We start from the raw sequence: 215,822 nt of genomic DNA, 5'->3' as shown, positions 1-215,822 counted from the left end.
AAAATTGCATTTCTATAAATGCAAATTAAAATGTTTGAAATAAATAATACACTGGATGAGATTAATGACAAATGCAACATTGTATATATAAAATTAGTAAACATGAAAATTAGGAATAAAAACTATGAAGTTGAAACAGATGAAGGACAATTTTTAAAAAAAATGAACAGAGAATCTATGAGATACGGAACAACAAAATCTGAAACTTGAAAAGTAGTGAATATACTTATAGTCAAAGTGGCTGAAGGAGGGGGACAGGGACAGAAAAAAATGTTTGATGAAAGAAAGGCTGAAAGATTTTTAAATTTAATGAAATCTATGAATCCACAGATCCAAGAATCTCAACAAATCCCAAGCCCAAAAAATAAGAAGTCAACTGAAAGTCACATTCTTGATCCAATTGTTAAAAGCTAGTAGGAAAGAGAAAATTCTTAAAATCATTTATATGATGAACTTCTATCCAGAATATATTAAAAAACCTCCCCTAACTCATTAAAACAACTCATTTTTTTAAAAATGAGAATATGAAGAGACCAAGAAAAGACATACTACTGTGGCAAATAAACAAATGAAACAATACACTACACTACCCATCATTAAAGAAATGCAAATTAAAACTATAATGAAATACCACCACACTTCTGCTAGAATGGGTAAAATTAAAAGGTGTGAGCATCCCAAGTGTTGACAGGGATGTGAAGGAACTGCATCTCTCATTTGTTGCCAATGAGAATTTATAAAACAAAAGAATATAATACTTTGAAAAAAAGTTTGGCAGTTTCTTACAAAGTTGCACATACCTCTGTGATCCAGCCATTCTACAACTAGATAGTAACTCACGAGAACTATGTCCATAAAAATATCTATACAAGACTGTTCAAAGAAGCTTTAAAGTTCATTGCCAAAATCTCCGAACAAATCGAATGCCCATAAACAGGTGGATGGATCAGCAAACAGTTATGTTTCATACATGTATATAGTATAATTAGTCTATGCAAAATTTATATAATGGAATACTGTTTACCAATAAAAATGAACTCTTGATACATTCTACAGTATGAATTAATCTCCTAATAATTTTGCTGAATGAATGAAGCACATAAAAATAGAGTATTCAGTATAATTCTATCAAATTCTAGGATATGTAAACCAATCCCTCGCGACAGACTAATCTGTATTCTGTAGTCACAAACGAATTCAGGTGCAGAGTAGTGTGTGGGCGGAATCAGGAGAGGCCAGAGAGAGGATTTCTATAAAGGTACAAGGAAACCTTTGTGAGTGATGGAAATGTTCATTACCTTGATTGTCTTAATTTTGCGTGGGTGTATACATATGTCAAAACTCATCAATTTATACATGTTAAATATGTGGTGTTTGTTGTGTGTTAATTTTACATCAACAAAGCAGTCTAAAAAATAAGTACGTTTAGGAAAGCATACCCTTCCCTGGCCCTCGCCACCCCCTGTTAACACTCTAACTCGGAGTGCACCACAGTGTCACAGTAGTAACATTTTAAATTTTTAAAAATTTTATTTTCAAAATTTAAAAAATATGTGTATGTTCCTTTGACATTACTATGATCTTATTCTAGGATACAAATTATTGACTAAGTGTCTTTGCATATAAATATTTTCATCATCTTGGAATCCCTCTTTAATGGGATCTTTCTTTTGGGGCTGTTTTGCCCCTAACTAGATATATTATCCCTCCTTACCTCAGCCCTGGAAACCAATGCAAGAAAAGCCCACTTTGTGATGACTCCCCAATTAAGCGTTTCATTGTGCAATCAACTCTTCAGCACAGAAATCATTTAATCCATGCCCTTACCAAAGAAATTATTCTTAAATTTGGGAAGTTTAAAACATTTTGTGGAGGAGTGCCTGGCTGCACCACCCAGTTAAGTGCCTGACTCTTGGTTTCCACTCAGGTTGAGACGTCAAGGTGGTGAGATGGAGCCCCTCCTCCAGCTCTGCCTCAGCTTCTCCACCTCTCCTTCTGCCCCTCCCCCACTCATGTGTGCTCCCTCCCCTAAATTAAATAAATAAAATCTTTATATTAAAAAAGAAGCCTTTTGTGGAAAAATATTTTTCTCATTAAAGAAACAATCCAGGGCAGGGTGGGGGGTGTGACTGAGTGATGGGCACTGAGGTGGGCACTTGACGGGATGAGCACTGGGTGTTACTCTATATGTTGGCAAATTGAACACCAATAAAAAATAAATTTATATATAAAAAAGAAACAATCCATATTTCTTACAGAAAAATCTAGGGTCATCTGGGTGGCTCAGTCGGTTGTCTGCCTTCAGCTTAAGTCATGATCCCAGGTCCTGGGATCGAGTCCCATGTCTCAGCAGGGAGTCTGCTTCTCCCTCTCCCTCTGCCCCCTGCTCATGAGCTCTCTCACTCTCTCTCAAATAAATACAATCTTTAAAAAAAAAAAAAGAAAAATTTAGAAAATAGCAAAAAATGAACATTTATGTGTGCTATGTAGTTACAACTACTATTAATATTTGGCATAATTTACCTGCATTGTTCAATGAAAAATCCTGTTTACATGTTATAATACTATATAAAATCATGTATCTTGTTTTTTTCCCCACTTGATTTTAAAAAGGGCATTTTTGTCCTAAACATTGATTTCAATGGCTATCATAAATTCAATCATTTAGACATACCACAGTTTATCACCCATCTGTTGTTAGACACTTACATAGTTTTAAATGGCTTGCTGTTATACATAATATGACCGCATTCCCCTTTCATGTAAAACTGCTTTCTTGGGGAGGTGTCTCTGGACTGGAATTACACTTGAGCCTTGAACCACACAGGGGTGAGGGGTGCCAACCCTTCACAGTCAAAAACCCACATATACCTTTTGACTCCCCTGAAACTTGTGTGTGTTGTGTGTGTTCTCCCCCAGGACTTCCTTAGAAGTCAGTTCAGCTTGAACCAGACATTCATGTGCTAAGTAATAACCACCTCCTAGGCATCCTCTTAGGCTTGAGTAGAAATGTCTAAAGGTCTACCTCTCTGACTCCAATGATGGTTTCTGAGATGAAATCAAATTGAAAATTTGAGTTTGTTACTGTTAGCACGCCAAGAAAGCCTCCTTCCCCAATCTGCCTCCCCCACCTCAGTCACTCTCTCTATGAGAATGTCATAAAATAAAAATGGTGTCAGTATTTTTTATCTTGAGAATGTGTTCGGAATTTTCTTCCACAAAGTTCAGCTTTTATTTAAAAAAAATATAATGGGAAAAGGTGCTGGTGGAAATATTTGAGAAGTCATTAGCGTTGATGGGTAGGGAAGTAGGAACCACTTAGCAGAAGATCAAAGTGAGAGCAAAAGAGTAGCCAGAGGCAAATTAAAACCCTGGCTGAACAAACACATTATGGGTAATAAAGTTATATTGATATCAATGAAAAGACAAATAAAACTTAAATTGAGCACGCTTTGGTTCACTACTGTGAAATGTCTTAAAATGTTTTAAAAGATGGATCATTCACTTTGAATGGCTAACATTGTGGACAGGATGGAGCTAAGGAATAAAATCCTGGAACTTACTTCCTACTGGAGTAAAGATGAAATAATCTGGGTGGGAGAGACATGAGACCACCTAGTATTTAGTGCTCAGAATGCAGCCGGAAGCCACTTGCTGAGGGGCCCTTAACACTATTAGTCTTTTTTTTTTTTTTTTTTTTTAATTTGAGTAGATTGACACACAAGGATATTTTAGTTTCAGGGATACAGCACAGTAATTGAACAGGTCTACATGTTACCTATGCTCTCCTCCAAGTGTAGCTCCCATCTGTCCCCGTGCAACGCTGTATCAGTACAGTTGACTGCATTCCCCATGCTGTACCTTTCACCCTTGTGACTTTTTCATTTTATAATTGGAAGCCTGTATCTCCCACCCCCCCTTCACCCATTTTATGCATCCTCTACCCCTCTTCCCTCTGGCAACCAATAGTTTGTTCTCTGTATTTATGCATCTGATTTTGCTTTTTGTTGGTTGATTCGTTTTGTTTTTCAGATTTCACATATAAGGGAAATCGTGTGGCATTTGTGTTTTCTCTGACTCATTTAACTTAGCATAATATCCTCTAGGTCTCTCTATGCTGTCTCAAGTGGCAAAGATCTCATTCTTTTTTTTTTTTTTTATGGCTGAGTCATACCCTATTGTGTGTATATACATCACATCTTTTTTATCCACTCACCTGTCAGTGGACACTTGGGTTGCCTCCATATCTTGGCTCTTGTAAATACACATGGGGGTGCATATATCTTTTCAAATTAGTGTTTTCATTTTCTTTGGGTAAATACCCAATAGTGGAATTAATGGAGTGTATGATATTTCTAGTTTTAATCTTTTAAGGAAACTCTCCACTGTTTTCCACAGTGGCTGTACCAGTCTGCATTCCCACCAACAGTGCTGGAGGGTCCCTCCTCCACATCCTCACTGACACTTGTTATTTCTCGTCTTTTTTGATTCTAGCTGCTCTGACCAGTGTGAGATGATATCTCATTGTAGTTTTTTAAAAGAGCTGGGAAAAGCACAGAAAAGAGCACCAAATGTAAGACACGTGCTGCCACTTCCTGTCCTGAGTGCCCTGACAGACATTTTCAATCAATTGTGGCTTTCTTTGCCATTAGGCCTCAACACGAGTCCTTCTTACTATAACAGATGGACTTTAAAGCTCTTAAACATGACTTCCAAATCTGAGATCTACAGATGCTTCGGTTTTTGCATTACCTGCTTATTTGATAGAACTGTTGTGAACAGTACATAAAATAGTTCCTGTTAAAGTACACTGTCCATAAAATGGTGGGAATTATTAAATGCAAAAGTGACGACTAAGTTGATTATTAGCCTATATTTCTAAAAATGTGGCTAATGCAATAACAGGTGAGATTGCTTTGCCTACGGCCTATGAGTCCTTACTGTATGCAGATTTTTTTTGTTAGAGTCACAATAGACTCTATGTACGTCTCCCTTGAGACTGTGTGCTTCCTGAGGAGAGGACGTGTGTCTTTCATCCTTGTATTTCTGGCATGTGTTGCACTGTCAGGAGCACAGAATATATCCAATACTTGAACTGAAATTAGAATAAAAATCTGGATAGCTCACTATTTCTTCAACTTTTTTTCACAATTTCTTTTTTCTTAATTTTATTTATTTTTTAATTTTTTTTTTTATTGGAGTTCACTCTGCCAACATATAGCATAACACCCAGTGCTCATCCCATCAAGTGCCCCCCTCAGGGCCTGTCACCCGTCACCCCAACCCCCTTCCCACCTCCCTTTCCACCACCCCTTGTTCGTTTTCCAGAGTTAGGAGTCTCTCATGTTCTGTCTCCTTTTCTGTTTATCACAATTTCAATTAAGTCTAGTGGTTCAGAATTTTACCTTCCGTCTACGTTAGGCATTTCCCAGGCACTGTGAACTTGGATTTCATACAATTTCGTCTGGATGGTTTTTGTCCAATTCTGTAGTGATGTTTATAAACCAACACACAAGATATTCTTCTAAATTATGTAATAATGTGCCTGCATTTCACTGGAGATGGTTCCCAAAAGGAAACTATTAATCCAACCACAAATATGTTTACGTTTTGGATTCAAAACCTAAAACAGTGATAGAAGCTTTGATTTTATCTCCGTGCTCAGCCTTGCTACTAACTGCCAACTGATTTTGAGATTCCAAAGGAAAAATTTTTCATATGTGCCTTCTTGAGCATCGTGCATTTTATTTCCTAAGAATTTAGGATTCAACTTGCTCTGCTCTGAGGGTGGGGTGTTTTAGTTTATAGAAATATTGAGACAGCAATGCATCAGCAAATTTGTATTGGGAGGAGAGATGAATATTTCAAAGCTCATATGCCTACTGCCTTGGGAGGAATTTGTAATCTGGATCCCACAGCTGTTGCTAAGTGAACCAGTGGGGTCATTTTCCTCTGGCTAAGCCAGTAGGGTGTTCCCAATGCCTGTCTCTACTGCAAGATGCTCTCTGCATTTTTATTACTTTCTGTAACCTTAACAACTGTGTTTGGAAATGCATGATTTTTTAAAAATCCCCTTATAAATTATGTATGTCTCTATTGACTTGAAATCATGCTCATTCACAGGTTCTGCATTTGGGAGAAAACAAAGAACATTTGCATAGGGTTAAATTCTTAAAATATTTTTTAAGGGAGGTTGCTAAATGGAAAAGCTAATTTATCTGAATATTCTAGGAGAGGGTTTTTGGAGTGATTTCATACAATCTGGTGTGTGTGTGTGTATGTGCTCACACATGTGCAAGTGCACAACATGCTCCTTAGTGTGAAGACAGACTCCATCTTTTTTCCTACCTCTCTCTCTTGGTAGCATTGTGTTGCTCCAACAATTGACTCTAAATCTCAAAGCTGTAAGGGATAATGTAAGGCTGTCAGCCAGGAGAAAGAAGAGGCATCAAATTTTAAGGAGGAGAGTTTTCTAAAAGTAGAAGGACAGGGAGGGGGCAGATAGTCGGTTCCAAATTTTTTATATCACTGTGTACCTCAGAGCAAAACAGTGCTTTGCACATAGTAGGTTGTCAGCAAATTTTGTCAGTCTGATATTATTATATTCTCTATTTTTACATTGAGGACTACTTTGGGACTGTTTTAATAATTATATTTTTGGAGAAAGGAACACATAAAGATATATTAACCATATATGGTTTATGTAATATAAATATGCCAGCCTCTGAAAACACCTGCTGCTTGTTTTCATAGAACTTCCTTTAATGAAAAAAAAAAAGAAATTGTTTCCAAGATTTGCCCCTGATATTAATGTTCTCGTTTTAAGAATTTCTCACTTCAATCTGAGGAGAGACACTGAGTCCTTTGGGCCACACTGTTCTCATCCTTGAACTACTTGAGCCCTAAACTTGAGTTCTTGTTTTTAAAATGCATTATTACATCATCTGTCTGTGTGAATAATGGCACGAGAATGAACTCATGGTTACAAATGACTTGTGATTTGGAAAGGTTGGCTTTTATAGCTTTTGAGTCCACAATACAGAGTTGATGTACATAATGAGTCATTTTTTTCCCATTCAACAGCAATATGTTTCCTTCACTGAGTTTTGAATGGGTCTTATGAAGAGGATTTTCAAGTGGCTCCTGGGAGAGCAAGGCAGTGATTACTGACTTTACAAAAGCTACTGTGGATATATGTTGCCATATCACCAACATTTCTGGTGATTTAAATTCAGCACTAAATTGGCTCTGATAATGTTAACCAACAAATTGGATGCAATTCCAGTGGCACATATTCTGACATCTTATCTAGGGGATCTCAGCTGTTCTCCTGCAGAAATAAGTTTGGAGCAGGGCTGCAATGCAACCTTAATTACAGGGCAGATGGACCAGCTACAAATGGATGTTCTGCTGCGAGATGTTCTGTTCCAGGGAAGGATGCAATCAGTTCAAGCTGTTTTTGACTGATGCTTCAGATTGTGGTCTTGTAAACAGGTCTGAAAATAGCCACTTTTTAAAGACTGTAAATTCCTGTAATTAGGGTATGCCTTAGAAATTAACCCTAAAAAGAACACAGGTTGGAGGATGGAGTAGCTTTTAGTTTTGAATTACTAGCTGGATGGCTGTAGCACTCATCTTAAAAGAAGAAGCGGGTCATTAGAGGAGACGCATCTAAATGCTGTGTGTCAGAACTGAGAGGAAAATGGAGTTTCCTTGGTGCTGGAGAACTGTGTAATTAGCTGGGATAACAAGCATTGATATTTATTGTTGTGGAATGCAAAGAAGAAACTGAAAAACAAAACTCCTGGTGTCTCTACTCCACATCTGCCGAACTAATTTGGGGGTAATTTTATCATTTTAATCTACGTGATGCTCTTCCCCAGTTGCTAAAGTACCCTGGTGTTTACCAGATGTCAGACATTTAATGAGGCCTCAGAGGCTCGGGATGGGTTTGATTGCAGGTGTTTAGTGCCTATCAGGCCTTCAGACAAACCCACAAACTGGTGTTTCCTGGTTTGCCTTGATTCACACTACTTAATCCCTTCAGAAAATGTTGGTGCCCACTCTAGCCACTAGGAGGAGCTGGAGGCTACTCCATCCGTTCTGCTCAACTTCACCCAAGACTGGTTCAGATGTAAGAGCAAAACACTCCAAGTTCTAGGGTACCTAGGAGTTAGTATTGCTAAAGGCGGAATTAGAGCTCTCACTCTATAGACGTACTTGAGATTGTATAAAGTGACTAAGAATACATGATTCCTAGCAACTAGGATTGAAGAGATGGCAAGACACTGATTTACTCTGTTTCCTCAACTTCACTGTAAGCATAATATCCCTTAGATTTGTTGTAGGCCAAACACAAGATAATCCAGATAAAGCATTTAGCTTGTGTCTGGTATAGTGTGAACGCTGCTCCATAAATGGTATTTCTTTTTGCTACTATTATGCGATCCCTTGAGTGTTCTCTTAATCTCAGGAATCCTCTTCTGTGGAGCTTGGCCTCCGGCTTAGGTAGATAGTAACTTAGATCACCTATGCTATAGTCATCAGTTCTCCTTGGAGTAGTTTAGGTCAGTTGCTTGAAACACTGGGTCAAGGGCCATACAGACCTGGGTTATGACACCTACTGACTCTGTGACCTTGGGAAGTTTACTTAACCTTGTTAAACCTCCCTTTTAATGATCTTTTTTTTTTCAGTGGTTTTGAGATATAATTGACATATGACATTGTAAAATGATCACAATAAGGTTAGTCAACCTTTCAATCACTTTTTAGTGATGAGAACATTTAAGATCTACTCTCAGCAACTTTCAAATATGTAATAGTGTTGTTGGCTAAAGTCACCATGCTGTACCTATATCTACATCCCCAAAACTAATTCATCTTATACCTAAAAGTTTGTACCCTTCGACCATCTCCCCCATTTCCTCATCCCCCATCCCATCTCCTGAGAAACACCATTCTACTCTGTTTCTATGAGTTAGGCTTTTTCAGATTCCACATATAAGTGATTGTGCAGTATTTATGTTTCTCTGTCTGACTTCTCTCACTTAGCATAATACTCTCAAGGTCCATTCATGTTCACACAAATGGCAGGATTTTTTCTTTCTCATGGCTGAATAATATTCCAATATTTCATGGAATATTATTCATACATATGTGTAATGGAATATTAAATATAATATGATGAGATATTATATATAATAAATATAAAGGAATATTATATATAATATATAATGGCATCTTTTGCTATCCATTCATTCAGAGATGGACACTTATGTGGTTTCCATACCTTGGCTATTGTGAACAGTGGTGCAATAACCACAATTCTGATTTTTATCTCTGTTAAACTTACTTTGTTTTTGTTTCCCAAATTTCATTGACTTGTCTCTCTGTATTTTTTACAGCTCATTAAACTTCCTTAAAACAACTATTTTGAACTCTTTATCAGGTAAATTGCAAATCCCCATGTCTTTGGGGTTGGTTACTGGAAGATTATTGTGATCTATAGTAGTGTTATGCTTCTTTGATTTTTCACATTCCTTGAAGTCTTGCACTGCTGTCTTTGCATTTGAAGTAGCAGTCACCTCCTACAGTCTTCGCTGATTAACTTCAGGAGAAAAATATCTTCTAAAAGTCCTGCTAGGGATTCTGAAGCTTTCTCAAACTTTTTATGGATACACCTGCTCCACACTTCTTGCTCCCTCTTGAATGATTTCTCTGGATCCTGCAAAGCACCTGGCTGAATGCTGACAGCCTCTCTCTTGCTTTCCCAAGGGTGGTGCTAAATGCTCAGGTTTGTGTTGTTTCCCAGGCCTGCAGAATCAGAGTGGCTTTCTGAGGATGCTTATTAGCTATCTGCAGCAGCTTACTCTTGCCCTGGTTGGGAACGTGCACAGGGAGCCTGCCATGGGGTGGGTGTGGATGTGTGTGGGTGAGGCATTTGGGGTTCTAGAGGTGCCTGGTAGGCCAGCCGGGGGGATCTGAAGGCGATTCAGTGGCCTGTTGGTCGAACTCTCGATGGAGTAGGTAATGTGGTTAGTAGGATCTGTGTCCCTTTGATTCTTTCATTTCAAGCCCTGGCTGCATTCTCGCAGCCCCTCCCTGCTCCATACCCGCATCACGCAGCTTATGACTTAGTACTCGTAATGAGGCAAGAGACAAATGGGCCTCCTTGACAGCATCCTGCAAAGCTGAGGAAGCAGGTGTTTCCTCACAAGCTCCCACTTTGCCTCAAAGGAGAAATCAGAGGTCCAAGAAACATTCTCTTGGCCTTAAACTGTATGACCTTGGGGGAGGGGTGATTTGGGAAAGTCCAACAATTCCTTTGGACTCCAGTGTGTCCAGCCTCAGGTTATGTTGCCCCAAGGGTGTGCTGGATTTCTGCAATGGCTCTTTTGTCTATGGGTCACTGTCTAAGACAGTGTTTTCCAGGGGCTCCCAGACTATGGCCAAAAAGACCTGGAGGTGGTTCTCAGTCCATTTCAAGGTCCACAGCTTGGACTGAGGTTTGTATGGCTATTACCAGAAGGAGGGGTGGGAAAGATGCTACCGGGTCCCTTGGTACATGGTGCTGGATCCCACAGATCCACAAAGGGACTTTTGTCCATGGATGAATGCCAGATTAGTGTTATTGAGGAAGGATATCATGAAGGACATCGTAGTGGCCATCTTGTTGATATCATTCTCATGATCGTTAAATGAGTAAAACAATAATAATTTAATCACGTAGTCATTAGTAGGCTTACAGGTAGATAATTCATATAATGGTACTTAGCATAGTCTCTGGTGCATGGTAAGGACTAAATACATATTTGCTAGTATTATTTTTTAGTCACAATGCTTATTTTTTTGTAAAATTTCTATGCTTTTATACTGTTTTATTTTCAGTGTTATTCACTAAACAAATTGCAGGCATCACTGGTCATAGGAGACTTTTTCTTTTTCTCTCTTTTTTTTTTGAAGGAGAGACAGAGAGAAGGGAGGGGCAGAGCAAGAAAGAGGGAGAAAATCTAGAGCAGGCTCCACACTCAGCTCAGGCCCCAATGCACGGCTCAGTCTCACAGCTTGAGATCATGACCTGAACTAAAATCAAGAGTCAGATGCTCAACTGACTTAGCCACCCAGGCACCCCAGAGATTTCTTTTTTTTTTTTGGACAAGAAGATCTTCCTATTTCCCCTGAACTCATACTCCACCTACTTACAACTTTGATTCTGATGATAAATATACCTCAGTCATTTTAAGATTATGGACTTCTGGTTCAAAATGTATGGTCATCATTCTCTTAATCTTAGATGTCTCATTCTTTTCGCTAAGTATACATGGATTTGAACCAGCTAGACGTGATATTTTGAGAAAGAGCTTCTTTTAGCATGAATTTTCTTATCCTTAAAATGGGAATAAAAATATCTAACTCATGGTATTGTATTTTAAAAATAAGCTTACAGATAAAGCACAGTGCTTGGCACATGGTCAGGCCTCAATAAATGAGCCGGACTGCTGGAGGAAGGAAGGTAGGAGGGTTGGGGAGGATAGAGGGGGTCAGCTAATCCAATGTAGCTTGGCTCCAGGATCTAGAGCTTAACTCATCAAAGGATTCATTGTAAACTTTCACATAAATCTAATTCCCTTTCTCCTTTCCTTTCGCAGAGACCCCTTGCACATTCTTATTTCTCCTTTTCCATGCCATTAGACCCAACTCCAAATCAAAATATGCGAATGAAAGTTGGTGCCCTTGCATCTATAACCAATGCTTTGGTATTTTCACTACTGATGGAGATGAGACAATAATGACTAAACGCATTGCTTAGATTCTGGACAAAGACAGGAGGATATTGCCAGGCTAGACAGGTCATCTGTGGATCCTTTATGGCTGGAAGGGCAAAGGGTGATGGGCAGGACCAAATGAAAAGATGCCTGGGGCCTCAACATGTAAGTGACTCTAAAACAACTAGAGTGCAACTGTGTATTTACCCCAAAGATACAGATGTAGTGAAGCGATGGAACACCTATATTCCAATGTTCACAGAAAGAATGTCCACAACAGCCAAGCTGTGGAAGGAGCCACAATGTCTTTTGACCGATGACTAGATAAAGAAGGTATATATATACACATGTATATATATATATATATGTATATGAATACACATGTATATGAATATATTGCATGTATACACATATACATACACATGTATGTATGGTTTTTTTTTAGATTTTTAAAAATTTATTTATTCATGAGAGACACACAGAGAGAGAGAGAGAGAGAGGCAGAGAAGAAGCAGGCTCCATGCAGGGAGCCCGACGTGGGACTCGATCCCGGGTCTCCAGGATCATACCCTGGACTGAAGGCGGCACCAAACTGCTGAGCCACCCAGGCTGGCCCACATGTATGTATGTATACATATATACATATACGTATATGTACGTATATACAAAATATGTATAAGTATACGTATATATGTATACATATATAGATACACATGTATGTATATGTATGTATACATACATACATGTATATGTGTATATATATACACACATGGAATACTTCTCAGCCAACAGAGAGGATGAATACCTACCATTTACATCAACATGGATGGAATTAAGGGTATTGAGCTGAATGAAATAAGTCAGTTGGAGAAAGACAATCATCGTACGGTTTCACTCATATGTGGAATATAAGAAATAGTGAAAGGGACCAAAAGGGAAAGGAGGGAAACTGAGTGGGGAAAAATTAGAGAGGAAGACAACCATGAGAGACTTCTGACTCTGGGAAACAAAGGGTTGCAGTAGGGGAGGTGAGTGGGAAGATGGGGTAACTGGGTGACGGGCACTTAGGGGGCCACTTGATGAGATGAGCACTGAGTGTTATACTATATGCTGGCAAATTGAATTTAAATAAAATATTTTTTAAAACCATACAGCTAGAGTGCATCAAAGACGAGGCATCATTTAATTCAGATTTCTGCACACGACTCTGTTTGTAGTTGCTTCTTTCATAGTTCAGCGTCTGCCATATTAAACTGCATCTTGGAGCAAAATTGCAACAAACCAAAGCCCCTCCTTGCACAACTGATGGATTTCTGTTGAGAATTTTTTCAATAGGTGACAACCACTCTGAGAACAGCCAATTGACAGCTGCCTAACGTCAGCACTTAGAGATGAAATTGAAAAATGCATGAGATACCGTGCTTAGTGAGAACTAGTCATTTTCCCCTAAACTTTAAACCGTTTAGTGTTTTCTGACTTAGAAAATTCCAAAAGAAACTACAAACTGAGAAAGAACTAATGAGGTGAAAATATTTTTTGCTGACGTAAAGGACAAAAAAAGAGAGAGAACTTTCAGTGATATTCTGAACAGAACTTGTTAATATATCCTTATTAGTTACTTCTCTATTTGTGCCTGTAAGTAGTGAATGGGGAAAATCTACAGAGGATTCCAATGAAGTTAGAATATTACATTGCACTCAGTGTGTGTGACTGAATTATCTTAAATATAATGACAGAGGCATAAAAGGCACTTTTTCTCTTTCAGCAAATAATTATTGGATAGACATTTTTGAAATATTGGTTTAAATGTGCATGAAATTACTAGCTAGTTAGTTCAGCTTACCCATATGTCTAGGTGTAGCCCTGCCAGGGAGTTCATGATTTCCTGTTATGTAGTTAGAGAAATTATCTCTGCTATTATTCTTAAGTTTGATAAATAAACTATTTTAGGTATTTAATAACAGAGATGCTGATAATCCATCCTGAATAAAAAGGAAGGGGGAAATGAAGTGAAAATGTTAGCAACATGGCACTCCACAAAGTTTATTTTCCATATGTCACTTTCCATAAATGTGGATTCATCATCTCTAACATAGTTTCTACATGTGGTGAAAATCCTGTGTCCTTTTTTTTTTGAAGGATGTAATCACAGACAGAGATTTTATTTTTTTGGTTTAATTAATCAATTACACAAATGTGTTCTGAGTACCTACACCGTGTACTTCTATGGATTCACAGAGTGAGTGGTGTGACGAACGAAATTCAGTCAGGTGAAAAGAACTGTCCCTGTAAGGAGGTGATATTTGAGCTATGATGTGAAAGATAAGAAAGACCAAACATGTGAAGATCTAGCGGAATAAGTAGCTGATGCAAAGTCTTGAAGGTGGGAGTAAACTTGCCTTCTGGGTGCATTGAAAGAGAAAAAGATGTTTTCACTGGGAATTCTTACCCACAAGCCTGGATTCAGAGTATGGAATGCTCTTGTGTGCCTCCCCAAATACTACACCAGAGAATCATTTTAACGTGGTCATGGTTGGCAGGCCCCAGGCACTTAGCAGAAGCAAACATAAATTTTCCCTGTGCAGTGAGGCCTCAAAGCACTGTCACAGTAAAGTTTCCCTAAACACAAAAGGAAACAAGCCACCATCACTGGGAGACAGCAGAAACTACAGAATCAAAAGCCCAAGACAGCAAGTGCTAGGCTGAGCAGAATCAGAATTTAAAATGAGCATATTTAATATGTTTAGAAAAATGAGAGAGAGCACTTAATGTTTCTCTTTACCAACAGGCAGGTATTGAACACCTTTTATGTGTCAGGTAGGGTCCTAAGCGCACATCTTCAATTTCCTAACATCTTAGGAGGTCTCTATTCATGTTCATTCATTGTCCCAACTGTGTAGCTGTAGCTCTGAAACACCTGTGCTTCTGTATCCCTCCCTTTCCGAGATATTTCTGCTGGGTTGCATTTAAGGTTATTTTTCGAAATGTATGTACTCTCCTTTGGTCCCATGCTGCGGAGTGTGTTGCACCCCATCTTTCATGGTCACAACTGTTTTCTACTCTGCTTGTGATCTACAATGAAAGAATGCACTGGCCCTGGGCCTGACACATGGACAGATTTGAGAAATAATGATCAGTGTGATGGCACAGCGCATTAAATAAATGCAGAATTTGTGAGTGAGAATTACAAAGTGTTTGAATTATTTGGAGAGTTTAATGAAAGGTGAAGGGCTCTACTACACATACATGTGTGCACACACACACAAAGGGAAAAGAAAAAAAGAGCAAGAAAAAAAAGGAAAAGGGAGAAAGGGAAAAGAGGGACATTCCTACATTACCACTTGGATTTAAACTCTTTGATGGTTACTCTGATAATACTCAATCTATCCTAGAAATGACTAAAAATGTAGGCATCGATTACAATAAAATAAAAGTGTTTTAAATATGGATGAAAAATGTTAATTAGATATAAGAAGCCTTAAAGCTATATTGGAATATAAAGGCCTCATTTTTGGAGATCTTTAAGAAAGAAATTATGGGCTTCCTATATTCTTTAGAGTATAAAACTCCCTTTGCAGGCTGAGTGAAGCTCTTCTTAATAGGAGAGAGGAGCATAGGAAGGATCAATTAAATGTGGTTTCAGAATTCTAGTTTTATAGTATTATGTCACTTAAGAGGTCCCTTCCTGGGTACTTTGGCTATGATCTGGATTAAAATAAATCATATGCTTGTATATATAAGCGTGTTTGTATTTACAGATATTCACATACATTTTTTAGAGAGAGTACCATTGAAAGCAATAGGCACCCTTCCCTTCCTGATAGGACCAGCTAATTATAATAGAAACAATAACGATAGCAATAGAAACCCAACACTCCAGTTTAAAAAAAAAAAAAAAACGAGGTGATGGAGGAACATGAAACTTTAATAGTATCAATGACCCAAATATTTAATAACAATTTTAGTAGTGCTTTATCTTTTAACCAGCCTTATTTCCCTTCGAGTCTTACAACTGTGTTCACCAGGTACTTTTTATCCTGCCCTCCTCACAGATTGTTTGGGAGCAAGAGACCTGACTTACTCAAGTAGATTAAGTAAAGGGAGATTTATTACAAGGAGACAGGAACTCTAACAAAACCGAAAAGCAGGATGTATGCCTAGGTTTTATAACGTGCTGAAATGAAAGAGGAAAGCCCTTTCTTCTGCCCAAGCCTCTCTCCACTGCTTTGTGTGGCTTTTCTATCTCCCCCTACTACCCCCTCCAACACTACGCTCTCTCTCTCTCTCTTGAATTCTACTTCTGGCAGTTCTAGCAAATTACTAGAAGCTCTTGTACCCCAATTTAGCAGAGAAACTGAAATGCCCTGTATGGATGAAATGGAACAAGAGGTGGGGCCATGAGTTAAATAGTTCTCTAAGGGTAACTCCTGGAGGAGGGAGGTGGTTTAGGGGGCAGGACACCCAACCCCCTAGCATATCAAAATACACTTCCTTTACAGATGAGGACACGAGGCTCTGTTTTCTTCACTACCCAGCATCTGACTGAAATTTAAAGCCTTCAGTGTGGTAAATTGAAATAACAGCAATAGTCATCATTAAAAGACACGTGGCAAAGTTCATCAATGTGCTGAGGACTCCTCTGATATTTTCTAAAATATTAAATTTTTTCAAGAGGTGTTTTTCTCATTTCTGTACATCTGTTTTCTTAATCTCTAAACACATAAACTAGGACATGGACAAGTTCTTTACCACTCAGAAGAAAATACCACGCCAGACTGAAAGTTGGAAAATGCAAGGACTGACCTTTACGTCCTTTCCAGTTTCCTGAACGTAAACTTGGTCTTCGAAGGGCTTTTGTGAATTAGGAGAGATTCTTTTCTGGTGATTTGTGATAAAGTGAGGCTTTCTGCTTTCTTAGATGTAATACCCAGAAAAGCATATTTGAACAGAAAAGATAGCATGCTTCGTAATCCATGCTAAAGGCATTCAAACGCAGATTTGGTTTTTGCACTGTTTGAAAGTTGAAGGGTAATTTTTGTTGCTTAGATAATAGAAAACAGGTTTCTGTAAATAACCTGCAGTTGGACAGCTTGGATGACACATAGGTGAGTCTTGTCCTTGTGTGATGACCCCAAGCCTTCCGACAACAACTCATCCAGCTGATTTATCAGTTTTCAAAAGTGGAACTCTTGAGGCTAAGTGGACAGGGAGCAGATGATGCTGGCTCTTTCTTATTTCCCAATCTGGGCATGAAGCAGACAATCCTGGGCCACGCCTAAGAGTGAGAAGGGACTGGGACTCTCGGCCTCTATTATGTCTCACTGCCAGTCCAAGAGTAGGTGCTTAATTAGTATTTATTAAATTAATGAATTGATGTTTTCACCTTAGGATTTCATCTAAAATCAGACATTAAATTAGAAATCCCCATCACTGGAAGGTTTTCAGATCAGGGACAGTGAGTAGTCCAGACTGAAAATAAATGGTGAGCTAAACTGTAAACTAACCCAGAGTGAAACCAATCCTGAGTGACCCCGAAATCATTTGCTACTTACCACAGCCATTCCTCTGAGATATTCTGGAAACGGATAAAGTCTTCTATATTCCTTCAAAGCTGAAATAATTCTAAGCCAACACTACTTACATTGGCCAGAATATAGGGTTTAGAGTATAGGGTAAAATAGTTTCCACTCTGTCTCTGGACCATGGGAAACTGAAGCGATTAAGACATGGTTTCTACCTTCAAGAGACTTTCAGTCTGAAAAAGACAGACTTAATAAACAGTAATGAAACATTACAGATGTGCTAAGAGCATATAGTGGGTATTATGGTTATAAAAAGGGAGCCATTGTCATCTGGAGATTTGGAGATTGGAATCAGGATATTTTTGTAGCATTTAAGTACGAATGGCAATTCTTTGTATTCTTCTTAAAGTTTATATTGTTTCACTCTGGAAGATGAGGAAAAGACCATCAGGGATTAATTAACCTGTAGTTAGGAACTCCCCACAAAACATTTTTAAGGCTATCTCCTTTTGTTTTTTTTTTTTTGTTTTTTTTTTTTTTTAGGCTATCTCCTTTTGAAAGAATAGTACATGTCATACTAAGCCGTTCTGCTGCAGTAGTTTATCAAGCGGACTATGAGGCATCAGGGCATTCTCAGGCCCAGAGAAGGCAATCAGTGCGGTGTGCTCGGTGACTAGTGGACCACTCTGGAGCCCGGGGGCGGGGGGCGGGCGGGGTGGGGGGGGGCGGAGATGATGCTAGAGATAGAGCTCTCATCTGCTGATATGTAAATTTATGGTTTTCTTCTGTCAAATATCCTTACTGCATATCTGGTTCTGAATTTGAATTTGGAAAGTTTTTGAAGGCATTTAATGGTCATTTTCTAAGGTATGTTTGTATAAAAGATGAGTGAGGGTAGACAAGGCAAAGAGGAAAGAGTAGGATCACAAAATAATAAAGAAAAAAAAATCGGGTGCATATTTACTAGATCTAGGTGCTATTTTCTCAATCCTAAAATTTCTCATGGGGTTTCAGACCATATGGATTTAATTATTTTCTTTTTCTAGCAGATGTTCAAAGACAATTTTCACTTGCCAAAGACTGTAGGAAATGTCCAACCAAAAGGAGACTGGAGTGATAAATCTGACAGGTTTTTGGTAATGAATGTATTAAAATAACAAATACAATTTACATACTTAGATGCTTATTTTTATTGCGAAAGCCTTTGGAGAAAATATTTAAACCACTATTTAAGGTCTCTAACATCATAAATGCCTACTAATTGGCCTATATCTACCCCTGCCTGTCATTTCAACTCAGCCTGTTGTATAAACACTACATTTTCTAAATCCATTTCATGAAGTCTAAAAACTGAATAATGTTCAGATGAAAAGATGGAAATGGAAGACAGAAAGCCTTGTCAAATGGGTTTCCCAAGTGCATTTTTTTTACATTCTAGTGTTTTTCTCACCTTTAGAGATCCAATAACTCAATGACATAACCACAGTTCATTGGTGATAATAAATATTAACTCATAGTAACCAAATTTAAGTAAACTAGATGACTATTTCACTAATTGAGTCTGAGGGATTTTCATTTCCAGCAACCAGGATATCCTTCCATCCAACTCAATCCCTCCCCGGTGATGGAGTCTGGGGTTGTTGAATTGGCAATTGGCATGTTTCTCAGTAGACACAGAAGCAGAGAAATAAAAGTAAAATATTTTGTGGATGGTTCTACTGAACCATGGTGAGGCCCTACAAACCTTCTCTTCTTCACAACATGTTCTACTTCTCCAGTGAGTAAGAAATGTATGTATCATATTTCTTGTCTGTTTTTTTAAAAGTGCTAGAGAAATATTACCAAAATCATATTCTGCTGTCCATTTTCTTATGACCCATGATATTTCCACCTCTCTTAATACATTTTTTTTCAGAAGATTTTTATCACCCAGACTTAGAAGTCACATAGCATCACTTCCACAGTACTGGATAGATTGACACAATCACAAAGGTCTGTCCTTGTTCCCTGGGAAGAGGCATAGATCTCATTACTCAATGGGAGGAGCATCAGGATGATACTGTAAGAAGACCACGTGAGATAAGAGATACCCAAGATAGCCATCTTTGCAAAATCCAGTCTGCCACAGTCTACTATCTGGCCATAACAATTCATATAATTTTTACATGCAAATTACATCCATCATTGCCTCAAGATTTCCAGTTTTATCCCATTACAGCATCTGCTCACCGTCCAGTAATTCACCATTTAAATTAGCTTTAGACTCATGTGCAGCAACTTGGTACAGTTCAATCTAAAGACTCATGAATTAAAAGGGACGAATTATGTCCTTCAGCTCCCTCTCCCCAAAACATACAATTCTGGTACAGGGATAAGATAATTGTTCAAAAGTGGGGAGATGAAAAGCACACGGTATTCGCTGGCTCACAGCACTTCTGAAATCCAGCAGGAAACATTTAGTCAGTTCTTTGATTGGGGCTCAATCTCACTCTATAAGAGTTCTCAATCTCTTGGTCCTATTTCCTGAGTTCTTCCTTTTTCTCAAGAGAAAGCCTGTGGTTTCATTTGAGAAATCTTCTTAGCTTGTTCTTGCCTATAAAATGGTGCTGGCACAAAGGTTTCTCTTCGTTTTGTATTGTCTCTGTCTCCTTCAATCGATGATGGCAATGCTTATGCCAAAACAATTCTTTTTAAAAACCCTGGTGACTTTTCTATAACTCTTGTTGAGGTTACTTCCATTCCAGTACACGAAAGCCACAAGTACAAGTATCCTTAAGACTGGCTCTCTTCTACCTTGAGGTCCCTGAAAAGAAGCCAAATGATGAAAGACTTAATTTCTATTCTTATAAGCCCTATTTTTTGGTGGAATCTCAAGATAATCTCTTAAGGTCTTTAAAGTGCCTTTTGTTTGTCTGAACTTTATTTTTTATAAGACACTATATTAGAACTTTCTGAAGTCAACAAAAGAGCTTTTACTTCGATCCAGGATTTGATCTTTCCTGTGATACTTAATTTGAGAATCATTTGCCATCCGGGGAGACTGGGAAAGAGAAATAGTTTTATTTTCGAGCCCGGCAAGTCCTGAATCTTAGATATTTAACAGTTTTTTTTTTTTCCTTTAGCTCAACTTGTTCTTTTTATATTTTACCGAAGGCAAGGAGAAGCAGCCAGGTGGTAATTTTAATGTTTTGCCTGGAAATCCCCTTAGCTAGAGCATGATGTTCATGAGGTACATTTTCTATTTTTTCAATTACAGTGGGCAATAGAGTTGCCAAGCTTTCTGCCTCTACATAACAAGGAACCCATTTCTGTAGCTTCCAGCAATATTTCACTCCTATTCATTCATAGCATTCTTATTTTCCTTTAAACCCTCATAAACAGTGTTTGGGCTTTGAGAACCTTTATGTTCCTGCTAAGACTCCACTAATCCCTTTAAGATCTAACTATATCTTCTCAGGATTCTTCTAGCTTTTATGCCCTGCCACAGCCGTAAGCCAATATGACATACTTTTAAGGTTTTGTTATGGCCGCATCCATTTCCAGATATCAAATTAAGTATTGACTACTACTCACCGTTACATAACAAATTACTCCAAATATAGTAGCTTAAAGACACAACAATCATTTATTTTATTCACAATTCTGCTATTTGGGTGGGACTCTGGGAATAATTTATCTTTGCTCCAGGCAGCATGGCATGGGCCAACTTGATTGCGGCCTGAAGGATCCATTTCCAGGATGGTTCAATCAATCAAGACTGTTGACTCAGAGTTGTCAGTCAGGGGACTTAATTTCTCTTCCTGTGGGTCTCTCCATGGGTTTCTGGGACTTCCTTACAGCATGGTGGCTGGCTTCCAGGGCTGAGCATTTCAAGAAGGCATGGTGGAAGTGCATGACATTTTTATGACATAGCTTCAGAAGTCACTAACATCACTTCAGTGGAAATCTATTGTTTGAGGAACGTCGAGTCCATATTGTTGGAAGAACATGTCAAATGGGAGATATTGTTACAGCTATTCTTGGGGGAGAAAAAAAAAAAACACCTGCTACAAGTAGTGTTGAAAAAGTCTTCCTACTTAGGGACCACCTGCAAGTTAGTTATTGCCTTTAAAAAAAACTTCATATTTGACTTTTTCTTCACTTGTTGATGTGCTTTGTATATTGGGAATATTAACCTATTATCTATCATATCCATTGCCATTGTTTTGTTTTCACTAGAACATTCCTTTTTGGGTGGATTTTCAGTGGGCCACACTAGGGTAGCCATCCCCAGCACATGTGCTGGCAGTGTGCTGTGGCTAAGGTGCATGGGCAGACTCAAGTCCTCTGGGCTCTCATTTGTTAGACATTTGAAAATAAGCAATAAAAAGGAGTAAAGAATTTATCAAGCAAAAAAAAAAAAAGGGCATTATATTTGCCCCCAGGATGTCAGGAACAACCTTATTCTGGTGAGGCCTTTAAAGGGAAGAACTTCCGAGAGTAAGTAATTAAAATATATTTCTTATATGTAAACATTGGGCAATGACTGGCACATAGTAAATGCTTATTTAGATGCTTACTGAACTAGTTTTCATCAGTGACAGTTTAAGTTTGGGTTCTCCCAGAAGCATTCCCTGAGAGGATGTGGGCATAAGTAGTTTATTTGGGGAGGGATTCCAACAAGCAGGGTGAGGTAATTTGAAAGTGAGACAGGAAAGAGAAGATGGAGCTACAGTTACGTTATCAGTGTGGACAAGCAAAACTCAATTTATCTGTGTTTCTTTAAAAGGCTATAAAGAACGCATCTCTGAGCAATCGCACCAAGAGACAAGGAGGCTAGGGTATCCGGCCATCAACTCAAACCCTTCAGGGTGGAGTGTTGTTGCTGAGACCATTAACACTGACACTTCCGGCCTTCCTTGATTGTGGGCGCTTGGAAGTATAGGAAGTGCATACCTGTTTGGTGGGTGCAGGTATAGGGCCCTGGCAGCATCTACTATAGTAACATATTGGATAAAGGGAAAAAAGAAAAGAAAAACTAGAACAATGAAAGAACATAAATGAAGCAAGGGAAAAAAAAAAAAGGAAATCCATTTATGGAGGGAAAATTAATTCTCTTACAACTCCTAAGAATGATGTAAAACCAACTACATTTACCATAACTTTTGGGATCAAATATTATAATTTAGAACTTCAAATCATTTCATATTTAATCATCGAAGTCGAATATGTGAAGTGGTACATTTCTGAGATAGAAGTAACAGACTTTGGCTAAGGGTTCTCTGCTTCAAAGCTGCGTTTTGAATGAGAGAGACAAGGTACTAGAAAAGAGAATCCTGTTCTACTTCAGAAAGAGAGATAGGAGAGCTTTGGCCAAATGAAAAAAATGGAAACTCACTGTCCCTCTTCCACTCCCTTCCTCTCTCTTTCCTTCCTTTCTTAAAACGTACAACTCAAAGACAATGCTGTTGTAAAGTATACATAGATTTCTTCTATAATACCTTTGTCTTTACCTTTTACGTCACCCTGGAACTTCTTAAGATAATGACGTGCTTGTGATTAATTGTTGCCTGTCATTTAATATCTGCTTGGCCCTTACAAACTGTATAGTCTTTACATTAGCCATGAGCTGTCACAGTCTGATTACCATTCGGTACTGATCTCCCAGTGAATGATAACAGAATTAACTTAACAAACATACAGAGTAAAATGAAATGTCAACTTTTATTACATACTTTTCTTCCATCTGCCAGAGTGATTTTAAATGCCAGTTTTAAAAAGCAGAGAGACAACCAGCCGGCCTTTCAGTGGAGTTTGCATATGGCTGCCCATGGCGTATGGCGTTTGGGTGTTCTCCTGCACGCCGGCTGAGCACTGCTGAGCCCTGACCTGGTGGTGGCATCGGCCTGCACATGGCAGTAATCCCTTGTCCATCTGTGTCCTTTCTCTGCCTAGGATAAGCTGTTACGGTTGAACAGCTCTGTTTTGTCCCTTTTCTGAAAATTTCTTGAATTTTGAATCTTGGCTGTTGCATTGGCAAAAGTTCTGCTTTCCTCTTTCAAGAGAGACGCTGCATCTTCTCTTCCTTTCCAGACTGCTATCCTCATTGATTGTGATCCAAGAACATGCGTCACTCTGTTTGGGGTTTTGGTGGTAATTGTCTGATAAAATATGGCAGCTTGTGAGATAGATGGCGAACAATATGAAAAGTTTAATTTTTAAGATCCCTGGCTAAATCAAATTAGCATTGCTGGGATATTAGCAACTTACCCAGAATAAATTAGGTACTTCCATCAGATTCTATGATAGCATCGTGCACATGTCCTTCATATTGCTCAGCAATACTTTTCATTCCCACCCTTATTAATTTTCCACAGTCCCATTAGAATGCAAGCTCTAAGAAGGCAGGAGCTCTGTAATACATCTGTGCAAGTATATTTCTGGCATACATGGTACATAGTAGATGCTCAATAAATATTTTGAATACTTGATTGATTGCCATCTTGCTATCTACTGAGGCCATCCATTTTAAAGTGTATTGAGTTAAGAATCCATTAAATGGGTGAGAACTGAACTTACCTTCCTAAGAGGATGTTAGCTGGAAGGGCAGTTGCCAATTTGCTGCTGAGCAGTTCTTCCCTTGTCACTGTAGCATATAGTGAGTTGAACAAATCAGAGCACTGAACTCTCTCATTTCCTGCTTCCAGCAGGTAGCACCCAAGGTAATCCGAGTTTTAGGCTGGGAGGTACAAGGTCACATTGCTTTCAGGTCTCATGTTCATGACTGGAAATTCCAAGGTAATGGATAAGGGACACTGGAAAGTAGTGGTGCAGGTATGAACAGAAAAGCAGAAAAGAAAAGATGCTGATTAGAGAGGCCAGGGTCAGAGGCTGGGAGCACTAACAAAGGGATGATTAGAAGGATATTCTGGGCACTGAGGTAGCTTCCAAGCTCATCAAGGGAAGTGGTAAGGCGAGAAGTAAATTTCTGAGTGGCAGCAGGTTCCAGAGAGGTGGTTAGTACATATATTCTTGCTGCTATTAGAAAGTAATAACACAGGCCTTCCCAGGCAGTCTTGCTAGGGATCATTCCTCTTCTTAAAGCCTATTGCTTCTTCCAGAGTGATGTGGCTCTCTGTTGGAGTGCTGGCCCAGTCATCCGTGAAATGCTTCAATCCCTTACGCAATGTTTCCACTGTGTCCAAACAGCAGCAGGGCTTATTTCTTAACAGAGTCAAATTCATCTTTGTAGAGTTCTGATGGTCACACAATGGTTTGTCTTTTAAAAAGTATTTGTTTCCATATGTTTTATCTTCAGTTTTAATTCTATTCCTTGGGGATTTGTTACTTTTTCACATGACTAGCTTCTCAAAGTACTTGAAGACACTCATTATTCCCTGTATTCGTCGGTGTAATTAACTCTAGTGACCACATCAGAGAAACCCTGAAATCTCAGTGGCTTATCACAATGAAGGCTTACTTCTTCCTCATGTGGGTCAGGATGCTTTTCTGAATCTTGTAAACTATGCTGTCTGGAACATGTGGCCCTCAGGATCACTTTGACAGAGGAAAAAAGAGATGGAAAGGGTAAATCAACTGTTAATTGTCCTGTCCTTGAAGTGACACACACGGCTGGATCCACTTGCCAGAATTAGTCATGTGACTGTAACCTAACTGCAAAGGGACTCTGGGAAACTGAAGAGAGCACGTGGATACTTGGTCAATGCTAAATGTGTTGTCTGCTACGTGCTACTTCCATAGTTTCTTATTTTTTCAACTGGTTGAATTTCCCAGAGCCCTTGATTCTTTGCTTTGTTTTTCTGTTCTTTCAATTATCTCTTTAAGGAAAGAATTCAAGGTGCCCTCATCGCCCAAAACCTTTAATTCCAGCCATATAGTTCATTAACTGCGCTACACTTCCTGTACAGTAATTTCCTCTGGTTACAGTTCACCATTGCATGAAGGCAACTTCCCCTACAGAGCTTAGAGACTAGTGGACAGGTAAATCAGAAATTAAAATAGAACATTAGAAACATACTAATTGGGTGCCTGGGTGGCTCGGTCAATTAAGTGTCTGCCTATGGCTCCTGTCATGATCCCAGGGTCTGGGGGACTGAGCCCTCCATCCTACTCCCTGCTCAGCGGGAAGTCTGCTTCTCCCTCTACCTCTGCCCCTGTTCATGCTCCCTCTTGCTCTCTCTCAAATAAATGAATAAAATTTAAAAAAAAAAAAGGAATGTATTGCTCATGCCAGTCGAGACCTTATAGCCACACAGGGAAGGGATAGCCAACCCAAATCCTTTCTGCATGAGAAGGCATCAAATCTAAGGTCTGAGAAATTAATCAGAGTCAACCAGGTTGGAGAAGAGCTGAGGGTGGATGTGTCAGGGCATGTAAGAAGCCAAAGGCCCCAGTACAACAGTGAGCATGATGTATTCAAAGAGCTCTCAGGGGATGGCTGGGTGGTTCAGTGGTTGAGCATCTGCCTTCAGCTCAGAGTTTGATCCCAGGATCCCCAAGGGGATCCTGCTTCTCCCTCTGCCTATGTCTCTGCCTCTTTCTCTGTGTCTCTCATGAATAAATAAATAAAATCTTAAAAAAAAAAAGGAGTTCTCAAGAATCCATTTCTACCAGAGGCTGCAATGTGAGGGGGCAGTGGGTGGGGATGTGCTGAGATACAGGCATTGCCCACATCATTCAGAGGCTATAAAATAAGCTCATGGTCTTGACTTTATTATAAGAGCAATGGGATTCATCAGTTTTTAAGCAGGGAGTTTTAAGAATCAGGCACATTTTAGAAATGGCTTCAGTGTCAAAGATCGGATTCAGATGGAATGGGATGAATTCAGAGGCAGGAATCAGTCAGGTGACTCTCATGCTGAACTCAGTAGGAATGTATAGTACTCTGTCAGAAGGTGGTATCAGAAGTATTAGAAAACGTAAATGACGGATTTTCAAGACTTTTCTGCCCTACTCCATCTAGAACTTATCTTCACTGGAGTTCCTGACTCAACAAAGGAACCACATCTAACCAGGTGTTTCCAACCCACCAGTGTTACAAATTGCCAAACTTCCAGTTTGGGTTTAAAGAAGACACCTGGAGAGATGTGTATTTATCTCTCTTTCAGCTAAGATTTGAACTTATTTGGGGAATCACATTTTGGTACTCCATTTTATTTCAGTCTGGAGTTCTAGGTACACAATAAATATTTCAGTTAAAAAAAAACTAGATACAGTAAAATAAAATAAAACAAATATTGAAATAATTATTATAACAAGCACATCTATTATCTCTCAGATTATCTTTTTAGTAATTCCCTGATCCCACAAAGCTGCTTTGGATATATTTACAGTTGTATGTCTTTACTTACCAGGGGGAAGAAAAATAACAAAAATATGGATTACATGGATTAAGGGGCCCCCGACAGTGATTTTGATTGGAGGAGGATTTCCATGTGATTTTCTCTTTAAACTATTATTCTGGCAGGAAAAATATTCAAAATAATTAGCTTCATCCTTTGAAGATGGATTTGAAAGTTAGTGAAGCATATTTATCACAGGAAACACTGCAGATAGTACAGTGTCTTTTTGACATGAATGCAGAAAGAGAACAAAGCTTTATCCTGATCCTTAGACCTCATGGTGTAAGGTGCCAACGTCTAAAGGGAAGATATTGTTGACCTCACCTTTATAATAATTAGGGAGCTTTCTTTCTCAGAGTTGGAGTATCAGTGTTGATATATATGTAGTAGGGTATTTGTTAAAATTGCAAATAGATGTGGCATGTTAGCAAAGTAGCCTCTTTACACACATACCTGCAATTGAGGTATATTTACCATCTGCTCAAAATGGAGCCACATTGTGCTGGCATAGTTAGAGCGGATCACTCTGGCAAAGAAACGAACATCTCAGTGGGAGCTGAGCACCACCACAGAGTTGAAATTCTTGTTAAATTAAGATTATCCAACCCCACTGAGGAAGATAATCCATTTACATATTTACACCCCAAGCTCTTAATTTTCTAGACAGGCCTTAAGAAGAAGGACTATACTCTGCACAAGAAAACAAGGAAATTAAATATTTATTCCCATTCTTTTCTTTCTTCCTCTTAAATCATATGATAAATAACAGAATGATGTGATTCCTAACAGGCTTCAATTTCCAAAGTGTTTCACTTTGAATATTTAAGCTTATGAGGGCAAGGACCTACATAGATTTGGTCTTTGTTATATTCTTACCACACACGGAAAAGATGTTCAGTACATATTCATGGAATGAATACATGAATGAATGATTTACATTGATTCCATTTGGGTTTTGGTCTCCTAGACAGCTCTATAGCTAATTTTATGAGGTTTTTATTCTAATTAGGACCAGCTTTTAAAGTAAGCATCATATCTCATTGCCAAAAGAGTAAAATAAATTATTTTACTTATGAAATCACAATAAAGTCACTTGAAAAACATACATTTTTGCATAGATTTTTTTTCTTTTGTAATTCTTTGAGTATAGCTGACACACAATGTTACATTAATTTCAGGAGAATATAGTGATTCTTCCTCTCTATACTTTATGCTGTGCTCCTCGTTTTTATTTAGTTTTTAAAGTTTTTACTTAAATTCCAGTAAGTTAACATAAAATGTTATACTGGTTTCAAGTGTAGAATGCAGTGATTCAGCACTTCCGTTACAACACTGGTGCTCATCGCAACAAGTGCATAGATACATTTTTAATAATGTTAAATCATTCAAAGTGACTCTTCACACTTTGAGAAAATATGTTCCAGGAAAATGTTATTAGTTTTTGTCATTGTTGTTGTTACTGATTCATACTTTGGCTGGTGACAAAATAATAATCCTAATAATCATCACCATAATTCTAAACATATCCAAAGACTTTTAAAGATAATAAAGACACTTCAGGGAATGGATCTCCTTTGATCTTCAGAGTCTGAGCTTGCATTGAAATATATACTTTTAGGAACCTGCTAGGACAGGAATGTGGCATTTATAGTTACAGGTACTGATTAAAGAATAGTCCCAATTCAGCACAGCCAGCTCAGCATTTTAAATTCTGTCTGCCTAAGTCTTCATCATGCCAGCAGCACTGCATCAGTGATTTCATAGCTAATTGGTATTAACTTTGTACCTTTCCTTGTTTTAAGTGTAAGAAAAGGAAACACAAACTTCTTAGTTAGCAACATAACTACTATCCTTTGAAAAGCTATACTCACATGAAAATAAGCATGGAGATTATTCAAAAGCACGAAGAAGTGTACAGGATTTGATGTTAAATGGAATATATGTTATGTGGAAAATATGGGTGCAAATAGATAAAGATTAGATACTAACAGGCAAAATTTAGAATAGCTAGTTAGGGTTCAGGGTTATAAGTGACTATTTTTCCTTTTACAAAATGACATTCTAAACTGCTGTTGCGTTATTGTTTCCCTCTTTTAAATGGTGAGATAATACAGTTTGGGGCCATTATAAGACAAAAAGATTATCCTGGAAATGTGAACACACAGTTTAGGATTACTTTATAAGAGTGGAGATGATGACTTTGGAATTGCTACAGTAGTCTGCATTCCTTGTATAGGCATTCAGTTCATACTACCCTTATCTTTAAAAAAAAAAAATCCTCATTCAGTCATGTTCTGACAAACTGTTAAATCCAAGCAAGTCTAATTTTTAATAATTATAAACAAAAATGACCTATAGGTTGTAGATATTCAGATATACTATAAGACTGGAATGGACTAAAAGAGAAATAATTATTAACAAAAAGGAGAAAGAAGTAGTCATAATCAGATCTATTAATCCAAATAAATACTGTATGATATTTTGATATTATTTTTTAAAATCTTCCTTACACCATATTTTTATTTTAAAATCCAACATTTTAAAGTGTTATCACTCATTCTATATTTATTAATTTGTGACATGGATATAAATAATAATATTCTATGATTATAAACGTTGAACTCATGCTGTGTGGTTCAATGCATACCTATTAGTTATTTGCAACAGAGAAAAAAAACTAATAATGGATACATGATTTATTTCATGAGTAGAATAAAACTATTTTTCCTGAAATTATATCTTTTCTAAAATAATGTGAAAGAGCTGTAAATGGGAAAGAAATGAAGGCTTTACATGTATAAGTCACCTTGTCATTTCCTCTGCGGCCCTGTCATCATCTGGAACATGCAATTGCCCTGAACTTTCATTCTCAAGAAAATTTGCAAATAATCTTTATACCAAAAAATGAGAAATCATTCCTTCCATCCACACCACCAAAAAAACATCATACATGAAAATTTCTATGTCAGTGATCAAGTGAGGGGTATTATAATTTAGTGCTTACACAAGGAATAGAGAGAAAGGAAACTGAGTTTGACGTATGACTGCCTAACCCGGAGAAACTAGGTCCTGCAAAGAAGGAGCCCTTTTGTAAGAAACACACACACAACCAGTTAGAAGGAAATGTTATTATTAAATACACAAGGGTGCCAAATCTGCTCATGTATACTAAGCATCAAAATAACATTCTGAGCATAAAAGATTTAGAAAGAAAAAGAACCATGGCTCTGGAATGAGCAGTCAATAATATGACAACTATAAAAGGCTTACTTTGGAATTCAGAGATCAAAAAGGAGCTGTAGTCTTTGCAGCTCCATTAGGAATTAGACCCAAACTACTTCTTTTTTTTTTTTTTTATGACAGTATTCAACTGTGCACTTTAGATCTTCCCAACAGAAAGTCTAATGAGCCCTGTGGAGGCCATTCTACCTGCCAAGAAAATAATCCATCCTCCAAAAGCCCCAGCAACAATATTCCTCAATGTTCAGAAAAAGTGCTGAAATGTTGTCATTCAAAAGACTCTCTACAATCCTCTCTGGCAAACCTAGAGAATTTAATGAGTGAAAAGCCAAAGTATACAAAAGAATCATCATCTCCAGATTTAGAAAGATAAAAAAAAAAAGCCAGTGCTATACGTCAGAAAATTAACTACTGACTGTAAAAATGACCTTCCTGGAGTGTCAAACAATGCCTGTCATGACTTCTCAAATTACCCCAGCAGGAAGGCCCAGTCACTGAGGAGAGGCCACAGTGCACTGATTCACTGCCCCACTAATGTGCAACCTGTTCTTAACATTCTTATTTCTATTTCATTTTGGAAATATATTTTAAGACTAAATAATCCTTAGGCTAGTGAGTGAGCAAATCTGGTAACAAGAGTGTTGCCAAGAAGAAAGCTGTCTTTAAAAAAACCGAAATTCTACTCTTTTCTCCCATCTTTTTATATTACTCATTGGCTATTGTCCTCTTCTTTTCTCTTCAAACATCAGTATAATTTCTATTTTCACATTAAGTAAATAGATAAGATACCCTCTGAAGCCTATAGAAATCAACATTTCTGACCGACCCTGAAGTAAGGTCTTTCTAGAAGATTGGTAGGAAAAAAAAAAAAAAAAAAAAGACATGTAACAGTAAGTAAGGCACCATATCTGCCCTCAAAGAGCTATATTATAGTTGCTATTCAGACAAGTATGTTGAGGTTACGGTATAGGATATTAACCACTGTAATAAGGCAGCAACAGAGACTTAAAATAGCATCTGAAGTGTATACCAAATTTAGTCTTGGAGAATTGGAGAATGTTTCTGGAGGAAACGATGATTCAGCTGAGACCTGAAAAAGGTGAGAGATTGCCCTCTGAATGTTCTACCCTTTGATTACACAAGAAAGAATTTGGAAGATCAAAGCTGAGATTTTAGCTGGAAAGTCACTTAGGATGTTGGCATCTTTTTTAAAATTTTTTAATTTATGATAGTCACAGAGAGAGAGAGGGAGAGAGGCAGAGACACAGGCAGAGGGAGAAGCAGGCTCCATGCACGGGGGCCGGACGTGGGACTCGATCCCGGGTCCCCAGGATCACACCCTGGGCCAAAGGCAGGCGCTAAACCGCTGCGCCACCCAGGGATCCCGAGGATATTGGCATCTTGATTGTCTCTTTTCTGAGGCTAGTTTTGCCAATCTAGTGAGGATAAGAACGTGTCAAATCAACTGATTAAAATGGGTACAAAATGATAAAATGTTGCTATACTTTTTATTAATTATAGAAGCTTACATGGTGTGGTAGGCAATCTTTAAGATGGCTTCTGAAGATTCCTGCCTTCTGGTATTTACTCTCTTGTGTAATCCTCTTCTCCTTAAGTATGGCCTGGATTTATTGACTCCATTGTAAAGATAGACTATGATGGACATTATGATATATCATTTCCAAAGTTAAGTGATAAAACAACTGGATCTTCTTTATTGGGGCCAGTTCTCACCCCCACTCTTCCTTGGATTCATGACACTGGAGGAAGTGAGCTGCCATGTAAAGAGGTAGCTCTGGGAAAAGGACCCACAGCTCCGGGCCAAGGTCAACAATAACCATAGAAGTGAGTTTGGAAATGGATGACATTCCTGCACCTCCTCAGTTGGAACTTCAGATGAGACCACAGCTCTGACCAACTAGCCACCTAATTAAAGACTATGAGCCTAATGTAACCTGCTAAGCTTTGCCTGGACTCTTGACAGGCTTATTAAATACCTTGAGGTTTCCACTAAACTACAGGGAGGTCACAGATTAGAAAAAAAGAACATGACCAGAACTAAGGGATACATTATAAGATTAAGGGCAAAACTAAAATAGTTCCTTCCTAATAATGTGTAAAGTGAACCTCCATAAGCTGATTACTTTTCATTTACTTTTTTCTATGCCTCTGTGTTCTCAAACTTTTCTAAAATAATCTATGTTTATTATCAGCCCCAAAAAATCATTAAATATTTAAAAAGACAAATTATTTAAAAAATTGTTTTTCTTGTGGGAAAGCTTGATTGGAATATCATGAATACTGATGCTTATGAGTATGAAACAGTTAAGACTTGAAAAAAGAATAAATAAATAGGATCAAAAATGCAAGTGGGCATGAATACATTTAGAAGGTACATATATAATAAATTGGAATTTTGAGTTAGTCAAGGTGGAGATTACAATCTATAGCTATTAAAAACTATCATTAAAATATCCTCTTAGGTCAGATGAGAGAGTGTTGCAAAGTAAAAATCTGGATAAAAATGCAGTGTTATTTTTTAACTGAGAATCATGAATCATGGTAGTTTATAAAAGAATATAAATCCTCATTCTAGATGACAAGTATATTAGCCAGACACTATCTGGCACTTTTACTCAGAGAATGAGGTCATGGCAAGGGATGTGTTCTGTTGACAACAACCAGTATTCAAAAATGTTGACCTTTACTAATCAAAATTGAATTCTACCTAGAATTCGTGGACTTGGAAATCAATGAGAGCAAATATTTCTCAGCTTCTAACTGGATCTCCTTCTTCACTGTACTTGTATGAGATTATGATCTGCCAAAACAAATATTTGGTGTAATTTATGTATAAGAGCAGTATATTTTTACATAAATTAAGAAGAAAAGCACACCATTGCAACATTATACTGAAATAACCATAAACATTTTTAGTAATACAGAGTATTTTAATAATATTATGCATACCAACTTGAAGGTTTGTAACTGAGGACTTTGTTCCCCCTTTTAGCCATGCTTTTTCTTTTTTTTTGTTTGTGTGTGTGTGTGTGTGTGTGTGTGTGTGTGTGTGTTGTTTTTGGTTTTGTTTTGTCCAATGTGGTATGCCTATAAGGAGAGTGGAATGATGAAATCACTAATAATTTAATAATGTAGCATATGACTTTTATAAGAAAACAAATGACAGATTCTTTTTCTTTTAAAAAATACATGCAGATTATTTGGGGAGTAAGAGTCATGGATGCCTTGCTTCTCCCTGCTTTATCCATCCTCAGATTGCTCATACTCTCTGAGTCAGCATGGACTTTACAGATGTGTGTTAGAAAATTCTAAATGAAGTCCTTATCGACTGAACTGAGAGATGTCAGAATAGAATAATATAATACTCAACTGATATACTATAGAATCTAGAAGTATCTTCTAGATCTTCAGTCTTCTTATTTTTTCCAATGAGGAAACAGAGAACCAGAGAAGTTAATGATTTGGCCAATGTCTTATACCCAAAAAAACGGGAATAGAACCTTGATCTCACTTGACACCCAGCTTGAATTCATTAAATAATAATAATAATAACAGTAAATCAAATAACTTGCCTTTTGGAGATGCCTTATAGTTTACACAATATTTTACATTTCATCTTATGTAATCCTTTGGGGTAGGAGAATGGTGTTGTTTTTATTTTATAGACAAAGTGAGGCTCAGATTCTTTATAAACAAAGGTACTGGGAGATCCACTGCATAGACTCAGATCAATATTTAATTTGTCTATTGAGCAATTAACATGGACAAGGCATTACATTAGATACGTAGTTTCACTCCCTGCTACATATCAGAATCATGTGAGTAGTTTTTAAAGCACATCCATACCTTAACCAACCCCCTAGGGAGTGATATTTAGTTTGAAAAGCAGTATTTTTAGAAAAATTCCCAGAGGATTCTATGTGAAACCATATTGAGAACCACTGTACTAAAAGAAAAAAAGTGTGCCTGTGCATTCAACAACTATTTATTGTATGGTTATTATGTGTCAAGAATTGTTCTAAGTGCTGAACATGCCACAGTAAATACCACAAAAATATCTGTCCTCTTTGAATTTACATGCTGGTGGGAGACACAAATAATAAAACCAATATAATATTGAATTTGGAGATAAGTAAAACTGGAAAAATGAAACCAAAACCAAGGAAGGGGAATAGAAAAGGAGATAAATATTGCCATTTTGAATAGGGTAGCATTTGAACAAAGACCTGAAGGAGATGGGAGAGAGAAAAACATCATGCTGATATTTTTGAATAAAGTCTTCTGGACAGAATGAAAACCAAGTGCAAAAGCTTTGAAGCTGGATCATGCCCAGTGTACTGTAGGAACAGCAAGGAGGCATTGGTAGGAGCCAATTTAGTGAGGGGAAAAGTAATAGGAAATGAAGTAGGAATGGGGAATAGATAATGTAGGACTTTGTGTATCATTGTAAGAAATTTGGATTTTATATAACAAAGATGGAAAGCCAATGGAATATTTTGGGCTGGGGAGTAATAAGATCTGATTTTCACTTTAAAAAGATCACGATGTATAGAACAAAAAATGTAAGGTGACCAGGACAGATCTGTACATATGCACAGAAACTGAAGGCCCATTAGGAGGCTCTGCAATGATCCAAGTGAGGGATATCATGATTGAAACCACAGAGATGACAGTGAAGGGGGTGAGAAACAACTGGATTCTGAATATATTTTGAAGTTAGAACAACAGAATTGACAACTTGGGGATGTATAAAGAATTTCAATCTAAAATGAAACCAGGGGATGTAGAATGGAAAACCTCACACAAGTGCTCTCAGAAAAACAGGACTTAATGACTGAGAAACTGATATCCTGTAAATGCCCAATTTACAAAAAATTTATCATACTTAGAATTTTCTAAAAATGATAGGGAACTGATCAGGGGTTGCCTCATATTAGCCTTGGAAGGTTTTGGTTATGGTTTACAGAGGCAAGAGCAAGAGATGACCCAGGTTGAGTTGGTTTCACAAAACCAACTGAACTGAACTTTTGTTTGTATGACTGGACTGGTGTTGTCTGCTTGGGAAATGTTTAAAGCTGGTCTCCATTTGTTTTGATTTTAACACACTTTACTGATGTCCTCCCCTCTTTACGTTCCCTGCCCATAAATACAGTCTAGCCCTAAACTTTAGCAGGCTCACCTGTACCTTGCTACAGTTTGTCCCCAAATGCAATCCCTCTTCTATTCCCAAACAAGCTAACCTTTTTGAGGTAGCCTCAGTTTACCGCTTTAGGTTGGCAGATGTGTGGCTTAAAGTAGTGATACTAGCCCAGGATGATGCCCAATTTGGGGCCTGAGGGACTGGGATTTCAGAGCACTCAATAGTAAAACCTCAGAATACATGAAACAAAGCTGATTAAACCAAAAGTAGACAAATCCACAATTACAGATAGGAGAGTTAACATTCTTCTAACAATAATTGATAGAGCAAGTAGACCAAAAAATCAATAAGGACATAGAAGGTTTTAGCAACTTGACCCAATTAATATTTGTAGAACATTACAGCAAGCTGCAGAAAACCAACTTGTCTAATGCACGTGGAATAGATCATCTGCTGGAGTATTGGTCTAGATAAAGTTCAAATGATTTAAATCTTAATAGATGTTTGCTGACTTCAGTAGAATTAAATTAAAATCAATAATGGTAAGACATCTAGAGAACCCCTAAATATTTAGATATTTAAACACTAATTTCTAAATAATTTATGAGCTAATTATTTTAACATTACCCATAGAAATACATACAAAACTTCTTAATTAGCAAATTAAATTCATCAACACTTACAAGAGGTGATATGTCATGAAAAAGTGAAGTTTATTCCAGGAATATAAGATTAGATTATGTTCAAAAGCCAATCAGTGTAATTCTTCATGTTGACATAATAAATGAGAAAAATCTTATGATCATTTCAATAGATGCAGGAAAACAATTTTGAAAAATTTATTACCTAGTCATGATTTTTTAAAAAGTCTCAGCTAGCCAGGAATGAAAGGGAATTTTCTCAATCTGATAAAGATCATCTATGAAAACTCTATAATTAACATCATATTTAATGAAGAACTAAAAAATGCTTTCACCCCAAAGTTAGGAACACTGAACTTTCACTCAACATTGTACTGGAGGTTCCTAGCCAATGCAGTATGGCACCAAAAAGAAACACAACTATAAAGATTGGCAACAAACAAGTAATGCTACCTTTATTCACAGGCAATATGATTGGTTATCTTAAACTGCATTTCACACATATGCACACACACACAAACCAGTAAGTGTGGTCGATTTACAAAAATACATTTTATTCCTGTATGCTAGCAGTAATCAATGAGAAAATGAACTGTAAGAACACCTTTTCCAATACTGTCTAACAATGTAGAATACATAGGGATAACTTTAACAAAAGAAATGCAAGTCTTATATGCTGAAAACTGCAAGACAGACTTGGAAAGATTGTGTTCATGGAATAGAAGACTCAGTATCATTTAGATATCAATTCTCCCAACTGATTCACAGAGTCACTGTAATGCCAAACAAAATCTCAGAATTATTTTTCATAGAATATGAGATCATAAATTTTATATGAAAATGAGTAAGGCTTAGCATAACCGAAAGAATCTTGTAAAAGAACAAATTTGGAAGACTTGCTATATGACTTCAGAGATAAGTGTTTTTTGACATTCTTTCCATTATTGTTCTCCCCTCTCAGAAGGAAATTAAATTACAATTCTCCGGAAAGAGAGAAATTACATCTTAAGTAATAAGATTTTGCCAGGTAAGTTTGAAATTTGGTGTTATTCACCAATGTAAATCCAAGATTTTTTCACTCCATAACCAAGAACCAATTTTCACCAGGGGTAATACCTTCGTTGAGAACACATTTTAATGAGCTATAGTGATGTGGACAGTATGAGCCTCCTTTAGATGTTCTAGAACAGACAAAATCAATCTGTATGATAATAGATAAAACAGTGGTTACCTATGGTGTGTAGGGTTTGACCCAAAAGGGGGCACAAGCAACTTTCCAGAATGGTTGAAATATTCCATATCTTTATTGGCCTGTCATTATGGGGATGTCCCACTTGTCATATCTCATCAAATTTTGTATATCAAATCACTATATATAAATTTTACACTGCTAAAATAAAAAATGCTATGAAGATCATAGTTTAATTTAAAAGAATATGTCCTTATATTTGTCATCCAAAATACACAAACAAATTAGGCAATAAGTACATCTTGGAAAGTTACACCCTCTATTCTATATATTACTTTATTGATATCTGGTGACAAAAATATTTTCATTTGCATTTCTAAAAGTTATATGAACATTGAATTAAAAAATGAAGCACGGGATGACGAAAATAAATTTTAATAACTGCCACCCCATTGTTTTTCTACCTTGGTAAGTTGCCTTAAATCTTCTCAGGAAAAGATGTCTTCTAGTTACAAATGCCACATGGCAAAGTACCTCAAAACTTTCCACATTAAAATAACCCTTTTCTTTTTGTTCACACTTTTGTTGCAGGTCAGGAATTTAAGAAGTCCTCACACAGGCAACTTATGCTCAAGGAGTCTCACGTGGTTGCAGTCAGATGTTGCTGGGACTGCGGTCAGATGAAGGACCAACGGGGCATAACGTCCAATATGGCTCACTCAAGTGAATGTGAGTTGCTAGCTGTTCATTGAGCCCTCACTGGCCTGTTGACTAATGTGACCACACGTGGTCTCTCCAGCATAATGGTCTGAGGGTAATAGGACTTCTTAGGCAGCAGTTCAAAGCCCCAAGTACAAGTGTACCAGCGAACAAGACAGAAGCTATGTCATCTTTTCTGATCCAGCCTTGGATGTCATGCAGAGTCACTTCTGCATTCTCTTAGCTACAAGTAAGTCACAAGTGTACCCAGATTCAAGGAGAGAGGACACAGAGTAGACTTCTCCATGGGAGCACTATCAAAGAATTTCCATTCTTTTTTTTTTTAATTGCCACTGAGGAAAAGAAAATAAATGAATTAAACATGTTTTTTTTTTTTTTTTGCTTTGACTTGAAGAGCAGAGATCCATTGAGATCCAGCATATTCTAGCCTGAGTGGAAATTTTTTTTTAATATTTCATTTATTTATTCATGAAAGACACAGAAGGCAGAGACACAGACAGAGGGAGAAGCAGGCTCCATGCAGGGAGCCCGATGTGGGACTCGATCCTGGAACCCTGGGATAATGCCCCAGCCAAAGGCAGATGCTCAACCGTGAGCCACCCAGGCGTCCCTGGAAAATACTTTTGAGAGATTAAGATTTCATCTATAAGTTGAGATCAATGTTATTATATTCATACGATCTCTCTTAGTACTTTCACCTAATCAGTATTGCTATCAATGGAGTAGTTGGGGTGGGGTGGTAAAGATTTGGAACAATTAAGTATAAATATATATTTTTATGATTCAGCAGCTTCTCAGGGATGGAGCTTTAAGTTACTTGTTCATTTACATAGGAGCAGGATTAGGTAAGAACATAGAGCTGTTGAAGATTCTAAATTCAGGGGACTTAAGATTCTCTTTTTTAAAAAAACTTTTTGAGTAGAGTTGACACACATTACGTTAGTTTCAGGTGTACAATATAATGATTCAGCTTCTCTCCCTGTAATGCTGTCCTCACCACAAACGTGGCTCCCGTCTCTCAGCATACAACGCTATTACAATGTCATCGACTATATTCCCTTTATCCCCGTGACTTATTCATCCCACAACGGAAGGCTGTACCACCTCAAAATATGAAATGCTTCATGAATCTGTGTGTCACCCTTGTGGGGGCCATGCAAATCTTTGTGTTGTTCCAATTTTAACATACATGCTGCTGAAGTGAGCACAGGATGATTGTTTTCTACCCATTTATATATACACTCATGAAGAATTCATGCATTTATTGGGAAATTTTCACTTCTTTTTCTAGAAAGCAAGAGGAAGTTGCCTAACTGGGATGGCCAGTCTTTAATTCTATGATTTCAACTCCCTGTTGTGAGAGATTCCTGGAAAGGGGTATCAAGACCCTTTTGCAGGAAGGAAGCCAGCTCTGATGCCTGAGTGGTGGTCATGAAGGATGCCTGTGATGGGACAAAGAACCCAATAATTTAATGCCAAATAGTCACGCTTGAGAGGAAAAGCTCAGCTCCGTGACATGTTTGCAGGTTTTCTTTCAACTGTGCCAAACCCTCTCATCCCGTAACGGGATGTGGACTGACTGCCCATGGAGGCAATGAGTACTACAGATATGTAGTTTTCATACAATTATTTATGTCAGCCTCTGGAAACATGTTGAATTGAGGTAGGTGGTAGGGTATCTAGAAGTTTGGTCTTTATCTCAACTTCACTATTGATTTTGGAATAAATCCTGGGAAAATGCTTACTTATGACCACCTGGATTTCTTCTTTCAAGAGGAATTTTATGGTAGACTAGCAATTTATTTGTTAGTTTTCTTGGCTCTGACGTGATAATGTCTTTGGTAAATATGAAGCCATATTACTCTACTGCACAAGAAAAAAATGATAGAATCTGAAATGGTTCTTCTCAGACTCATTTTTCAAACAGATCTCCTGGTTTAGTTGGAAACGAATGACTTACACACCGGCAATGTGTTGGAAAACTGTTACTTTATGATTGTGTGCGAAAGTAAATGAGGTGTCAGGTAAGCCAATCAATCAGCTCTGTAAAGCATCATCTGTTCTCAGTAATGAATAGTTTCTCTCAACATTTGGTTAATTTTTCTTGCTGTGATCTAAAAAGTCTTTCTTGAATCTAAACTACAGAGTGATATAGGGAACTAGGGGTCATTTACAATGATGTCACCTTGCAGCTCTACCTGCCTTTGAAGTTGGGTTTGGGGTTACTATATGCTTTTAAAAGTTCCTGCTTCAGTGATTACTTTGCCACTAGCTGGTGTTTCATCTCTACATTTCTGGATCAAAAATGTGGAGTCTCTGGGGAACCTCAGACTGCTGGACCAATCCTTGCTTGCAAGGGATGCCTCCTTCCTCTTTATGTCATTGAACTGGGAGCCCCAGCACTAGAATGATAAAGAGGCTCAGAATACTGGAGCAAAAGAAAGATTTGAGTCATTGAACATTAAAATCCTCTGATTTGCCTCTCAGGTAATAGAGGCCAAGAGTTCATAAGTGATTTTTCCAAAGTCACACCTTCCATCTCCAGACTCAGCAACCAATCCCCCTCCCATTGAGCTCATCTGTTATAAAAAAAAAAAATTAAAGCAATTTGGAAAGCCAGCACTAAAAAGTGTGATGACCATGAAAGTATAATACTACTCTTTCTATTCCTGTTAGTTTCTAGTCCCTAGAAACCAGATATTTTGAATATTTGGAGCTCTTGGGATAAATTACTGGTTAAATTACTGGTTAAAGCTCTCCTGACTGTGATAATCTCTTTCATTTGTTTTGTTTTGCCTTTTACGACTGGACAGAGGATTCATTCTTAAACCTTAAATTTTCTTCCTTGCAATTTATAAACTGTCCTGTAGATCTTCCCTATTGGTAAGAAGTCTTCTTTTTTCCTGCCATGGAAATGGTAACCTTTCACTAAGTGTCTGAGCCCATTTAGGTAGGCCCCTGGTTTATTGCCCAAACCTGTACCTTCCTTAATACATAAACCTTTAGCTGTAAGAGACAAACAGCATTAGATAAATTAGACTTGTCTCATTTGACCTAGCAAATAGAGCAGCTAGCCATTTGATGCAACTTCTAAAACATTATCTCCTATGAGCAACTGCATCACTGTCATTATTTTTGATATGCCAATTTTCATGTATTAGTAGTTACCTTTTTGTACTAAATTATAGTGCTCATATTTTTCTTTGATGAACTTTAATGGAATATTTAAATAGCTTTAGAACTTGAATCAATACTGAATATTTTAAGGAGACCCTACCATTAAATGTGAAAATATTCTATAAAGCAAAAGCAGCACATAGAACTTTCATGTGTTCCTTCAATATCATTTGACCCACAGCCCTAGCATTTGTGGATAAAATCACAGACATCTTTTTTTTAAATCATTATTAATAGAAAATAACATTTGAAAGGATACAGTGAGGAAACCCTTCAGCCACAGCAAGTTTATGCCACACTGTGATTTCATCACTAATTAGGGATATTTAAAAAGAAACAACTACATTGTTAAATTACACAACTTCAAGAATTTACTAGTGAAATCAGAGTAATCTCTGCCCTTCTGTTATGAGGACATAATTTTAATAAGAAATTAACACAGTGAATTATTTTCAAATTGAATTCAAGCCTGTTTAAGTCCTCTAGGAAAGCATTTTCTGTTGACTGCCTTTAATATGGAACAGTTGGCTCACAGATAAATTAATGCTAGTCGGTGCACATTTCCCTTTGGATAGATTTTTTCCCCCCAGCCTGAGACCAGCCATCAACCATTTGGTTGGGTTTATTAGTTCTTCGAAAATGCTTTCACAACCTGGAAGGTTTCTTACATACACTGTACGATGTGTATTGCATTTCAATGTATGGCGTTCTCAGCAATGGAATTTGGAAACTCTCGTTGTGTAGCAGCAAATTGTACAGAAGTGCTGCTGACCTAGCTAGTTTGGGGAAAGATCTTCTGAAAAGCGAAGTGCTGCTACTGTATGCTACCTTTGTTTTACTGATCCTTTACTAAGCAAAACCACAAAAATAGGAAAATGCCATCATACCTCCTAAGATCAGACCCAATGCACTCCAGGGATTTATATGTGTTACTGAAGAATGGTTGCACCAAGTAATTATATTCTATCTTGTTCGTAGCCTCAGTCTACCAAGGATGAGTGGAAATAAAACTATGTCAAAATTCTTCAACCATAAACTTAAATTCTTGCTTTAAATTATAACTCTGGAATCCTGTAACATTAATCAGGTTCCTGAAATAGGGCTTAATAGTATTTCCCTTCACTCCTATTTCTTTCCTGCCTCTACCACCAAGTAGGAGTTTCTACCCTTTATTATATGGCAGATAATAGGTTTAAAAGTGCTCAGAACTCCAGAGTTCTTTTTGGAGCCTTGAGAATGGCTGGTTTCACATCCAACTATACCCCATAATTCCTCCTCATCCTGGGCTCACTCCATTTTGTCACTGTATATAGATGTATCTCTGTGACAGATAAAGCAAAGCTACATCTTCCACTTTCAGAGTATGAGTTGGGAGTTCTTCTGGGCCAGAAACTATTTTCTAGACTTTTTGCATCCAGGTCAAATGATTTCATCAATGAGACATGAACTGAAGTGGAATGGTGCCTTTTGGATCTGGGTTTTTGAAAAGTAGTTATGCTTCTCCAGTCTCCCTCACACTCTCTTCCTTTTCCTTTCTGCTGGCGGGAGGCAGATGACACTGAGGTCCTGAGGGAATCCAGAGCCCCAGGCAGAAGGAGTCTAGTTGCCTGAAAGACACATTTGTCAAACAGGAACAGGCACCTTGGACTTTTGCATGAGTAGGAAAGAACCTTGTATGGGGGCAAGCCATGGAAATTTGGTGGTTTCTTTGTTACAGCAGCTGGCATTTTCTAAATGTAAGAGTTTCATATGCTTTTTTGATTTTACTAAGGAATCGGGGATGCCCAGGTGGCTCAGTGGTTTAGCGTCGCCTTCAGCCCAGTGTGTGATCCTGGAGTCCTGGGATTGAGTCCCACGTCGGGCTCCCTGCATGGAGCCTGCTTCTCCCTCTGCCTTTCTCTCTCTCTCTCTCTCTCTCTCTCTCTCTCTCGTTCTTTGTGTCTCTCATGAATGAGTAAATAAAAAAATATTAATTAAAAAAATCAAACTGACTTGTTCACTTTTGAAACTTCTTATATGCCCAACTCCTACTCAGTGTCCTAGCAGTGTTTTCATATTCAATGTGTAACAATAAAACTATCTCTTACGGAGTTCTTGTTATGTGTTCATCACTATGCTAAGAGATTTTCATATATCTATACGATCATCTTTATATCCTATTACAAAATCGTTACAAGAGAGCATGAAGAATTGTAACCTCTCCAAGAACACAGATTGTATAGCTTGCTCAGGGTCATACAGTTAGTACAAGTTTAAAACCATAATATCTAAGTTTAACACATTTCTTTTACACTAAATTAAGCTATTATCTTTGCAAATTTCATCTACTGGAGACTTTCTCTGGGCCATCTATGTACGTTGCAGAAATCATCTCTTTTAATCTTCAAGCATATGCGGAAGCTACTTAAGAGACAAGACTTTTATAGGTTGTGTCCACTTAAGCATTTTTTTGAGCACTTGCACTGTCAACAGTTTTATGATATGTGAAATACAAAGCTCATAGGATTATTGACTATTTTACAGAGTAGTTAGGTGGTCAAATGCTGACATAAACACAACTGAAGAACACACACAAGTCAGAGTGGAACATTAAAATCAAGATAACCTGTAACTTGGATATTCAAAACTTAACTAGAAAGAGACTGTATTAGTTTGTTAGGGTTTAGACAACTGGGTGGCTTAAGCAACAGGAATCTATTGTCGCACAGTTCTGGAGGCTATAAATCTGTGATTAAGATGTCATCAGGGTCACTTTCCTCTGAGGGCTCAGAGAGAAAATCTGTTCTGTGCCTCTTGCCCAGTCTCTGGTGGTTGGCTGGCAATTTTTGCTCTTCCTCGGCTTGTAGAAACCTCACCTTGATCTCCACCTTCATCAACACCTTGTGTGTGTATCGTTCTCTTAATTTACCTTTTTAAATCAGGATTCCTGTCATATTGGATTAGAGCCTACCCTAATGACTTCATTGTAACTTGATTACCTTTCTAAAAAGCCTGTCATCAAATAAGGTCACATTCTGGGGTACTTGGGGTTAGGACTTCAACACATGGATTTGGGTGTGAGGGACATAATTCAGATTATAACAGATTATCCATGTGTTCACTTAAAATATATTACTGCTATGCATCTACTGAGTGCCAGGCACTGTTTGAGATGGGGTGGGGGTAACAGATAAGGTCCTGCTCGAATGGCGTGCTTTCTCACCTGTACTTGCCCACTCCAAAGTGCTGTGTGCTGCACCCCACTGGACTCCATATGAATTTTCTCAGTATTTTTTTTAACATTTTAATCCCATTTTTTTAAATGGCTAAAAGAGTATGCATATTTTGTGTTCCAAAGCCTGTACAATAAATAAATTCTTCAGCTATATTTAACAAATTAATTTATACCACCTAGAGGTAAATTTGGGATGTTAGAAAAGCTATTGATTTTTTTTCTTTTCTTAGGTCCCCAGCATGACCTTTGGTGAATTAATTTGGGCTGTTTGTTAAATGATATAGCATACAACACGGTAAGCCAATTAACTGTTATTTAACAAGAAAGAGCTAACAAGAATTGATGCACAGTCTGAAAAGATGAGTGTCTTTTAGGAGTTCTCCTAGAAGGAATCAGGAAACGGCCATTTAAACTATGCAGTGCACATACTAACATTTTGATATCAGAAAGTTCTACTAATTTCTAAAGAAAAGAAAAAACCATCTCTCTACTCAGGTGGCCTCCTGGATAGACCAGCAGGACTCAGCACCATCTTGCTGGCGACTGGGTACTAGTAGCAGCTGTTGAATAGTAAGTGTGTTACCCAATGTTGGGGGAGGAGGCAGTTCTGCTGTATTGGGATATTCTTGGAAACCTATTCTCAACCCCACTTTTATTTATTCTTTCTGGGTATCTTCCTTCACCCCTATCTCCCATTTGCTGGGCTAGTTTTCTCATCTTGACAAATTTAAGTTCTCTTTTTTGAGAAATCCTCCCTGATATCCCCAATCCCATATTAGTATCCCTTGCTCTCTACTCCTCTGACACAGTACTTACCCTCATTTAGCCCCCACCAGCCCAAAGAAAAATACCAGCTGGTCTCTTCTACTACACAATGAACTTCTTGAGGATAGGGATTTCATCTTTTTCACTGTGGTAGATCTAGTACCTGTAACATATATTTGTCAAAAGAGAAAAAAATGATAAACCTTTTATCCAGTTATTTTGCTAAGAACAGATTTTTTTAAATTTACACTAGAAAAGCTTAGTATAAAATGAAGAGGCCTAGATATAGAGTGTTTATAATTAAATGGGGGGATTTTTTGCTGTTACTCTGTCATTTGTAGTCAGATGACATTCGAGAAGTCAACCTCGCTGACACTTAGGCTCTTTATGAATAAAATAAAATAAAAACAATAAAATGTCTCAATCACTTCCTAGGAGTGCGGTGATGATCACGTGAGATATGTATGTAAAAACATCTTGTGAAAGGCTATAAAAGTACTCCAAGAAAAAAAAAATTTTTGAAAAGATCAGTTCCATTTAGTCAGATTGCATAAAATTCACTTATGGAAAGAACAAGTACCCAAAGATCCCCAAATTTACTTTGTTGCCAAAAATGCTCTTCATAAATTTTGCTCTATATCATGGCCAACAAATACTTATGGAATTCCATGCTGGAAACAGAATTTCTCTCATTTGCATTTTGGATGAAAGTGCTAAAGGTCTGGCATTGTCAAATGCCTTTCAAATGCCTTTCCTAATTAAATGATTAAAGTCATTTGAGTCTCTTTATTTTGCAGGAGTGCATTTGTTCAGAATAGAAGCTTGATGTGTTACCCACTAGGCTCAGGGAGGCTTTAGTAACATAAAGTCTTGAAGTCAACCACTGTTTTGACTTCTTGTTTTTCTTTCCTTGTGCCATAATATCAGTTTACTATTTCAGATTCCTATTGCTGCTGGAACAAATTGCCACAAAGTTGTTACAACACAAATGTATCCTCCTACAAAACAGGTCAGAATAAAAGCCAGGTGTCACCAGAATAGCTTTGCTTCTGAAGGTTTCCCTGGGGAATCAGTCTCCTTGTTTTTTTTTCTTGCAGCTTCTAGAGTCTGTCTTCATTCCTTGGGTCTTTCCTTGGCAGCACTCCAATCTCAGCACCGTGGTCACATCATCTCCCACATCTCCTTTGACTCTCCTCCCCCTCACAAGCACTCTTGTGAGTCATCAGATGTTAGGCATTGATTCCTGACTGTAGACTAATTATCTAGTAAGTTAACCCTTAAGAACTGCTGAAAAAACAAATTAACAAGAAGGAATGAATGTAGGCAGAATTTTGAGAAAGATGAGCATTTGGCCATTGATTGTTTTTCTTCTTTAATACAGTTTTCTGTCGGATATTTTCCCAGCTTGGAGGGTTCACCTTTCAGAACTCCCTCGGGTGCTTTCAGGATCCACCACACCCCACTTAGTGTGTCACAGGGTATTGACAAATTGCATGCTTCAGTTTTATATTTAGTGTTTTCTGACAGTATAGTTTTCCTACCTTCTGCTTCTAACAGTAGCCAAATGTGCTTTAAACTCTCCCACCATCTCTCCGCTTATCCTCCCCCTGCAAAAGACGAGAGAGAGAGAGAGAGAGAGAGAGAGAGAGAGAGAGAGAGAACCTCTGTCTCATCACATGGGAACTAATTTTGTCAAAAGGTGTGAGATCTTCAAAGTTGTGAGTGGTTTGAGGGTTGGTTGAGACTGCCAGAGATGCAGCAGTAACACTTCCTTATGGCACCAAAGGAAGTGTCAAGATGGAGCAGACACTTCAGCAGCCAGAAAAGCAGATTTAGTGACAGCCATTTTCTCCTGGGCTATTTCTAGAAACCAGGATTGTTCCGTCATTAAAAAGAAGTTTAAAACTAGATTCTCCACTGAGGACAATCTTTTTTTTTTGGGGGGGGGGTGGTGGTGGTGGATATATTTTAGGATATCTGTCTTCCCTCCTGCGCTTGTAGTACCTCAGGCGCTAGGGTGAGGCGGGGATCCTTCTTGCTCCTATTGTACCTTCTAGACTGTTCTCTTTCCTTTCTAAGCCAACAGATTGTGCCCATATGCAGCCCATGTACCAACCTGTCTGCCAACCAGCATCCCCTTATTCCTTGAAGATGTTAGCTCCTGGCTTGCTGTCATGCTGTCCAACACTACCCTTGTCATAACAGTGAGTAATTTCAATACTCACATGGGTTATTTTCCCATACTCCTAAAATTTCAGTTTTTTAAAAAAAGATTTATTTACTTATTTGTTTGAGAGAGAGAGAGAGAAAGAAAGAGGCAGAGACACAGGCAGAGGGAGAAGCAGGCCCCATGCAGGGAACCCGACGTGGGACCCGATCCCGGGTCTCCGGGATCCCGCCCTGGGCTGCAGGTGGCGCTAAACTGCTGAGCCACCGGTGCTGCCCAAATTTCAGTTTCTTTAATTGCTGTCATTCAATGACTTTTTCCCTCTGAACCACTGCAGACCCTCATTCCCATTAACAGCACCAATCAAGAAATCCCTCACAATCTTAAATCCAAGCACTGTGGTCCCTGAACAGCACCTCTTAGCCGTTCTGCTCACTCCTGCTATTGTTCCCATACTCTTTCAATCCCTTCATAGTTAAAATACATTGATTCCACCAGTTTTTTACTTATTCTTGTGTTCTCCCTCCCCTTTTTAGATTCCCTTTTCAGTCATTATAATCATTTCCTTGAATACACCTTTGCGTATCTTGTATTTCGTTGGCTAAGTCTCAATTCTCCTTAAATCTAAATCTCTGTCTACCTTATCCCTGTACCGGCTCAGGTGAAAATGTCTGGAGAAAAACAAGCATCATGATGATTGATTTCACTTAAGTTCATAGTCAATTACTTTAATTGTCTGTTAGTGCTGCTCAACAATAATACCACATTTCCTGTTCCATTCATTTTCCCATTCTCCCAAATAACTAATTTGTATCTCCTCTTCTCTTCTCACACTTCTGATCGCCAACACTTTCCTCATCTTCCTGACAAAGCAATCAAAAGTGAATTTCCCAGTTCTTGCCATTTCTGTATACTCTGTATTACTCTATGTCCACATTTTATTTTGGGTCCATTTCCTCTTGAATTCATTAGTCAGTCGTTTTTACCCGCACCATTCCCCCTCAGCTAGTCTTTTCCAGGTCACCAGCTGACTTGCATGTTCTGAATCAAAGATCAATTCACAGTTCTCATTTTACTTGACCTGCAAGTAGAAGTTAACAAATTTGATCATTCTCTCCTTCTTGAAACACTCTCACCTGGCTTCCAAAACATCATACTCTTGGTTTTCCTGCCACCTTGTCAGCCACCCCTTGGTTTCCTTTGATGATTCTTTCTCATCTGTCTGGACACTTAATGCTAGGGTGCTTCAGGGATAAGTCTGAACTCTCCTAGTGATCTTAGTATGTAAGCATACAGTATTTCAGATATATATTATTTTATATGTTTCTAAATTGTATATTCTACTTTCAACCTTTCCCTTGAATAACAGACTCATGTGTCCAACTGTCTACTGGACATCTCTAAAATTGAAAATAAGCATCTAAATCTAATATCTGTGATCAAAACTTAGCTCATGCTATTCCCTCTCAAAACTCATTTCTCTTTCAATCTTCCTCCTTTCAGTTAATGGCACCTCCATCTTTTTGCATACTCAGGTTAAAATCTCACATTAATCTTTGACTTCTTTCTTTCCCTTCATCTTTATTTACTTAATACTAAATAAATACTAATAATACTAAAATACTAACACATTAATACTAAATAAATATAAATACATACATACTTTGTATTCATTTATCCACAAATTATGTTGTTTATATCTTCAAATATATTCAGAACCTGACCAATTCTCACATTCTGTTACCACCCACATGATGCCGTCATCTATCACATGGATACATGTGATAACCACCTAAGTGCTCTCCTTGTTTCTGGTCTTTTTCTCTCTCCCTTGTCTAATCTTACACAGAAGTCATATAAATTCAAAATATTTTATAATTCCCAATACAAATAATTCTTTGATCTATAGGTTATTTGTAGGTGTGTTCTTCAGTTTTCATTTATCAGGAGATTTTCTACTTTTCCAAATTTATTTCTAGTTTAAATCCCATTGTTTTCAAGGACCATACTATGTGTGATCTCAATCTTTTAAATTTATGATCTCTTTTGATGAATGGGGCCATGTACACTTGAAAGTAGTATATTTTCTGCAGCTGTTGGGCATAGTGTGCTGTAAATGTCACTTAGGTCAAGCTAGTTAGTGGTGTTCTTCCAGTCTTCTATATCCTTCCTGAATGTCTTGTCTGCTTCATGTATTAATCACTGGGAGAAACATGTGAAAATCTCCAAGTAGGATTGTGGACTTTTTTTTTCCCTCATTTTTTCAGGTACTTCAAAACTGTTATTCAGTAAAATATATTTAAGTTCATTATGTCTTCCTAATGCACTGACACTTATCATTAGGACTTCTCCCTGCGTTAATGCTCATTGACTTGGAATCATACGGCATGCTTTCTTTGTTGAATCATATCTGTGTCCTTATGCTCAAAATAGATTCCTTACAAACAGTGTCTTGTTGAGTCTTTCTTGTTTCCAATCTGGCAAGTCTTTTAAATAGAGTGGCTGAATCTACTCAGATTTATTGTAGTTACTGACATGGTTGGGTTCAAGCTTACTATTTTACTCTTTGCTTTGTATATGTATCCCATCTGTTATGTGTTCTTTTGAAAACAAGTTTTAAAATAACCTTTTATATTTGCCCTTGTATTTAACATTTTCTGTGATCTTCATTATATCCTATAGGTCCAGATTTTCATCTAGAAACATTTCTCTTTAACCTGAGAACTTCCTTTGTATTTGTGTGGCATGGGTTCACTGATGTTGAACACATTAAGAACTTGTTTATCTGAAATGTCTTTACTTTGCTTCTGTTTTTGGATACTTATTTTTGCTGGATATAATTCTAGGTCCTTAGATATGTCAGCAAAGATGTCATTACATTCTCTTTTGGTTTCCATTCCTTCCTGATGAGAAGACAGCATCATTTTTGTTGTTTTACTCATGAATATAATGTGTTTTTGCCCCTTACTGGTTTTAAGATTTTTCTCTTTATCTTTGGTATGCTGTAGTTTCACTTTGTTTTGTTTGCTTCTTTGTTTTGTTTTATTGGGGGGAGAGCACAGGGTGGAAGGGGTGGGGGAGGAGAGAGAGAGAGAGAGAGAGAGAGAGAGAAAATCCTGGGCAGGCTCAACATCCAGCATGGATGCCAACATGGGGCTGATCCTCACCACCCTGAGATCATGACCTGAGCAGAAATCAAGAGTTGGATGCTTAACCTACTGAGCCACCTAGGTACCTCATCTTCAGTTTCACTTTGATGTGCCCCAGCATGGTCTTTATATTTATTCATTTTCCTGGAATTTGCTGTCCTTCTTGCATCTGTGGATCAATATTTTTTATCAGAGTTAGAAAATTTTTGGCCACTATCTTTTCACATGTTTTCTGTTCTGCTCTATTTTCTGTGTCTACTCCATCTGGACTCTAGTTACATTTGACATTAGCGCACATGTATGGAAACTTTGGCCTGCATTTTTCATTATTTTCTATTTCTTCACTGTAGGTTAAATTAGATGATTTCTATAGATTGAGATCACTGACTTTGGGATTACTAAAACTTCTGCTTTCTCAACTCCATTAAATATTCCAATAAAGTCTTTGTTTTGGAGATACTTTCTTTTCAGTTCTAAAATTTCCACTCAGTCCTCTTTTGGAGTTTCAACTTTTTGCTAAAATTCTTTCTGTTCATACCTTTTGCCTGTATTTTATACTAAATTCTTTAAAACATTTCTAATAGTTTGTCTAAATCCTTCACCTAATGAATGACTCAACATTTGAGTCATTTATGAAATCTTTTATTGGCCAACTTTCTGTGGACAGGGGTGTCATGGGTCATCTTAGTTTTTTGCATATCTGGTAATTTAATTGTACACTGAACATTATAAATGATGTCTCATAGAGCTTCTGGATGATGTCATTTTTCTATAAAGAGGGGTTGTGTCCTGACACACAGTTAAATTAGTGTCAGGTTACTTTGCTCTTGTTTGCTGTTGGTCCTAGCACATTTACAAGGGTAAGGATCTTAGGCTGAGGTCCTAAATCCTAAGGCATAGGCTTCCTAAGTTCTCAATCGAATGCTCAAGTTGTTCATCAGCATCTCTCCATCTGGCTGGATGGGCATGCCAATGTTTCCCCCGCACTCCGAGGCTCTGAAATCTCTGTTCACCTCTCAGTCCCCCAGCAGCTGTTCTTTGCTTATCCTCACAGACTCATGCCCTGCACAGGCACAAATTAAAATCTGGCCAACAACTTGAGGGGAATCTCTATGCTAATTTCTCAGGCTTCCTCTCAGTGGTGTCCTCTCTCCAGGGCCCTGCCCTAACAATTACAGATGCCTTAGAATCCCCGGAAGCTTAATATCCATTTCTTTTACCCACTTAACTTTTTCCTCCATCCAGTCATATAGCTCTTCTTTAGTTCTTCAATTTTCTGAGAAATGGCTTGGAAATCTCTCCCAGACAGAAAGCCAGCATGAATGGGAAACTGGCCTCATGAGCTTTCCTTCTTTCAAGGATCACAGCCTTGTACTGTCCATGTTTCAATGTCGGAAATCAGTTTTTAAAAATCATTTTTCTCCAGTTTCAGTTTTCATAGTACATGGAGATGAATCTAATACTAGCTCTTCAATCATGAACTGAATCATGATATTGTTATTTTTAACATTTTTTAATAGAGTTTTAATTTTTTCCCTAAGGAAGAAATTTTTTGTTGTTGGTTTTTTTGTTTGTTTGTTTAAGATTTTATCTATTTATTTGACAGAGAGGGAGAAAAAGCACAAGCAGGGAGAGCAGCAGAGGGAGAGAGAGAAGCAGGCTCCCTGCTCAGTGGGGAGCCTGATGTGGGGCTCAATTCCAGGACCCTGGGATCATGACCTGAGCCAAAGGCAGACGCTTAACTCACTGAGCCACCCAGGTGCCCAGGAAAAAAGGTTTGTTTTTTGTTTGTTCATTTGTTTTTAAAGATTTTATTTATTTATTCATGAGAGACACAGAGAGAGGGGCAAAGACATAGGTAGACGGAGCAGCAGGCTTCCTGCAGGGAGCCTGATGGGGGATTCAATCCCAGAACCCCAGGATCACAATCTGAGCCGAAGGCAGATGCTCAACCACTGAGCCACCCAGGTGCCCCAGGGGAAAAAAAATTGAATGGCATACTTTTCTCAGTCTTAGAAAAATATGCTGCAGAAATTATGAATAATTAATAGTGAAACCACATTTAAAGTATTGATGGTTCTGATAGTGCCGGGTGTGTATGTGTGTATAGAGGGTAAATTCTAAAGTTAGCATGTGAGACATTAACCGCCTATCTTCCAAATTATCATTGAAGCCTCCTTAGAATGGAGATTTACATACCACCTTTCAGAAAACTCAACAGATAGTCAACGTCTTTGAGCACCAGATGAGGAAGTTGGTTGTTTTAAGAAAACTTACTTCTTTAAGCACTGGATCACACTTCGTGCTCACACTGGGAGGGGAGATGAATGCTGACTGAAGAAACGTCAGATTCTTATCTGATGTCTTACACTCTCCTTGAAGATATACTCTTTGAATGAAATGGTAGACTTGTGTTTTTTCCATCTTTTGTTTTTTTCTACAGTGTAGTTGAATTTTATTTTCTCTCTTCCTTTTCCTTTCTCTCTTTCTCACTGGAGTGTGTGGCTAAGGGCATGTTTCACAGGCTTGCTAATGTGGATTTTTCCAGCAGACTATATAGCCAGAGGGCTAAGTAGCAAAATTGGTAATAACACAGAGCTACCCTTAGTTCCTCTACATGCTAATTTCCTTTCCGTGTTTGCCTGACCACATTCTGACCCTCATAATGTATTATATTCAATTTATTTTGCATGGAATCCGTAGATGTTTGATGGAAGTCTGAAAGGTACGAGTGGTTTAGTAAAGTCAGAGAGGGTTGAAAATAAGTAATCTTTGCAGAATTGAGACTAGATATTCGACTGTTTGGGAGACTACCAAGAGATAGATAATTAGATATGAATATTTATCTGATTATGATAAAACCACTGTCTTAGAGTATTTGCACAGCAGTGTGAATGATGTGAATGGTTGGCAAAATGAGCACAGAACTTGAAGTTGGGAAGTAATCGGAAGCCTACTGTAATGGAAAAAGAAGACTTAAACTAACAGGAGCTGATTTAGTGAAAAGGAAGAGCTGGATTAATGAGATGATTTTAATATATAATCCATAGTTCAGTTATTGAATATATAGCATGCTGTTCAAGTACACTGAATGAGCCAAATTAAATAATATACACTGGATTACTAGTCAAGGGAGAACCCTGAAGGACAAAAAATACACTCCATACATTAAGTTATTGAGAATCATTATTTGAGGAAACAACTGAGTTATATTGGTGGCTCAAATGCCAATACGCTAAAAAGAAAGCAGGTTTGTAATAAAGAATAAACACACACACACACACACACACACACACACAACATTAAAAAAGGGAATGTATAACCCAGAAAAAGGTAAGGTTATTCTAATATTATTCAGTACTGTCGACACCAGGACTGCCTTAGGCATGTACATGAGATTGGAGAAAGGACGCTAATCATTATTAATCGAGGGTGCCATATGACATGTTGCTTCCCCCCCAGTCTGATAGAATAATGTGTCCTAACACAGAGAGTCAAAGGTCTTGGAGAGCCAAAGGCTGCATGTGTCTGAGAAAAACAACTAGAGAATCATTATCTTAGTGTCACAGACCAACTACTAGCATTGGAGACACGGACATACATATATAGCCTAAAGTGGTTTATAAACCAAAAATTAGAAGTTTTCTCAAAAAAACCCAGATTTCTGGCTTCTCTTGAAATATTAGAAGATCCAGTGGCTTAAGGTCAGTGGCAATAACTGACAGGAACTGCACATTGCAGCCACCAACACTTTATCTAGGCATGCAGCCCTTATTTATACAATGTAAACATGTTGACATAAAGACCAAAGGATCATTCATTTTTATTATCTTCCTGGCCTTGTAGGCATTTGAGTTTGCAGTACTTGATTTAAGTTGCAAGTAAAGTCACAAGTGCCAGAGTATTTCATATCTGGATCTAATAAAGGAAAAGCAATAGGACCCCTAAGGGAAGTCTAAAGGAGTTGGGATTATTTATTTTGAAAAGTGCAGTGAAATGGTCCTAGAAATGTCTTCAGCATGAAGGCTTTCATGTAGAAAAGAGGCTCTCAATTGCATTAGATTAAGTAGATTTTCTGATGAGGACCTATTTAAGGCTAAATTATCAAGTGACCAAATTTTATTTTGGGCCAAAAAGCCATCTTTTCCCTTGTCCTTTTCTTTCTCTTCAATACTGGACTATATCACCAGTCATTTGATATTTATGTCTTCTGTAAAATTTGCATATGTATGTATTTACATGTTTATATTTATAAAATATCTTCTGGGTAACTAAGAAGAACAGGATTTTATCATTATGATTGGCTTTTTAAAAAAAGATTTTATTTATTTATTCATGAAGGACACAGAGAAAGAGGCAGAGACATAGGCAGAGGGAGAAGCAGGTTTCCTGCAGGGAGCCTGATGTGGGACTCCATGCCAGGAGTCTGGGATCATGACCTGAGCCAAAGCAGACAATCAACCACTGAGCCACCCAGGTGCCCCTATTACTGGCTTTAATTATGGAGTACCATCTAAGGCCTGGGGTTTAGATAAATTAATCTGGAGATAAAGCAGGTTTGAGGTTCATTCTTTCTCAGAGCTTAGATTCTAGTGGAGAAGACAACAGATAAATTATAAAAATAAACAAAATAGATGATATTACACATTGGCAAGAACTATGATGCATCACAGGGTGATGGGGAAGGAAGTGAGTTATGGCTGAAAAGTTGCTGTAGAAAGGCAGGTCAGGGAAGGCCTCCTGGGCGGGTGACATTTGACTAAAATGGAATGTTGAGGAGTCAGTCAGCCTGGGGTTCGTCACTCTCTGCACAATGAAAACAGCAAATATAAAGGCAAGAAGGACCTTGATATGTTCTAAAAGCAGAATGAAAGCAGAGGAGAGCAGCAGGTGATGATGACTGAGGTGTACTTCTCACATCTATCTATAAGTTACTTCTGATCTCAGATTTCCTATTATAAAATGAGGGACACAACAGCTCTCTCACTGGGTTGTATTAGGATTAAATGCAATCAAGGACTAAATGTTCACCTCTAGGGGCCATTTCTTCATGACTGTGGAATATCCTGGGAGAGAATTCATTCTGGGAGAAGGAATAAGTACACGTGCTTCACCCAGTAACAAATGCCTCCTGTGTATGAGAAGAGAAAAATTTCTGAGCACAGAGTGGGAGTAAGCCAAATTTGGTCCCATATCTAATTCATATCTGATTACTGTGAGTCTGTGGAATTATGTTGGTGGTGGGCAATAGAACAGGGTGAACTGGGAGCAAAAAGTTTAAAATGTTATGTACTTTCAACTTACAACTCTTTAAGATATTGGAACACATGCAACAGGTTTTGGGGTCCCTGTGAGAAAATAAAGATCTAACAGGTCTGGAGAGTCCTTCCGTGTAGTTATGCAGAGAACACAGCCGGCATCAATGCTTTGACTTAGGCAGCAACACTTGGCAGGAGATGGCACTCCCCAGAGAATTAGCAAAGTCAGGTGGATGAGATAGTTCCTGGTAGATGTGGCATGCGTCAGCTGACACCTGTTGATGCCAGAGCCAACTTAAGGACCAGTGTGGTACCCGGGAGATGCTAAGGCACCTGACAGGAGTGGAGTATTGGTATTACTGCCTTGATGTTGTGGCCAGACTATTCTGGCAAAAGAGAAAAGCATTGAAAGAGAGAGAGGGAAAGGGGGAGGGAGAAAAGGAGAAAGAGACAGAAAGAAAGAGAGAAAACAGTGTGACAGAGTCACTATTAGCACATATGAAATGCATGCTAAAGAGTTCCAGAGAAACTTGGGAGTTGGATAGTAAAGAGCTGAGGATCTGAATAGGGGCAGAAGGGACAGGAAAATGTGTGTATAATGCCCAATGCTAGGCAAGATACACAAGAGATATCCCTATAGAGTTGCCACATAAAATACAAGATGCACAGTTAACTTTAAATTTCAGATAAACAATAAATAATTTTTTTTCTCCAAATATGTCCCAACTATGACATAGGGCATAAAATGTATTCATTGTCTGTCTGACATTCAAAGCTAGCTGGACGCTGTATTTTAGTTTGCCAAATCTGGCAACCTCACGCCCATGAAGCTCTGTTTGTTTTCATGAGGCACTATAGCTTGAATAATTGCCCCTCACTATTTGGAAGCCATTATCTGTGTAGCAAACTTCCCAGCAGGCTTATTGCAGTTGGGTTGAAAATTATTTACTTAAAACACAGTGCCACCTAGCTGGGATTTGCTATTTAACTATTTCATACCCATTTTACATATAAGATGTAGATGCATCCAAGCAGTCACAATCTGCCCTGCATTGCTGTACAAAGCTTTACAAGATGCAGTATAATTCAGTACCTATTGGGAAGAACCTCTTGTATCTAATGGGCATTTTTTTTCTTGACACTTCCCTCTCCCCTCCAATCAGCCAGCCAGCCAGCATTTCTTAAATACTTAAAATGTGCACAGGCTAAGAGCTTAGTTTTAAAGGAATGAGACAATGAATTACTAAGTTTTGAGGTGGAGGCAGTCGTTGGAAGAAAAAAAATTACTGAGGAGGAACTGGGGAGGGACACTAGGCAGGCTGGACTGTAAAGAAACTGAAAGGGGGACATGGGAAAAGAAACCTGAAGTTTAGTTTCCTTGGGAATTTTGTCTGAGTTCAGTCCTGCCTATGGCTCAGGATATACTGGCTTTGATATGTCCATCTCTAGAATTAAATTTTCCCCTCCCATAGCAGATGTAATGTCATCGGAGTAAATCCCACTTCTCGCAGATCCTTGCTTCTGGTGGTGAGGAGAACAGATCCATCGGATTCCTAGCCCTGAGTAGTTGGTGTCCTCCCTCTCCACTCTGGTTTGCCAAGTTAAGCTCGGTTCTGAAGCTGCATCTAGGCTCAGCGAAAAAATGGATTTGGTGATGGATTAGCAATATCTGCCATGAAAAATTGGTTGTGGGGGGAGGGGGAATGGACAGTTGGAGATAAAATTTGGTAAAATGGACCACGGAGTGATTTATCATAGTGTTACCTTTAAAGGTATCTTGACCTATATGTTTAGGGCAAGAATAGCAAAAGTCAGGTGAGTTTTCAGGCCAATGTCCCAGGACACTAGAAGTAAACTTATCTCATGCAGCAAAGCAAATGGGACTTAGTTGACAGCCCTGGGCAGAGGGCCTGGGGCTCACCCAATAGCTATGAGAGGAACTCCCAGTCTTTGCATGGAAGAACAAGAGTTTAGGACTGCCAGAGGGTTGGTTAACTCATCCTTTGTTTCCAGTGTAGGTGGAAGAGAATCACACAAATAAGTCCTAGCTAGCTGGTGCTAGAAATAGAAGCCCCAAAGGGACGAAGAGTCCCACAATTTTCCCCTCAGTGTCCTGGCTGACGTTGCTCATTAATCACAGGATTGCATCCCGCTGAGCCTGGATACTGCTTCACACTCTTCACCCAACCAGGAAGGCAGCAACTACTAATATATTGGGCTGGAAGTGATTGGAAATGAACTTGACATATCTGGTCTGAGGTCAGATTCTGAGATAGCACAATTTTCACACCAGGTTCAAAAGAGTGAGGCTGATGCCCCAGCTCTGGGACTGCAACAGGGATCGGAAAAGAGCTGAAGTTCAAGAACGACGTTACAAGAAGTCGGAGCACAGGCCATCTCCTGAGCTTCATGGTGCTGGTCTTATTAGCGCACCTCGAAGCTCTTAAAGATGGAATGCTCTGAATAATGTTCTGAAAAACGAGGACACTTTTGGTTCTGGGCTAAAGGGGACTTCATACTATCTGATATTTCAAGCTCCTCTTACTATTTTACTGCTAAATGTTTCCCCCTTTCAGGTGAACGTATTACTTGAGGATGAAAAAAAATTTTTTGACCAAAGAGTAATTTGTGTACAAGTGTGAATTGTGTTTGAACGGTTTTCAAAATCCTTGCCATATAAATTGACTTTTTAAATAAGACTATTTTACTTGCTTTTGCATATATTTGACTGACATCACAGAATTTATTTAATATCCTCTATCTTTCAGTCATCAGAAGGATTTTAAAGCAGATACTGATACATGTGATGTAAATGCCAAGGTCTTTAATCATTTCCTCTCCACCCCCGACACCTCCCTTCTGAGTACCATGTCCCTGTATACCCTTCTGACTCATTTTCACAAAGGCTGCCTATATTGACTTTGTAGAATGTGTTTCTTACATTTACAAGTGGACCTGATTGCTTAAAACAGGTACCAAATTGCTTCAAAACTGGGCCCACCGTTTGATCTATTTTGTCTGGATCTGTGTGCTCCTAGCCTAGATTTTACGCAGTGGCTAAGAGCAGAGAACCTAATTAGAGTTTCAGTTTCAGCATTGTGCGTTAGTATCTGTTTCCCTAGAGTAAGTTATTAAATATGTGTTACTTTCCTTATATATAAAATGGGTGATAACAATATTAATAATAAAAGTGATTATAGGGATCATACATGTGTGATGCTGGCACATAGCGAGTGATGAATAAATGTTAGCCATTTTGTTGTTATTGTCTTCATCCCTCCTCAAAGATACCATAACCTTCTTAATCCCCCCCACCAGCTCCATTCTCTGCTCCCTTTCATTTCCTAAAACCAGTCCTGATCCAGACAACAGAGATTTCAGTATATTCAACCCAGACTTTTAGGAGAACTAATCTATTCCCTCCTCCCTCCCTGTTGCACTTCTCTCCCTTCACCTCCCTTTCCTTCTTTCCTCCTTCTTCTCCCTTCCCTCTCTCTTACCTCCTTTTCTTCCCCCCTTCCCTTCCTTTTGTTCCTCTCCCTCCCTCCTTCTCTCTTTTCTTCTTTACAAAAAACATGTACTAAGGGCCTATTATTAACCATGTTCTGTCATAGGCTTTGAGAATAAAGTGGTAATGAAAAGTCATCTTCTCTTATAAGGATATAATTAATCAATACTTTCAAAGTACTTTAGAATGATCTGACACATAAGGGCTCTATAATTGTTTGTTAAATAAACCTAGGTTTCTGCTTCATTTTCAGTATCTGATCCTAATCTTATGTTTCCACTGGTAATCAAAGTCTTATCTTGATACTCATGTTTTCATGCCTGTTGTGATAACAAGCCTACTAAACACATTTCAGGACTAAGGTTTGCCTTACATTTTCCTTTGGAGGCAGGGAGGGGGAAGGAGAAGGATTCAGAGGCATAGCCCCAGTATCCCAACCTAGTTCAGTGGTTTTTGAACCACTGCCCTGATGGTAGGATCATTACATGACAACTGCCCATTCGTATTTGTAGTAGCAACTACTCTTGGATCCTGTTCAATGCCTCTTCAAACCATGTTGCTCCACGTTAGGCTCTTCTGAGACAGACTAACCTATTAGATTACCTCTGGTTTTCTATTGCTCTGCTTTGGCGGGGAGATTATTGTATTATTACCTACAAGAAAGGCCTTTTATCTTAGACAAGCACTAGCTGTCATGGCTGCTCCCCTAACCCCCATACCTCACTCTGATCTACCTCACTGCAGTCCACCCAGTATAAGCCCTGTTCCTTCAAAGAAGAATGAGGTTTATTTCCCTTCAATACTCCTCTTTTATTTTTTTTTGATCAAATATCGCTAGTTCTTTTTTTTTAAGATTTATTTATTTATTTGACAGAGAGAGAGAGGGAGAGCAGGGGAAGGGGTAGAGGGAGAGAGGGAGCGAGAATCTCAGCAGACTCCCTGCTGAACATGGACCCGAACATGGGGCTTGAACCCACCAGCCATGAGATCATGACCTGAGCCAAAACCAAAAGTTGGACACTGAAATGAATGAGCTACCTAGTTGCCCCCAAATATCTCTAGTTCTTAATTGATACGTAGACTATTATACATAGAGAGTCTGCCAAGTAAACATTAGTCATACTATGAATAACTAGTAATAGGCAACAGATGAAGTTAAAGTCCAAATAGTAACAAATGTGAACTTCATCTTCTGTCTATGACTTTTAGGTAGTTCAGCAAAGAAGATGGCACTGACTAATCCTTGAGAAGAGCTTTTTTAAAAAAACATTATTTTTAAGTTTAAACTGTATTTCAGAATATTTAGGCTTACAGAAAAGCTGTGAAGACGGTACAAAAACTCTTTCCATATACCCACACTCAATTTCCCCTATTATTAACATCTTTCATTAGTATGGCATATTTTCACGGTTAATGAATCAATAGTAAGGCATTGTTAAAAGCCCATTCTTCATTCTGATTTTTTTTAGAACTTACCTAATGTTCTTGTTCTGTTCCAGATCCCATCCAGAATACCATATTGCCTTTATTTGTTGTGCCTCCTTAGACTCTCTTGGCTGTGACTGTTTTCCAGACCTATTTTGTTTTTGACACTCTTGACAGCTTTGAGGAGTGCTGATTAGTATTTTGTGGAATATCTCTCAATGAAGATCTGTTGATATTGTTCTCATGGTTAGATTGAGTTAATGGGTTTTGGGAAGACCACAAAGATAAAGTGCCATTTTCATCATATCAAATCAAAGGTACATACCATAGACATGATTTGTGACTGTTGATCAAAATTTTGATCATCTGATTGAGATTTCCTTCACTGGTAAGTCACTCTTTTTCATCACTTTCCATACTGTCCTCTTTGGATCAAAGTCACTCAAGTTGGTCCCCACTTACTGAGGGGTCTGAGTGGGAAGTCATTCTCTATCTCCCTGAGGTGAAGTATCTAATTATGCTGCATAGAATTATCTATTTTCCACTTATTTATTCAATCATTTATTTATATCAGCATGAGATCTTTGGTATTCATCTTGTGCTTTGATTATAATCCAATACTACTTTATTCATTTTGTTACTTGAGTTGTATTGGCTTTGGCCATTGGGAGCTTTTTTTTAATTGGCCCTCATGTTCCTTCAACATATTCCCATCATCGTGTGTGTGTGTGTGTGTGTGTGTGTGTGTGTGTCTTATCACTTCATTTCTTTCTGGAACTACAAGATGCCCCAGGTTGCATATCTTGCATATTTTCTTGTCCCAGTCAGAGAATCAGCTATTTCTCTGAGAGGCCCTGGTTCCTCTTATTAGAGAATGATATTAAAAAACCGAGATATAGGCATTTAGTGTGCTTTTACTAGTGGAGTGTCATTGCTTCTAGGCATTCTCTTTAGCTAGTGGGAATCCATAAGGGAGGTTGAAGTTCATCTAAGCGGTTGCAAAGAAGAAATGTATGGGCTATATATCATTTGGTATTGGAGTGAAATGGAGGTGAGAAATCGGTAGTACCAAGTAATAAATGGTAGAGTGGAAGTGGTAACCTAAACAGGAGCCTGGGTGGTCCCCCAAAGGATCCTGGGCATATCTGTAGCTAAAGGTAAGAACCCAGCGACAGTGGAGAAATTCAAGACATGAGATGGGGGCAGACAATTGATTAATGCAACTAGATTTTATTTGGAAAATATCAGTAAAGTGGCATATTTTGTAATGGTTTTCATTAATATTTTTTGGGAAAAGATGACAAATTAAAAATATCAGAAGCAGTTACTCATAAGCTATTGGATAGTTATTTCTATCTTCATTTTTATGGTTATCAGCTTAAAGAGATTTTTTAAATATATACAATGACAGTACTTATATGGTATGCCTTAACTTCTTAAAGTTATTGCATTATCTCCATTTTACCCTCAGAATCATCCCATGAAGTAGGAAAAATATTATTTACCTTCATTTTGCTAATAATTAAGTTGAGGGATAGAATGTAAGTAGCTACCTCAAAGTCACCATTTTAGCAATGAAAGCAAAATTTAAAAGATGATTTTATTTATTGTCAAGCTTGTATTCTTCCCACAACCTATTTTAGGATTTCTCAACCTGGATACTAATAGCATTTTAGGCCAGATCAGTCTTTGTTGTGGGAGCTGTCCTGTAGCTATCCCTGTATGTTGTAAGATTTTTAACTACATGAGGCCTCTACTCACTGGATGCCAGCAACACCATTCCTTGCCCCAAGTTGTGACTATGTTTCTAATTATTGACAAATGTTCCCTGGGGGACAAAATTGAGCCCTGTTAGAGAACTACTGGATTTAGCCCATAATCTGCTTTTAAGCAATAAAGGCACAGATACCAGCCCCCTCACGTTTCAGCAGTTAAGACATCAAATGTCTTAAAATTGAAAATCCACGTTTAATGCAACATTTTAGAAATAAGTTCTGGCTGATTAGGACATTTACTAAATTTCAGGATTTATTTGTTTAAGATATAGGACATCATTTAAAATATCAATTTAATATTGAAATCACAAAAGTGGTAATTTGAGGATTATAAATTTAAGACAGGATAAGGTTTGGTTAGGTTAGAGCACATAGATGGTAAGATTTCAGTCAAGATCAAATCCACCGAGTGGGGAATCATTGTTCTCCGTGGCTCTCTTAATATAATTTTGAATCCATTTTATAAACAATACTGTGGAGTACTTGTTAAACATTTGATAAAGGTAACAAAATGAATAAAATATATTTTTAATTACGATAAATTTGTACATTCCAGATTTCACTTTTCCATGTTCTTTTAATTTTATGCATTTACATATATGATTTTTACATCACATAATTATAGGGTATAATTTGCATCCTTTTTAAAATTAAAATTATGTCATAAACATTTTTCCTGTTGCTACGTAATGTGCATAATTATCATTTTAATTACTACATAATATTCTATATAGTTGGAAAGCCATAATCCATTTAACCATTTCCCTATTGCTGCATATTCATGTTGTTTTTGATATCACAAATAACACTACAATAATCATCTTTGTGATTATTAAATTATATTACTTTTGGAGACAGATTCAGAGGAATGAAATTACTGACTCAGGGTTATGAGCATTTTAGTGGATCATGAAATGTATTGCCAAATTGCTTTCCAAAGGGATTTATACTGCCAGCAGAGATGTATGCTTGTCTCAGTTGCATTACATTCTTGCCAGAATTGGGCATTTTAATATTTTTTCTATGTTTTATAATTTCATAGTCACAAAATTTGCTTTGAGTCTTCTGTTGTTGATGCCAGTGACCTAGGGTGTTGTGGGAAAGAAAAAAAACATTTCTTGGGTGCCTGCAACTTGCTATGGACCATGCTAGGGAATTTGTACACATTGTCTAAAACATCGACCTCACCTTCCCACTCCAGTGTCTCTCAATAACCTTGCCTTGCTTCATTTTTCTTCATACCACTTAGAAATATCAGAAATTGTATTACACATTACATTCTTCTTTATTTTACTATAAAACTCCTCTAATAAAATAAAAACATGGGGTGCCTGGGTGGCTCAGGGTTTGAGCGTCTGCCTTTGGTTCAGGTGGTGATCCTGGGGTCTTAGGATGGAGTCCTGCATCAGGCTCCCCATAGGGAGCCTATTTTTCCCTCTGCCTATGTCTCTGCCTCTCTCTCTCTGTCTCTCTTGAATAAATAAAATCTTTAAAAACTATAAAGGAAAATAAAATGAAAACTTGTTGAGGGCCAGGATTTTGTCTTGTGTTTGCTCTCTGGGATAGTACCCAGCATACAGTAGGGCCTGGATAAATATTGTTGAATGACAATATGAAGGATTTAATGAGCTTCGATTTATGATCATATCAATTCTGACAGATGGCCATTAGGACTGTTTATAGATATTTGGTGCTGTTTCTCTTTTCTGAGTAGTTACCTCTTTGTTCTCCTGCATTCAAGCAATGGTCGATTTGCTTGGGCCAATGAAAAGTGAATAGAAGTGATGTGTGTCTTTTGGGGGTGGACTATTTAAAAGCCAGGCACACTCACTAGTGGTCTCTTTTCCCTCCCCCAGAGTTAATACTTATGTTCTAAATAGCATCTCTTCTACCAGCCTGGGTCTCATTTTAGGATGAGTATTAAATAGATCAGAATGTCCAACTGATCCTTGGTGCACGTGTGTGCACCAGAAATAAACAATAATTACTTTGAGCTGAGATTTGGGGGTTGACTCTTTCTGTAGCAAAATTTAGTGTAACCTGACTGACACAGAGATTGGTGGGTTTAGATAACATGGTCTAAATCACAGAACTACAATGGAAAAGGGGAAATTCAAGCTGTTCAGTCTGTACCTTGCCTGCTATTGTTGACTTCCATGGGCAAGAGTAGGTGTAGTAGCTTGTTAGGGCTGTGTGCTACAAATGGGTTGGTATAAATAAAAGAAACTTATTATCTCACAATTCTAGGGGCCAGAAATTCGAATCAAGTTTGTCAACAGACTTGATTCTTTCTAAAGGCTGCGAGGAAGTTTCGTCCTTGCCTCCCCCTAGCTTCTGCCAGTTTGGTGGCACCTCTGGAGTTCCCTGGCACATAGAAGCATCACCCAGTGTCCGCCTTCATCTTCTCATGGTGTTCTTCTTGTGTGTGTTTGTGTCCGGATTTCCCCTTTCTAGAAGGACACCAATTATATCGGATTGGAGGCCCATTCTACTCCAGGATGATCTTATTTTAAAGAATTGTACCTGCAACTACTCTTTTCCCAAAGAAGGTTACATTCTGAGATACTTGGGGTTAGGACTTCAGCATATTGAGTTTAGAGGGACACAATTCAATCCATAACAATAGGAATAGAAGTGCTTGCTTGGAATATTACCCAAATGAAATATATATATATATATATATATATACACGTATATATAGGTGTATATATATATATACTTATATATATAATCCTTCTGTATTTATTTGTAAACATTAATATTTATTATAATATTTAATATTTATTTAATATTATTAAGGCTAATGTTTTATATACTTATATAATTTGTATGTAATATAAATGTATAATATATGATATATAGTATTTAATATTATGGAAGTTATTATTTTATATATTTATATAATTTATATATATAACTATATATATAAGATATACATATGAATTATTTATTTAGGAATGCATAAATTTTATTATTTTTTCTTTCTCCAAATTTTTATTTACACTCCAGTTGGTTAACATACAGTATAATATTAGTTTCAGGTGTAGAATTGAGTGATTCATTACTTACATACAACACCTAGTGCTCATCACAATAGGTACACTCCTTATCCCCCTCCCCCATTTATATATCAGGGTATAAACAATACATAACATTTCTGTAGCTACATCTAGATTAACCTGGATAGAAGAGAATTTAGCTTACTATTGCTTCTGCTATCCTTTCAATGTTCCTAGAAATCTGTTGAATTAGAAAGAGGCAGCAATAAAGGAGGGGAATATGGAGTTGAAAAATAGCAATGCTGTCTTTTTAAAATATATATTGTTAAAGTGAACAATGTTAGAGTCTCAATTGATGGTGGCCCAGCTGGTACATCCATATGTCTTTAGTATTTTGAGATAAAGACCAAGTATTCAGAATAAATATAAAAGCATCTAAAATGGTATGGATATGATCCCAGATGCTGTCACCATATGTCTTATGAATTTCTCACTTAAAAAATACCAGGTCTATATTATCTGGCTTATCTAGTCTAATATACAAGTTGATCTTCCTTAGCACAAAGCACCAAAGAACAATGAAAGCAATCTAGTTAAAACAGCTGAAATCTTCATGGCGCTGAAGTTTCATTACATTCAATCATTGCAATTTAGGATCTCAAAAGTTTAAACTTCATTTATAACAAATTGTATTAACGTTACATATGGTTATATGCTAAAAGCATTTTCTAAGAGAGCAAACATAATCTGACATCTATTTGAGTTCTTGCAGATCATGCCTTAAGATAACATCTGGAAATCTCATGTTACACATTCTTATTTTCAGTAGTGGGAAAAAAAAATAGCCTGCCTTAAATATACTTACCCACAACAAATATATAATCATTGCCCCACTTTTAATGATCAGATGGCTTGAATTTGAACCACTGAAAGACATCTGAAATCAGTAGCACAGCAAATAAGTCAGAGTAGCAGCAGTGAAAACATTTATCACAAAGCCCACATATTTTATTTGAGAGAGTAGAGTCCACTTTATCTTAATTGACTTAGTTTTACATATAATAACACCCTTGTTATCTGTGTTCCACTGGCACCCTTCCATTTCTTGGTGCGACATTATAACTATAGAGGATGAAATTTTAAGAGAGTGAGTAAATAGCTGTTGTAGACTGAATTGCATCCCCCGCCCCAATTCATATGTTGAAGCCCTGACCCCCAGTGTGACTGTATTGGAGATGGAGCCTTTGTGGAGATTTAACTAAGGTTAAATGAGGTCATAAGAATGGGCCCTATTCTAACTAAGGTTAAATGAGGTGACAAGAATGGGCCCTATTCTGATAGAACTGGTGTCTTTGTGAGAAGAGGAAGAGACACCAGGGCTGTTTTTCTCTGCATGTGTATGAAGGAAAGGCCATGTGAGGACACAGAGGGAAGGCAGCTGTCTCCAACCCAAGGAGAGAATCCTCACCACACACGGCCTTGATCTTGGGCTTTCAGGCCTCAAAATTGTGAGAAAATAAATTTCTATGGTGTAAACCACTGAGCCTGTGGTACTCTGTTGTGGCAAGCCTGAGTTGACTAATACAGTAACATACTAGAAGCAGGTCAGAAGATTGCTGAGAGAGATTTCAAGATGAGAAATAATGAAAATTAACAGCAGAGGGCAGAGAAAGCTCTAAGAAGGTAAATAGGAAGAAAAATCAAATAAATAATCCTTAGAGCAAGGAAACACCGCCCCCCCCCCGCCGCCATATAACATCATAACTCAGCATACCTCCCAAGAGCTTTACTTTATTAGAACACAAAAAAATGATTCCTGCTCAAAAGGTGGTGTGGGTTAAATTATGTGTATTTATGTACTAAGCCAGAATATGTGCAATATAATTTAGAAAGATTACCTACGTATTAAGCTTGAGTTATTTGGAAAAAAAAATCACTTTTCCTGATCTCCCTTCCACTCTTCTTAGTGAATAGTCTAGAGTTGAGATGACACTCTAATACAAATACGCTTCTATCCATTCATAAGATCAATATTTCTTAATTTGGCCATAGAAACTATGTGACCAAATAATTGCAATACAAAGAGATCTATATAATAATGAACAAATATGGGACTACAATTATGTTGTGTATTAACAAAAATCATAAAATATTTATTTTAAAAAGAAAGCTTTTATATATATTAGGGATATATATATGTCTCTACATGCTTCTATATATAATATCCAGCATATATACATATACACATATGCTTATATACATGTAGACAAGCAGTCTTTACTTTGTACAGTAGGGTGGGACCATGAACAATAACCTTGCAACCTGAATCTGTGCAGAGATCATAATAAGCAAAGGGAAAAGTTACAATTTATCTTTTATCTTTACATTTTTTTGTCAAAATATTAGAAACTTTCTTACTGCCAGTTTTAAATGTATAAGAAATAAAAAATAGCAAAACTAATATGGATTCAATACACCATAGTTTAAAGCATTAGGAACACTGAAAAGAAATGCTTTATTTCTTTATAAAAATTTTATTCAGAGCAGTTTGAACAGTTCTTGCCTTCTTCCTATCATATTAACTTATGACACAGAGTATTATTTTCTATGTCTTGGTTAATTGTCATATTCCTTTCTTCATTTGGATCAGCTATCAATATTTTATCGTTTTTGCCTTTTAATGTTGTAGAATATCTCTAAGAGTACCTTTAGTGTAAAGTTGGGGTTTTTTTGGGGGGGGGGTCTAAATCACTTTCTCTGAGACATCTTCATCTTTTTCATCACAAATTCTTTTCATTTTCATTAATAAAGTCACTTTCCCTTAACTCTTCTAGCTGTTCAGGCGAACAGTGTTCAGTCTCAGTTGCTGGTGGCCCAGCAGGTGTGTCTGTGTGTCTTTAGTATTTCAAGATCAAAATCAGGGATTCAGAATAAATATCAAGGCTTCTGAAATGGTATGGATATGATCTCCAACAATGGTGGAGGTGTCAACATTTTCATAGTCAGCTAAGTCTTCTACAACCATTTGTATGTTTGATTTGGATTTCATGTTCAGCATTATCACCTTTTCTTCTTTGCTGCACTTCTATCTTTGTTGGCTAGTTCCTCCTTTTAATTATGCATTTAAAAAAATGTCACATGGGGACGCCTGGGTGGCTCAGTGGTTGAGCTTCTGCCTTAGGCTCAGGGCGCAATCCCAGAATCTGGGATCAAGTCCCATATCGGGATCCCTCCAAGGAACCTGCTTCTCTCTCTGCCTATGTCTCTGCCTCTCTCTCTTTGTATCTCTCATGAATAAATAAATCTTTAAAAGATAAAATTAAAAAATGTCACATTAAATTATCACAGGGAGACAAGGAGTTAACACAATTGCATGCTTTGTTGTCTGTGCATGAACAGAAAACAAATGTGCAGCGATCACTGGCAGACTCTAAAACTGTGACATAATAGGTCACTGATCATAACCCACATGTGTTATTTACATAGAGACTTGAGAACAGAAGAATTAGCAGCAACATTTTCACTTTATGCAATAACTCATAGTTATCATACCATGGTAACTAAAATGTGAATCCTGTTGCTGGGAGAGTGGTGTTATTTAACTAAACCATGTCTTAGTTTGGGCTGCTATAACAGAAGAAAACAGACTGAGTGGCTTGAAAAATAATCATTTATTGTTCTAGAAGCTGTGAAGTCAAGGTTAAGGTCCTGGAGATTTAGTACTTGAGGAAAGCCATCTTCCTGGTTTGTAGACACCTGTCTTCTGATATATCACATGTCAGAGAGCAGAAAGAGAAGAAGACAGTCTTCTTATGTCTCTTATTATAAGGGCACTGACATCAAGAAGGGCCACCCTCATAACTATGACCTCATGACCCAAATTCCCCCATCTCAAAATACCATCACATTGGGGATCTAAGCTTCAACATATGAATTTTGAGGGACACAAATATTCAGTTCAAAAACCATGGTAACTGAAATTTGTGAAAATAAAAATTGCACAAAGTAGGTACATACAGGACATACATAAATACATGCACATAATCAATCAGTGAATCATAACCTGGCTTTCTATTTCAATTATTCTTCTTCCTTCTTCAGGTCTTATTCTTTGGCTTCAACTTTTTTCTTATTCTTTCTGCTCAGATGCTTTTCTCATTCTGTCTCTTCATTTTCTTATAAAATTATGACTACTTCCTTTATTACTATAGGAGAAGACCTAGGGAAGTTTTCTGGGAAAACCTAGAAGAGCGTCAGCAAGTTCCCTGTCACATCCAATTAAGAGCTCGATGGGCATTGCCAAATTTCCAGTGTGAACCAGTCAGTAAATATGTGCTGAATGGAAGAAGGTGGAAGGGCCTTCTTGAGTAGGAGCAATAATACCTCTAGAGAAGCCTGATTAATACCCAAAGTGTCTCACTAGTTTGGAAAGATCTTTCTTTTTCTAGTATCAATTTAAAAATCTCTCTCTTTTTCCTCCTGTGAAGAGAACAATTTTTCCTCTTTTGTACAATGATAGTGTTTCAGTGCAAAGCAAAAAATGGACACACATTTATAAATGCAATAATATAAGGTAAACAAGAAACAGGACGGTGTTTGTGAGGATGACTCTTGGTAAGGATGGCATCTTTGAAATGGGAACTTCACGTTTTCATCTGAATGCTAAAGGAGGCTGCCTGTCCACTCCTGTGTATTTTCTTATCTGGAGGGCCCTTATGAGCAAGGCCACAGATTTGAAAATGTCAGTCTGAGTTTGGAAATTAGATCCTGTAATCCATCCACGGTTCACAAAGCTTGGAGTGGGGGGAAAAGACATCTTTTTCTTATTAACCTTGATCATGTCCCAAGGTTTACCAGACTAAGAACCAGCTATAATCAAAAAGTAAAGGGAACAGTGAAGATGAATATAAATACTCTTATTATTTTCTTCTTAGAAAAAAAATCTCTCACTTAAAATCTGGAAGAAATGTCCTTAATTGATGTTTTAAAAGAACCCAAAGTCACAACCTGCATTTCAAAGCCCATGTCTGGCAAATTGTTAAGAGATTAATGTTTCTAAGGCAAAAACAGAACCATTTGGTCTATGTCCAGGGAAACTTTTTAAAACATGCAATCAAAATTTATAAATGGTGTCTGAGAGGCAAGAACAAGATCATTTACATTCATTCTTTAACACCTTGCTTCTACATAGGAAGCAAATTACGTAGTAGTTCATATTCCTGCTTGGTGTCTCAGATACTTTCAGGGGCTTCTTTGCAAACAAGAAGGTGGCAAAGATCCCAAGGTGGCCCACGGCATATAGCTGCCCAGAGAACTGATCTGATGTCAACCACTGTGATCCCTCTGCAAACATTCCCCAGTCATTCTGACAATCTGACTTCTATCACACAAGTATTCTTTGTCTACCCCAAGAAAGGATTTAGAATGAATGAATAAATGAATAAAACTTATTTTAATTTTTAAAATTTTATTTGAAAAATACAATACACAGCAGAGAATTATGTCCTCCCCTACTGCTTTTTCACAAAGGAAACTGTATGGTAAATGTAACTGTGATATTTGGCTAGGATAGATCCTGAGAAAAGAGAGGCCCAGTTAGAAGTGGAAAAGACAAAGTCTGTCAAAGAAGGTTCACCTCTCTTTTAACATAAAAGAGCCTTTTAAATAATCTTAGGAATCAGATAGAACATGTGCAGAATTTCTGCCATGCAAACAGAGACTACTAAAATTTTCAGGCTGACCAATTTATACTGCTGGGCCCCAAGTGAGTAGAATAAAAAGATGTCTTTATCAGAAAAGTATGTGTTTGCCTGCTTTTACTAGACTATATATGTACATATTTACAAATTAATATTTTCTTAAAGGTGTTTTTCATTATCTGCAGTTATTGTATCATAGTTCAGGGCTCTGTGCTGGCTTTTTGCCTTTATGCATGTGTATCTTTTTATTCTTCTAAATTTTCCTCATGGCAGGATCATTCAATGCACAATCTTAAGCCCATAACATTTAATATGTGAGATGATCTTATTCAGATCCTGGATAAAATCTGGGTTTCTGAGGAATTTATAACTCCTGTATTTGGACCTGGTTTAGCAAGGTGCAAAGACACAACATTTACACATGAATATATAGCTAAGGCTTCCCACAGGAAAAACAATCCAAACTGGCTCCTTGAAAACTGATTCTGGAACCTATAGAACTAATTTGACTCCAGAAGTCTTACTGGTAATCCTGCCTCTGAAGACATTACAATCATCCTTTTTCACTTCCATTCCCTGTAAGTGAATTCCCCATTACTGTTATTGCCTTTAAAAAGTCATTAAAGTGGATCAAGGCATTCTAACTTTTTTTTATATTTTAAATTTCCAACCATGCTGAATTGCTATATAGAAGTCTGAATTTGGTAGAAATATGGATTTTCTGATTTTGACCCTATAAAAAGTGTTTTAAGTCCCATATTGGTGGAAAAGAGCAAGTAAAATCTATTTGGGGAAATAATAGACAAGTCTTTGGTTATATTTATTTGCTGATTTCTGTTGAAATTACAGAGAAAATGTAGTTTTTTTTTTAATACTGTCAAGGTGAGGAAGAATCATTTCAATCAATTAACTACTGCTCATATAAGACAAAGCTATTCAGGGTGGCTTTAAAGATTGAGAGGTTATGGTAGAGGAGTACATTTAATGGTGTAATCGTAGCCTGGTTCATCTTCCTTATGTTCACATGATTTCATCCTTAATTTCATTTGCTCAGTGAGGTACGTCTTTTGGGGCCTCTACTGAGAGGTGGGGTGTAGAGCACAGGGGTGAGGGTTGCAGGACAGATACCTGATTTGGGTTTCAACTTTACAAAAGATCTCACATCTAGACTCTTGACATTATTTTTAAAGAAAATTAAAAATAAGTTACCATATAATTGCATATTTGTATAGCGTTCATTCTTAAAAACATAAATATTTAGAATACAGCATAGGTCTTATAACATTATTTTGATATTTCTTCATTTTTAAAAAACATAGGCAGTTGTCCAGGACTCTACTGACCTCTGAAAGGTTTTGATGTTTCCAAAATGATACAACAGCTGTGGTGTATTCGAAAAGAATACAAGTTCGGGGTCAGAAAACCTGAATTTAAATTTTAAGTGTCTCCCGCTAGTTGTTTGGAATTAGGCATATTATCCACCTTGCCTTGGCTTTATTTTTAGCATTTATAAACTAAAGTCATTTTCAATTATTACACAGGGTTACTATATGGATTAAGTAAAATTATAAATAAAAATGTCCTTTGTAAACCATAAAGTACTATACAAATGCGAAGTAAAATGTGTTAACCACATTTCTGGCATTTACAGATTTTAATTTATGTGTCAGAGTGTGGTTCTTTCCTGTTTAAATTATGTGGAATTCTGACTAGCAAAAACCCTAAGAATGGAGACTTTCACCCTTCTTAAGACACTTATTCAGTGGAAAATTGCTCAATACATAGGAACCACTGCTAGATTTTGTCACTTAAAATATCCTACACACAGCCTACATTCAAAAGCTACAAGTCAACAATTAAACCACAGTTGTCAGGAACAAAAGTCCAAATAAATAATTTTTAATTATGATACATTACTTATTACAGTAAAAATTGGCATTTTCCCCTTCAAAAGCAGAAGCACCAGTCTTAGAATGTATAGTATGAATGGTATTTTAAGTGAAATATAGCATATTATTATGTGCAAACATTATTTTAGTATAGACCATACTTTCTAAAAGTAAAGTAATTTCACACACTGAAATCTGTTAGAATGGAAATAATGTCATGCTGAAAAATAACATAAAACCCCCATGACTTTCAAAGTCCACTTCAAATGAAATGTGGTATACTGCTAAATAGATATATGAGCAACTAAAAAGCTTAACTAGACTGAAATGGAGGGAATTTCTTATACAAGATGACTTGTGTTAAGGTTTCTTTTCACACAGTATCAGTGATTCTGCGAGAAACTAATGTGTTTTATTTAAGAACTAATTTTTTCATTGGGTCATCACATTTTATTTAACACCTACTTTGTGCAAGTTTTGTTGTAGGTGCTGGGGATACAGAGAAGAAAGACACAGTCCTGCCCTTGAGGAGCTCACAGTCTAGTGGGGGAAACAGATAAGTGGACACTGGTTTTAAAATTATAAAAATTATTAGACAACTTTATAAATTTCTTTTGTAATCAAACAAACTTTGGGTGTTATGAGTGGATGGTGAAAAGGGATGATGTCCAATGTAGTGACAGACCATCTTCTTCAATATCATGTGACTTCTGCAAAGGCGGTGATATGGTTCTGGAAAAGAGAAAGGAATTACAATGTCAGAGTCCTGGGAAAATTGGCTTTGAAAGATATTTAGTGCTTTACAAATGACCATTAGCTTCATATAATCCGTAGCCCATCTACGTTTAAGTTGCAGAAACATGCATTTAAGTTCTATGTATTATTACATACATTTAATGGCTAATTCTAGATTTTATTCAATATTCTTAATTCACCCAATAGATTAAGGAATCGTGGTCACAATTAACACTGAAATGTGGAGATGAGAAAATGGTAATTCCAGACACTAATATTCTGCTTACTGGTAATGGAATTTTAATGCTGAGGGTTGGAGGTTCACATTAATTGCTCCCAGTGAGGCAGTTGGCATACAATGAGTTGGTGAAATGCTCAGACTGAAAGGCATTTGCTGGTTGACAAAGATCTGCTTAAACACTTCATTTGTTTTCCAGTTTTATTTAGAAATAATGGACATAAATCACTGTGTAAGTTTAAGGCATACAGCGTGATGGTTTGATTTACATGATGTGAAATGATTGCCCCAATAGGTTTAGTTAACATCTATCTTCTCATATAGATACAACTAAAAGAAAGAAAAAAAAAAAAAGGAAAAAAATTCCCTTATGCTAAGAACTCTTGGGGTTTACTCTCTCATGAACTTTCCTAGATGTCATACAGTGGTATTAGGTATAGTCATCATGTTGTACATTACATCCCTAGTACTGGAAGTTTTTATTTTTTTACCATCTTCCTCCAATTCCCACTTCCCATACTCTTCACCTCAGACAGACAAATCTCTTCTTTTTTCTTCTTTTTTTCTGTGTATGAATTTAAGTTTTTTGTTTTTGTTTTTTTAGGATCTACATATAAGTGAGATCATACAGTATTTGTCTTTCTCTATCTGACTGATTTCATTTAGCATATGCCTTCAAGGTCCATCCCTGTTGTCACAAATGGTAGGATTTCTTCATTTTTATGGCTAAATAATATTCCTCTGTGTATGTGTGTGTGTGTGTGTGTGTGTGTGTGTGTGTAACACACCACAGCTTCTCTATACATCTCTCCATCAATGGGCACTTAGGTTGTTTCCAGGTCTTGGCTATTGTAAATAGTGTTGTTATCAACATGAAGTACAGACGTCTTTTTGAGTTAATGTTTTTCTTTTGGCTATATTCCCAAAAGTTGAATTGGTGGGTCATGTGCCATGGCTGCAACAATTTACAATTCTACTGGTGGTGCACAAGGGGTCCCTTTTCTCCACATGCAAGCCAGCATCTGCTATCTCTTGTCTTCTTGATGATGGTCATTCCAAAAGACATGAGGTGATATCTCATTGTGGTTTTGATTTGCATCTCCCTAATGGCTAGGGATGTTGAGCATCTTTTCATATGCTTGTTGGCTTTTCATATATCTTCTTTGGAGAAATGTCTATTCATGTCCTTTGCATATAATATATATATATATATATATATTATATATATTAACCTCTTCTCATATATATGGTTTGAAAATATTTTTCCCATTCCATAGGCTTTTTAACTTTGTTAATGGTTTCTTTTGCTGTGCAGAAACTTTTTAGTTTGATGTAGTCCCACTTATTTATTTTTGATTTTGCTGCTTATACTTTAGGTGTCCTATCCGAAAGATAATTGCCAAGACTCCTCAAGGAACTTTATTCCTATGTCTTCTAGGATTTTCATGGCTTCAGGCCTTACATTCAAGTATTTAATCCCTCTTGAGTTAATTTTTCTAAGTGGTATAAATATAAGTCCAGTTTTTTAAAAATGTTTTTTATTTTCTCTTAGATGTGTATTTATTTATTTTTTTAAAAGATTTTATTTATTTATTCATGAGAGACACAGAGAGAGAGAGAGAGAGAGGCAGAGACAGAAGCAGGCTCCATGCAGGGAGCCCAATGCAGGACCCGATCCTGGGACTCCAGGATCATGCCCTGGGTCAAAGGCAGGTGCTAAACCGCTGAGCCACCCAGGGATCCCTAGGTCCAGTTTCATTCTTCTACGTGCAAATATTCGATTATAACAGCATCATTTACTAAAAAAAAAAAAAAAAAAAAAAAAAAAACAACCTACCTTTTCTCCACTGAGTGTTCTTGGTTCCCTTATCAAATATTAGTTGACTATATATATGGTTGTGTTTATTTCTTAGCTCTCGATTCTATACCATTGGCCTATTTGTCTCTTTTATGCCAGTACTATACTGTTTTGATTATATTAATAACTATTGTGTTATAGTATAGTATCAAGAACTGTGATGCCTTTTTTCTTCTTTCTCAGAACTTCTTTAGCTATTTGGGGTCTTTGTGATTCCATATAACTTTAGGAGTGTTTTTTTTTTTCTAAATCTGTATAAAGTGCCATTGGAATCTTGATAGGGGTTGCATTGAAACCACCGATGGCTTTTGGTAAGGTAGTATTCACATTTCAACAATATTAATTCTTCCAATCCATGAACATGAGATACCCACTTATTTGTGTCTTCTTTGATTTCTTTCATCAGTGTCTCAGAGTTTTCAGAGTACAGATCTTTCACCTCCTTAAATTTATTCCTAAGTATTTTATTGTTTTTGATGCTATTGTAAATGGGATTGATTTATTTTTTAAAAAATTGTCAGTGAATAGAAATGCTACTGATTTTTTTTTTTTTTTAAATTATTTTTTTTTAATTTTTTTAAATTTATTTATGATAGGCACACAGTGAGAGAGAGAGAGGCAGAGACACAGGCAGAGGGAGAAGCAGGCTCCATGCACCAGGAGCCCGATGTGGGATTCGATCCCGGGTCTCCAGGATCGCGCCCTGGGCCAAAGGCAGGCGCCAAACCGCTGCGCCACCCAGGGATCCCTGCTACTGATTTTTGTATGTTAATTTTGTATTCTGCAACTTTACTAAACTCATTATTTAGATCTGCTTTTGGTTGAGTCTTTAGGGTTCTTCTCTTATAAAATCATGTCATCTGTAAATAGAGTAAATTTTAATTTTACTACTTCTTCCTTTCTAATTCTGATACTTTTTTTTTTTTTTTGGCCTAACTCCTCTAGCTAGGACTTCCAGGACTATGTAATGGGAGTGGTGAGAGTGGGCATCCTTGTCTTGCTCCTAATCTTAGAGAAAAAGTGTTCAACTTTTCATCACTGAGTATGATGTTAGCTGTAGGCTAGGTATATGTGGCCTTTATTATGTTGAGAAACATTCCTTTTATGCCTCATGTGTTAAGAGTTTTATTGTGAATGGATGTTGAATTTTGTCAAATGTTTTTCTCTATTAAAATGATCATGTGATTCTTTTCTTTCATTCTATTAACATGTGGTATCATACTGATTGATTCACATATGTTGAACCATTCTTGCATCCCAGGGATAAATGGCACTTGTTTATAATGAATGATTCTTTTAATGCACTGCTGAATTCAGTTTGTTAGTACAAGTATACCTTGAAGATATTGAAGGTTTGGTTTTAGACAACCACAACAAAATAAGTATCACAATAAAGTGAGTCAAATGATGTTTTTGGTTTCCCAATATATATAAAAGTTGTATTTATTCTATACCGTAGTGTATTCAGTGTGCAATAGCATTATGTCTAAAAAAACAATGAACATACCTTAATTAAGAAATACTTTATTGCCAAAAAATGCTAGCCATTAGCTGAGTTTTCAGTAAGTCATAATCACTGACCGCAGATCACCGTAACAAATATAATCATAATGAAAACGTTTGGAATATTGTGAGGATTATCAAAATGTGAGACAGCGACATTAAGTGAGCAAATTTCATTGGAAAAACAACACTGATGGACTTGCCCGAAACAAAGTTGCCATAAACCTTTAATTTGTAAAAAAAATCACAGTATCTGTGCACTGCAATAAAGAGAAGCACAATAAAATGAGGTAGGCCTGTGTCGTATTGGGAATTTTAACATGTATAGACATCAGGGATATTGGCCTTTGGTTTTCGTTTCTAGTAAATCTTTTTCTGATTTTAGTATTAGGATATGTTCACCTATTAAGATGAGTTTTAGAATGTTTCCTTTGATGTTTTGGAAGAATTTGAGGATTGCTATTAATTCTTTAAATGTTTGGTAAAATTCACCAGTGAAACCATCTGGTCCTGGGCTTTTCACCATTGGGAGATTTTTGATTACGGATTCAATCTCCTTACTAATATTAGTTTTTTCGGATTTTCTATTTCTCCCTGATTCTGTCTTAGTAAGTTGGTGTATAGTTGTTCACAGTAGTTCTTATGATCCTTTAAGTTTCCATAGTATCTACTGTATCTTCTTCTTCATTTATAATTTTGATTTGAGTCCTTTGTCTTTTTTTCTTGGTTAGTTTAGATAAGGGTTGTCAATTTTGTTTACCTTTTCAAAGAACCAATCCTTAATTTGGCTAATATTTTCTATTGTTTTTTTTTTTCTGTTCTTTGTTTAATTTATTTCTATTCTAATCTTTATTGTCTCCTAGCTTCTATAGCTTTGGGCTCAATTCATTCTTCTTTTTCTCATTCGTTAAAGTGAGTTAGATTACTTGGGATTTTTCTTTCTCTTAATATAGGCATTTATTGCTGTAAACTTCCCTCTTAGAACTACTTTTGCTGCATTCCACAAGATCTGGTATGTTGCATTTCCACTTTCTTTCATCCCAAGAAACTTTACTTCTCCTTTAACTTTTTCTTTGATCTATTGGTTGTTCTGGAAAGTGCTGTTTAATTTCCACGTATTCATTAATTCCAGTTTTTTTTCCTGTTATTGAGTTCTGGTTACATCCCATTGTGGACAGAGAAGGTCCTTGGCATGACTTCAATCTTGAATTTGCTAAGACTTGTTTTATAGCCAAACATATGGTCTGTCTTAGAAAAATGTCCCATGTGTGCTTGATAAGAATGTATATTCTACTATTGTTGGATATCTGTATATATCTGTTAGATCCACTTGGTCTATAGTATTCAAATCTGCTATTTCCTTACTGAGTCTCTGTCTGGAAGACCATTGTTGAGAGTGAGGTATTAAAGTCCCCAACTATTACTGTATTACTGTTTATTTCTACTTTTAGCTCTATTAGTTTTTGCTTTATATATTTGGGTGCTCCAATGTTGGGTGTATAATGCTTACAACTGGTATATTTTATTGATATATTGACCCCTTTATTATTATATAATGACTTTTTTATTTACCATTTTTAGCTTAAAGTCTATTTTGTCTGATATAAGCAGAGCCATCTCTGCTCTTTTTTAATTGCCATTTATTTGAAATGTCTTTTCCCATCCTGTCATTCTCAATCTCTGAGTGTCTTCAAGGCTACAGTGAATCTCTTACAGGCAGCATATAGTTCGATCTTTTTTTAAAAAAATCCACTCAGCCATTCTATGTCTTTAAATTGTAAAACATAGCTCATTTATATTTAAAGTAATTGTTGATAGGTAAAAATGTACTATTGCCATTTTAAAAAAATAAATCCATTGTTCCTTGTTTTTATCGTGCTGTCATTTTTGTGTTTTGATGTTTTTTTGGTACCAGAATGCTTTAACTTCTTTATTGTGTTCCTTTGTGTTAATTTCCACAGAATTTTCCCTTGTGGGTACCTTGAGGCACATACAAAATATCTTAAACTTATAACTTATTTTAAACTGATAATAAGTTAACTTGTGGAGAATTTATAAACTTTATACTTTTATTTTTCCTCTCCTTCACGTTTTAGGTTAGTGCTATTACAAGTTATATGTTTTATGTTGTGAAATAACAGATTATTGTAGTTAAGGTTATTTTTACTATGTTCTTTTTTTAACTTTTAAACTAGAGTTTTAAGTGAATTAGGTACCATTGTTACCATATGGCAGAATCTATGACTATATTTAATTTTATTTATTTATTTATTTATTTATTTATTTATTTATTTATTTATTTAATTTTAATGTGTAGTTCACTAAACATCCTAAAGAGGGTTATTCTGAATTCTTTGACAGTTCATAGATCTCTATTTATTTAGAGATATTTTGGGAACTTTATTAGTTTCCTTTGGTGGTACCATATTTACCTGATTTTTTTGTGATCCTTGATTCCGTAGATTGGTATCTGTGCATTTCAATAATTAGACTCCTCTTCCAGATTTTACAGGTTTGTTTTGGCAGAGAATAGTTCCTCACCAGTCAGTTCAGTTTGGGCTTCTGGTTGTGTCTGCTAGTAAAGTCCTTGGGCAGGTGGAGCTTGCTCTCATTCCCTTGTTGGACAGGCTGAAGGCTGTATTCAGTGATGAGTGTGGTATGAATTCGGTTCCCTGCCTGGACACAGCAGGAGAAGTAGCTCTAAAGTTGGTAAAGCTCTATTTCTTACCTTAACTCCAGCTGACCTATACCCCAAGTTCCCTGACCTAACATGCCAAAGGCTTTGTTCTACATACTGTCAGCTCTGCCTGTCTGCCTCTTGTCTGTCTAATGCTACTGGGCTGGATAGCTTCTGTTGTCTCTAGTCCTTCTGGTTAGATGGGAACAAAGGACGCTCTCCACAGCAGGTGAGGTTATGTTGCTGCGTCCTTGCCTGGGCAGAAGCACAGGAATGCTCCATGCCCAGTCCTGGCTTTCTCTCTGCTCTGCCTCCCTGTCTCTCAGGTATCGCTGGGCCACACTGCTTACAGAAGTTGTCGCCAGCCCTTCTGGACCAAAGGGGCTGGAAGACACTTTGCTCCTCACCTGGGTGTGGGGAAACCAGGCTTGCAGGCCGGCAGAAGTCCTCATTTAAGGATCTGGATTGGGCAGATCCACACCCCACTGATCCCCCTAGTCAGAGTGCACCCTCAGTTTGGTCCTGGAGATTACTCAAACTGCTGGTTGGGATTACTACTTGGGCATTGCAGGTATGAATTTGGTTTGCCCAGATCCGTGGGCTGGTTGTTGCAAGCCCCTCGCTGCTTCTCTATCAAATGCAGATTCCCCATAGCTGAGCCCGCAGATTTCCCAGCAATTCCCATGGTGTGAGATCAGAATAGGGATTCCTACAAAGCAACCCACAGTTCTGGGGTTGGGAGGAGCTGGTTCCCCTTTGGGATTCTCTTTGCTCACTGGAGGAGCTGAAGGCTCCTGTGGTCTAGGATTCTCTCAGTGATGTCTTGTTCTTAAACAGCTCTTGGTGATTCTTCTTGTGGGCAGTGGGGAGCAAAGTCAGGAGCAACCTGTTGTCATTGTGGCAGTGTCACTCCAAACATTTCAGTCTTGAATTAATGAATCAAAGACTGTAGACTGCAATTTCTGTTGTTTCCTTCAATTATAGAATTCCTTGCAGGGCTTTCTTCTCCTCTTCTTCCTCCCTCTCCTTTAAAGCAACAGAGCTATGCACCAAAAACACCCTGTGGAAGGGCTACTATTTAAATGGATTCAGATATGCAGAGGGCCAGATCATGGCTTCTGAAATATTGCAGTGGAAAATTGATATGACATAATCATGTTACATATAGGGTTACATCAAGATGTAATAAACTTGACAGCCCCAACCAATAAGAGCAGCATTACAAAAGGATTTTACCATCATATTACCTGCTTGAAGTGTTTTTTGTAGTAGTTTTCCGTATTGACTCTTCTTAAGTCAAGGACATCATAAACAGAATTTCATGTAATGAATGCATGCCATGAAATTTCTTCCATGTATATGTAGAACGTTTCAAGTTAAAGCATCTTAACTAGTTAAAACACTCACAAAATGTGTGTGAAGAAATTAAAACTCATTTGCACCAAATTTAGGCATATTAAACCATAATTAGAAGAATATCACTGACTAGTGCTTACAGCATTATTTTCCAGGTCTGACTCACTTAAGCCTAAAGAAAAACAGTAGGACTAACTCCCAAGAACACCTAAGAAACTGTAATTTCTCGTTTTAAAAATGCAAGATGAAAACATTGGGGAACTCAGTAACTCATCTCTAAGTCTTCTTGATTTTCTCTTACAAAAGCACAAGCATGACTTTAGGACAAAAAGGATTGTCAGAGCTTTATGATGCACTGTGATTGGATAAAAGCCATCAGACCTGTGCAAACAGGACATCATAATTTTATTTCCAGTGGCCCTGTGGGAACTTGAAACCTGTGAACTGAGAAAATACAATCTGATACACAGTGTTTCACTACAAAACTGGCGGGGGTGTCGTACCTCTGGACAGGACCTAGCACATAGTAATTGCTGGAGAGATGTTAAGATATAAATTGAAGATTAACCGGTCAGTGGCAACGGTGGGTAGGAAAGGAGTGAAAAGGTGACAACAGAAATAAAGGAAAGGAGACAAAAGAGAGAAAATGGTTGGTGTTCTGAAGGTCACTGGCCCAAGTAATCAAGTGTCTACACGGCCCATTAATTTTGCTGAAGATGATCTTAAGTGAAGGAGACGACCATCACCTTGGAAGGTAGAACTGAAATATTAAAAGACCTTAATAAAACAGAGAAAGTATCAGAAACAAATCACTAATAATCAGTGCAAAGCAGGACAGAAGCAGAGGAAAGCCAAGTGACAAGTGCAAGCTGAAGAGAGTGACAAAGAATATTGTGGTGGATGTAGGGCTATCTGTACATTATGATCTAAACCCTAAAGAGGGTTGCTAATAATACACAGAGGACAATAGGCTGGAATTGAGATGGTCCCAAACAGGGGTGTAAGGACACTTAAGATATATGGTATCAGATGTGTATCTCGAAGTGTACTATGGAGAACTAGGAAATACTGGGTTCAGTCTGGGCCTTTAAAATCATGTTTCAGTGGTCACTGGATTTTCCTTTCACTGCCCATTGAGTCCAAACAATATTACCCTTTGCATTAAGCTAAGTCATTATCAAGTTAGACTACAGTTTCCAGACCTACTACATTTTTAGATCTCAACTCCCGCTTTTTCCAATTAGCACCCTTTTAGTTTCACATCACATTTAAGTTTTAACTTCTGAGATGATTTTTTTCCTGTCTTACTGGAATTAGAAGGATGCTGCTTGCGGCTTAACATTTAAAGGTTGGCATTAGCAGAGAGATTAAACAGATGAAAATAAAACATTAAAGTGACTGTACATAGGGAAGAGAAAATTAAAGGGAAATTTAATAATAGGTTTTAAGTACATGAAAGGAGTATACAGAGAGCATGGGGGTCATCTGTTCATCAATTTCACTAAGAGCAAATGGACTCACACCACAGAATGAAGGAGATGGATTACTTAGCTGAGTAAGATTTAAAAACTAAGATTAAATCTCTTTAACATAGGGGTGATTTTTCCCTGAAGGAATCTAGAGAAAGTACAAGGGTAATTATTTAAGGTCTCTACCATCCCTAAAACACTCTGATTCTATCTTATAAAAATTACATTAGCAACGTATGTAAATGCATAATTTGAAATATACACATGGCATAATTCCTATGAAGGAAGTTATGGTAGTGCTCACTTCCGGTCAGCGTTTTTCTCAGTGATAGAAAAAGCCAGAATTGCATTTATTATTTTCAGGTCACCTGTCTTGAGAAATGCATTTCTTATGAGGCAAAACCAGGTAACGAGAGGTTTCCCCTTTTAATCTGGCTGAATTCTTAATCTGCAATATTAAATCCTATTAGTAGATAATACTGAAAGCATGTAGTAGGCAAACTAAAAATTCATGCATAATAGTTTAATTCAGAGTCACATGAAGAAAGTGGTCAGGTTTTTGATCAGTGCAATTACTGCTTTTTGCACTATACACACAGAGGTTTCTAGTACAGATGGCAGAGTTTGAGCTCAAGAAGTTGAAGATTAAAAGGTGCTGCATCCATTAGAAAGTGTTCATTCAAGTCCACAGCAAATCAGAGTGCAAAATACCGAATCCAGTCCTTGAGTGCAGAGGTCCCTTGGAAAAACAAGCACTTGTTTTTGAAAAGTAGTTTTAGATTCTTAAATTCGGTAAATTCTAAAGTCTATATAGTATGCCAGTTTTTGAAGCTCTAAGTTCTACATAAAAATCTCTATTTTACTATTTCTTCTATACTTCCCTTTGTAGAAATTACACTTATTTAAAAAGATGTTATTTAAAACAAAACTATCATCAACTTACGACAATGTGGAGATGACATGTCACTTGACAAGACATGCCACTCACCATTTCCCTTTAAGAAAATATGAGGGAAATGTAAAAAGAGCACTTCAGATAGGAAAAACAAAAAAGCCATTATTATTACGGGCTATTTAGTTGAGGAATGCCAAATTCCCATTAAGTAAAAAATTTTAAAAAATACATTTGGAAGGTAAAATAATAACAACAATAGTCAAGTACCTCGAGTTTTGGATATAATAGAAACCTGCACAGAAGGACATTTTCTGTATTTGCCTTAGCTTTGCAACCCAACTTCAAGGCCAGTGCGCTCTAGCGCACATACGTTTATTGCCTTAATTGAAGATGTTCGCAGTGGCTTAGTCCCAGTATCCAGCTGAAGAGCCTTGCAAAACAGTCTTTAAAGGACCTTCCCTGTGAAGTTTCTTCTTGACCATTCTCAATGGGTTGGATTCGGGACACCTACAAAATGTGTTTTATTCATTATTTAAATGCTTATTTAATGTGGACTGATTGACTTGGACAAAGTACTAGTTTACTTCAAGTTCTATGTTGTTCTATTATTAGACCAAATGCTGAGGCTAAATACTATTCCAGTTTCTTTCTTTCAAGATGATCATTAAGAGCTTTTCTGTTCTAATAGGAGGTTGTCAGCAATCAGCTCAGGTTTTTAACCTGAACATAAAATGAGATCTGTGCATAGAATGTCTTTAATTCAATGATTTATGTCTTCACCTCTATTGGTAAGGAAGCTGTGTGGTACAGTGGACTCTGTGGTCAAGTGGTAGGAATGTCAAGTGTCGAAGGTGGGCTTCACAACAACTGAAATTTTCACAAGCAAGTTAACCCTTCAGAGAGACCCAACTTTCTCATCTGTGAAATGGAAATAATAATACCCATTTGAATGGATTCTTGCTAAGATTAAATGAGATTATATGAACCAAGTTCCTTGTCTCTACTCGAACATATATAATTTTCTATAAAGACAGGGTAACAAGATGAAAAAATAAAAGAAAAAAGAAACAAAAAGCACAAAGAGAAAGAAATACATATATATTATAGCTGGCTGGAATTTCACAATGTTGCAGTCTACAATTCCAATATCCACACAAACTTTATTTTTTTTTAATTTTTATTTATTTATGATAGTCACAGAGAGAGAGAGAGAGAGAGAGAGAGAGAGACAGAGACACAGGCAGAGGGAGAAGCAGGCTCCATGCACTGGGAGCCCGATGTGGGATTTGATCCCGGGTCTCCAGGATCGCGCCCTGGGCCAAAGGCAGGCGCCAAACCGCTGCGCCACCCAGGGATCCCTCACACAAGCTTTAAAACCAAATGTTTCTTATAAGATTGGTGCAAATTCATTTGGTGGTGAATTGCTTTGAGACAATTTATACTCTATGGTGTGAGGTAATTTATGCTGTGAGGTAATTTATATTTTATGTTGTGCTGCAGAAATATTCATCTTTGATTACAAAGTGCTGCCCAAGACCCTGCTTGTATAACAAAATACACAGTATTTTCCCCTAAAATATAAAATATTTTGAATACTGAAAAAAATCTAGCACTAAGGTTTAGGATAGTGAATCATGGTCCTATAATAATTAACAATTCTGATGTTGTATAGATGCAGCCTACATTTATTTCATCATGGGAGGAAAAAGGAATGCCATACTCTTAAATACTGGCCCTCTGTATTTTACTATTTGCTTCCTTTGTTTGTTCATTGTGTCCCTGGAGGGAGACAAAGTAGGCACAACAGAGAAGGAGGGAAAGGAGTAATGCTTGGAGCATGTGCTCTAGGACCTTCGTCACATTCAGTTTTCCTCCTGGTAGGTTGTGAAGCTGGTATTTTCAGTAAAAGAGAAACAATGTTAGGTCTGCTTGAGAAGAAATTACTAGAGAACCTCAAACTTAGGCTGTGAAGCAGATTGAAAGATGCTCAACAGTTTCATGTTTTAAGAAGTTGGGGATATAAAGACATAAACGCTGAAATGTGATAAAACCAGGGTTCTCATGGGAAAGAAGATTGTTTTGAACCATTTCTTCCTCTACCGAGGTTCGCTTTTCAGCTCAGAGTTTCACATTCACTCAGAGCTTTGTTTCTATTCTGGAATTTCTTTTTGGTACTATTTGGAGACAGGGGCTAAAAGCTACTTTCTGAGAGAATCGTTACTCTCCAGAGGAAGAAGAAGTCTCTAGGTGGCTTTCACTGATGAGCTAATTAAACCACAGACAGCCCGGGCTTTTACTGGAGCATTAGCTATAGATCTTATGAAGTATTTCCAAGTCCCGAGGAGCCAAGGATTTAAGGCTTGAATGTTTAGGAGCACGGGTTCTCAATCTTGGCTGCATGCTGGAAATCATGTGGGGGCTTTAAAAAAATACTGACATGACACCAGAGACTTGGATTTAATTGGTTTGAGGCATGGTCTGGTCAATGGTAGTTTTAAAGGCCCTCCAGATGACTCTAATGCTTAGCCAATATTGAACACTACTGTTTCAGAAGATCTGCAGGCCCAGCTGAATCCAGGCCACAGCTGATTCCATATCCACATCACCTGAGGTGGCTGATACACTACAGATCCCCAGGCCCAACCACACCCAGGCCTACTGGATCAGAATCTCTGGGCATGCATCCCAGAAATGTGCCCTTTGCACAAATGCTATAAGGGAAGGATTCCCTTTTACACCAGTCTGAGAATCACTGTCTAAAGGTGTTGTAAAGTGATTAGTTAGCAATGTACACACTGTCAGGTGTATGAAAGAAGTTCTCTTTAAAACTGCTACCATTTGGGGGATCCCTGGGTGGCTCAGCGGTTGAGTGCCTGCTTTTGGCCCAGGGCGTGATCCTGGGGTCCTGATATTGAGTCCCACATCAGGCTCCCTGCAAGGAGCCTGCTTCTCCCTATGCCTGTGTCTCTGCCTCTCTCTTTCTCTCTTATGAATAAATAAATAAAATCTTAAAAAAAAAAACCCTACCATTTCTCTGGTAAAAAGAGCACTGCTTTAAAAAGCAATAATCCTGAATGATTCCCACTGAAAATAAAATTGTTGTGTTCAAAAATTTCTGAGAATAACTGCACCTTATATTCCTTGCTTAGAGCAAGTGCAGAAAGGTGTTGGGATCTGCAGCAGAGACTGGGTTTCACTGTAACTCAGTGTCTCCCGGCACAATGACATGAAGCTCTATGTGAGTCTATTAATATTAATGGACTTGAGTACTTAGTAGATGCGGGTATCCATGTTCTTTATCTTTAGTTTCTTAACCTCCCTAACTCTAATGACCTGTGGCACATGTTCACAGCTATATTCCCAACCATCAACCACGTTGAAAATGTAAAGCCCCAGGGCACCTGAGTTACTCAGGTCATTAGGCACCTGCCTTGTGCCCAGGTCATGATCCCAGCATCCTGGGATTGAGTTCCACGTCGGGCTCCCTCCTCAGAAGCCTGCTTCCCCCTCTCCCTCTGCCACACCTCTGGCTTGTGTGCTCTCTCTTACTCATATTTTCTTTCAAATAAACAAATAAAATTTTAGAAATGTAAAACCCCAGTTTACCTCCTGTCCTACCTCCTTTATACTACAAAGTTTCTTTGGCCATTTTTGAAATTTCCCAACCACTAATCTGTTACTATGCTCCAGCCCATCTTGTCCCTTCTCAATTCAATTTCTTTTACACTCATTCTGGATCCCACCTGAACACTCTTTAATGGAACCCTCAAGTCTCTTGCCTCCATGCTCTTATCTCACCTGCCAAACAAAATCTTTGAAAAAGCTGCTTCCTCTATCTTCTCTCTCCTCCTCACTTGGCTAACAGTCCTTCGGCTGTTCCTTGAGAGGATGCTGCAAGCATTGCTACGTTTAGGTAGGTCACCCTCTATGCCCTCCTCTAGCACAGCTCTCATCACCCTGTCCCATATTTGCTCATAAGATTATTGATCTTCCCACTAGACTGTAAGCTCATGGATCCTGGGAAATGTACCATAGTGCTTCTTATTTGGTATTTGTTACATATCTCATATATTATAAATCTAATTACAAGTAAAATTTTACTACATATAACAAATGATAATAAGAAAGGTAACTCTTCCATAAATTGTACCCAGGCCTTGTTTTACACTGGCATTTTAATCTACCTAATTGGATTACTATTTCATTTCTCTTTAACTTTTTAAAATGCTTTAGATTTGCTATATAAGCACCTCAGTGCTACTTGACAGAAGAATCAGAGGACATGGTAACGGGTCAAGTGCATGACAAATTCTTGTACAACCAGGAGCTGATTAAAACTCATTTTAAAACTTCCCTTTTGGGATCCCTGGGTGGCGCAGCAGTTTGGCGCCTGCCTTTGGCCCAGGGCGCGATCCTGGAGACCCGGGATCGAATCCCGCGTCGGGCTCCCGGTACATGGAGCCTGCTTCTCCCTCTGCCCCTCTCTCTCTCTCTCTGTGTGACTATCATAAAAAACAAAAACAAAAAAACTTCCCTTTTTTGAGGACATGTTGTTGTTGAGCACTGGGTATTATATACAAGTGATGAATCATTAAATTCCACTCCTGAAACCAACATTACACTATATGTTAACTAACTCAAATTTAAATAAAAATTTGAAAAAAAAATTAAAACAAGAAAGTAAATAAAACTTGCCTATTTTCACCAGAAGGTACCAGTTGATAAAAATCTAGATGAGTCACATCAAGATTCATTTCAGAACCTTTCAAAACCTTAAGTATCATGAGCCATGACACAGATACTTTGGAATATTTTTGTAAAGGTAAATATACATTTACTATAAAACCACAATCCCTATTCCTAGGTGTTTATCCAAGATTTAGAAAAATATGTATGTACACAAAAACTTGTACATGGATTTTTATATCAGCTTTATTCGTAATTGTGAAAAACTTAAAAAAACGCAAATATCCTTCAATTGGTGGTACATACATATGACAGAATAATAGCAATAAAAAGGAAAAAATAATCTACCGGTGTAAATTATAACATAAATGAATTTCAAATGCATTATGCCAAGTGGAAGAAGTCAGATTCAAATAGCTACAGACGGCGCGCATCCATTTACACAGTATTCTGGGAAAGGCAAAACTATGGGAACAGAAAACAGATTAGTGGTTGCAGGAGTTGGGGGTTGAAGGAGGGGTTTGACCAACAAGGGAAAGGAAGGAACTTTTTAGGGTGATGGAAATGTTCTATAACTTGATTATGGTGATGATTATATGATGGTATGTACTTGACAAAAACTCATAAAACTATATGCCAAAAAAAGAAAGAATTTTATAGAATGTAAAGTATGCCTTTAATACCCTCCCCTCAAATATTGAAACCATTAGCTACAATATGAACTAAGTCTAAAAGCCAAATGGTATCTAGGATTTGGTTTGTCAATTATTGAATTATTGCTTCAATATTTCATTGTTTCAAAAGAAAAATATAAAATATATGTATGGGAGGATATTTAAAAGGTACAAATTAAATGAGGTACAACATTTATTTTTGACCTATGAGATTGGTGAGGATTATTAAAAGTAATATTCTCCATTGTTGGAGACATAAAAATATGAATCACACCAAAAGCCTGAAGAGTACCCATCCTTGTTTTCTGAGCATTTCCACTTCTATGAATATATCTTAAATAAATTATTATGGAACTTACAAAGATATCTGTTTTAGAGATGTTAACCCTATTATTGTTTATAATTATGGGAAATTGGAAGTGGAAAGAATTTCCTATGCCTAACAAAGGTAGTGGTTAATTTATATGAATTAGAACTTTTTCAGTATAATTGTGTAATATTGTATAGCAGAGTGATTATGAGCTTGAGCTCTTGAAGTGATAAATATGAAACATATTTGGAAATGGAAAACGGAAAATACAATTCTGTATTCTTGTTTCAGAACACATACCAGGTGTGTAACCTTGGGCAGGTTACTTAACCTTTCTATATCTCATTCTCTGTAAAACAGAAATAATAAGATATACTTAAATAGTTTCTATAAAAAATAAAACAAGGCCTGGGTGGCTCAATTGGTTAAGAGTCTGCCTTCGGCTCAGGCCTGTTCTCAGGGTCCTGGGATCAAAACCACATCAGGGCCCCTGCTAAGCAGAGAGTTTGCTACTCCCTCCCTCTGCCTCTCCCTCTGTCTCATGCTCTCTCTCACTCTTTGTCTCAAATAAATAAAATTTTAATAAATAAATAAGATGATGTTTAATGTGTGAAGTTCTTTGCAGACACATATTAAGCTCGTCTAAAGATTAGCTTTTACTCATATGCTTGATATGAGTATTATATTTATTGATCTGTATTCATATCTTTGATATACTGTTGTCCAAACAAAAGCAGACTACAGAAAAGAACATCCAGGGAAATCCCGTACTATATACAAATCCACATATAGACTCACGGGATCATTAAGGCTACTTAAGAAAGTGTTTCCAGGGCCAACTCAGTCAGTTGACTCTTGATTTCAGGTCAGGTCATGCTCTCAGGATCCTAAGATGGAGAGAGGATAGAGCTGGGGCAGTGGGCACCATGCTTAGTGGGGAGTCTGCTTGAGATTCTATATCCCCCTCCCAATGCATGCACACACGTGCATGTGCACATTTTCTCTCAAATAAATAAATCTTTTTTAAAAAAGAAGAAAAAGTTTCCAGTGATCACTGTGGTGGGATATGGATAGTTTCTATCTACCTTTGTTTTGCTTGCCAGACGTTGACATTTTAAACAATATACACAAATTACTTGCTTCTTTGATAGAAACAACAAAAAATTATGGTTGTTTCATAAAACTGTGAATGAGTTCATTGTTTATTTTCCTAGTTTTATTAATATAAAAGTTTACATTTTCTCTACAAAAAGCGTTCATAGTGTCACGGTGCTCTTGATCGTTTTTTTTGTTTTTTGTTTTTTTTTATTTATGATAGGCACACAGTGAGAGAGAGAGAGGCAGAGACACAGGCAGAGGGAGAAGCAGGCTCCATGCACCGGGAGCCCGATGTGGGATTCGATCCCGGGTCTCCAGGATCGCGCCCTGGGCCAAAGGCAGGCGCCAAACTGCTGCGCCACCCAGGGATCCCTCTTGATCGGTTTTGAAGGCCTCCATACATGTCTCTAGGACAGTCCACCATTTGGGAACAAATCTGAGAGAAGAGGGGAATGAATGGGTAGGAGCTGTTTCCTATGTATAATTAATTGTGTGTGTATCAAGGATTATTTTTTAATCTATCATTGTTTTATTCTCTCCTTAACTGCTGACTGCAAGAATCACATAATTTAAAGATGCAGTCATCAACTGTATATTTATTCACATAAATAAGATGAGGAAGCATGTTTATATTCAAAAGTAATTTATTGAAAAGTTGCTTTTATAAAAGGCAAATTTAGATAACTGAAAAAAATCTGGCTTTTATTCTTTATGTAGTATATTATGATTTATAAATAGTGTGGAAAAATACTAAATATATGGGAACATAAATAGGAAAAATGACATATGGCAAAGTAATAACAGAATGTGTTAGTTTTTCTAACCTAAAATGTTGATGTCTGTTGGAATTTTTAAGCTTCCCTTCTCAATTGACTTTTTTTAAGCAAAATTAAATTTAACAAATGAGAACAGAGTACAGCATGTAAACACTCATTTACTTCAAATATTTTTCATTAGTGTTCAAAGCTTAGATCGAGGAAAAATGCCTAAAATATGAATATATTTAGTTTCACTAACTATTCCAATATCTGATCACTAATAAAATTGTTTTGACAAGGTCCTATATAACATTTATATACAGTTCAGCAGTTCTGTAAAACAAAGATTTGCATTATAGGAAAGCAACTAAATCTTAAATAGATTGCCGTAGTTATTCATGCACAACATTCTGAAACCTCAAAGGAATTTATCACAGAGAGCACGTAATGCATAATCATATTTGTCTTGGCAAGAAACCACAGGATTGTTTTGCTATTGCTATGACACTAATGTATGCAAAATTTTATACTATAATATTTTCTGCCACTTGTGCTATGTATGACATAGAAAATCTGTATAAACTTTTAAGTCTATGAAATACATCTATTGGAGTTTCCTAGTCTGAGATAAGATGAAAATCCTATTAAGGGAATCATATTATTGAAGGTGGGAACTAACTTGTGCTAACCACCTACAATGTACCAAGAAGTTTATTTGTGATCTGTTAATTCCAACAGTTACCCTACAAGGGAGTCATTATTGTACCAATTTTTCAGTTAAGGAGGAATAATTTCTTTAATCCCACCTAGTTATTAGGTAATCAAAAAAGGCTTTAAATTCAGGATTTCCAGCTGTAAAAGCCTGGCTCTCCATTTGCCCCCCACCTCCATTCTGCCTTAATTTCAGCTCAGGCTTCTCCTTGACCCTTGTGATTTTATAATCTGCAAAACAGTAAATGTAAAGGTCAATGCATATGCTTCTCATTGTGAATTCTCTTAGAATGTTCCTATGCATATTATTTTCCCTTGCAATAGCCATGGGAATTAAACATGGTAATTTCCATCTGTAATAATACACACATGACATTTTTAGATTTTTGGAAATGTCATCATGGCTTACCACTTTCATTTAGGTGATAGTTCTGTTAATCAGGGTGTGCTTTTACACTATGAGCTTCTTGGGTAGTGTAGGTTGGTGAAAAGTCCCTTACCTAAAATACAAAACTGTAATCTTGGAAATTATCCCTATCATTATCTTCCCTTTTGTGTTATTGGAAAAAGGGAATTCCTTTTGACTCACTTGATAAGATCACTTAAACCTAAGAAAAAATAATGCCTAGGTTTAGATAGAAACAAAATTATTTTCTCAAAAAAGCATCTATTATACCTGCTTATATTCACTAAGTTAACTCTCAAGATTATTTCAAATTAGCTCTAAGTGATTATCGTGGCCTAACTGCCTTAACACACGTATGTAGATATTAACTCTTAGATTTATTACAAATACACCCTTTTCTATCAAATCCCATTCATCTTCATATATATTTAAGAATTTTTGGTCTTTTGCTAAAGTATTCCTTTCCTTAGATTTTCTTATAGCATCAGTTAAAATCAATAATGCAGATGCACACATTATTATTTGCATATGCTTACCTATGCTTACCTATTCAAATCTGAATGCCAGTGGTTTGCCTTAGAGTGAGAAAAAGCAGAGAGAAAGAAAGAAGAAAGAAAGAAGAAAAAAAGAAAGAAAGAAAGAAAGAAAGAAAGAAAGAAAGAAAGAAAGGAAGGAAGGAAGGAAGAAAGAAAAAGAAAAAGAAAGAAAGAAAGAAAGAAAGAAAGAAAGAAAGAAAGAAAGAAGGAAGGAAGGAAGGAAGGAAGGAAGGAAGGAAGGAAGGAAGGAAGGAAAAAAAGAAAGAAAGAAAGAAAGAAAGAAAGAAAGAAAGAAAGAAAGAAAGAAAGAAAGAAAAAGAAAGAAGGAAAAGGACAAAATTGCTCAGTGCTTTGTTGCTGTGATGAATGCAGCTTGACCCAGGAGAATCCCTGGAAGGAATGTCAATGTACTCCTTATTCATTAATTATAGACAAGAGAAATCTCTGAAGAGAAAACAGGCAAATGCCACAGATGCAAAGTCAGCCTGTACCCGGGAGTGAGAGTACAGGGACAATTTTCTTAGTGACAGCCTGCCTAGCAGTTAGCCTTTTCCACTGTAAATCATTGGGATAGTTAGATAACTCCTGCTATAGATTGAATGTTTGTGTTCTCCCCAAATTCAGTGTGGAAACCTAACCCCCAGTGTGATGGTATTTGGAAGGAAGGTCTTTGGGGAAGTGATAAGGTCATGAGGGTGGGGCCCTCATGAATGGGATTAGTGTCCATATAAAAGAGACTCCAGAGAGCCCCCTAACTCCTTCTGCCATGTGAGGACACAGGAAATGGGCTCTCGCCAAGCACTAGGTTTGCTGACATCTTGATCTTGGACTTCCCAGCTGCCAGATCTTGAGGAATAAATATCTATTGTTTATTCGGCACTTAGATATAGCAGCCTGAACACACTAAGTCAACTCTTTTGACCAGAATTGGCATCTAACTAAAAACAAACTTTGCCAGAAGATGACTGGTCAATCAAAATGACATGACATTTTCTTTCTTTGTAAGTATCCCATAAAAGACTCTCCATGAATTTTCATCAAAAGTGGCAGAATCTTTGAAAAGATAAACAAGAGTGACAAGCCTCTGGCTAGACTCATCAGGAAAAAAGGGAAAGGACTCAAATAAATAAAATCAGAAGTGAAAGATGTATTATAACTTGTACCACAAAAATACAATGGATCATAAGTGAACAATTAGACACCAATAAATTGAACAACCTAGAAAAAATGGATAAATTCTTAGAAACATACACCCTTCCAAGATGGAATCATAAAGAACTAGAAAATCTTACTAGTAAGAAGATTAAACCAGTAATCTCCTTTCCTCCCGCCAAACAAAAGTCTAGGACCAGAAAGCTTCACTGGTGAATTCTACCAAATATTTTAAAAAGAATTAATATCAATTCTTCTCAACTCAAAAAAAAAAAAAAAAAAAAAAACAGAAGAGGGAAGAACACTTCCAAACATATTTTACAAAGCCAGCGTTACACTGATGCTGAAACTAAAAAGAATACCACTGGAAATATCATAGGCCAATATACCTTATGAACATAGATGTAAAAATCCTCAACAGAATTTCAGCAAAACAAATTTAGCAACACATTACAAGGATAATTCAGCACGATCAAGTTGGATTTATTCCAGGGATGCGAGGATTGTTCAACACCCACAAATCAATTAGTGTTATATACCACATTAACAAAATGAAAGATAAAAATCACATGATCATCTCAATAGATATATAAAAAAGCATTTGGCAAAATTCAACATCCATTTATGATAAAAATTCTCAACAAAGTGGGTATAGAGGGAACATATCTCAATATAATAAAGACCATATATGACAAGCCCAAAACTAACTTCATACCCAATGAAAAAGCTGAAAGCTTTTCCTCTAAGATCAGTAACAAGACAAGGATGCCACCATGACCACTTCCCTTCAATATAGTATTGGAATTCCTAGCTAGAGCAATTAGGCAAGAAAAAGAAGTAAATCCAAACTGAAAAGGAAGAAGTAAACTTTCACTACTTGCAAAAGACATAATGCTGTATGTAGAAAAAACTAAGGACTACGCCCAAAAAACTCTTAGGACTAATGAACAAATTCAATAAGATTGCAGGATACAAAATCAATATACAAAAAAGTCAATATACAAAAATCCACTGCATTTCTATATACTAATAACAAACTATTAGAAAGAAATATGAAGAAACACAGTTGAATAAAAAAGGATACAAAGTGTAGGATTAAAATTAATCAAGGAGGGAAAGACCTGTACACTGAAAACTACAGGACAATAATGAAAGAAATTGAAGAAAGCGAATAAATGGAAGGATATTCCATCTTCATGGATTGGAAGATTAATACTGTTAAAATGCCCATGCTACCCAAAGCAATTTCTAGATCCAATGCGATTCTTATCAAAAATTTTTTTCTTTTTTTACAGATTTTATTTATTATTTATTTATTTATTTATTTATTTAAGAGAAAGAGAGAGAGAAAGCATTAGCAGTGGGGGAAAGGAAGAAGCAGGGAGAGAAGCAGACTCCCCCACTGAGCAGGGAGCCTGATGTGGGGCTCCATCCCAGGATCAGAGATTATGGCCTGAGAAGAAGGCAGAACAATGACTGACTGAGCCACCCAGGCATCCCTTTATCAGAATTCCATTGGCATTTTGAAACAGAATGAACAATCCTGAAATTTCTATGAAAACACAAGATTCTGAATATCCAAAGCAATCTTGAGAAAGAAGAACAAAACTAGAAGTATCAGACTCCCTGATTTCATACTATATTAAAAAACTATAGTAATCAAAACAGAATGGTACTGGTATAAAAATGGAAACATATGTCAATAGTACAGTATGGAGAGCCCAGAAATAAATTCATGAACATATGATCAATTGATTCATGACAACAGAGGCAAGAATATACAATAAGGACAGGACAGTCTCTTCAGGAAATAGTGTTGGAAAAACTGGACAGCCACATGTAAAAGAATGAAACTGGATCGTTATCTTACACCATACACAAAAATTAACTCGAAATGTATGTGACAGTTGAATGTAACACCCGAAACCATAAAACTCCTAGAAGAAAACGTAGGCAGTAAGCTCCTTGACACAGATCTTGGTGATGATTTTTTTGGCTCTGACTCCAAAGGCAAAACCAACAAAAGCAAAAATAAATAAGTAGAACTACATCAAGCTAAAAAGGTTCTGCACAGCAAAAGAAACCATCAGAAAAAAAAAAAAAAGGCAACCTAGTGAACGGGAGAAAATATTTGCAAATCATATATCAGATAAGAGGTTAATATTCAAAATATGTAAAAAAATCATCAAACTCAACAGCAAAAAGATTACTTTTATGAAAAAATGAGCAAAAATCTGAATTTTATTTTTTTAAAGAAGACATAGATATGGCCAACAGATACATGAAAAGATGCTCAACATCACTAAGCATCTGGGAAATTCTAGTAAAAATCACAACGAGCTATCACTTCACACCCGTTAAAATAGCTATTATCAAAAGACAAGAAATGACAAGTGCTGGCAAAGATGTGGAGAAAAGAGGGGACTTGTGCACTGTTGGTAGGAATGTAAATTGGTGCAGCCACTATGGAAAACATATGAGGTTTCCTAAAAAAATTAAAAATTGAACTACCATATGATCTAGCAATTCCACTTCTGGGCATTTATCTGAAGGGAAATGAAAACACTAGCTTGAAAAGATATATGCACTCTCATGTTCACTGCAGCATTATTTACAAAGATATGGAAATAATCTAAATGTCCATTGATGGATGAATGGATAAAAGAGATGTGGTAAATATATACACAAAAGACTATTATTTAACTATCAAAAAAGAAATCTTGCCATTTGCAACAATATGGATGGACCTTGAGGACATTATGTTAAGTAATATAAGTTATACAAAGAAAGACAAATACCATATTATCTCACTTATACATGGAATCTGAAAAATCAAAACTCATAGACACAGAACATATCAGTAATTGTGAAAGGCAAGAGGTGGTGTGGATGGGCAAAATGGGTGAAGGGAGTCAAAGGATGCAAACTTCTAGTTATAAAATAAGTCACGGGGACATAATATACAGTATGGTGACTATAAATAATGTCTTCAGTATAAGAAAAAAATTGTAACTATATGATGATGGATGTTAACTCATTGTGGTGATCATTTTGGGATATATATATATATATGTATATATATATATATATATCACATCATTGTATTATACACTTGTATTTACTATAGTGTTATATGTCAATTATGCCTCCATGAAAGAAAAAAGGGGGAAAAGGTGGCAGAGAATACTTTCCATATATTTATTTCTCATTTGCATTGATCTCTAATAATTTGCATATTTATGAACTTTGCCCATTTTTCAATTAGGATGTTTCATTACAGACATCAACCTTTGACACATGTGTTGCTGATATTTTACACTTTGTTATTAGACTTTTTAGGTTGTTTTTAATTATGTTTGATAACTTTTACTTTTAAAAATGCTTCAACCTATATTTTTCTAGTTAGCAATGTCAAGAACAAAACAGTGGTATTGAGTCCTTTCTTTATAAAGTCTGGAAATCATCATAATTTTACTTTTGTTGGTATTATCTAGGATGTCTGTCTCATTTTGTCATTATTATATTATTTTATTTTTTTAAAGATATTTTATTTATTTATTCATGAGAGACACAGAGAGAGAGGCACAGCCATAGGCAGAGAGAAAGGCAGGCTTCCCTGCAGGGAGCCTGATATAGGATTTGATCCCACGGCCCTGGGATCACAACCTGAGCCAAAGGCAGATGCTCAACCACTGAGCCACCCAGGTGTCCCATATTATTTTCTTTTTTATATATATTCTCCTTAAATAAATTTTATATTTTTTTCTGGTTTGTTGTTACTATATTTACCATAGCCAATTCTAACTAATTCCTTATGTAAATGGTTTCCATTCTTTCTACCAATTCATTCATATCATGACTTTGCCAATTTGAGAGCTCCAGATATTGGTGTGTTGTTCAGTTAGGTGGTAAACATCTTCTGGTAATATTTCAGGATAATATAATTCCTGAATTCTTGCATATCTGATATTTTATGGTTATCTTAATACTTAAATATCCTTTTTTGGTGGGAATAGAATTCTTATGTCACAAACTTTTTCTTTGAAAACTCTAAAGACATTACTCCTTTCTATTCTGGCATCTACTCTCTTTATGGAGAGAGAAGTCTGAGGCCAGTATCCTGTCAGTCTAGAGTAGATAACCTACTTTTTCTGCCCTGGTATGTGTGTTAGTTTTCACTAGGTATACTATATTATAACCTCAAAAGTGCAGTGGCTTCAAACAATAAATAAGTATTTCTCTCTCATACCACAGGTTGGTGGTCAGGTTCTATAGATCTGCTCCAGCCATCTGGTTAGGTACTCTTCTGCTTCTCGTGTATTCCCATTCTGGAGGGAGCAGCCCTATCTGGAACATGGACTTTTCCTGGGAAAATGTCCAGGAGTAATAAAGTTGGCAAAAGCTCTTGATGTCTCTACAAATTTCTGATTGGTGATGCATAATCAGGTTCATTAACATGTTATTGACCAAATCCAAAATAACCGGAGCAGGAAGGATATTCTGCCTACAGAAGGGGGGTAGTTAATAAGTGGGAACAACAACAACATCTCTTACAGAATTTATAGGACTCCTTCTTCAGTGTTGAAATTCAAAAAGTTCACTGAGAAATATCATCTATGTTTTAGTATATATTTTCATTTTACTTTGTATCTAGTTAACTTTTCTAGACTAAAAGTATTTATTTGAAAGAAAAGTCTCCTTAATATTTATCTCTCAATATTGCTATAGTTCTATTTGTCCATTTCTTCTGGATCTACAATGATTCATGTTAGACAGTATGTCTTCTGTATCTGTTATCTTCTCTCAGGTCAATTTTATTTTCTTGTTCTTTTACTACATATGCTGAAACCTGTCCTTAATAGAACAGATATGACATTCTCCAGTGTGGATTTTGTTCTTTAGGGTTTATACTATTGGTTTCCATCCTGCCATAATGTTACCTGTTTTCTTTTTTTTAAAGATTTTATTTATTTATTCATATGAGAGAGAGAGAGAGAGAAGCAGAGACACAGGCAGAGGGAGAAGCAGGCTCCATGCAGGGAGCCCAACATGGGACCCGATCCCAGGTCTCCAGGATCACGCCCTGGGCTGAAGTCAGGCACTAAACCGCTGAGCCACCCAAGCTGCCCAGTTACCTATTTTCTATTCTTTTTTTTTTTTTTTTTTTTTTTTAGTTACCTGTTTTCTTAATTAGCTTCCTAATTGTACCACTGTGCCAGCTATCTTTCATCTCTCATTTTATGTATTTTCTTTAATTTCATTGACAGTGAAAAGAAGATGCTACCTATAATAAATACCTATAATAAATTTAATTAAATTTCCTGTAGTTAATATTCTGTTTCAAAAGAATATTCTAACTCTTGAGATGTGTCTTTCTCATTTTAAAGTATTTAAATAATTATCCTGATTTTTTTATTGAATCATAATAGATTTAGCTCAGTTTGTCTTCCTAAAACGAATGGGAGAAGATTCATCAAAGATCCCCAAATTGTTCCATAAATAGTCAAGGAATCCTTACCTTAGATCTTGAGCTGAAAGATGATGAATATAGATTTATAACATTATTTTGATTATTTGATGAGTGAAGTGGGAGAAGAAGCTGAGACTATAGGAAAATTACTTTGTTCCTATATCGTTTCATTCCCAAGGTTATTAGTATATCAGAGAGATTGCTAATCTCTTCAGCCTAACTGCTACTCCAGATAGATGTAGTCATTGGAGCTAGTTTGTTTTGTTTTGTTTTTTGTTTTTGAATGAAGGTTAACTCTCCATTCCATCTTATAGCACACGTTTAATTGAGGAAAAGAATTCCTTCATTTGCCATGAACCCTTATTAATAAGAAGCTTGATCAGAGGGAAAACTTGTTGCCTGAAGGCTTTCTTTTGTCATGTATTTGCCTATTTGCTAACCCAGTTTCAAAATGGTGTTGGTTCAAGGAGCTGAAATGTACTGTAAATAGAATAGACTTCTTCTCTCAAAGATTGCTCTATCTTTACTCTTTGAAGTTTTGGTATATTACTGGGATTCTATAGGATTTTAGCCAAGTCTGCAATATTGAACTTTTTATTGGCAAAGAAACATTTTAATCATCCTTTCATGACATCCTTCAAACTGGATCAACTTATACGCTATTTAATAGAAATGACTAAAATTTTATCCTATCTAGTTTTTACTCTTCATGACACAGCTATTAATATATTAATTCTTACTTCACTCTTGCTAATATGAGGAACTAAAGATAATGAATATGTAAATGTTTCCATCTCCACTTCCCAGAAGGAGAGTCAGATTTTTGTTTCTTGGACTCCCAGGTGTAATTAATAGTATCTTCATGTATTTGGAGACATCTTGAGGCCAGCACCACTGAAGGTTTTGTCTAGGATGCATGGGCCCTTGAAGGCAGGAGCCAGAAAAAGATGAGTCTGAAAGGCAGTGGCATGACCTATGAAGAAGACTGGTTCCCTGGGGCCTTTGTGGGGTGGGAACCTGCACAAAGCTTGTGTGCAGGTTCTCAGGACAGATGGGACCTGGAATGGGGATGGCTACAGGTTGGACCCTAGCCATGAGAGCATAAAGGCCTGGGAGCCACCACCATGCTCAATTCAGCAGAGAAGAATAAACCAAACAAACAGTTTTAAAAGGATCCTTTTAAATCCTTATGACTCATAAGGAAGGAGCACAGGGATTTAAATTACTCTGAGGGAGTTTTTTCAAGCGACTTTGGTAAATCTGAACATATTGGTGGTCAATACAAGGAATCATAACCAGAGCTTCCTTAGATTAGCTTAAGAAAACTGGATAATTTTTAAAAATTGTAACTATTTTTGTTACACAATTATTCATGAATTATTCTTTATAGAAAGAAAAAGAAAGGGAAAACAAAAGATAGAGGAAAGGGAGGCAAGGAGGACGAAAGGAATGAAGAAGGGAAAGAAACCAATCTGGCCCACTATTCAATTGCTTCTTTAGGTTTAAGCATTGCTTTCAAATTAGTATCCAGTTTCTCTCTTTTTCTTTTCTCTCTCTCTCTCTCTCTCTCTCTTTCTCTCTCTCACCTACATGCTCTTTTGTATCCTACTAGAAAGAAATGATCTTGTGTGGTAATTTGCATAGCTGGCTTCATCATACACATAAATCATACACACACACACACACACACACACACACACACACACAAATCTTTACAGGGCACCTGGGTGGCTCAGGCAGTTAAGCCCCTGATTCTTGGTTCTGGCTTAGGTCAGGATCTCAGGATCCCAGGATCCACACTTAGCGAGCAGCCAGCTTGTGGCTTGTCCCTCTCCCTCCCCTGCTTTGCTCCCCCCACTCCCTAGTTCAGGGGCACATACACACTCTCTCTTTCAAATAAATAAATAAATAAATAATAAATAAATAAATAAATAAATAAATAAAATTTTTTAAAAACAAAAAATAAAAACCCCTTTACAATATATATCTGAAAAACTTTCCACACCCTGATTTACCCCATCTATTTCAACTGTTAAATGGTAATAATAACTGGCAATGATTAAGGGCTTTACAGATTCTAGACACTGTTCTAAGTGCTTTACTATCAGCTTACTGAACTCTCACGATGGCCATTCTATGATTGAGAAAACTGAATCAGAGTATTCGAATAAGCTGCCCAAGGTCAAAATTGTCCCAAATTCCCAGCCAGTCTACCTCCAGAACCTGTGAGCTGAAACACCACATTATAATGTACTGGGTTCCATTATAGGAATGTAACATATAGTGAATGTAATCATTCACTACTGATAAACAGACTTTTATGATTTGATATTACAAACAGCTGTAATGAAGTTACTGGCAACTTAAATATTTAGTGGACTATGAGATATGATGGGCCAGTTTCCATAGATGATTAATTCTTTTCATAAAACCAAATGTAATGAATGTTCAGATTTACTTAGCTTTCAGAAAAATCATGACTTTTCCTCATAAACTACGGTAATTAAGTATATGACAAACTCCCTATAATTAAGGGATAAATTGCTGGCATAAAAATAAAGAACGCTGGCATGCTGTAATTACTCTGTAGCTTACAGTTTATCAAACATGTACTCTGAACATAGGAGGTTATATAAGTACATAACTTCTAAAAGAAACCCTTTGCCTTTTCCACACAAAACTGGCAAGCAGAAAATGATAGCTTGGCATAATACATAATAGTGCTCAAACTACTGCATGTCTGCAGACCAAACTTTAATACTGGACTCCCTTCCTCTCCTATGAGAGCCAGTTTCATGAACCTAATGTCACTCTCCAACTATCAATTACTAAGATCAAATACTGGGAAGAGTTTTGCATTCACTTGTTTCCCATTGTGAAGTATGATGAAAAGCAACATATTTACTCCAAATACTCCTTATCACATAAGAAAGAGAAAGCCATTGTGGGCTTCCCTTAAGTGATGGCCTTCCTCCCTTTCTGGCTGATGAGCCAAATACATGTCCTCTCAGCAACAGAGCTCTGCAGGGAAGTCTGAGATATGTCCCCAGGAGCTGGATTTGTGATCTTCCCGTGGTCTGTGTGATGCAGGAACAGACCCTGCACTCTGCAGACAGTGTTCTGCCTGGAAACAGGATGAAAAGAACGGGAACAAGGTCGGAGCTCAGGAAGGTCTGTGCCAACACACTTTGGTGGGAAGTAAAAAAAATAGGGCACATGAATTTGTTGTAAATAAAAAAAAAATTAATGAAAGAAGTTAATGAACATTGGTATCTTGAAATCTATAGATTCTAATAGAATATTTTTGCTTTCATATTTTAAAACTCACTAAATAAATTTGCATAAATTCAACAACAGGAATTTATAATCATGTTACATGTAAAAGGGCATAATGGTATATATCAGGATATTTGGCAATGCTAGGGGGCTACTGAAGAACTCTTAAATAAACAAATATGTTCTAAAACAGAAGACAGTGATTATTGTTCAAATTAACTTCAGAGGTATATGAAATGAAGACTGATTGTTACCCTGACCATTGTCTTCAAAATGTCTAACAGCTCTTCCTAAATTCTATTGCTATGTTTAATTCTGGAGTTAAAAAAGATCTAATTTTGTACATATTATTCAGTTTTTTAAAAAATCTGTATCTAGAAATATCACATTATAGAACTTTGTTCCTTATCAATAATGTGGACTTTCACAAATTACTTAACTATTTGGGAGTTTAGTTTTCTTAATTGTACAATGGGGACATTTATTGTAATCAGGCATTAGTTAAGCCACTGTGGAAAAAGAGATGAAAACAGTCCAATGGTTAAGAGAAGAAAGAAGTTTATTTTTCAGAACCATCTAGAGTGTTTCTGTGGACTGCTCCCTGAGCTCATCCAGGAACTAGGCTGTCAAAGTGGATCGGCTATCTCAAAAAGCTAAAGATTATTTCCAGTCATACTTTTTCTACTTGATGAGAAGGGTGAGGAGAGACAGAGACAAGAGTCTTCAAGCAATGAATCTGAGGTTGCACTTACCACTTCTGCTTATACCCCATTGGTCTAGACTTAGCTGCACTGCCTACTTGCAATGGTAGCTGGGAGATACAGGCTATGACTGGGCAGTGGTGGATGTGGCTAAAATTGCATTGGGGAATTCAATTATTAAAAAGAAGAAGGGGAAAAGGGATACCAATGGACTGTTAGCAGCATTTGCTACTATAAAAATTGTTGTAAGGAATGAAGTTATACTTTCAGAGTATAGAAGTGTATTTGCAGAATTTACATAAGCAATCTGCATAGCACTTGACACATATTGAATACTCATTAAATGGTAGTTATTAGTATTTTCTTATTATGATGATGATGATGATCTAGTACCTCTATCCTCAATGTAATGCTTGAATTCTCTCCACAGAATCAAGGATAAGTGATAGTTTAATTATTCTTGAATCCTTATAATAAAAGAATTTTTTTTAAAAAAAGGAAATTTCACTGCTCTTAAGGAAGCCATCCCAGTTTTAGAGTTTTTCCTTCTTTCTAGATATTATTTATCTTTTTATATTTACTTTTCTTTCATCCTAATTGTGACCTCTGACGCACTAGCAGAACAAATAGCATTCCTCTGCCATACAATAGTCCTTCAGATATACATAGAAAGTTATTGTTTCTTTTATGAGTCTTCTTTTTCTCTAGTCATTTTTTATTCCTTCAATAGTCTTTCATAATCTGTGACTCTGAGGCCACTCACTGTCCTGGACACATTCATTCACTCGTTTAACAAATATTTGAGTACTGACTACTCTATTTTATCAATGCTCACCTTAAAACTATGTCACCAAGGGCAGTATATGGTGTTCACGCTACTCTGAGCACAGCAAATCATTAATCCCCTCATTAAGGATATTATGTTCCCTAAGTGGAACTTAAGATCATATAACTCTTGGCAGCCGTAACACACTGCTGACACACACCAAATGGTAACCTACTATACCCTCTGAGCCATTTTTTGTTTGTGCAGTTACCCTAGATGTACCCTACCCTACATGAAATTCTTTTTAAATCCAAATATAAAACATTTGCTTTATTCCTAGTTGTTAATTGTATCCAATCTCTCAAAAACTTTTATTCTTTCAACCAATGTATTAATTATCCCTCACTGATTCATCCATCAAAGCTCCTGATTAGCATGTAATTGATCTCTTCATCTAACATATTGATCAAAATGTGGATATGGATAGGGCTGCTGAGAAGCATTTAGTAACCCTCTGAGCAATCATTGTACCAATTACAAATACAAATCATTGAACCAATTACATAACTGCATCATCATTTAAGGAATATTATCCTCTGTAGCTCTCAGATGTCTCAAGACAAAGTTTTGAGAAAAGTTTTTGTTAAATACTTGGCTTCTTATTCATTGCTATGCCCAATGAAGCCTTGACTTGCCATTCAAAGTGCTACCTGGTCCAGCTCCATTCTGCCCAACCTGACCCTCAGGACCTCCCTGATTAGGAGGGCATGACTGGTGTTTTCTTGCTGCCAGACCTTTATATAATGAGATTCGACAACATTTATTGAGCCCTGTTATGTCCTAGGCATTATACTAAGCAGTTTCTCACATAAATAGAGCATGGGAAAAATGGAATATATTTAATGAAAAAAATGCATGTATTCTCAAATAGAACCTTATTATTTCACCCATGCATGAGACCATCATTGCACAATGTTCCTTATCTCAAAGTTATGGCAAAGTACAGAGCATATTCCATGTATAGATACTCAGCCTTTAGCATTAGGTATTCAAAGAATTATTTTCGATGCGATATGCATTTTTCTAAGATGATGTCTTCAGTAACTAAATTCTTGCTAAATACCACATTAGAGTCTAAATTTGCTTCAGTAAATCAAAAATGACTGTGCAGGAACTCTCAGAAATGATTATTCATTTGCTCTAGATAACAATCACATTTAAGAATTTAAATCATGAATCACCTGTACAGATGTTACCTTTTCCAAAGGACTTTCTACTCGAGGAATGCTGATCATTGGCATCTGTGCCAGATTATCCATGTGTATATGTTCATTTTCTGGTTGTCTTCCTTTGAAATTATTTACCACACACACAACCTAAAATTTCAGGAAAAAAATGCAGTTGAAGCAAAGCCACACTCCCTGTGACTATGACCCTTTTAATCTTTTAAGTAGCTTAATAAATTGAATCATAGTACTAAAGTATTAAAATTACTTAAGTATTACATATGTAACTTTACATCCATATTTATCTTGTATAAATTTTAATAGTTATTCCAATGCAAATGTGTTCAAGAAAATTTATCGAATAATGTGTAGCTCAGTTAATAATGACAATTTCATTATTCCAAATTTTTCATTAAATTAGATTATAGTCAATGCTCAAATCAATCTATAAATAACATCATAGCCTTATAAAAATTCATAGCAAGCTAACCTTTCCCTAATGTGGCTAACCTACAACTTAATTTAAATGCTAATTATTTCCCATTGCTTCAAGATCATTACATTCATAATAAACCTTCTACAATTGGCACTCTCTAATTTAGTAGCATCCCTTTAATTAACCTAGTTTATTGTCTATTATTGTATCCCATGTATACTTGGCATTTCAACAATAGCTTACTGGGGCTACCAGTGAAATAGAAGACCTTTTACATAAAGGAAATTGACCCTTGTTTCAATTGATTATATTCCCATAGGCGACAGTATTTGAACTAAGCCAGAGGTTCTCATACTTCGGGTTACATAATAATAAAGGCCCAGCACTGTTAAAAATGCACATTCCTAAACCCTTCCCTAAAGATTCTGATTTTGTAGATGATAGATGGGGGCTAGGAGTTGCCACTTTTTGAAATACATTCTAGAAGCTTCTGATGCAGGTGAATCATACTGTAAGGAATAGTAAATTAACACAGGAAAATTACTTGCTATATTTACTTATATTAAGCAGTGGATGAGATATTCTTTTTTTTTAAAGATTTTTAATTTATTTATTCATGAGAGACACAGATTGAGAGAGAGAGAGAGAGACAGAGACACAGGCAGAGGGAGAAGCAGGCTTCATGCAGGGAGCCCGACGTGGGACTCGATCCTGGGTCTCCAGGATCAGGCTCTGGGCTGAAGGTGGCGGTAAACCGCTGAGTCACCTGGGCTGCTCTGGATAAGATATTCTTGAGCCTTCTTTTGCTGGGTTTATAGTCTATTACCAAGCCAAAACCCAGAACTTACTTGCAGTTATAACCTAACATTCATTTTTAAAAAGGATAAATGCTTAACATATAATTACACATTTACATTGTATGTTTTCACAAATGCTCCACTGGAAAGCGTTTTCTTTAGTAGGCCTCATTACTGAGTATTTTCAAAAGCCAATTAGATCTTGATTATTCTCCAGTTTTTAAATAAAATTAATAAATCTACAAAATAATAACACATACTATGAGACTTTATTTCAGAAAAAAATCATCTCCCTAGTTGTGGAATACTTATTATACTTCCATTTCCATGAATAATTACAGATCAGAAGCACAGATCAAAGCCTCCTAATTTGATACATCAACTTTATCAGTGCCATTAAGATCTTTAAAGTAAGGGATGGTACAGGCTTGGAGATGGGAACTTGATAAACCTAGTATCAAATGATAACCCTACAAAAGACTATAGGGCAAAAGACTGCCCTATAGAAAAGGTCAGTAAATTTTGGCTATAAGGGAGGGGCACAATAGTACATATTTTTGGCTCTGCTGGCATACAATCTCTGCAGCAGCTATTCAACTATGTTTTTGATGTGAAAAAAGTCATAGGCAATTCATATATGAATGGGCATGTCAGTGTTCCACTGTAACTTAAAAAAAAAAAAACAACACAGCGGGTTGAATTGGTTGCAGTTTGCTAACTGACCACTGCTTAGAGTACAAAGAATACAATCAAGAATTTAGCCAATAACAGCATAACAAGCAAGCAGTTTCACATTCACTTCATGAAACATACACACATATTTCCCTTCTCATTAATATTATAAATTAATGAAAGATTAGGCAGATGAAAAATATTGCTACAAATTCTTGTGAAGTAATATTTATTGAAATGAAATAACTATGTACATAGATGTATGGAAGTCATGAGATGAAGAAAAGTTCATCTAGAGTTAATATGGGCTTTTGAAATTAGTATAATTGCTTTTTTATATTATTTAGGTTTCGTAAACTCTTTGAAAGCTTGTATCAGTTATCTCTTTGCCTTAATTGAGGGTTAGGACAATACCACTGAAGCAGCTGAGAATTCAAATGCCACTATTTAAACACCTAATAGATAGTAGATATTCATTAAATAGTATCTATTAGCATAATGATTATTCTTCATTACTGTTATTATTTAAATTATAAGGGAGGAAATTGCCAAATCTTCCTTAGAACCATTTTCAAATATTTAGCAAGTTTTGCCTGCTAACATTCACAAGTATGGAACTGATGTCCTATTAGAAAAATGGTCATGGTTGGGGGGCTCCTGGAGGGCTCAGCCCATTAAGCATCCAAGTTCTTGATTTTGGCTCAGGTCACAAACTCAGGGTTGTGGGATGGAGCCCTGAGTCAGGCTCTGCACCCAACATGGGGTCTTGCTTGTCCCTTCTCCCTGTTCCTCCTATGGCTCTCTCTCTCTCAGATAAATAAATAAAATCTTAAAAAAATAAAAAGGAAAAATCCTCATAGGGGAAAGCAAGAGGCTTGGTGTTTGATCCTGAGTCTGTATGTTCTTAGACAGTCCTCTGGGTCTGAGTTTTCTCAATTTGTAAGAGAAGAGGTTGCAATATCTTACCAAGTTAAGTGGTAAGTGACAACCATTCCTTTGGTTGTCAAAGGTATGAAAAATTCAACAAATGTTCAAAGTGAAACCCAAGATCTGCCTATCTCTGGACCCCCCTATAAAACGTGATTTTTTTCTGGATTCTCTCGGGAAAACAACCCCCACACTCCCTCTCCCCTGATTACACAAGGCTGAAAACTTGGATTTATCCTAAAGGATGAGTATAGGATTCTCCTATATTCAACCAGACATTCAATTTGCTCAATTTTCCTTCCTAAAACATACTACTTTGGTTGATGTGAACCTCTTCCTTAGAGGGCTTCCTTATAAGCTCTATGAAAGCAGAAATGCTCTTCTTCCGCTTCCTCCTCTTCCTCCTCTTCCTCCTCCTCTTCTTCTCCTCCTCCTTCTTCTCTTCTTTCTCCTTCTTCTTTTTCCTTTTGCTCATCATTGTATTCGCAGTACCACAGAGAATGAATAGACTAACTAATGAGCATGTGTCCAGCCAAGAATTCTCAAGTTTCCCAATGTTCCTATATAATTTAAAGTGACATTCCTCTGAAACACTCTGTTTTTACATTAGTAGCTTCCATGTGTATAATCTTATCCTGTCCTACAAAACTGACACTAATAAGTTACCACTACACATGTATTTTTTTTGTGTTCTTTCGCCTTTGGTGATGATTTATTAATCAGATCTATTTGTGGTCATTTTACCTCTTCCCCTGCAGCAAGTAATACATGTGTTTTGCATGGAGTTAAGTGCATGGGCTCTGGTAAAGAGGCTGGGCCTTAACACCAGCCTCTTTGATTTACTCACTCTGTGAGCCTGGGCAAGCAACTCAATATAACTAAACCTGCTTCTTTTACCTGAAAAATGAGGACAATAACTGTATCTCACTGTGCTGTTGTGAGGATTAATTGAGTTAATCTAGTAAAGATTACTCAAATAACTCTTACCATTATTATTACATTACATAGGATAATATGACAAGTTCTTGATGTGCTCAGTAAACTTGAACTACTCAACTTGACCCTGGGCATCTTTTTTGGAAGCACTTTGAAGCAGACATTTGTTCAGCATGTATTTGTTACATAATATTAACCAATCTACAACTATTGTTCACCTAGTATTTGTTTTGCATTTTCTTAAGCATGGGGATTTGGTTCTCTAACTAAAGAAAATGCACAGGGGATGGGAGTGATCAACAAGACAGGATATCATTCCTCAGGTAGAATGTGATAGGCCAGACTTTGAGTGCAGTGGAAACTCCGGAAAAATGGGAGAACCAGGTAATCAGGGACACTTCCTGGGCAAGTTAGGACTTGTCTGAGAACAATCTCAAGTGCAAAAAGGATCTGAATAGTCATCAAAGGTGAGGGCCATGATCTCCAGAGCCTTCTCTCCACCACACACTCAACTGTACCTAGAGAGTATGAGATTTCATTTAACCCTCAGAAGAGCTTTGGGAATAACATAGTTCCTCCATTCATTCATTCATGCATCAAATATTTCCTGAGAACCCCCTATCTACCAGACCCTGTACTATGTACTGGGAATACACAGTGAGGAAAACAAATAAGCGCCTTCTCCACACGCAGCTTACATTATAGTGGGTTTGACAGCAAAAACAAAACAAAAACAAAAATAAAACTATTATATGTGGCATATTAAAAATTGAAATATGCTATGGATAAAAGTGAACAGGAAAGGAGGAAAGGATTCCTTGGAGAGGGAAAGCCATTTTATTTATTTTTTTATTTATTTTTTTTGGGGGGAAATCCATTTTAAATACAATTCTATGTTAGAAAAAATGAGGAGCCAAGTGACCTGTTCAAGGTCACATATGCACCATATGGCAAAAGCAGGATTCAAACCTAGGTTCACATGACTCCCAGACCCCTGTTTTGTTCTGTAAAAAAATATACGGAGGAACTGGCATTCTCACTGGGTCAAACATAAAGGCAACACAGAACCTGTCTGCAAGGCAAAGGAAGCTGAGTGGATACATAATACAGGATTTCACTGCAAGGAGGGAAAAACAAAAAACAAAAAACAAAAAAAAAACTGGGCTGTGAAGAATGCAGCCAGATTACTGATGATCCCAGAAGCCCAGTGGGACATATCTGAGTTTAATGCAGCAAGAATGAGGTTTGTTTTGTTTTGTTTTGTCTTGTTATTAGCAACAGCTTATGTTCTAAAGAAGAGAGGCAGAACTGGAGGTATCTGGAGAGTCTGAGATGAGGAGCCAGTTAGGAACCTAAAGATAGAAGACAGGGAAGAAGCACTAATCTCAAAAATCGAGTATAGTCTCACAGTATACAATTTGGTCAGAATGGCCAAGACATAAAATGTGGAGGAGACATTTTGTAATGGAAATAAACTGGGACCAGATGACTCACTGGGTGAGTCAAGAAGAATGAGTCAAAGGCAGACACTAGACATTGGGCCCGGGTGACTGGGGGATGTGGATGCCTTTAACCAAGACATAGAGTCTTGGAGTAGGTTAGTGCTCATTTTATTCTGGAACCATTTCAGAGTTCTGCACACACTGCAAGATAACTGGAGACACCCCAGGATGTTGCGAGCCAGAGCTGTAGTCGCTGCTCAGAATAAATATTCTATTTGCCCAAATGAGAAGCCCGGGAATCATCACGGATTGCTCCCTCTCATTCGCCTCCATTATCCCCAGTGTGCCATCAAGCTCCAAACCTTCTGTATCACAAACCTCCCAGAGAGCCTCCCTTCTCTCTGTGCCCATGGAGGCCTGATTGACGCCATCTTATTTCCCTGCTTCTGCACAACTTGCCTCCCCTACCCTCACCTGGAGTTTTACTTTTCCAGCAAAACTAGTTTCAAAATGCAAACTGTATCGGAGAGAAGGGGCTGAAAGGAAGCAAACTATCAATTATGGAACTTATTTCAGTCATTCATGTGGCCATTTGTTGAACATACACCATCCCGTTTCAACTTTTATGTCCTTATAAGCTTTAAGGAGGCTGTCATTAGCCTCATTTAAAGAGGAAGAACCTGAGGCTCGGAAAGGTAAATTGGCAATGGCACAAACTGAGTGAATAAAGAAGCTGAGATTCAACCAGCTTTAACTCACTTGAACTCTGACAGTGGCTCTCAGATCATCCACATTCAAAAGAAAAAAGCCCAGATTATTCTAACCTACAAGGCCATACAGAATAAATACCCCTGTATTTTTTTTATTTCCCACTCTTGTCACTCACGTTGGATGACTGGTACCACTTCCAGGATGTCACTTCCCCTCGTGTGAATGCTGTGCCCAGGCCTATAATATACTGAGGGCACCATAAAGGCCTATCTTATGAAGCATTTTTTTAAGACTTTATTTATGTATTCAGGAGAGACACAGAAAGAGGCAGAGACATAGGCAGAGGGAGAAGCAGGCTCCCTGCAGGGAGCCTGATGCAGGACTCGATCCCAGTACCCTGGGATCACAACCTCAGCCAAAGGCAGACGCTCAACCACTGAGCCACCCAGGTGTCCCTCTTACGAAGTATTTTATGTTGCTTCTGAGCACTGTGCTCCTTGCCCCTCATTCCTTATGCCCCAGCTTTGACCTCCCTGCTTTGCAAACATTTCAAGTTTATGTATCCCAACCCCTTTTGGACTGTCCCTAATCCCAACAGAAATCTCTTTAGTTTAGGAACTAATATCATTACATTTTAGAGTTTGTAAAACTCTTTGTGTCTATTTTGTGATCTATTCAAGTAGATGGACTCTATCTTTTTCATGTATTTATCCCCAGCACTAAGCACAGTGCCTGGATCATAACAGGGCTTCACTAAATGTTTATGTTTTAAAGGAAGGGAGTAAGGGAATATTTGAGGGAATAACCCCTATTAGTGTCTGACCTGTGAACCAGACTGTAACTCTCACAGGAGAGACATCATGTTCATCTGAGCCTCCTTGCATCCCCAGCTCTTGGCACAGTGCCTGGCACCTGTAGGCACTCATGCTCAGAAACGACTGTGCATGAATGCACAAATGTCTGTTTTAGTTATTACAGTTAAAGCATTATTTTCGTGTGACCTTTGATTAAGGTCATTTACCAGGTGTGTGGGAATGTCTGAAGGGCTGCTGTGGAATGTTTTGAATACGTACAGTCAGAGAGGCTTGAGCCCAAGAGGGATCCAGAGTCCAACCCATTCACCACATGGTTTTCAGATAAGGAAGTGACAAGGAAGATACTAGGGTTTTGGATTTGGTCTTTCAAGGTCTCAAGATGTTCACTGGAAGTGAAGGAAAGTTGGAGACAGCCATGGGAAGATAAGCAGGTAGACTGATGAGATGCCAGTGAAGATGCTCTAGACCCATGGAGATGAAAGACAGCTACATCTGACACTAGTGCTTTGACATTTTAACTTTTGGTAGTTCTTTTCTTAGGGTTTATGTAGGATATTTGTCTTGTTTTGTTTTATTTTAAATGTTTCAATCTGCTTCATTTGTGGTGAGTGAAAGGAAGGAAAAGGCTCTGGCCCAGGTCAGGGCCCCAGGCTTTCTGGGGTCATAAAATGTCTCTGGGAGAGAGATTAGAATGGGCCTACGTTTCCCAGGCACCTGGAGAATCAGAGGGGGGATATCAGGAAGAGAAGCAGCACAGAACTTGGGGCAGGGACAGGTCCTACTCACCACTCTAACACAGGACGGTCTACAGAAAATAGCCTATTTAAAATGCCTGGCACACAAATCATTAGCTGGAAAGGTTCATATGAGTTTTTGCTTACTGGTTATGAACTAGGGAAAGGAGCTGAAGAAGGGAAGTTAAGCGTGAGAAGCAATTTAAATGTAATCAAAATGGAAATAAAGTGTTTTTTCCCTTTATAATGTGTCAATGCAAAAACTATGTTTTGATTTATAGCCTACACATTTTCCATCTGGGTTAAATGTTATACACTCATAATGGATTGATTTTTTTTTTTTAAAGCCAGACTAAAATAAATTTTCCAACAACCAAAACCTGTAGTAATACTCCAAGGAGGTTTTATAAAAAGAAGAGAGATGGCATGCTTACTTCACTAGAAATCACTACGGATGCTCTTCACGACTTGGCAAATTCTGATGTGAGATGGTATTATCTTGGAAATCATCCATGCGTTTTTAGTTGCTGAAGGGAACCAACCGATCTCTCAAATGAGGTTTACCTATTAGCAGGCGCTGTAACCTGGCAGTTCATGGAGAGTACGATGCTGAGGCCTTGGGGGTACTCTGGGATGCTCTAGATACTCTGGGATGGAAAGTGACCTGAGGAAATTCTTAAAATATCAAGCAACCCATTCTTAAAAACTATCCAAGAAGGACTGAGTGTTTTTAGCTCTGTTCCATTTAATACGAAAATATTTGGTTCGCCTTTAAGTGTAGAGTTTATATATTTTCCTCCCCAAATTTGACTTTAGGCAGAACAAATGAGGAAGGAGGAAGAAATGAATGACTTAAAATATACATCTTATCATTTGATACACCACATGCAGAGACACCTGCATGTAAGTCACCCTCTTTTTTTTTCTTGTAGGTGATTATGGGTGTTAATTAAAAATACAGTGAAATCCAAGTAAGTTTGTACTTACCAGAAATACTGCTATAGATATTCCAACCAGAAAGCCTGCTATCACATCTGACCAATGATTTCGGTATTCTGCTACTCTGTTGAGTCCAGTAAGAAAGGCCAAGCACATTAAGCCCAAACATAAAACGGGTTTAGCAAGTCTTGTTCCTTTGGCTTTGATTGTGTTGGTAATGTACATCTGAAACATTAAATGAAAAACATAACATTTCATGAAGGTATTTTCTTAATATATATACAATATATTTGCATATATGTACACATATATATTTATAGACATAGCTATGTATACAGAGTTCAAATAATTAGTCCTAGTTATGAATGTTTTGAAGTAACTTTCTTATAAGTGGAATTTAAGAATGGTAATTATTTAATTTTACTTACCTGATATTTACTAATGGCCAATTCTTCTGTAATATGAATTACCTAGAAACACTGAATACTGACATTCCAAGTGATTTTTTTTTAACTAGTGAAACTATTAACATTTAACTATTAATGTACCTATTGTTTTTTCTGAATTGACATCTTAGATCACTACTGTTAGAAGGGACAAACTGATGAAGGAATGTTTTTAATGCTTACATTTTTGTATACCACATTGGAAGGACGTATAATTGATAGGTTAGAATGTATGACTGTAGCTATAAAAAATAAGATATAGTTGATTTTCACTAAATAGAAAGTACTTTGAAAAAGGAATTTGAGGTTCACTGCAGTGACAAGGTTTGCTTTCATGTTGTTATCAGATATTGTGAAAATTACTTTGTTTTTATTAAATTTTATCTATCAGCCAGAATTAGGACAACAAAAAAAAAACTTAACTACATTCAGGGTAAATGTCTCCTTAAAACAAACAAGACAATGAATAGATACCTACATTGCTAGTGTTTTCACATATGCTAATGAAGAACATATAGTGCCAATTGATTGTACTAAATGAAATGTCCTCATGTTTAGAGGCATCACACTCAAGAATAATTTATTTGGTCTTTCTTCCACTCTGATTTATTCTATCGCTCAGTAGCCGATGATTTAAACCTTGTGTTACTACATAAGCAAAGCTGTTGACTGCAAGGGGAGTGTGTCAGTTAATATTTCAAGTCATTAGTAAAGTAATTATAAAGGAAATGGCTTTGACAGTACAATACGTTTTTATGGTATTAATGTCAGTGGGTACCTAACACTGATGACATACTCAGAAAAAAACTTAGACATACATTTAATCACTTGCCTATTGTCCTGCATTGAATAATTAAAAAAATATATTTCCCTAAGAGATTAAACCAAAAATCAGCACTTAAGGTTTTCCTTCACAGCAGCCATTTCAGAATGTGATGAAATTCAGTAATTATCTTCCCCCCCTTTTTTTTTTTCCTGGGCAAAGTTTGTAGCCCTGTTAGCTGCCAGAAGAGGCTGCATGAATATTTAAACAGCCCATGTGATACAAGGCTTCTATCTATCCAAGTTCTAGCCCTTTGCCATCTCTCTCAGGTCCCAATATTCTAGAGGAAAAAAAAAAAAAAAAAGCTGAATTGTTTCATCTTGGGCTTGTGACCTTCGGAGCTGAGTCTGTGTATTCTAAGCCCGTGCATGGAAGAGCTGAATAATTTCAGTGATGAAGGATAAGTATACATGAGGGGGAAACAAGAAGAGATGAGAGAGAGAAAATGATGTTTCTGCCTTTCTGAGAGAATGTGTTAAAGAGCTCTGCCCACACGAATAACAAGGCTGGGATATCACACCACTTCAGGTTGCCAGTGATGCATCTAATGGAGTAATTCTTTATTTGACTAGTGCACACGAATAGGGAGTGAAATTTGGGCTGCTGGTGAGATTTCCTTTAACACAGCTATAACGTCAATTAATTTTTTTTTACTTTTGTATTTCTTCACATCTGTCCAGGACTCTAAACATATGCTGTCCTTATTAAGACAAAAATAAATGTGGAATGATAATTGAATAGTATTAATATTGCTAATATTCATTATAGCTATGATTTAATGAGTGATCGCTGTTCAAGGCAATGTTCTAAGTATCTTAGATTATCTTATTAAATTCTCAAAATACCCATAGAAGTCAGATCTCATCATACTTTCATTTTATTGATGAAAAAATTGAATCAAGATAAAGCTTATGAAGAAAATACAATTTGGCTATTGGGGGTGGCACTGCTGAGAATGAAGAGGTGCAAATGAGAAGTAAAGCACCTCTTACTCTTTCTTCTTTCTTTACTGATTTCTTGCATGGAGGAAATGGCCAATGGACATATAAGAGAGTTGAAATCAAAGAGAGGATAAAGAAGGTTATTGTAGTATCCTAGAGTGAGGCTATATCTCAACTCTGCTGTTAGAGAGAAATAAGAAGTAATGTGAGTATGGCCTATGTGGAAAACCTACTACAGAATCTATCTGGTTTTGGAAAGTACTGTCTTCCCCCTCATCCTCAAAGACCATCTCAGATACCTGTCCAAGTTATGTAGGCTTAGAGTGATCTATTAGCTTTGGTGATGACTGTGAAGTTTCTTTTTGAATGTTTGCTCTACTTGCTCTAATGACTCAAGCATTGGTTGTAAGGAGTCTAAAGATATAGTCTGTCCACAAAGACAACTCATGAAAAATAGCCTGAAATTTGGCTTTTCCTCCACCAGATCCCCACTTACTAGCCAGACCCAGAAAAGAAGATTGAATTTTAAGGGTTATGGAAAAAGGGTGACATTTGTACAAATACATTTAACTTTAAGGTGGATCATAGCAGTGCTTTATAATACACGGATTTTTCTGGAGCATGATCAGTTGGCATGGATGTCACAAAAGAAAAATTAGAGAGTTTTCACTTATATTCGACAACTCTTTGGTACTTTATGAATATAAGTGCCTTTTAACCAATCTAATTGTGTCATCCTTGCAGAAAGTCTATTATTCCTAATTTGCAGAAGAGGAAATTATGGCATAAGAATCTATTAAGCAAGTTGGATGCAGTACAGAAATTGATTATTTATGCTCTCTTGGTTTTTAATTCACTTATAAAACCATCTAGGTTAACCAGATGTCAAAATGTAGCTAAAATAAAACAAACAGAAGAGGGTATGGTTTGAGCAAAATGATACCCACTCAGTCCTCAAGGGTCACTGGATGCTCACTACCTTACAGACCCTCCCATTATTTAACGTCTTATTATTAGCAGTCTTTGTTCATCCATTCCATGAGTATTTATCAGCATAAAGATGCAGAATCCAAAGCTGATCATTTGTTGTCCGCTAACAGTCTGGCATATATTCTTCTACACTTTCCTCCTCACTTATACAAATATATACAACAACTGACACATATATAAAGAGGTTTTGCTTACTTGTTTGATTTTACTAAAATGTAATCACAATGCCCATGTTATCCAGAAATGTGAATTGACTCACTTGTGATAATAAACATCCATATGTTGGGTAACTTGAGAAAGCACCATATGATTTTAAAGTACTATTATATAAGTAAATAAAAATAAAAACAGACAAACATTTGTGTTTGTTAAGCACTTACTATACACCTGAAACTGTTTCTTCAAGAGGAGACATCTAAGGTGAGATCCAGAAAGATGAGTATGCGAGTTCCCAGCGAAGAGGAAGGGGTGGAGGAATGACTACTGAATTTTGTCAAATGCTTTTCCTGCAGCTACGGAGATGATTATATTGGTTTTTGCTTTTGCCACACAAATTTTCTGGCATATGTATTTGTTTACTTACAAATTGTCTTTCTCCTCCTTGTCTATCTCATATTGCCTGGAGCAAGACCCAGTACAGGCCAGGCACCTATGATAGGAAGAATACAACACCCTAAAGATGCCCACATATTCATCCTATGAAACAGAGGAAGGGAGCCACAAGCCAAGGAATTCAGACAGACCCTAGAAGTTGAGAAAAATCAAAGAATGAATTCTCCCCTAGAGCCTCCAGAAGGTGTGCAATTGGGCTCAACCTTTGACTTTTTTTTTATTTTTAAGATTTTGTTTATTTATTTGACAGAGAGAGAGCCCGCGTGCATGCATGCATAAGCAGGCGGTGGTAGGGCAGGCAGAGGGAAAGCAGCAGGCTCCCCATGGAGCAGGGAGCCCATGCGGGGCTCGATCTCAGGACCCCGGGATCACGACCCAAGCTGAAGGCAGCTGCTTAACCGACTGAGCCACCCAGGTGCCCCTCAACCCTTGATTTTATCCCTGTGAAACCCATGCTGAATTTCAGAATAGCAGAACTGCAAGATAATAAATTTGGGTTATTTTAAGTCACTAAGTTTGTGATAATCTGTCATGGTGTCAAAAGAGAACTACTACAGTCAATCAATATCTGCTCAGTGTGTGAATAATGAAATGTACTGGGATTTGTAAAACTGGTCCGAAGGAAGAGATAACTGTAGCCTAGTGATTAGCTCATCCACTTTGCAGCCAATAAGATCTAGTTTAATTCCTAGCTCTGCCACTCATGTAGACAAGTTATAAGCATGGCCCATGGTGAATGCCTAGTACCTGCAGGGGTTAAGTCAGGGCCAGGCTGAAGAACACAGCAAGCCCAGGACCTACTGTGCTGCCTGATTGTGAAGGTGGTGCCTGGTGAGTTGGGATCATTAAGTTAATGGTGGCATCGTGGCACAGCATGTGGATAAATTGGTTCCTTCTCTTGTTTTTATGCTTCTTTCACCTTTTCCTTATGCTATTTTGCAGGTTTTTTTCTTTCTTCCAAGTTATCTTTCTAAAGACAGCCACTAATTGTTTATTTGTAGGTGGTTACCACCTACTCTTATCCTTTGCCCCCTCCCTCCTATAGATGAACTGACCTAAATTCCACCCATCAGGATAGAAGCAACTCAGTGGCCAGATCCCTCAGCAACATGACACTCTAGTGCTTCTGACATACTCTAGTCCTCCTCCCAGAATGTGGAGTCCAATATTAAGCCCGCCAGTGCACACATCCTCTGACCAGCCCAGAGTACAATTATAACTTTTTTTGGATTGCACCCAGTCCAAAAGACCATGCATGAGTCTTCCTACTCATGAATCTGTCTTTTGTAATTAGGTTAGGATTGGATCATCTTTAAACTGATTTCCATCTTTTGACTATTTTGAATAATACAATCTAAAAACGGAATCTGTTTGGGGGTTTTATTTTTTAGTACCTACATAGCACTACTGGTCAGGGTGTTTGTGATTTCTTTCATGGGCTGATGCTCTAGCAGGTTCCCCTATTTTGGATTCCTGGGATTATTAAAAAAAATCCAATTTCTTGTTCTCAAAATATTTCACCCTATCAGGACCATTCTGAACTTTTTAAAAAATATTTATTTATTTATTTATGATAGAGAGAGAGAAAGGCAGAGACACAGCAGGAGGGAGAAGTAGGCTCCATGCAGGGAGCCCGACGTGGGACTCGATCCTGGGACTCCAGGATCGCACCCTGGGGCAAAGGCAGGCGCCAAACCGCCGAGCCACCCAGGGATCCCCTCATTCTGAACTTTTGTGATGACATTTATCATATTAGTTCTTTCTCTGAGCTTCTCGTTAGCTCTATATAGATCACCACTAACAAGACAGCATCAAAGACAGAACCTTATGGCACTCCACTAGAGATTTATTTGCAAGTTGGTATGGAGACACTGAGCACCATCTTTTAGGTTCATTTATTAAGCTAGACATGCTATGTCCTGAAAGTCTTACTGTTGTATCCATACTTATCCACATTCATAAATTCACCAAACAACAATAAGATATCTGATAGGGTATGTAACAGAATGGTGATGGGAGGTAATGTAGTAGAGGGAAGATCATAGACTTTGTGCCAGACAGATTTGTGTTCACATAATTCAGACCTTTCAGGGCTCTGATGGGGGAATGCAATAAACAGTACTATATTGAAGCCATAAATTTTATATACCGCAATCTAGGTCATATAAAGCATGCAGCTACTTTATTTTCCATAATGATCTAAACTTCTTCATGAGCATCCATCCAAGACTGAATAGGGATGGAACAGGGGAGGGAGGAATGTTTAATAAACCCTCAGTTGTTCTCAGTTTTCCATTCTTTGCTTTCTGGCAAAAATGGTACTGGGGTCCAGCTGGAGGTCTGCAAGACTACGTGGCCCAAGTGGGGCGGCAACTTAAGAGCAGCCACAGGGCTGTCCTACAGAATGGCCTCTTCATCTCTGCTGGTTTCCACTGCCCCGTGCTTCTCTTTCTTGGTCTCCACTGAGTGCTCTACTGACAATCACTGCTAAAGTCCTTGTGAACCCATGCTGACTTGTTCCATCTAGGCTCACATGCTATAAAAATCCTCTGAATCTCCAGCACATCTTCCTTTCAGCCCCAGGTGGGCTGCTCTCATCCCTAGCTCTGGTGTGCGTCATACATCTTTCTGCTGCCTGCCCTACCTGTTCTAGGGGTGCAATTAAGTTGAGTTCTTCCCGTTTCAAGCCAGAAACAAGGAATAAGCCCATCTATTTTCTGTTTTCAACTTTTCTAGATTTTCTGTTATCTGGTGACCAATTTCTTTCTCAGAGTTTCTAACCCAAGGGCACTCCCTCAAAATGATCACCACATCTGCCATCCTGCCCTTTGCTCTCTTCCAATCTTGTCACTTTCTAGGCCCAGAAATGCACCTTCTCTTCCCCTAGGTTGATGGTACCTCCTTTCATATGATATCCAGTGTTCTCTCTATTACTGGCTCATGATACTCAGAACTTCAAATTTTGCTTTTGGTATGTAAAGGTAGTTTGGGAATTTAGAAATTCCTGTTCTCTTTTGACAAAGATTTGATTATTTTTAAGATTTTTAAAAAATTTATTTATTCATGAGAAACACACACACACAGAGGCAGAGACACAGGCAGAAGGAAAAGTAGGCTCCATGCAGGGAGCCTGACGTGGGACTTGATCCTGGGACTCTGGGATCACGCCCTGAGCCAAAGGCAGCCGCTGAATTGCTGAGCCACCTAGGCGTCCAAAGATTTGATTATTAAAACTAAATAATATCTTCCATTTTGATTGATATTGGCTCATCTCTTTCCTATATCCCCCAGATTTACTGAGGTATAACTTGCAAACAAAAAATATATATACTTAATGTATATAACTTGATTTTTGATATATATATACATTATCAAATAACCACAATAAAACTAATTAATGTATCCATTATCCTACAGAGTTACCATTTTGTGTGCATGTATGTAGTGAGAGCATTTAGGACCTACCTGCCCTCTTAACAAATTTTAAGTATACAATACAGTATTAACTATAATCACATTGCTGAACATTAAATCTCCGTGTGGTACATATACTACATATACAATGGAATATACTCTGCCTTAAAAAAAAAGAAAAGAAAATGCTACCATTTGGGGGATAAGCCTGAAAGACATTATGCTAAGTGAAATATCTGGGTGCGGATACACAAATACTGCATGACCTCTCTACATGGAACCTAAAATAGTCAAACTCATAGGAGCAAAGAATAGAGTGGTGGTTGCCAGAAATTGAGGGAAGAGGGATGAGGAGATGTCAGCCTTTCTCTTATGGCCCATTCTTCTCTAAGGCACTGAATAAAAGATGAGAAATCCTAGAGCTATGTTGTCTAATATGGTAGCCACTAGCTAGTATAGCAAGAGAGCATTTGAAATGTAGCTAATGGAATCAAAGGACAATTTTAAATTTTAGTTAAATTGAGCTAATTTAAATTTCAAAATTAGAATGTGATTTCATTATTAGAAATATTTTAAATATGTTTAGAAAAATTGGGTATATGGATCTAGCTTTTACACTGTAAATTTTATGAAATCTACATACAGATAAAGTATTTCAAATGAAAATTTAGTATCTGAGTTGAAGTGTACTGCAAGTGTCAAATAAATATACACTGGATTTCAAAAACTTTGCCAAAAAAGGAATGCAAAATATCTCATTAATGATTTTTATGTTGATGCATGTCAAAATAGTAATATTTCAGATGTACTCAGTTTAAAGTATATTTTAAAATTAATCTCACTTTAAAAAAAAACTCCTAATGTGATTACTAAAAAAATTAAATATCATATATATGGTTCATTTTATGTTCCTACTGGATAATCTAAATAATCTATTGGAGAATGCTGACCTAAATAAGATCAACATGATTCAAGGGGAATGAACATTATATCAGTTAATTATAAAAAAAAGATTATATGCATTTCATCATTTATTGCTATTTTGTTATTTAATTATTTTATTGGTTGGAGTTGGACACTGAGCCTAAAACCATTTTTTAGGGCACCTGTGCTTTATCAGACTATAGTTATCTATATCTTTTTACCTATATTTATCTTTTATATCTATTCATATATTACAGTTTAAATAACACATAATGTGATTTAGTGATATTCGGATATTGTTTGAATTTTCAGAGTCACAGTTATCCTATTTTTTCAGATTTTAATTATCATAACATCCACTTTTAAATATTTGACTTCATCAAAGTTAATCATCTGTTTTGTATTTTACTGATACCCTTTAGGAACTTGAGAGATTCCATATTTAGTTAGCGTAAACCAGGAGGTAAAACTCAACATTATGAATTTAATATTCTGGGTTAAAACATCAATCTAGCTTCGGATAATTCTGTGACTTTAGATAAATTAACTTCTCTAGGTCATACTTTTATATTATTTGCAAAATGAAAATGACAATAATAGTTTGTGGGATTTAGCACAGAAATTGCAAAAGGAATGCAAGTTTTGGCACCATGAAGATTTTTGTTTATTTTGTGACTGGAATCCACCTAAAGGATTCAAAAGACATTATTTAGATTAAAACTATATATTTACTGGGAGAAATAATAAAATCAATTTGCCTAGCAAATGGGCATGGGGATAAAGGTCCTTAAACATATTGTAGTTGAAAAATGAAGAGTAGTCATCCATTTCCTTACAATATACTTAGTGGGTACCTAACAAAAGATTACATAATCATGAACACCAAATTTATCATGTAGTTGATGTCCTCGAATGGGCAACAGTAGGGAGTCACAAATGTGATGTGAGTAACAACACCCTCAGTGTTCAGGACCAGCTGGTACGTGCAGTTAAGATCCGAGTATGCTCAGTGACTCAGCTGCCCCCAGCACAAAGGCCAATTGATGGTTTGGTTGTAAATAACAGCTCCTTCATCACTGGCACATTTACCTTATCCCTGAAGAGCAGCCGTGGCTGATTTAACATGGAGACCATTTCTCTCCAGTATGACCTCCTGATAAATAGATTGTATGCATGGTGCTTCATCTATCAGCTAGAAAAAAACAAAACAGCCCTACTTGATATTTCTTATGTCATCTATAAAATCAAGAACCACACATATTAACCATTTAACATTTGTTTGCCAAACACCATTTAAAAAGTAAGAGAATATTTAGATAAAGATAGGCTGCTGTCTTGTTTCTGATTTTAATACAAGGAAAAGGAAGCTCTATATGGGGGGAGGAGTTACATGCAGGCAAAAGATATTTGATTCCTATAATTTTAAGAATTATGTCATTTCTAAGATTTTAAGTTTGCCGACTAGCAAGTAAGGAACTCAAATTAATATGTAAAAGATGGATCTGGATTTAAATACTACACAAATGCGCATTTGACAGCTAGATGAATTTAGGGATCTAAGTTTAACTTAAAGGCAAATGAAGAAAATACAACCCAAATAGCTATTAAAATATGCAAGTTCAATGTCAGGGACGAGAAATCAATGGTAAAATGGTGGAAAGCATATCTCAAATATCCCTGCCTAATCCACCAAACTGCTTTTGTAAATAAATCTTAGGATTTACATTTTCTCTCAGACTTTCTTCAGTTAAGGGAAGAAACTATAATTAATGAGTATGTGATTATTCACAGACATGATCTCTGTATGATGTGCACTTTATATCTCCATATAACATATAGAATCAGAAACATTTTAAATATTAAGAACTGGATTCACATCTTGAGAGACTGTGTTAAATTATAAATAACAGGAAAAGACTCATAACTTAAAAAGATAAATGTTCTATCACAACGAGGAAAAGAAATGTGTGCTACAAGGCATGCACACATACACAGAGTCTCATAGTAGTCACCGTGGCCATATGTGAATTGACATTATATATATAGGTTTGCAGCCAGCAGCAAAGTACTTTATCAATTTTGTGCTAATTTCAATAAACATCATAAATATTAACCACAGCTTGACATTTCAAGATATATGTCAGGATTGAACCATGTGCTACTAGGCTATCGCTGACCTCATGCTTAACGCTTATCTGTGGCTAAATCGCAGGGGAGATTTCGTGGTTGGTCACCCAGGGGTCTCAGGAGGTACCTTTTGTTCCCCTCTCTCAAGGTTAAAGATTTCCCTCCCCTGCTCCCTCAATTTTTATTTAACTTAGAGCTGCCTAGATTCACCCCCACTGTACCCTACCCGGATTTTCAGCTTTCACCTCACTACCCCTCAAGACACAGAAGGAAAGCGGAAAGCATGAGCATGAGCCCCCATGTCCAGCCACTCTTCTCCCACACCCTCCAGCTTCTACCCCTCACCACCAGACATTCTGGGTTGGGGGCAACCAAGTTGTCAGATGTCAAAAGATCCCTCGATCCTGGGTGCCTGCCCTGCATCTCAAATCACATTCTCAGCCTCGGTCCCAGTTGTTTGGGGAGAGTGATCTCATTTTGCTACCCAGCATTTGGTTTCATGATAAGCACTGGAAAAATACATCATTCTTTTGTTATTGAAACAATATATATTTTTTTCTCTTTTGCTAGCTTATGAGGGAAAGAAATAGCTTTTCTTCTTTGTCACCTCAGTGGCCAGCATGAGTCACTCTCAGTAATTAGTTAATCATAATGAAAGTTAAAATTTACTGAAATGTCTACTGTGCATCAAAGACTGTGCCAAGTGCTGTACATGTATCAATTATGTAGCCCAAATAATCCCATGGTGTTGGTACTTAACAGGAGGGGCAAGTAAGACACAGAAAAGTTAAGTAACTCACCCATGGACTTAGACCTACTCGTGATGAAGCAGGGATCCAAACTCAAGCAGCTTAACTATGAAGTCCATGCTCTGACTACCCCAAGGCTGTATGAATAGAGAGGTCTCTGCCTCAGTCTGTGGGGGACGGGCAGGGCTCAAGGAGATCTTTCAACAGAGGTGAGAGCTCATACGATGGAGACAGTGGAGGAATTGGAAATAACTCCAAGGGATCCCTGGGTAGCACAGCGGTTTAGTGCCTGCCTTTGGCCCAGGGCGCGATCCTGGAGACTTGGGATCGAATCCCACGTCGGGCTCCCGGTGCATGGAGCCTGCTTCTCCCTCTGCCTATGTCTCTGCCTCTCCCTCTCTCTCTGTGTGACTATCATAAATAAATAAATAAAAATTAAAAAAAAAAAAAAGAAAATAACTCCAAGTGTCAGACAGAAAGCTCTGTGGGTGGGGCTGGGGGTGAGCCCTGGGAGGTACCTGCCCAGAGGGGAGTGGCAGAAAATTAAGATAAAGAGGTTAACAGGGGCCAGGTTACCAAAGGATTTGTGGGTCAAGTGAGGGAGTTTGGATTTTTAGCAAAAGAAAAATGGAGAGCCACGATGGGGACAGGAAGAAACGACAGGAGCAGATTCGAGTTTTAAAGTGTCACTTTGGCTGAAGTGGTTCCAGGTGTTGGATCATCATGTCCTGAACTGCAATTATGAACAGATTAGATAAATATTTAGGAAGCTGAATTGGTAAAACTCATTGGTTAATTAGATGTGTGTGTGTGTGTGTGCGCGCGCGCACACATTTGAGTGGATGAGTTTGAACTGAGTGGAGATTGGTGGGCATGGAAAGTAAGGTGAGTGAAGAGCAAGGCATAAGTAGTCCCAAGCCTCAACAGCTGACAGAAAAGTTTCTAGTGAGGAAATCTCAATTCCCACCTGGAGGGATAATGATGTTCACATATGCACCAAGAATTGAATGTTTTACCTGTTTCCTCATGGAAACCTTGTCTCCAGGGTAGTCCTGCAGCACTTTTCGTACTCTATGGTAAGCACGTTAATGAATTAAACTGGCTTCTGAAGGCTGACCTAGGTACCCAAACTCCATGTTTGACATGGCTGCCAACTTGCACGGCAGCACAGGGGCTGAGAACATAAGAAGAGTTTGGAATATAGGAAGCCCTGCATGAATGAATGGATGAACTTACTACTTTTGAAACTAGGCTTGTGTCATATTATACTGAAACATCTAACTAAAACAAAAATATATATACAAAACTTACAGCAAATTCCACAATTATTCCATAAATAATCTGTGACTTTCTTACTCTAGGTGTTACTTGAGCTATTTGAAGTGTGTTGTAGACTTTTATATTTCAGAAATTATGTCTAAGAAGGTATTTTCCAGAATTCTATTGGTTTTCTGAAAAATTAATGGCTGTGGTAAAAGAATCTCCTTTCTTTCCTATCTTTACCTTACAGGAAGCTTCTGCCCTTGGTGGCCATAGTGAGAGGATCATGCCTCGAGTGGACTCAGAGCACCCAACTTCTAGGCCTAACCTTCCAGTAGATTGGGGATATGACATTAGTGAGTGACCTACTGTCTCTGAGCCTTAGTTTCATCATTGGTCGAATGTGAAAAGTGTCAATGAAATCCTTTATGTGAACTACTGAGTTATGAAATATTCCAGAATTCAGAATACTTTCAGATTTTAGAAAGGTAAAGTGATGCATATACTTCTCATTACAGGACACTCCAATGGGGTCAGATGTCCCATGCCCCACAATGAAACATATTCACATTTCTACATTTAAATATATAGATATTCACAGCAAGAAGAATAAATAAGAATATAAGTAGCTTCACATTAATACACTGAATTAATTCAGGGAATATCAGGTTTGTCATTAAAAAGGTTCGAGTCTGATCACCAGTTCCAACGGAGGTGAGGAGTGGGCAGGGGAATTCACCCATCCCAATAAAAAGAATTCTCAGACACCAAGTGTTCTAAATGTCAACTCAATTTTGACACTATCTACCCAGAGATAGCACCAGATTTCATAAGTTAAGGGCTCAGCCACCAACCCCCCCCCCCCCCCCAAAAAAGGGCTCAGCCCTACAAGATTGCCTCTCCCTGCCACTTGAGGACATGAATTACAAACCAAGTTTATGACCTGTGCTTCTGACCTACTGGGGGCAGACTGGAGGTTCCAATGACCCTCCTCCTTGGGTTTGATTAATTTCCTATAGTGGCTCCCAGAACTCACAGAAACCTTACACTTGCTAGATCACTGATTTATTATAAAAGGATATAATAGCCAGATATAAGAGATGCACAGGGTAAGGCATAAGAAAGGGCATGGAGCTTCCATTCTCTCTTCTGGTGAACCTCTCTCCCCAGATCTCCATGTGTTCATCAACCAGAAAGCTCTCTGAACCCCATCCTCTTGGGTTTTTAATGTAGGCTTCATTACATAGGCATGGACGATTAAATCATTGGCCATGGCAATGATTGGACTTCCAGCACCTCTGAGAGTTTCAACCCTTTGCTCCCCTAGCAGCCAGCCCTTGTCCTTAGGTTACCTAGGGCTTTCCAAAAGTCAGTTTATTAACATAACAAAGACACATTTATCACTCTTGTCACAAAAAATTCCAAGGGTTTTCAGAGCTGTGGGCCAGGAACTATGGATGAAGACCAAATACATATGTGCTATAAATCACAAAATCACAGTCACCCAAAAAGCTAACAAAATAAAAAATAACTTCGTTTTTATAGTTTTGTTTTTATTTTGGAGATTTCAGAACTGATGATAAAGGATTGTGAAATTGGGGTATCTGGGTGTCTCAGTCGGCTGTTAGACTCCTGATTTTGGCTCAGGTCATGATCTAAAGGTCACAGGATGAAGCCCCACGTGGGACTCTGTGCTCAGCATGAAGTCTGTTTGAGATTCTCTCTCTCTCTCTCTCTCTCTCTCTCTCTCCCCTTCTGATTCTCTTTCCCAGCAGCAAATAAATAAATAAGTCTTAAAAAAAAAAAAAAAAAAGGACCATGAGATTGTGAGGTATTTTGAAGACCAGAATCAGATGCATGATACTACAAATGGCCAAGGCAGAGATGAAGAAATGAGCTTCACACAGCCAAAGCCTGGGCTCCAACTTTTTGGTAATTCCAACTATGGCAGTTGGAAATGCTGTGACTAAATATGGAAGAGTTCCCATCAGCTTTGAAAAATGAGTAAGTCCTAAAAATACACTCACCATTCAAATAATGGAAATATATTGGATGCCTGAGGAAGGCCTTTCATTGTAAAGGGCTGGCCAGAGTTGGGGGTGCATTATGATGCATGCAGTGAAGTGAGCAATGGGTACAGAGTAAGGCTTGATCTCAGAAGAGTGAACAGATAGACCTGGATCAAGTTCAAGAATTATGTTGAGAAACCTAACATGGCCTTAAAAGCTAAGTGAAGGAATATGTTACTCAACCTGAGGAGAGAAGATAAGTATCACAGGTGCTTAAGGTGCTAGAGGAAGATGTGCCTGGTGGGTGGTACCGCAGAGGCTACAGGGGAAGAAGGAAGACAGAGGGCAGAGATGCTTAGCTCTCACTACTTCAGTGGAATCAGGGACATAAAGTTGGAGAAATGAAATATGAGAATCTGACCATACTCAGGGGATAAAACTCAGTGGGAACATGAGAGACAGGAGATTATTTCACAGGCATGATTCAACTCTTTTGGTTTGCTGGGGCTTGGAACTTGGGTGGCAAAATGACAGCTGAGGAGATAGAGGAAGGAGTGGGCATGTAGGCAGGGGTGTACTTATAGATGGACAGGAGCTGCTGTCTGGCAAGCATATTATCCCCCAGGGCAAATACGGCAGAGAAGGGAAGACAGGCTCTATGTTTCTGGACAGGCATAAAAGAGTTCCTAGAATATGATTAAAAACACACTATGTGCTAGAAAAAGTTATGAAGTAAAAGTTCAAAAATGATGTAAGGCCTCAAGAGAAGGAAAGAGATGTGGATGGAATTTATACCTTTATTCCTTCTCTTCTTTAAAGATTGTATTAAAAAAAAAGATTTTATTTATTCATTTAAGAGATGGAGGAGGGAAGGGGCTGAGAGAGAGGGACAAGCAGACTCCACAGTGAGCACAGAGCTATCTGTGGGGCTCAATCCCATGTCCTAAGGTCACAAGTTGAGCTGAAATCAGGAGTCAGACGATCAACCGACTGAGCCATCCAGGCAACTCCTCCCTTATTCATTTTCAATTAACATTTATTGTGCCTTCACTGTCCTGGACAATGTGTTGGGCTAGAGATACAGAGATAGGGAAGTCTTTCATTTCTGACCTCAAGAAACTTAGTATAAGAAAAGAGAGAGACATGTAAAAATATCATTATATTACGAGTCAGTAGTAAGAATAATTGATGCAAAAAAAAAAAAAGAATAATTGATGTATGGGATACAGGGGCACAAATCACAGAAAGAATGAACAGAAAATAGAAGTTGAATTAATTGATCAATAGATTTTTCTAGGTCCTGACTATAAAATGACATGTAAGACCTTTTGCTTGCCTTGAGTAAAATTGAAGCAACAACCCAGACATGTGGAGAGAGCCAGGCAGTTTCCCATGGGGATTTTTTTTATAAGATTGAAAAATAGGAGACAGGAGAAGAAAGCAGAGGAAGAGAACATAAGGCAGAGAAAGAGAGATAGGGAACCTTATACAAAGAGAAGGTTCCAAGTCCCTTTACCTGAAGGGCAAGACAAGCCAAGATGACCAACTAGAGAAAAAGCCAACAGTAGAGGTGATTGAGGTAAATGGCCTCAGCCTTATGTTGAGAAAACAATGAAGGAGAGGGACCAAGGCCAACAGAAGAGAACATGTGCCTTCCAGAGTGTGAAGTCATGCTCGGCGCCAACCAGTTATTGTCGTTGGGGAACATAAGTCCAGGGCTACCACAACACTAGTGTTTCAAAAATAAGTAAATATATTATTCTGATACGAAATTCTCCAATTAAAACCTTGGGGAAGTAATTACATTTTAATTTTTTTTTTATTTATTTATGATAGTCACAGAGAGAGAGAGAGAGAGGCAGAGACAAAGGCAGAGGGAGAAGCAGGCTCCATGCACCGGGAGCTCGATGTGGGATTCGATCCCGGGTCTCCAGGATCATGCCCTGGGCCAAAGGCAGGCGCCAAACCGCTGTGCCACCCAGGGATCCCCAAGTAATTACATTTTAAAAAATACGCTAGACAGATAAAAATACATCTGTTAATTGATTTAGTCATCGGCCGCTAGTTCACATTCCTAAATGGGAAATTAAGAGTACGGAAAGCTCAGAGTGGGGGCAAGTCGTGAAGTAACTCCACTGCGTTCAGAATAAAGGTCCAACTTTTACTGATGTGTAAGGCCCCCTCCAACATGACCTTTTCTTGTTGCTCCAGCCTCATCTTCTCATTCCTTTCCCAGAGGCTATGCTTTAGCCATGCTAAACTGCTTGTAATCCTCACTCTGTTCTCTACCGTCCCATCTCTCTCAAGTCCTTGTAGTAGGTTGAATAGTGACCCCTAAAAAAATATGTTCAAGTCCTAATCCCTGGAACCTGTGAATGTTACCTTATTTAGAAAACAGGGTATTTGCAATTGTTATTCAGTCAAGAGTCTTGGGATAGGACAAGTGTCTTCCTGAGAGGAGCAGACATAGGCAGAGAAGGGATGCCCACAGGAAAAGGCCGCGTGAAGGTGGAGGTAGAGAGGAAAGGTATGCTGCCACGAACCAAGGAAAAGCTAGAGCCATCAGAAACTAAAAGATGCAAGGAAGAATTCTCCCCTAGAGACATCAAAGGGAGCATGTCCCTGCTACCATCTTAATTTCAGATTTCTGGTTTCCAGAACTGTGAGAGTATGTATTTCTGTTGTTTAAAACCATCCAGTTTGTGGCAATTTACTATGGCCATCATAAGAAACTAATACACTCAACCACCTACCATCCATGCCTGGCTCTCTTTCACTGAGAAATCACTTCTGTTTCCTGGAAAACCTTCTGGCCACACGACTGCCCTATGTCCATTTCTATGAAAGCACTTAGGACACATTTGATTGGTAGTGTGAGGTACTGCGTTGGTTATGGACTGAACTATGTTCCCTCAAAATTTTTATGTTGAAGCCGTAACCGCCAATGTGATGATGTTTAGAAATAGGGCCTTTAGGGCAATAACTACGATTAAATGAGATCATAAAGATGGGGCCCTAGCTGATAGGATTGGTGTTCTTATGAGAAGAGGAAGAGATACTAGAGAGCTCTCTTTCCACACAGCACAGAGAAAAGACCATAGGAGGACACAGAAAGGAGGTAGTTGTCTGCATCCTAAAAAGAGAAGCTTCATCAGTGACCAACACCGGTGGCACCTTGGTCTTGCACTTTTTGCCTCTAGAATTCAGAGAAAATAAGTTTCTGCTATTTAAGCCACCAAATCTGTAGTACTTTGTTATGGAAGCTCTAGCAGATCAATATATCTCTTCACCTCCCGGACACATCTAAGTGTTACGCATGTATCCTGAGATCAGAGGCTGAGGGTCGTTGTCTCTGAATCTTCAAAATATCGTAGGTGCCCAAATGGACTGATACATAATTGAATGAGTTGCTATTTTTAATGTTTCAGAATTAAACCAGCTCATCATTGTCTGATTTAAATTTCTTCTTTAAAATGTGGTACGCACACTCTAAATTGAGATAAAAATGGAGTGAATCATGATTCTTTTATTTTGAGCCCTTTTAGACATTTCTTATCAGACACTAAGATAATTGATGACACTGACAATTAGTGAAAAACTCAATCTAGGTCTGTGAATTAAAGGAAAAGATAAAGATCACAGCTAAAAAAAATTCCTGAGAATTGTGTCACCACCAGGTCAATATAAGTCAATGTTGTGATGTGTCTGATAAAACAACAAAGCAGACAACAAATCAAGCCAAATAAAGAAAACTTAACGTGATCTTATGTTTATTAGTGCTGTGTCAATTTTTGAAGTGTCTGTGTAAATATTAGATCTCTGATACCCTTTAATAATTATATTTGTAAAATATTTTTTTTATTTTTTTTTAATTTATTTTTTATTGGTGTTCAATTTACTAACATACAGAATAACCCCCAGTGCCCGTCACCCATTCACTCCCACCCCCCGCCCTCCTCCCCTTCTACCACCCCTAGTTCGTTTCCCAGGGTTAGGAGTCTTTACGTTCTGTCTCCCTTTCTGATATTTCCCACACATTTCTTCTCCCTTCCCTTATATTCCCTTTCACTATTATTTATATTCCCCAAGTGAATGAGAACATATAATGTTTGTCCTTCTCCGACTGACTTACTTCACTCAGCATAATACCCTCCAGTTCCATCCACGTTGAAGCAAATGGTGGGTATTTGTCATTTCTAATAGCTGAGTAATATTCCATTGTATACATAAACCACATCTTCTTTATCCATTCATCTTTCGTTGGACACAGTCATGGAATTACATAATTAGAAGAAAATCCAGATGCTTCCAAACTATATTTCATGAATTCTTAGGAAATTCACAGAATTTTTAGGGCATTAATGAGAAAGAAAGTGGGGAAGGAGGGTGGATTACATGATTATATGTTACCAGGACTGGTGATCTAATTTGCAGAGTCCAGTGCAAAATGCAAATGTGAAGTGCCTTGTTGAGATATCATTAAGCATCTTAAGATCGTGACAGCAGAGCATTAAACCAAGTGTGGGGCCCTCCGGAGCGTGGGGCCTGTGTGACAACAGACGTTATACACCCGTGAAACTGGCTCTGCATGTTATGATTCCCAGTTTGGAAAGTTACTTGGAAAATCACTTAAAGAATGAGTGGATTATGGTGGGCAAGAAGACAGGGTATTAGGAAAATTTTACTGATAATCCAAGCAAGTGATGATGAGGGTCTGAACCAAGTTTGTAGAACTGGGAGTGAAGTGTTAACATGCTGAAGTAATACCTCCTTTGACTGTCTACTTTGGCTATGTAATTTCCCCTGTTTTATTTATATTCATAAATGACTCCAAAGCTATAATCTTAACACTGCAGAGCTCCAAGAAATGAAAGTACCCAATAAGAAAACTTTATGGAATAAGAAAAATCAATTATAGACTGAGTTAAAAGGCCCTGTGACTCTATGTTAAAAAATGGCCCAGATGAATTAGTGGGTAGCATTGTAAGTAAGTTAAACATAATAGCAATGAACGTATGAGAGCACTTAAATACAAGAAATATGTCTGATTTACGTGCGGTGGCTCCCTTTAGTGTCTCTTATCTGATGAATGTCCTGAGATTTGTGGCTCACTCTAAGAAGCCAGCAGTGCTAGAACACGGCTTATGCCATTGCCATGAGAGCAGCAAGGGACCACGATGGGAATCAAAACTGCTCCTGGGAAACTACAGAGACATGAGCGGTGCAGAACCAAGGTTAAGAGACCTGAAGTTCTGCACTGTCAGCGCTCCAGGGCATGTACTTTAGTTATTGGGAGGCAGTCGGAAGGCGGTGGTTTAGAGCACACTGAAGAGGCATTCTGGATTCGGATCCTGGCTCCAGCACACACTAGCTGTGTGACTCTGGGCAAGTTATTAAATTTCTCTGAGCTTTAGTTTTCTGATCTTTAATCTGCAAACTCTAATAGTACCCATGGCATACAAGTGTGAGGACTGAACAAGAAAATCTGTGTAAGGTACTTAGCACAGTACCAGCACACATAGCAAAAGGATGTTACTTATTCAGACAGCAGTTGTTAGCTGTTCACGCAAATACAGGCTCCCTTTTTAAGGGAAAATAAGAGTCAAACGGGTCTTCAGTTTTAGGGTTTTTTAGAGTGCATGAGGACTATTCTAGAGTTGGCTGCTGGAGGGTCCAAAGGGGTGCTGTGCAGGATGGTGAGAATGTAACCAGGAGCAGCCACAGACGCAGCTAAGGACAGGGACCTCACCAGCCAGCATCTCTGTGAATCTAATCCAGCTGTCTCCATGTCCACGGGCAGTTATGGTTAACTGGGATCATTTATAGGCATGCAGCAGGGCCTGTCCATCCTCAGGATGTGCACAGATCCCATTCAGGCATCTTCTCCAGTTACCAGACTGATGAAAGGTTTTCCCAGTTGAGGTTAGAGTGGCAAAGAGCCTTGGTGAGATGGCTTGTGGGCTTTGTATAAATGCCAAGCAGTATCCCCATTTCCCTCTTGGCTCTAATAAAATTGCCATAGAAAATGCAGAAGCTTAATTTATTTAAGGAATTGACCCCATTTATCAGAGGAATCGATCCAGTGCTTTGAGTAGGCACAGCCTCTCAGTCTGAGTATCATTTTCTGCATCACTATACTTTGAGATTATAGATTCATCAGGGGACAAGGCTAAGCATCTATTTAAATCTCCTGGTTACAAAATATGAGCATTTAAGATACGGCTGTAGTTGTTTGAACCAATCAACACGCTTTTCTATGTCTGTATTATATTCATGCTACTGTGGACATTGTGGTACTTATTATAAAAAAATGGTCTCTAATCTCAGGGAATCTATACTCTACTAGAGGCAGAAATATGTAAATAATAAAACAAGGAGGCTGAACTATTTTAAATGCAGCATTACTAAGGTCTTTCCAGATTAGAACAGAGGCAGTGGCACACTAGGGGCAGGGCAGTAGCAGCAGTCTGCCCCAGGTGCGAGCAATAAGGGGATGCAATAATAAACCCTACTGAATGTCTCTCTGCTCTTTATGATTGCCAGGCGATTATGAACAGTGTTAGGAATAACATGCTCCTGCCCCCCAGAATCTTTTGTGGATGCAGTTGATAGTCTCCTTCAAAGATGGCTGCAATGGTCTCCCAACCCCTGGCTCCCTTGCCTCTTCCCTAGAAAGAGGTGAAGTTAAATTCTCCTCCCTTTGAATCTGGGCAGTCTTGTGACTTGCTTGTCACCAATAAAAGACAGCAGATTGACACTATGAACTCATAAAAGCCCATGAACTTCTGTCTAGTTCTCTGGAACACTTGTGCTTAGAGTATTGTAAGAAACCAGATCACCTGGGGCTGCTATGCTGAGAGGAAGCCAAGACACATGGAAAGGCAATGTGCTGGCAGCCCAGATGCAGACACATGAATGAGCAGTCTTCCAGATGACTCCGTGCCTCAGGTATCAAGACATACTTTGAGTCAGCCTTTGAGTCTTCCCAATTGCATCCATAACATCATGGAGCAGAGGCAAGACAGCCATACTGTGTCTTTTTCAGATATCAGACCCGCAGTCTGTGAGCACAGTAGAGTGTTTTATGTCACCAAGTTTGGAGTGATTTGTTATGGAACAACAGTAAGTGGAACATTGGTCTAAGCTAAAATAATCACTGCAGTTACTGTTGAGTGTTAATAACATAGATGTAAACTTTAAATCAGCACATTTTATTACATAATCTCTAATAAATATTATTTTATTGTATAAGGAAGTTAATTTGAAGAACTCTCAACTACACATCTGCCTCGGGCATGTGGACTCAGCTACATATATTTGTTGAGGGTAAATCTGTAAAAGTTGGGAGCCACTCAATTGCAAGCTTTGGCCCCAGAGCATCTCCAACTCCTCTGGTGTTACATTTAAGCAGACTTGAGAGGAGGAAAAAAAACACAATAGGATTATAATTGTAAAGATGAAGAAAGAATCTTGAGTTATTTCAATTCTGCCTATTTGTGTGACCACTTGGAGTTTTTATGTTTAACTTAAGGAAAGAAAATAATAAAACAATGAAATATTCCATTACAATGAACTAATGAAATAATATAAATGTATAGTATTTTTGTTGCTAAGTGCAAATTTTCAAGACACATGAATTGTTCTACATTTTTATGCTTTAAAATTAAAATCTATTCTTATTTATTTTAAAACTGAAAAATAGTGATTATTACTGTATTACTGTTATCATGTAAATGTCATTGAAAGTACTTTTTTCCATACAGAGGAAAAGATATAAAAATTATTTGCTTTGGTGGCAAATATAATAGGTGTGCCACTGAAGATGGGTAGATTAACTTCAGTTAAAAAGATGGATCAAAACTTCAAAAAGATCAACCTTGATCAGGGTCATAATGGTAAAGAATTTTTTTTCACTACAGAGGATCTTAATCCTTTGTTGTAACTGGGAGATACTCCATGGTATGCCTCTTACATGAGAAGCATATACTTCATTCCCCTGCCAAAACCACACAAAGGTGGGTGTCTCCTTCCTTTAAGCCCTGGCAAACAACTGCTGCTGGCACATGATCCGCACTGTCAAACAGATATGCCTACAAGTCACCCAAAGAAGTCAAGTGAAACATCCATTTCACTCGCAACCACAGTGGCAGCCGTGCTGGTGGAGGCATCAAGAGGTGTGGCGCCAGTAGTGTCCAGGGTCCTGTGGTCAGAGCAGTGCATCCTCACCGTACACTTCCTGTGGGCTGATTCTGACTGTGGCTCTGTTTGCTCAGGCTCCAGCAGCTCCTGCTCATTCCCTGAACCTGGGCTCTAAGCTTGTCCTTTCACTTCATTTTGTCAGATCTGCTTTTTATTATTTATAGTAGAGATAAATATTTGTCTCTAAAAATAGAGATTTTGACAAATGCATTAAAGGTGAATAGAAGTTTGACCAGACCATATCTACAGGTACTAGTGATACTGCAGATGGAGAGAGTAAAAAAAAGTAAAAGAATTGAAGTAGAAGAAAATACTGTGATTCGTAGTTGGTAATGGTCCACTGTGAACAAAGTTCCCATGAACTGAGAATTGAACTCATGAAAGAGGGCATTACGAAATAAGAGAAGTGACTGAGCTCCAGCTACCATAACAAAATATCACAGACTAGATGGCTAAAACAACAGGCATTTATTTTTGTCACAGTTCTAGAGGTTGGAAATCTGAGATCAGGAGCCAACATGGTCAGGTTCTGGTGACAGCCTTCTTGCTATGTCTTTATAGGGCCCAGAGAAACAATATGATCTCTGCTCTCTTTCCTTAGAAGGGCATTAATCTTATCATAAGGCCTCCACCCTCATGACCTCATCAACACCTAATTCTTTCCCAAGACCTCATCCCCAAATACCAACAATTAGAGGTTAGGGCTTCAACGTATGAAGTTGGAGTGGGATGTAGAGGAAGACACAATGCAATCCATAGCATAAGAAAAAACAGGTTTTAGCCAAAATCAAGAAGGCTTCATATGCTACATGTAGGGATTGAAGGGTTGGTGAGGGCAGGCTATGGAAAGCTTTTGTGCAAAGAGAGATCTGCTTAACACTCATGCTTGAGGAGTGTTAAAAAGATGGAACAAAACTTCAAAAAGATCAACCTTGATCAGGGTCAATACTGCAATAGTAAAGGCAAATGATACAAAGGAGCCAAATTCAAGCAGTAGCAGAATGGGGGACAGGGTAGAGAAGAGTCTGGATTTGAGAGATATTTCAAATGTGGAACCAACAGGATTAATCAGACATCTGGATGTGGGGGTGTAGAAGTGGGAGGGGTTGAGGGTGACTCAGAGATTTCAGGCTTGGGTAACTGGGAGGGTAGGGATGCCAATAATCAAATCAGAAGAGACAAAAGCAGGAGCTCGTTTGGAGCAATGGCAAGATCATGATTTTGGCTTTTGAAATGTTGAGTTTAAAGAGGTAATGGAACACCACATGGTATGTTCATGTTAGGAATAGTCTGGAGTTCAGGAGAGAGGTTAAGGTTGGTGAAGGAATTGGTGGTTCACTTGAAGACATGGAGGTGTTAACGCATGAGATCACCCTTGGGAGGGATAATAGAGGGAAGCAAAGGTCAAGAACAGAGACTTTGTAAACACCAGTAGACAATTTTCTGACATTGCAATAAAGCATTTACTGAGGAAAGAAGCAAGTTTGGACACATTGTCCTTCCTCAATGTCTTAAAAAGAGAAAAGTTGAGACAGGAGAGGGTGAGCAAGAGCCTCAATGTTGTTGAGATGGCTGGCAAAACAAGGATTTGAAGGGGCTTTTGGTAAGGTCACTGTGGATGAAATCTGAGTAGTATTGGTAGAGTGTGTGGTGGGGGGATGGAGGGTGAAGGGGGAACAAAACACACTGTAAATGGCTTATAAGGTGCAGAAATATAAACTGATCTTTCTACAAGTTTCTTTCAGAGATGGAATGGTAGCTCAAATTAACGGATGGCTTTTGGGTAGTTATTGGTTTTGTTCTTTGATAGTGGAAATTTTAGCAAGTCTAAGGAAATCATACTTCTCTACATCACATGGAAACTAATAGCGCACATCCTTATATGTAGAAAGATGCCTGATTAATATGTTTGACAAAGGAGAGAAAGCAATAAATATCTGCGTGTAAAGTGCTTAGCACAGTAAGTACTCAGTAATAATAGTTATTATTTTTATACTTTACATTTCCGTATCATTATAGAGGGATTTCTCCTTGTTGTTTGAAATCCTTTGTTCCTGTTCCAAGATTTTCTTTAAGTGGCATAAACAAACAAATGGCTCAAAGCAGACTGTGTTCATAGGAGAAGGTAACCTCTTTTGTAATGCAGTGGGAAAGGTGCCAAGAATTCTCCTTGATTTAAACTATCTCAATTTAGGAGGGGTCTGATGACTGAAATTACAGTGCCATAATTTTTTTTCCTATACGTGAAGGCACTTCAAATGCAAGTATATTTGGCACAGGCAGTTATGACAGAAGATAATACAGCACAGTGTTAACCCCTTGCTGTGTGTTAGCTTATTAGATCCTCTCTGAGTGAGAACTAGATGAAACAAGTATGGCGAGCCACAGAGGTTAAGTTGCTCTCCTCTCCCTTCAGGGAAGAGCCAGCCATTCTGCTATAGGGAGAGCAGTGAGCTGAGTGTCCACCTGTAGCACATGGTGTTTGAGCAGAGCTCACAATGTGCCTGGCCAGCCCCCAACCAGGGGGCTGAGGGGGATGGTGGTGGTGATTGAGCCATTTCTGCAGTGTAGGGCTCTCCTAATGGGAATCTCTGGTCAAGACTGGCCGAGACTCTCTCAGGTCTACACTGCGGTCTGAGACTCTCCCTATTCAATCTTGCTTCTACCTGCTTTCACAAGTATTATCCCCCTCCAATCTGCCAGTACATCTCAGTTTCCTAATTTTATTTCTAATATTACTCCTAAGTCTATCTCAGCTTCCACTTCTTGGAGGATCCTAACAGAATTGGGACAATTTAAGAAAGGAGGTGGTAAGATGGGATCTGGGGACACGTTCTTGCTGGAAATGAGGCACGTACAGTCCACTAGGCAGCAAGCCAATTGCTAAAACCCACCAGTAGTGACTTGGGAGACTGTTCTGGTAGGGCTAAGAAAACTGATCTAACCTGGTTTAGTTTAACCAGGTTAAACTTGCCTGATATCAGCACTGGAAGTCTGATGTCTGATGGTTAGTCACCCTAGTGGAGAGAAATATCCTAATGAGGCCAATGATGTGGGAAGTTGAGAAGTCCCTGGAAACAATGCTTAGAGGGATAATGCGATTGACTGGCTCTTACTAAGTTGTGCTGGTGCCCTACAGAAGGAAATTGAAAAACTGAGGACAGCTAACAAACAAATCAAAATGGAGTGTGATGGTCAAAGTGCCTCTTAGTAGAAAGAACTTAATAGAAAGTTTTTGTTTCTGCAATGTCAGAGTAAAAAGAGCCGAAGGCCAGACTTAGGACTTATGAGCTAAGAGTCTAGGGATCTTCAAAGATGACTGAACACTCAGATAAGGCAGGTCTATTAGACCAAGGACAGGACCCTGGTTAGAAAAATCTAGACCCTGGGATCCCTGGATGGCTCAGGGGTTTGGTGCCTGCCTTTGGCCCAAGGCATGATCCTGGAGACCTGGGATCGAGTCCCACGTCAGGCTCCCTGCATGGAACCTGCTTTCTCCCTCTGCTTGTGTCTCTGCCTCTCTCCCTCTCTCTATATGTCTATCTTGAATAAATAAATAAAATCTTTAAACAAAAAAAATAGAAAGAAAAATCTAGACCCTGACACGAGGGATGGAGACATCTGAGAGGATGTACACGAAGATTATGGTTCATTAGACTCCTCTAAACCCTTGGAGCCTTCAGATGTGACCTACCCCTACCTATGCAGTGCTAGCATTCCTCCCAGTCCCACCCACACCAGAAGACATTCTAAGAGGGTATGAGAAGCCTCTTTCCCCAGGGCAACAGGGACTCTCTCAAGACCTGCTTCTACCTCTTCTTTCTGCTGTCAGGCCCACAATTAGGGCTTAGTGGCTCAGGATGAGATGAACCCAATAAGGGAGGAGAGAGCCTCTATCCCCAAACTGCTGCATGAATTAGCCGATACATGACAGATGGAGCCAGGGGAGACCTATATGGCTGAATTTTGAGGGGGCTTTATCAAGGAGGCTGAAATATAAACAGATAAGGGAGTGTTTGTTGACATGAGTACTCTCCCTGGGGATGTGGGATTTTACTCTTGCAAGGCCCCCAGGAAAAAGTGAAAACTCCCTGCTGGGCAGGCTCCTAAAAGCCTGGTGAAATGAATTACTTTCTCTCCATGAAGCTGGCATGCCTGAATTGCTTTGGCAGATGGTGGAGGAAGGAATTAAAAGGCTCAGAGAAGTGGCATTGCTGAAATGGACATATAATATGAGCCTTAAGGACCCACCAAAGGATGATGTAGTATAGGAGGACCTCATGGACACACTGTCCATTTGAGGCACCAGGAATGTGCTAATGAGAAAGGCACAGAAATTGAGGGGTGCCTCTCCTCTGTAGGCCAAGATTGACGGTAGGACCCTACCCGCTGGAGTAGGGTCCTAGGAGGTTACCACGTAGCTGGGTCCTTTACATCCATGCAGATCCTGGGGAGCCTGAAGAAACAGAAGCCAGTGCTTTACCACTGGAAGCAGGAGTGGGTGTGGGTGTGTCCAATTATCATAACAATGAAGAAGGCCTGAGTGACAGCCAAGGTGACTTGACCAGCAGATAGTTTTAGAGAGGATTTATAGAACATAGTGCTCCCTAGAGGCAAAAGATGAGGAGTCAAGAAAAATACTGTATAACCACAAGGTAACAAGAATGCAGAGCTGAAAGTAGATGCCCCAATAAAAAGTTTTAATCCTTTGTGCAGTTTCCAAATCAGAATGAACTAACTGAAGAGGCAGCTGGTGCCCAGAGAAAAGGACCCTGTGACTCTACAGAAAGTATATAATGTAAGGATTTTCCCAGTCCTTCCTCAAAAGGACTTCTGATCATTTATTCACGTGACTATCTATTGGGAAGAAGAGAATATCCAGATATTTTGAGACTATTGGACACAGAGTCTAAGGGGTCATTGATACCTGGAGACCTGAATTAGCATCATCATGGCCCCCGCTGGAGTAGGGTCCTAGGAGGACTACATAGTAAGTGAGTATGGGCCAAAGTGTCTAGGTCTGTGAACACATCCAGGTGGATGTGTTCCCCTTGGCAGGTGGAATATTGGGGAAATTCAGTGGGAAGCTTATGAAACTATACCCGCCCACTCCTGCCAAGATAGTAAATCAAAAGCAATACTGCATTGAGGGATGGGGAATGGTAAAGATTTGTCCACCACTTAGGATCTCAAGAATACAGGAGTGGTGGTTCTTATCTTATCTCCATTTAATGCAACAGTCTGGACAGATCCTGGAGAATGACTGTAGACTACTGAATCTTCAACCAAGTAGTAGTAACCACTGATTTGTCAAATGCATTTTTTTCTTATCTTGTTCAAAAAAGAGGATGAGAAAGAGTTCGCATTCACATGGAATAGGCAAATTTTACATCACCGTTTATGTCAATGTGATATTAACCCTCCTGCACTTTGCCATATCATAGTCTGACATGACCATCATATTGATCCTCTGCATCAAAGATGACATGCTAAACTTTAAGCAAAATAAATAAAAGATGGTCAGCACACTGGAGGCCTTCGTAAGACACATGCACTCCAGATCTTGGGAGATAAACCCTATAAGATTCAAGGCCTGGAACATCAGTAAAGTTTTTAGGGATCCATTGACCAGGGACATATTACATATCCCATCCAAAGTAAAAGACAAATTATTGTATCTTGTACCCCCACCATAAAGAAAGCACAGCACCTTTAGATCACTGTGTTCTTGGGGACACACATCCCACACCTATGAATACTGCTCTGGCCTATATGCCAAGTGACATGAAAAGCTGCCAGCTTTAAGTGGGGCCTGGAACAGAAAAGATCCTGTGGGGTAAGCAGCCCTGCTACTTAGGCCACAAGATCCAGGAGACCCTATGGTTCTTGAGATGTCAGCAGTGGAAAGCATACAGTCTGGAGCTCATGACCAGCCCTACTGTGAAATTCAGTGTGGCTCTTGGAATTCAGGAGCAAGTCCATTACTTCTACAGCAGAGCTTAATGCATCTTTTGAAAAATAGACTTGAGCATGTTATTGGGCATGGAATAAATGGAATGTTTGATTCTGGGATATCAAATGACCACACATTCAGAGCTGCCCATTGCAATCTGGGTTCTGTTGGACCTGGTCAAAGTGATAGCGCCTACCATGGAGCTCTAATGAGCATTAAGCACTACCAATGCCAGTTAGATTATTATGTATCCAATTACTGTATGTTGTAAAGAAGTAAAAGGTAACTTAGAAGTCGTCATTTTAAAAGCAATTAAAGTTCTTCAACATCTCAAATGATGTGCAGAACATAAGATATTACAAGTTAAGGATCATAAAAATAAAATATTCACTTACTTAAAATCAAAAGCACAATTAAAATCCAATCATCATGACCATTTATATTACTTTGTGTGTTTGAGCTATTTGGCTGCCTGGAAAATAAGACATGAGATAGGAATTTATGGAGTATACAGTTTTTCAACAACCTTCCTAATTTATACTGTGCAACATTCAATTAAAATCAATCAATTCAATTAAATCAATCAACACAGTAGGAGTAGTTTTCTTCACCTACTGTGTGTGAGGCACTGCACTCTGAAGATCACAGGGCATGTGGCTGCCTCCTTTTCACTGGGCACATACCAGGAAGCAGTGCAATATAAGAGACCAAATGCTGGCTTTGGAGTGACACTGGCCTGTGTCCTATTTCTGGTTCCAATGAATATTAGCGATACAACCTTGGGCAAGTTAATTAGCCTCTTGTATCTTCAGTTTTGTTCCCTGTAACATGAAGATGGCCATACTTTCATTCCAGCCACTGTGAAGATTAAGTTCTATAAACTACTTAGTAGGAGGCTGGGAGGCTTACTTTCCAATAAATGGAAGCTGGGGGACAGAGGGTTGAGATACAGGAGCAGGATGCCCAGGGATTTGGCTAAGTTTAGCCATAGCATCGAAGGAAGCTGATGATGGTGTGCAAACCCCACACACAGTGCACACTGGAGCACTGAGATCTTGGTCTAGATCAGACTTTCTTTTTCCTTTGTTCTAAGAGAAAATGCTTAGGGATTCCCAGCTGCTCAAATCTACACTCCCCTTGCCATTGCTCAGGGTCTTGACAGTTCACAGAGTCCAAGCTTATTCCGTTTCTCAGAAACTAGGAATTTCATTTCATTTCACTTCATTTCATCTGACTCTGGTCTCATCAACCCCAGGGCTCTCACTCTTAAGAGAACCAGCTAAATCCAAATCCTTATTTCATGTCTGAGATTCCTTGACAATCTCCTTAAAATATTCCCTTTACTTTTAGTTTCTTTCCTTTCTAGTTCCCTTTTTACACTTTATCAGACCATTTTAAATAAGGAGGTTATATCAGCATGTACAGGCTGGATGCATTCTAGTATTCCATATATATTTATGGAATTGAATTAAATAAAATAATTCTGAAGCACTACTGTAATGTAATTTTTCAACTCCGCATTACTTGTTAACCCAAATGTGAAGCCTCAGGTTGGTTTACCATGTGTTTCTGATTTATTTATCCTTGCTAATCCTTAAATCCCCCATATATTCCCCATCTGAGGTTCCCCCTCACTTTTTCCTAATTGTATCTGCAGTCTCCTGCTCACACTGTCCTCTTACCTGGAATGCCTCTTCTTTCCCTATTCAAATCGTATTCATCTTCAAAACCCAGCCCAAGTACCACTTACTTCTGAAGCACTCTCTCATAGTGCTTGGCAATAGTGATCTCTTCCCTCTTGGACACTGAGTGGCTCTCACTGTCAGAACTAGATATACTGACAATCATACTCCAACTAGAACTTTATTATTCACTATCTTCAGGGAAAACGTATCTAGTAGGCATGGTACCTAGGGCCCATGATACTTTTAGGGACCAATAAAACTGTCTTAATTTCTTTTTCAAAACAGAAGGAAAAGTGAAAATTTAGGTTAAAAAATGTTTATCATGTTATTTATAAATTTGTTTCTATGGCAATGAGGTTGTAAAAGTATACATTTTTGTTTCAAAGGCAGAAGAGGCCCTGAGAGCACAAGTTAAGTGCCTACGGCCGACAAAAGTCATAATGGAGCCCTGACTATACCTTGTATTGTCCTATGAGAGTAAATTCTGTTTTCCTAAATAGGATGTACAAATGTTGCCAGGAATCCCCAACCTGGAATTTGTTAACACATAAGGACAAACATATTAATGGAATATTAATGGAATATTAATGGAATTATATGACATATTAATGGAATTCTATGACATATTTTTCAATATTTCAAAGAGCTTAATAGAATAGTGTATTTACCCACAATAAGCCCACATGCACTAACTAAAATGTCAGTACTCTTTACTTTGGCCGGAACTATATTAAGTCATTTGGCAACACTGCTGATCTCACGCTGCTTCGTGGTTCTGATGCATTGTGGAAGACGCAGGAATTTCTGGGATGTGCCTGGAGAACCAGACACCATTATAAAGCCATGAGTCAATCACAGAATACCTAATCATAAGTCTCACTTACAGAAGCCAGGGAAAACTATGGTAAAGATGCAGAGTATACATGTGTCTTTAGTCATTTACGCTTGTTATTTAATAGTTGTATGTGTGCAATTTTAATAACTGTATGTGTACAATTTCAACACAACATAATTCTACTTTTATTATTATGGGCCACTGTTCAATATCTGGGCCTAAGTTGGGATTGGAAAGCATTATATTAGATAGAAGATTTAGAAATACAAAGTTCATGGAGGAATGTGGGACAAGAAGACGGTAAATTATAAAAGGGGTCCCTTGGTAATGAAAACATTGGAACTCAATGGGTACTTTGCAGATGTCTTTAGTAACCTCCCTGCTCCCTATGACACTTAGCTGAAGGCTGACAGGACAAATGTCAATCGACTAATAATAGTGGTCACAGCAGCAGTAGTCGCGGTAATAGCAGAGCAGTCACAGTATAAGTGGGTGCTCAATAAATACTGTTTGATAGATTATCTACCAGACACAAATTTGCTCATTTGAAATCTAGAGCACAGGGATCTTATACATTTCAGCATTAAATTGCTTCTGAGCAGGGAAGATTTAGAGGAATGGCTTTCTGATGGCAGCCAGATCTCATCAGTCATTCAAGACAAATATATTGAAGGTAACCCAGAGCTTTTCTTTTTACCCACCCCGATGGTTCTCCACCAAACACAATCCCTGTCCAGTCTCATGACATTAAATGCTGCAGGCAAGCTGCCATGTGTTCCCCAAATTCCTGTACCCCAGAATGAGGACCTGTGCATTGCCCTATATAGACTAGGGAAAATGCTACTAAAGGAGGGGCTGGGGATGCCTGGGTGGCTCAGCGGTTAAGCGGTTAAGCATCTGCCTTCAGCTCAGGGAGTGATCCCACGGTCCTGGGATTGAGTCCCATGTCGGGCTCCCTGCATGGAGCCTGCTTCTCCCTCTGCCTATGTCTCTGCCTCTCTCTCTCTCTCTGTCTCTCATGAATAAATAAATAAAATCTTAAAAAAATAAAAATAAAGGAGGGGTTGCTCTCAGAGTCTCTCAGGGAAAATCTCTTGAGAAGGAGCAAGGCCTGGCTACTGAGCTGTCCCAGCGCCTCCCTCCCCCCACCAGCTAAACACAACCCATGAGAGAAGCAAGGTTTGACTACCAGTAAAACCACAGATCACCTTCACAGAATCCTGAGGATAGCAAATTCTTGTTTTGAGGGTTAGGATGGTTTGTTTACAGCAAAAGATAATGGAAAAAGGCCAACAAGCATAGCTGACTCTTTCTCTTTCTTTCTTTTTTCTTTCTTTCTTCTTTCTTTCTTTTTCTAAAGATTTTCAGAAAAATCAACATAAGGCCAGAATTGGAAGTAACCTAAAGAGATTATTTTAGGTCTTTCTGTTTCACTGGAAAGTCACCAAACATTATTTCTCATTCTCAACTTTGAAGTTCATTTGACTTTAATTAGAAAAACTTCTCGTTTTATATGAAATGAATAACACAAAGCTAAATTTAAGTATTATTCTAACGTGACTTAACACTGAATTATAAATTTAATGGTTGAGGGTTAAATAACCTTCAGAATTTTTTTCCTGGGAATCCAACAACATTTGCAAAAATAGGCATAGAGATATATATTTTTTCCCCCTGAAAGTTCTCAGTAAAGCAAAAGAGAACAACTCTGTTATCAAATTATCCCCAAAGCCTTAATTAAAGTCAAATGCTAAGGGAGACTTCAAGTTCCTTAATTTTATTGACTAATCCACAAAGAGAAACATCAGAAAAATATGCCTCAGTTCTTATTCAAAGACTTCATAATAGAGCTTATTTATTTTATGTATTTACGTATGTTTATAACACCTCTACAACATTAAACAAATTTATCTCTACCTAAATACAGCAATAAGCCTGTTTCCACAGAAAATACTGAATATACAGCTGTTTTCCTATTTACCTACTCATCAAAATTCTGGCAAGTATTTCATGAGATGGGGTGTTGAAACACCCCAACATTTCTATTATAAAGTTTTCCCAAGGTGTCTCTAGTGAAGCTGGGAAGAAATATATATGTATAAGGGTTCAAATATAACAGTAAAACCTGACTGTAATGCCTACATTTGCAGCAGGAGTTATATTCAGAGTTGCCATAGCAGCCACCCACACTCACACACTCATAAAGGGATGGTAGGGAAGAGAGAAAAGCAGTTAGCAGAGAACAGAATCTATTGTTAAAAAGACAGAGGTACTCTGCAATGTAATTACAAGTAGGAATCCTGACTTTTAGTCCAAACCACTGTTTAGTGATAGAAGATTTCCGAGTGCTGGAGTGTTATTAAATGTTTTTTTCTCTAAACATATCTACCATCTGAACCTTTGGCCGTAACCTTTACGCATAAAAGTTACTTAGGTTATGTGGCAGCAGGAGGAAATTCAGCTGACCATGCACATATTGGAGCTAATATAATTTAATAGTCCTTTTCTGGAATATTTGGAATCATTGTAGCCAGGAAAATGGGTGATTCTATGGATTTGGAACAGGCTGCTTCGCTTTCTGAGTGTCCTCACCTGTGAAATGGGCATCATAATACTACATCAAGAAGTTTTTATGAGGATTCAATAAATCAGTACAAATAATCAATTACTACATAAATTACTACATAAATTATCATATAATTATATATATAAGAAGTGGCTAAAACACATGCAGCTGACGAGAGGCAAGACAAGATATGAAGATTTCTCCGGGACTTCAAAGGATAATACCTTCTCCCAAAGCAATGCCTTTGAAAACACGATTTTGGCAGGACAAAAATATCAAGTATTTATAATACTAGCACATTCACCACCACTGGCAAACCCTGGTTTGCCAGCAAAATCTATCATCTATTAGTGCTAAAATAAACATGTAATGGGATTTGGGCTCAGAGAGTATTCTGGAATTGGTCTCAAGTCATTGGCTTGATCACATATGTATATGCAGACATTTGCAATTCATACTCGGATACAAATAACAATGTCAGATTTAGATGTGATGACAGTGAATGAAAAGTATTTTGTGACTTCTGATTCACTCAAGTTTTAAAATCTTCATTTTAAGGCTGAATGCTTCATATTTTAAGAGAGGTGGGACATGCAGTCAAGCAATATAATGAATAGAAAGAATGTGCGTGGATAAACAGATTTCATATCAAGTTGGAATTACATTAGAATGGAAAGCAGAAAGCAAAGCTGATGGGATAAAGAAATCAGGAGAAATGGGAGGAGCAGAGTTGGGAGCACACTGAGAGGGGACTCAGGGAGGTGCAGCAGACGTCAGAAGACTGTGGAAGAGAAAATGGATAGGATGAGATTCGATTTTTAACTCCAGAAAGCCTTTTTTGATGGGATTTTTAAAAGTCTGGGCTGCGAGGGATAGAATTGCCTCAGCTAGAAAACTTCAGAAATGTTAAAATGCATATGCTTATGGCTTCCGAAATTATCCTGCCATTGTGAGTGGTATGTACAGTGCTGTATTTTTCCCCCTAAATTGTTGCTTATTTAGTAAGTTTATTTCCAATCTCAAGGAGAGGTGTCATAGGGTGTTACTGTGGATTCTCTCTGCTTTTTAGAGATAAGCCGGCATGATTGCATCAAGAATATCAGAAATATTTCCATAATCAAAAAACTCCTTGTGGGTAGAATTAATTTTTTAAGTCATCAGTAATGACCAAATTTGGTTGCATTTAGGTCCTGAGATCTCAGTCAGTGAGCTGAAAACAGAAGAAAATAGCTATTGGCATTGCTGGAATGGAGAACCCCAAAAGTCTTTTAAATTCTCTGAACTTCTTACTGTAGCCATGGCAAAGCCTACAGAGCACACTTTTGGAGTCCAGCTCCATAGTTACAGGCAGATCCTGGTAATAGAAGGGAGGGCTGATGGCAGGATTCTGGGGCCAAGAACTGCCTGTCAAGGCTGCCCTTCTTTCTACTCCTGCAAATCCAGTAAAGTGCTCAACCATGACCATTTACTTCCACCTAGAGGTCCGGGACAGCTGCAGTAGAAGCCTAGCTCTCACCTCTGAAATGATGGCAAAGACTCAAGAATAAAAGGGAAAAACATAATTTATAAGGACATTTTGGCTAGTTCTCGGAGAAAATATTAAAACTAGTTGAGACATTATGATGACATAGTTACGAATAACCAAACTAAAATCTTTCTTAAAAAGAGTTCTCTTTTCCCCGCCTCCACCAGAAAAATATTAGAGCTTGAGTAGGCAGCTAAGAGGCCAGGATAGTTTTCTTAATTGGGTTATTACAAGATTATGGGGACTGCTACGGGACAAATTTGTTTCCATTAAGCCCTATTTAACATAAAGATAAACATATTCTCAAATAGAAATGCTAATGGCTGTATTTTTTAATACAACCAACTACCCACACATAATCTCATGAGAGTCAACTGACTTAATTTTATCCGCAGTACAAACAGCTATTATTAAAAATAAATTAAGTGGCCTACAGAAAGCTGTTAATGTGACTTCCATTATGGCAGAAAAAATAATTTCCTCACTGGAAGAATTAACAGAAAGATAGACTAAAACTGGTTAATAATCCTTGCTTACCGTCAGATACATAGCTGCATAGACGCTGAGAGCCGCTTCTTTGGATGGAAACGTTTTCCTTGCCCTCATGATGAGATCTGGGTTGCCCGTGCAGGCCTCCTCCCCACTGATGAATTGTGTATACTGCTGACATCCGAGTGCTGTATAGTTGGGCTTACACAGGGCAAGAAAATGTGGAGCCAGATTCCCTGTAACCACTTGCCCCGCATTTACAAAGATATCTGTAGCAAATAGCCCAAATGTATAAATACCTGAGGAAGAAAACAAACCATTGTAACTCTGTTTTTTTTTTGTTTTTCTGGTTTTTTTTTGTTTGTTTGTTTTTGTTTTTTGTTTGTTTGTTTTTGTATTTCAGTCTATAATAAGCCAACATGGCAACATTTTGGAAACTACAAAATAATTCATACATTCATACATATACGTACATACATATGGTTCCTTCCATTTCACTTCTTTCCAGCTCTTTGCTTTCTGGAGTGATGAGAGTGTTAAATCATTTAACATATCGCGCTGTCTACCACTGGCTACAATTTTATGCATGGCAGGTTTGTAAGACATAAGATAAAGAAGAAGACTAGAGTTGGGTAATGTGGTTTTTAACAAGGAGACATGCTTCTTTGGCGAGGGCTCCGTCTCTCACCTTGTACTAATGTTGGCAATCTGTATTTTCCCTATTTTGAAAATATTTTGCATCTTACAAACATAAAGCCAAGCAGTTGTCTCCCTTTGATTATGCCTCTTAAACCCATCCAGACTGATGTTAACTCTGTTGGAGGTGCCAATTAGCAGTAAAATCCAATGCCATTAGCTTTCATTTAAATATCACGGAAAATCTTAAGAAGAATGGTTCAGATTAATTTTTAACCTGCTTTTACAAATATATTTTAAAAAGTCACATAACAGCTAGTAACTTAGTCCCACCTTATATTTTATATTTGTATTTTAATTTATCAAATTTGGGGCAATTTCATAAATAATAATGCAATCAAAATGATAATTTGTCAATTATCTTTATAGCATTGACATTTATTTGTTTTGGTAATCGGAAGGTAGAAAATTAGGTATACAGAGATTTTTTTTGTCCCTTGAAAGGAATGTGACAATTTACTCAAGTTTTAAAAATTTCTTTCTAAATTCAATATCACTGGTCATTAGAATCAAAATTTGTCTTTCTCTTTAGGTAGAGTAGGCAAAATAAATTCCTTAGTATCATTTTCAACTAAACTGACAGATACAACCTTTGAGGATATGGTACCAATGTGAAAAAACTATTATTTTTAATTTAGGGAAATAATATTCAAATCAGGTATTTTTACATTATAAATGATTAGAGACAGAATACTTTCCAAACAGTTTCTTCATTAAACAGTCATATGGTTCTATTAGAATAATCAGACACTTATCTTTTAGTCATAGATTTCTGGATTGCTTATTTGCTAGACCTTTATACTTAATTATTGGCTATTATGCAGGAAACAAATAATTTTGTTGTGCAGGATCAAATAATTTTCCAGCATCAGAAGCATGGCTATCCTTTTAATTTTTGAAGTATAAGATTATAAAAGGCTGATGCACATAAATCTGCACATAGCAAAACTGTGTATGCAAATGGTCGTGAAACAAAAACCTTAGTTCTTTATCTAAAAATGTTAAAAGAAAATAATAAAAGCTCTTTCTTTACATCTTCCCAGCATGTCATGAGTCATACAAGTAATGCTATCAAAAGTAGAAACTTAGGAGAGGCAGAGAAATGAAAGAGAATGGAGCTCAATAAAATGCTCTTGTACGTAACCTCTCCTTCCAATCATCATGCCCCAGCACAGGAACCTAAATGGCAAGTCTTCATCTCTACTCCCTTGAAATTTAGGCTAAGATGTACTCATCTTATTTAACCAAACCCTTCTTTTTATCTGCTGTAATAAGGTTTCCTGTGTAAAATAGAGAGAAATATTTGATAAGGATACGGAAATATCTCTTGATACTTGCAAAGTTCCCAAATGTGCTTTTAAATTAAAATATTCATTGCATTAGGCCCAAGGCCAATATTGTACTACAAAGATACTTATTAAAGTGAGATCCCATGAGTGTATCCACAGTGCTGACCACCAGGATAAACTCCCTACAAAGAATGATGCCCTATTATGCAGTAATGTTTTGCTTATAAACTTCCCATTTTAAACAACTAGAAATACCCAGATCATTATGAACAAGCGAAAAGAAACAAATCAAGCACTCCTAAATATTTTATAAAATCACATAATAAGAAACATACGGAGATTTAAAGTATGCTTTATTTTGTGCCATAATTCTTTAGAAATACATGTGCAAATGCAAAACATACCTACTTAAGTAGGCTTAATAAAATTTGCTTTAACAGTATTTTTGGAAAGTGTCAATTTCATCATTTTTAGTTATGAGTATATTATTGCTTATTTTTTTATTAAAAGACTCATGCAAAGATTACGGAGTATTGATGCATGTGAAAAAAATAGCTTTTTAAAGTTTCATATAAAAGTTATTACTTCAACAGTATAAATGAGGGCTTTGGAGATGTATAACTTGATGGCAATAGAAAGAACAGTCCGAGATAAGAAGACCTTTTGTCTTTAGAGAGATTCAAAGGTATGATGACATCTGATTAATCTTTAAGTGGGTTTATATATAGATTAGGTGATCTGAGCATAATATCTCCAAAGTCTTCATCTTGATCCCATTGATATGAAATATATATTGAAGGATACAGTACCTTAATCTAAACACAAGTCAAAATTTATCTTAAATTTTATTAGTATATAAAGACATACTTTTATCTGATAAATACAGGAAATGATAATTTATATTAAACTTTATTGTGTCAGTTAAAAAAATTGTCTTGGCCAAATTTCTATTGAATTGAAATGATTTGCATTAATTCATCAATGCTTATATGTATTAGAGCTAGAATTTCAGACTGAAGATTAAAGTCAGTTAATCTTTTTCTAAAATTTGTTTTAATTTTATTTTTTAAAATTTAATTCCAGTATATTTAACATACAATGTTATGTTAGTTTCAGGTGTACAATATGTAATAGTAAATCTTTTCCTCTAATAAAATCACTAATATGTTTTTGTTCACATTAAAAAAAAAAGCTCAGAGGTAGTGCTACATCTGGCAGTTAACGAATACAACATACCTTTTCTTTGCCAAGCTATCTTTCTTGTTTTTCATGACACTGAACAGTCTAACTAGATTATCATTTCTCCCCAACCATTGTTTCTGAAATTTCATAAACACAGTAAATAATTTCTTTTAATTATATAATTTTTAGTTTCTTAATGAATATTAAACATCCAAGTGTAGTGTTATTTTTTTTCTTAAAGTAATATGGAAATGATACCTGAGGTGTAGCCACATGAACGTAGTATGCAATGTTATTTTTTTATTTTTTTTATTTTTTGCAATGTTATTTTTAAAGCCAAACTAAAACATTTCATATAAAATATAATCCAGTATTTGCATAGGATTAAAATGCTGATCATTTTAGGGGTTAGCTTACACATAAATATGATTGCAGCAACAATAAAAATAATTCAGTGAACACATACCCAGAAATCGTACAGTTCGCCGCACCAGTGGATTTATATAGCAACAATCTCCAGTTAAAATAGTTTTCTCCTGGTTTTCAAAATCCCGTGTGGCCAGTTGTAGGCAAAACACAGCAGTTTCTCCAACTATTATCTTGCAAGGAAATAAAAGGTTAAAGAACATTAGAATTTAAGCAGTGTAAATGAAGAATAATTTTATAGAAAAAATGCAAAAAAGTAACTCCTCTGAGTGATAACAATCTCAATATAAAACTGAATCATATTTACTTAACTAAACCCTTTTATTAGAACCTTATCTCTATGTGTACAACCCATATTTCTCTCAATTCAAGGGAGTATTAAGCTGATAAATTATGAATCCAAACGGACCATTCCATTTTTGTATGGATTTAGTTAAAAAAAATTTACAAAGGATCTTTGCTTTAAGGATGCACTCATTTATTTTTGGTATGTAACTGAATTTCATGTTTTATTTTTAAGGGATTATGTCTTGCTTAAATTTGACAGTGCCACAGAAATCAATGAATTTTCTGATGAAAATTTTCTATGAAAGTATTCTTGAAAGGATTGGATAAAGACATCCTAAAGTCAAATTATATTAATACTTTTATAACAAAAACCAAAATCAATTCACATGTGTTTGGCTATGAGATTACCCCTTGCCAAAATCTCATTATTTTATTCTGTATTAATGACAGTATTAAAAATTACAGTCATTAATATATTCTTTATACTTTAGTATAACATATGTCATTTTAATCTTTATAAAAAAATGAAACAGAAAATACCATATTGTTTTACAATTGAAAAAACCAAGACTTGGAATTCAAATGAATTGCCCAAAGCCACAGAGCCAATAAGGAGAAAAATTAGATTCTGGTACAGATTCTTTGCTCTACTATGCTGATTTATTAAAGGACCTGCCTATCTTCCCTTGGTATTTATACCATTTGCAGTGGTTTTCATTCATGTCCTTTAAAATCATCCAGCAAGGTATTAGAGTATGTGTTAATATTCCATTTTATGAATAAGGAAATGAAGGCTTAGGGAGGTTAAATAATTTGGTCCCCATCAAACCAGTCAGAAGCCAAGCAGAAATTGCTGACTCTCCCCCAGATCTTTTGACTCTATTTAATACTATGATCAACAACACTAGAAATATGATTAAGAGAAAAGAAACTGGAGCAAATGGTATGTTGCCTAATTTGTCATTATTAAGGTTAGTTTTCAGTACGTCTTGTCTAGGTTAAGTAACGTACTATACAGGGACATTGCCTGGAAAAATGCTTTTGGGGTCTCGATGAAAGGCAACATCTGTATTATAGGATATTCAAAATTGCAAGTGGGAGATACAGGAGTTTATAGGAGATGAAACATTTAACCTAGTTCTACTCCTACATGGGTAACCGATTATAAAGCATTTCTTAATTTTTATTCTTTCTAACTTTTCCTCTTTTCTTACTATATCTCTTCTTCCAAGGAGTTCAAGTTTCAAGATTAAACCAGAAGATGTTGAGCTGAATTATAATAAAGAAACCCAGTCTTGCCTATCTGGTAAGACTGGATTGAATTAGGAAAGGCTAATTTATAGTTTATAGCCTCCCAAATCCTCCTGAAATTTTTAACTTTGATAAAGTAGAGCAGGTGTGTGGTGAAACAGTTCACCTGACCTGAAGAGGCACAAGAGATATTTTCTACGGGCTCATCAGGTGCCACCACGGCCCTAAAAGAAGCTAACTAATAGATAAGCTGTGTGCTTGACATCTTCTCCTCCTTTCTGAATCACTCTTCTGCTCTTTGAAAGAAATTACTGAATTTTCAGTTTCAACTACTTCCAGGTCTGTTTTGCCCCACAATGTTCCAAATTCAAAGAATCTATCACCTACTCCACATCATGAGCTGCCTGGCTCTCAGCCTAATTCTAGCCTCCCAGCCTTCTCTTCTCCACAGCAGGTACCAGTGGGTCTCCACTCCTAGATTGGCTCCACTCCCTAGGACACTGACCCCCCAACTTGGTCTGTTAGTACATGCTACATGACATTCCTTAGAATACAACAGATACCCAATAATTCTTACTAAATGGATGCATGAATTCCATCCTCATTAGATCCGAGGTCTCAGTCAGCCGCTGACCTTTTGCTGGACTCCTGATAACCAACTTCTTTCTGCCTTGTTCCTGTGATGAAGGCTCTACCTTACACCCTAGTTTCTTCCTAAAACCAGATCCTGTGTGCTCATCCCTGACTTGATAACTTGTTTGGTTACCAGGATCCTACCAGACCTGCCTTGTTGGGACCCCTCTTCCCAGGGCTACTGTTTTCCTGGTTTTCCTAATGCTAACCTCTTGCCTGGCTGCATGTCAGCACATTGCACGTTTCTGAATTCCCTATTTGTGTCTTCAGCATATCTGCCAAAATGCTGTCTCAATCAATACTGTTTGGCTGCTACTAAAAGAAACTCTCACACTGGATTAAGCAAAATTGGAAACTTATTCTAGGGTTGGAGGGTTATCTCAGAACTCGGAGGGATGGGTCTCAGGATCAGGTCCAGAAATGGAAATTCCTCAGAAGTTCAAGCAACTACTCTCATCTCACTCCCTATCTCTGGAGTCACACTGCTTCTCAGCTCTTCTCTTCTCAGCTCATTCTCTGAATGACTGATTCATTCTTCTCTTTCTGCAAGCCAGTTCTCCTATTTCCTAGCATACATGAGTGCCCCAGAAGTTTCCAAGAGCCCTGTTTTAAAATGTCAGCTCAGTTGAGGGAAAGTTCAACTAATTAGATTTACCAAACCCCAACTTCAAATTCCCAGGGGGTTCAGTTGGGGACAGGTGTCTATTTTGCTCCAATTAACCAGTTAAGAAGGTAAGTCATGGTGTACGAAAACTGCCTCTGTGGGTGGAAAGCCTAGTTCTCAAAAAAAGGGGAGTTGCAGTGAGGTCTATTTCAACTCTTATCTATCCCATCTTGCTGGACCTCTCCCCACGCTAGTTCTTTCTCTAGCCCTTTCCACCATGTTCTCTGGATACTGCATTCTGTGTGCTACTGGGACTTCATCTCATCAAATGTAGGGCCTAGACCCTAGTGTCTGTTTTCCTCCCATGGCTGTGTCTATGTCACGTGCTCTAGTTCTGCCCTCCTCACTGTGATACCTGTGCAACTCCTCATCCAAATCATACTCTCTCTTAATCTCTCCACCCATCCCAACTTCCTAAGTCAGAACTCCCATTGTTTACTATCAGCAAATTCACGTAGTAAAAATAAAACCATTTTTATTATGATGAATACTTAGATACCTTCTGAGTTAAGGGTTCCATGTTAGGTACTGCTCTTTTAAGAAAGCTTTATCATCTAGTTGGGTGGACACAGATAAAATAATTTATAAAGGTTCGATGCTGAGTTTCACTTCATTGGACAATAACTGCCAGTAGCAAGCACATTTAGGAAAAAATGTTACTGAGTCACTGAAAGCATCTGTGGTATCAGTAAAACGTGCCACTCCGATTCTCCTGCTGCAGGGAGGTTTTCCAGCTCATGGACCCAGCTGCTGTTCCACTGTGATCTCACTTCCTGTAGGCTCCATTTAGTAAATGACTAACTAAGCATAGTGTGGGTACTCAGGAAAGCCTATTCCTCTGAGATGTGGGATACCTCCAACTAGCAATTTTGACTTGAAAACTGCCAATCAGCCTGGCCAAGGCTTTCTTGAAACTGCACTGTAGTCTGAGGTACTTGCTACCCCATTCCCCTTCCTTCCCCCTCTCTTTCACAGGGGTCACACCTCCATACTCTCCCAGCCTTCTCTGGCCTACCCCTCCTCAAATGTTTATCTTCTACAGATGTTTCTCTTGATAAATCTCTTGTACATCTAATCACATTTGGTACTTTCTTCTAGGAGAATTCAAAAAAAGCACAGCATCAAAGAAAACCTGATTACTTTTAAAGAAAAGGTAAATAGATGTTATCAGATAGATGAAAAGGTTTTAGACACAAACCACACCAGGAAGGTAATGTTGGAAGAGGAGTGGAGGTGGCCCTCCTCCTGGTAGCTCTCAACATGACCCAAACAGAACCAAAGTAGATGGAGTTTGCCTCGGAGGCAAAAGCTCTCATCTGTGAATTACAAACCTAAATTCTATGGTGCCGGGCCTTTTATTTTGGTTCTTTCTCTCTTGCCCTGTCAGAAGTCTCCCTGGAGGACTTTATTCTCCCAAAGGCATTTCCAATCCCTACCACTCTAAGGAATCCTATTTCTCTCTTCCCCAACTTTCAGATGCAGGTCTCCAACCACCTCATTAAGTGATAACATCTCAACATGCTCAGATCTGTACATTGAAGTCCTCAGAGCCTTCCCATCCAAAACGAAATTCATCTCTCTCACTCTAAGCCTCCTGCTCCTCCGTGTCACCATCTCGGTTAACCCACCATCCTCCATTTGGGCACTAAAGCTTGAACTCTCACACCATGTTACACCATGCTGACTCCTCTGTCCCCTCATCTGCCTCTCTCCAGCAATTGCTAACTCCTGTTTCTTTTATATTTTCATTATATTTCAAATCTGACCATTTTTCTCTGGCCATCAAGACATCTACTGCCACACTGATATATTAAAAACAAATATGTACAATCCAAATTTCTTATTTATGATGTTCCTGGGTGTCTTCAAAGACAATGGGATAATAGGAATTATCATAAAAGACTGTTTATAGCTGAGCCTAAAATCACCCTTTTCAGCTTCCTCCAACTCTCTCTCTCTCTTTTTTTTTTAGCTTCCTCCAACTCTTACAACAGCCTCCACATGCCATGTTCTAGCCAGAGCTAAACATGTAAATTCCCCCCAACATGCCAACATGTCAGGCCTTTCCATACATCCAGGATTTTAGACTTGGTCCATCACTTAGTATAGCTTGGTAGGCAAGGCATAGTTCTGTGCTTGAGACATAATTTAAATATTGCCTATTCTTTGTGCCTGTTCCTGGTGCAACCTATCCCTTCTCCATGTTCCAGTGGCATTTTGTACATTTATTATGGTACTTTTCACATGATTCTATAATAATCAGCAATATCAGTCTCTTCCACTCAATTGAGAGCTTCTCTGAAGCAGGGACTGTAAGATGTCTACCTTTATACATCTACGTGAAAGCATAGTCATAGGCAATAAATATGAATGGCTGTACGTGTGAATGAAATCCAGTTCAATCTGCCCATTTTATAGATAAGGGCACCTATTCGGAGAGAAATAAAGAAGTTAAACGTGCCTGAATCACAGTAACTGGCACAGCCAGAATCTGAATCCAGGTTCAGAGGGATTTTTACCACAGCTTCTGCCTAGAAACTTGTAAGCTTTTCTCAAACTTTTCTAGGTTAAGCTAGCCCACCCCTCTCAGCCTCCTGCCCTCTATTCACTTCTCAACAACCAGGTTACACCCTGGAGCTCTGCCATGTTCCTAGCAATTTCTACAGTTTTAAGGGGACAGTATTGGGGCAGAGAGCACCTCACAAGGATCTCTACAATCCTGAGGTCTCTAGGCATAAAAGAACAGAGTTTAGAAAAATGCTTTCCTGATCCTTTTGATATAAAATGCCAAGCTTCCAATAAACACCAAAGGAGCTTTATGCCATCCTTTCTAACTCTGCTGTTATTTCTCTGAGATTCCATTTTCAATGAAATTTCTTCAGTTTCCTCTGCATACTCTCAGTTCTTTTTTTTTAAGATTTATTTGTTTATGAGACACACACACACACACACACACAGAGGCAGAAACACAGGCAGAGGGAGAAGTAGGCTCCCCACAGTGAGCCTGATGCGAGACTCAACCCCAGATCCCGGGATCACGCCCCCGATGCAAAGGTTGAGCAGATGCTCCACCACTGAGCCACCCAGGTGTCCTTGCATACTCTCAGTTCTTATATGGAATGAAGCACCTGGTGGTTTGGTTATTTTCTCACCATCATCAAGAAGGAGTTCTTAATCTGGAGTCACTGGCTGCCACTCTCATCAGATTCCCAAAGCAGTTCTTGGATAAAGAGAGTAACTAGTTTGCTTTCTTTTTCTGGGAGTAGGAGAGGAGGAAACATGACAAGTAGAGGGCACGGAATTCAGAGACAGGGATGCTAAAAGCCTTGTCACTTCATAGTTTTCCTTGATAAAATTTTCTTTCTTCTATCAACTAATAAATGAAAGTTGTTTCCAAAGACAGCTGAGGTAAGGAACACGGGCTGGTAAGGAACATGGCCCCTCCATCTGCCTGCCTCAGCTTCCAGCTGTCTATGGAGAGCAGAGTGAGAAGGGAGCAGAACATAAGGAAGAATGTCTGTGGCCCCACTGGGGTGAATCCGCCACTGGCATTCCATGGATCAGCTGTTCATAGCTCTTCCACCTTAGCAAAGTTCATTCTTGCTAAAAAGTTCATTCACTGGGACAGAAAAGGAAAAGAAAAAAAAAAAAGACATACTGGAAGAGAAAGTATAAATTGGCACAGTAAGTACACAGGTGTCGACCCTCACTTCATTTCTTGCATGTGCCTTCCAGTTCCCTTCATCTGGGCTCACTAACTCATCACACCCCCACTCCTCCTCTGCCAATAAAGGAGAAAGCTCTGGCCTGATCCTTAGTTCTACCGGAAGCCCTTAAGCAACCCCTGTGGAAGGTTGGTGGTGTCTATTCATGGTCCTTGTAAATCTGATATGGAATGTGATGATGCCCACGAAGAGCTTAGGAGCTGGTACTAAAGGACCCTCATTGTTTTACCCACCCAGCCAGGGTTGTGTCTGAGCAACTGTGCTCTTCCTTGAGTCACAGTCCCCTCCTAACTGCAACCTGACTGTCTCTGTGCTTGGAGGCAAGAGCTGTGCTCCTGAACCTCAACCCGTCTGGTAGACAGAAGCCTTACATTCCACAGATCTTCCCATGTTTCCTATTATACCCCATTCTCTGATTGAGTGACTCCATTATGCTTTATTGAACTCAGTGTTGACATTATAAAATCCCTTGAGCCCTACCTTGTTTATGAAGCAGGACCTTTCTAAATGACCCATCCATGTCTCTATCCCATCTTTGAGGCTAGAACTGGTGTGTGATCCTATATCTTATCCATTGTCCTGCTTGGCAGTGAGTAAAAGCCCCATTTTGTAGATGAATAGCAACAGACAAAAATGCAAGTGTGAATCATAAATCCCCAAATATAAATGTTTAAATGTTTGTTATAAGGACATAATGTTGCTCTCATGCCTCAGTTCCCAGAGGCTGACCCTCTAGTATCTATATTCCTTAATGACAAAATACTGTAAGTTTTCTCAGGAAGATGAAATCACCGTAGACTTTCATCAAATGCCAAACTCCAAATAGCTTTATGTTTTCATTTATAAAAACCCAATTAGAAATTCCTCTCTCTTTCAACTGGTGATGATTCAAAGATATCCATGCATCATTGGTTTGAAATTGGTACAAGAAAACCATTTCAGACGTAATGCAGCAGTAGAGGTCATGCAATTGTTGTGATGGTATTTGGCATGTCTCATGCGCTTCAGCTATATGTGAAACAATATCTGAAAAGCAAATTTATCCATAAAGGTAAGGTCACGAGACAGACTTAAAATTTAAAACGTAGGAAGGCACTGGGCTTAGATTTAGGCTCCTATCAAACACACGGTGTATTCTTGGTTATTATACAGGAACATATAAAGAGAGAGCTCATTTCCCATCATCAATTTCAAGCTAGCTAAGGAAAGTTCTAAGCTATACCAAGGGGTAAAAAGCTACACTGGGTACTATCTCTTTAACTTTGTGTTATGATAACAGAGAAATTAAGGTTTCTTCAGTGTCTATATGTATTCCAGCACTTTCGCTAAGTAAGGCATTGCTAACTTCTTGAAACATAGTCTCTTAGTGGAATTGAGATTAGGAAAAAGAACTAATGGAATTCAGTAGAATTGCTGGAGAGGCAATATAATGAGCGATACAATAGTAACATGGTTAGTAATGTAGTTAGTGACACACCATCCCTCCCCACAGGTAAGAAACTATGGTTATGTTTTGCTGTAAGTGTATATATTTCCTAATTTGATCACAAAAACTTGTGTTCTCACTTTCATATTATAAAGTTGGCTTGGGAAGGGGCTACCTATCTGGACCAGCGTTCCCTGCATGCCTGCTGCTAGGTGACTTACACCACAGGAACGTCAGGATCAATGATGTGTGTCAGTTTCAGATGGAGAGGAAAAACCATGTGTCTTCTCCATGTTCTCTCCCCATCTGCTGCCTAGAAACAGGGAGTTCTCTGGGCCCAGGAGTTGTTGGTGCCGTAAGACAGAAGGAGTCAGAGCCCCCCAGCCAGTAGTCCTGTGCTAGACTGCTACATGAGCGGAAGATAAACCCTAACGTGTGAAGCCAGTGAGATGGAGGGGGTTATCTAACAGCAGTGAGAACTTGCTAATTTCCTTTTCTTCCCCCCAATAAAGAAGGAATGAGTGTCAGGCTCAGTTTTCAGCAGAAAATAATACTTAGCTAGAATTGAAAAACACCAGGGACGCCTGGATGGCTCAGTCAGTTAAGCAACTGACTCCAGCTCAGGTCATGATCTCAGGGTCCTGGGATGAGCCCCTTTTCAGGTTGCATGCTCAGTGGGGAGTCTGCTTCTCCCTTTTACCCCTCTCCTCACTCATGTGCATGCGAACTCATGCGTGCACTCTGTCTGTCTGTCTCTCTCTCAAGTAAATCAAGTCTTTGGTGTGGCTGGGTGGCTCAGTTGGTTAAGCATCTGCCTTTGGCTCAGGGCATGATCCTGGGTTCCTGGGATCCTAGAATCAAGCTCTGCAGCAGGCTCCCTGCACCGTGGAGTCTGCTTCTCCTTCTCCCTCGCTGCTCCCCTGCTTGTGCTCTCTTGCTCTCACTCTCTCTCAAATAAGTAAAAATCTTAAAAAAAAAAAAAAAAAAAAAAAAGAATTGAAAAATACTGATTTTCAGTATATTCACTTTGTGGTTACTTTCTATTTACCAATTGATATTATTTCATTTATGATAATGGTATGTTTTCTTCTACAATTTGTTAGTAAAGTGGATTGATTTAAAGAAAAAATAAGTGATAGTTGAGGTGGTATGCAGCTATGAGAGAAGTCATGAAGATGATACCCCAAGAGGCAAATTTGGGAAATATTTAACATATAATAAAAGCTAACTTAAAGCTTCTGCACAGCAAAACAAAAACAAACAAAAACCCAATATGCTAACATCATGTAAGCCAGAAATGCTGCTTCTGGGTATCTATCCAAAGGAATTGATATCAGGATCTCAAAGAGATATCTTCACTCCAATGTCCATTGCAACATTATTTACAATAGCTAAGATGTGGAATGATGTCTATGGATGAGTGGATAAAGAAGATGCAGTATATACAATTAAATACCAGTCATGAGAAGGAAGAAAATTCTGCTGTTTGCTACAGCCTGGGTGAACCTTAAGGCATTTTGCTAAATAAATAAATCAGGCCAAGAAAGACACATATTGCATGGCATCACTTATATGTGAAATCTAAAAAAAAAAAAAAAAAAAAAAAAAAAAAGGTTGAACTCATAGAAACAGAGAGCAGAATGATGGTTCTCAGGGCCTAGGAGCTGGTGGGGAAAATGAAAAGATACTGGTCAGAGTGCCTGGGTGGCTAAATCAGTTAAGCAACTGCCTTCAGCTCGGGTCCTTGGATGAGCCCAGAGTCAGGCTCCCTGCTCAACCAGGAGTCTGTTTTTCCTCTCCCTCTGGACACCCCTCCCCCGACTGCCTTGTGTGCTGTCTCTCAAATAAATAAGTAAAATCTTTTATTTATTTACTTTATTCATGAGAGACACAGAGAGGCAGAGACACAGGCAAAGGGAGAAGCGGCTCCATGGAGGGAGCCTGATGTGGGACTCGATCGCAGGACTCCAGGATCAGGCCCTGAGCCAAAGGCAGACAGACGCTCAAATGCCGAGCCACCCAGGCGTCCCAACCTTTTTTTTTTTTAAAGAAAGATATTGTTCAAAGGGCACAAAGTTCCAGTTATGAGATTAACAAGTTCTGAGGATCTAATGTACAGCATGGTGAACGTTGCTGTAAGAGTAGATCTTAAATGTTCTCACCACACATACACACAAATGATAATTATGTGAGAAGACAGAGGTGTTAGCTAATGCTATGGTGTTAATCATTTTGCAATACAGAAATCTATCAAATCAACACATTGTACAGGTTCCTTAACTTATGTAATATGTCATTATATCTCTATAAAGCTGGGGGAAAAGGATTGAAAAGAAAACTAACTTACATGCATTTACTAGGTATTAGGGATTGTTACTAAGTGCTTCGCAATTTAATCGAAAAGCCCTATGATATAAGTATTGTTATTAAAATCCAGCTACAGAAAAAAAAATAAAATAAAATATATTTTTAAAAAATCCAGCTACAGATGAAGAAAGAAAGGCACAGATAGAGTAGATAGAAAGAAAATAAGGCAGAGATAAAGTAAACTACCCAGTGCTGGGTATAGACTGAAGAGGCACATCTGAACCCAAGGCAGTTCATTTTCTGAACCCCTGGTCTTAATCTGCACACAGTAGTAATGGTGGTTAGGACTGCAGCAGGTGGCAACCAGAATGCCCCCATATCCTGGGGGGTAGGACAGTTTTAGTGAAGCAGTGCGTCAAAAGGCAGCTTACACAGAAGGAAATGAGGCCAGGAATGGACTTATTCTTTTGAGTGAGGGTTTGCAGTCTTTAGGAGACTCCTGTTAAAATGCAAATAGCAGGGATAAGAAACACATGAAACTGTTACATCCACCAGTGGGTGGGATAAGTTTATTAAATCATTTTTTATTTTTAAAATTTTTTAATGATTTTATTTATTTATTTGAGAGAGTGAAAGAAAAGGAGAGAGAGAGAGAGAGAGAGAGAGCGCACAGAGGGAGAGGAAGGAGTAGGTTCCCTGCTGAGCAGAGAGCCTGACACAGGGCTCAATCCCAGGATCCTGAGATCATGACCTGAGTGGAAGATGGACACTTAACCCACTGAGCCGCCCAGGTGCCCTTTTAAATCATTTTTTAATTGTGAAGTCAGAGGACAGGTGTCAATTTTCAGAGTGCTCTATGGACAGTGGTTTTCAGATGTCCTCAGATCAGCAGCATCAGCAGCACCTGGGGACTTGATGGAAGTGTACACTCGCAGGCCTCACCCTACTGTCTCAGAAGTTCTGGGTATAAGGTCCAGTCACTTGTGTCTTAAGAAGTCCCCCAAGCTCTTTACAGGATATTTCGAGGGGTCTAAAAGTCCTGATTACCACATTTGGTATTTTTCAGAGATTCTTTTAAAGGAATTTCTAGATATTTATTTGAACAAACAATTATCACATATTTATATTATGCAAAGACCTATTCCAGGCATTGTGATACCTAGAATGGGATTCTAGGTGGGACTGCAGAAGGCAAGGTTAAATGAAATCTAAAAAAAAAAAAAAAAAAAAGGATCCCGAAGCTCTTGCTTTCCACATGTTTTAAGAGAGCCTTGGAGAGATGAAGTGTCCTGACAAGACACTCAGACACTCACTGCTCAGCACCCCAGCACATGCTCATCCTCTGGCTTAGAGTATACTGCACTTCTCACTCTGGCTGACATGCAGGAGGTGCCAGAGAAACTTACAACATATCTGCCAACACAGACACACTCACTAACTATACTAGTGAATGAATAAAGAAGAGAGGAGATGAGGAGTAAGTGCGGACTGGGGACTGAACACGCAAGTGACCAAACATGGTGTTCCTTTCCGGAACACTCTTACAGAAAGGTATCCAGTCTTCTTCAACTCCACCTAAGCAGTGTGGTCAATATTAAAACCCTCCAGACCCTGAGGAACTAGCTAGAGCACAGTATGGAGAAGTACTACCTGGAATGTTTTTGCTCTAAGCACTGGAAAGGCATACTTGTCTCTCCAAAGTAGTGTCGTAGGAACCTTTGCCTCAGTGTCCTCCTCTGTAAGATGAAGATAACAGAAATAATGCCACCACAGGCTGCTCTAAGACTTAAATGGGTTAACTGTTATAAAATTCTTAGAACAGGAGCTGGCCCAGGGTAAGCACTATGCAAATTTTAGCTATGATTAGATGATCTTGAGATTCTTTCCAACTCAGATATGTGATGGGTTCGTGCTCATGGTAAGGAAATCTGGGACGCTGGGAATAGTATAATATAGTATTTTGACACATTGGGATAATGTGAAAGTTCTGACACTAATCTTGTAGTGCATGTTGTGTGTGGTTGGGGGTCAGGGGGTGGGAAACAAGTAGCATGATCCTACAGAAAAAGAAAGCATGGTCTGCCTAACAGCAAGGTGCAGGTTTACATTATGCACTTTTTTTTTAATAATAATAAGTTTGTGAAAACTATTAAAAACCTCTTTTCCTAGTTAATTAAATTTTCCATAATCTTTATACTTGCCCAACCATTCACACGAAGGTAGTGAACATAAGCTATAAGAAAAATGAATTATGAGAGCACTACAATTCAGTTATTTTGCATACTTGTAGTTTTGAAAAAAATAATATATAAGATCAAATTCTTCATGTTCACAAACCTACTGTAGGCCACTACCTTTATAATGTACCTGTCATTCCTCAAAAGAACTAATTCATAATTAATAAAACTGCTTAGACCAGATTGGCTTCCTTTCCAAGTCTTCTAAAATGCCCGTTAAAATTAATTCCCTCTGTTCTTTATCACAATATAATAAAACATGATAAAACTTAAATATTCTGTGGGAATTTGAAATAATGGAGTTTCTAGACATAAGCTGTTGAAGCACAAGCAATAATTAAATGTCTCTAAATCAGTGCTTACAAAACTATGTTCAGCAGGATGTTAAGGGATTTTTAGGGGAGGGAAGATATTCCTGGTTTCAAAAAAAAAATCAGCTAAAAGTTATAAACTATAATCCTTCCCAGAGATTCACAGGGCATATTAGCACATTAAGATTTAAAATGTCTAGCTGCCCCTTGATGGCATTATTTCATTGTCTTTATTTTATAGATGAAGACACTAAAGCACAGAAAGATCATATGGTTTACAAGTCATTTAGCTAGTATGTTACAAAGTCAGGATTCGACTCCATGCAGTCCAGTTCTGGAGTTCAACTTGACCTTATAATGTTTTTCTAAATCTTGCTTTATTTTAAGAAGCATCTGGTAATCAAAGCCTTCTTGTTTGAACTTCTGTATTTAAGAGGGCAATTTCCTCCTAATTAGCTTTCCTATAGGACCAAAAGCATGACAATCTGCTACAGAAAACTACTAAAGAGAACTGAAGTTTACTGCCAAGTGTTTCCCAAACTTATTTGATTTTAGAAATCTATGATTTAGGGACAATCCTAAATATCATTAAAGCTGATATCCCAGAAACACTGAGGGGAGTCAATAAAAGCAGGTCATCTCCTTTTTTAGAGGACAGAAATTCACATTTAGGAAGGATTAGCCAGTATAGTTATTTATGATAATCGAATAAAAGAATTAGGGCTCTTCAGAAAGAAAAAGGAAAAATGTTAAAGGCTAACTTCATAAAGTGACAGCAAACTCATTTGCCACTTCCCTGGTTATTAGAAAGAGGAGAAAATAATACTTCAAAAAAAAAAAAAGAGAACAAGTATTAACTCACACAAGGAGAGAGGAAAGTGTTATTCTAAACAGTGACACAGATGGGAAATAAAAAGGCATATAAGTAGCTCTTTGAGATGTTATTCGTGCAGCACAAAGTGGCCAGGGAACCACAGTGGGATTTACCTGACCTTTCCGATCTAAGACTCACATTCCTTTCTCTACAGTACAGAAGATTCATACTTTTCCCCACTGGACCTCCTTGAGGTATCTGCTGGCTGCTGAGTCTGGGGAGAATTATCAAAGAACCTGAGCCAGTGTAGGAACTCTTCATAATTGCTCGTAGCAGACAGTAATTCTACCTCTTTTCTTCTCCCTATCTTTTTTTTTTTTAATGTTTATTTTCTTACTGGTTCTGAAACTTGAGACTGCTGCATGGTTCAGATTTCTACTGTACAGTTGAGGTTTCTTCTGTATCAAAATCTAAGTTTCTGTTATTCAACAGGACTGAATGATTAGTGGTCACCTTCAAGTGCCTTATCCCATTAAGGGACTATGCACTCAACCGACTAACTGTGAGACTCCGGGTAACACTCCTTTCCATGGCTTTTGAGGTGACAGCTCTGCCTGGGAAAGCAGAAATAGTATTCCTTGCAATTTCCAATTCATCATACAAATCTTTCCCTTGAGGCCATCTTCTTCCGGTTTTCTTGGCTTTCATTTCTCTCATCTTTAAACAGACTGCCAGAACAAATGTCTTTTAAGGCCATTCATTTTTACTGGAAAAAAAAATGACTAGACATTTGAAGGACTTTATTTTTAAAACACTTTCACAGAAAGAGTAAATGTTGATTGCATAGGAAATCCTTATACTTTGCTAAGCCATTAAAAATGTTTGATGAGAACGCACAAAGAAAAGCATGATTGAGACCCAAAAATAAATGAATGAGATGAATCTTGGAACATAAACTCATTTTGCAGTCTGGTCTCATTTGTTTTTGGTATGAGTGCAACTTTGCAGCTTACTGTTTCATGGTGTATTAGGAAAAGGTATAATTATCATTTAAATGTGAAACCCTAATAGCTCTGGTTCAACTAAATTTATTAAGCAAGCCAATTTAAAAGTTTCCAATATATAACAGGATGTACCTTTTACAAAACTGATTATTTATGATCTCAAAAGCCTTTAAATTAAGCTTATGATACATATTATTTATTATATAAACTCATAAATATATTCCATTTTTTAAAAGCGATATATGGCACTCACCATGGGCCAGGTGCTGTTCTAAACACGTTACATATACTAATTTGATTTGGTCCTCACAACTGCCCTATGAGGGAGATATTACTCTTCCTTCTTATAGATAAGGAGATTGAGGCACAGAAAAGTTGAATAATTTCCCCAAGATCCCACAACTAGTATGGCGGGCCTGAGACTCAAACCTCAGCAGCATCACTCTAACTTTAATATTATCCTCATCATCAAAGATTTGTTCAGGAATGGAGTCAAAGCTCTTTATGAAGCACATATGAACTCACTTTATCACTTGATGTCAACCTTGACATAATATTTTGTTAGTTCGTTTTATTTTAGGAAGAAAAGTCTGACAGTTAAAGCCTTTTATCTGAACTTTGTACTTATGAATATAATTTCCCCAATATGCTTTCCTACAGAAAGCACAAATATGGGAATCTATTCTTTAAAAAAAAAAACCAGCTAGATAAATAAAGCTTATAGATAAGACACTCCAACAAACAATAGCATGTATTCAAACAACGAGTAAAAGACAGAGTTTATATGGGTTGACAGAGTGCAATTAGGCTGGGAATACTAATTTTCTAAATGTGCCCCAACCTGCTGCAACTTATTTGTAGAATCAGCCTGTTACTTCAAAATGTTATTTGGAAAGATTGAGGATGCAGTGGTTTGGTGGGACGTTCAGATAATATTAACAGGATGTTCATTTTAAGGAAGAGAAAATTTTGAGGAAGAGTTACAGATTTATGTTATTTCTCAAAGGCATAATGATTAAATATTCATTTGGAGAAGTTGAATAGAATAGTAGAACCCTATAGAACTAATGTGAAGGTCTATTGACTTGAATTATTAAGAGGGGGAAAAGTATGACTTTGAAGTTCACTATCTCTTCCATATATAACTTACTCAGTTTCTATGCTATTTCCCACCAGCACTCCTTGCAAGATTCAGATGAGCTTTCACAGGTATTTGAACATGCATGTAAAAAATTTCCGTTCAGGTAAGACTAACTTTGACTTTTACACTTGGAAGGAATTCAATCTTATCCAACCCCTTCACCCTTTAGAAAACTTGTTCAAATGTCCAAACCATGCATAATCTTAGATTCTGCTTCTCTATTGAGTCCTATTGTGGGCTGTCTAAATATTTAGAGTCATCACATCTCAGCAGTTAGGAAGAGTGTTGATGAAAACATACTATGCCAGTTCCATGCCCTCTGGCATCAAGGTCTGTGACTCTGAGCAGCAATATCTAATGAAGGGTTTAGAAACAGTATTTCTCTACTCTGTTCTATTTTCTTTTTTTTTTTTTAAGATTTTATTCATTTATTTGAGAGAGAGAAAGAGAGAGAGAGAGAATGAGCCAGGGAGAGGGGCAGAGGGAAAGGGAGAAGGAGACTCCTTGCTGAGCAGGGAGTCCAATGCGAAGCTTGATCTCAGGACTCTGAGATCACGACCTGAGCCAAAGGCAGACGCTCAATTGACTGAGCCATCCAGAGTGCCCCTGCCCCTGTTCTGTTCTATTTCATTCAGAAACAAAATGAGTCTTTCTGATCCTTTTATTGCATGGAATATTTTCATGTTAATAGTGTTGGCTCCTTCTCATGTGGACCTTGGGGGGGGTGGTGCTGGGTCCCTGTGGTTCCCCCATTGAGACCATCTGTGTTGTGGACCAGTGACAACACTTCAAAAGGTAGAGCAAGCCCCCATCTGTGCTACACGCTACTAATTTTCAGATGCTCTGGCTTCCACCTCTGACTTTCCCACAGAGGATCCTGGGAAGTGTCGGGCCTGAATAGACTCTGAGTGGGAAGAATGAGAGTCCTGCCATGGGCATGAGAGAAGAGGATCTTCAGTTAGCAGTCTTTCTTTCCAAGCCCCCCTTGGTGCCATAGCACATTTCAAAATCATAGTTTTTTGACCCATTGTTTATCACATTTCACAACTGGCAGACATTTTGAGAACTCTGCAATTCAGTACCAAAAGGTAAACTTGTAACAGGTAATTGAAATCCTGTGAATATTTGAGTCTTATGAATATATGACTCAATGAATATAGATTGGAGTCCAATGAATGAATATAGGACTCAAATACTTGGAAAAACATTCCCTCAAAAAGCAACAGGAAACAATTGTACTTAATGAGCAATTCTGAGCACAGTTTTCTGGCCGGCAGTTTTAGATGGCTATTAAAATCTCAATCAAGTTTTCTTTCAAAATCTTAATTATAATCTCTCCATATGAACTCAAGCAAAATAGTATTGAAGTGAACCTGTTATGTGTAGTGCTGATCATTTTAAATGTTTGTTTAATATCAGTATTTATAATTCATGACAGCATTAGAATATTCAAATGAATTAAAATTCTTCATATCTGAAAGAAAACTAAACCCCTATTTAATAAACATTGATTGAACCCAAACTTACATGTAGCAGACACCGTCGTCTATCTAACCAATGTTAACTGTCCATCTGCCTCATAGAGCTTTGATTTTGTTCAGTTATCAACCTTCTCTATTACGGTCGTGGTCTTCAGGGAGTTACCGCCATCCTGACCCTCAAAGGATGAATGCTTTGTCAAGTCCTGGGGGCCTGGTGGCTCCGTCTATGACTCATTTAGGCCTGGGCATGAGATGAAGTTGCGCCCAAGGAGGATGAGGAGAACTCTGCTAGGGATAGTGCTTCCAAATAGGGGTTCTTGCATTTAAAAAGAGACTCATGGAGGAAGTATTCTGCTAGACATCATCAACTTTGCACGTGATTCCAGAACAAGGGTGGTCATTGTGCAATCATGAGAGGAACCACCAAGAGCAGAGCAGACACATATTATGTCAGAGTGGAAAGATAAGAGAAACCTGGATCTTTGATCTGCTGTTCAGATACTGAATTAGACATTTTTGGGCCATCCTAATGGCATTCCCTGTTGTATGACATAATAAATTTTCCTTATTGTTTAAATGGTTAAGTTGTAGTTTTCTGTTATGTGCAGATGAAAACAATCTAATTGATAAAAGACTATAGCCTTGAACTTAGTGATGAAAAAAATCTCATGAAAGTTGATGCTTTTTACATGGCACACGGCTTAAAAGGATAGAGTTATGTTTACCAGAAGCAAAGTTAAATAGAGCGCAGACTGGAGAATAAGACTGCAAGAAGGAACAGGAGAAAGAGCTTTACAGGTAGGGTGACAATATAGTTTATCATCCAAACTATTACACTTTGGAGTGTGAAATAAAAGCTTAGTAATACTAATATCAAGACAACAGGAATAAACCGGGACTGACCCAGGCAAACCAGGACACATGGTTGCCAAAATTATAGAACACAGAACATAAATAATGCCTTGGAGGAGGGAAAGTATGAGATGTCCTTGAGAGAGAGTAAGTGGCCCAATTTGGTTTGCAATGTAGACTAGATGGGAGGGCTGATAGGAGATTATATTGGGACGGTGATGTAAATGCCTTGAGATCCAAGATAAGGTTAGTACTTCATTTTGTTCACAGCGGGAGGCTATGAAATTTCTGGGCAGGGGAGTGGTGTGATCAGACCTATGCTTTGGGAAAATCAATCGGGAAGCAGAGGAGATGAGCAAAAGGGGGAGAAGTCTGTTAAGTCACTATTGCAGTAATCCTTCTAGGTAATGAGCCAAGCTTATAACAGTGGGAAAAACAAAGGGAAACATGCCAATAATGAGGACAAAAGGGCAGAAAGAAAGAAAGGCTTAAGGATAAATTTTGAGACTGCCTACAATTGTGGAGTGGGAAATAAAAAGAGAAGTAAACAGAGGACATAGAGCGGGAGTGTTCTAGAGTCTGAAGAAAATGATCTCGTCAAGGAACCCAGGAAAGAAGAGACTTTCAAGGAGGGGTGGGCAGGTGGTCCTTGATTGGTGCTTCAGTGCCGTAAGGAAATAGAGGAAGTTAATGTCCAAGCAAGAAGGTTGTTGGTGACCTCCAAGAAAGGGTTTGACAGTGACAAAAACAGGGAATTTTTTTGTGTTTCCTTTGCCTTTCAGAAAACCTTGTCAGTGGAATCAGTGCAGCAATTCCCCAAACCATCTAACCTTAAAAGACCTGACAGTGGGTTCAACTGAAATAATGAAACCATTTTGGTGAGTAGAAGGTGGAGCTCTGACATGGCTTACAGGTGTGTCATCCTACTTCAATCTCGGCTCTGCATCACTCTCTTCACAAAGCCAGAGTCACTTCAGTATGCTTCTATCCCTTCTGTCCCCAATCCTTAAGCTCAGGTCTATCTGATCTTTGAAAACTCTGACCTTAGACAAGAGGGATTTACACAGCTTCAGCCCAAGGCCTGTGATTCAGTATCAAATCTCTGTTGCTAATTCTGGCCTATATTTGATAACGAAAGTTATACATTGTTCCTGAAATGCAATTTCTATTTTGTGCCTGATTTCTACTAGCTGATCTCTGTTCCTGAGGCTCTGTTTTAGTCACCTAGTCAGAAACCTCGTCTCCCTAAGGAGGAGACTATCTGTTCCCATCTGTCTTCCAGGCACTGGAGTTCTTCTGCTTAACTCTATACAGTGGCAAAGTCCCTATTCTCTTACTTGGCAGCAGACCTTCCTCAACCCACCGGCTCCTAGAGTCTTAGGCGTTGCGTTCCATCCATAACAGACTATGCTTCTACTCCCCACTGGCCTCCCTGAAACGCTTTCCCAGAATCCCTGTCTTCTGTAACTTTTCCTTCCACCGCCCATGTTCTGCTGTAGGACCAGGTGCCCAGAGCACCTTTGAGGGAGTCTACCTTTCTGTGTGTCCATTCCTCAATTGTTTCGATGTCCCAGCGCTTCCTGACTTAATTCATTCCACTGGGTTACAGATTGGGCGTCTGCCTTACCTGATACATGGTAATAGGTTTTTTAAAAAATCCAGTCTCACCTTTGCAAAGGGCATCAAGGAGATGAGAAAAGGGGAAGCTTATGTCTGTATTCACTACAAGTGAGAGCACTAGTAACTTGGTCCAGAAGAAAGAGATTCTATACTACCCTCATCCATTAATAAAATTCATGGCATGTGCTTCGTGTACTTGGAGATATACAGGAAGCAGAGAGAACTAATCCATGAACACAGATTACAGCAGCATATTTGTTGCCAATATTTGCAGTATGAACAAAGTTGTCAACAATAATATTTTGATGACAATACTTGAAATAAAGGTACAAACAAAGCCCATGTGTAATGTCAAACAGTAAAGTGTTAAGTTCTCTCTCTCTTTTTTTTTAAGATTTTATTTATTTATTCATGAGAGAAACAGAGAGAGAGAGAGAGAGAGAGAGAGAGAGGCAGAGACACAGGCAGAGGGAGAAGCAGGCTCCATGCAGGGAGCCTGACATGGGACTTGATCGCGGGTCTCCAGGATCAGGCCTTGGGTGGAAGGTGACGCTAAACCACTGAACCACCTGGGCTGCCCAAATGTTAAATTCTCTAGATGTCTATCTAATCTGATCTGATGGCTCTGGTAACTGAGCACAAACACAGACATAAGCTTCTCTCTCTCTCTCTGTTTTTTTTTTTCCTTAAGATTTTATTTACTTGAGAGGGAGAAAGACAGAGATTGCATGAGTGGTGGGGAAAGGCAGAGGGAAAGGAAGAAACAAGGGAGAGGAAGAACAGACTTCCCACTGAGCAGGGAGTCCAACACAGGGCTCAATCCCAGAGATCATGAGCCCATGGTAGATACTTCACCAACTGAGCCACTAGGCATCCTGACATAAGCTTCTCTTGATAGGGCTATTTGCTTGGAAAGGGATTGGCTGGAATCCAGAAATATTAACATGATCAGAACCTTTCATAAAATGAAGAGAGGAATGCTTCCCCATTTCCAAGACAGCTGGGCCCAAGCTCCATTACACCACAAAGAATAAATAATGTGTCCTCTTGAGGATGGTGATGAACATCATAACATTTGTCACTTTCTTATACAATTTTCCCACTGCATTGCAAGATACTTTTTATCATTTAACCTCCATGTCTAGCAAGTTGCCTAGCATATAACAGATATTCACTAAGAATTGTGTGAATGAATGAATGAATATTTGATTGAATAAATGATAGAGGAGGAAAGAAAGGAAGAAAGAGAGGGAGGAAGAAAGGAGGGAAGGAAGACAGGGAGGAAGGAAGGGAGGAAGGAAGGAAGGAAGGAAGGAAGGAAGGAAGGAAGGAAGGAAGGAAGGAAGGAAGATGGTGATAGAACTACAGTCTTTGGGCACTTGTTGCCACCATGTGTGCAGGAGATGAGACATAATCCTATTATTTAGAGAAAAAAAAAGCAAAAGCAAGAATGCCTAAACACTACCATGATTAACCTTTCTCCACAACTTCATTAACATATACGAAGAACTGGCAAAAGGAAGAGGCAACGGGGAGAGTCTACACAGGATCATAAATCCTTCCCTCCCACAGCAAGACAATATGGAAAGGAAATCTGTAAAATGCCCTGATTCAAGTTTAAGCTTCAAAAGTACTCTAATATTTCCATACCTCCCCAACCTTGATGAAAAAGAATATTCTATTTAACGAAGTGTTTTAAAAATCATATTTGAAACAGTTACAGTAAACCAAGTATTTGTTAATTTGAGAAAACATCTTCAAAAATCTATTCAGGTGTGTCTTCTGAAGTACAGATCAAAATGGTGCATATCTATTCAACAGTATTCCCACAATTAGTGAAAAAGTAGACTAGGAAATGATGAAGTTTCTTTCAAATAACAGGGGGTGGGGGGGAAAAAGTCTAGATCTGCCCTGAGAATACAGTTTGCCACTCGCCTTAAGTGCTCGGCTATCGATCACTCAAAAGCTGGCTGGTAAAAATTGGGATGCGCTGTAAGTGAGAAAACATGTACTAGATTTCAAAGACTTTGCACAAAAAGCCATAGGACATAATTTATTGGTAAATTTTTATACTGATTACATGTTGAAATATTTTGGATATACAGACTTAAGTAATATATAATTAATTTCACCTATTTTTAATTTTTAAACATTAAAAATTGTGTTTACTATAAAACTTAAAATATTATTTGCATCATATTGCCATTGGATAGTATGGGGCTAGATTCTATTTTTGCATCCCCTGGCCCATCATCATTGTAGGTGGCTCAATAGGTCCTGGGTTTCCAGAGAAACCAGAGCAGATGGAAGAGCTACAGAGGTATCATGGGTATAGATTTTTAAACCTTTACTTAGCATGCAAAACTGACTGGCCTTCTAAGGTAGAAGTATAACATCAGACATGAGCAGAGCTTTTAGAAAACTTTCCGTCATGTTTCTTTATTATATTATCTTCATCTTTAAAAGATAAAATGGTCTGCAATAGGGATTCCACTAAACAACTGAGCATACATTTGTGGGTGGATTAAATAAACACACGTGAAAACTCTAGTGTGCTGTGTGGGTATTTGACCGTGTGGGTAAATGACTGTCCTGTCATTTGTCATGTTCCTGAATTGGACAGAGTTCTGGCTTGGCAATCACATCTGAGGTCTAACCTGCAACAACCCATTTACTACCCGTTATTCCTACATGTTCTAACTAAAACAGATCAGAGAAATCAACTCACAAAATCAATCTACCTTGATTGGTTTTTTTCCTACCTTCCTTTCTGAAAGCAATGTTATTATTGTTTCTTTAGACATGTGCTAATGTATCTACGATTTCTAACCTAGCTTTTCTTGGCCATGATTTTTTGCTGATCAACTAGGATTCTCAGGTAACCTTTTTATAGACATCAGCTATTTAAATGCAGCAAGTTCAATAAACTTTTTTTAAGTGAACTAATCCCTTCCTTTATCTAGCTCCTCATCTTGACATTTAGGCATACCTTCTTCCTGGTATGTTTTTATCAGGTTAGTGTCCCTGTGAGTGGCTAACGCTTGTAGATAATTTGCTAAGGAGGGGTGGCTCTCTTTTCTTAGGGAACTATCCTCTTACGTAGAGAAGGCTCTCAAGAACATCTATATCATATATAGTGTGTACGTATACTATAGGGTATGAAGCTTTTGGAAAGTACTTGTAAATCAGTCCTGTAAACCAGTAACCAAAGAACCAAGGAATGTTCTTTCAAAATGCCCACGCAGAACTCAAACAAAACCACCTCTGATGTTATGACCCATAAAGTAGGTCATGAATATAACCGGAAGCAAAAGTTGTAAAATCTTTTTTTTTCTTTTTTTTTTTTTGTAAAATCTTTTGACGGCCCCAAACTTTTATCAAGCGTAAAAGGAGAAAAGCAGAAATGAGCTTAAAAATTCCCCCAAGGTCTACGATGGCCAAGTCTCAACTATGAATTCCTGACTCTTATCTATCTTTAAATTACCAGAATCTATTTCCTGGCACCGAGAAGACAGTCAATGAAAATTTCCTGAAAAAAGAAAGGGAGGAAGGAAGGGAGGAAGAGAGGAAGGGAGGACGAGTGGGAGGAAGGGAAAGAGACATAGAAAGGAAAAGAGGCTCCACTTTGTTGATTCGCGAACAACGTAACTGCCACCTGAATGGACGGTATTAGCTATGACAAATGTAGGATCTGACAGGACACTTGTGTACCTGACACCGTGGCCGTGCCTTGGTGCCAGTGTGTCCTCACCCCTCCACACACTCATATGCAGACAGTTCGTATGGCTTAGAATTCATGCCTCTGCTTATACTTTTAATATATTAAAAATATTTATTCATATCACATATCCAGTGGCAGGACAGCTTTATTTTTTATGGTACTATGAGAATCCACAGCCCTCTCATTTACATTTTTATCATTTCTGTATATTTGGGATCCTACATCAATTAAGAATAATTTGGGAAAAGCAGAATTGAAAAAAAGGAGATATGAAAAGATGGCTAAATACAAATAGACCCCAGGTAAGATTATAGTACCTAATATATATTTTTTTCATCTCCATCCTATTTACTGGTCTAGCTTTTTTCTTTAATTCAAAACATCCACAAGACATACATTTTTTCTGGTTGTTTATTTCAAGCCATTATTATCTGGATTCACTAGCTGAATACGTTTATATTTTTAGACCCACCTCATTTTACTTTATAATGCTACATTTTCAGTTGGCATCTCAGCTATTTGATGTTCTTCTGGGATTCTTATCTCATCCCTTAAGCCTCCTTTGCTCCATCAGTGGTGGTTCATTGTTGCATTCAGACTAGTCCCTATTACACATAAATTATTGCTCTTTTCACTTGCTCCTAACTCTGTCCTTCTATAAATTCTTTATGCAGCCAAAGGGACTAAATAGAGGAAAAACTCCTCCTGGACCCCCTCAATACATCATTTGCGCGTCACTGGAGGGTGGTAGAAAAGGAATGGGTTTTAGAACCAGGAAGACCCTTCTGGTTTCAAATTACTTAATTTTATGCAAATTACTTTTGATTTTTTGAGTCTCAGTTTTGTCTTTTGCAAAAGGATGATGATAATACAAAATGATAGAACTGCTGTGAAAATTAAATTAGCCTCTCCCAAAATTAACATGTGCAAAAGCATTAGCTTCTAATACAATGAGCACCTACCATAAGAAAGCTGAGAATCAATGAGGTCAAGTAATTACACAAGTTAGCAGTAGATCCAAGATCCGAACCCAGGTAATGTCTGATTCTAAATCGACCTTAATAATTATTAGTTCTTTTTTCTCTTCCAACCGAATCTAAACATGCCTGTCCCTCATGGACGCATCCTATCATTGAGTAGCCAAAATGCCATGTTCCCAGAGAAGCTTTATCTATAGCCTAAGTCAAAACTGATGATTTTCTTTGCTAGGCTACCACAGCATTTCACTAGCTATTCATTAATACATCAAACTGTGACTTAGTGCCTCCTAAATCTCAGTCACTCCTCTAGACCTGGGATGAGTTTTCGAAATGTTAAGGTTACATCAGCATGAGCCTGCACCCCTGCCTGGACTGTAAACCTCCTGAGGTCGGGAGAGTCCTCATTATTTTCACTCTGGTTACCGTTGTCTTTATTCACTGCAAAGTAGGTTACAAACAAAGGTTTAATACATCAGGGACACATTCTAATTAGATTAATTAATTCTGCCACTGTTTGGGCTGCACGACTATGAGCAAATCTAATTTTCCTAAGCCTGGATTTCATCATCTCAACATGATTACAATCTATGTTGCATTATTATTGTGAGCCATTCTGTGAATGACAGAGCCTTACACAAATATAAAGGGTCATGTTGTTGCTACTGCTGGTGTCTCACATTAATGAGTGCATGAATATCAGAAGGAATATTCTGCAGATCACTTGTGCACTAGCAGCTGTAAAGTCCAAAGTCTGGTTCCACACCAATGCTTTCTTAATTCCATTAGCCCATACCTGTTGTTTAGACTCTGCTCAGAATCGGTTTCTGGGCTCTGATGGCCGCCTGCTGGGAAGGGGTCCTGGTCCTGCCTGCTGGTGATCCTGATGTGGGCTGCTGACCCCCAGCACTGTGGACTGTATGTGTAGGGCCTCATCCCACAATCCTGTTCAGTTCCCCAGGTCCCCTGGACTTGCCTGTTCTGACCAGCCCACCCTGTCTTACTCATGTGCACCTTTTTTTGTTGTTGTTTTAAAGATTTTATTTATTTATTCATGAGAGACACAGAGAGAAAGAGAGGCAGAGACACAGGCAGAGGGAGAAGCAGGCTCCATGCAGGGAGCCCAACGTGGGACTCGATCCCGGGTCTCCAGGATCAGACCCTGGGCCGAAGGTGGCGCTAAACCGCTGAGCCACCCGGGCTGCCCTTCGTGTGCACCTTTATGAGACCACACCACGTCTTTGCTTCCTCCATCCGGCCCTGCTCTGTCCCACTTGTTAGTGTACCAGTTCCAGGCTACCATCTCTTCGGTAACCTTGGGGCAGCACTGGCCTCTGAAAACCAAGTGACCCTCCAAGAGAGCTACTTGCCAGAAGCCTGCCTGCCCACAGTCCATGTTGCCATCCTCACTTGGCCTTCTCAGTCCTACATGTACCACCAGCCTTCTAGACCCTGTCATCAAACCCATGTCAAGTGCAAAGGCTACAGGTCTTCAGGGGGAAAAAAAAACACTCAAATCTTGTGGTCTGTCTGAATTTCCCATCCCTTTTTTCCTATGCTCAGCTTTTCTAGGCTTGGCCAGTTTATTTATTGCTCAAGCTTGGACTGCTTTAGCTCCTTACAGTTTGTGCTTCCATGCCATTAACCTGTTTTTACATGGTTCCTTTGCAACCTTTCATGTGTTTTCTCTTTCTGATTCCTTTAAGTTCTCCCTTCTAAGTGAATGAAGCCAAGACACTGCATATTCACATCATAAAATTTATGCAAATCCAATTAATCCAATCAAAGCTTGTTTGTATAAAAGCCTGTCTTATGTGCTCTTTAAAGTCACTTCCCATGAATGGAAATCTTAATTAGATGACTAAATTTAGAAGGATAGAGCATCTTGCAAGAAAACCAAGAACATTTAATCCTTTTTTTTACATTTAATCCTTAATACCATAAACTGGAAAATATGAATTTCACCTACCAAGAATAGTACTGCTCGGTTTCACATAAATTTCAATCCATGCTTTCTAAAAAAACTAGAATATCATGCTCTCAGATTTCTAGAGCAACACATAGATGTATATATTTCACTTTACCTTCCAATTTAAAATGAGGAGATTAAAGATATTTACTACACAGGTGAGCCCACCTGCTATGTAATTTAGAAAATGCAAGACAAGGTATCCTAATTATAGAAGAAAAACATAGCAATAGTAACAAAAACACCCTTGCCAATTTAAATTTTACTTGTATATATCAATGTAAGCTTTCATAGTTGTACCAATACCAATCTTTTAGCACTGTCCAAGTTGCAAATAATGATTGAAAACCATGTAATATGTATGTCAGAGAGGTTGTCCTCTTAGGCACTATCTAATTAAAAGTTTATTTCACAGCAGTATTTTTATTTTAAAGTAGGAAAATGTAAGCACTTCTGGAACACACTTGGCAGTCAAGATCAACGTGATGACTATTTCTCTAGATTCCTTAAAACTCTAAAACAATGTTCTAATGTTTTCCTTTTAGTAAACTAAATTAAGATCAGTCACAGAAACAGAATTACTTGTAAGACAGGCAGATTTAGATGTCCCATTTTGCAGACAGAGAAAGTGAGTCTAAGACATTAGAATGTGTATCAAAGATTTACCTCTTCATGCTGGTAAGGGAATCCCTGCGTATTATCGTAATGTATTTTCTACTATGTGTCCTTAAGTTTTGAACCTTATTATTTCTGTGCCATCTGCCTTTCCATTACAGACATTCTTGGAGTCCCTTCAACAGGAAAGGTTTCTCCAGCCTAAATGGCTTTGTATATGTATGCTCTTGCCCTTCCCTCACTGCCCTGACTAGCCAAGGGCGCCTCCTCTCAGAAATCTCATTCCTTCTGTCTTCCTCTCTCAGGCCAGTTTTCAGAATTAGTCTATTTTAAGTCTCCCGTAACACTAAACTTTGACTTCCTTGAGGAGAGGGATCCTTTCTTCTATCTTTGAATATGCGGTGTCCATTACACATACAAAGCCTTGTCCAGGGAGAATTCAGTAACTGTTTTTTAATGGACAAACGAAGGAAAGAATTATTGAATTCCAAATCATTGTACTTCAATGTGATTGCTAGCAGGCTATTTCATTTGCACCCATTGGAAAGGTAGGCAGCTAATTTGCACTTGGTTGATTTTTCACTCTAACTGGGAAATCTTGAATTTCAATGAAAAGTATTCATAAGCGATAAAATCCCAATTTCATTTTCCTGGTTCCTTCTGAAGCTAATTGAAGTTGTAAGTAATTTGCCTACCCAAGCAGCATTAAATCTTTCTTTACTCATTAATGTCATTTTCTAAAGTACCGCTAATTTTTATCACTCTCTAAGGAAACAAACTCTTCTCAAAAACAGTTCTATGTATTGAGTCAAACGTTTCAACTCTTAATTTAGGATTAGTAATGAAAATGTACAGACTATGATTCAGAGATCTGAGTGACAATAAAGTCATGACTTATTTCATTTAGAAACTCTGCCAGCAGGAGGACACCTGAGTGGCTCAGTCAGTTGGGCATCCAACTCTTGGTCTCAGCTCAGGTCATAATCTCAGGGTCCTGAGATCTAGCCCCACATAAAGGCCTGTGTTAGGCTCTGTGCTCAGCGCAGAGTCTGCTTGTCCTTCTCCCTCTGCTTCTGTCTGGGCTGGTGCTCTGTCTGTCTTCTCTCTCAAATAAATAAATAAAACCTCTGAAAAAAAAAAAGAAAGAAAGAAAGAAAGAAAGAAAGAAAGAAAGAAAGAAAGAAAGAAAGGAAGGAAGAAAGAAACTCTGCCAGCTAGCTGAATCCTACATCAGAAGATCAAAAAAAGTTTTCTAATTTACCAAATAGACAAATTTTCAATGTAGAATGTATTGCTTATTTGATTTACAAAATAGAATGGAAGATGATATGCTCTTTAAATCCACCAATTCATTCTAAAAAAAGAAAAACAGAGGGAGAAGTATTGAAATACAGACTATGTCACATCTGATTAAGAGAAAGCATATGCTACAGAAATGCTTACAGAGTAACAATTTACAGTTGTAAAAGTTTGTGCTGTGTACAATTAAAGATGGGGGAAATATGGTTACAGAAGTAAAAATATGATGATGTTAAAGATTTTTAAAACAAAATGATAGGTGTTTGAAATATTCTCCATCTGAAGTAAATATTTTGAACTATATTTTATATGACTGATTAAATTTACAAATAAATGAATAAATGAAAAATTAATGTGTGTGGGGAAAATATCTGAAATCAGGGATGACTGGTAACTAAAACATTAAAAAATGGGTTTTGGAAAGATAATTTGGACTTTATAACGTAAGTATCTAGCAATGGGTACCCCAAATAACTTCAATTCCTGCTTCTCCAATTGTGTTCTTTAAATACATTAATAATTACTAATATCTACCATTTGAAAGGCATTATATTAGGCACTATGTAGTGAGCAAGAGGCAAAAATATACAAGACATATTTTCTAAATTTAAATTCCTTTTTATGGGCAAAATACTCTCATGTAATTAGTTGTAATACATAAATATGTAGTGTACTACATTTTATATGTGACATACAACTGGAATTTTAACAATTATCTGACTGCAAGACAGCAAATCCACTTAGAAGATGTTGCCTAGAGTTCTACCTCAAGGACTGAAAACCTAGATCAGTCTCATTTGGGAAGAAAATGCCACAATTTCTTAGCAATGTCTACTATGGTCATGGGAAGGAGACAGTGTACATCATCATCCAGTGCTTTTGTCTACCTGAAGAAAAGTCGAACCTACTTCCTTTACAAATGAGAAAATCAACCACAAGGAGACTTTATACTGACCCCAAGGCTAATGCATTAAAGAAAACAGTATGCAGACCTTCTGATGTATTTGCCAGGGGAGAAAGTACACCTGGAATACATCATTCAGTGCTGGTGCCCTACCTTGTCAAGTAAGGTCAGCTGGGAAAGCCAGACTCAAATCCATGCCATGTGAACATGAAAACTCTGTCGAAGAAATGAAGAAGAAGAAGAAGAAGAAGAAGAAGAAGAAGAAGAAGAAGAAGAAGAAGAAGAAGAAGAAGAAGAAGGAAGAAGAAGAAGAAGAAGAAGAAGAAGAAGAAGAAGAAGAAGAAGAAGAAGAAGAAGAAGAATCGTCAAAGTACTGAAAAATAACATCATATGATACTGGTTTCAAATGGTGAGAGGCCTGGAAGCAGACAAAACTCAGAGAGATAAACTACTTCATTGAAAGGTAAAGTGTTGGGTGCCTGGGTGGCTCAGTGGTTGAGCGCCTGCCTTCGGCTCAAGACATGATTCCTGGGATCCTGGAATTGAGTCCCGCATCAGGCTCCCTGCAGGGAGCCTGCCTCTGCCTATGTCTCTGCCTCTCTCTCTCTCTGTGTCTCTCATAAATAAATAAATGAAATCTTTTTCCTTTTTTAAAGAAAGGTAAAATGTCCTAATAGTGACACTTGTTTCATACACATAAAAGGCTATGTAAGGAATCATGAGTCAGTCTGTTGGTCTCCTGCCCCAGGTGGCGTTCAAACTCTTCCAAATCAAGTATCTAATGATACAGGGGACAGAACTACTTGATTTTCTCAAGACCTCAAAGGCAGTAAACAGCAGAAGTAATGAGGAAAGCTCACTGCCTCTCAGGCCAGTGAGTTTCTCTTCTTTCTTTCTTCCTCCCTTCCTCCCTCCCCTCCTTCCTCTCTCTCTCTCTTAATTTCAGATCATCATAAAACCTGTATATATAAAATGTATTACCAGAACTCACTATTTCCATACTTTATTACATTATCGCTACTGTACCTTTTCTTTGGTCTTGCTGTCTCTCCAGCTCCCTATCCCTCGTCCACAACTACACTTTTATGGAAAGTATCTAAGAAGACAGACTATTATTCAAAAAGGATTTTAAAGGCCAGGTAGATCACTGTTGACTAGAAGCATCAAAGGAGGAGTTATGAAAGAAGTGGGATTGTGGTTGCCTAAAGTAAAGGCTGGAAAGTATTTAAGCAGATGGAAATGATGAAGAGGGAAAATAACATAAAGCACAGCACAGTAAAGAACTGACTCCTCAAGTCACTGCTATTTTGCAGAAAATGGGACTACAGGATTGGACCAAATATTTCTACAATAATTTTAAGAGTATCTTAAGTCCCTTAAAAAAATGACTTCAAAACATACAAATATATAAATGTCTATGCTTTTCCTTGAAATACACACACACACACACACACACACACATCACTGTGTATTTCTTTCACGCCTCTAACTAGTTGACAAACTTAACATAATGACTCTGCCTTGGGTGCAGTAGCTATGCTATATGTTAATTATATATAGTGTTATATTATATTGTGTTATATTAAAATAACACTATAAGACTTTGGAATCTGTGCATCAAAAATGGGTAGGTTTTTATTACATCTACTTGCAGCAAGTTTCAAACTTAGTTTAACTTTTTGCCTAAAAATATTTGATGTTAGAAGCATAAAAGACATCGGAGAACCAAATGATTTGAGAGTTAAATGTTCTTTTTCTTTATCTATCACTACCTTTTCACTATCACAGACAGTGTCAATTGTAAATACAATATTCAGTGAAATCTTTTCGGTCAACAGTATAAAAGCCACGAGGGAAAAGCTCCCATAATAATCACATAGTCTTCCTCTCTCCCTCCCAACTAATACTGCTATGCGGAACAATTTCTTGCAGGTGATCTTAGCCCCACCAGGAGATGGCAAAAAATTTGGTAAGGGGACAAGGCCCATCTCTGTGTTAAAAGCACATATCTGCCATTTTGCTAAGGTATGTCAACTTCCTTGCTGTGGGGTTCTGGGCCACTTGTTTAATCTTTTCGTGCTTCAATGTCCTCATCTGTAAACTGAGATTACAGTTGTGCCTATCTTCAATGATGGGAGGATTCAATTAATATATATAAAGTACTCATGGTAATGCCTGATAAATACCCAGTGCCCACATATGACAGCTATTTGTATCATTCCTCATTAATTGCATGACCGTGGGCAAGTCCCTTAATTTGTCTGACCATTTGTTTGAAAATTAAGAGATGAAACTAAATGATTTCTAAGGCTGCTTTCATGACTAACAAATCTCAGCCACAAAGAAGCATCTTCTAACATTGGATTCACAAATCTTTTCCAAAAATTGAATGTCAAAAAGCGCCTGATAGTGTAGCTTGAATAAAGTGTTTACTGGATTCCTGTATCTGTATTCTAGACTTAGCCCCAGGAGAAATAAAAAGGGGACCCCAAATAATCATGTGATTAGGAGCCAGAATGAAGAGGAAACAAAGGTCTCTTTGTGAAAGACCAAAAGGGTTGTCACGTAGTTTTGACTAAGTCTCTTCATTCAGTTTAGTAACTGAACGAACCCAACACTGCAAAGGCACATGTGAAGGAAGAGGTCATTGTCACCAACCCAAAGATAATATTTTGTTTTTTAACTGGAAATGTTAGGAATTCATTTTAAATTACAATATGAGGCTCCAGGTGCACTATCTCTATCCAAGACTGCTCAATTTTGGTGTCTGTGAAAACTTGGCATTCTGCTTTGAGGAGATCTCTGGAAATATAAGATGCTTCTCAGTATGAAAAGTGCTTCTGTGCACCCCAGTGTGAGAAAAAGATAAATCTGAAACCTCAATTAAAAAATCTTGATAGAAAAGTACAGTTTTTGCTGGCATGATTGAAAGCACTCTTTAAAAAATGGGGATCATCACATGAGAAAAACAATACACAATTTACTCAGGATAGAGGTTCTGGTTCTATCAACACAAATCCTGCTTCCCTTAGAGAGGAAATGCCACAAGCTATTTTGGTAATACGTAGATATGTCAGGACTACATCTGTATTTAACTGACCTATGATTTCATAAGTCTTTTATACTTTGAAAGATTTGAAGAAGGGAAAGTTGGGATTTAATCCTGGTTTTGGGATTTGGAACAAACCAAGTAAGCTCTTTTAGCCTCATTTTCAAGGTATGCTACTCACTGAATATTGTTCAGGGAAAGAGGGAATGAGGAATACAGGGAGAGTCTTGGAAAGTCACTAACATTTTATCAGAAAAAAGCCCAACCTAAAGAGGCTGCTACAAGTCTTTTTGCTATCTGTATGTTAATTAATAACTGATTTAATTAGAGTTATGAATATGAAAAATGATTTTTTGTTGATGAAAGAAATGACTCTTAATTAGCATGATGAATGCTAAGAATAGAATCTTTATTGGTGAAATTAAATATTTTCAAGCTATGTGGATTGACTAAAATAGTTTGGACATTCTTTCTATCCTTGAATGAATAACCCATAAGACTGCAGTGAGGCCTGTAACCTATACTCCAGTGGCTTATTCTCAGCGGATCTTGGGTCCAGCCAGTGGTTTAGGATTTCTGCATGAAGCACATCAATGCAAGGGCACAGAATCCAACCTTGTCTGTGATGAACCTTTCATACAGGGGTTCATACACTTAAGACACCTCAAAGGGCAAAGAGCTGTCAGTTCACTGAGCATACAGAACAGGGCATGTGGACTTTTTTTTTTTTTTTTTTTTTTTGCCTGTTTTAACAAATGGTTTTTAAGTAACTGCATGCTCATCAGAATTTGGTCATTACAACCTCATATCACAACCTTAGTTGGTGCCTGAATAACTTACCTACTGAGAATAACTGAAGAATTGGGTATGATGAAATTAGCTCTAGTCAGATTATAATACCCTGACTTTGAGATGCTTATGTCTAGTGATGGAAACAGGAATAAAAAGAAATACAACATAAAGCACAATATAAGGCTATTTTAATATCATAATCTGCTGAAGAGTCTAAAGGAGTCATAGAGGAGAATGTGGGAGTCCAAGAAATTTGCTTACTGCTAAGTCTGAAGAGATATAGCAGAATGTTCCAGAAAGTTGGGGGGTTTTTTGGAAGGAGAAAGGGGTGGATGGTGGAGCATTATAGAGGTTAGAAGCAAGAGAGATAAAAATTAATCCATATAAGAAATTCCAAGTTTATTACAGACCAAATTATATATATGCACTGTATACACACACACACACACAAACACATTCACTTACATATTCACTCACTGAGAAATATCCACCAAAAGACTGCCTTTAGAATCTTTTTTCTTAAATTTTTTAAAATTTATTTATTCATGAGAGACGGGGATGCAGAGACACAGGCAGAGGGAGAAGCAGGCCCCATGCAGAGAGCCTGATGTGGGACTCGATCCCGGGTCTCCAGGATCATGCCCTGGGCTGAAGGCAGCGCTAAACCGCTGAGCCACCTGGGCTGCCCCTGCCTTTAGAATCTTAAATGCACCTGATCTGGGAAAAAAATCTTTCGGATTCTGTTTCATACAACAATAACAAAAAAAAATGGTGGTTTTACTGACAGTGATTTTCAAACTACATCTGTCATAATAAGACTAAAAAAAATAACCAGCCTGCTGAGTGAAAACTGGCACTCTCAGAAATAGTTTAAATAGTACTGAATATAGAACTCCACATATTTTAAAATATCTTCCATCCAAATGATATTCTTTATGATTTTCCAGTCTGTTAAAAGGATCCTCCTAACTATAGGTTAAGATCTCTGAGATCAGAACTTGCCACTCAACTTGATGAATGAATGGGAAGGCTGAGCTGCTCTATTGGCTATTCCACTGGTTCTAAAAGCCAATGAAGTTTTGTCTTTCAACATGTCTTTGAACATCCCATTGCCATGTCTGGTTGTAACTGAGCCTATACATTAACAAATATATGGATACTGTAAACAGCACACCGATACATAATTGATATGCTTTAACTCACCTCTGTCTTCTAGAAATGTCACTATTTATGTTGGGAATGAAATTAGTGGGAAACTGCATGTAGCCAACAGAGCATTGGACTTGAAGTAATAGATTCAGATCCTAGATGTGTCATTTACCAGCTGGAGGGAACTGCTAAAGCTCCCTAGATGTATTACTGCACAGACTACATGAAAGGGTTAAAGTGAAAAATAATAGGTTTGCTTCATTCGTTTCACAGAAATGATTAAGCCACCTGATGTCATTTCACTATGTACTATCAATAAATATTATTGGCATTTATGCTAAAAGAGCAGCTATCAGTTATTGAGTACTTGATGCATGCTCATATTTAATTCTCATAAATCATCATGTTAAGTGTCATTATCTCAATCTTACAGACAAGGAAGCGGAGGCTTGCAGCTATAACTTGCTGCACAATATCCGAACGCCTGAAGGGCAGTGAATATACCTTCCTCATTATACAAGTTCAAGCAATAGCATTGTACCTAGTACCTAGTAGATACATTATCATTTAAAACTTTTACAAATAACGTCCTTTTGGAAAAATGCTAGTTTAAAAATTAATATGATACAGCACATGCTTAACAGATGGTATCAATATTGTTCCCTGGAAACATTATTTTGTCTCAAACTATACAAAAGATTGGGATGTAGTCATGCTATGAGCGGTCATAATCATCTCCAGTGACCAGTGGGTATATAACCCATGTAATCTGCTCGCAGTATGTTTTCTTCATTTTGTCTCCAAAGTATATTCTCACCTATTTTATTCTCACAACAGCTCTGAGAGGTAGGAAGAAATAAGTCCACATTTTTCAGATAAGGTAACTGGCCCAGAAAAACCACAGGGATTACCAAGGGATAGGAGTTGGAGGGGACAAAGAAGACAGGAAGAGAAAAAGGGACAAGAGGATGGGGAGAAGGAGAAGCAGAGGGAGAAGGGGAGAGAGAAAGGAGAAGCAGAGGAACGCTAGCTGGTTTTTAGACCAGCCTCTGTCTTCCCCTCGGCATCACTGTCTCCTTTACCAGTATGCAAAGTGGAGAGGATCTTTGGAAAAAGAGAGACAAAAAGAAATGCAGGAAAGGAAGGAAAATATGAATGAATGAATATGAATGAGACTATCTAAGTGAGGGAAGGTCCTAAGAGACATATGGAGGAGTTTAATCAGATTCATAAACCCTCAAAGTGTGGTTCTAACTTTTAGGGAATCTTGTATATCTGACAATCTGATAAAGCTACAGAGGCTCTTACTAGAAAAATGTGTTTGTGTATATGTATGTGTGTATATATATATATTTACTATATATATATATATATATATAGTATTTACACACAATTTCAATGAGTTTGCTGCACCCCAAATTTAGTGCTAAGTCCCATTTTAAGAAACATGCCTTAGAAATAGAACCCCTGCCCCGTAGTGTGCAGACCTAGAAACCAGACAGCGGTTCCACATAAATGCAGGTTCCTGCAGCAGTGGATCAGCATATGATACAGAGATAAGAACCATGGCTTCCGATCAGAATAACAGAAATATCTTTGAATCCCTTCTGCTGCCACCCACCTCCCTACAACATTTTGAGCTTAACAGGAAACAAAACAATCTCCTACACCACACTGAAACCATCATCTACACTGGGACACAGAGCTTCTGATCAAACCAGAAAAACTGAAATGGAGGGTAAAAGGTTTGATAAAATTTTGACTCCTCTAGTATTGAATCACTATGACCGAGTATCTTTAAAGATCTATTTAATGGGTTAGGATAAAGGGATGTAATAGAAGAACTAGAGGCACAGGCTTTGGGGATTCTGACACTGTCAATGGGGAACTCCTGGCTGGCACTCCAACATCTTCACATCCAAATTTCCTTCATAAGCTGAAGGTAAAAAATGAATTAATAGATTTAAATAATTTAACACAAGTCTGACACATAATCTGACTTAAACATATTTCTCATCTATAAGTGGATTTAATGATAGTACTACAGTGGTGAGCATTAAATGAAGTAATGCTAAATGTATCTAACACAGGGTCTGCTGCATAAGAAGTACTAGCTAGTGTCAGCCTATTTGAAAAAATAGAGGGATCATCAAAGGTAGGAATCATTGACTTGGTGCCAATAACAGAGTTCTGAGTTTTGCTACTCTTGCTGTTCAGACTCCCCAATTTTTGTGGGTGAGTGGGTTGAATCAGGTGGCCTCTTTCCACCTTTAGTATTTTATCAGCTCTGGAATCCACTGACAAAACACATTTTGCTAGGTGCCTTAAATAGATTATCTTGATTAATCATCACAACCTGGAGAGGACTAATGGTATAGCTAATACGTACTTAGCTGGGCACTCCTCAGATATCTAAGTGAACCCATTTCATACTCATGATAACCCTATGAGGTCAATACTCATATTATCTCCATTTTACAGTGGAAGAAACAGGTGTAGAAAGACTGGCTCAGGTTCACACAGCGGGAAAACGGCAGATCTGGGCTTCAAGTAGTCTGACTCCAGAGTCTGTGATCTTAACCTCTCAAGAGGTAGGCATTTTTATCTCCAGTTTATGAATAAGAAATTTTTGCCCAAGGTCACATGTAGAGTAAGTGAGAGAAATGCAGATAAGAATCCAGGCTTGTCGGACACCCATATCCGTGCTTCTTCAGCACCATGCCACAGGCATGTGTTCCAGGAGCTGAAATAGGAGCAAGCACTCAAGGCGAGGTTCATAGAAGAGGTCCATGGGAAAGCTTCAGACACTTTGATATAATAAGCTGGAGGGCCTGGACACAAGATGTCTTTCTGTTATTATCTACCCATCACATTTAGTGACTCAACACCCTTGGGACAGCAGCAGTAGCTGCATCCCTCACAGTCTCAGAGTCCAGAGGAAGTTTCCTGAGGATGCAGACATTAGGAATCAGAAATGTTTCCTAACACTCAAATCTGCCCTGCAGATAATCCCTCATAGGATTATCATGAGTATGAAATGGGTTCACTGCCGGTTTTTTTCTGCCTTGGTTCTGGCTCTATGAAGATGAATGTTCTAGCCCTGGTGTCCTTCAAATCACCTGTGTTGTTGCTTAATGATCTAAGGAACAAGAGCTGCTCATGGCCACTCTATCCAAAGTTGGGGTGCAGAAAATATTGTCATCCCCAAATCTTTCAATCAATGAAAAATCAAAGATCACTAATTAAATTTATGTCCATAAAATTATGTATGTGGTGCTTCAGCAAATGCTACACAGATCAAGGTGAATAGGACATTTTCAAAGAGCTTATAAAGCATGTTGTCTTTGGGGCACCCGGGTGGCTCAGCTGGATAAGCATCTGCCTCCGGCTCAGGCCATGACCCTAGCATCCTGGGATCAAGCCCCACTGTTGGGGCTCCCCACTCAGCAGGGAGTCTGTCTCTCCCTCTGCCCCTCCCTCTACTCATGCTCTCTCTCACACTCCATCTCAAAGAAATAAATAAGATCTTCAACAACAACAACAACAACAACAACAACAAAGCCATCTTTGTAAATGATCCCAAGTTACAGGTATTTTCTGAAAACACAATTAAATTAATATTTCACAACACAAAATAGACTTGAGGATAAAATTTAAAGTTTGAAATTCTTATACTGGAATTTTAATAAAGGAGAGCCCTATACAACTGTCCCCAAAATGTCCTAAAACACCCTCCATTAGACAATGTCCCTAGTCAGTTCCCAAACAACTTGAGAAAAATATTCAGCCGGGCATTCCAGGACTCATCAATGAGACGCTAGTCTTCCCCTTCAGCCGTATATCCTCAGTGTTCCCCACACACCACTCTTAGAAACAAGACAAACCACTTGCTGTTTCAAGAGCACAGCCTACGTTTTCTGCTACCAAGTGGCTATCCGTGTAGCTGCTTCTGTGATGTCCTGATGCCAAATCCATTCCAGCCTCTTCTGCAAGTCACATCTCAAAAGCCACCATTTCCTTCATGAGGCCTTTCCCCTAGATAAAAACAAGCTTGTCCTCTTCTGAACCCACCAAAGGTCTTTGTGGTGTGTGTATATGTATGTGTGTGTGCGCACACTTCTATTACGGTGATTTATATTATGACCTTGGCATATTTACCTAATTTCCCAAATTAGGCTGTAAACTCCTTAGGAGTTTGGTTTATTTCTGAAGTTTCCTTTATAACGTCTACTCTGTCTGATGTCATGCTTGCAACATAGGAATTCAATAAACATTAACTGAATTATCATTTCATTAACCATGCTAATGATTTACTGATCTCTTATCTCTTATGGAGAATCCGCTAACGGCCAAGGGTGACATTTATGTATTATACCTAATTTAATATTCAAAATCCTGTGACTTAGGAAATTGAGGCTTAACAAGCTTAAATAAGTTGCTCAAGGTTACACAGCAAGTAGAGTTCCCAACTGTTAACATAGCAGCAGGATGTACTTTGGATCTGAATCCAAATTTGTTAGATTCCAAACCTGGGCTCCAAATCAACACTACATAAAAGTGATAAAACTGAAAAGATATATTGCTTTTGATTTTTAGATAAATGAACTTAGCAAGTATGAAACAAAACCACAGCTTGTGGTAGTGAGGAGAGCTAGTTTTCAAATTAATCTAAAGAATTAAAAAAAAAGAATTAAAAATGACTTTTGAAGGCTAAAAAATATACAATACGAGGAACATTTATCAGTACAGTCCAAGAAATGGAAAAGGGGGGAGGAGACTGCCTGAGGCATTTATTTAGAATAACTTATGAGTAAACTGAATTTTGTATTATAATAGAAAAGGCTCCAGCTCTGGAGGTTGACCAAGTAGGGTTAAAATTCTGAGTATAACATTTTGTGTCATAACTTGGGCAAGTTACCTTATCTTTCTAAGCCTCAGTTTTTGCAAATATCAGGTGACAATAATAACAAATGCTTTCATAGATAATGCAAATATTAGACAAGTATAAGGTATATAACTCAACAAATGATGGGCACAACTAATATTATTATTATCAGTAATACTGTTTTCATGCAAAGTGACTATGCTAAGCCAGTGTTTTTGAGAGGAAGGGAAAGACAGAGGTGCCATTACTGTTCCCCACCTCTCACATTGTGAGAGCATGCTATTCGGAGAAGCAGAAGAGGAAACAAGGGCCAGCAGCTCAGCTAGCCTCTAAAACCCTACATGTCCTTCTCTTCAGATGGGCCTCCTAAATTCTTTCTCTCGCAACTTAAGAACTAAAAGTCAAAACGTGGAAATTAATTAAGTCAGATCCTCCCTCAATTTTTATTCTAGATGCCTGTCGCATTAGCCATCTCTTGTCCCCTCTCATAGAACATGTTCTTTAGAAGTAGTAGAAGTAGCATGGCATTTGGCATCAGTCCCATGGGTGTACAAGCACCACACCCACCATTTTTATTTTCAAGTGTTTCCATTTTATTATCTGATCCTCAGTGTCCTTAAATGTTATCTGAAGAGGAATGCTCTGAAGAATAAATGCAGTTATGGCTTATCAGTGCCCAGCACAGAGTATGCACTCAATAATGACTTCATTCCCTTTCTCCTCCTAGCTTCCCTGTAAGTGGGAAATAACCAACATCTTAAGGCCAATATGTTCTCGTCTCTAACTGGCACCTGCCACCATGGACGGAAGGTTAGGATCTGAAATGGTATCTCATTTAAGTAAGACACGGAATGGTAATTACCAAGGGCCAAGTTACAGACCTTATTGATTATGGTCATAACCAAACCAGTGACCTGAAAGAGACAGACTTTTTCTTAAATAAATAAATAAATAAATAAATAAATAAATCACACAGAAAAATCCCTGGGCTATTCAGAAAACATGTGCCTGAAAACCCAACATCTGCAGAGAGAAGAAATCCCTAAAATGACTAAATTTCCTCTCCTCTCTCAGTTTTTCAAATGGAAGGGAGAGAACACAAACATGAAGGTGGACTTTTAGCAAATTACAATATCAGACAAAACAAAACAAAACAAGGCATTTTCTGGCGCAAGGTCTAACACTTGTCCAACCAGGACAGCCAAGCTGAATTCAAAGTCGACTATCATGGGGGCCTGAGATAAACGAAGTTACTTTGAAGTTACCAAGAAGTTCCTTGGTGGAATTCCATTATGCGTGTTAGGAACTTCTCATCTTCTGGGAAAAAAAAAACATGAAATCATTTTCCCCTAAAATCAAAGTAGACATGAATGTCCACACCCAGTGGGTCCAAGTGATGTTCCCAACATTCATTCGTTGAGATTGTCACGTTCCACCACTGGACCTCAAACTTCCCTTTCCCTCTCCTCTTCGTTTCCTAACTGCCCGTCACGTGTTGGGGGCTGGAGAGAGCGGGCAGCGCCGCGGGGAGGACACCTGCACGCTCGGACCCAGCCAGGACCCATCGCATCCTCCGAAGAACCAGCACCAGGTCCCCTACCGAGAACTTCGCACCACGTTCACATACGTAGATTACGATGCGCTCGCCATCCTAATAATGACCGACGTGTGTGTGTGCGTGTGTCCGAAAACACACACACACACACACACACACACACACGCCGTAAATCCGCCAGGCCCTCGCAGCCAGGCTGTCAGAGCAAAGCACCTAAGCTGCCCCGAGAGCCAGAGCCGAGCCGCCGTTCAACGCATCTCGTCCTCCGGCTCCTGCTGGAATTTCCAGCAGCCCCTGCCGGGAGCCTCTGCCCCTGGCAGTTCCCGGAGTCTGTTGCAGGCGCCCGGTCCTGGTCAGCTTAGCGCCCCGGGCACTTGCATCTGGACGGCGAGGCGGTGGTGCCCCGGGAGCCGCCCCCCACCCCCCCCCCGCGGCCGAGGCCCGCTCCGGGTCGCTGGGCGCGGAGGCACCCACCCGCCCGCGGGCTCCCCTGCGCCTCGGCGGGGATCGGGGCCGCGGGCCGCCCGCCGCACGCTCCCCCGGGGCAGGGGCTGCGCTCGGCTCGCCAGGAGCTCCGCCGCCCCGACCTCGGCGCCCCCCCCCCCCCGGGCTTACCACGAGCACGGGGACCCCGGCGGCCAGCGAGTAGAGGAGCGCGGGGGGCACGGCGCTGCGGTCCTCCGGGCCCGGGTAGGGCTTGCGGTAGGCGCTGTCGTGGCAGAAGAAGCCCTGCACGTTCACGCTGAACGTGTCGGTGTACTCGAAGTAGTACGCCAGCATCACCGTCCCTGCCATGATCACCATCTGGAAATAGAGCATGCTGCTGCCGAGCGCCGCGGGCCGCCGCGGGGGCCCCCTGCCGGGGCCGCGGGGCCGCCACCGGGGGCGGCGGGACGGCGAGGCGCGGCCGCGGGCAGAGGCGGAGGCAGCGCCGGGAGCCCAGGCGCCGGCGGGCTGCGGAGGAGGCGGCCGTCCCCCCGGGCGAGCCCCCGCTCCCCTCCCCGCCCCCCGCCCGCCGCCCGCCGCCCGCCGCAAGCGCCGCCCGCCCGGCCTCGGGGTCGCGCGGGAGGGCGGGGAGTCCCCCGGAGGCCGGCGGCGGCCGCAGCGCCCCGCGGGCGGCCGAGCGAGCAGCGAGCGTCGGCGCCGCAGCAGCGCGGGCGCAGCCCCCGGGCCGGCCCGGAGGAGGCGGCGTCGGCGGACGCGGCGGCACGAGCCGGGCGGGCGGCACCTGCGCCCCGCGGAGGGCGGGCGCGGCGGAGCTGCCGGCGCTGCTCGCGGAGGGAAAAGCCGAACACGGGGGGGAGGGGGGAGGGGAGGGGAGGGGAGGGGAGGCAGCGGAGAAGGAGCTTCTAGAAACTCCTTTCCGAGGCAGCAGCGGGGCCGAGCAGGAACCCGCGGACGCCGGGGCAGACGGTGCGCGGCCGCGTCTCGGGAGCGCAGCGCCCGCGGGGCGCCCTGGCGAGTGTCCCCGGCGCGCGCCCCGACCCCGACTCCGACCCGACCCCCGCGCAGCCGCCGCGCCGCGCCGCGCCGCTTCCCAGGCGCCCTGACAGCGGCGCAGGGCGCTTCACATTCCGACTTTCTCTGCTCCCCGCCAGCCCCGCGGGGCCTTGAATGCAGAGCCACAGTCACAGTTCAGCAGCGCCAGGAGCATCTGGCATAGCGGCCCCTTCCTCCTCCGCGTGCTCCCCACTCGCTCGTCCGCTGCCAGCTCCTCTCTAGCTGCTCCCGGGAGGAGGCACTGCAGGGGCCTGGGGCGCAGCGGCGCCGGCCGCCCGGGGGAGGGGAGGGGGCAGGGCGCCTCTACCCGCTGTGCCCGGAGCTCCGGGGACTGCGGGGACTCTCCACGGGTCGGGTGGACGGGGAGGGACACCAGCGCGGGCTCACGCCACGCGCGCACGAAGCACGCCCATACATGGGCACGCACGCGTGTGCATAGCTCTGCAGATCTGTAAAGAACCCAGTTTGGGGATGCCTTGTGGGTGCAAGCTCAGCCAGCGAACTTGGGGGAGGCGGTGGAGGTGGAGGTGGGGGAGGACCTTAGCAGAGCCTGCCGCTGCTCACAGCCTCCACTCGGAAAGAACAGGTGAGGAAGCATATGCTAGAGACAGGGGGATGAGAATATTCCCAGAGCCCTTCCCCTCTGGTTAAAATGTAGATTACTTTAGCAGGTTTCCAGAATATTCATTCATTTTGATGGGTTGTACTTGATGATTTTCAGAGGTGGATCTTTAGCATCAGGAAAAAAGCAGCATTGGTAGGCTAATAAGGCCATTTAAATTTGGCAAAAGATTGCTATGTTGGGGAAGTAATAGCAGTGTGAAATGTCCTTAATGAGGGATACCTTATCCACCACATGTTATTAAACATCATTTAATAACTACTTGCTAGATAAAAGACCCTGAACAACTTGTATAATAAGCAATTTGGGGCAGTGGGAGGAAATCGTTCCTTAATGGACAAAAGTGGCTTGCCATATTATGAAAATGTAACTACTACAAAGATACATGATTTAAAAACCCATTCAGAGAATCCTATGAAGAGCTTGAGAGTGTTTAAACTGCTCCTCTGGTTGTACCCAGGCATCTCCCAAACCTTCCTACTTAATAGAATTTTTGGAATGGTCTTAATATTTTAAGGGTAGATTTTAAGGGTCATTCGGATTAAGGAAAGTGATGGAGGTGATTTATCCGAGCCAATGAAAACATGCATTATTTTTGAAATTAAAATGCATGTCCTGAGTTGTTAACGTGTATGGGGTGCCTAGACCTGTGGATGTAACAAAGCAGGGTCCTAGTCTGTCGTGTTCACTCTCTTGTCCCCAGCATGAGCAGCGTATGCCACATTGTAGGTATTCAGTAAATATCTGGTGAGTAAATTAATGACTGTGTTCCTCTAAGGACAGTGGCGAGGTATATGTCAAGGCTTAGGGAATCATAATCTTGACGTCCATGCCCACTTACATGGCATACTGGCACTGAACGTATACGGTTAATGTAAGCGTAGCAGCTCTGGTATTGCTTCGGTTCAAATCCAAGCTCTGCCACGTACCAGCTCTGGAAACCTGGCCAAGATGCTTGACTCTTTTCTGCTTTAGTTTCGTCACTAGTAAAATCAGGATAATATTATTACCAACTAATACAAGGTTGATACGAGGATTAATGATGCTCAGTTATGTCCGGCACGTAGTGAATACCTGTGTCACATTTAAATTTTATAAAATTTGACTTGTACACATAAACATATCTGGACTTATAGAGACCTTAACTCAGGTCTCTCCAACATCTATCACGAGTCACTTCCTTCTAATTTTTGGCTTACAAAACAATTCTGGGGGCATCCCTATTTCTGTATATGTATACACTTTTCTATAGATTTATGCACATTTTGTCTTCTCTTTCAGATGCTGTTTTTTTTTTAATTTTTATTTATTTATGATAGTTACAGAGAGAGAGAGAGAGGGAGGCAGAGACACAGGCAGAGGGAGAAGCAGGCTCCATGCACCGGGAGCCCGACGTGGGATTCGATCCCGGGTCTCCGGGATCACGCCCTGGGCCAAAGGCAGGCGCCAAACCGCTGCGCCACCCAGGGATCCCCAGATGCTGTTATCTCAGGAATAAGATATTTTTCTTCAGAATCTTCAATATCCCCATCATTTGTCCATATAAGACATAGACAGTCAAATAGTATTGTTGACCGATTCATGGTTGACTAATGATCCAATGCTGAAATTCAGAGTTAATACTGAATCTTAATTCACATTATAAAGATACCAATATTAAGTTCAACTTCCATGAATATTTGAGCAGATTGGTTATTCATAGAAATGATGTGAAGTGGATGAAAGAGCATGAGCTATGTGCCTTTGGGCTGGTTATTTTACTTTCCTGAATCTGAGCTTTTTGAGGGATAAAATGAACTAATTTTTCTTACCTCTGGGCTTATTTTGACAATTAAATAAGACTATGTAAAGTACCTAGCCCAAAGAAGGTATTTGTTTGGTATGTTTCTTCACTTTATTTTCTTATACATTAATTAGGCTCATTCTTTTCCAAAATACATCTTTTCAACTTCAAAGAACCCTTACAAACTCTACCTCAATTTTTAATTTACCTTTCTATCGTTTTTAAATTAACAACAGCGCTGCTCATATTTAATCCTTGGGAATCCTTGCCTAAATTCTTAATTTAATTTAATTCTTAGGCACGTCATTGTGCTTTCAAATATATTATAGCAGTCGATCTTTCTTTTTTTTTTTTTTTCCCTAAGGATTTTATTTATTTCTTCATGAGAGACCCACAGAAAGAGAGGCAGAGACTCAGGCAGAGGGAAAAGCAGGCTCCCTGCAAGGAGCCCGATGTGGGACTCAACCCTGGACCCTGGGATCGTGGCCTGAGCACCCAGGCACCCCAGCAGTCAGTCTTTCTTAAAACATTATCCAGTCCTGCAAATTCTCCCCATTTTAGCTCCCACCAAGGTAGATTATTGAGGTAAAAAATGTGGCATTTATAGCTTTTACCTCCAGTGATTCATATTATATTTATTTGCACATCTTAACAACCACTCTGATCTTACTCTTTTTCTTCACTCATAAAACATGAACCATGATGAATACGGAGACAAATCTTGGGGGAGTCATTCACCAATTCCAATATCTCTCATCTTCCCACTTCAATATTAATGTTCTAATAAGAACTAGTAAGGTGCTGGACCAGCATGAGAATATATAGCCCTTGTCCATATGGTTTATACCTTTTTGTCTACAGACAGAAAACAAATGTACAAAAATTTGGAGTAGATCTTTATGCTGATATCCGTGCAAAGACCAAACAAATGAATACTCTTTAGGAAGCCAAGCATTGAATATTTGTGCATAGCCAGATAAATGAATGCATTCCTCTTTAACTTTGAAAATCTAAGGTGCTTGCTAGAAGAGAACTGGAGATGTACCTAGCTCCTCAAGATTATTACCAATTGGATTCGGCACATCTGTGGCTAGCAATAGAGGGAGACTGAGGCTTTTCCACTAACATCTAAGGATTTGGCCCTCATTAGTTTATAGAATAGCATGGTTTTGGCAAAGATGGCTGAGCATTTCCAAGGACTAAAGAAGATACAGAATGTTAAGTGTTGGGTTTCCATGTGTTTCAAGTAGCTCAGAGGTAAGTCAAGGGAATTTCCTGAACTTTTCTCATTCCATGGTGCAAAAACAGAAAAAATAACATCACTTTCAATGCAGAGCTGAGATAGTGAGGTGAAGGATTCAGAAGACTTTACACAAGACAAACTAGGGAAGCATCTCCAAAAGAATAGTGTCCTTTTTTTGACAACAGCATTGACAAAATCAATGACAAAGACAAAAAAAAAAAAAATGTTCATCATGCTAAACCTGAGCTGCAGATGTTTGAAGAGATTCATGAGTGTGAAGAGTTAGATGACTTTGTACTAATGAAGAACTTTAAATATTAACACATAGATTGGTAAAGGATCTAATGGGAATAGACATTGGAAAGTCATTTTTTTTAATAGGCCAGGTAATTGCTTTCAGAAGAAGTAAAGGCATCTGGCTCATTCTAAAAATTATTGAAGTACAGAAGGCAATATCTTGACAGGTCTTTATTGAATTGGATCTAGAGAAGGAGCAAAGACACTAGTTTACTACTTCCCAAACAATTTGATACAGAAAACATCTCAGATACTTAAGATGTGGAACTGTTTAACCCAAGAAATGTGCTTAAATGTGTTCATATGAATTCAAAAATACAGATTCTTCAAAGGCAAACTAAAGAGAGCTAGGGACTTTGGGATTACACTTGGCCTCTGATTATGGACATCATTATTATGGACAGGATGCCCGGCATCCTCATGTAATGATCTTCAGTGCTTGATGTTGGAGGGAGCTGCATTCTCAAGGAAACAGGAGGAAAAACAACTAGTATAGTAATGTGTATGTCTGTCTTTGAGGTTCCATTTGTAACAGGATGTTTATCACAGGGGCCAGAAACTTCTTTTTTTTTTTTTAAGATTTTATTTATTTATTCATGAGAGACACAGAATGAGAGAAAGACGCAGAGACACAGGCAGAGGGAGAAGCAGGCTCCATGCAGGGATCCAGATGCGGGACTTGATCCTGGGACTCCAGGATCACACCCTGAGCCAAAGGCAGATGCTAAACTACCGAGCCACCCGGGCATCCTGGGGCCAGAAACTTCTGATCTGGAAAAGTAGTATTTATCTTCAGTTACAACATCTGAGATATCTTTAAAATGCCTTACTCTGTGACTGGATTACAGCTTATTGTATTCCTCTATATTTCCAGTATTATTTTAAGTTTTCACTTTCAAAACAGTGATCACAATCCAAGCACATATTTTATTGGAGCACATATTAACTCTAGTTATATTTCACTGAAGGTATAGAGGCATGAAATTGATGGACTAAGTAAAAGAGTTAAAATTTATAAGACATTGAGGCTGGGAAAGAATAGAAAAATGTAACATGCTATCAAATGAACACTCCTATATTAAAGTAAAAATCTTAAATTATTGAGTTAGCAAGAGTTAATGAAACATGCTGATGATACTTACTATGTGGCCATGGCAGTCAGCCTCTCTGAATCTCGGTTTGCTTATCTGTAAAATTGGGTTAGTGAATCTTTACAAAAACATTGAAAGGCTTCTATTTATAAATTGCTTTGGAAATATCAAAGCATTGGGCAACTCTGCATTAGAAAATATATCATAATTAGGAGGAGAAAATGTCTAATCTAAGCGGGTGCTGAATTTTCTCCCCAGCTCTTAATTCCAATTTAAGAAACTCCAGATTATTTGCCATTGGATATGTTTCCACATCTGTGAATATTGGATTATTTGCCCTATGTTTGAATCATTAAAACCCCACATTCCTTGGTTAAATGTAAGTCAATGGATCCATAACATGGGGGGAAAGTTTCAAAATATTCAGTTCCCTAAGAATAGCTTTAAACAAGTATTAAAGATAAAGACATAGGAGTGTGTCATGGAAGTGGTGCTTAAGCCCAAGGACTGAGAACTCAACAGATATTTTCGTTCTGTAGGTTCATAATTATGGGAACTTGGTGGAGTCATTTCAATTCCTTAATTTCTATAGTTTCTCCTTCTAAAAAGAGGAAAAGGCTGCCTACTTCACCAAGATGTAACACAGAGCCTAGGCCATTCATGACAATAAATGATCAGCACAGTTGTTATGACTCCTCTGGCATAATTAATCTTGCTACTGCTGGATCAGCAGAACTTTCATTGATCCATTTGGAAACGTGCCTGCATAAAATCGTGCTGAATTGTCTATGTAAGTTCATGTTATTTGAAGACACCTGAAAGTCGTTACTTGTGCTATGATAAATGAGGACTGTCCTAAACAAAATCACAAATCCTGCTAACACTGAGAAACAGAATTTCTTTAGAGGTGTTTTGGAAAATGTGGGACAAACTATGCTCATGACAGCTGCAGGTCCTTTGTCAATGAAACAGATTGTGAATGGTAATTAGCACTTGTTTGGTTGTCCTTCAGTGTACTGGGTAACGATTGAAACAAAGATACAGCGAAACTAGACACTCAGAATGGTTCCTTATGCTCATATATGGACCATAATCAACTATTGGTAGAATCAGATAATTTTCAGAATGCTATTTTAGTGAGGGCATAAAGATGTCTGGCTTAATGAATTTTTCGGCTGTAAATTTCATCATACTTGAAAGGATTATCAAATTTCTGGACTTTTTTCACCCTGTGGGCTTACAACAATAAGCAAGAAGAGTAATTTTTTGGTCAAGGAAAGAAAATAATGTCTTAATTACTGCATTGGAAGGTAGTAGCAGAAAGCATTAACTCTAAAATTTAAGTATTTATATGTTGTAACACTTTGAAAGAAAAGATGGGGGAAGTTTTTGGAAGAGAATCATCACTGTGCTTGTATCATTAACTTCTGATTATCGCTTTTTGTTATTGAATCAGGTATTGATTAATCATATTTTATTATATCAATCTTATTGTAAGCAATGTTTCAGATGTAATGATGTCTTCCATTTAATGTAATGGGTAAGAATAAAATATTTTAGTTTGTTTTCCACTCACTGATGACTTGCTTTAATATTCTTCTGGCTCATATGGATCTCTAATAAAAATAGAAGAACATGAATAGTAAAATCTTAATTAACTTCATAAAAGTCTCATAAAATAGAGTATCTTGGGGAACTACTGCTTTTATTAATAGAAACCCTTCATATTTTTTAGAGGAACTCTTTTTTTTTTCCAGTTTTACTGAGAAGTAATTGAAGTACATCGCTGTATTAGAGTGAGGCATACAGCATTATGGTTTGATTTACATGTACTGTGAAATGACCCCCAATAGACTGAGCTAACATCCATATTCTCATATACAATAAAAACAAAAGAAAAAATGTTCTCCTTTTGATGAGAACTCTTAGGATTTACTCTCTTAACTTTCCTGTGTATCATACAACAGTGTTAGCTGTTGTATATCACATCCCCAACACTTACTTATCTTCTACCTGAGAGTTTGTGCCTTCTGACCAACCTCCTCCAACCCCTTCCCCCTTTACCCTCAATTTCTGGTAACCATAATCTGATTTCTTCCTCTATGAGCTTATTTTTTTGTGTTTTTATTTGCTTGTTTTTGGATTCCACATGTAAATGAGGTCATGCAATATTTGTCTTTCTTTGATTTACTTTCTAATGTTTTCCAAGTTCCAGCCATGTTGTGGCAAATAGTAGAATCTCTTTGTGTTTTTTATGTCTGAATAATATTCTGTTGTATATACCTATATACACCACAAAATGTCATCCATTCATTCATCAATGAACACTTAGGTTGTTTTTATGACTTGGCTATTATAAATAATGCTTCTATGAACATGGGGGTGTGGATATCTTTTCAAGGTAGGTTTTCCTTTTTTTTTTTAAAGATTTTATTTATTTATTCATGAGAGACACACACACACACAGAGAGAGAGAGAGAGAGACAGAGACACAGGCAGAGGGAGAAGCAGGCTCCCTGCAGGGAGCCCAGCGGGGGACTCGATCCTGATCCTGAGTCTCCAGGATCATGCCCTGGGCCAAAGGCAGGCACTAAACCCCTGAGCCACCCAGGGATCCCCTCAAGGTAGGTTTTTCATTTCCTTTGGATATATTCTCAGAAGTGGATTGTTGGATCATATGGTTGTTATTATTTATTTTAAATGTTGCTATTTTTCCATGGTGGCTGCACCAATTTATAAGCCCACCAACACCGCACAAGGATTTCTTTTCTCTGCATCCATACCAGCATCTGTTATCTCTTGTCTTTCTGATGGTGGCCGTTATAACAGGCATGAGGTGATATCTCATTGTGGTTTTATTTTTTTTAATTTTTTTCATTGTGGTTTTAATTTGCATTTCTCTAATGACGTGATGTTGAACATTTTTGCATGCACCTGTTGGCCTTTTGTGTTTCTCTTTTGGAGAGATGTCCATTTAGGTCCTTTGCCCATTTTTAATCGAGTTATTGTTTTTTTTGCTATTTAGTTGTATGAATTCTTTATATATTTTGAATATTTACCTCTTATCAGATATATGGTTTACAAATATTTTTTCCCATTCCATAGGTTGTCTTTTCACTTTGTTGATGGTCTCTTTTGCTGTGTGGAAGCTTTTTAGTTTGGTGTAGCCCCATTGGTTTATTTTTGATTTTGTTGTTTATGCTTGAAGTATCATGTTCAAAAAATTGCTGAGGTACATACGAAGGAAATTTTTCCTATGTTTTCTACTAAGGGTTTCATGGTTTCAGGTCTTACACTTAAGTCTTTAACCGACTTTGAGTTCATTTTTGTGATGGGTAAGATATGAGTTCAGTTTCATTCTTTTACATGTGAATGTTCAATTCTCCCAGTACCATTTATTGAAGATACGTTTTTTTCTTCATTGGTCTGTTTGTCTGTTTTTATGCCAGTACCATACTGTTTTGATGACTATACCTTCATAGTATATATACCTTTATTTGATTGTTCACAATTTAATTATAATGTGTCTCAATATTTCCCTCTTTGGGTTCAAATTATTTGGGGTTCTTTGGGCATCATGGATCTGAATGTGTGCGTTTCTCTCCCCAGGTTTAGTAAGTTTTCAGCTGTTATTTTTTTAAATCACTTCTGTCCCTTTTTCTTTTATCCTTCTGAAATTCTCATGATGTGAATGTTGTCTCTTTTCATTGTGTCCTATAATTCCCATAGGATTTCTTCATTCTTTTTCTCTCTTTTTATTTTTAATTTTTTGGTAATTTTCAATATCCTGTTCTCCAGATTGTAATTCTTTCTTCTGCTTTGTTGAATCTACTTTTGAAATTCTACTGAATTTTTCAATGCAGATGTTTATTTTTCAGCTCTCGGATTTGTTTGACTTTTTTTTTGTTTTTTTAAGATTCCTCTTCCCCTGTTAAAACTCTGGTTTTCTTCATGCATCATTTTCCTGATTTTGTTTAATTGTCTGTGTTTTCTTATCATTCACTAGACCTTCTTAAAGAATTACTCTGAATTCTTTGATAGTTTACAGATCTCTGTTACTTGGGTCAGTTATTGGAGCTTTATTAATTTGGTGTTGTCCTATTTACCTGATTTTTTTTCTTAAATTTTATTTATTTATCCATGAAAGAAACAGAAAGAGAGAGGCAGAGACATAGGCAGAGGAAGAAGCAGGCTCCCTATGGGGAGCCTGATGCAAGACTCGATCCCAGGACCCTGGGATCACAACCTGAGCCAAAGGGAGACGCTCAACCACTGAGCCACCCAGATGCCCCTGTTTACCTGATCTTTTGTGATCCTTGATTTCTGATGTTGGTATCTGCACATTTGAGTAATTGGGCTCCTCTTCCAGACTTTACAGGTCTGCTTTGACAGAGACAGTTCTTCATCAGTCAGCTCAGTTTGGGTTTCTAAGTGTCTCCTGGTAATGTCTTTGGGCAGGTGGTGCCTGCTGTTATAGTCAATTTTGGAGTGAGGCAAAATTTGAGTCTGAGGATGGAGGTGGGGGTGGGTATCATGCCACTGACTGAGAATAGTTAGATAAGACTGCTAGCTTGGTTCTCTATCTAGGGTATGTTTAGGATGGCTCCACATTTTCCTGGATTCTTTGTTCAGGATTACTAGATGGCTGGCACTCGGTACTATTTTCAGTAGTAGATAGGGCTGTGAATTAGCTCCCCTGAACTGGCAGGTCAGCAGGACAGGACCCACAATCTGTAAAGCTCATTGTCTGGGGACATGAATCAGGTCAGAGTGTGCACTGAATTCCATAGGCAGATCAGGTTTTCCTCTGTGTAACAAGGAAGCCGGAGGCTGTCTCTCTGTTTAAGAGACACTGTACGTAGGCCTGTAGAATAGGCTATGCAGCTGCCTGTGTGCTCTGGTTGGGGTCCCTAGTTAGATGGGCTGACTGCTGTATTCAGCAATGAGTCGGGCTACAAATGAGATTTCCTGTCCAGGTGTAGCAGGAGAAGCAGCTATAAAGCCAGTGAAGCTCTTTGTTGTCTTAACCCAAGCTGACTGGCACCCCAAGTACCCTGACTAAACAGACCACTGACTTTGCTTTGTAGACTATCATCCCTGCTTGCTTGCCTTTTGGCTTGAGTGCCACGGGGCCACACTGTTTCCAGTAGTTGTCTCCAGCCCGTCTGGTCAGGTGGGGACAAAAGACACTTTCCACAGTGTCTCCACAGGTGGAGTTCTGTTGTAATCCCCTTGCCTGGGAGAGGGAGGAGCCACTCCAATCTGCTCTCAATTTCCCAAACAGGCTATCTGGTTGGGAAGGGCCCAGAGCTATCCTCAGCCTTGGTTATGAATTAATCCCCCTGCCTGTGCACAGCTTGGGAACACTCTATCCTCAGTACTGGCTTTTCTTGAAATATGTTTTTGTCTTATTGAAACAAAAAAAGAATCATGTATCAAGTGGCTACTCTATGCTAGAAGCATAGAGGTGTTTTACTCATGTATCTCTGATCCTCACAACCACCCCCAGTTTATTGATAAGGTATACAGCATCAGTCTTCATTTAACTATCTTCTAAAAGGTCATGTGTTGATGCTACCCCTAAAACTACACCACTTAATTGAGGCTTTCAGTGTGTGTGGAAGCCAATCTGAATAAATCAGGTCTTTACTTATCAAGATACCCATTTGTAATTGTACAGCAGCATAAAATGCTCTGGAGTGACACAAAGTTTTCATTTTAATGTTTAGTGGACCTGGAAATGAGACTTGAGGAATATATGCCCATATATCCCTTTAACATTTGATAATCCAGCTTAGCTACTGAGCCAGGAATGGAAGATTCAAGGAGTATGAGTGATTGGCACCTACATCAGTCTGCTTTCACTACCATTACAAAATACGGTACACTAGGTAGCTTAAGAAATAGAAATTTGTATTTTCACAATTCTGGAGGCTAGAAGTCTGAAATCAAGATGTCATCAGGGTTGGGTTTTAATGAGACCTCCCTTTCTGGTTTGTAGACAGTGCCTCCTCACTGTGGTCTTACCTGGTCTTTTCCCTATGCCTGCATGGAGAGAAAGAACTCTGGTGTCTGTTCCCCTCCTTATGGGTCCTGTATCAGATTAGGGACCCACCCTTATGAGCTCATTTAACCTTAGTTATCTCCCTATCCTGTCTCCAAATATAGTCACATCTCAAGCTAGAGCTTCAACATATGAATTTGGGGGAACAGAATTAAGTCCAGAACAGTATCCTGTTGCTGTCTGAATTCAATATATTAGGATGTTTATTAGGTTGAACCATATGAACTTGCCCTTTCTTGCAGGTGCAAAATAGTTAGATTAATGGCAACTTCAAATGGATTAACCTCTACAAAGTCAATACAAATATACTTGATTGCTGGACTATTAAGATGATCATCCCATAAATTATAACATTAGGAAATAATAAGGTATTTACTCATTTTTAATGATATCTATTCCTCCCAATCTGATAGATTTCCAGTTGAACTCTTTAAAGTTAAGTTTGAGACCAAGTGTATTTTTTATTACCTCATTGTAAAAGTCAGAAAGCATGAGTTAAAATGGAATCAATGGCATATAACTTTAACGATTTACTTGGCCAACACAACTTCACTAAAACTGAAGGACAGTCTTATTCAATTGTGCAGCCAGAAGTATAAAATGAATAAAATATGGGGAGTTTGGGCTAAGCACACACATATTTTTTATCTTTGGGTCAGAAATTTAATTGCTGCTTCTTGCTCATACAGATAAGGAAGTCGAATGCTACGCTCCAAGAATTGCAACAAATCAATTACTGACAAGTAATGGAGTCCAGCATCAAATGAGATAAGGATGCCTAGGAATCATTTTCATCAGAAGGCTTACCAGTGCTGTCTGAATCACCGAAGCATCCTATGTGCTTAAGTATTGCGTCCTCTTTCCAGCTGGCTATGACTGCATGATGAGCACCAAAGGAAATATGCATCTATCATATATTGTCATCAGATTACATGGACCTCCAGTTCTGCTAGTGCTGCTCAAAACGAGTTTCCCAAATTCTTGACCTCTGACACTCACCTCATAAGATAACCTTGTACTAGAAAAACATGCAAACTAACATTTTGCACTTATTTAGAAATGTACTAAGAATTTGCACTCTGCAAAGATCTGACCTAGGCAAATAGTACAATGGATTGTCTCCCATATGTTCACCAAGAAAGATTATAAGAAAGTCAGTATTACAAAGTTTCCACACCTGAAAATCAGGAGAATAAAAATTTCCAAAAATACATACTGTGCTACCTTAACTGAATGGAAGGTGGGAGGGCAAACAGACACAATTGATTATTTACTGTGTGCTAAACACTTTTCATGTTTTAATCTTATTTAATTACTTCTAGAATCTTATGAAATAAGTATCATTCACTTGCCCAGTTTGCCAAATCTGAATCTCAGAGAGACTTTCTCACTTGCGCGTGACTAATAAGAGCAGAGCTGATGTTTGAATCTTGATCTGGCTGGTTCCCAGAAAATTACTATTGCATCATATGGACAATTTTTAATGTTGTACCAATTCTACAAATACCATTTATACTTAATACAAATATATTAAAATACATATTTGAATAGATAAACAAGCTGTGGCATATCCATGTTAGAGAATACTACCCAACAATAAAAAGGAATAAAACTCCATAACTTGGATGAATCTCAAAGGCATTAAGCTGAGTGATAGAAGCCAGTCTCAAAAGTTTACATATTACACAATTCCATTTATATGTCGTTCTTGAAAAAACACCTACGGAGTGGAGAACAACAGATTAACGGTTGCAGGGACTGGGAGTGGGGTGGGTGGTATGACTATAAAGGAATAACACAAAGGAGTTCTTTGGGGGTGATGGAACTGTTCTGCATCCCAATTGTGGCAATTAGCTGAACTATTTATGCTGTAATCCATTGAACTATACACTAACACATCAATAAAAATCCAAAAAGGAAATATTTGAAGGGTGAAAAAAATTGGAGAAAAAACTCACTATACTAATAAGACTTCTGAGATTCTTATAGTTTTGTTCTTTTCTTTTGTTTTAAGATTTCATTTATTTATTCATGAGAGACACACAGAGAGGGAGAGACTTAGGCAGAGGGAGAATCAGGGTCCCCACGGGGAACCCAATGTGGAAGTTGATCCTGGGACTCCAGGATCACGCCCTGAGCCAAAGGCAGACACTCAACCACCGAGCCACCCAGGAGTCCCTGTAGTTTTGTTCTTATACATGTTTTGTGAGAGTTTGTAATCCCATCCGGAAAAGTATAAATTCTGACTTACCTGTATTTGAAAGATGGTAAAATATGATGCTTAGGAATAATCGAGACTGATGTCTCTTGGAGTCAGGATATATATTTTGTATCTTATGGAATAATGTGAACATTTCAGATAAGCATTCATTGTGTAAAGAGGAACATCCCATCCAATAGTGGGGTTGGCGAGAGATAATGTAGATAAATCCTTCTGCCAAAGCTCCATTCCACAATAACTGGTGGCAGAAATAGGCACCCTGTCCCAGTAATTAGAGGAAAGCATACTGATTCCCGTGGAGAGCTAGAGAACTATGAAAGAGATATCAGGAAAAACACAGCTGTGCCAATTAAGCCTGGAAAATGGAATTTGGGAGGAGGCTTGGGCTGGCGAAAGGAAAGAGTGCAAGAATTTGACGTCACATTAAGTAGCAGGTCCTCCTTTAACCACATCCACTGAACACACCCACCTGCTATACCAAAAACTAACAGCTTGGTCAGGATTGGCTTAGAAATTTTCATCCTTGAAGGTTAGGGAGACTGTGGAGGGAGGAACTGGCCCTTTAAGCAGTTCTTCTGTAGCTTCAAAAGGTTACCGTGCTTTCCCAAGACTTTGGGCATGTTATTAAATGAGTTAATGTATGTGAAAAGAGTACTATAAATTGTAGGGTACCACAGAAGCACTGTTATTATTAACCTTGAGGCCAGGAGACTGACTCAATGGAATATATTAAACTAAAGGATTAATCTGTAAGGTAACCAAAATACCAAATGTTCAGTCTCCAAACATATAAGCATGCATTTCAGGTAGACATAATCCATATGTGCCTGCACATTGTGCAAATATTCATACTGCACATTAATAAACATATATAAATGAGCTGAAAATTGTGAATTACTCAGTAAAACTACAGCAGCCCATCTTGATGAGATTATCCTTTCAGAAAAATCCATTAAAATGCAAATATGTTAAATAAATCAAATTTGGGGGGTCAGATTTTCCAGGAAAGTACAATCTGTTAGCAATATTGCATCTCTAAGGAATTTCCATCTGAATTGTACTAATGATGTGCAGACTGAGAGTGCAATGAAAGAAAAATTTCTAAGACTGTGGGCTTCAGCTTTAGCAGATGTTGTATATTTTGATAACTAAATCAAAATGAGATGGATAAAAACCATGGCACACACTTTACATATATTTTCCAGGAGAGAGATACTCTCTAATGAGCAATTCAGAGGGAAAATAAGGAAGTATACACTATTTTTAAAAGGCATAATTCATATATATCAAAATATTAAATATATTTACAACATCACGCTAATGTCTTTTATAGGCATACTGGGTAAAGGCTTGAGTTCTGTTTTAACAATGACTTTCCTAAGCAGAGCTCTGTTCTACCCAACTGATACCCAAGGGATAGTGAGGATGTCACATTTGATGCATCTGAAGCTCCCATCTTTCTCCAATGAAAACTAAAACTCAGACTGAGGTAGCAAGTAGCTGTTTGTTTTATCATTGGTACCTCGTTCAGCCCAATGTTTAGTCTTATCACTTTGAAGTCATTCAAGCAGGACTGTTCAAAGTCACTGTCTGAGGTAACCTAGTGCAGAGGAAGTCTGCTAGACTCAAAACACTGCGGTTGTGTGTGTGTGTGTGTGTCCTCTTTATACACTTTAGAGCACTTATATCCCTGACCGTATTCTGTGACTCCATCCTCTACTCTGACAGAGTTCCCAAACTTTGCTACACACTGAGTCCCTAGAAGGCTTTTACAACTCTCACTGCCCAAGTCATACCCCATACAAATTAAATCAGAATGTCTGCTGATGGGAGCCGGGCAGTAGTAGTTTTGTTGTTGTTGTTGTTGTTGTTGTTGTTTAATAATCTTTAGGTAATTTCAATGTATAGCAACAATTTGGGAACCACTACTTTATGGCCCATCTGACATAGAATGTGGTGCTTGATACATGGCAGGCACTGGATGTATATTTGTAGAATAAGTGAAAGAATCTAGACTCAGATCAAAAAGTCTTCTAGCTGGGGATCCCTGGGTGGCGCAGCGGTTTGGCGCCTGCCTTTGGCCCAGGGCGCGATCCTGGAGACCCGGGATCGAATCCCACATCGGGCTCCCGGTGCATGGAGCCTGCTTCTCCCTCTGCCTGTGTCTCTGCCTCTCTCTCTCTCTCTCTCTCTCTCTCTGTGACTATCATAAATAAATTAAAAAAAAATTTAAAAAAAGTCTTCTAGCTATTAGGGTTCAGGTGCACCCTTCTTGCAGTAATTTCCCCAACATTCCCTCAGACCACAAAGACACAATGACAGCTATTCAAATCAAAGCAACATACTGGGCTTTTTTTTTTTATTTTGAAACTGTAAATTACAGATGATATGTGCAGTGATAAAAACCCATGCTAATAACAATGTGTTGTGAACATTCTCATACACTATTTGTAGTAGAGCCTCATTGGAAGCCTTTTAGCTTATATGTGACAAAAAATGGCTTCTTGACCCAGTAATTACATATTTTTAAATCTATCCTAGGAAAATAAATGGAACATAAGGATAGAAATAATGGTTTAACCACATTATTTAAAACATGATGAAATGGAAATATTTAAATTTCCAGCAACATGGCATTTTTGAGTAAATGGAGAAATAGCAAATCAATAGTAAGTATATCACACAACAAATAAAAATATTACCAAATTATTTTTAAGAACATCGAACATATTTTATTAGAATTAGACTCTTTTATTATGCCCCACTTTTTCTCTAACTCTAATTCTTTAGAAAAACATCAATTAATAACGGAAAGACAAAACAAAACAAAATATTGCTGAGAAGATTAAATCAAGGTCCAAATTAACACATCAAGCCAAGATGATGATGCCTAAGATGAATGATTTGTGTCCCATAAAAATTTGCCTATGCAATGCCCATTCCTGTTTAGTGCTGTTACAACTACACAAATATCATCAGAGTTTAGCACAACTGAACTCACACTGTGGTCCAGAGTAGTTAGCAATCATTTTACAGAGGAAGTGGAACTTCATTGGAATCTTGAATATGTTTGGATTTTAATAAGAGGAAGAATTTTGGCAGAAGTTTCAAAGTCTCAAAGGCAATTTCTTTCACTTAATGGCATTTGAGTGAGGCTGGGGTGTTTGGGAAGATTGACTTAGCTAGAGGAGAAAGTCTGTATTGGGGAGAAGAGGGAAAATATTTTGGACAAGGAGACTGAACCCAGATGGTAGCAAGCTTCAGCAAAGAAACAGATCTAAAAGTCCAAGCTTTATCTTAAAAATAATGGGGCATCATCCACACCATTTGATTAGGAAGCAGATAAGGTTCAAGCAGCTCATAGTGAGGATTATTTGGACATTGGTTTGTATGATAATTCACAAGGTGGAGGAATGGGAGACACACAAATAATCAATTGAGAAGCAAAGGTAATGATCCAAAATGCAGGAGTGGTCTTTTCAAACCCCAGTGCTAATCCCTATTGTTTAAACACTTCAGTGACTTTGATTTCAAAACACTCCTTAACATAATGTATAAGGCCCTACATGGCACAGCCCCTTAACTACCTTTCCAGCTCCTCTATTCTGTACCACATTACCCCTCTTGCGACCTCTACTCCTCCTGCTACCTCCAGTCATAAGGCATTTCTGCATTTAGAATGCTGCCTGGGATGTTCCTCTCTGCCTTCTTTGCCTAATTAACTCCTGCTTTTACTTCATATTTCAATGTGAGTATCATCTCCTAGAGACGTTATTTCTCATCTCCCATACCTCCTGTTATAGGCTCACAGAGCACCAAGCGCCCTCCAAGTATTGCAATTGTCCATATTGAAGTTACATGTTGACTTAAATTAGAATTTGATAACCCCTTGTCCACTCTTCTCAACATAAGGGCTGAATCAATGTTCATCTGTCTTTAATATCTCCACTGCCTAAAAAATGTCGTGGCACCTGGTATGTACTTCATAAGTAGCTGTTGAAGGCATACATGATAAATAAGGAGTAGAATATAGTGGTAGAGGTACAAGTTGAAGAGAAAGGATAAGTACCATAGACATTTTAAAAGAAGAAACAAAGGCGAGTGATGAGAGAAAGGTGATGCCAAAGATTTTTGTTTGGATGACTGGGAGTAGAGTGCCATTGACCACAGCAGAGGAGGTCATGAGGTGGAAGGGAACAGGTTGATTTAACATTGAAAAGGTTAGAAATACATCAGACTCAGAGACACAGATTTGGGAATTATCTACATAAAGATGATGATTAAGAATGAAGACTATCCCACACTGTTTGTGTATATATAGCTTCCTATGCTGAGAGTAACACTCGTGATGTATCTTACTCATTTCTCCCCAAGCAGGAGCAGTGATTTATCTGACTTCGACTGACGGTGACATTCACTGGTTCACAGTTTTCCACTGGGTAAATCTTATCTATTTAAAGGCTAAAGATCTGGAGACTCAGCTCCCTCTTTGTGTGTATGTGTGTGTGTGTGTGGGGGGTGGACAGCAATTCTGGGTAAGTCTGCTCTTTGAGTCTATTTTGTCTCCTTAAATAGATTCTTTCAATCTCTGAATTTGGTATAAGTGGAGAGGCAGAGAATATTAGCATCCTTTATTGGTCATGGATTTATAGAAATAGTTAATATCCATTTGCTGATCTCCTACTCTAGTTTTTATTGAACCATTTGGTTCAATATTATGCAGTAGAATCAAGCGATGCTATATATTAACCCCCCAAGAGCCCCAATATTCTAGAAATTTTTAGAAAGAAAATATGTAAGGCTGAAGTATAATAGAGCAGCCAGCAAAACAGAAAAGTCATCATCAAAAATGTTTGAAGATATTGAAGATTTCCCAGCGTCAAGGAGACCAAGGAGGGAAAGTTCACAAAAGATGTGCAACGGGAGCACAGATTAAACCTGCCAAGCAGACGAGGGGAAATAGGGCAGTGTCTGAGCCACTGAATGTGATGATGAGGCTCTTGGTCACCTGTACAATTTTGTTCTACATTGAATGGCCAAAGAGGAAGCCAGATTCCAGAAGGCAGTAGGGAAACAGAGGCAGCGGGTCCAGATTATTTGTTGTACTAGTTTGAGAATCAATACGTGAGGGGTAATAGAGTAGCAGCTGGAGGAGGTCGCAAGGTAAAGCCTGTTTTATTCTGTTTTGCTTTGCAGGTAAAGGGAAGATCAGTGGACCCATTTGATGATTAAGAACCTCTGGAAATATGAATGAATGAAGAGGCCAGAGCAGGAACAACCTACTCACGGGGGTAGATTTTAAAAGAGACAAGAGAGTGAGAAGATGAGGTGGGCAATAGGGTCAAGCCTTTCATGGAGCTATCTTCTTTCACTGCGATGGGAAGGTGAGGATAGGTACAGCAACCCACGGAAAAACAGGGATGAGAATCTGGTGAGGTCCTGATGAGGTCCTCTACCAAGAGGAAGTTGAGAGAAAAGAGCCAGTGAGAAAGTAGATCAATCAAAACACAATGTTCTCAAGAAGGCTGGTAACTCTCACTTTATCTGAAAACAAGCACTGTTTCCTCTTTAATTTAGCTCTGGTATCAAGTCTTTCTTTTGGATTACTGAGTGAGTGAGAAGTGTTCTAAAATAGAACACACAAACACAATTGAAAAGCAGAGTTTTAGAAGTATATGTGAGTGAAAGGACCTTGGCATCCCTACTTGGAAAGCCAAACTCTTAAGAGAACAAAGCTTAATCTTGAACTTTAGTGGCAGACCTTAAGGTTCCAGGAACTGTGGCTTCCACTCCCTTGACTCTTTCAGTTCACCCTAACACCCCTTCTTCCCTTTCCCTTTGGGATAAAAAAACAGCAAGGACACAAAACACTTTTATTTTTTTCTCCTTTAGCAGTTAGCCTATCTTATGAATATGAGTCCTTTTTAATGAATCCTATACCAGTGTAACTAAAGTTGTGCCAAACCCACTGATTGATCTGGTGCCATGTTTTGGGGCTGAGCTAAGTCATGGGACATGTCCAATCAGCATAGCATGGGAAAAAATGCAAAACAGAAAATTAATCCCACAAAGTTTTTCACATGGTCTAGCACTTGTCAGTGAAAATCAGTAATGTGTTATACTTGTGAGAAAGATGTGAGAAAGATGAAAACATTTGAAAATGTATAGTAAAAGAATTTTGTACTAAAAACAAAAGGCCAAAGCAATGTAGTAGGTGTCAGGATTGGTTATGCATTAAACTATTCTGTTTTAATAATGGTTTCTCCCAAGGAACTTGAAGCACAGAAAAATAAAGCTTTTTAATGAACAGTTTTCATTTGTTCCCATTTAAAACATAGGCAAAAAAAAAATTAAAAAAAAATAAAATAAAATAAAACATAGGCAAGTGGGGGACCAAAAGAAATAAATAATTCAATGACTTCCTTTGAATCAGCAAGTTAGTATCAATTGAAAATGAACTTCTTAACATAAAACCATAAATAAAGTGTGTTCTAGAGGGGTGCTGGCTACTTTCAGGATATTGTTAAAGCTCCAATTTCCTGGGGCTTATTCCTACATTATGAAACATTTCAAACGTTCAAAAAAGTACAAAAATAATATCTTAAAAAAAACCTGCGGACCCACTATCACTCCGCTTAAGAAATTCTTTTTTTTTTAAAGATTTTATTTATTTATTCATAAGAAACACAGAGAAAGAGAGAGAGAGAAGCAGAGACACAGGCAGAGGGAGAAGCAGGCTCCATGCAGGGAGCCTGACGTGGGACTCGATCCCACGTCTCCAGGATCACTCCCTGGCTGAAGGGGTGTTAAACCGCTGAGCCACCCGGGCTGCCCAGCTTAAGAAATTCTTTTTTTTTCTTTTTTTTTTTTAAATTTATTTATTCATGATAGTCACACGGAGAGAGAGAGAGAGGCAGAGACACAGGCAGAGGGAGAAGCAGGCTCCATGCACCGGGAGCCTGACGTGGGATTTGATCCCGGGTCTCCAGGATCGCGCCCTGGGCCAAAGGCAGGCGCCAAACCGCTGCGCCACCCAGGGATCCCAGCTTAAGAAATTCTTATGGAAGTTTTACAAACATATACCATTAAAGAGATTAGTATAATAAAATCTTCTGTCTATTGCTCACCTTCAGTAATTATCACCTCAATCTTGTTTTATCTCTAATTCTCCATTCCTCTAGATTATTTGGAAGCAAATTCTCAACATGTCATTTCATCCATAAATAATTCAGTCTATATCTCCATATAATGATAAGTGCTTTTTAAAAACACAAACCAAAATTAGAATAATCACACTTAATAACTGCTTAATACCATCCAATATCTATCCACTCAGTACTCAGATTTCCCCTATTGTGTCATTTTTTATAGTTTATTCAAATAAAAATGCAAATAAGATTTAAAGTTTGCAATTGGTTATGTCTCTTATTTCTATATTAATTTATGTATTTCCTTTCCATTGTTTTTTTCTTTTAAATTTATTAAAGAAATTAGTCATTTAACCTATAGAGTCCCTATAGTCTAGATTTTGATAATTACATATCTATAGGGTCAGTTAACATCTCATTCCCTGTATTTCTGTGTATAGGAATGTAGATCTAGTTTTGGGTTTTTTTGGCAAGAATGTTTCATAGGTTTTGGTGTGTGCTTACATTAGGAAGTATATGACATCTGCTTT

The 215,822-nt window shown here is 38.2% G+C and overlaps 1 protein-coding gene, 1 long non-coding RNA gene and 1 other non-coding gene across 3 annotated transcripts; 1 reads left to right on the top strand and 2 right to left on the bottom strand.

Annotated features, from left to right (window-relative positions):
* Positions 1 to 37,113: 37,113 nt before the first annotated feature.
* On the top strand, positions 37,114 to 39,320 carry LOC118354993 (uncharacterized). The gene is made up of 2 exons (XR_004816563.2): positions 37,114 to 37,588; positions 38,871 to 39,320. It is a non-coding gene; the product is annotated as an uncharacterized LOC118354993 (long non-coding RNA).
* Positions 38,686 to 38,787, bottom strand: LOC112641150 (U6 spliceosomal RNA). Its single transcript, XR_003124536.1, has one exon. It is a non-coding gene; the product is annotated as a U6 spliceosomal RNA (small nuclear RNA).
* Positions 39,321 to 72,598: 33,278 nt separating the features above from the next.
* PLPPR5 (phospholipid phosphatase related 5) lies at positions 72,599 to 194,219 on the bottom strand. Its single transcript, XM_025417535.3, has 6 exons — positions 193,939 to 194,219; positions 152,695 to 152,827; positions 149,110 to 149,360; positions 113,563 to 113,739; positions 105,136 to 105,255; positions 72,599 to 73,336 (listed from the first exon to the last, which is right to left on the bottom strand). Exons 1-6 carry the CDS (start codon positions 194,140 to 194,142, stop codon positions 73,304 to 73,306), a joined length of 918 nt encoding a protein of 305 aa, XP_025273320.1. The 5' UTR covers positions 194,143 to 194,219; the 3' UTR covers positions 72,599 to 73,303.
* Between the last annotated feature and the right edge of the window lie 21,603 nt (positions 194,220 to 215,822).

This window comes from Canis lupus, chromosome 6 (genome assembly GCF_003254725.2).
Source record: "Canis lupus dingo isolate Sandy chromosome 6, ASM325472v2, whole genome shotgun sequence".
NCBI lineage: Eukaryota > Metazoa > Chordata > Mammalia > Carnivora > Canidae > Canis > Canis lupus.
Note: the sequence above shows the minus strand (reverse complement) of the source record. Positions and strands in the feature narration are given on the sequence as shown.

Coding starts and splice junctions, on each gene's coding strand:
- PLPPR5 (XM_025417535.3), bottom strand. CDS start 194,142: ATGCTCTATTTCCAGATGGTGATCATGGCAGGGACGGTGATGCTGGCG. Junction 149,361..152,694: donor GCGAACTGTACGATTTCTGG/GTATGTGTTCAC, acceptor TTTCTTCCTCAG/GTATTTATACATTTGGGCTA. Junction 113,740..149,109: donor ATGCAGCTATGTATCTGACG/GTAAGCAAGGAT, acceptor TTAATGTTTCAG/ATGTACATTACCAACACAAT.